This window comes from Pelophylax lessonae (assembly GCF_965119305.1).
Source record: "Pelophylax lessonae genome assembly, chromosome: 8".
In the NCBI taxonomy this organism is placed as follows: Eukaryota; Metazoa; Chordata; class Amphibia; order Anura; family Ranidae; genus Pelophylax; species Pelophylax lessonae.
This window is the reverse complement of record NC_138775.1, coordinates 69447602-69653675: the sequence shown is the minus strand read 5'-3', so window position 1 is coordinate 69653675 and position 206074 is coordinate 69447602. Positions and strand designations below refer to the sequence as shown.

The 206074-nt window shown below is 44.1% G+C and overlaps 1 protein-coding gene across 4 annotated transcripts; it reads right to left on the bottom strand.

The window, feature by feature from the left end:
- Positions 1-21778: 21778 nt before the first annotated feature.
- Positions 21779-197633, bottom strand: BICD2 (BICD cargo adaptor 2). 4 transcript variants are annotated; one of them, XM_082265476.1, is made up of 9 exons: positions 197216-197632; positions 92708-92920; positions 50607-50759; positions 47456-47896; positions 43472-44473; positions 36650-36801; positions 25573-25780; positions 23534-23610; positions 21779-22240 (listed from the first exon to the last, which is right to left on the bottom strand). In XM_082265476.1, exons 1-8 carry the CDS (start codon positions 197456-197458, stop codon positions 23563-23565), a joined length of 2460 nt encoding a protein of 819 aa, XP_082121602.1. In that variant the 5' UTR covers positions 197459-197632; the 3' UTR covers positions 21779-22240; positions 23534-23562. The 4 variants fall into 4 exon arrangements, with proteins under 4 accessions (XP_082121602.1, XP_082121604.1, XP_082121603.1 ...); XM_082265478.1 differs by lacking the exon at positions 23534-23610 and having other exon boundaries at positions 197216-197631; XM_082265477.1 differs by lacking the exon at positions 21779-22240 and having other exon boundaries at positions 23385-23610.
- Between the last annotated feature and the right edge of the window lie 8441 nt (positions 197634-206074).

The following is a 206074-nucleotide window of genomic DNA, read 5'->3' as shown; positions in this document are numbered from 1 at the left end:
AGTAGGGACTGGCCAGAGAGGGATTACTTTGACGCAGTTGGCCAGCTTTAAACATGTATTGCAATGTATGTGAACAAGAATCCCTGTTTTTATGTAAAGTTTGATAAAAATGTGTAAGGGTGAATAAGTGTTGATTCAGATTTTTTGTTATTCACACCCCACATGTGGTCACACCCCTTTAGCACCTGATAGATTATATTTATGTGTAAAGCTATATGGATTTGAGCACAGAAATATATTTTTTCTATTGCAGTGCAGGTCAGTGACCAGACCTGAACCTGTTGGTCACCAACTTGTGTCTATTTGCCCCGTATTGCCACTATAGTGGTTGAAGTAGGCTATAAGCAAGTCAGTCATTTGCATTTGTAGAGTAGGAACTGGCCAGAGAGGTATTACTTTGATGCAGTTGGTCAGCTTTAACATGTATTGCAATATATGTGAACCAAAAATCCCTGTTTTTATGCAAGGTTTCTTAAACATGTGTAATGATGTCTAGGGTAAGAGTCTCTAACAGGGTGCAGAGATGTGATTCAAATTTTGAGACTGGAAAGAGGACCCTTTGCTGCCTAAGATGCATAGCCTTGACACATTTCACCACATAAAGTGGATTTCTCTTTAAGACATGTACTATTCTAACAATAGACTGTAACACAACAAAACTGAATTCCAGGTATGGTTGGTATTGCTTGGTTACAATGATCCAGCTTAGACCAATGTAAGTATACATATTCCATACCTGTGGGACTGCTGTGGAAACAGGTAATTACTGCAGTTATCACAACTACCACAGTGATCGCCACAGTCTTCTATGTCCTGTGCATTCCGCATAGTGAATATAGGGGGGGCTCACTCAGCACAGCCGCCATTCACACAACGCCTTGTATTTTTATCAATGCATACAAGGCATTTTCTAATTGGGTGAGGTGGAGAGGCGGGGTGGGGGTATTACAATCTCCACCTCTCCCAATCATAGCATGCCCATATATATATTGTGACAGCAGGCAGGTAAAATCGCCTGGTTGCATCCAGGATGGCAGGTATGTGTGTCCTAGATTCATGCTCTATGTGGATTTGTTTCACTAGGGCAGGGGTGGGGAACCTTTTTTCTGCCAAGGGCCATTTGGTTATTTATAAAACCATTCGGGGGCCGTACAAAATGATCACCTTAAAAATTAGCCTGTTATATTTTGTCAAACATTTAATTAACTCCCCCTAATGTGATGGCTGCAACTGCTTCTTTTTGGTGAGGTGTGTGACGTTAGCTGGTATTGATGATGTTGCTACTCGCGACACGTTTTCCAGGTTTGCGTCGGTCAGTCTGGAGCGCAGTCGACTTTTTTGTGGTGGTAAGTTTTGAAAAGAACTGCTGGTGGGTATAGCTAGCTGGTACTGCTGTGGGTACTGCTGGCTCAGGCTGGTACTGCTGGCTTGTACTGTGCTGTGAGTACTGCTGGCTCAGGCTGATACTGCTGTGGGTACTGCTGACTGCTTACTGCTGTGGGTACTGCTGGCTCAGGCTGGTACTGCTGGCTCAGGCTGGTACTGTGCTGTAGGTACTGCTGGCTGGTACTGCTGTGGCTACTGCTGGCTCAGGCTGGTACTGATGGCTGGTGATATGCTGTGGGTACTGCTGGCTCAGGCGGGTACTGCTGTGGGTACTGCTGGCTCAGGCTGGTACTGCTTGCTGGTATTGCTGTGGGTACTTCTGGCTAAGGCTGGTAATGCTGGCTGGTACTGTTGTAGGTACTGCTGGCTGGTACTGTTGTAGGTACTGCTGGCTCTGGCTGGTACTGCTGGCTCTGGCTAGTACTGCTGGTTCTGCTGTGGGTACTGCTGGTTCTGGCTGGTACTGCTGTGTGTACTGCTGGTTCTGGGTGGTACTGCTGTGAGTACTGCTGGCTCTGGCTGGTACTGCTGGCTCTGGCTGGAAGAGGTGATGTTTCCTGTATTGGTCACAGGCGGAGTGCATTTGATATCACTCTGCCTGTGACTCACTCAGACTGTCATAACGGAGCAGGAACTATACAGGAAGCATCGGCTCCATTCTGACAGATCAGCTGAGAGACACAGACTCCGCTGCATGGGGGGCCGGACCAGATGACTTCGGGGGCCGCATACGGCCCCCGAACCGTAGGTTCCCCACCCCTGCACTAGGGGGAAGTGCTTGGAGTCATTCAGTGGTAGAGGTAATGAGCCCAGCTGAAATAGGTTGGCTCATTAGAGCCTCTACAAAAGCTCCCAGCATGCTTTAAGAGTTGCTCCATCCTAGAACCAGTTTTGTGCTTGTGTAAACTGGGGAGCTTGATACCAGCCTGTATGGCAATCCTCTTAGACAAGGAGATAGGGGCTGGGGGCAGCACAAGGCTGCACCTGGTTGATAGCCAGGGAACCAATGTGCGTAATCAGTTGCTAAGTTGGCAAGGGTTTATTTTCATGTTTTTTTTTGTTGCCCTTTTTTTCCTTGTATATAGTGTAAAATAAACCGCACCTTTGTTTCTCTATCGTTCATTGACGGGCGCAGTCTCTGATGCATATCAGTAGGTTATACTGCCCCCTACAGGAATAGGACACTAGGCAGGAAAAAAGGCCTTAGCTCCGCGCTGAGTCGGCCGCGACATAGTCCCACTGGACAGGGACTGGCCCCGTGAGTTAAACGTCTTGCCAGGTTGCATACAGCCGTGTCTAGGCCCGAGTCGCAGCATTCCTATTTGGACGACAGACCCTCGGACCCTCACATTCCCAGGTTCCCCTCTGTCCTGTAATGCACCCCCTCTTCGACCCGCTCCCCCTCCTCACACTGGAGGCTATTGGGCCTACTCCGGGGGGCTGGGACCACGCTCCAGGTCAGATGCGTGGGGCGAGGGGTGCGTCGCCAGTGCCAGATGAACGATCGTGCGGGGGGTCTCTACCTGTTCCTCCAGGGCTCACGTGCCAATCGATCCTGTTTTGGAGTCTGGGGGGTCCCTTTGAGGGTCCTCGGCTGCTCTGCAGGCCGCGCGGGGCCGCCATTTTCTAGTAGCCTCATGTGCTGAGGAGATTGGCGGCCATCTTGGTACACCCGACACGGCCATTTTGCGGTGATTCTCTCTATAGGAATCAGAATGGAAGTTCCTGGAGGCTTTTTTTTTTTTTTTGTGGGTCGAGTCCCTCCTTATGCCCGGGGCTGTTTCTCAGATCCTTCCTTTTTTGGATCGAGCTGCTGCTGACACGTGCTGTGCAAACGTTCTGGGCCTCATGCTACTTTTTGTAGCATGAGTCTGGGGGTCTCTCTCGCTGCTGGGGGACTCTAGCATGCTTGCCTAACCTCCGGGGGGCCCTGTAGCGCGGTGGGACTTTTTGAAGCCTTTGCTGATGGGTTCCCCTGGTGTAACATGGACCCTACAGATCTTGTGTCCCCGCCTGACCCCAGCTGTCTACAGATGCAATTTCGGCGGTCCTGGAAGCGTTTGTGTCCCGGGTAGAGGTGGCCTTAAAGTGCGAGGTGCTAGGAAACGCCCTCTTGTGAGTTTGTGAGTCACTGCACCATAGGCCTCTTGATTGTACTTGCCCCCTGGGCCAAAAGTTGCCAGTCAGACCCTGTCCCTGTCTCTGACCCTCTGTCTGGACAGTGCTTATTGGCCCTGTGATGATCACTTGCACTCTCCCAAGAAAAAAAAAAAAACCTCTCTAGCAATATATTCCAAACTGAGCATGTGTGCAGCTTGTCCCATAGACTCTGTTCTATCAGGAGATAGATTGGGGACTGTGGAAGAAGGGGAGGATCAGAGACGACAGGATCAAACAGCCTTTTTTTTTTACAATGCAGAGGATTAACCTCTTAGGTTCCACAGTGAGTATAACAAACATGCTTTACTGCATTTACAGACTGATTTTACTATTGTGGGTTTAGTAACACTTTAAGTCGACATTTAATAAAAAAAAAAAAAACATACTTTCCTCTTACGTTCTCCGACAGTCGCCGCCTCCTCTAAGTCATCACTATTGGGTATTGACTTCCGCTCAGCAGGAGTAGCTAGGCATAAGACTTAGTCAAAAGAACAAAGGCATTTGCATATACGCACCCATGGGGGCTGTCCCACTGGTGGGGGGAGAGAGAGGGCCAAGCGCCGATCTAAGTGTAGCAATATAGGCAATTTATTGGACACACAAGAAGAACCTTACTCACAAAGGATGTATAAAAGCAGGCATCTTAAAAGCAGTGAAGTCACATCCAGGGTGGGCTGTCCGGTCAGGCTGTAGCGCTGATGCTGTAGAGGGTAAGCGGCGATCTCCTGTTGCGAGGCAGGGGACGTGCTGATCCTCAGCGGTGGTGATGCAGCGTGGACCCGCCGGTCGGATTGCCGTGACAGCCTTTCTAATCTTTTTTATTTGATTTTCTTTGAAAATGTCAGTTTTTTCTTTACTTTACTAGCTGTTTATTTTGTCAGCTTTAGTTTTTTTAGTCAGTTCTTCGGATGAAGATGGATTCATGCGGAGCTGGGAATCGGACTGACCACCCTGGTTCTCCAGGGCAGAGGGTCAGAGGGACCCCCAGCCCGCCATTGAGCGTTCAGCCGTGGTTCGTCCTGGCATTATGAACGACCCATCCCTGCTCGCAGCAGGGCTGCAGCCGTGAGGTGGCTACCTCACTGGACACATCTGCGGTGCTGCAGTGTAATGTCCTTGGCTAACGGCATTCCCTGTCAGATGAGGACAGCGGCTTTCCATTCTGAGAGGCTCCCCACGCCATCTGGTACAGGTAAGTACTTCTGTGTGGGGCCTCTGTCTGGGGTGGCAGTCCTGTGTTGCTGTGTGTCCCCCATGTCTGTGCCAGTGTAGGTCTCCCTGTTGTGATCCCTGCGGGGGTCTTTTGTACATACGCTGCGCTATGGTGCTGTGTGTTTGTGGGAGCCCTTTTCCCTGTGTCACTTAGGTTTTTTCACTGGGGGTGCAGACGATGTGTGTGGCGGCCGCAGCGGGGAAAAACCGCGCGGTCCGCCATCTTTAATGTGGGCAAGCATGTCTGGCTTCTCTGTGGGCTGATTTACATGCTGTTTTGGCGCCATCTTGCGTGTGGCAGAACGATCGTTCCATGCACATGTCGGCGGCCATTTTCCCGAAGTCTCCCATTCGGTTCTATGGGCAGCCATTTTCCCTGGGTCATTTGCAGCTTATAGTTCAGCCTCTCATGACCTCACTTCCTTTTCCTCTGAAGCAGCGATCTAGGTGGTTACACTCTGTGGGGCTCTGCAGACTGTCTCTTCCATAACCTTCTGTTTTGTCATTTCTGACTCAGTTTTCTTCTCCTATTGGGGGTCTTTTGTCACTGTTCATATAGCAGTGGGCTGCGTACTCCGCAGCGGTTTTAAAGGGACAGTACCCTTTTATTGCACTGTTATTTTCACCTTGGGCAATGGAACCTCAGGACAGCAAATTCCCTCCAGCCCTGGTGGTGGACCCCAGTCCTGCTGTAGCCCCTGTTATGCCTGATTTGGCCGCTGTAGTGGCGTCCTTGGTGTCCAAAATGGAGGTGCTGATGGCTGAACGTGCTGCTAGGAAGAGGCCCAGATTATCTCTCTCCTCTGATTCAGATGGTGATATGGCTGCTGCGGCGGGCGTGCCCTTTTCAGGGTCTCGCTCATCCTTAGACCCGCTGGGGTCTGAGGGGGAGGCGGAGGTGGAGGGGGTTGATGTTTCTCCCCCGGTATCGCCTGAAGAACGCGCAACCATGGATGAGTTGATTGTTTCTGTAAAGGAAACTCTACATTTGGAGGATGAGCCCAGTCCTCCGGGCATTGTGTCCTCATTTGGGACACACAGGACCCGCAAGTCGGCGCAGGTTTTTCCCTGCCCCGCTGAGTTTCATTACACTGTTAATGAACTGTGGCGCACTTTAAAACGTCCATTCATGGTACCTAGTCGGTTTAAGTTACTTTATCCCTTTGCACCGGCTACGGAATCGCGATGGTGTGTGCCTCCACAGGTGGATCACACTGTGGCAGTTTTTAACAAGGCTACCTTGATTCCTACTGAGGAGACCCCGTTTTTTTGGGATCCCACGGACAGGAGGTTGGAGTCTCTGGCCCGCCATTCCTACACGGTGTCCGGGTTCCTTGCTCAAACCTGTTTTCGCGTCCGTTCTGGTGGCACAGGTGGTGGCTGATTGGACTAAGGTGCTTAGGAGCAACCTCGTGTCTGATTCGGTCCCACCTGCCAGGCTGGATACAGTGGATCAAATTCACCAAGGAGTCATGTATTTGTGCGACGCAGCCTTAAATGAGGCCCCTTTGGTAGCACGCCTATCTAGTGTCGCGGTGTCTTAACCGTCGACTGATCTAGCTGAAGAGCTGGTCGGCTGACCAGACATCACGGAAAACTTTTGCTGATTTTCCCTATGCTGGTTCTCGCCTTTTTGGCGAGGCGTTGGATACCTTGGTAAAAAGCGTCACGGGGGGCAAGAGCACCATGTTGCGCCAGAACCCGAAGCACAAGTCCTTTCGTGGCAAGCGGGGTTCCGCCTCTCGACCCAACCAGGGGTCCTTTCGTGCCTTTCGGAATCAAACCAAGGGCAAGCCCTTCAAGGGCCAAGGTAGCCAGAAGAAGCCCTGGACGGGCAAACAGAAGTCCGGCAGTGCCGGTACGGCGGGTCAATCCGCCTCTGCCTGAAGGGGCGCCCTCACCCGTTTCAGGGTTGGGGGGACGTTTGCGCGGATTCCTCCAACCTTGGCTGCTCCGAATTCCGGACAGGTGGGTTCAGGAAATCATTCTATCAGGGCCTACTGCGCGATCTGTCCACCACAGTACAGACGCTCCAGGAGTTTGGATGGACCATTAACGTACAGAAGTCGACCTTGTCTCCTTCGGTTCGTCTTCCCTATCTGGGAATGGTTCTGGACTCTGCTCAAGCAAAGGTGTTCTTGCCGGAGGACAAGCTCCGGACCTTGCAGGACGAGATCAGGTCCCTCAGGGACCGCCCATCCTCGTCCCTCAGGACCTGCATGCGGTGCCTGGGGTTGATGGTATCGGCCTTCAAGGCGATACCCTTTGCTCAGTTTCATACTCGGGCTCTCCAAGCGGAGATCCTGGCCAGGTGGGATAGACTACCTCAGTCCCTGGATCTGAGTATCTCATTGAGTCGCCGGACCAGAATGGATCTTCTGTGGTGGCTCCAGTCCCCGGCGGTGTCGGAAGGCAAGTCCTTCCGTCCGTTACTGTGGACAGTGATTACCACGGATGCCAGCCTGTCGGGCTGGGGTGGGGTCCTGGGCAATCTGTCTGCCCAAGGCACTTGGTCGGGGGAGAAATCCTCCCTTTCCGATCAATGTGTTGGAATTGAGAGCGATAAAGCTCTGTCTATTCCAGTGGTCGGATTGACTTTGGGGCCGTCCTGTTCGGGTACAGATGGACAATGCTACCGCAGTGGCTTACATCAACCACCAAGGGGGCACCAGGAGTGCCCGGGCGGCCCGGCAGGTGACCGACATTCTGTCTTGGGCCGAGACTCATGTCCTGGCATTTTCAGCAGTTCACATTCCGGGTGTGGAGAATTGGCAGGCCGACTATCTGAGCCGCCAGACCCTGGACCAGGGGGAATGGTCCCTGCACCCGGAGGTCCTCCAAATGCTGTGTGCGAAGTGGGGATCCCCGGACGTGGATCTGTTCGTGTCTCGGCTGAACCACAAGGTGGAAAGGTTCATGGCAAGAACGCGCGGTCCTCTGGCAGACGCCTCGGATGCGTTGATGGCCCCTTGGCATCAGTATTGTCTGATGTATGCCTTTCCTCCGATTCAGTTGTTGTCCAGGTTCCTTTGCAGGTTGGCCTCAGAACCTCACTTGGTGATTCTGGTGGCACCAGACTGGCCACGCCGGTCCTGGTACGCCGACGTTGTTCACCTGGCAGTGGCGCCTCCTTGGCGGCTGCCAATGCGGGAAGATCTGCTGTCTCAGGGACCGATCTTCCATCCTGCTTTACAGTCGCTGGCTTTAACGGCCTGGCTGTTGAGACCCAGGTCCTGAGAGACAGGGGTCTCTCCCCAGAGGTCATTCCTACTTTAATCAAGGCTCGGAAAACCTCATCTGGTAAAATCTATTACCGTACCTGGAAGGCTTATTTCGCCTGGTGTGAGTCCACGGGGTTCTCCCCTCGCTCGTATATTGGCTTTCCTTCAGACTGGGGTGGACCAGCGCCTGGCGCTGGCCACGATAAAGGGCCAGGTATCTGCACTGGCTGTTCTTTTTCAACGCCCTGTGGCGTCTCATTCCTTAATTTGCACCTTCATTCAAGGTGTGCGACATTTGGCTCCTCGTAGGAGGGAGCCGTTACCTCCATGGGACTTGAACTTGGTTCTGTCCATGTTACAGCGTGCTCCCTTTGAAAACATCCGGGAGATATCGTTGCCTCTGCTATCTAAGAAGGTTGCCTTTTTAGTGGCGATCACTTCGGCTCGCAGAGTGTCGGAACTGGCGGCGTTGTCTTGCCGTTCTCCTTACTTGGTGATTCACCAGGATAAGGTGGTCTTGCGACCACATTTGTCTTTTCTTCCTAAGGTGGTCTCTGAGTTCCACCTTAATGAGGACATTGTCCTGCCTTCGCTTTGTACGAAGCCTAAGCATCCTAAGGAGTTTGCTTTGCATTCCTTGGATGTTGTCAGGGCGATCAGGGTTTACCTGTCGTCTACGGAGTCCTTTCGGAAGACGGATTCCCTCTTTGTCCTTCCTGAGGGACCTCGGAAGGGCATGGCTGCGTCTGCAGCGACTATTGCCAAATAGATCAGACAGACCATTGAACAGGCTCATGCTTTGAAGGAACGGGTTCCACCCTTCCCTGTTAAGGCGCACTCTACCAGATCTTTGAGTGCATCCTGGGCCTATTGGCATTGTGCCTCGGTGGCCCAGGTGTGCAAGGCTGTGACTTGGTCGTCGGTGCACACCTTTTCCAAATTCTATAAGGTGGATGTTCTGGCATCAGCTGATGCCTCCTTTGGCCGCAAACTTCTCAGTGCGGCAGTGCCATGAAGGACCCTTGTTTTTTTTTGTGGGTCCCTGGCTTTTGGGGTGTTATCCCCTGGGTTATTTGCTTTCCTGGGCTGTTGCTCCTGTTGAGCCTTGTTTTCTTTTGCCCAGAAGGTTCCCTTACTGTGCGTGTAAGGTTCCTTTCTCTGATGTGGGTACTGCGTTGCCTTTTCTACGGTTGCGTCTCCCACCCCTCATGTCTACACTGCTTTGGGACATCCCAATAGTGATGACTTAGAGGAGGCAGCGACTGTCGGAGAACGTAAGAGAAAACTGAATTTTTGTAAAATCTTACCTGTAAAATTCCTTTCTCTGAGTCCTCCGACAGTCGCCGCACCCGCCCCTCTTTTGGGGTTGTTTTCTTATTACCTACTGCTATGCTACCAAACTGGGTTGGGAGTGGTCACTGCAGGGGGGTATTGACCAGTGGGACAGCCCCCATGGGTGTATATGCAAATGCCTTTGTTCTTTTGACTAAGTCTTATGCCTAGCTACTCCTGCGGAGCGGAAGTCAATACCCAATAGTGATGACTTAGAGGAGGCGGCGACTGTCGGAGGACTCAGAGAAAGAAATTTTACAGGTAAGATTTTACAAAAATTCCGTTATTACACGCTGGGCTTGTATGGTGTGCAGGGGCTGAAATTTTTCTCTTATTGGTTCTGAGAACAGTTCTGCCAGCCCCTACACATGTGGGGAGTCTGGGAACATTTCCAAACATCAGTAAATTCCCAGTTCCAGGTGCCAACTGCTGCCGCTGCCCACAGTCCCCCTCTGTCAAATTACTGGTTGCTGGGACTACCTAGCATCTAGAAACCAGTGAAGTGCATGCAGAGAGAATTCAGAGAGGAGAAGTAACTTCCTTCTCCAGAGCTGACCTCTGCGACAGAGCACGGCTGGGACCTGGGAGGTAGGTGTGCAGCTGGCCAAGGCTTCTCCCCAGGGCCAGGACAAGGGTGAGGTGATTAACTGTGAGAGGAGGGCACAGTCTGCTGGGTACTGCTGTGACCAGTACAAAATATATGTATCAGGTTAGACAGGGGGGTCATTGGTGCGCATGTAGAGCAGAGCACAGCCCTACACCCGCCCCTGTCTGCACTTTACTATTCCACCTGCAGAGTGGCAGAGTGGAACAGGCAAGGCATGCAAGGTTGGCATCATAGAAAGGCATCAGTTATCAATGCTTTCCTACATGAGGCATTCCCACCCCTCTGCTTGCCTGCACAGTGGGTTCTTTCTCCCCTCTGACTGCATTTGTTTTACTGCTACTTTCTCTTTCAAATTGTCCCTGATGTCTGTGACATCACGAGCTCCACCCGCTAGCCTCTGATCTGAAAAACCTGTCTCTGTAGCCCAATTCCTCCTCTGTGTAGTGACTGCTTCCCCTGTGCCCTTCCCTCTGGTCCTCACCCCTCTAGCCCACCACCAAATTTCTTACCTGCAATGAGTGGCGCTCTCTCCTCTGTTATTTTGCTGCTGCTGGCAATAAATTCTCTGCTGTTTTTATATCCTTCTTGCAACAGGTAATAGACTTCAAGGCTTGAGATCTTTGTTATATCTTTGGAGACTATTCTTTAGCTTTCATTGTTAATAAAGACATGCACATTGACACTTATACTGGCCATACAATAAACAAAAAATCGTTCAAACTCATTTTCGAAAAACGAACACGCGGCCGTGAGCACAAACAATCGTGCCATCATGTAATGACTGATAAATTGTTTAATGGACATAAATGAATCAGTTTTTTGTTTGTTTATTCACATATATCTAGTGCAAACAGTTTGGACGAGAAACACATTAACCTTTCAATTTATTGTTCGTTCACCAGAAAATTTCCAAACTTATCCTTCATTTTTTCAGGTCAAAAACGTCACAACCGATTACTGATTTGTGCCTATTAACTAGCCGAAAAAGGAACAACTGTCTAATTGACTGAATTTCGGCCGATTTTTCGTATAGTGTATGGCCAGCATTAGTGTAGGTTCATACTATTGTAGACGGTCTAAGTGGGCGTGTTTGTATAGGCATTTACCTTTCAGAGTGGAAGCACTTGTGAGAGTAATCCTCAATATTCCAAGTGCCTCCTTGGTGAAAATCCTGTATGATGGGTTGTTGAAGTTAAATTAAAGAGGAAGTAAACCCTCCTCTGCAAGTTGTACCTATAGGTAAGCCTATGATAAGGCTTACCTATTGGTACTGTAAATATCTCCTAAACATGTACCGTTTAGGACATATTTACCTTACATGCAGCCAGTGACGTCACTGGCGCATGCGCTCTGAAGGAAGGGCCGCTCGTGCCGTTCCTTCAGAGCCCCGTGCCGTGACCGTCGGCTCCCGCGCGCGTGACGTCACCACGGCTCCGGCCAATCAGATGGCCGGATGCCGCGTTCCCAGAAGAGGGGCGACTGGACATGTCGCCCGTCATAGAGGTAAGCGGGCGGCACGGCGGGGGCTAATTCTAAGGTATTTGATAATGAGCTAGTATGCGATGCATACTAGCTCATTATGTCTTTCTCTTTCAGGGTGAAAAAAAAAAACCTCTTTAATGACAGAGGTGGGCTGCACTTCTCTGAAATACATTGTTTGACAGGTCTTCACACACCAATACGTGCACAGGACACTCGTCCTGTCCTGAGAGTTCATTGGCCACAAGCAAAAGACGTCCCTATTTACAGACTTGACGCCAACCCTACTCCGTAATTCAGCTTCAATCCGACCATCAAACAAAGGATTTTCAACAAGGAGGCACTTTGAATATTGTGGATTACTCACTCAAATGCTTCCACGCTGATAGGGAACTAATCATTATGAATTTATTATGTACACCGGCTATCTTTCTGTGAACACGTTATACAGTGCATTGCGAAAGTATTCGGCCCCCTTGAACTTTTCGACCTTTTGCCACATTTCAGGCTTCAAACATAAAGATTTAAAACTGTAATTTTTTTTGAAGAATCAACAAAAAGTGGGATACAATCATGAAGTGGAACGAAATTTATTGGATATTTCAAACTTTTTTAACAAATAAAAAACTGAAAAATTGGGTGTGCAAAATTATTCAGCCCCTTTACTTTCAGTGCAGCAAACTCTCTCCAGAAGTTCAGTGAGAATCTCTGAATGATCCAATGTTGACCTAAATTACTAATGATGATAATTAGAATCCATCTGTGTGTCAAGGGGGCCGAATACTTTCACAATGCACTGTATGTTACCTATTAATCCTTGCCAGTGAATTCATTATTTTCACCTCATTTAACCACTTCTGGACCCCTTTAATGACCAGGCCATTTTTTGCGATACGGCACTGCTTTAATTTAACTGACAATTGCACAATCGTGCGATGCTGTTCCCCAATAAAATCAATGTCCTTCTCCCCCCCACAAATATAGCTTTCTTTTGATGGTATTTAAACACCTCTGCGATTTTTATTTTTTGCGCTATAAACAGAAACTTGTGACAATTTAAAAAAATATATTTTTACTTTCTGCTATATAACATTCCCAATAAAAATCTTTTTAAAGAAATCTAAATTTTTCATCATTTTAGGCAAATTTGTTTTCTGCTACATATTTTTAGTAAAAAAAAAATCCCAAAAAGTGTATATTGATTGGTTTGCACAAAAGTTATCGCGTCTACAAGCTGGAAAGATTTAGGTCATTTTTTTTTATTTTACTAGTAATAACAGCGATCTTTAGCGCGACCACGACATTGCGGCGGACAGATCAGTCACCTAACAGACATTTTTGACACTTTTTTGGGTGGGGGGGGGGGGGGGGGGGACCAGTGACATTACTACAGTAATCAGTGCTAAAAATATGCACGGTTACTGTACTGACACTGGCAGGGAAGGGGTTAACACCAGGGACGATCAAAGGTTTAAATGTTCCCTTTAAATGTGCTTTCTAATTGTGGGGGGGATGGGCTTGCTGCATGAACACAGAGACCTGTGTTTCTAAATAAGAGGAACACAGGATCCCTGTGTTCATAACTGACAGAACAGTGGTTTACAACAGCAGACCGCCGCTCGCTCCCCATGGAGACAGATCGCAGGTGCCCGGCGTCAATCGAGGCCACCGGACCCATTGATTAGCTTCCCCTGTGGCGAATGGACACGCATTCGGTCCTGCGAAGCAACGTACAGGTACGTCGTTTCGCGGGACAGAGCCGACCTTTTACAGCGGCTGGTCGACAAGCGGTTAACAAGGTAGTCGTAGATGGACAAGTAGCTTTAAATAGACTTTGAAGTGTTTTTCCACTTCTGCAGTCGGATTTGAGAAACCTCCACTATATGTCGGTTATGCGTTTCCATTCTCACAGCATACCTAAAAGTAATTAAAAAATATATTTCTGCCCCCACCATACATCGCACCTGCGATGTGCATCTGATATTTTGGATGCTTTTTTCTTACGTATGGTACCCCAGCCGAGGTTGGGCCATGTTCCCTTGGCCCTGACCTGCGGCTGGAGAATATTCTGCACTGTTGGACCATTTGAATGATCAGGGTTGTATGCTCGCACGGGTTGGGGTTTGTGCAGAGCTGGGTGGGTTAGGGAGTTTATTGTGCTTTGTGTACCAATCTTATTCTTTTTAGAGCGCTGCAGCGGTTCTCTTTACATTTACTGTATGATGATTTATTGTTTTATTTTGTTTTCCCTGTACTATGCTGCCATATTTGCAATCATGTTTTTTCTGCCTCTGTGGGGGGGGTCTGGGCTTCCTTTTTTTTTTTTTTCGCTTACTACTATGGCCCTCTTGAAACGTTTACTTTGGAATGTCCAAGGCATCCGTGACAAACTGAAAAGCACAGCCCTATTTTCTTTTTTGAAAACTCAGTCTGCTGACATAATTGAATTGAAATGCATGCCACTGGATCTCTGGTCTGCGCTCTCAAAATCCCTGGGTGGGCTGGACCTACCACGCCACACATATCCGCTATTCGCGTGGTGTCTCGGTGCTGATTGCTAAGTCCCTCCCCTTTGAGGTGTGCTCGATGGAGACGGATCCCCAGGGAAAATAGGTGTTCCTCCTTGCCACCCTATCTCGTACTCCAGTCCTCTTGTTGGCTTACTACCTGCCGCCCCCTTATAATGCTAATCTCCTTGGTGCCAGGTTTGACTTTATGGCTAAGCACCCCTCTGTACCTGCTATTTGGCTGGCGGACTTTAACATGATTGTCAACCCTGAGCTGGACAAACTTACAATAGACCCTCTGGTGCGCCCTTTGGATTGTGTGACTATTTGGTCGCACTATGGCAGATATCTCGCTTGTTGACTCATGGCGGTACCTACATCCGGATGGAAGGGCTTACTCCTGTTTCTCAGCGTCACATGCTTCCATGTCTCGCATAGATTACATTTTTGTCTCGGCCTCTCTTACCCCTAAGCTGAAGGCGGCGGGTTTTTGCCCGCATATCTTGTCTGATCATGCCCCCTATTGGGTAGTTATGGAGGCTTTGTTCAGGCCCCCCTTTAGGTCACTTGGCAATTGAGTCGCTTCTGGTTAACGTGGTCCCAGGCTCTGATACACTGACCGCAGAATGGGAGTCGTTTTTTGCGATCAATGACGGTACCTCCGATGTCCTCAAGGTGTGGGACGCATTTAAGTCTCACGCTCGCCTTCACCTCACTGAACATATAGCTAAGTTCATTCCCCGGCAGCTCTCGCTGGGCTGAGACTTCAGAAGAGACTGGCTGAACAGCTCAGTTACGAGAGGGCTAGGCATAAGCTGTTTTTTGCCAGGCAGAAGATTTTTGAGCATGTTGAGCGTCCGGATAGATTATTGGCGTATCTGGCCCACCTGGATGCTCGCCCGCCAATTTTTTTCTCCTTGGCTGCCCCTGACGGTACCCTGGTTACTGATGCTCAAACTATTGCCACCATGTTTGCTGACTTTTTTTTGCGATACCTACTTATCCAGAGTTGACTTTGACCCCTCTGAGCTGACTACGCTGCTGGATGGCCTCCCTCTCCCTCAACTGTCGGGGAAGCAGGTGGCTGCGCTAGAAGCCCCTATCACTGCTGACGAGATCCAGATAGCCCTGACTAATTTTGCCCACTGCAAGGCTCCTGGCCTGGATGGCCTGCCAACTGAATTTTTTCCCACTTTTCTTCTGCTCTCATTCCCAGATTGTTGGCCCTTTACCAGGCGGTCTTTGAGGCGGGAGTCTTACCTGACTCCATGCGGGAGGTCCTTATTGTGCGAATACCTAAACCCGGGAAGGACCTGCTTCGACCTGAATCTTACAGACCCATATCCCTCCTTCAAACTGATGTGAAAATCTTAGCGAAAATACTTGCTCTCTGCCTCAACAAGGTGATTCTCTCATTGATACACTCTGACCAGACGGGTTTCATGTCAACCAAAAATACGGCATACAACACCAGACATCTCTTTATGAACTTACAGGCCTCTCATGACCAGCTTGGATCCAGGGTAGTAGTAACACTTGATGCGGCCAAAGCCTTTGATTCTGTCGAGTGGCAATATCTGTGGCATTATTTATGTAAATTTGGCTTTGGCCCACATTTTATTAAATGGTTGACCATTTTGTATAATGCTCCTTGAGCGCGGGTGCTGGCGAATGGTTGGACTTGTGGTGTCTTCCCCCTATCTAGGGGGACGCGGCAGGGGTGCCCCATATTCCTATTACTATATGCACTCACGGTCGAGCCACTTACAGAGGCTCTTCGCTTTACTGCTGGTATTGAGGGTCTGCGTGTTGGCCCCCTAGTTGAGAAAATGAGTCTCTATGCCGATGATATGCTTCTGTATCTTGCTGATGCCGCTCCTTCTCTGGCTACTGCACTTCAGGTTATTGAACGCTTTGGCCAATTTTCTGGGTTACGCATTAATTGGGATAAGTCCCAGATCCTTCCCATTGATGTCTTTCCCCCTACCATGGAACAGGCCTCTCTGTCCCAACTTAGGGTCAGCTCTGTTAAATACCTAGGCATTCATATATCTAGAGTGCTCTCTGATTTCATCTCCTTGAACGTGGAACCCCTTATTGCTCTCTTTAAGGCCAAAACTCAAGCTTGGGCCAAATTACCCTTGGGCGTTATGGGCCGCATAGGTCTCATTAAAATGATCCTTCTACCTAAGATACCATATGTCCTGTGGCATTGCCCTGTCTATTTACCCATGCGTTATTTCAAAATCATGGACTCCCATCCGGCACTCTTTCATCTGGGGTACAGCTAGGCGTAAACTCTCCTCGAAAGTGTTTAAGATTTCATCCTCCCTGGGTGGGTTGGTGGTTCCGGATCTCCCTTTATATTATTTAGCTGCCCAAGTGTCCCACTTTTATAACATTGACCAACAAGATAATTTGAGGTGCCGTCTGTTGGTCTGTGCTGATTCCATGTCTGTTACTCCGCACCCATTCTGTGATCTACTGAGAGGGCTGCTTGGGTCTCCTAGCTAGCCCCCCATCCAGCACAAGTCTTTCCTATCAATATAAAAGAGTCTGGAACCTGGCACTGACCAGATTGGGCTGTAGCCCCCAGCATAATGAGATGCCACTATAGATTACTGCCCGAACTCATGCAGATACCAGACCCGGTCGCTTGGATCTCTAGAGTTGTCTTTCAGCTCTCCCATGTGTTGCATCGGGGAAGCGTGAAAACCTTTTCTCAACTTAAGCAGGAGTTCGCCCTTCCTTCTCACGTTTTTTCGTTACCTTCAATTGAGTCATGCCCTGCGAGCTCAGTTTCCATTGGGGTGCCCTACCCTTGAAACTCTTGATGTGCTCATGGTGTTGACTGGCACAGATCCCCGGAAAATGATAGCGTTGCTTTGTGAGATGTGGATTACCCCTGCAGCTACTAGAGTAGCCTATGCTTTAAAGGCCAGGTGGGTACCCTTACTGGGGGAGATTGCAGATGAGGATTGGGGTGATGTTCTCGACAGTGTTAAATATTTTTCCCCCTATATGTCAGATAGGTTTACTCAACTTTGTATATTACACCGGACCCATCTTACTCCCGAACGTATAGCTAAATTTTGTCTCATTGCCCCAAATGTTTGTCATCCGTTGGCACACTCGAGCATCTCTTATGGCATTGCCCCATATATGTGGCTTTTGGGCCCAAGTCATCCAGTTTTTACATGACCAGATGGGTGCTTCGGTGTAGATGGATCCTGGACTCTGCCTGTTGGGCCTCTTTCCAGATGATGAGCTAGATAAACATACATTTAGATTTCTTAATGAAACTCTTTTTAGTGCCCGCAAGCTCTTGGCCAGGTGTTGGGAGCCAGGCTACAATGCCCACCCTAGCTGCATGGATCAATGACATAAATATCACTCTCCCATATAAGAAACTTATCTATGTTAATAGGGGTTGTCCGGGTAAATATAATAAAGTTTTGGATAGGTGGCTGAATGCTCCCTCAACTTGTATCTCTTAATATCAATGGGTGTAATTACTACTTCAGTACCTGGACCTTGTCTCCCTGGGGGTCCTCTATCCTTTGTTATGGTGGCTGGTATGTCATGCATGGTCATGTTATTGTGCTGTTATTTTTATTTTTTGATTGTTTCACATCATTAGTGTATTTGAATTTTCTTCTAGCGCTGTATCTTGCTACCGTTTCTTCCTGTATGTTATTTGTGCTTGTTTTCGTACACAATAAACTTGCTTTTTGAAAAAAAGCATATATATTTCTGACCTTTCTAGTTATACATAGTACTGGATAGGCAGCTTCCATGTTTAGAATCACTTCCAATGTGCAATTAGGGTAGAAAACTGAGGAACTTTTTTCTTTAAAGTGCATTAACATATTGTACAATGTACCACCCAAGCCATGAGATCTTTCTTTACCCTTTGTTAGGACAGACCATGTGTGCATCTGGTTTACAACTGATAATGAGCTCTACCAGCACAGTGCAAAGAGGGTTCATTTGGTACACATCTTCTTAACAACACAGCTGTGTGGGCACTGAAAGCTTACCACCCACGGGAGGTAAGTATAGTGGGAGGGGGGGAGGCAGAAGGGTGAAGGGTATTAGTTCACCTTTTAATTTTCACTGAAAACAAAATAAACTCTACACCCTTGAATGCCGATTATCAATCATTGGTTGGGAGCTGTGTGTGAGGAATTACCTATCAGTTTGGGAGTCAGCCTGAAGCAGCCGGTTGTCTTTGTGTCCCTTCCTCTGGGTACATTACATGCTCCAAAGCTTTGGAGGTCTGATAAGCAGCCTCTTATTACACACAGATTCGGGTGACATAAGGCTTCAGTACTCACTTTCTTGGTGACGGAATCTACCTATCAGATTGGGACTGAGTCGAATTATACTTATTACTCAGCGCTGCCCTACTTGGACTTTTATTCATAATGAGATCTACCAGCACAGTGCAAAGAGGGTTCATTTGGTACACATCTTCTTAACAACACAGCTGTGTGGGCACTGAAAGCTTACCACCCACAGGAAGTAAGTATAGTGTGTGTGTGTGTGTGTGTGGGGGGGGGGGGGGGGGCAGAAGGGTGAAGGGTATTAATTCACCTTTTAATTTTCACTGAAAACAAATTAAAGGTTAACTCCAGATACAGCAACAGTATGTTTTGTTGACAAGGAAAAGGTTTGTCACATCAATAAAAGCTGACCGTCGTAAGCACTCCATCAGTGTTTATGGTTTGTTCCAACCCCTCTAACAGCCACATTTGGAGGACAGCGCAAAACCTGGGTCAGCTGTGCATGGTAGCCAATCAGCTTCTACATTCAGCTTGTTCAGTTAAGCTTTGACAAAAAGAACCTGGAAGCAGACTGGTTTCTATGCAGAGCTGCACAAGATTTTGCACTCTAGTTTTAGTAAATCAACCCCTTTGTAGTAAATACAACATTTTTGGGTGTAAAAGGGGGCTACCAGATTCTGATGTCACCTACTGCACCCCCACAACCACCAGCCAAGGTTGTGGGGAAGAGGCCATTGTCTCAATCAAACATGAGTACAAGGTGCTTTTGGGGGGCCTGGTAAGGATTCGCTGTTTTTTCCCAAAATTTTATTGCCAGCTATTTTTTTGTTTACATTCAGCTGTCAGCGGGGAACCAGCTGACAGCTGATGAGCCATCAGTTGTTAAGGACACGGCGGCCGGCTTGCTGGCCCACTCCTCAACAACCACCAGCCAAGATTGTGGGGGGGCGTGCTCATTTTTTGGATTAGACTTCATGCTCAGATACGGGTCTGGTATGTGTTTTTTTTTTTTCTTTTAAATTTTGGCATGGGGTTCCACTTTAAATCCATACCAGACCCAAAGGGCCTGGTATGAATTGGAAGGGGACCCCCCACACTTTTTTTTCCCAAATTGTATTGCAGGCAATTTTTTTGTTTAAATTAAGCAGTCAGTGGGGGAATCAGACAACAGCTGATGAGTGATCAGTTGTGAAGGATGCAGCAATCGGCTTGCTGGCCCGCTCCTCAACAATTCGCTTTTGTTAGGAGTAAGCAGCTGCTGGCATCCTTAAAATTTGCATCAGAACCGTATCTAAATCACAGCTGAACCGCTAAACAGCTACTTTGGAAAGTCACAGTGAAAACAGGCCTCAAATTCGCATTTTCGAACCCGGCCTCAACCTCTAGTATGTGGACCACTGGGCATACCCTCACTCCCCCTCCATTATTCAGCTACTTTATGTTCACTGTAAGTATCCTGATTTGCTCAGTGCAACGCTCTCTGGATTACTTGAACCCAAGTTCTCCACCATCCCATTGTGGATCAACTGAATGCACATTTCTTCAGCAAGTGATATGTTAGATCTACCCATTGATGACTATCAGTCCTTGTCCTGACCCTCCATGTAAAGTTATGGATAATTATAAATACAAATCAGGCCAAAACAAGCTGGAAGTAAAATAGGCATTGCTGTCCTTCGCATTCAGATTGCACTGGTAAAATAATGCAACCAACATGAGTGGTTGCCACGTGGCTCCATCAGCTCCACGTATTCTTGGATGGTTGGTATAGGAAGTGGCACCACTGTTGTTTCTGTTTTCTTTGCTCCACTTTTCATAATCAACCCCTGTTAAAAGGACATTTTATGTTCACAGTGCTCTTCAAGATGACCAATAAAGTTTGTAAATAAAAAAAACACAGCAGACAAGTTCCTTTATCACCTTTATTGATACATGTGACTACCCTTACACAGGCAACTTGCTACACACAGCCTTGTATTAATATCTTTAACACTTTTCATTCACTAGACAAACCGTTATAAGAAGCGCCAATCTTGTGGATGGCGACCACTTCTGCTGTCTGATCTGTGTAAAGGTTACTTGGCAAGAGTACGTGCATATAACATGTAACTGAAGAACACTTTGCCACTAAAAAGTAATGCACATAAACATAATAATAATACAGTACTTTATGAAATCAGTTCAAATAAATACCCACTTACAGATGAAATTATTTGCCGTAACAATATTTTAAAGGATCAATACTGTAAAAGATGAGAATATAAAATCCCAACAACTAGAATTTATACTGTTTTTCCAGCAAACAGAAATCTTTTTTTCCCCCTTTTATTATGCAATTAGAATTTCACGTTACTATATCTGTCATCTTACAAAAATGACATTCTTGTAGTGAGTACCAATTTAAAACAATTGCTTTGGCCTCAACAAACTGTTGCCTATCCTCCAGGCAGGGCTTGTTGATGCGCGATCAGTTTCTGTTTCCTGCAAACAACAGAGCTTACCTAGGACATGCAAAGAGCAAAGATCAATGTGTTGTTCGTCACATTGGCCAGCCATAGAATATCAAGGCCGCATCCACCACTGTGGAAAGAAGACGGAGTCTGCATATCCCACCATTTGGTGGACAGCCACCACAAATGTATAAGTAATACATTTTGCGTTAATAATTAAACAAAAATCAAAGCTATTAGTTTTGGTTTGCAATCTTTATTTTCCTCAATCCCTGAATTAACAAGGATCTGCGCTGAAAAAAAAAGAATCACTGACCAACGGAATTTTTTACAATTTTTCTTTTTCCGTAAATATAGACTAAATTTTCCTAAAAATATGCAAGATGGCGTTTATTTATTTTTTTAAATGTTTCATTTGCACTTATTGCTCCATATGCTTTCAGAACCATTTTTTTTAAATCTTTGCCCTGTCAAAGCTAGTCTAAGATTCCCTCTTCTGTAATATAAAAGGCACTACTGGTATCCGTAACAAAGGCTTACAAACACTTGGTAATCGAGTTGAGAATTTAACTTTCTAGGTGTACCATAATTTGGCACGATAATAAAGAAAGCAAAAAACAAACAATTCCAATTTGGAATTTAAAAATTGGTACAGTTGTATAAAATTCTGTTCATCAGCAATTCTTGAATGTCCTAAAAACCAGGATAATCTGACATTTTAGGTAATACTACTTATTAAACTTTTTTTTTCTTTTCAAGTGCCTATTACTGTTTTAACCAAAAGTCAAGTTTTTTCCTTGTTACATTAAGCTATTCCTAAGAATAATAATATAGTATGAAAATCCCAGAATTTTCAGACCCTGGATTTTTTTCTTTTTGTAATGAACATGGCAGTTAAAACCAGTAATTATAACACAAACAAAAATATTATAGTGAAAAAGCTAATAAGACAGAACATATATAATTATATATTTATATTAACAAGGAGTGTTTAAACAAAAAAACAAAAAAAAAGAAAACCACAAAAAAAAAAAAAAAAAAAAAAAAAAAAAAAGGTAAAATTTCCTGTAACATGCTGATATTGAAATCAACAAGCACAAGCATTATTACTACCCCCCCCCCCCCCCCCAAAAAGAAAAAAAAAAAAATCAACATGTTGCAGCTATTAATGGAACTACGACATGTTCTATATTAGAACTATGTAAAATATAAAGAAACAAAAATTAATAAAGTATAAAAAGTGCACAGGTTTCATAATCGGATGTAAAATAATTAAAAAGAAAAGGAAAAAAATCCCACGCGACTGATACGAGCACAGAGATAGCGGATCATAGTGTTTGTTCAGCACTTGAGCTTTTTTATTTCCCCAGCAGCACTTCATGGTAAAGCTTTTATTTATTGAGAGAATACCAAGAAAAAGAAAGTTAAATAATGGGAAGGACAGCTTACTGTAAAACTTATTATAAAGGAGGGTGCAGTAGTTTCTTGTCTTTTTATTTTTTGTGCCATTGGCTCTAACTGTCAAGGGTAAGTTGGACTGGAATTACATGCATTTCAATGCATCGGTCCACACGTTCTTCTCCAGGGATCTAATCTACAACTGGAAAAACATAAAATAAAAGTTAGATACGTAACATTATAAATGGTGACTCAGTGAAAGGAGCTGCGCGGAGTAAGTTAGTCTGAAAAGAGCCAAGACCGGGCGGTTGTTAGTTGTCAGGCTTAGAGGAAAAGGTTTTGCTTTCAGCCATGAGCTCAAAGGGTGTGTACTTTTAAATAGCAGACTTCTTTCATTTATATAGTTCGTCATCTGCTATGGCATTTAAGCTAAACTGTAAGCGCAGTAAAAGGGAAGCTATAGATCTCCATGCAGTGGTCATGCAGGGTGATGCCGTTATGGGCATAAGGTGCCCACCGATGAAGGAACTGCAACAGGCAGCAAAGCTTTAGAAGTGGAAAAGCTTTAATCCACGTGGGGAGATTGGGACAAAAAGAATGCCTTAACTGTAAATTATTCATTAAAATAGTTATTAAAAAACACACTTCTATATTAAAAATACAAGCATTCCATACTCATTAAAAGAGGAATTATTTTCACAGTGCTGGAATAATTAGATCAATATTAGTAGGTCTACTGGTTAAGAAAGGCTGATTACAATGAGTATTACCCTTAAAAAAAAACAGTTAAAAAAAAAAAAATAATAATAATTTGCACGGTTTTGCTTAGGCAAAAACTACAGGCTACCAGTTCCTTTCTATTTAAAGAAAAACCCAAAATATATAAAAAAACAAAAAACAAGACACCGAGATTGACTTCTTTAGAATTGTAGTACTGGAGATTATCGCACTCTCTGAAGTGCCGTAACCATCATATTACAGGAGAAAGCATTCCATTTGAATTATTAGGACCTAGAATCCGCATTGTATTTAACCATCACCAAAGAAGACAAAAAGGTAGAAAAAGAAGAATTTTCCAGAATGCAAACATATTAAAAAAGAAAAAAAAAAAAAAAAAAAGGAAAGATCTTAGCAAAAGAAAGCCTTCAAGTAAGTGTAATTATTAGATAAAAATAAAACTATGTGAAAATGAAAACTCTCAGAAATATTATTAAGCCCTATTGTGCAATTGTAATTTTACAGATTTTTTTCCCCAAAATTAAGTTTTCTTTTTGTGCACTTACTGGCTAAAACAGAAATGTGCAGATTCAGCTTTGCTGCATTGAATAGTAAAGAAAAAAAAATCATATATATATGTTTGCAAAGTGCTCTGTGACTTGCCCACACACGTTTCAGAAGCCGAGTGATGTCTAACACACTTGTTAGTGGGCAAAACTGCAATCCTGTTAGCATGCACTTCTTCCACTCAGAAAGCAGGCAGCGAGCTCACCATTACCTTCCAGTAACAATGAGGACTTGTCCTGACTACTTAGTGGCAGAGTTCCTGGACACAGGAAGCAGGGTGCTGATTATCTATAAGGAATGGCAGTGACAGGGGATGAAGCATTGCCAGGGTCACTGGATATAGAAAACAGCAGGCAGACAGAATAGGCAGGGAGTGTTATAGACACAGAGGGGGATCAGAACCCATTCTTACATGTCCTGCCCTGGGAAGCGATACATGTACAAAATTACTATGAAAATTACAGGATGAACAGGGCTATACAATAGTATTTAAAGCAGGCACTTTCATTTTTTTGACACCGTATTGTACCTTTAATACCTTCTATCAGCTAATGTTAGCCTTCCTTTTGTACTGGCACCATTTCTAAAACAAAATACTTTTTTTTTTTTGCTTTAATAGAACTGAATTTTGACAAATGTACAGTTCCAATTAGCACATCCCAGTTGTCAATTTATGTGATGACCCCTAGGGGGCAGCATTTCTCTATTGTAGAGCCCTGTTACAATGTGTGCTTGCATAATGTAAAGCCTGTTTATTAAAACAAACAACTGTATTCTATGATAATATAGAATATAATAATATTAATAATAAAAACGCAGAAGTAACTGGCTTTCAACTTTGCCATGAATGCTTATTGATAATAGCTTGCCATGTAGAAAAAGTTGGACACTTCCAGATGCCGTCGATACCGCCGAGATGTCAATTTCTACAGCAATATTCAGGTTTTTGGTCTCTTCTCCACTTCCAGGAGTAGAATCAAGTATTTCTGTAGCCCAGGTTAATATTTGGATACTGTCAATTTCTTAATACTTGTGTTATGAATATATTCAAAGTAAACCATATTCTGGATATGGACAGGCTTCGTTCATAAGCCATGATGGCATCCAATGGGCAGGAAACCCATATCAAGCAGATTTCAGATCAGTTAAAGGTCAATTCTGATTGGCTGTTGTCATCTTGAACTGCATCAATTCCTAAACCTGTAGCCTATTCAGTTTGTGTGACAGGGTTATGAATGTTGAATAGCATAGCTTGAAATTTGGCCAATACGATTTGCTTTTGAAAGCACAAAGCTGAACGTAAAGCGATTGCAAGCCGATAAAAAAACTGAAAGACCTATTTCATATCAAATATTCCATAATCCTTTACAAGGCCTTTATACTTAACAGCTATTCTGGACTTCTAAATATATATGAACATTGCTATCACCTTAAGCAGAGGCCTATTTGTGCTATGCAAGATACAAAGATCGACGCATGCGATACAACAGGCTACCAGCCGCTACAGACCTGGTAAAGCCTAAGATCAGAGAACTGACACTTCACTGAAGCCGTTAATCACTGGTACTCTTTATATTTCAGATATCTGTTTGCACAAACGGTGGGCCTAGTGCATATGATTGGCTGAACGAAGTCACTGCCGCTGGCCCTTTTCTTGCATCTTAAAGGGTATCTATGGCAGGTCTTCTTTCAGACATTTATACACGAGTCCCTGTGCTTTTAGATGCTAAAACTGAACTCCAATTATTAATTTAAAGCCCACCTGTGTCATGAATCTATCAACTCGATTTTTCCCCAGATCCCAACTTTCTAATTTCAGTTTTCTAGATTTTATGCATTATTTAGTGTTAGGACACTGGATTTACAGGCGCCCGCTCGATCCGGTGCAGTGATTATGGCTTCAGTTTGGTATTTATTCCCACAAAGCAAACACATGCCTCACAGGTTAACCTTGGAAGTGCTACTCTGACACCTTCCCATGTTAACTTGCTGCAAGAGCCCCATACAAGTGTTAGTTATAACCAAGCTCAGCTTAATAATGCCATTTGCATACACAGGTCAACAACGAACCAGCACGAGTTAAGTGGCTGCAGTACTGTAGCGACTTCATGCGGACTATCCAAGCAAGGGAAAATACAAAAGTCATGCCTCCTTCTAGTCACAACAGATCTTATACTTTTCACTGCAAAACACTTGGTTGTTAAGGACGGACCCCTCAGACTTGTCGGCACAAGAGCGGACGTGACTTACACTGGGGTTACTGGTTTTGTTTTTGGATGTAGATTTAGTGCGCACGCGCTTGGCCTCGTGGTCGAGCTCCAGGTGCTCCAAGCGCTGTGTCAATGCCAGCTTCTGCTGGATGGCCATACGAAGCAGCGAGTTCAAAGTCTTCTTCTCGTCTTCTGCCGCCGCCAGCTGCCTCTGCATTTCATCAAGTTGTGTGACGTACTCATCGCATCTGTAAAGAAAAACAAAGAAATGATGCATTATACTGCACAACAGACATTGATATCAGAGCAAGACAACCCCCTGAAAGCAAGGTAACCAATGAAGGGAAAAATGCTGCTGGTTTTAAGTCCTGGTATGTCATCTGCCTTAACGTCTCATCTTTATCTCCCTCTATACCAGGGGTCTTCATACTTTCTAAATAAAGGGCCAGTTTAGTATCCGTCACATTTTAGGTGGGCCCGGGCTGTGGCCAGTGGTAGTAGAAAATTCCCCTGCACAAGTGGGAGTAAACAATGTCCAATCATTGATTTTAGTGGGAGGAATAGTGTCTCACTGTTGATACGAGTGAGAGGAATTGTATCCCCATCAAGCGGTGTCAGTGGGAGGAATTGTATCCCCATCAATGGTGTCAGTGGGAGGAATTGTATCCCCATCAATGGTGTCAGTGGGAGGAATGGTATCCCCATCAAGCGGTGTCAGTGGGAGGAATGGTATCCCCATCAAGCGGTGTCAGTGGGAGGAATGGTATCCCCATCAAGCGGTGTCAGTGGGAGGAATGGTATCCCCATCAAGCGGTGTCAGTGGGAGGAATGGTATCCCCATCAAGCGGTGTCAGTGGGAGGAATGGTATCCCCATCAAGCGGTGTCAGTGGAAGGAATGGTATCCCCATCAAGCGGTGTCAGTGGGAGGAATTGTATCCCCATCAAGCGTGTCAGTGGGAGGAATTGTATCCCCATCAATGGTGTCAGTGGGAGGAATGGTATCCCCATCAATGGTGTCAGTGGGAGGAATGGTATCCCCATCAATGGTGTCAGTGGGAGGAATGGTATCCCCATCAAGCGGTGTCAGTGGGAGGAATGGTATCCCCATCAAGCAGTGTCAGTGGGAGGAATGGTATCCCCATCAAGCGGTGTCAGTGGAAGGAATGGTATCCCCATCAAGCGGTGTCAGTGGGAGGAATGGTATTCCCATCAAGCGGTGTCAGTGGAAGGAATGGTATCCCCATCAAGCGGTGTCAGTGGAAGGAATGGTATCCCCATCAAGCAGTGTCAGTGGAAGGAATGGTATCCCCATCAAGCGGTGTCAGTGGGAGGAATGGTATCCCCATCAAGCGGTGTCAGTGGGAGGAATTGTATCCCCATCAAGCGGTGTCAGTGGGAGGAATTGTATCCCCATCAAGCGGTGTCAGTGGGAGGAATTGTATCCCCATCAAGCGGTGTCAGTGGGAGGAATTGTATCCCCATCAAGCGGTGTCAGTGGGAGGAATTGTATCCCCATCAAGCGGTGTCAGTGGGAGGAATTGTATCCCCATCAAGCGGTGTCAGTGGGAGGAATTGTATCCCCATCAAGCGGTGTCAGTGGGAGGAATTGTATCCCCATCAAGCGGTGTCAGTGGGAGGAATGGTATCCCCATCAAGCGGTGTCAGTGGGAGGAATGGTATCCCCATCAAGCGGTGTCAGTGGGAGGAATGGTATCCCCATCAAGCGGTGTCAGTGGGAGGAATGGTATCCCCATCAATGGTATAAGTGGGAGGAAAAGTGTCTCAAAAGGCCAGATAAAAGGCAAGCAGAACTACATCTGGCCCCCCAGCCACAGTTTGGAGACCACTGCCCTATACATACACACTAAAATACTGTAAATATAGGTTTTAAGTGGGTAGGGCTACGTGCCAACTGATGGCTACAGTCAGATTAGAATAATTTTGCTTAAATAAATTGTTCTAGCTACAGCCTACTATGGGGTGGGTTAGAGACCAAACATTAATATGGCTTACGAGCTCTCTGCATACCTTGGTTTCTATGATAAGCAGGTAGGGGAATGTTTACAGTAAAAAATATATAAGTAATTTACAGTTAAATACTGCAGATTAACACACAGCATTACAGGTAGATCTGCTCTTATGTAATAGATCCAGTGTTTCACTGAGCTTAGATTTCAGCTTTTATGTCTGTGAATGTGGTAAGGTGAACTTAGGTCTGCTGGCTTTAAGACTGGACTGAATGGTGTCTGAACTCCTAGTTTCTGTAACACCATGATTAAAGGAAACCTATACTTAAAAATACTAAAAATATGTAGGATGCAGTCACCGATTTGGAACAAAAATGCAGATTAGAACACTATAGTGAAATCAAAACTGAACCGATGCACGGCTAAGCTAAAGATTCACAATAACGGCCTCCATCCTTTATCTTTTCACCACTCCACTCAGACCGAGAATGAGGAAAAAAATCCAGTGCATGGTCAGAGTCACTACTCTTTTTGGAACTTATTTAGCGCTAAGGACTCTACACACACAACCCCATTAAAATGTGCCAATTACAAAGCCTAGCAGTATCACATGATATGAAAAGGAGCGAGTCACATGTTTCTTTGCCCTTAGAAATATCAGATATTTCAAAAGTACTTAAATTTTTGTACTTGAAAACTTTAAATAAATGAAAACGTCAATAAATAATATTAAAACATAAAAGGTGAGTGTCTTCTGTTGGGAAGCAGAACAATAAAACAAACTGACTGCTTTTTCCCGGAACGGGTAGACTACAGTTTTTCTTTAAGGTTGATATATCAGTTGACATTTCATCCACATGCGGACACTACAGTGACTACAATATCAAAGCTCCACCAGGTCCATTTTTCCTTGGCAGGTGCAGGAAGCCCTCCTCTACATGACAGGTTTGTTAATGGACTGGTGTTCTTAAGGACAAACGGTAGGGACACCAGATCTCACATTTTTCCCCTACTGGAAAGAATTTCTTCATTTCCCAGCAGGAGAAATCCCTCCAAAAAGAATACAGACAAACAAAAACACAAGTTTAGCAGAGGGGTGAAAGGGTTAGAACACCTGACAATATACCAATTGCCTCCAGGTATGAAGAATACCCCACTCCCCATTTCTTGTACAGGTGTGAGAGGGATTAAGGAACTTGGGGAAAACCTCTGCAATGGGGAGACCGAATTTTGAATACTTCCCCATTCTTTCAAAACACAAAAAAAGCTGGTCTGGAGTTGGGCCTTAGTGGTTCTAAAGGCTTTTTTTTTCTCCCAAATTAACTTACCTGCTCTGTGAATTGGTACTGTGCAGAGCAGCCCAAACCTTCTGGGGTCCCCCACTCGCACTTTAGGCTCCTCCTCTTCTCTGAGTGCCTTCATAGCAGGCCACTCCCTCCCCAGCCAGGCTGTGTGCGAATATTTACACAAACACACAGCATGGCTCAGCCCCACCCCCTCCTCACTAAATTGGACTGACAGCAGCAGGAGCCAATGGCTACCACTGCTGCCTGCCAGTCTTTGTGAAGAGGGACAGAGGAGAAAAGACTGCAGCCAGGCACAGCGCTGGATCAATCCAGGAGTGAGGTAGGTGTTTAGAGGGGGAATGCTTTCCTAGCCTTTATCTGGCCCTTGGTGCTCTATTCCACCCACTGACACCAATGATGGAGCACCATTCCTCTGCTGACACCATCAATGGGGCACTATTCTTCTCATTGATATCAACAATGGGACACTATTCCTTCTATTTAAAAACAATGATGGGGCATTGATGCCAGGGAATTTTCTACTCCCATTGACCACAGTCCGGCCACTCTAAAGCCTGAAGGACAGTAAGCTTCGATAGTTTGGAGACCCGTGCTTTAAAGGTTAAAAAAAATGTTTTAGCTTTAGAACCACTTTAAATAAAGATAATACATGGTTACAGGTTGGTGTGGGCAACCCAAGGATTTCTAACTTTGAAGGTTCATTTCATCTTCTGTGAATCCCACATGCAATATCACCATGACATGTATTATTATCACGTGCCAACATGCTTGACACATAAGAGTAATTATTCCAGTTTGGGCTGTGAAAATCATTTTCCATCAGTAGATCTGGGTGACCTGAATCTGACATTCAGGATCCCTGAGGACCCCTATTCTATTTATACCGAGTCTTTCAGCTTTCCTAAAGTGTAATTATAATACGCCATCCCCAGGGAGCCAGCTTCATGGATTAATAGTTCCCACTGTGCCCAAGCTGCCTCAGGTACTCTGCAGTCTCTGTAGTATGCAAAGAGCACAAACTAATTGCTGTATTTATGTCAAGATACAGAACTGGGGAATCATTTACACTCTGTGGGTGGAAGACACGTGTGGCTTCATGTATGGCAGGCTCTGGAACAAGGATTTACTGAGGGACATTAACTCCTACTTACAAAGGCTGCTTAGCTAAAGTAGACAGTTTTGCCAATTGTTGGCCACATAAACTTTTACAATTTTCATTTTATTTTCCCATCATTCAGTACGAATATAAAAAGGTCAGATTGCTATAGATCGCTGTAAGACCACTTCATCCACCACAAGGGTCTGCATTGTCCCAGATAGCAAAATTCTGTCACTTTTCCATGGAAGTCTAGATATGTGGAATATGCCTACTTGCTGACAGACACTGGAGACATTTTAGATGCAGGAAAACAGAAGCATCTAAAAATTTTACAAGCTCTTATATAACCTGGCCATATTTTGGCCAGTTCATCAGGAATTTGAAGCTGTGGGTGGCCCCTGTCAGCACCCTCCCACCTGACATCCTTGAATCCAAAAATCAGAGAACCCAATTGAAGAATTGTCCACCATATCGGGTTTTCATCCAATCAGATGCAGCCACTGTTAGTCTGACAACTGTGGGTGTGGTCTGTCAGAATACAAAAGGGGGCAGATGAGACTCCTCCCCATCCATTCTGTTTAGCAAGGATGGGAGATGTATTCGATTTTCTTTTTCAGCCTACGTGGCTGAATGACAGAAAGGTTACAGTGTATGGACAGCCTGATGCAAGCAAGACTTATATACTCTTAAAGTGTACCTGAACTCAAAAAGTAAAGATCTGCAAACTTAAAGCAGAGTACCTGTTTTTGACTCGTCCCCACTTCTGGGTGACCTCGCCGTGGCGAGGTCCCCTGGAAGTTTGGACCCCCTCTTCCTTCCCTCACTGCTGGGCAATTCACAAAGCGCAGCACGCTTCGTGCATGTGCAGTAGGGAATCGGCTGCGAGGCTTCACTGCCGATTTCCCCCTTACAAGGAATGGCGCTGGCAGCTCCCGAGAGCCGGCTGAAAAATTTGCTTTGGTGCCAACATATAGCGGGATTCCTGGACAGGTAAGTGTCCTAATATTAAAGCTCAGCAGCTACAGTATTATCTGCTGACTTAATTTTTTGGTGGGGAGGATGGAGCTCTGCTTTAAAGAGAACAAAAAATTATTATTAAGCCAATTTACTTTCTAACCTAAAGTGGTTCTAAACGTCAAAGTTTTTTGTTATTCTTACCTTAATGCATTCTCTTCATCAAAGTGAAAAACTTCGAACAACTTGTCCCCCCCCCCCCCCCCACCCCTCTCCGAAATCATCTCTAAATACTTACCTGCCAATCCAGCGCTGACCTGGCTGCAGCACCGCTCTCCCCGGAGACACCGAGATCTGCAATGAAAGTAACCCCCCACTACTGCTTTATCTAGTCTGTGGATCTGTGCTTAAAATTAAATCTTTCATATCATTTTAAAAACACCAGCCTAAAGGATTACTGCCACTGTGTGTCTGTGGATGCGCACAGCTCAGATTGGGAGCGGGCTAGCATGGGCTCATGATTTTCTGAGAGGGGACCTACAGGAAGGAGAAGTGGAGTGTGCTGGCAGGGGCCTCCAGAAGAGGTGGCAAGACTAGGTTGACACATATTCAAATGAATGGGCTGCTGTGCTTCCTAAAAAGCAGGAAAGGTCCCTGCAGCATTTTAGAAATTGTAGCCCACATGGTAATTGCTAGTGCAGCACGGGTGCATTTTCCAATGCATGTGACATGCCAATAGGATTAATGGAACCCGCTCGCATCCAGTGCATTTTTCTGTGCAGGTGGTTGTGGCTGCGAGTAAAGGTGCGGACCCGCAGTGAGAACCACTCACACAGATGTGAACCTAGCCCAGTGTTTCTCAACCTTTAAAATTTTGGACCATCTTGAGGCACCCCATTCCAAAATGTGAAAAACAAAAATAGTAGTTTTACATAATAAAGCAATATCCACACACTTGGGACACTCCAATTTAAAGGTGATTTGTTCTTACAAAGCAAATACACCTTTGTACACTGGTAGCGACTAGCATTCCAGTGTTTCTCATCTCCCTCAGTTGCTCTCCCTCATTCAGCTAATGTTACACGAGTACTAATGGAAAGGGGCAGGGAGGGGCAAACAAGGATGCTGTGCAGGCATCCAATGTCCTCCTTCTCAACCAATGACATCATTGGTTGTTAGGATGCCGGCAGCTAGGAGGTTCATTTTGGGCAAATTTTAGGCATTTTTTTAAGGCATCCCTAAAGAAATCTGAAGGCACCCTGATTAAAAAAAGGCTGGCCTAGCCTAACGGACCACTCTGTGCAATACCATTGCACATTGTAAAGGCTAATTTTTGTTTTCATTAAAATAAAAAAGAGGTTATACTTACCTGAAATCAGTTTAAATGCCTCTTGAAAAATAGCAGTGCATTCTTGGCATGCGAATATGCCTAGCCACTCTTGTGCATTCAGCACCATAGCTGTATATCAGCAGTGTAAAAGAGATGGGACTGCTGGTCTATTCAGAATATAGAGTGAGATTTGGTGCTGTCACTGCTGTGGTGCTCACTGTTCTTGGAGAGAAAGCTGTACTTGAAGATCTGCAATGAAAGTAATCCCCTGCTACTGCTGTATCCATTCTGTGGATCTGTGCTGCTTACAACTAAATCGTTCAGATTTTAAAAACACCAGCCTATACTAGTTTTATAATCCCCACCCCCACCTTCCCTAGGTACAAGTATGCTGCATTAAACTTTGTATTAGGATTGCAAACATTTGGAAAGATTTTATAACGGAGATTCAGCCTGTACAGTTAGTGTCAATTCCTCCGGCAGCAGGTCTATATATACAGTGACTAATGCTCAGCTATAGCTGATTAATATTCTGCACTGGAATGATCAGCACAGATGGGCACAAAGCTTAAACACACTTTAATGAAGCGTTTGGTTTAATTAATGCAGTTCAGCAGGAAAACATGTAGCTGGCAGGAACAGACTTCCCCACGCTGCTTTCCTAAACCATGGCATACAACCTTCATCATCTGAGAATCAAATGTAAATCATATGCTGAATGTGGCCTTTCCACTGCAGGAAACCAGTGTTGGACTATACAAGCATCACAGCACAGGGAACCTGTGCCGCAAGAAGTATAAGCTGCCAGTGCTGAGTTCTTCTGAAAATGCAATTGTTACTGCTGGATGGTCATGCTCTTTTATTGGCCTCAATAGTTTGTTCTAAAGCAAGCATGCAGATTTCATTGGTTGTATGCATGAGCCAAGCCCGTGACTCATAAATCACTAATTCTGCAGAAGACCAGGAGCCTAGCATTTTCAGGAGATCAGCAAAGCAGGAAAGGTTCACTTCAAATAGGAACCTGTAAGGACAGAAACATAGGAGATGCACCATGCATTTTAAAGTTGGTGCGGTAGTTAGTCAATTATTTGGAATACGTAGAAGCAATCTTGGGAGAAATCTAAGGAACTGCTGACCCACTTTTTAGTTGTTTGGCCGTCATGCTGACCCCCATTGCTTCAAGCAAGAACAACTGAATTACAAATCTGAAACAAGTGTGTAGGTTATAAAGGTGAAGTCATCTGCATACCTCATCTTGTTGGCTTAAAGTCCAGAAGTAAGAAGGCACCGTCCATGTTCTCCTCGTGGCAGGTTTCTTGTCAGTGGCTAGATGCACGTCTACATTACTGAGACTTTTTTTGGGGTGGGGTGGGAGGGGGTTAGTCCCAGACCCTGCAGCTTTAGGTTAGTAATTTTATCCCATGATTCCCTCCCCAAAGTCTAACTTTAACCTGATGTATTTGCTGGGAAAACTAACTCCATAAAATAGGTTACTGGAACTTTCCCTGAACTGAAGAATCTGACTGGTGGCTGAACACTGACACTTTCATGTACTATGACTTGATTAACAAAATACTATGAAATATGAGATTTTGGAGTTTAGCAAATTAGGTCCTTTAAAAACGTAACAAAATAAAGAACCTGTTTAGTATATGAAACAATCCCCATAAACATTAAAGGATAAGTTCACCATTGGGAACATGTAACATGTTTCCACTGCTGCAGCTTTTCCCCGACCCACCCGGGGATCTTCTCCCTGGACCCACTGTCACACTTTTTTTAACCTCTTGTTGCTGGTGCCTCTCTGCCATTTAATGGGTTTAGAATGCTGGGAGGCGGGGCAGGGTTTTTTGATCACGTGGCCTCCGTGATTGGCTGTCACGGCAGTCACATGATCGGAAAAGCTCCCGATCACAAGTAATGATCGGGAGCTTTCCGTTAGCCACTGGTAACTGTGCCAAGAGCGTGCAGGGCGTGTGCTCTTGGCACAGCTGTTTTTACACTAATTCACGCAAACATGTTGCCACTCGGCATTAAGGCCCACCTGCCGAGAGGCCACATATTTGCGTGCAGCTGGCGCATCATTCATTCACTTAGTTATGTGAATGGGAGAACTTCAAGTACCTACATCCTGTGTGGCTGTCAGCTTGTAGTTCTCAATAAAACTACCAGGGCCCTGTTGAATGCTCTAGGTCAGTGGTCCTCAACTCCGGTCCTCAGGGCCCACTAATAGGCCAGATTTTAAATATTACCTTGGGGAGATGCAGACTAGAGTACTGCAATCACTGAGCAGCAAATTATATCACCTGGGATGTATTTCAGTTATCTTGCAAACCTGGCCTGTTAGTGGGCCCTGTAGGCCAGGGTTGAGGACCACTGCTCTAGGTAGTTCATTTCTTCTTCCAGTCAATGTGTAACTGCCTGCTCATATGAGGTATAAGCAGACAGCTTATGCTGACGGTCTGCAGGAGTCCTGCATTGCAGGCATCTAGTAAGAAAAATAATAAAAGCACATTTTTTTTTTTATTAACTGCAAAAAGATGTGCATTTTTTTTTTTTTTTTAACAAAGGTGAACCTATCCTTTAAGGGCCCATTTAGATTTTGCATTGTAGTAATAGGTGGTTAAACCAGTGTTGTTACTTCAACGTGTGTACTGCGGTGCACCGCTGTGCCATTCATTCACTGTGATTGCCATTTCATTGCACTATGCAGTTGTGGCAAAACCAATTCATAATGAAAACATTCCCTTGACCCAATACGAGCTACCACTCAATGTATAATAATGTAAATTCTCTCTAACAGAAATAAATTAAGTGGATTGGGGAAACCTGTTCCAACCTGGATTGGCTCGATTTGAAAAATCAAAAAAAGTGACCTGCAAATGTTAACCATTTCAACTAGCTGAATTTCTACTTCTTACTTTGACAGAATTGGGGATAACAATGCAAGAAAACAAAATTGCACACAGATATGAAGGACTGCCTGGAGATCTTCTAGGAGCACGTTTTTTTTATAAAATAAATGCCACTTAATATGTTTACGGCATGAAACCTTTGAGCTGGGTAACATAATGAGCAAGCCATCTTGTTGCATATTCTTATATTGTGCATTCACCTGTGTTTTTATTGCTTTCTATATATGTGTTAACATCAAAGGGAAAAGAAACAATGCTAGCCGTAAGGGGTTATTTAAGAATAATCCTGAACGTCAGCAGAGAAAAGAAATATTCCTGTTCCTGCCTTTTGTTGGATATAGAGGAAATCGGAGTATGACTTATAAGACATATTGTGAATTGTTCTCTCTGGGGCTTTACAACCTTGTCAAGATTTTCAGGCTGTGGGAAACACTCAGCACGTAAAAGGCTGCTGACCCCACATCAAAGGATTCATGAGTTCTATCAAACCTGCAGAATGTTCACACATGACAACGAGCCGTTTAACAATATGAAGGTGCACTTTACCTGATTTACCTTAAAAAGTTAAAAAACTGTCAGATATTAAAAACTCCTGAGAAAGAGGCAGCAAACTAGTTATGCTGCCCCAGGAAAAAAGAAAAGTACCACCAGACATCATTGAATATGCCATGTAAAGCAGGCTGCCAGGATACTGGCATGTTAGGGCACTAGATGCATAACAGTTTTAAAAACCTTTGCCAATTTTGCATTGGATGCCACATAACCTTTACCCACCACTGAACAAAGGTCAAGATGCTATGGAATCGGGTTAGATAAGTAACATTAGGCATTCATAAAGTTAAAATATTACCTTTATTAGAAATGTATTCATATTTTTGCCTTAAAGCACAATAAAAAATAGAGTTTTTTAAAGGACCCTGCAAGGCGAACATTGACACTTGCATCCCTAGAGGCCTAGACGTCCTACCTTTCCTCCACTCCGGCAATACAATCTCCACAAGGCCTCATGTACACTAGAGCTGCCAAACGGAAGTTTAGGAGCAGTTAGGCATTTTTTTCAGCAGCTCCTGAACTCTCCTCTATGTTATATGTACATTTATAGTAGTTTAAAGGCAGTTGAGGTTACAGGCATTTTTTTAAAGCAGAAAAATCACATTCAGGACTGTAGATTACCGGCATTTCAAATGCCAAATGCTTGTAACTGCGGTAACTGGAATAAACGTAGTATGTAAAAGCTGTAAAACGGATGTCGGTTTCCAGTGTTCAGAAAAGGCTTTCAATTTCCCTGTGTACATGAGCCCTAAGACTTTCCTGCTCTTGACATTTCTGAACAGTCCTAATCTCAGGTCTCCTGCTGCATGCCTTGGCTGCATCCCTTCAATCAGTCTTGCAGTGATGTAGGGTTGAATGATGGAACCAGGGCATGTGGCAGAGAGACAAGTATAAATCTGTTACCATTGCAGTGATCTTGAATTTGAAATTAAAAAAAAAAAAAAATTAAAAATTAAAAAAAAAAAGTTGCTTTAAAGGTCCGTATGGCATACCTAGTGGCAAACATGGCTCGGAGAGAGGAGAATGTAGCAGCGTCCTCCTTGAGGGCCTTCAACTCGTTGCGGAGTTTCATCATGGTTTCGGTCACCATGGCTTTTTCATTCTCGTATTTGCTCTTTAAGTTGGCAAGAGCGACTTCTGCGGTCTGAAAAAAAGAAAAAAGTCAGTCATTTGTTTTATCTGAAAGTCAGTTTTGGTAAGGCAGATCAGGGATGCTTTTAACACCAAATAAATGGAGAGACTTGGGAATGTTCAATCAAGGATGGCACCATGGAAAGCTTGTAATAAAAAGGTGTAATATTTTATAGCACTCCGACACTTCAACATCATTTATTGTAAAAAAAATGGTAAGAAAAAAATGAGGCATCATATCTGTATAAACTGCAGAGCTGGCCATATATTTTATCATTATCTAATTTTTTAAATGTAAAAAAAAAAAAAAAAACACTAATGGTAATTCAAGGTGTATGGCAATCTGTTTCATTCACCAGAGTCCTGACTGTAATGGGCTCTACAATTTGCCCCCCCCCCCCCCCTGCACATTTATCTACTGAAGAACACGTCCATTTTGGCATGTTCTTTTAGGCCTTGTACCCAGGCTTCAGCTTGCATCAGAGCAGCGTATACAGCAAGTTTATTATAGAGCATTTGCAAAGTTTTTATAAGCAACTTCACTGAGCCTACAAAGCACCCTCCAGGTTTCAGTGAGGAGCCTGCGCACAGCCATTCAGTGTAGCAGCACATAAACCCCAGGCTGGCGACATAACATAAGCCCCAGTGGCCTAATGGATAAGGCACTGGCCCTAAGTCAGGGATTGTGGGTTCGAGTCCCATCTGGGGTGTTTGATATCTTGCTTGTCTCTTTCAACCACAGACTCTTTACAAGCGCTTCCCAAGGCAAGTATGAAGAATAAAAGCCTTAGAAATTCACTTTCCTCTTAAAGCCCCAGTGGCCTAATGGATAAGGCACTGGCCTCCTAAGCCAGGGATTGTGGGTTCGAGTCCCATCTGGGGTGTTTGATATCTTGCTTCTCTTTCAACCACAGACTCTTTACAAGCGCTTGCCAGGGCAAGTATGAAGAATAAAAGCCTTAGAAATTCACTTTCCTCTTCGGGGGAGGAGCCTGCACGTCATCACGTCGGTCCCGGAGGTACCAGGAAGTGTTTGATTGTTAAGAAAGCATGCACTGCTCTAGTGCTGTATCATGTAAGTGCTATTTCATTATATCTAATAAATAGCCTTTACTGAGACAGAGAGCACTAGATCTCCTTTTTATCTTTTCACCGATGCCATATACATCCTGAAAGATTGTCTGGAGGCGGTGGCAGGAGGGTTTACCAGGCGACTGTGATTTTACCCTATGCGTATTTTGGCTCTCATGAGTCTTACTTTGAGGTGAGCTGCTAATCTTACCATTGACACTTGGATCACTTGGAGTGAAGCATGCAGCACTTTAAATCACACTCACAGATGAAGATTTCATTTATTATTATTGTGTCACTTGATTTGCACTGTGCATTGGGACTTATCTTATCACAGTAATATTGTGTCACTTTATATGCACTGTGTATTGGGACTTTTAGTATCACGGACTTTTTTGGTTTAACACTTTTTATTCATTATTGTCTTATCTTATTATTTGAGAGTATATGGTCACATTATACAGTATTATTTTTCACTAAGCGATTATTTGTTATTTAGTGTTTTATCCACTTAGCGCAGCAATATTATTTATACATTATCTTTGGTGTTTGGCACTGATTGCTTGCAGCTTTGTGCACATTACTTGTATTGTTTAGTCAGGGTTTGCGCTGATTATTTTTTCTTTCTATTGGCGATATAACACACCCCCAATAAAGGGCCTACAACAGCCTCTATGTACAGGTACTGTTAGATGAAATAGGAGGAATGGCTTTAGTCCATTAAGACCCAATCTGTTGATGTAATTTGGTTGGCTTACTTTAGTGGCCAGAAGATAAGATAACAGCCAGGATGGTAGTAGATGAAGAAATATTCAAATTTGCATGGTCAAAATTCTTCAACAACCACCCACTAATGCCAGTTGGATATCCCAATCTATATATTTAATGGCCTGTTCACACTGGAACGCAGTGCGAAAGAGCCACATTCCCACGTGGCTTCCTGTGCGCATTCCGATTGCAATTCAGTGCAATCTGCTGCGGGGATCGGTTCAAGTTAACGACACCCTAAATCACGTGTCAAACACAAGGCCCGCGGGCCAAACCTGGCCCTTCAGGCCATTTCATGTGGCCCTCACACCTCTCCTGGAGCTGCAGTTGAGCTAAGGGGGTGCACTTTGATGTAAGGGAGGGTGGGGGGACTCTTGACATCGGATGTAAGGGGGTTGTGATACTCTGGACTTCTAGTATTACAGATACAACCGGCCCCTTGAGGGCAATCATAATGCTGATGTGGCCCTCGATGAAGTTGAGTTTGGCACCCCTGGGCCTAAATACAGATCCCAAACACATTGCGTTTGCCCGCACTGGGTGGCACGGTACAAAAAGTACCATGTGATGCGGTTGCCGCATGTTTCAAAAAGTAGTGCATGCGCTACTTTTGGTGCTGTGCAATTTCAGCCCAATCAAAATGAATAGGGCAGAAACCGCACTGCACAGAACTGCATGTGAAGCAGTGTGGTTCCTGTGCGATTCACATACAGTTCTAGCGTGAATGGGCCCTAAGGCTCCATTCACACCTGAGTATCATTTTCAGGCTTTTTTTGTTTTTTTGTTTTTTTTTGGCATTTTTTAAGGCCTTTTTATGCAGCGGTTTGGAGGCAGGCATTGACATCTAACAAAAATGCTTATAATCTGCCAAAAAAGAAGCTCATTTACTTTTTTGAGCTTCAGGTATTTGTTTCAGGTGACAAAACGCTCACATGTGACCAGGGGCCATTGAAACGAATGGGTTTTTGCTTGTTAGGTGTTTTGAGACTTCAGAGATGAGCTGAAATACGCTCGGGTGTGAAAAGGGCCTTAGAGAAGCTTTACAACAAGAAAAACTGATAAACACAGCTGGATAATTCCACATTCACACACAGTAAGAGTGAAATCTTTTAAAGTCCATCCCAGGGGAAGCAGTGGGGCTGCCGGGGGGAATAAATGCTAGTTCAGATCTAGGGGCCACAAAACCCAATATTACACTCCCCCCCCCCCCCTGCATCTGGCGCCTTCCTCTACTTCCCTAAACTCTGACATTAAACAATCTTTTAGCATCCTTATGTCCAATGCAGGGTTATGAGCTCTGCATTGGACTTCACAACATCAGATGACCTTTGACTTCTGAAGCATAGGGGAGAAGAGGCTTCAGGGACTGGCCATACAGCCTGGAGGGAGCCTGAAAGAGTGGAAGATGGGGTAAATAAAATAGCTTTTTGCAGACCCTAGACCTAAATGAGCATTTAACTCTTGTAGTGCGGGGGCAGAACCACTGCTAGGGAGCATTTTTGCTGTCCCTGGAGTTCAGATTTAAAGTGCATCTATAATCAAAAACGTAAAATTCGATTTCCACATTAAATTATTTTTAGGCTTCTCCTATTAATCTGAACCATCATGAAGTTTGTAAATTTACTTTGTGAAGATTCCCACACATTTCCCTGAATTCTGCGACACGCATTTACTATATCCTGTGAATGGGCACTGCTGTGTCACACATTTCACAGAGCCTGCCTTCTGAACTAAGAGGTGCTGAAGGTGCATTTCAGGAGGCGGAGTCAGAGAAGGAATCACTGCTGGCAGGAAGTAATGTTCATGGGATATGTAGACCTGAGAAATGAAAAGTAAACATCAGAGGAGGAGCTGCAAAGCATGCTGGGAATCCAGGAAGTAGTGAAAAGAGACGGCCAGCAGACAGGCAAAACTCGCAACATGAAAGGAGATTTTTTTTTTTAGGTAAACCTCAGACTTGAAAAATAACCAATGTTTGTATTGCTATTACAATACTGATGTTTCGAAATGTAAATGTATGCTGTGACTATAGATCTCCTTTGAGTAGTATACTGTATGCTGAGGTGTTCCATACTAAAAAAATATTTAACTAGGATGTAGAGATTCTTCTGATTACAGGAATTTCAGATTGCTGCATTTTTCTGGACAAAACATGTAGCCTTTACTCAATGAAGGCCTTCGGCTGACCCAACGTCCGATATAGATTTTTGTTAGTTGCATACATGTTAATTGTAAAAATAACACATGAAGATATTTATTACCATTCAAAAGGATCTCAGTACTCCCCCGGAAATTGCCTTCCATTCTCCCCAGAGGGACTTTTTGTTTTGTTTAGGCCAGTTATAAACAGTTCAAATCACGGAGATTCAAACCCTGTATGGGCAGGCTGAATGCACTCAAGTTGATCGATTGATCAACTTGGGTACAACAAGCCTGCTGGACTTTACATAAGATTATTGCTAGTGGCTGGTATAGCCGCTAGGAATAATCACTGTCTTCACCTGGCCGGGATGGCTTTCCCCACTCAGGAGAACACAATAGCTCAGCAGGAGGGATTCCCGTGCAACACTGAGGTTGATTTACTAAAACTGGAGTGTGCAAAATCTGGTGCAGCTGTGCATGGTAGCCAATCAGCTTCTAATTTCAGCTTATTTAACCACTAAAAAATAAAATAAAATAATTGATCCTGTTCCCTTAAAGCATGTTATACAGCACAGTGCTTATGCTGTGTAATCTGGCCCCTTCCATCACCTAAAAAAACCTGGCTAATCCTGCCAGTTTCTACCCTCTCCTCTGTAAATGGACCACAGTAAATCCTGGCTGCTGAGCCCCGACACCGTGGTCAGTGTACGTGCCTCCATCATCTGCATCCCTGCTCTCCAGTGTCTTCCTCCCACCTCCCCTCCCTGCTTGCCAGCTCCATGTCATGTCCCACCCCTGCTGATGAAATAATTGTTAATGTGTTATATAATCCTCTGTTTTTTAAGCCTGTGTGCCTCGGTTTATGTGTTTTTTTTAAATGCTGTGAATACCTGATTATAGTGTGCTGCTTGGTGATCACGTGACCAGACAGCTCTCTCTCACCCCTCCCGAGTGATGACAGCAGGGGAATCGCAGCCCCGCCCCCTGTATCTGTCAGACGGGGAGAGGAGAGAGCCGGCCGGTCACGTAATTGCCGAGCAGCACACTGAAATCAGGTATTCACAGCATTTTTTTTTATAAAACACAGACAGAGGAACACAGGCTTAGGAAACAAAGGATTATAGAAAGTAATGCAAGTGGCTTAAAAAAAACAAAAAAAAACTTAAAGTTAGTGCCCATTTTTTTTTTTGTATATTGTGAAAGATGTTGCACCGAGCTACATAGATAACATGTCATGCTTTAAAATTGCGCACACTTGTGGAATGGCGACAAACTACGGTACCCCATCTCCATTCCATCTCCATTGCGAGCGGCGGAAGGAGGTGGGCGTCCTCTCCCGCTGCTTTTGATAATGATCGAGCGGCTGCTTAGCTACATCTGTTAGCACAAAGAAAGCTAAAACGGTACTGGGATAATGCCTGCAGGCATCACCCCAGTACAACCACTTGAAGCAGAATGACGTACAGGTATGTGATTTTGCGACAAGTGGTTAATTAAGCTTTCAAAATACAACCTGGAAGCTGACTGGTTTCTATGCAGAGCTTCACCAGATTTTGCACACTACAGTTTTAGAGTATCATACCCCCCACCCCCCATCTGCAATGATGGGGAAAATCAAGCAAATTCGATCTGTGTATGGCCTGCCTTAAGCATCATTTAGGATCTTCATCCAGTGCTTGGACTAGAATGCAGGCCCACAGTTGACACAATCAATTACATCCTGGTGTCTATGTCCTGGGCTGAACTGTCTCACACAGATGAGGCCAAAGCAGTTTCCACAAACTTACAATGTTGCAATAATCCCACTTCTTGCCAGTAGAAAACGGACATTCTCGGATTTTAAAGGATAAGCTCACCTCTATGAAAAATTATAATAAATGCAGATTTTTGTATGGGCTGTCAGTTTCAGAGCTATAGGAATGGTGAATAGACTACAAGTGACTGATCAGCACACACTCAGTCCATTGAACCTAAAAGTCCGTCTGCCACAGTGGAAGATGGGACTTGTAGTTTATCCACAGATCCCTGTGAATGAATGACGATTTTAAATGAGACAGCAGCTGCAGGGGAGAGGAACGCAAAGCTGCTGTCACAGGGAGGGGACTCTGGCAGTGGGGGGCAGGTAAATAGAAGCATGTTACACCCTAAATACGGGTGAGTAACATTTTTCTTAAGGTGAACCTATAATTTAAACACGTTATCTTGAAAGAAGATAAAATCTGTCAATAATAAATTACATACTATATAGAAACTTTGTATTCCTTGAAGGCAAACAGAAGAATTTGGTAATATAAACTGTGAATGCCACCCATTTCCCTAGAAAAGATTTCAAAGATGTCTTTTCAAAATATTTTCTTGAATTGTGGTCTTAATTCTTGCAAAATGTAATTACTGTTTTATGGTATTTAACAAAAAAATGTATTTTCTAAATCTGGAGTACAAGCCCTTCAAATTCAGTCAAAGCAGAGAAGATGAACAAAGTTCTTAAAGAAAAGATAAGACTGAATTGGAAAAAAAAAGGATATATAGCTTTGATTTGATTTAAGAATAGAAAGATTCAGCTGCTCTAGAGATTAATTGCAAATACACTTTCCCATCTGCAATAATGAAACCTAACCTACTTTCTTTGGAGCATATCGCCCAATGAATAAATTATAATTTAAATAATAATTGCTTAAGCTCCATAGCCAATCGCTACTCACTTGTTTGTTGGCTTTCAATACGGTGCGCAGGGTAGCAATTTGCTCTCGCTTTGTGCTGAGCAAAGACTTCAGCTTCAAGATGTCCTCCATAAGAGTTTCTTTGTCTTTGTCCACTGCTGGTCCAAGCTCCTGGCTGGCCACCTGCTGTCGAGACAGCTCCGTGCTCCTGTCCACTGCAGCCTGTAAATGTTTGATCTGGTCACGGATTATGGCTATGAGGTTATAAATGTTCATGGGTTCTTTTCTGTGGTCAGAAACAGGCGATGGAACTGGAGATACTGGAGATCCAGACTCGCTATGGCCATTTTCTGGGGTCAATAGACCTTTGGAAAGCAATATTGGTGACCTGCGCCCCTTACCCTCAGGACTGTTCCTGCCACCTTTCCCCTCCTTGTAGTAATCCAGCATGACCCTGTTGGGCGTCACGTTGTTGCACATACAGACATGGTGGTACAAGTTTGCCAATTCTTCACTAAATGTGACAAGCTCATCCTGTGCCACTGTGAGACTTCCTTGCGTTTCTCCTGCTACATCACTCACTTTCTTGAGTTCTTTCTCCAGTCTGACAACCTGGTCTCTATCTTGCCGTGTGGTCTTTTCTAGATGGGAGATCTTTTCTGCCATACACTGAGTTTCACTGTCAAACCTGTTCTTATCCTCTTCGTACTTAAGCTCACATTCTTCATACTTGGACTTTACAGTCTTCAGTTCTTCTTTGAGGTCATGGATTTCTGCCGTGGCAAGTTTGTATTTGCATTCCAGAATCTCAGGGCCATTAATGTCAACCTCATAGTAGTCCCCATCTTCATGGCTGTCCCTCTCTTTCTCATTGTCTAGGGCAGACTGACGCTCCTTGGTGGCATGGAGCTTCTTCATGGCATTTAGGTTCTCAGTAAGCCTGCTGACTTTGTCATTCTGCTCAGTAAGGGCTCCTTTGGTGTTCTCCAACTGTTTTTGAGACTCCTGAAGAGTCGACAAAAGACCAACCTTCTCTCTTTCAACCTGAAACACAATTTTAATGAAGGTGAAATAAGAATGAAAGCTCAAAATGACTGTTGACAACATTTAAATAGGGAAATTAATATAGATGCAAGTTTACTTTTAAGAAACCAGTGATGCATAATGTAGGGTTGCACCAATACCGGTATCGGTGCAGATACTACTCATTTGCATGAGTACTTGTGCAAATGCTAGGATACCTAAAAGCGATACCTTTGCAGTGCGATTTGAGCATATACAAAATGAATGGGCTCAAAATGCACTGCAAAGAATTGCATGTCATTTGAACAGGAATGCCGTGCGATTCCTGTCCGAATCACATGCGGTTTCCCCCACTACTCCTGTGTGAACCCAGTATAGAAAGACAGGGAAGCGCCATCTTAGTGCAGCAATGGGAAAACAGTTCATTAGAAAATGGTTACAACTCATATGTTAAAAGTAGATAGGTCTCATGTAAAACCCCAATCTGCATGGCCATAGTGTCCCCGTCCAATGGGACCCCCTGATGGAAATCTACGGCCACTTGCAGTGCTCACAGGGCAGGAGGAGATGTAGGAAGTTCTGGGACCCCTGTAAACCAGCTTGGAGCACACACGTGGTATACGGCGATAGCAACTTCAGCTTGGGGGAGGACCCCTGCAGTAACAGGTTACGTGCTTGGAGCTTGTGAGGTCCTTCTACTGGCCTATACATCTCCTTCAGCCCTGCAAGCGGCCATGGTTTTCCATCATCAGTGGGTCCCACGGGGTGGGGACACTATGACCGTGCAGATTTGGATTTGACATGCGGGATATATACTTTAAACATGTGAGTTGTTCTAACCATTCTTTTAATAGACTGTTTACCCATTGCTGCACTTAGATGGCGCTTCTCTGGCTTTCTATAATGCTTCATTACAGAGATGGCTTCTCACTCTAGAGATAGCAGTCACCAATGCTGAACTTTCTGGATTACTACTACTGGACTTTTTAGCACCATTTCAGGAGCTGATCTTCTAGTGTGCCAATATCTCCCATTATCCTGTGTGAACCCAGACTTGTCATAGTGACTTCAGCCTGGATTCACACTGATGCGCTTTCACTGATGAGTGAAATGGCGTGCGATTCAGACATTAACCACTTTACTACCAGTCACGTAACCTCTACGTCGGCTGACTTTGAGTGGTTATCCCGGGATGATGCCTCTAGCTAGAGGCATCATCCCGGTACCATTGTTTGAAGCCGACGGTCGGCTTTCCGTCGGTAACGATCGATGCGGCTCGGGAGCCGCTCGATCGTTACCCGGGGGGGCGGGAGGGGACGTCCCCCCCCTCCCGCCGCCTTCCGCGGCTTTGCTCGGGGCTCCCGTCCCACCGGGAGCCCCGAGCACCCAGCCGGCACGTCCGCCGGCTGGATGGAGTCCCGATGAATGCCGGAAACGGCATCGATCGGGTCTCCGATGACGTAACCCGGAGGCGGCGTCCATGACGTCACTTCCGGGTTACTGTGCTGCAAAAGGCGGCAGATTTGAAAAACGGCTGTATGCAAAAATGCCGTTTTCGGCGTTTTGCATACAGGGAAGTGTAGTGGAGGGGTCTAGGGTCTTTTAGACCCTCGATCCCTCCATAAAGTGTACCTGTCACGACATATTGCTGTCACCAGGGATGTTTACATTGCTTGTGACAGCAATAAAAGTGATCAGATTTTTTTTTTTTTTTAAAAACCTGTAATAAAGTTTAAAAAAAAAGAAAAAATAAATAGGAAAAAAAAAAAAAAAAAAAAATTTAGCCGTCCCCGTCACCGTTAGCTCGCGCACAAAAAAAAACGTATACGCAAGTCGAGCCGCAAATGAAATCGCTGTTCAAACCACACATGTGAGGTATCGCCGCGATCGCCAGAGCGTGGGCAATAATTAAAAAAAAAGAGCTACACTCTAACTCTAAACTGGTAACCGTTAAATAAATTTAAAGCGTTGCAGATTGAGATCTCTATTGACCGTAGTTTGTCGCCATCCCACGGGGGGGCGCAATTTTAAACCGTAACATGTTTGGTATCTATTTACTCGGCGTGACATCATCTTTCACAATATACAAAAAAAATGGGCTAACTTTACTGTTTAGTATTTTTTAAATGCAGTGAAATGTGATTTTTCAAATTTTTTCCAAAAAAATGGCGTTTTAAAGACCGCTGCGCAAATACCGCGTGACAAAAAATTTTGCAATGACCGACATTTTATTCTCCAGAGTCTTTGCTAAAAAAATATATATAATGTTTGGGGGTTCTAAGTAGTTTTCTAGGAAAAAATACTGGTTTTAACTTGTGAACAAAAAGTGTCCGAAATAGGGCTGGGGCTAAAGTGGTTAATCGCATTGCATTCCTTTTCAAATCACATGCGATTCTTTGTAGTGAGAATTAAGCCCATAAATTTTGTATGGGCTCAAATCGCATCACACAGTATCGGCAATTGGTATCTGCAAGTACTTGAGCACAAGTATCGGTACTCGCTGTTATAAAAAACAGGCTATCCGTGCAACCCTAAACAGTTTTGACACCCACCAATTCATTGTTTTCTTGAGTTGGGATTGATACAAATGAGAGATTCTGGGTAGCTGGAATCTCCCATTATTATTTTCTTAAATTTTGGATGTAGGTGTAAGATATCCTCAACAAAATTTCCAGCTCTGCCTAATTACCAAAGCCATTAGAAATCTAGTGATGTTACACAGATGGATGATCAATCATGTAGTACACATTACTGGACAATCTTCGCTGCAACACTCACACTATGGACGGGGATGGAGACACACGCAATTACAGGGAAATCTCACTAATGGAGTGACAGGTATAGGTCGTCAGAGATCGAACCTAGAATAGTTGTGTGGGAGTAGTGTTTTAAGAATACAACGAAAATGCAGTGAACTGAAAATCATTTCACAAATAGAAGCTTCAGTTTCTCATTCCCTTCTAACCTTTTAGGATATTGGCCATCAAACCTCATTTGTCATACCTGCATCAGCTGCTGCTTTAATTTTTGTATTTCAGAGATGTTTAGCTCACTTAGCAGGTCAGAAACCAGACTTGGAGCCGGGTCGTTCTTTTTGGGGGTGGACATCTTGTTGTCAGCATTCATTTTAATGATCCCATTTTGCTCAAAGCCATTCATGGAATCATCATTGTTCGGCTCGGTGATCTCATCGCTGAACTTGAGTCCATCCAGGGAGAAGCTCAAGTGGTTGCTGTACATAGAGTCATTGATGTTCATGTAATGGGACAGCTCCTTACGCAGGTTGTTCTTCTGTTCACGCTCTGTCTTTAAAGTCTCTAGAGCTTCCTCCAACTGTCTCTCCGATATCTCTTTTAACCGGATGGCATCTTCCAGTTGGCTGTTCAAGAATTCGGTCTCCTCCTCCAATCTTTTGATCTCATGTTTAAGACCTTCAAATTCCACCTGGAGGAAACAACATATAAGAATTTAAATATGCAGCTTATAATATAAAGGTTTCCCAATGACCCTCTTTAGGGTTCAACAAAGTAAATGACAGCTACAGATGTCTACAGAAAGATTAAATTGGAACCATAAGCAAAACATGTTTTTTTTTCCATTTTGTATAGAGTAAGGAAGGGTTATAACCCCTGTCAGATTTTTTTTTTGTGTTAACAAGTGTCATCCGCTCCGTGAAAAAAAAAAAAAAAAGTGCCGGAGCGGATCGCAATGCGGTCCGCTCCGTGTGAAAGAGCCCTAAGGCCTCTTTTACACAGGTTCCGTATGTCCATTTTTCATCCCATCCGTTTGCGGATGAAAAACGGACACAATGCATGTCTATGTAAATACGGATGTCAGCGGATGACCATCCGCTGACATCCGTTTTGCGTCCGTTCCGTTCCGTTTTTTTGAACGGAAGAGAACCCTATTTTTTCTTCCGTTTAAAAAACGGAACAGACGCAAAAACGGATGTCAGTGGTGTCATCCGCTGACATCCGTATTTACATAGACATGCATTGTGCCCGTTTATCATCCGCAAACTGATGGGATGATAAACGGACATACGGATCGGACACTCCAATGTGTCATCCGTGTCCGTTACAAAAACATGAACTGATCGGAGGAAAAAAACGGAACGTCCATGTGACCCTAACTTTTCTCATGTTTATTAGTTTTCCTAGAGTCTAGTCTCAGGGCCTATTTACACTGTAGCTCTGTGTTAAATCTTTTTGCATTATGGCAGATCATTCATTTGAATAGGCTGCTTAAAAGGAACTGTAAGGGTTCTTTTTTTCATTAAAATAGCAAACACATCATACTTACCTTCTCTGTGTAATTGTTTTGTACAGAGCAGCCCCGTTCTTTCATTTCTCAGGGTCCCTCGCCAGCACTCCTGGCTCCACCCCCTTAGTAAGTGGCTTGCTATGGGGGCACTTGTGCATGCTTGCTCCCGAATCCTGCTGTGTGTGTCCATAGGACACAGAGCTGAGCTTGGCCCCACCCCTTCATCACTGGCTCTGACAGCAGTGGGAACCAATGGCTCCTGCTGCTGTATCTGGGGCAATGGGGAACAAGAGAGCCAAGACATCCACTGCTCTTGTGCACATGGCTGGATTGAGTACGGTCTCAAATATGTATTTAGGGGGAGCTGCAAGGCATGGAAGGTATAACATCTTCTGCTTTTACAACTACTTTAACACTCAAAAAAAGGTGCCTGCATTATTTTTGGTAACAGTGCACTACAACACTCAGAGGTGCGCTGCAATACATGTCCATTGGGAAGATGCATTGGGATGTCCTCTGCTGCTGCAGGTATTGGACTTCAGATAAGCCCTGCTTACAAGCCGGCGGGAGGAAGCATAGAGGCCAACGGGGTAGCAGGTATTCTACACTTTTGGAAGCTTAGAATATTTTCTGTGGCTTTGGAGTGGAGAAGTGGTGACTTTAATATACAAGTCCTGGATAGGAAAGAATAATTCACCTTTTTTTTTTTTTTTTTTACAGATGACCTATTAAAATGTTATTTTAATAATTTTTATAATAATAATAATAATTAAAATTATAATTTTAATAATGTTAAAATGTTATTAACAGGAACAAAGGTAGTAAGGAAAAAACACACTCGAACCTAGACCTAAAACACTTTATTTTTTTTTAAATATGCAGTTGATGCAAAAATATTTTCTATTACAATATTTTTCTTGGAAATTTCCATTAAAAGGAAGGCACAGACCAGGCACAAGGTCATTGGTCGAATATGGCGACAGGTGATAGCCTGCAACGCAGGTGGAGAATGCTACTGACAAACGAATAAGAGTAATAACGATATGTAGTTGCAATTTTAAATAATCGAACACATGGATGCAGAACATGGCCTGCATGACATCTAATAAAAAAAAGTGAAACAAATTGTGAGTACACTCCAGTTGAGTGGAACAAGTCCTAAGCAGAGAGATTAAAAAACAAGTGCCACCTAAGTTGTCATGTAACGTGGGCACCAGGTTACCATTGCACACTGCTCTACAACCCTTTCTATGGTTATCTTTAATGCTCATATTGCTGCGACACAGGCACTCTATAAAGTCATTTGGGATGGTGGGGTCCCCTGGCCATATTGAGAGACCAGGAGGCACTCACCCCTTACACACTTACTACTTGAGTCCCTGTTATCCTATCGTATATGCCTTTCATGACCAGTTGATGTTAATATTGCTGTATGCCCTTTGTTCATTGTGATGTTCTGGAATGTACTGTTATCTTTTCTAAAAATCAATAAAAATTATCGAAATATAAAAAACAAGTGCCCATTATTGCTCAGAAAGCATAAATAACCTGGTAACCACCAGCTAGATGGATCTTGTAGAACAGGGGTGTCCAAACTATGGCCCTCCAGCTGTTCAGGAACTACAATTCCCATGAGGCATTGTAAATCTCTGACATTCGCAGACATAACTAGGCATGATGGGAAATGTAGTTCCTGAACAGCTGGAGAGCCAGAACAGCTGGAGAGCCATAGTTTGGACATAGCTGTTGTAGAAGATGAGAAATCGCAACACAAGAAAAGGAAAGAGAAGAAAGGAGAATAACGAAACAAGGAGGAGAAGGTTTGAGGGAAAAGGGAAAGAGAACCTAAAAATATTTTCAAGGTACTTCTAATCAATCATGATATACCCACCTGGTTTTGCTTGAGAACAGAGACTTGCTTCTGCAGGGATATATTCTCCTCCTCCAGCTCGGTGTAATCCTGGAGCAACCGCGCTTCACGGAACTTGTACTCCTTGATGTCATCACGAAGGCGACCCCGCTGCACTTCCACATTCTGATTAAGCTGGAGATATATAAAATATCAAAACACTGAAATCATCCATCGCTGAATATAGTGGTGTTAAAAGAAATATTGATTTGTCCAATGCAACACCAAAGTAAAAAATTTTGCTTCAAGGCTCCTTTCCCGTATTGCAAGGTAATCAGTCAAGTAACTGACCTAATAAAAATATCAGACTCCATACAGGGCACACTGAGCAGATGTACAGATGATCTATACAGGTTACTTTTATGAATCTCTACATACAATAAAATACAATATAAAAGAGAAAGCACAAATGTGAACTTTACAATACGTACTTATTGAAAATACACTACAGACTGGAACTTCATTCTCTCAATCAACATTATTTTTAATCCTCATGCTGCTAGAATTAGTAAATAGATAGGAAAGTCTATCGTATTTACTTGTTTTAAACATTTTTTTTCCTTTACATTTCTTTAGCTACTTCCTGGTTTCTTGCCTAAGCAAATGATGTCATAAATCCCAGAAGTCTTCAGGAGGGTCAAAAACTGGGTTACATTTAGGTAGTCCAGGAGGGGAGGGGAGGGGAGGAGAGAAGGGGGGGGGGGGGGAATTCTCAGCTAAGCACACTCTGCTGCCTGCATGCGTGAGCTAAGGGAAGAGGGATTCCAGGAAGTAAATGCTACATGAATAGCATGCCCTTACTCAAGATGGCCACGGCCAGACATGCTAGGGTTTTTTTTTTTTTTTTTTTTTTTGAAGCGATTTTTCTCTTCAACAAAATAAAGCATGGAGACATGGGTGGATGTGGGAGTTTGATTTGAATATTAAAAATGAATAAAATAGTGGTTTTGGTTTGTAGTGCTCAAATGCAGTAGATTCACTTTAAGAAAGATCATTTGTCACCTATTCAAATTCCAAATATCAAGCTGATAGGATAAATTTTCTAGAGAACAGCAGACATAAGGTAATCAAACTACATCAGATACAGATTTCCATTGTGTTTATAGTGAACCTAAAAATCCTTCCGGGTTTTGTCCCCCCGGTCGCGATGATGTCACTCCTGCACATGTGCCTGGGGAGTCACATCATAGCACAGACAGGGTGCTGTTAATGCACGCTGAGCATGCGAGACTCGATGTACAAGACAGTTGACAGGCAAGGGAAGCATTTATGACAGAAGAGACAGACAAGATCTCTGCTGTAATAAAAGCCCTGTTAGCATTTTTTTTTTTTTTTTTTAAGTAGGTTTATTACCACTTTATAGCAATTTGGTGCCCTTGTTCTGTGTAGAGGGAGACAATACGTTTTGCTTCCTGCAGCCAAACATTTGGTTTTGCTTTTGAACTCACAGCAGAACAATGACAGCTGAAATGTGATAAATTCTGGGGGTGAGTATTGAGGAGTGCCTGGAACAAAAGTTCATAACACTCAAAGGTCTTTTTGAAATGTTTATTGGTTGAGAGTGAACACAGCCAACGCGTTTCAAGGGAAAACCCTCTCCCTTCTTTAGGGCTTGCGCAGTAGATGTTATAAGAATCACAAGGAGATGAAAAGAAAACCCAAGTTGAAGCTTGTTAAAAAAAATAAAAACATGGCGGATTCATCTGCTCAGCGGGCTGATCCCTGCTGAGCAGGCAGATGACAGGTCTGCATCCAACCTGTTATGCAGAGCGGACACAGACACAGCCCTGCTGTGCTCTATGGGGCAATTGGATGGAAACAGGCTGCCCCCGTCCTTTTCCATTTGACTGTCATCCGATCCGCCACACTGGAACAAATACCCATCTGTCTGTTTTTAGCGGACTGGATCAGATGCCAGTGGGTGTCAGCAGACACATGTCCACTGACATCTGCAACTCCAAAAAGAACAATGAGTGGTCTGATCAGGTCCCCCTGAAAAAAGGGCAGGCAGGCCTGATCGGTCCGCTGGGGTAAAAGGGGCCTCAACGGCACTAAAAACTGCTGAAATGTGATTGGCTGTAGGTTTTCTATTGCATGTTTTTCTTCATGAGCTGAGAAACCCCCTCATTCCCCTCTTATCCCACCTATGATCCTTTGCAAAAACGGCTGATGAGGAAAACACTGACAAAACCAAGAAACCTCACAAGTAGAAACTATTGGACCATTCTAAATGTATTCCATGTGAAAATATTAGAAAAGAAAGTTTAGAAATTAGAAAGAAATAGTGAATTTTTTTTTTCCTGTACACAATCCCAAATGAAAAAGGAAAAGGCCTTATGGGCTCAAGCAGATTAGCAGAGCAGGGACACAAAAATCCCTTTATTTAGCTGCCTAGCACGTGTGACGTTTGCCACATTCCTTTCGGATTGTCACAGAAACTGGGAATAACTGAGGACGTTGCATTCTATAGGCATATAGAATACTATAGGTCCCCATGAGATAAGTATCTGTCATTTAGAAGAGACTTGCTCTTTAATTACTTGAGTAACAGCTCCATGATCATCCCCAGACTAATTAAAGTGGAACTTTGCAGCAAAATCTAATTTCCCACTACTGCATTCCCTTCTCTGCACAAATCTAAAATAACCAGACTTTATTATTTTGGTTTTACGTTCACCAGCTGTAGATTCTTTCTGGCTGTACTAAGCGCTGCCTGCACACCGTGCAAACAGCAGCAGTTGTCAGATTTGTACTCTACAATTTAATGCCTGAAACGTTCACTGTTCATGTTCTCATTCATGTGACCGTTACATGGAATAGAGCCTTTGACCGACTCCGGACAGTGTGCTTCCAGGGTTGGCACGTCTGTCATTCTGGCTGCAGCTAATTGGCCGTCACCTGCAACTTCCTGGGAGATAAATGTCCCATATCCCAGGAGGCATCAGCTTATAAGGCAATACTGGAGGAGGGAGGATCTGGTGCATGTCATCAGGGGGTCAGCCCCAAGAACCCAGAAGAGACAGCCGGCCCTCAGTGATATTAGAGTGGAAGATGGCAATGCAGGACTGGATATGCGACACAGCAGTGGTTCACCACTGAACAATGCTGGATTTACTGGCTGCAAAAGTATGCATTTTCAGGATCACCATGTAAGAGGTAAAAGGGGATCAAAGGAAATAAAAAAAAAAAAAAAAAAACAAACCCCAAAGTAGGTATGTGAAGTTTCTCTACTAACAGTGAACTGTATGCTTTTGTTTTCATGATCACTAATATTTTTCTATAGTCACTGTTTATATCCTGACAGCAAATGATCTTTCCCTTTATTTCCAGGAATTCTTTGCTTTTGCCCACGATGGCACACCGGAAGATCCTGCGCCTGCACACTCCATGCCCTGGCTAGGAAACCTTTTTTTTTTTTTTTTTTTTGCTCATGATAAAAAAAAACAGAGATGCCTGTAGAGTCCTGGTATATATGATGGGACATATGATGCTGATATTCAATGAGTAGGTGAGGACCAAGACAGAAAAGAGACTTCGAAAATGAAAAAAAAAAAAAAGGAAAAGAAGAAAACAAGCAATGCAACTGATTTAAAGGGGGGACAACAATTAGGAATAAAAGAAATATGAAAAAGTTCACTTTAAGAAGAGAATATTATATAATATATATATATATATATATATATATATATATATATATATATATATATATATATATATACATATACATATACACACACACACACACACACACACACACACTCTTCGGCCACTTTAGGTTGACCTGTTCAATTGCTTGGTAACAAATTGCTAATCAGCCAATCACATGGTAGCCACTCAATGCATTTAGGCATCTAGATGTGGTGAAGACGACTTGCAGAAGTTCAAACTGAGCATCAGAATGAGGAAGAAAGGGGATTTAAGTGACTTTGAACTTGGCATGGTAGTTGGTGCCAGATGGGCTGGTCTGAGTATTACAAAAACTATTAATCTACTGGGATTTTCACACACAACCATCTCTCTAAGGTTTACAGAGAATTGGCCGAAAAAGAAAATATCCAGTGAGCGGCAGTTGTGCCCACAAAAATGCCTTGTTGATGTCAGAGGAGAATGGGCAGACTGGTCCGAGATGATAGAAAGACAACAGTAACTCAAATACCCACTCATTACAACCAAGGTATGCAGAATACCATCTGATTTTGGGCCCCTTAGTACCAATTGAGTATCGTTTAAACGCCACGGCCTGCCTAAGTATTAATGCTGACCATGTCCATTTCTTTATGACTACAGTGCTCAAATGATCTCAAACTGGTTTCTTGAACAGGACAATGAGGTCACAGTACTCCATTGGCCTCCACAGTCACCAGATCTCAATCCTATAGAGCACCTTTGGGATGTGGCGGAACAGGAGTTTTGCATCATGAATGTGCAGCCAACAATCTGCAGTAACTGCGTGATGCTATCATGCCAATATGGACCAAAATTTCTGGGAATGTTTCCAACACCTTGTTGAATCTATGCCACGAAGAATAAAGGCAGTTCTGAAGGCAAAAGGGGGCCCAACCCAGTACTAGCAAGGTGTGCCTGCAGCGGGCGAGGCTGAGGATTTCCAGCTGAAGTCAGTTGGGAGGGGAGGAGGAGAGGCCAAGAGGAGGAGAGAGGCAGTGGGTCACGTGAGCGGCGATCAGCGCTCTGAAAACTGGTAAAGAATGGCTTATTTTTATAATAGAGACACAGGGGCACACAGGATTATTAAACAGACTGTAGACTGGATATGAAACTTTAAATGAAACTACAGCAGCAAGAATGAAGTGGGCGGACACTGACACAGGTGCAGACAGGCAGGGAGGGGGGGGGGGGGGGAGGAGAGGACAGAGGAGGATAGGAGAGCAGCGAATGACGGAGGCACGTAGACTGACCACGGTGTCGGGGCTCAGCTGCCATGGTATACCGTGGTCAGTTTACAGAGGGAAGGACATAGCCCCACAGAATCAGCCAGGTAAGACAAAAACCAGAAAAATTCCCAGCTCAACTCACCAACTAGTTTACCTCCTCCAGGCCCACCTGCTCCCCATCTATGGATATGTTCTCACTGCGGAGTGATGTAGGTGTTCTCACTGTAGAAACTCTCAGATTTACAGGAGTTAGGACTGCAGTTGATACAGGGTCCCGTGAAGTGGCAGGTTAATTCGGTTGGTAAGCAAACTGGTTGGAGAGTTGAGCTGGGAATTCTTCTGGTTTTTGTCTTGCATGCTTTGGCCTTCAATGTGATCCTTGCTGTGAAGGCCAGTTCTAGGTGGGGGCAGGGGCCATTTTGTTTGTTAGGATCAGCCAGGTATTTTAGGTGATAAAAGGGGCCAAATTACACAGCACAAGCACTGTGCTGTATACTCATGCTTTCGGGAACAGGATCAATATTATATATATATATATATATATATATATATAAAAATAAATTCTTCTGCTTTCCCTTTAAAAATACTCGGGAGTCACGGCTCGCGCGATGACTGACGTCGGCAGCCGCGCAGACCACGGTCCTCAGCCCCGGGCCCATCATTCCAAGAGAGGGGGAGCCCGAGGGAAATTGAGGAGATTTGTGGCCCTGTGCACAGAGGTAGGGCACAGGCCGTCGCAGCACGTACTGACATCACGTGCATGCTTGCGCTGCCTGCACGGACCCAAAAACAGAGTGTCAGCTTTGCTTTCCGCTCTTAAGCAAAGCAAAAGGGCCAGCCCAGCCTGCAAAAAGCTCAATGTCCACAACTGAAGTAGCAAGCCAGCCAGGCAGTAGGCTAGCCACCTACAGGAGCCAGCCAGGCCAGCCAGCCACCCACAGACCAGTGCCAACTAGCCACCCACAGGTGCCAGCCACTACAGGTACCACCTAGCCACCCACAGGTGCCACTAAGCCTATGTGCCTGCAGCCACCCACAGGTATCTGGTTCCCAGCCTGCCACAGGTGCCTCCCATCCCACAGTGCCAGCCAGCCAGCCGCAGGAGCCAGCCAGCCGCAGGAGCCAGCCAGCCGCAGGAGCCAGCTACATCAGTACCCCATAGTTAAGGTAGGTGAAGCCCTGGGTTGGGGATCAAAGTGCTACTTTTATTACTATATAGTGAGAGGTTGGGTAGGGGTTTCCAAGAGAGTCATGGCATGTTACTGAGACCTCCCTCTAGGTCCCATCAGACTCCATTGTAGTCTCTAATGGGGCCTGGAGGGGGCTCTTTCTAACAGAGACTCTCTAATGGATACAGAGAGGGCGCCTCTGTTAAAGCAATCAGTTGCTGTGGGTCTATAGCATGCCTGCACTTTATGTGATTACTAAGCCTCTCCCCCCTCATGACAGTCAGTCAAAAAGGGGCAGAGCATGGGTGACCTTACAATGATACACAACCCCCCCCCCCCCCGAAAAAAGTTCTGCTGACGCCCATTAGCCCCAGTGATGATGTCACAAGTCTAAAATTGAGATACAGGATGAAAACAGAAAGGTTTTGCTTTAATATTTAATTTGCAAGTCGATGAGATGGGGGGAAAAGAAATAAAAAATGAATATTTGATTCAATTTTAGCTTTAGGACTGGTTCACACTAGATGCAATCCAGTGTCTAATCTGCATCAAAAGCACATCCAGTGTTCTCCATGTGTTCCAATGGCCCTAGTTCACACTGTTGCAGTGCATTCCAGTGTAGCCAACAAAAGAACATGCTGCATTTTTCGCTGTATGGTTCCATTTAATTAATTTTTTTGATTTTGGCTGAAGTGTATCTAAGCTCTGCATGTACGGAAAACTGAAAATGGTGGGTGTGGTCAGAAGAAAATGGCAAATTAAAGAAAGCATGAAAAGGGGGCTAAATGAAGGCTACAGGAGCATAGGGCAGAGGATAAATAAGGTGAACAAAACCCCTGCAATATTGAGCATTTCTCCCGCTATACAGAAACCTACAGCTGTGCGACTGAATGAGCATTAAAATAAAATTACAGGGCACAGAGCAGACACGGATAAACCAGGAGACTGTGGCAAGGGGACAAGCCTGCGTGTAACAATAGGCAATTCTTCACAAAGCTGCTCAAGTCAGCCTGCTTCTCTTTCAGGCATAAATTACTAGACTGGCAAATGTAGCCGAGTGAGGAGAATGGGTTTTATTAAACACTTTAAATATATAATTGGGCATGCAGATGAGGCAGTAATTGCGATGGTGACTATTTAACAATACAACGCAGATTAATGGGATAAATACTCGTCTTCTGAGCTTAATGGTTTGCATCACTAAGATATAGGACAGATTAAAAATGTATTCTAAAAGTTACTAATATTTTTTGATAAATGTGAAAATAACAGAATTTAAAATCGGCTTAGGACAATCCGCCTCTTACAGATGGAGGCGTAGTTCATCTACCCAGCAAGACCGATGCAAATTATATGCTAAATCCAAAGAAATAAATTAGAATTTATTGGTTTGAGTACGGTTTATTCATGGAGGCAACAGGCAGAGGATGGGAGCACTACATGTGGATAAAACTTTAACTCCCACTGTCTGAGAGTGTATGTCAATGTGCTTTAACACGTGCACAATAAAGTGTTACTAAACCCAGAGCCTGCATTCACTATTTCTGGTCTCCCACAGTATACAGAACATGGAAATTTGATTATTTTAGTAAATATAAACTGCTAAATACCTTTTTCCTATCAGCAGTATATAGCAGTCTTGTGACTTCTATCAGTGTCTGGCCAAGCACTGGTTAAAGTTTGGAGGAGTTTTCATTCTCCTCTGACTGTCCTATGAGGCTGCAGGACCCCTGAATCTGTCTGGACAGTGCTGATTACCCCTGTGCTAATCACATGCACCCTCCCCCCCAAAAAAACTCTAGCAATACACAAACAGAGCATGTGCAGAATGCCGCCTAGGGCTCTGTACTATCAGCAGATGGATTATGGACAGTAAAAGGAGAGGATCAGTGAGTATAACAAGCATGCTTTATTGCATATACAGACTGATGTTACAGTTAAGGGTTTAGTAACACTAAGTCATGTTATCATTCACTGCATTAAGGTTGCCCATTTGTTTTGAATAAGCTGCGAACAGGCCAAAAAAAATAGACTTATGGAATATTTCCGACGCAATGCACCACAACGGGTTAGTACGCATGTGTTGTGGTGATGTATGTGTGTCAGAGCTGGATTGACTTTGTGAATCATTGCTGTACTATTCATTTTAAATGGCACCCTAAAGCTCAAATTATCTGTAACAACCTAAACACTTGACCATCACACCTTTATGTGCTTCTCATGCTACAACCTACTCTAAATCCATTTGCATCTTTATGGAGTTGGCTCCCCTTTGTAGCTAGAACATCTTCTACTGTTCCATAAGATTCTGGTGTGTGTCTGTTGGACTATGTGCCCATTCAGCCAAAAGAGCCTTTATAAAGCTCATGTACTGATGTTGAATGAGAAGACCTGGCTCACAATTAGTGTTCCAATTCACCCCAAAGGTGTTCAGTAGAGCTGATGTCAAAGATCTGAGCAGACATATGTTCCTCCACACCAAACTCCTCATACAAGGTCTTTACAGAGTTGGTTTTGTGTACCAAGGCACAGTCATCTCGGAACAAAAGAGGGCCTTTCCCAAACGGTTATCACAAGGTTGGAAGTTCTCAGTTGTCTAAAATATCTTTGTATGCCATACCATTACCAGAACCACTGGAAAGCGTGGAAACACCTGAACTCAATTCTGAAGGGTGTGCATATACTTTTGACCCCGAGTACCTTGTACTGGTCTGACTGTGTGAATGTGTGTTGGCTGCTATGATCAGTTTTCCTTTAGCTCCTGGTACAATCAGACAGAACAAATTGTACTGAAGGAGATCTACAAAACCATCAGGTTAGGACACACAGACCCTGAAATCTTCTTTTGGGGGTCCTCTAATTCGGCTAAGGTGGCACCAAGTGGGCTATATAAAACACCTCTGCTGCAGTAGGACCTTGCCTTATGTTCTACAGGGTTCTGCTACCTGCTCCTGATGTTTAAACTCTAACTCTGTTGTTGTTCTGATCCCTCTGACCTCACTTATACTCTGCCTGAACCAACCCCTGGCTTGCTCTTCGACCACATCTCTGCTTGATCCCTCTGTCTACCTGTTTGCCATTGCCAGCTCCAGCCTGAACCTAACTACTCTGCTGCCTACTGCCATGTTCCTGACATGCCTGCTAGGTATGGACCCCAGCTTGCCTGACCCTGCTCTGTGTCCAGCCATCCTTACATTTGCTGTCTTCTACCTGCCAAGTGCCTGCTGCCTGTGGACCTGCCAACCCGCTAAGCATCTACTGCCTGTGACCAGCCAGTATGCCAAATACCTGCTGCCCTGCGTCATGATCCAGCCTGCATCCAAGTATGCACAGACGCCACATCTGCAGCCTTCACCATCTGAACTTCTAGATACTCATGCCACTCCAGGCTTCCGTGCCTCCTGTTTACTTTATCAGGGGTACCAGGCCGGAGGTGTAAGAGCGCCTTCCTCTCCACGTCAGGCTCCATCTCCAGGTATGTGACAGTGAGGCCCCGTTCACATCGGGGCGACGCTACTTCGTACCGCGACCTCCGAGGTCGCGGTGCGAGCAGCGCGCCGCGAACTCGGAGCAGCCGCCACGGACTTCATAACATTGTAGTCTATGGCGGTCGCCTCCTGGTCGCCCCAAAGAAGCTCCGGACCCTTTTTCTAAGTCGGAGCGACTTGTGTCGCTCCTATTAGAACGGGTCCGCAGCTTCCCTATGGGAGGCGACCTGTGAGGCGACCTGGTCGCCTCACAGGTCGCCTCAGTGTGAACCGGGGCTAATACATTGCTGTAAACAATGTGTTAAAAAAAAAAAAATCTGATCATAAACCCCCCCCCAGAGCAGTATAATGTTACTATGGTAAAATTATATTGCTCTGGTCACAGTGTGTTGAAAAAAAAAAAAAAAATTTAATAAAGATGTGGCTCCAGGGGAGGCTCCTTTCCATTGTTGATGTCTATTGCAGGGAAACGCTTAACGCTTCAGGTGGAGCCACATCTGTGACATCATCGTGCAGGAGCTGGCTGGTGAGGACCGCGGCCATGCTTGTCTTTGTTTGTATTTTGGTCTATTATCTTTGAAGTGTAAGTGCAATATATATTTACCTTGTTTTAGCATATTACACTATGGAGCGTCTTCCTACACATGAATCAGAGCTACTGTGGGTCAGCAAATCATGGGATTTGGACTTCCCATAAAATCCAATTCTGTGATGTTCATTGATGAACACAGTGGAGATCTGTGGATGATCAGATTGCCGTGATTGGATTTGGATGAACCCTCCCCCCTTTTTTCAGCTACTGGGTCTTGTGGAGCTTTATAGAGAGAATGGGATCTCTATAACTTGAGATCATAAACTTCTGGTAAGCGTCGTTCCTATGATTACCCTTTCACACTGTGTTTGTCGATTTTGTACACCGATAAGTCACTGGGATATTCAGCATTCAATTGGATTGTCCACTGTGGATTTATTTATAAAACTGTCATGAAGGACTTTCATAGTAGCAATTGGTTTAATTTGCACATTGTATTTGCAGTTTTTGATGTATTGCTGTTTTGATACTTTTTATTTAAGTTTTTTTGATCACTTAGAGAAGCACACCAAGGCACTTTTAAATAACACTACTAATGACAGTGGCTGGCAAGGGGTTAACATCTCAGGTGATCAAGGGGTTAAATGTGTGACTAATGTTGTGTAATGTGGCTGCTTTTCAATATCGGTTTCTTATTTTCTCTGTACAGAGTGCCGTGTTGATTGTCAACACAGGGCTCTAGGCTGAGATTGGACACAACCAATCAGCAGGTCCCGGCAATGACGGACTAAGTCCCGCTTCAATCACAGCAGAGCAGGTGGGCAGAAACCCAGAAGAAATCCACAGCATACAGGTATGTTACAGTGCCTGTACGAGCCACCCTGCTGTAGGATATTTACTGCGGCATGTTGGCAGGTGGTTGATAGGGAGATTTTCCCCATAATTTATTGTTCTGTGAAAGCCGGGAAAAAAAAAAAAACACTAACTGTGAAAACAGACCACAACAAGCTGACAGAGGCTCTAACTCTTCTCCACCAAAATGTAAAAAATGGTTTTAGCTCACTGAATCAATCTGCCTGAGTGTTGGGCATTTTATATGCTGTGTAAGAAGGGATTGTTGTTTTCATCTAGAAGTTGTTTATTTCACTTTCTGGGAAACTAGGCAAAATATAGAGGCCCAAATGACTGCTGGAACAACAAACAGTTAAATAGTGCTATACTGCTATTTAGTGCATGCTGGTATTAATCCACTAGATGGCAGCAACACCCATCATCAGAAAACCTGCTTCTTTGTTGACAGAACTATTCTAGCAGACACTATTCACCTAACTGCCCCCTGGGTGAATATTGTTTGCAGGGAATAAATAATATTACCATTTACTCAGCCATGAAACACAGACAACACTTGTTTGAAGTCATATTATCTGCTTAATAAGCCTGACATAAAAGGTATTGTCTGCAAAACCAAATGTAATGTAAACTAGAAATGTAGATCACAATTTATTCTGCTAAAGATTATGTTAAGCTCTTAACACATCCAGTATTTAAGATAAGCAAACATCTACAAGTTACTAGAATGGTTATAGAGTATTACAAACAGCGGATATTGGTTACTTGGTATGTGATTATGTCACCACTAAACACCGCAGGCCCTGTTCTGAGGCAGCTGTCATTAATATCTATTTCACCAAGACAAACCTCTTCTAAGGTATCCATACATGAGGGCTTCAGGCTGTTTGATCAGACCCTCCTATGACTGATTGTTTTTAATCTCACATGCAAATCCTTGGTGCGAAAAAGTTACTTTTTTCTTTTACAATACGAGCGATCCGATCCGCCTGTCAGTTTTTTAGGCGGATCTGAGCGGATCCTCCATGCATCCCTATGGGGCAGCGGATGTCAGCGGAGACATGTCCACTGACACCCGCTGCCATCCGCATCCGATCCTGTCCGGGAAATCCGGACGATTGAAACCCTATTTTCCATCCGTCCAGGGGATCGGATTGGATGAGATTTGATGAGAGCGGACAGGCGGTCCGCTCTCATCCAATTCCCCCATAGAGAGCAGCGGGGCTCTGACATCTCCACCTCCCTCTCCGGACACAGAGCAGGGACGGAGCTGTCATCCGCCTGCTCAGCGGGGATCAGTGGATCGATCCCCGCTGAGCAAAGAACGGTCCGCACCGCACAGCGGACAGTGTGAAAGGACCCTAATTCTAAAATAACTGAACCCCTCCACTATATACACATACATTTACTGTACATACTGTTGCCAGCTAGATTAGAGGAGGAGAGATCAGATTACACACAAATCTATATGAGTCGGGAGTAAATCTAGTACCAAGCTTTCTCCTTAGCAAGCTTGTGTCAGATGCATCCATATTTTTAACATACATTAAGGAAATACATTGTACAAAATGTATAGAATAAAGCCTAGTACACATGGCGGCATCAGCCGGTTCAATAGAAACTGGATGACATTCTGCCTAGGTGTACTTGAGTCAGTCTGACAGAAGAAGGTCGTGACAGAAGCCGCATGACCGAAAAATGTCTGCCAAACGATCAGTGTTTTCAGCCAATGGCTGAAAGCGCTGACCAGGGCGTCCCCCTGTCAGAACACAATAGAACAGCAGGGGAGATCATTGTACCAACGTTGGAATAGTTAGTACAGCAGCTCCTTCTGAGCTGTCAGGTGTTTTTTTTTCCTTTAGCCCTGCTAGGTTGAACGGAAAAATCCACTGGGTGTGAGTTAATGAGGCTTTAAGCCGGGTACACATAGGCCGAATGTTGGGAGACAACGGGCGGTTAAAAAGGGCCAACAATCGGTCCGTGTGTATGTCGGTCTGTCCGGACAAATGCACGCTGGAAAACCAGCAGCTGACCGGCTCCCAATCAGCGCTCTCAGCCAATAGCAGAGAACGCTGATCCGAGTGTTCTGGCAGGGGGAGTCATCCCCTTGTCAGAACACAGAAGCTCAGCGGGGGAGATGGCTGTACTAACCTTTCATGGTTAGTACAGCAGCTCTGACCTGAGCTGGCCGTTTTTATCGTAAAACATTAATAGTGTGTACACGGCTTTACTGTTTTACCTGGCAAAGGATTTTCCTTTTTGCTGAGATGTTTGAGCGATAGTGTTGTATATTACAGGTTAATCAACTGTCTGCTGATAATAGTACAAGCCAAAAGATTAAAAGGGTTAACCGGAATTAACAATCTGTTTATACCCCGCAGCTGCTTTGCAAACAGGTGGATCTCGGATCTGCTGTATGAATGCATGTCTACTTACAGTAATAGGAGAGATGCCACTGTATATTAAAGGTCACAATAATTTATCAGGTATAAGTAGAAGCCCAACCTCAAAGCCAAAAAGGAAAGAGGGGGTCAGTTATGAAATTCTAATATATTATTATATACATTGCTCAAAAAAATTGAAGGAACACTTTTTAATCAGAGTACAGCATTTAACTCTTGGGATATTGGTCTGGTCAGTTAAGTAGCGGAGGATGTTGGTAATCAGTCTCAGCTGCTTTGGTGTTAAACGTGCACTAGATGGGCAACAATGAGATAACCCCAAAAACAGGGATGGTTGTACAGATGAAGGCCACCAAATTTTTTTCCCCCATCATTTCTGACTGTTTTTCACTAGTTTTGCATTTGGCTAGGGTCAGTGTCACTACTGATAGCATGAGGTTATACCTGGAGCCTATAGAGGTTACACAGGCAGTTCAACTCCTCCATGATGGCACATCAATACGTGACATTGCCAGGTTTTCTGTGTCTCCCAGAACAGTCTCAAGAGCATGGAGGAGGTTTCAGGAGACAGGCAGTTACACTAGGAGAGCTGGACAGGGCCGTAAAAGGCCCTTAACCCATCAGCAGGACTGATGTCTGTTCCTTTGTGCAAGGAGGAACAGGAAGAGCACTGCCAGAACCCGACAAAATGACCTCCAGCAGGCCACTGGTGTGAATGTCTCTGACCAAACAATCAGAAACAGACTTCATGAGGGTGGCCTGAGGGCCCAATGTCCTCTAGTGAGTAATGAGAGCAGGTTCACCCTGGGCACATGTGAGACGTGAAAGGGTCTGGAGAAGCCGCGGAGAACGTTATGCTGCCTGTAACATCATTTAGCATGACCAGTTTGGTGGTGGGTCAGTGATGGTCTGGGGAGGCATATCCATGAAAGAACGCACAGACCTCTACAGGATAGACAATAGCACCCGACTGCCATTAGGAATCTAGATGAAAACCTTGGACCCATTGTCAGACCCTACGCTGGTGCAGTGGGTCCTGGGTTTCTCCTGGTGCACGACAATGCCCGGCCTTATGAGAATACAACCAGTTCCTGGAAGATGAAGGAATCGATACCATTGAATGGCCCCCACGCTCGCCGGACCCAAATCCAATAAAACACCTCTGGGACATTATGTTTTGGTCCATTCGAAGTCCCCAGGTTGCACCTCAGTCTGTTTAGGAGCCCAATGATGACCTGGTCCAGATCTGAGAGGAAATACCCCAGGACACCATCCGTCCTCTCATTAGGAGCATGCCCCGATGTTGTCAGGCATGTATACAAGCACATGGGGGGCCATACAAACTACTGAGTACCATTTTGAGCTGCTGCAATGAATTTTCAGCAAAATGGAATAGCCTGCTTCATCATTTTTCACTTTGATTTTCAGGGTGTCAGCATAATTTCTTACACTTGCTCACTTTGTACACTTGCACAAAGTCAGGCATTTTGCAGGTGCTAATGATCATAAGTTTCATATGTAAGTTGAAACACAGTTAACTGAAACCAACAGCTTTGTAGAAGACTTAAAACTGGGTGAGAAACAGGCAAACTGTTACTAAGACGAGGTTGTGGAAGACAGTTTCATGTCACAGATGATACACCATAACAAGACTAAGCACAGCAACAAGACACAAAGGTAGTTATATTGCATCAGTAAGGTCTCTCCCAGGTAAGGTCTCTCCCAGGCAAAGATTTCAAAGCAGACTGGGGTCTCAAGATGTGCTGTTCAAGTTCTTTTGAAGAAACACAAAGAAAGTGGCAAAATTGAGGACCATAGACGCAGTGGTTGGCCAAGCAAACTTAGTGCAGCAGATGGAAGATACATCATGCTTACTTCCCTTTCATATCAGGAGACATCCAGCAGTGCCATCAGCACAGAACTGGCTGAAAGCAGTGGGACCCAGGTATTTCCATCTACTGTCAAGATAAGTCTTGCCAGAAGTGGTCTTCATGGAAGAATTGTGGCCAAAAACCATACCTCCTATGTGGAAACAAAGCTAAGCGACTCAACTATGCATGAAAACATAGGAACTGGAGTGCAGAAAAATGGCAGCAGGTGCTCTGGACTGATGAGTCTAAATGTGAAATATTTGGCTGTAGCTGGAGCCAGATTGTATGCAAAGGGCTGTAGAGCAGAACAGTGAAGCATTGTGAAGGTTTCTTGCAAGTTTGGGGCTACATTTCTGCAAATGGAGTTAGAGATTTGGTCAACGGTGTTCTAAATGCTGAAAAATACAGGCAGATAATTATCCATCATACCATACCAAACAGGGAGATGTGTGATTAGCCCCAACATTTATTCTGCAGCAGGACAATGACCCCAAACATACAGCCAATGTCCATAAGAACTATCTTCAGCATAAAGAGCAACAAGGAGTCCTGGAAGTGATGGTTTGGCCCCCCCAGAGCCCTGGTCTCATCATGGTGTCTGACTGGGATTACATGAAGAGACCGAAGGACTTAAGGCAGCCTACATCTGTGCTTAGTTCCAAGATGTTTGGAACAACCCACCTGCTGAATTCCTTCAAAAACTGTGTGCAAGTGTACCTAGAAGAATTGATGTTGTTCTGAAAGCAAAGGGCGGTCACAACAAATAATGGCTTGATTTGGATTTCTTTTCGATTTACTTTTTTTATTTTTTTTCAATTAATGAAAAAAAACTTAACACTTCTATTTCTGAAAGCATCCTTAATTGACAGCATTTTTTACACCTGCCTAAAACCTTTGCACAGTAGTGTATGTATAGTATTTTATGTATAGTACTGATATATATATATATATACACACATACACACACACACACACACATATATACAGTGTTTGGCCCCCCTGAACTTTGCAACCTTTTGCCACATTTCAGGCTTCAATTAAAGATATAAAACTGTAATTTTTTTTGTGAAGAAACAACAAGTGGGACACAATCATGAAGTGGAACAAAATTTATTGGATTTTTCAAACTTTGTTAACAAATAAAAAACTGAAAAATTGGGCGTGCAAAATTATTCAGCCCCCTTAAGTTAATGCTTTGTAGCGCCACCTTTTGCTGCGATTACAGCTGTAAGTCGCTTGGAGTATGTCTATCAGTTTTGCACATCGAGAGACTGAAATTTTTGCCCATTCCTCCTTGCAAAACAGCTCGAGCTCAGTGAGGTTGGATGGAGAGTGTTTGTGAACAGCAGTTTTCAGTTCTTTCCACAGATTCTCGATTGGATTCAGGTCTGGACTTTGACTTGGCCATTCTAACACCTGGATATGTTTATTTGTGAACCATTCCATTGTAGATTTTGCTTTATGTTTTGGATCATTAGCTTGTTGGAAGACAAATCTCCATCCCAGTCTCAGGTCTTTTGCAGACTCCCATCAGGTTTTCTTCCAGAATGGTCTTGTATTTGGCGCCATCCATCTTCCCATCAATTTTAACCATCTTCCCTGTCCCTGCTGAAGAAAAGCAGGCCCAAGCCATGATGCTGCCACCACCATGTTTGACAGTGGGGATGGTGTGTTTAGGGTGATGAGCTGTGTTGCTTTTACGCCAAACATAACGTTTTGCATTGTTGCCAAAAAGTTCGATTTTGGTTTCATCTGACCAGAGCACCTTCTTCCACATGTTTGGTGTGTCTCCCAGGTGGCTTGTGGCAAACTTTAAACAACACTTTTTATGGATATCTTTAAGAAATGGCTTTCTTCTTGCCACTCTTCCATAAAGGCCAGATTTGTGCAGTATACGACTGATTGTTGTCCTATGGACAGAGTCTCCCATCTCAGCTGTAGATCTTTGCAGTTCATCCAGAGTGATCATGGGCCTCTTGGCTGCATCTCTGATCAGTCTTCTCCTTGTAGGAGCTAAAAGTTTAGAGGGACGGCCAGGTCTTCGTAGATTTGCAGTGGTCTGATACTCCTTCCATTTCAATATTATTGCTTGCACAGTGCTCCTTGGGATGTTTAAAGCTTGGGGAATCTTTTTGTATCCAAATCCGGCTTTAAACTTCTCCACAACAGTATCTCCGACCTGCCTGGTGTGTTCCTTGTTCTTAATGATGCTCTCTGCGCTTTAAACGGACCTCTGAGACTATCACAGTGCAGGTGCATTTATACGGAGACTTGATTACACACAGGTGGATTCTATTTATCATCATTAGTCATTTAGGTTAACATTGGATCATTTAGAGATCCTCACTGAACTTCTGGAGAGAGTTTGCTGCACTGAAAGTAAAGGGGCTGAATAATTTTGCACGCCCATTTTTTTCAGTTTTTTATTTGTTAACAAAGTTTGAAATATCCAATAAATTTTGTTCCACTTCATGATTGTGTCCCACTTGTTGATTCTTCACAAAAAATTACAGTGTTATATCTTTATGTTTGAAACCTGAAATGTGGCAAAAGGTTGCAAAGTTCAAGGGAGCCAAATACTTTCGCAAGGCACTGTATATCTATATCTATCCATCTACACACACACACACAACCACACACACACACACACACACACACGTTGTCTTTGATTTTGGTTAAAGCTGAATTTTGGGCACAAATATTTTAATATAACCCCGAACAGCCGTAAAGGATATTAATCTATTTTGTGTACACCAAATGCAATCCCAGAATTGACCTTTTAAAAGTGGAGTAGTGGTATAATATACAAGGCCAGCGACCCTTAAAGAAACAAAAGAACAGTATGGTATAGATGTACTTTAAACTGGAAATGTCATTAAAGGCAAGGTTGAACATGTAAGCCTGGCCAAAGACCCAATGCAATATTTGCACAAAGATCAGACCATTAGGAGGCACTCCTAAAAGGTAGTAATGAGCACTTTTGATAGTGTAAGCTGCCCAGTAACTCCTTATCTCAGTAGGGAGAGAAGTGAAAAGTACCCATGTTCCCCTTCAGTCCTTCGCAGTTATATGCGGTTATAAGCAGTCCTGCCTGGCAGTGGTGTTAATTCCCGCTGATTTTGGAGACATATCTCACCAGCTATGGCTAGCCTATGGCACCAGAGAGCACAGATAATTTGCTAGCCTCTTAAAAAAGTGTTTACTTGCACCTGACCGATTCTTGATTGTTCAGTTTTGTTTTAACTGAGAGGCAGTGCATAATGTGCATCTGAAGGTCGAACATAAAACTTGCCTATCCTTCATATTTCAAAATGGCTCAAGTACTGTTCTCTGTACAGTCCATGGACCATTTAAATTCTGAAAATCCCAAGCATACAAGATCTAGACAATGACCATGAAATGCGTCTGATTTCACAATGTGCCACATAATCTGAAGACAAAAGAGGCAGACTTTGCATGCAAATGATTTACATACAGCCCTGGCCTCAGTCTGGCTAGTAATTCACATGGCAACAATGGGGTCATTCTCTCCCGGGAAGCGTGGCAGTAAATATAAGCGACAGATGCCAGCTTATTACACCCAGCACTAATGAGGGAACATTTGCTGCACATGGAGATGATGGATGAAAGGTGGTGAGCGGTACAGGGAATCCAGCAAAACACAAAAAACTTTCCTTGGAGAAAATATGTCCAGATAACTCGCTTTATAGGTGAGGGGGGACCCCAGATTCACCATCCGTACAATATGTTCCAATCTCTCGCTCATTCTCCACAATTCGAACCAAAACTGTACCGCAGTGGTTATCACTCATGCCTCACAGCTTGGCGTTCCGGTTCAGTTTCCATATAGAAACTATTTTTCATAAAGTTTTGCTGCAATTCTCACCTAGATGGGAATGTCTTATAACCCTGCTCCTGCAGCCTCCTAGAATATCAACATCACAAAATCCTGGGATGCATTATTTTCCTCTATTCATAAAATCCATGACATCTAAACAGACATGGTGCAAGATCTTTCTGCCCATCTGAAAGAACCTGGAAGAGACAGCCGTCTCCACATGAGAAGGTGAGAAGGATGGCAGTGCGGGATGGGACCTGAGCAGAAGAGCGCTTCCACATTCCTCCACCATCCTGCCTTTGAAGCCAGTTACAATACTTCCTGCTTGGAAATGTGGAGGACCATGGGGCCTACTCCCATGTTATAGTGTTCAGGTCTAGCAGCCAAATACTAGCTCTGAGCACTGTCATTTGACATAGGGGGTGAGGTCACTGGCCTCCCAGCCCAGCTGACATTGGGGAGAAGAGCAGAAAGGAATGCGTGGGTAAGGCGATTATTAGTGGGTGGAGGGGCCCCCCTTTGCAAACTATTAGGCCCCTTTCACAAGTTCAGTTTGTTGCGGCCGCCGGATTCCTGTGCAGCTACATGCAATCAGCCACTATCAGCCTGCCATTAGCTTAAATGGGCCGAGTGCCCGCTGCTGATCACATAACGCCATAGATTTGTGCGACAGGAATCCGGCGGCGGTAAAACTGGTTCGTTTGAAAGGAACCTTATAGTCATACTATTACAAATTGGCAAGTTCCATTAAAAAACTTTTTTTAAGTAAACAGCATTATGAAAAGAAAATGTAATTTAAAAATAAATAAAATCACAGGATCTTCATGTTGCAGGCTAATAAAGGCCATCCACACCTATGAACATTTGTTTCAGTGTGCAAAGTAACACATATGTCTAGGTGTAAATGGACCTCTATAGTTAGATAGGAAAGAACCACATAGGAATAATTTGCACTTCAATCTGAACTCGATATTCACGCAGTAAAATTCATCTAGATCACTGCAGGAAAATGGAGATGTGTGAAAATGGCCTTAAAGGAAGCCTGTACAGAGGGACTATGAAGGCTAGCAGCACTGAGCACGCACTATGAAAATACTAGTTGTCTGGTCATCATGCTAACTCAATAGCTTTAATACTTTGGGTCATGGACCATGAAGTAAAAAGATCAGGAGATTGGATTTGTGCTGAGTCAGTGACTCAGAATTTCCTGCAGCTAGGGACAGTCAGACAATTGGTATTTTGGTCAGAAATGGAGGCTACTGTATTTCTGTCAATGGTTCGAAGGGTAAAAATGGGATTTTTGACTTACCATAAAATTAATTTTCTCTTTCGTTCATTTACGGGCAAAGCTCCTTATCGTCTTGAAAGTTGGGACAGTCTTGAAAGTTGGGACATCCTAAAGCAGTGTCAAACATAAGGGGTGGGAACAGCAAGGAAAAAATTCCCAAGGCTAAACCGTAGCCAAAAACAACAATAGGTGCAGCGCTCCAATCAGGTGAACAGTTCTCATAAAGTCCACACAATAGGGTGAGATAGGAGATCAGTATCCAGCCACTCCCAGTAGAGATATCAATCCAGGGGTCATCCAGGGGTGCTTAACATCAGATGAGCGCTTGTACATTGGAGTGTGTGTAAGTTACCACCTTCATTTACAAAAACGGCTTGTTATATTTACTACACTATGAGGAGTCCTTCCTTTCTCCCTGATCTGAGGTCTGTTGCTATAGAACATCGGGCTGGGATCCAAGGATCGCTGTGGGGGCTGCGTGTGGACTTAAAGGAGACTTTCTGATGTGCGTTTGACTGACCTTTGTAATGGGGGTCGGTCAGTCCTGGTAAGAGGCTTTGATATCTGGGTGAATGGTGGTGGTGACCCCTGGATTGATATTTCTACTGGGAGTGGCTGGATACTGATCTCCTATCCCACCCTATCGTGTGGACTTTATGAGAACTGTTCACCTGATTGGAGCGCTGCACCTATTGTTTTTGTTTTATCTGTTATTCAAGATTTGTGCCAGCTGCTATTACTATATTGTGATCTATTGAGGTTGGCGCAGTATACTACTATAATTTTTAAACCATAGCCAACCAGGTAACATGTAGCTCAATCAAACAACTGGAGCTCACCTAAAAAAACAAATACGCCCTCAAGGAGGTCCAGGTCTTCTAAACAGCAGTCTGCAAAACCTTGTGGCCAAAAGAAGCATCCGCGGATGCCAACACATCCACCTTATAAAACGTTTTGATAGTGTGCCTGAACAGTAGAGTAGTGTGCCTCAACAGGGAAAACAGGAACCTGACCCTTAATTTAATAGGCCTGAATCACCGTCTATCTGTTCCATCTGGAGATAGTCGCAGCAGAAGCAGCCAACCCTTTTCGAGGTCCATCCGTGAGTACAAATATTGATTTCCTAAAAGACTCAGTAGCTGCTAAGTACACCCTGATTGCCTGAACCACATCCAAGGAATGCAAGGCAATTTCCTTAGGATGTTTAGGACTGGGACATAGGGAAGGCAAAACAATGTCTTCATTCAAATGGAAATCAGAGAAGACCTTTGGAAGAAGCGATGGACAGGGCCGAAGAACCACCTTATCTCGGTGAACCACCAGGTAAGGTGAATGACAAGACAAGGCAGCTCCGACACCCTGCACGCAGAAGTACTAGCCACCAAATAAGTCACCTTCTGAGACAATGTAAGCAGGGGAACCTCTTGAAGACTTTCAAAGGGAGGCTTCTGAAGAACAGACAACACCAAATTGAGGTCCCTCGACGGCAATGGAGACCGCACCAAGGAATGTGTGGCCAATGGATGTTGAAAGAAAACCTCTGAAACCTGGCTCTTGATGGTACTCAAGGCCAGGCGCTGCTCAACCCCCCGTTGGAGGAAAGCCAATATCAGAGCCACAGAAAAGAAGCAAGGGTAAACCCCAAGAGACTCACACCAGGCAATGTGTGTCTTCCAAGTACGATGGTAGATCTTCCTAGAGGTACATTTTGTAGCCTTTAACAGCATAGGAATCACCGATTCAGACAAACCTCTATCCTTCAACACCTGGCTTTTAGCACCTAAATCCAGCGACTGTAAAGCAGGATGGAAGATTTGCCCTTGGGACAGCAGATCTTCTCTGAGAGGAAGTCCCTAAGGAGCATCAGAAACCAGCCATACCAGATCAGTGTACCAAGACCGGCAAGGCCAGTCTGGAGCCACTAGATTGACCGGAATTCCTTTCTGCCTCAATCCTGCACAGGAGTCTAGGCAAAAGTTTGAGAGGGGGAAAGGTGTAAAATCAGACAATAATGGCTCCAAGGAGCCATTAAGGGGTCTGTGACATTGGCTAGAGGATCCCGAGCCCTTGCCACAAACCTCTGTACCTTCCTGTTGAGATGAGAGGCCAACAGATCCACCTTTGGAGTACCCCACCAGAGACAACTGATGAAACCCCTCCGGATGAAGGAACCATTCCCCCTGGTGCAACGTCTGTCAACATATGATCCAATTGCCAATTTTCCACCCCTGGAATGTGTACAGCAGAGAGGGCTGGAACTAATCATTCTGCCCAGCTTAGAATCCTGGCTATCTCCCAAGCCACCAGGGCACATCTTGTGCCCCCTCAGTGATTGACACAGGCCCCAGCCATGGCATTGTCCAACTGAATGTGTCCCGGACACCTCTGAAGGTGAACTGTCCAATGATCCATAAAGATACCAAAGAAAGATAGGGCCGCACTCCACAGCGGAGATAAGATTATGACGTTCCTTTATTCATCATCAGTCCAGACAAGGGAGAGGTAGACAGGATAAGGTTTCTCACGACACGGCGTGCTTGTTCACAACAAGCACGATCGGTCGTGTGAAATGTTAACCTGTCCACCTGTCCCGCCTGTCTGGACTGACAATGAATAAAAGGAACTTCATAATCTTATCCCAGCTGTGGAGTGCGGCCATATCTTTCTCTGGCATCTTTATGGTCTATGTTGGTGAGCTGAGGAGAGCACCTGCAACGGATGTTTTACTTTCCCCTTTTGGCCTGAGCAGTGTATGTATGTTTGTTGTCCAATGATCCATACAAAGTAAGATCGCTTGGAGTTCCAGTACATTGTTTGGCAGTATGGACTCTGGAGGAGTCCAGACCCACCGAGGACACCCCCCCACCCGGACAAACTGGCATCTGTGGTGACAACCATCCAGTACAGGGGGAGAAAGGATTTTCCCTGTCGAAGTGCCAGAGAACAAAGCCACCAGATCAGGGACCCTCTCGTACATGGCTCAACAGGATCAGATTTTGTCTAGAGACTGGGGGTTCTTGTTCCATTTCACCAGGATCTCACCTAGTAGAGATCTCGTGTGGAACTGTGCAAACGGAACCGCCTCAAAAAGGTAGCCACCATCAGGCCCAGCACCCACACAAAAGCCTGGAGGGATGACCGTCTGCTGGACAACAGAAGCTGGATTGCCCCCCTGCATATTATGAAGTTTTTCAAGAGGAAGGAACACTCTGGCTGAGGCCGAGTTCAGAGTCAGAGTCAGACCCAGACAGTCCAGTCTCGTGGACGGAATCAGAGCAGACTTCTGAAGAGTCAGAATACAACAGAACTTCCTCAGAGTACACAGAATAACTCCAAGTTGTCCATCAGAGCAGTCGGAGACTCTTCTTGCAGAAGATGATCGTCCAGGTACCCCAGTACCGTGATCCCCCGCTGACACAACAATGCTGTTACAGGGGCAAACACTTTTGTGAAGACCCTAAAAATTGAGGCGAAACCAAAAGGTAATGGCACAAACTGATAATGCTCCTCGCCCACGGCAAAACAAATGAAGCGCTGGTGACAAGCACATTTTGGAATGTGAAGGTAGGTGTCCTTGATGTCGATAGAGGCAAGAAAATCCCCCTGATGTAGGAATGCCACTACCGTGAGAATAGACTCCATTGGGAACTTCTGTACCCACACAATGCAGTTTAACAGCTTGAGATCCAGAATTGGATGTACCTTGCCTTTCTTCTTGAGAACTGTAAACAGGTTTGAGTAAAACCCCTGAAAAGGTTTCAAAGTCAGAACCGTGACAATCACCCCTTGAAGTAACAAGTATTGGACTGCCCCAAAAAGAGACCCTGTAAGCTATCTGGGAACGAACGCAGGCTGGAAGGAAAGAACAGAAACTCGATCTTGTAGCCGAACCGAATGGCTTCAATCACCCACTTGTCTTTTCCCAGGGAGGTTTACGGATCCGGAAACCAATGAAGACGTCCCCCCATCCCAGATATGGTTAAGGGCGCCTCCTCATGCAGAGGAAGCCTTGTCTGCAGGTCTGGAAGAGCCCGCTCTTGATTTGCCAGACCAGGTCCTCCTGGAACCTCCGGTGAAGGCTCTGAAGGGCTTGGATCCCTTGTCTTGAGACCCTGAGGGATGAAAAGGCCTCTCATGAGCCGTGAAGAATGGCCCCCGTCTACCGACGGGGCTCCTCACCCTTGGAAGCCTTCGGAAGAAGAGTGCTCTTCCCCCCTGTGAGGTCCTTAATGATGTCATCCAAAAGGAAGCTCCAAACAGGTGATCCCCCACAAATAGGAGATTAGATAAGGCCTTCTTAAAAGTCTGATTCACAGACCAGCATTTCAGCCAGCTAATATGCCAAAGGACCACTGCTGAGACAAAGTCTGGAAATCGAAGGAGCCGCATCCAGAGAGGCATCACAGACAAACTGTAGCCCCTGGACCAATTGATCCGCCAGCTCTGCAAAGGCAGGGGGGAGCTGTTCCCTCTTCAGGTCTCGGCATAAAAGTTTAGCCCACTCGGTCAGAGTTTGCGACACCAGGGCAATAGTTAATACTGGCCTAAGTGCTGAACCAGCCACAGCGAACATATGGTGGGTCAGAGCCATATGAAGGTAGCTTTATTTTACCTGGAAACCAGCGAGACCACTACGGGTGGGACTTTCCACTTTTTAAGCAAGGAATCCTCATAAGGATACCGCATCCAAAATGCTTAGGAACTGCAGCAGTGCATTTTGGACAATCCCACTGTTAAGGGACAAAATTAAAAGGGGGAAGGGGGGGGGGGACACTTTGCTGCCTTGGAGGGCCTGTGGGTGTCAAAAGGAACCGGCACCTCCATCTTTAAAGCTCCTCCTCCCTTTGGGAGAATGATGGGAGCTCTTATTAAGGTGAGAGAGGGGAGGAGATGGGGAAGCCCTGGGAAGAGAGGGCAAGGAAGAAAAGACAGGCAGCTGGGCTCCTGCTTTCCCTCCTTTTTTGAAGAGAGCAAGGTGTTGTGGGGGATTCCTCTCTTGATCCTTGGGGGAAAGTGAGGCCACGCTACAGTAGTTCTGAGCTGGGACCGCTAGGACTTTTGTTTGCCTCTTGGTTCCCCCCTCCATCACAAGAAGGAAGCTATGAAAATCATAGCTGGGGAAGTGGAGGCTAATCACTGTTATAGAGGTGAGGAGTGAGCATCTTCCAGTCAAACAGGGATCAACTACCTCCCTCATATTGAGAATTATTTTGGGGTCAGTGTCAGTCTGTCTCTATGTACAGCCAAATCTGGGGAGAATCATAATAGACCATGTCTGTGTAAATCTGTAGAGCCTACAAAGGAATGAAGGGCCAACACGTGGATACCCCTGGGAGTGAGGGGGTAGAAGAGACACAGCAAGGAAGATAGAAGGGTTCAGTCCCCGGCCACCAGCCCCACACAGGGGAGTACAATCTGGGCTAAGCAGATTGGCTGCCCTGGATCTTGGTTCTACTTGTAAGCTGACCTGGCTATTTCCTATTGCCACGTGCGAGGTAGCCCGGGTCCTGCTTAGACTTTTCCCTCATCTTATGGAGTCAACCGCTGGAACTCTCCATTCTTCTCAGAGAAACTCTTTAGAAAGTTGTGTGCTGGGGGGGGGCACTTGTGCGGGCATGCTACCATCCATAGACACAGTGTGGATCGGCCTTGCCCCACCCCCTCCTCACAGAATATAACTAACAGCAGCGGTGCTGCAGACTGGCACAGCAATGGACCGAGAAAGGACTCGGACAAGTGTTTTGGAAGAGGAACCACTAGTGGACTTTTTTTTTACCCTATAGCTTAAAAAGGTAAAAATGTCTCGACTATAGAACCACTTTAGAAGTGTTTGCACAGCCTAATCTAATTACTCACAATTGACAGAGGCTTGTAAAAAAGTAAAGGAACTATAGTTCTGTTTTTGTTTCTCACAGAAGAGAGAAGGGAGAGCCGTCTGTCTGACCAGGCCTGTATGTTCCATGAATAAAAGGAACTTCCTAGGGCTGCACACACATGCACAGGGAATACTGTATACTAGGCACGCCTTTATCAAACAATCTGTGGGAAATTTTAGCTTTCCTGGATTTGGCCCAAGCAATACACACATTATTGTAATAGCAAAACAAAAATCAATAGCGGCAATGATCGTATGTCTGGATAAAATGCAGCAAGGACAGAGGAGTCAAAGTCATCTGGCCATGAGAGAAACATGGAGAGAAGCACTGCTGGCTTTAATAAATTACACATCAGTGACCAGGACCAGAAAGTTATGCAAATTAGAAAAGTTCTCACCCCAGATACTTGCTGAAGCCCAACTTCCTTCTTTTGCTTTTACCTAAAAGTAAGCCTATAATAAGGCTTACCTATAGGTAATGTAAATAGTTGATGTAGTTGATGACATCACTGCCACAAGCGCTCTGAAGGAACTGCCACCCGTGCCGTTCCTTCAGAGCCCTTTACCTTGAATGGCGGCTCCGACGCACATGCCGGAGCAGAGCTGGAATCTGCAAACCTAGCAAGACGGGTGAAGATAGAGGCGCTTGCAGCGCTGACTTCGTGACGTGGGAGGGCTTTGTTTTCAGGTATGTTTAACATAATATCCTAGCAAATTATGGCTTCACCCCACAGGTTCCACCCCAAAAAAGAAAAATCTATTGCGGTTTACAACCTCTTTAAAGCCAAAGGGCTTATGCAAAAGGTTTGCCAACCGGTTCCCGATCAGCACTCTCAACCAGTGGCTGAAAGCGCTGACCTTAGTGTTCTGGTGCAGGGCAGTCCCCCTGTCAGAGCAGAATAGAACATCAGGGGAGATTGCCTTACTAACAAAGATTGTTAGTACAGTGGCTCATTCTGAGCTGTCAAGTTTTTTTCGTTCAGCCCTGCTGGGTTGAACGAACAAAAAAATAGTAGTGTGTACCAGGCTTAAGGGGAGGACAGAGTTTTGTTTGCACAGGATTCACAGGTGTTCCGTGCATCCCTGCACAGGCGATCCCATTCATGTGAATTGGGACACAGCCGCTGCCGACAATTTGACATCCATGTGCAGATCAGTGTCTCAAAAGCTCATACTGTCTGCATATAGACACATACCCGACCACTTGCCTATCCACCTCAGACAATCAGAGGAAGCCTTATATATTTACTGATCAAAATACAAGGCTCCCTGAGAATTGCTGAGGGTGCTTAGATGAGAACTCTTTGTACCACTGCTGAAACACAGCCCCACATACGGTTTGTAGCCGATAGAATATACAGTTTAGGCTTCGTTCACCCCATTGTGTGACGTACACGGGTATCAGATCCCTGCCCTCCTCACTAACTAGTGACAAACGAACGGCCAATCTCACACCACGCTGTCACTTACGTAACAATTCCACTTTCAACTGCACCCTGCACAAAGATTTTCCAGCTCGCTGAACCACAATCTAGGTGCCAGCAGGCTGAGAGCGATTGTCACTGGGCTAATTAAGCAATTAACCCTTTAAATGCCACCACCCCTGTTTCTGGACCAAGCAGGAGGAAGCTCGTAATTCTAGCAATATCAATTATGATTCTAGACTAATCATCTGTAACACACACTGTCACCCCAAACAGGTATATTCTATACAGTAGCACTCTTCAACAGACATGTTCTTTGATAGCTTGAAAGGTTAACACTTTTCAAAATAAAGTTTTAATAATGAAAAGGTCAAAGTTGATGCAAATAAAATATTTATAGAAAAAATATATATCAAAGAAATAGAGACATAATTCAGCAATAGAAAAATAAGGTAGAATTGAGGAGAAAGAATACTTGCAGTCAAAGTCCTGGGTGTTATCAGAGTTCAGTTGAAGAGCTAGGTGTGATCGCTTCTCAAACTTGACAGATGTTCCTGCTTTGATGGGACCATGAGAGAACTCCCAACTGGTTAGGGACCTCTGTTTTTCTCTCTGGGATCAAAAGGGGTGTTGCCCAATGCCCCTGACCAATAAAAACCGAATGGGCTGTCCTGGGGTTATGACAATATCAGGTCCCTCCCTTATAGACCGTTTTATACCACTATTCATTCCTTCCAATATGAAACGTTTGAATTCTTGAAACTGATAGATTATTGTTCAGCACTGAATTTTGCATCCAGGGATACAAAACAAACACAGGGTAGCTCAGATAAACCTGTCACCCAGGGAATATCTGACAGCTTTCTTCCATTCTACATGTGCTAGTGTGGTCATGTATGACCTTATTTCGTTCAGTACAACATTTCTCATTCAAATATGTACTTATTACTAGTGTGTCATATTCCTGTCTGAGTTAATGAATCGTGTGTGGATTTCTTAAGTTTTGAATTGGGCAGAGCTTTTCATTGCCTTTTAAGAACCCTTATTAGTTCTGGGTATCCTTTATGGCTTGGTCATAGTTTTACGATTGGTCTGGACAGCAGAAATATACATCCTGCCAGGACTCAATTAGCGGTTTACAGCTCTGCACAGGCCTAGGTGCTGGTTTCTGATATCTCTAAGTTGAGATAATGGCTCTTTTGACGTTTATAACCTATGCATTCCATGGATTCGAGGAGGAGGGTGTAATCACTGCAGCAATTTTAATTGTTCTGCAAGACTGTCATGGCTAACCTATAGTGACTTAACAACATGGCCGCTTGCTAGAGCTTTTCATGTGTCCAATACGGGATATCATTACATGTTGTACTTAAGTGTACACCCATGTGAGGGCCGTGTTTGCCAGACTCAGTTTTGTTCCGGCAGCAGACAGGAAGTTTTATGCTGGGTTCTGAAGAAATCAGACTGCTTTCAATTGCTACATTCTGCTTTTAGTTCATGGACTCCAGTAGTATCAAAAAGAATGACATTGCCGCATAGCCCAAGAGGGATTTCTAAAAGTGGTTCTGAAGACTAGGTTTTTTACCTTAATTTATTCTTTTTTTCGTGTCTAGGATCCCGCCGCCGCCCCCCCCCCCCCAGCTCCCCCTTACACTTACCTGACCCCGATTTCGATCTAGCGCTGTGCACGAGCACAGCTGCTCTCTCCCTCTTCATTGGGCAGACTGATAGTGGTAGGAGCCATTGGCTCCTCCTGCTGTCAATCAAATCCTATGACAAGGAAGTGGGGGATGGAGCAAAGCCCTACTGTCTGCGTCTATGGACGCAGCCAAAAGAGCACAGGAGCGAGCCGGCATGTGTAACCTCCTAAAAAGCTGTTAGCTGGGGGTGGGGGACCTCGGAAGGCAGGAGCGCGAGCGGGGGACCCCGGAAGGAGGAGGAATAGGGCTGCTCTGTGCAAAATCATTATACAGAGCAGGTAAATATAACATGTTTGTTATTAAAAATATATATATGATGGTTTAAAATCACTTTCATATGAAAAATAGTTAACTGCCTGCAACAGAAATGCAGCGAGGACTAGAAATAGGTGAGAGCTGAAGCAAAGCAATCTTGATTGTATACAAACGTTTCACTTCATTATAGTCTGTGTGACATTTTCATAAATACCCCTCAGTGTTTATAGGAATCACAGGACTATGCAGCTGCATGGTTCAGATGACTCACTCCCTCAAATGATTGCAGATGAGCTCTCAACTTTATGCTACATGACATCATTCCCCAGCAATGGGCAGCCAAATTCCCGCGCTCTCTTGTCAGACGAATAAAGAATAAAAAAAAAAAAAGAAGAAATCTGCTTTTCTGCCTCTTGTGGAGAAATCTATGAGAAGCCCAGCAGATCTTCATTACTGCAGTCTAACAAGAAGCAAACACTTTGCAATGCCAGGACTTTCCAGACTGCAGTCTCCTGGGTGGGGACTAGCAAATACAGCCACATGTCAGTGAACAGATTACAGAAAAGTGGCTTAAAGAGATCCGGTCATCAAATTTTCAAAAAAAATGCAGGTAAAAAAGGCACCGAAATTCCATTATATTAAATGCTTACCTGCACCATATCTCTTTCCAATAAATGTGTTTTTTTCAAATTAACTTTTAATAAGCCTTTGCATTCTCTGAGAATTCTGACCACTCCAGAGGACATCATTTCTCCAACATAGCTCCCTCCTCCCTGCTTCCATATCATAGCCCTCTCTGTGCTGGTCCAGAGCCCCTGTCCCACTCTTCATACATATCCTTGGAGTGTAACCTTTCTTAAAGTCATATTCCAGAAAAGGAAAAAAATCTCTTGCAAGGGGGCTATGCCCACACTGCAAGAATTAACCACTTGTTTTATTTAGGGGAAAGGAGAAGCTCTTTACTTATCTATTTCTCCACTTCCCCGGCAGAGGGTGCTCAGCCACACGCCGATGGTGGACTGTTCCTCTGCATCATCATGTCTAGTGCAGAGCTATGGACCCCAAATTGGTCTTGATGACATTATGAACTTGGACCTTTGGAGCATAGGGTAGAAGACGCCGCAGGGACTAGACTAGCAGCGTGGAGGAGTGGATAAGTAAATCTACTTTTCTATATTCTCAAAGCTTAAACAAGCAATCAACCCATGCAGTGCTTGTGCAACCCCACTGCAAGGGAAAATTGTAAAGTTTCCTGGAACTAAACTTTTACCGTAGATGAACCCTTAAAATAATTTGCCTATGGGCATAGCCAGGTGTTTTTTGTTCTGCCTAGTCCTACTCCTGGAGAAGGCAATATAACCCAGTAGTTATGATTTACTGAGCGCTGTGTCCGTTGATGAACGGAAGAGAGAAAGGTGCACAAAATTGGGGCTTTGTCAATAGCAACCAATCAAGTTTGGATTTTGTGGTTTTTTCTTTAAAATATTCATTGTTCAAAATTGGCAATGGCTCTAGTTTTTATGAAGGTAAACACAAAAACATTTCTAAAACTGATGTGGCTTTCTACTATATTTACAAATGAAGGCTCTGGATTTCTTTAGGCATAAAAGAGACACAGTGCAGGGCTGTGTGTGACTGAGTGCCAGTGAATGTAGACCAAATTACCATGACAATCAGCCTCCCAGATAATTAGGGCAATTATCACAAAACCGAATGAAAGAGTATTAACTGCATAACAAGTGTTAAATGAAAATGCAGGCATACAAGAGAAATCGCACAAAAAAACACTTCCAATTATCCACAATAATAAAGTTAAAAACATGAAGAGAGATTTATGGAGAGATATTTATAAAGGGGCATTAAATAGGGAATAAAGATGGAAAAAACATCTGTGGGTCTTTTTTTGCATCTTTTTTAGAGGGAGTCGATCAAGCTATGAGCCATTGTTCTACTGACTGGAATTTTATATGCTATACAAATGACTGGTAATAATAGTTTGTATGTAGCCAAACATCCTTCCTTCAGTTTAGGAAATAAATAAAATCAATCTGAAAAGACTCTAAAAGGGTATGTCCAGGCATTGCCCAAATGCGACTACAAAACGCTCTACAGCAGCCTCTCTCAACCAGGATTCCGCCAAATGTTGCTAAGGGTTCCTTGAGAAATTAGCAATTTCTTCCTTAAAAGTCAGTAACCAGTGACTACAGTTATTTTTAGCCATTTTCAAAAGAGAGAAGTGTAAGTGGGCACCTCTCCCAATAATAACCAGTGTAAGGTACTCTGTCTCCCACTGGCTACCAATCAAAAAAGGACCCTTCTCCCAGTGGCCACCAATCAAAAAAGGGACCCTTCTCCCACTGGCCACCATTCAAAAAAGGGACCCTTCTCCCACTGGCCACCATTCAAAAAAGGGACCCTTCTCCCACTGGCCACCATTCAAAAAAGGGACCCTTCTCCCACTGGCCACCAATCAAAAAAGGGACCCTTCTCCCACTGGCCACCAATCAAAGAAGGGACCCTTCTCCCACTGGCCACCAATCAAAAAAAGGGACCCTTCTCCCACTGGCCACCATTCAAAAAAGGGACCCTTCTCCCACTGACCACCAATCAAAAAGGACCCTCCTTCTCCACTGATTACCAATCTAAAGGAACAATACAATTTTTACTATCTGCATTTCTTTGCTGCCCACCATTACTTGTTTTAATTATTATTAATACATTAGCTTAAAAAAAGGTGCAGCCCTGGGTGTTAAATACGTAGATCTACGTGATTATGTGCATGTGGTCTCAACCGCGCGCGCGGGAGCGATTGCAGCCGGCCTGCCGCGATCTTCAGGGAACTGACAGGAGAGCTGCCTGCCTATGTAAGCAAGGCAGGCAGCTCTCCTGTCAGACAGACACAATGAGATTGCGTGTTCAAATTCAGTACAGAAAAGGCACCGTGTTAGAAGATAGCACATTGGATTTCTGTTTTTTTTTTAAAGATAGTTTTAATAATAATAATGATAATAAAAAAAAAAAAAACACACACACTTCTTGGTCCTAGAATGTTTGCGTTTTGTTTGTACACTACATGGAGCATATATAGTGAGGTTTACAACCCTAGATTATTCCCAAACCAGGTGGCCAGAGACAATGCAACTGTGCACATGCACAAAAGTTACTAGCTCCCCAGGGGCCAAGATGGCAGCTAAGGACAGAGCAGTGTAAGCTAGCTTGAACCTGCCAGTAGCGGAGGAGGTAGTAGGTAAGTGTACCATAATGTGCAAGCCTTCTGTGCACACTTTCACTCAATTGCAAAAACCCCAACCACCTAGTGGACTTAAATTTCACTTCTAAAGGTCAAATCAGGTATTTTTGTTTTTGATCGAGGCGGACCACCTGTTCTAAACCCAAGAGTGATCGCATGAACGCTGATTGCTCAGCTTTTGGTCCACTGAGTGGAGACTGACTATTGGTCACCAATGGTTGCTTTTGCCCTTCAGCACAAACTGGAGTGCTAGGTTGTGTAGGGGGTGGGAGCGGTTGGCACAGTGGATCTCTGATGTCAGCTGATAGCAGGCTTTACCCCCCATTTTCAGTGGATTCTGGGTCACAGGAAAGCACAAGAACATGCATCCATAAAAGAAGTATGGCCAAAAAAGCTTTGGTTTGGCTATACTTCTCTTTTAAAACACCTGACAATTTAGATCTCTAAGGGAATCTTTTAGAAAAGACTTGCCTTTGAATTTCTGGGTGGCAACCATTATAAAGGGTTATCACGTCTCCATTATGAAGAATGCAGCAAAAGGCACTGGAACATACAAAGGTGGATGGGAACACTCCAAATTCCCAGGTGTGCAGGAGCAGAGCTGGGAATTATAGCTGAGAGAGGTCTTGCTGTCAGTAGTATTGAAAGCATACAAGAAGTCAATAGCTGGCTCTACCAACCAGACAGCTTCACCCGTAAATAAAATCTCTCATTTGGGAGGACTGGTCCTATAAAGAATACTTCCTGGTATGTGTAATGCATTTTCTTTCTTTTGGCGCTGAGACCACCCAGAAGCTGAATGCAGGCTGTAACTTATAAGGGTGGATGTAAACAGAAATATCAGCCAGCCTATATATAACTTTGTCACTGCTATTTAATAAGGAACACAGCTAAAATTAAATTTACTTTAGTCTCTATTCTGCCACCATTTACATTGTGACCATTAGCTATGAACATCCAGGATGTGTTCACCAGACAGGTATGGACACTGTACAACCAGAGAAGTCACAGACACGAAGGCACATGATTGCAAGCATGGCGTACTCTAATTTTCACTTCGCTGGCAGCCAGCACCTTGAAAGCACAAGTGAAGATGTTTGCAGATGGGTCAGAGCAGCCAAGGATTTGGCCAATGTCTCCCTTCAGTAAACAATTTTAGTTCGCATTAAATTTTGTGGCGCAAGAATTCATGTCAAGCACTATTTGCATTTCCACTTCATTAAGTAATGTCACCTTCCTGCTGCCTTGAAGTGGCTCATGTTTGCAGAGAGTCATGTGGTCTGAGAAACCCAGACTGCTCCTGTTTAATAAGGGCATGAATGGCAATGACATATTCAGCCAGCCGGCAACTGCAAATATTGCCGTGTAATGTGGGGAGTGCTCTTGCTTTGCATGACTTGAATCCTGGATTCTATGCCCAGCAGACACTACCTGCATGGGGTTTGTAAGTGTGAGCTTCACCGGATACCCAGCTTGCTTCCAATGATCCACATCTTAGGGCATAAATTAGTTTCTGATCAACCTGCCACTACAGCAAATATGTAGAACTGTGGTAGGGTCATTATACAGATGTTATGATCATCTGGGGCTGAGACAGATGTAATTGGTTCCATGTACTCTGCAAGAAATTGCATAATATGATGGCAATGTGAATATTTTGCCTGCTTGAAAACAGTGTGTTTGTTAACCATTTATGGACTGCCTGCCATGTATTTACATTGCTACTTTGACATTAATTACCGGGTTTATGGCAGCAGATAGCTGCCATAACCACAGTATTTTTTTTAAATGGCAGGAGGTCCGCTTTGACAGTGGTAGTACTACAAGTCCCAGGGCACCAACGGCGCTGCTATAGCAGAAAGAGAGAGCTGTACACCCACAGGGACTCACCACCACAGATTTAGGGATGGATGCAGAGCGCTAAGCTGCTTGCCATGCGGCGATCAAAGAGAAGGAGGAAGCGCCGTCACTGTCACTAGAGGCCCACCACCCTCAGCACCGCTCCACAGGCTACAAGAAAATGGCCCCCACATCGATTTCAATGGGGAAACTCCGAAAACATAGCCGCCGCACTACACAAACATGGCCGCCGAAGCTGTAGAACAGCCATCCACAGAAAAATGGTCGAGGCGTGGCGCAGCACCCAGGACCCACAACGGCCCTCCAGGTACTTGGTCTGCTAGGGGGGCCGTAACAGGACTCCCACCCTGACATCGTCATATAAAATTTTACTGTGAGCTGCCAGCGGTGCGCTCCCTCCCCCACCAGCCCAACACCGCATGACCCCATGCCTGAAGTAGCCAGGCCACCCCGGAGAGGGGGGACTAAGGAGGGTAGGTAAGGGTGACATCGGCAGGGGAAACCTTGCTAGTGGGGGGGGGGGGGGGGGGCTAGGCGGGAAGGAAGGACACAGGGGGGGCCAACCAACCCGAGAAAATGGGCCGCGTCTACCCCAAATTCTCAGGGGGGGGGGGGGGACACACACACCTGGGAACCAAGCGGGGGACCTCTACGGGCAATCCAACGCACCATCTTGGAATGGGGGTGCTGCAGCCAGAGGTATGCTGCAACTCAGGTCGTGACCAGTGACGTGACCAGGGCTATGCATCCTCACGAGGGGTTTCACACGCCGGCCAGCCCCCGTCCAATGGGGCTATGTCGCAGCTAACCAAGCATGGAGCTAAAGTTGGGTAGGGCTTGCTGGCCAGACTGGGAAGACCGCAAGGATCTAGGACAGTGTTGGCGAACCTTGGCACCCCAGATGTTTTGGAACTACATTTCGCATGATGCTTAACTGCACTGCAGAGTGCATGAGCATCATGGGAAATGTAGTTCCAAAACATCTGGGATGCCACCACTGATCTAGGATATCCAATGTGTCGCCCAGTCCGGCTATTGATTGTAGTTCTCACAGGAAGGAAAAAAATTTAATTTAAAAAAAAAAAAAGGAAAAAAATGCCAGGACCAGAGATTGCAGCAAGGAACCAGGTCCTTACTCCTGACTAGGCAGAAAAAAAAACTGAAGTCCTATAGCAGGAAGTGGGAAGTATACCCCCTAGGACTGCCCTAGGGGCATATTCAATTTTTTTCCTCCTAGTCCTGCTCCTATGGAGATCAGCATAACCCAAAGGTCAAAGAAAAAAAAAGGCGCTGTGTCCGCCAATGAACAAAAGAGAAATACTTATTTTAACTTGTAAACAAGTGTCAGAAATAGGCCTGGTCCTTAGATGGTTAATGTGACTTTGTCTAATTTCTCTTGCTGGCTAAACTCCTAACTTTGTCCATGATACCAGTTTCAGAATCCTTCATGTTCTTTCTTGCATAACAAAAATCCCATTATGGTTTTCTAGCCAATTGTGGAAGTCTAAACCTTGACTCAATATCCAGTTTACACAAGTTAGTGCTATTTAAAGGAAGTAACCAGCTAGAGTGTATATCAACTGTCATTCCTCCTTCCCGTGGCCAGAACAATTCATACACTGAATAAATACAAGAAGCGGTTGACCGCACTCTAATCTTCGTTAAAGCGGAGTTCCACCCAAAAGTGGAACTTCCGCTTTAGGGAGTCCTGACCCCCCGACATGCCACATTTGGCATGTCATTTTTTTGGGGGGGGGAGCGGGTACCTAGTTTTGACAGGTACCCGCTCCCACTTCCGCTCGGAGCGCCGCGGCGCCCTGAGCGGAAGTTCTCCTCTCCCCCTCCCTCCCTGCAATCTTCTGGGACACGTCAGAGGTCCCAGAAGATTGCCGGCCAATCACGGCGCGCAGCGCGACTCGCGCATGCGCAGTGGGTACCCGGCTGTGAAGCCGCAAACTGTAACAGCCGGGTGCCCACAGCAGTGATGCCGGCGCCGAGGGAGAGGATCGAGGCTTCCGGCGGCCGCATCGCTGGACCGTTGGACAGGTGAGTAAATGGCTGGAACTCCGCTTTAAGACTAAGTGCATTCTTTGTGAAACGCGTTACCATTGTGCGGTTAGTCTGTATTTTGGGTCTGTGATGTCTGGATTTTATTAATAAAGCTCACATTTCTCTGAAGTTTGTAGTACAGTCAACCTCTTCTTGTACTTCTCTGGATTGCTCAGGTCATGGACAGGAAAAAATTCGTCCAGAGAAAGGCTCAATTTTACATAGTTAGTCTGTTTGAAAAAAAAAATCCATCTAGTTCAAATCAACGAAATCACACAAACATACACAATCTTATACCCACAGTTGATCCAGAGGAAGAAAAAAAAAAACCCTAGCAAAGCATGATCCAACTTGCTCCAGCAGGGGAAAAAATTCCTTCCTGATCCCCCGAGAGGCAATCAGATATTCCGTGGATCAACTTTACCTATATATGTTAGTATCCAGTTATATTATGTACATTTAGGAAAGAATCCAGGCCATTTTTAAAGCAATCTACTGGGCTGGCCATAACCAGCTCTTGAGGGAGTCTATTTCACATCCTCACAGCTCTTACTATGAAAAAACCTTTCCGCATTTGGAGATTAAACCTCTTTTTGTAAAGAGTGCCCCCTTGTCCTTTGTGATGACCTTAAAGTGAATAACTCAACATTAAGTTTACTATAAGGACCCCTTATGTATTTGTACATGTTGATCATATCCCCCTTAATCTCTTCTCAAGAGAGAATACATTGTTCCTCTAAACTTTCCTCATAGCTGTGCTCCTTCATTCCTCTTATCAGTTTGCAGTCTGCACTTTGAGTTCCCCAAAATCTTTATGAACTGGTGCCTCAAAACAAGAAAGGACTTTGCTCACTTTGAAAACCACACCTTGGCATTGCATGCCATTATTAAGCTTATGATCTACCAGAACACCCAGATCCTTCTCCACCATTGATTCCCCCAGTTGTACTCCCCCTAGTATGTATGATGCATGCATATTCTTTGGCCCCAAGTACATAACTTTACATTTATCAACATTAAACATCAGTTGCCACCTAGCAGCCCAAATAAACAGTGCATTGAGGTTGGTATTAAGTTGGAGAGCTCCTGTAGGACGCTATTCCACTGCATAGCTTGGTGTCATTGGCAAAGTCTGAAATGGTACTCTTATTCCAGCCCCTATCATTTAAAAATATATTAAAAAGTAAGGTTCCAAACAGATAACCTTAGACCATTCAGAGTAAGAATCATTACCCACTACTCTCTGAATTTGGCCTTTTGGCCAGTTTTCTATCCATTTACAAATCTTTCCAGGCCTGTAGACTTTACCCTATACATTCTGTGTATTGGGACCTGCGTCAAACACTTTTGGGTATTTGTCACCTGGAGCGGTATTTGCCTGTTCACTTCCAATTCCTACACTAACCCTACATGTGGGAAATTGGAGGAGCAGCCTTCTATCCTAACCCCAAAGCAGCTAGAGTTTTAGTAGGGTTCCCTTCAGCAGTACTGCAGCAAATTAATAAAAAGAAAACCCATCATTTAGATTGCCATTGAGACCACAACTCTTCAACTACTGTGCCAAGCCCCATTGTCCCCAATCCAAGTGCACTTGCCACGAAGGGCCAGTGGCTGGACAGGTTAGGCCTGAAGTCAAGGCCCCCATAGCAAATTGAAAGCAAGGAAAGCAACAGCAGATATCTTGGAGAGCTGCTCTTGGGCATTAGGTTCCAATATAAAGAATAAAGGCCAGATTTATGTAAAATGTTACCTAAATGTAAAATTTGCACTGGTGAATGTGGCTTCACTACAGCAGCCAGGGTTAGCTGCAGTGGAAAGAACGGGAGGCTGCTACAGATATCTACAAATCTGCAAGCACCTAAAAGTGCTAACAATTTATACTGGTTAGCAGCGGATTTTTCTCTTTCAGTTAAAGCAGTATTAACCACTTTACCACCGGAGGATTTTGCTGTCTTACGTCCAGGCCACTTTTTGCGATTCGGCGCTGTGCGACTTTAACTGACAATTGCGCAGTCGTGCGACGCCGTACCCAAACAAAATTTACGTCCTTTTTTTCCCACAAACAGAGCTTTCTTTTGGTGGTATTTTATCACCTGTGCGATTTTTACTTTTTGCGCTATAAACAAAAAAAAGAGCGTTTATTTTGAAAAAATAACAATATTTTTAACATTTTTTTTATATGAAATTCCTCCCAAAAATATGTAAAAATCTAAATTTTTTAACATTTTTGGCCAATTTGTTTTCTGCTACCTATGTTTGGTAAAAAAAAAAAAAAAAAAAAAAAAATCACAATAAGCGTATTTTGATTGGTTTGCGCAAAAGTTATTGCGTTTACTAACGAAGGGAAAGATTTGTCATTTTTGGTATTTTTTTTTTTAACGAGTAATGGCGGCGATCTGCGATTTTTTTTGCAGGACTGCGACATTGCGGCGGACAGATCGGACCCTTGACTGACATTTTTTACAATTTTGGGGGTACCAGTGACATTACTGCAGTAATCAGTGCTATATATATGCACTGTTACTGTAAAAATGACACTGGCAGGGAAGGGGTTAATTTTATTGGAGAGGGAGGGGTTAATGTATGCCTGGTGCTTACTGACGTGTGGGGGGGGGGGAGGTGACTGAGTGAGTCAGGGACAGATCGCATGTTCAGCTATGCTGAACACTCAGATCTGTCACTCCCTGTCACTTAGGAGATCCGCCCGCTCTGTTTACACAGGGGGGCGGATCTCCAAACTAGATTCCCCGACGATCGGGGAAGAGTAGCGGCGATCGCCGCCGCTCCTCCCCTGGCCCGACTCCCGCTGTGAATGAAAACAGGGGGAGCGCGCCTCCGGGGGCGCGCAAGCGCCGCCTACAGGGGGAGGAGTCCAGCGACGTAAGTCTACGACGCTGGACGATAACGAGCCACTGTGCCGCAGTAGAGGCACAGTGGCCAGAGCTAAAGTGGTTAAACCCAAAAGCATGCATTATATTGCAGCTTACCAGTTCTTAGATGTGGTGCTACGTTAATTTTCTTTTTTATGCTTTCTTTCCTTTATTTTCACCTAGTGATCTGGCCAGTAAGGCTTCTTTCACACAGCCGCTCCGCTGCTTTAGTCCGCTGCGGGACTTTTTTTTTTTTCACGGAGCGGATGACATTTCTGTCATCCGCTTCGTGTGCCCGCATATCATCCCATCCGTTTGCGGATGATATGCGGACATAATGTAAGTATATGGCATTGCGGATGTCAGCGGATGACACCGTTGACATCCGATTTTCCTTCCTTTCCGTTTTTTACACGGATGAAAAAAATAGGGTTCTGTTCCGTTCCAAAAAACGTAACAGAACTGAAAGGAGGAAAATCGGATGTCAGCGGATGGTATTCCGCTGACATCCGCAATGCCATTGACTTACATTATGTCCGCAAATCATCCGCAAAAAAATAGGATGATTTGCGGACACACGGAGCGGCCGTGTGAAAGGGCCCTTAGTCTGTTTTTCAACAGAACAAGCTTTCCTGCAAAAATTTAGCAGTTAGAGCCTTGAGACAAATCATTTACCACTGACAGGGGTGCTTACAATGGTCAGCTTTAATTTATTCATGTAAAGACTTTACCTCAAAAAATAAACCTGTTGCTGTAACTGCAGTGAGAACTCGAGTTTGGTTTCAATTCGTTTAGTGTAAGTAAATACTGTATGCTAGGCCAGATCACCAGGTGAAAACAGTGAAAAGCCCAAAAAAAAAAAAACACTAATGCTGCCACCACATCTAATGATTGGTAAGCTGCAATACAAGTCATTCTTGGTTTTAAGTTTAATACCACTTTAAAGTGGTTTTAAAGGTTCAAATGTTTTTTTTCTTTAAAATAATAAACACATCATACTTACTGCAAAACCATTGCACAGAGCAGCCCCAATCTTCCTCTTCTCGGTCCCCCGTCAGCGCTTCTGGCTGCTTGGTCTGGTCATTGCTGGATCAGGCTCAGGTAATTGTTAGAATGGATTCATGCAGTGTACAGCTTTCCCCCCTATCTAATACAGTTGATTGCTCAGTTCTCAGTGCTCTCTGCTGTGTCCCCCCGCATTCACTGGAGTGCTGGGCTGTGGAGGGGGTGGGAGTGGCCAGCTCGGGCTCGCAATGGCTTGCTGAGAGGCAGAGCTGGGTGCCAGTCAGGCATGTGGACGGATCCTGACTTTTTTTGTCGCCATCTTGCACTAGCCCGGACAGGCTCTGTGACGTCAGCAGACAGTGGACTTCGGCCCGCTGTCTGTTGAAAATGAGCCACAGTCTTGTGATCCACAAAAGTATAGCCAAACCAGCTTTGGCTGTACTTCTACTTTAATAAAAATAAAAATTTGTTGAAGTATTAAGGAATAGAAAGTTGAATATTTTTTGTCTTTAGCTTTAGCGCCGGTTCACATTGCAGCGACGCTACCTCGCACCTCTACCTCGGAGCGGCCGCCACGGATTTCATAACATTGAAGTCTATGGCGGTCGCCTCCGGGTCGCCCCAAAGAAGCTCCGGACCCTTTTTCTAGGTCGGAGCGACTTGTGTCGCTCCTATTAGAACAGGTCCGCAGCTTCCCTATGGGAGGCGACCTGCGGCGACCTGTGAGGCGACCAGGTCGCCTCACAGGTCGCCCTAGTGTGAACCGGCACTTAAAGGATGAGTTCACTTTAAAAAAAATAAATAATATTAAATGCACATTTTTTTGCAGGTAAAAAAAAAAAAAAAAAAAATGTGCATTTACTTTATTTTTTTGAGAGCGTGTATAGCATTGCATCAGCTATCTGCAGGTCTACTGAAGATCTGTCCATGTATCTGTGTGACTGTACATCCTGTATGGACAAGCAGATACACCAACCAGAAAAATCAATGAACTATCACAGCGCTCCAAAGAACAGATCATTTAAAAAACTGACAGCTTGTATGGGGAACTTCTCCCCGTACTGCTGTCACAGGGAGAAGGGGGGGGGGAGGGGGAATTAGGCAGTGGCTGCAGCATTGGGAACAGGTTACATGTTCCACCGTAAAAATGGGAGTAACCTGTAACCTGTTCCCAAAGGGCAACTTATCCTTCACAGTGGCTGTTTATATAAAGGAAGGTCTATGCCAGAAATAGAGAAATCCTGTTCAGGGAAAGCAGTCACAACAAATGGATGCTGTGTGGACAAAGAACAAGACCCTTCTCTTTCCAGCTTGGCTAGCTATTATTTTGTAGGCATTGTTCCATCTGCCATTGGCTTTTATTAATTTGCCCTACAACAAGCTTTAGAAATAAACAAGGTACATTTTTAGAATCTTGGTCATTATATCCTCGCTAGCTTTCATTCAAAATAATTCTGTGCTCCTACCTCCTTCAGCTCTTGAGCCAATGAATTGAGGCGCTCGTTTTCAGACAGCGTGTTGGCGACAACATTTCGGGATTGTTTCAGTTCAGTCTGCAGTTCCAGGACCTTCTTCATATAATACTCTTCCTTGGTTGCAGATTCCTGTATCAGCGTTTCCTCTCGACTCTCCCCATCTGCTGCCACCTTCTTATGGTTACTATGGACTTGTCCAAATGCCTGCGGGAAAGAGATAACTCCATTTACACAGCAGTCACTAACATCTTGAATACCTGCTTGTAAAGGGTGAATGACGTGAGAAGCGCACATTCCTGCTTCATCAATGGTCTAGCTTGGGGCCAATTTAACGGCCAAACTACTCTTTTTTTCTGCAGAAGTGTCACAGTTCATAGTCTATAGGCAAATAATGGTAATCTCGAAAAGTGAAGATTAGAATCTGTTCTTTCCATAAATCCTGTGATAGGTTGCTGGTGTAAAATATTTAAACTTCTTTAGGGAGGCTACAGATGAGTAAACCATGACAATTAGTGACAGCAACCCATCAACTTGCATCCCAACAGGACGTGCGATTGTATAGATTTGGGAAGAAAATTCCAAAGTTGGATGCAGTGTACAGGCAGAAAAACAAATCGACTATTTTCCAACATTTTAGACACCAATCAGATAATTAAATATTATGAAGTAGAAGCCCAACAGCTTAATAGGTATTCATAAAAAAAAAATCACTAAAAATGGAAGAATGAGGGAAACGTGCGAACAAACGCTTCTTCCACTTGCTTAAATTAGTCCTCTGTGCAATTTGGTGCCTTAACTGGAATGCTATAAAAGCATTCCTGCCGCCAATATTCCTCAAAAAATAAAATAAAGCCACCTGGAAGAACATCAGACCACATTTTATCAAATATACACAGTATACTGTATATTTAATTTTTATTGCACAAATCATGACATTCCACACAAACATTTAAAATCTGTCCCAGCATGGCACTGCTCACAAAAAAAAGAAAAAAAATTAACACATTGTAAATTTTCCTTGTAATACACATTCAGAATTTTTACAAGGTTCATGGCGTATAGGAACTCTACTCAGGTAAACACGTGTTGCTATATCACTCAGAGTCCAACACGGCCTATGATGGAGTTAGAGTTATAAATACAAGGCAAGGACGGTGCATGGCCAAACAAGATCTATATGGATGAATCAAACATTTCAAGGAACTCAGGTTCCACCATAGGCCATACTGCATTCGAAATGATATAAAAACAGTATGTTCCACTGAGTGGAGTACCATTTGCCACAAGCCATGTGAAAAGTCCGTATCCTTTATTACAATGAGAATTACAATGTGCTGGTACTTTCCAAAAGCAATGTCATGATCAAAAAGATTTCACAGGATTTTAAAGGTTTGTGTGGAATGTCTATTTGTGCAATACAGTTTGCAATAAAGATTGGTCTGATGCTGCACCTGTCCCCCCCACCGCTTCTGAGCAATCAAAGACCGCTGATCACTCAGTTCTCAACCATCGCTGCTCTCCCCTTCAGCGCTCACTGGAGCGCTGGGCTGTGGAGGGGGCTGGAGCAGCTGGCTAAAGCTTTTAGGGGCTTGCTGAGAGGCTGGGCCAGCTGCCGCTCCAGGCATATGGGTGGAACCAGAGTCTGGATTGGCTCTGTGACAACAGCCAACATAGGGCTTTAGCCCACTGTTTATAGAAAATGCACTCCTGTAACCCCAGGAGAAGTACAGCCTATAAAATAGCTTTGGCTTTACAAATGCTTTAAAGAAAAAAAAAAAAAAAAGAAGAAGAATTTAACAGAAATTTGTGAATCAACATCCAATAGAATCGACCTAGATATTTAAAAAGCTTGGGACAGAGTGTAGAAGGGTTAGATCTTCCATCAGATTTTATTGCTGCCTGTGTTCCCTTTACTTCCTTAATATCCTGTCCTGATGTCACATGGAGTGGAACAGGAGTTACCAAGGAAAACACAGACCACAACAACAAATAGACAGACGTTCTACCCTTTCCCAATCAACTTTGTCCCCACTTGAGACTTTTTTCATCCTGTTTCTGTGACACCTTATAGTTTCTTATTGGGAGGTAAAATATATATATATCTTTGCATACAGACCAAAATAAAAGCCTTACAGAGGTTGTAACTCTTCCCCATTTGATCAACAACTAAAACAAAAATTGGTTGAAGTTGGCTTGGCATATTTAGGATGTGAAATTTTGGAGCTTTACCAAAAGTTAGACATTCCCATTGAAACAAACATGTTTTTGTGCATCTACAAAAACGTATGAATAAAATCGCACGCATTAAGGTCTCATGCACACTGGGAATTTAGCCCTGGTGCATGACCCTACAGTATTTAGGTATGGGCAGACGGTTCCAGCCCCATTGTCGGCATTCTGTTAAACTCTATGAGAGGGTTGAAAGCTGCTGCGGCTGGATGGTGCACCTAAAATATGCACTCAGAAAAATGCCCAGAAGGCAGACTTCATGCGTTCAGGCATATGTCCCTGGACGCATACTGTCCCAATTGTTTGTACTGCTCAGTGCACTATCCAGCCCCAGCAGCTGTAAGCCTTTCAAACAGGCTACTGGCAGTGGGGCTAAACAGTGCACTTTTTTTTTTTTTTAGGCTTTACATATGTTAAACTATATTAAGGCCCCTTTCACACGAACGGTTAGATTTCAGCTTTTAGCTGCGGAAAGAGGAACTTATTTACCGCAGCTAAATGCAGACAATGCATTCCTATGGCCCCGTTCACACACTGCGTTTAGCAACGTTTTCATAACATACGGTTTTGTGCATTTAGGAAAAAAAAAAAGTTGACAGTGTTCAGGAGCGATGTACCGCAGCTATCCGTATATAAATGCAGGTAATCGCAGTACAAAAAAAAAAAATAAGTAAACAGTTGCTATACAAAAAGGCAAGAATTTACTACCGCAGCTAAGCGCAGCCACATGTAAACCCACGTAAATCGCACATAATCGCAATGTACAAATGTGAATAATATTTGTGCCAGGAGTGTTGGAATTTCAAAACAACAAAACATCCTTTTACCAGTGGGCACAACAACCCCTCGTGTGAAAGCAGCCTAACAGTCTATGGAAATATGCAAAGGAGCAAAAAAAGTTACTGTAAAGCCAAAGAGCAATCCTGACCGCCAAGAAAACAATAGTCGAACAGTGGGTGTGGCAGAGATCCAGAGGCTCTTATCAAGGGAAGATGACAAGTTATATCTCACGTAGAGTTTGTGATACTGTGCCTAAGGCCTCATGCACATTGGACGTTATAAAACCGCCAGTAGCTTTGTAGTGATTTTTCCAGCGTTTTTCGCACTTCCGTTTAGCGTTAGCGTTTTTTTTTTTTTTTTAGCTAAAAACCACTTCTCTGCTATTTTAGTAACTCCCACTTTCCCAAAATGCATCTCTGCATAGCCTTTGTTAAAGTGGAGTTCCACCCTAAATTTATACTTACCTCCATGTTCTCGCTCTGGGTCACCTGAAAAACAAATGGATAATCACAATTTTTTTTTTTTTTTACTTACCTCGTATAGAAGAAAATGTACTTACCTTACTTCCTTCTTCCTCCCCTCGGCGGCCATGGCGATTCATCACTTCCTGGCTTTGCAATGATTCCTGGGAGCTGAACGTCATCGCTCCCAGGAATCAATGCGCCTGCACCGGCCCCGCCGTCACTTCTGGTGCACGCGCGTCATTCCCTTCTAAACAGCTTCTGGTCATGCCCAGAAGCTGTGGAGGGGTGATGCGCGCGCACCGGAAGTGACGGCGGGGCCGGTGCAGTGCATCGCGGGACCGAAGAAGACGGAAGAGGAAGCAGAAGAGCATCATGCTGGCTTTAAGCTGCCCACACCTGAGATGGCAGCGCTGGACAATACATTTTCAAGGTAAGTATTTCTCCTAAAAGGCAAGTGCAACCCGGGACAGATCAGAGGCTAGCCATTGTGGAATGTACTAGCCCTGACTGTCCCGGGGGTATTTTTATTAAAAATGTATTCCCAGGGTGGAACTCTGCTTTAAGTGTTTAGTCGCAATTTTCAGAGCAGAGAGAGCACTAGAGGAGAGAGGAGCACTGCATTGTTCAGGAGCGATTAGACGTGGAGGAAAAAAAAAAAAAAAAAAAACATTTTGGTGCAAATGTGATGCAGTTTGAGCCATACAAAATATATGGCTTAAAATCGCATCACACAGACATCACATGTGATGTGCACAGGAATGCGGTGCGTTTTTGGTGCAAATCACAGGCAGTGTTCAGCATGCAATAGTATGAACCCAGGCTATGTTCCATGAATTGACACTTCGAAACAGAACCCAGGCTTAAAAAAAAGCAATGGAATCAAAAATGTCAAAAAAACGCCAGTTAGAGTTTTTTTGGCATTTGTCGACGTTCGAGTGTTTTTACAGCTGAAAAGCGCCACTCAAAATTCACTCGTTTTGGGGTTTTTTCTACCTGCCCCTGCCAAAACCTGCTGACAACAGCCTGTGTGTGTATGGACACATAGGATAACATGCTGGGGTGATTATTAGCTGTAGAAAAAACGTCTGACGCCAAAAACAGCAGCTGTAAAAACGTCCAGTGTGCACGAGGCCTAAAAGAACCCACCAAACATCATACAATGGTTGAAAGTATAAATGTGTGTTGGAAGACCCCACGTATCCCTAGCGAGGCCGATTGCCTTTGCAAAGTGAAGGAGATTATGGAGGCTGAGGAGTGGATGGCTACGTGTAGGGGTATCCGGGATAGGTTTGATGCCGCTTGGTCACAGTGGCGTCGTTACGCACCCAACTCACTCCCGGTGTCCTCCAGTCTGGATGTGGCCCTCCTGGCTCAAGCCCACCCCTCATTCCACCAGCGGGTACTGTAGGCCTCCTGCCTTCCTGCTACATAACCTCGCATATGTTCCCATGTCAGTTGCCCTTGGAGCCTGGGCGTGGACACCCTCTGGTTACCCGACCTTTCCCTTTTGGATGGCAGAGTTCCCCCCCTTTTGTTTTTATTTCTTTTTCCTTTTCTTGAGCACTGTGCGGCAGCTCGCCCTGTTGTGGTGGACCTAGATGGCCCGTGCTGTTTTCGGGTCAGATGGGGCCGAATGCCTGGACCCGGGGGAGCCCTGCCACCACACAGGTTTATGCTGGCCTTGGTCCCCACCCTGGGGCTTAGCCTCACCTTTTGATCTACTGGTTTGCACATTTATTGTGATTTGTCTAGTCTCTACTGTTGTTGCTCAGTTATGCACCATTGGCCTTGATTTGCCTCGCGTTGAGTTTTACTTTTGTTTTCTGTAACTTACTGTATTGTTATAACTCTCTCAATAAAAACTGATTATACAAAAAAAAAGTAGAATGTGTGGTCAGAAAAATGAAACTTAAGGGGGATGCACCGGAATTAAACCCCCAGGGTAATTGGAGCCTCTAAATGTGCATGTGAAAACCTATGCAATAATGGGTGGTATTTGGAGTTTCTGCATACACAAAGCTGTAAAGTTTATGCTGTAGATCAGAAACGTGTAGCTGAGGAGACGTGGACACAAAATGGTTCAGTGTGTCAGGTCGTGAACTGCATACTGGCGATCCCTACAATGCAAGGGAAGGAGGTCAAAATTTTAATTGGTAGTACTTTTTTTATTTCAACAGTTCCTTATGAAACATTGTTCTGCTTTTATCTCATACCAGAAACCTAAAGAAGAAAAAGCTTCAAAGGCCTTTGTATTCTAAATACAGTGTCTGCAGAAAAAGAAAATGACAATCTCTAGATGGGAAGGTCAAAGTGAAGGACGCAGTGTCTGGATTCACAAAGTCTTGCGTTGAATGCGTCCTATGGACTTTATCAGCAGTGTGACTTATCTCGTAGGTTGTAATAATAGCGCCGGTATGGCACGTATTGAGAGACGGGGGAATATCTGTTCTCCTCTGACATCGAATGGCTGCCACTTAGCTTTCTAATCAGATTTCATTTGATTTCAGATAAGAAAATCAGTGAAAATGAGATCGGAAAGACCCAAAGATCCTACCGAGACGTATTTCACAGGGAGAGCCCTAGGGAAATTAAAAAGGAATCACATTTCAGACAGGGAGTAAACTGCCATCTGTGCAGGGTCCCTACAAATCAGTTTTCTTCAGTACAAAGCAGCTTAAATGTCTTCTAATACAGCAGGTCTGCCTGTATGTAAAGACATTTCAAAGTCTCTCCCGTCTTCTGACATGATCACAGCTGAAGGTCTTCACATAATCCGTTATGGGCTACATACATTCATTAACAGCAAAGACTTGCAGCAAAAAGGTTAAAGTGACCCTGAGGACATTTATATAGTTGTCCTCGTTATAAAAATGCTACACGTCAGGTACTTGCGAGTTGAAGCAATGGAACGCAGACAGGGGACACAACCTACTGCTCCCGGCTTATGTTCCCATCCAAGTGTAATCCTGCACAAGCAAAAAAGTAAAGCATTTTCTTTTAGTTCCAGACCACACTCCGTTAAAGAATAAGTAAACCCATTTCATATTCCAGATAGGTTTCTGCTGTACCATGTGCTTGTATAAGAAAGTATCGTGCATCTTTGTATTGCTTCCTTTGTGTGAAATTTCCTGGTGTTTCTGCCAGTCCCTCTGCGTTCCTATTAAAAACTGACCACACTAAGCATGAAAACACACCGTGCTAGTTCTCTAGCTGTGCTAGCAACTCCAGCCGCTCTCTTCCAATGATCAGACTTGTCCTGACCCCCCCCCCCCCGCTCAGCCAAGACTAGTGTGCTGCTGCTTCTCCTCCCCCAGCTCTCTAAGATCCTTATGCAGCTGAGAACAGAAGGAATGTGATCACTTATAAGAAAAAAAATAAGGGGGTAATTTAGAAGTTATTTATTTTTTTAACCACTTTTTTTCACCAGGCCATATTTTGCGATTCGGCACCGTGTTACTTTAAACGGACAATTGCGCAGTTCTGCAAAGCTGTACCCCAATAAAATGGATGTGCTTTTTTTTTCTTTTTTTTTTTAACCACAAATGGAGCTTTCTTTGGTGGTGTTTGATCACCTCTGCATTTCTTTTTTGCGCTATAAACAAAAAAAACAGCGACAATTCTATTTAATATAAAAAATTCCCCCCCAAAAAAAAAAAAAAAATTTTAAATCACAATTTAACATTTTAGGCCAATTTGTTTTCCGCTACATATTTTTGGTAAAACGAAAAAAAAATAAATAAATAATAAAAAAAAAAAAAAAAAAAATATCGCAATAAGCGTATTTTGATTGGATTGCGCAAAAGTTGTCACGTCTTCTAACAATGGGAAAGATTTGTAATTTTTTTTTTTTTTTTTTTACTAGTAATGGCGGCGATCTGCGATTTTTAGCGGGACTGTGGCGGACAGATCGGACCCCTGACACTTTTGGGGGGGGGGGGGGGGGGTTGGCCAGTGACATTACTACAGTAATCAGTGCTAAAAATATGCACTGTTACTGTAATAATGACACTGGCAGGGAAGGGGTTAACACAGTGGGTTTTCAAGGGGTCAAATGTATCCCTAGGGGCGTGTTTCTAACTGTATGGGGGTTGGGCTTGTGAAATGATCATGGAGACCTGTGATCCTATATAGAAGGATCACAGGAGCTCCATAATCATTTCAGAGAGAACAACGGTCAGCTGTGTTTACAACAGCTGACCGTTCTTTTCTCTCAACGGGGAATGATCGCGGGTGTCAGGCGGCAATCGGAGCCGCCTGCCCTGTGCATCAGAGTGAGTGGGGGCAGGAGTGTGCCGTTGGCGGCAGCGCCCGACGTAGACCTACGTCGTTTCGCACAGGAGGGCCGCCCTGCCGCAGTAAATCGGCGGCAGACGGTCCGGAAGCGGTTAAATATCTATACAAAAATTTTTTGCCTTTCATTGCCATTTTAAACTGAATGGGTTCTTTTACAAGGTGATCGTTTACAATCACTTTAACCTTTTACTGGCTACAAAAACATTCTAAAGCTGGATTCTAACTATTTGCTTGTGGTGATGCCCTAAATATGTGCGCTTTATTGTGCTACAATGCATTCTGAACGGAACTGCATCACACATATACAGTATAGGCAACGCACAAAGCTATGCATGTATGTGAATGTACAATGTGGGTCTGAGATTGCTGCTCAAAAAAAAGTGCAGGTACTTTTTATTTTTTTAAACATGCTGGGACTTGTCTAATTTTTTTCCATGATTTCATATATGCCAGATCTAAAGCCCCGTACACACGTACCGATGGTCGGCTTACAAATGTTCCTCTTTTCTCCCCGGGATGTCGGTGTCTGCTGAAAAGTGCAAAGACAGCACAAGGACAGCACAAGAATTTTGTCCGCCGACTGCAGAAGTGATGTCATGTAATGGTTAACTTTCCCTGTGTTTTCTATTTTCTGAGCATGCCCAGTCTTGCAAATCTGCGGTCTGTCGGCCGAATTGTGTACTGACAGGCGAACAATCGTCCGTTCTGGTGTCGGCATACAAATATTTTCATGTTTGCAAGAAAGACTTTTGTCCGCGGATTGTGCGCAGACATCTGTCGGAGGCACCATACTAACACGCGTACAATCGGCAGATCCTTCGTCCACCGACGTTTGTATGCCGACGATCGGTACGTGTGTACGGGCCTTAAGGTGTGATGTTCATGTTCTCAGTCTTTGTCTATATTTCCAGCGTGCAACCAAACCCGTAGAATGTCCCCAGTCTCCGGCATCATTTCTTCTAGTATGTGAGCAGTCCTTCAGGGTCCTTTGGAGCATTGTATGTAATGAACATAATATGTGGCCCTTTGTTAACAACGGCAGCAGTCGAGGACTCCTATAACTCAGAAGCAGAAAACCCTTAGACTTACAGAAACACAGGCTGCAGTACCCATCAATAAGGTTCATCAACCGATAAATACTTCTCTTCAAGCAGTTGTGTCTTTGTAATCTAAAACCTAGGGGGACATTTTACCCAAAGACGGGTAAGAAATTCTGAATTAATAAGCAGAAAGCTCAGATGGAGCTGTTGTGTTTGGAACATGGAGCTATTCATCAGTTATCTAATTACTGATGTACCGCCAGCTCTGTGAAATGAGGACTCTTGCCACTGGCGAGAGTCGCATTCATTTATATGCATAATAAATCATTTCTTTCTCTTTTTCCCTTTAGACAAATGAGTGAAGGAGTAGACTGTAGGATATCTGCAATGCATGCAAAAGGAAAGTGTCCTGCAGCATTCTGCTCAATTTCCCCAAGAGGTAATCTGAGATTGGATTGCGGACTCTTCAGCACCATGTTTCATGCGGCCTAGAGCAAGAAAGTCAATTATTTTATTATGTTCAGAGTTCAGGTTGTTCTACGACTTTCATAGCCAGCATGCTCTCAAAAGGTTTGTGTCAGAGGAAAAAAATATATATCATGTTTTCATTTAAAAAGGTGCGCTCATGTTCCACATAACATAAATCAGAAAAAAAGTCTACATTAAATTTCTTCCCATAGTTTGGCGCATTCTATTAAATTAGAGAAAATTGGAGCCAATTCTTGCTAACTGAAAAAAAGTTGCATTCAACTTTTCACCCTTCCACGAAAAATGAGAAGGTGAACTAATGGCACTTTTCCACTGCAAGTACCGGCAAGTACCGGCTCAGCTCTACTCGGCCCTGCTTGGCCCGGTTTGCTTTTCCACTGCGGTACCGCATGGTATAGTGTCGGAACGGTTCGGTACGGTATAGGTTTGCTTTTCCACTAAAGTAGTACTAAAGTTAAGTGGGTGGGATAACAACGGGGTGGGTGGGATTCTCTGACCAATCAGTGGCTAGTAGTGACTGCATGCAAAGGATTGTGGGATATGGTACCAGTTTGGTACCTGTTGGAACCACAATCGAGTAGGTACTGTTTTTTCAGAGCCGTACCGTACCGTTCGGTTCCATGCAGTGGAAAAGCAAACCTATACCGTACCGTACCGAACCGTTCCGACCCTATACCATGCGGTACCGCAGTGGAAAAGCACAAAAGCGGGCCGAGCCGGTACGGTTCTATGCAGTGGAAAAGCGCCATAACTCCACATACCCTGGGCCACCCCTTCAGACTCATACACCATAATACACAGCCAAATGGGCCATACACACTATATAATTGTCTTTTTTGATTTTTTCCTTTAGATTTACCAAAACCATTTAATACGAGGTCAAATCTAAACTCTTAATTTGTATGCAATCTGCCAGGCCCTTGTACTACATAGTTGAAGGTAAAGCTGGATACACACTAGCCAACTTTTGTGGTTAGATTTCCTTCAGATTTACCTTTTCTATGTAGTGCAAGGGCCTGCCAGATTGCATACAAATTGAAAGTGTTTAGGTTTGACCTCATATTATATGGTTTTGGTAAGTCTAAAGGAAAAAAAAGTCTTCAGAAAATCTTAGTGTGTATGGCCCATAAACCTAAAGGAAATCTAACCACAAAAGTTGTATAGTGTGTATCCAGCTTAAGACTGAGTATCCATCATAATGCGTGCAATTGCAAAGCGCTCATTGGTTAGCGCATGTAACCACATGACTGTGCTGACCAATAAGAAGCGCATCCGTGGATTCTTCTTCCGGTAACGTGTCCCAGGAAAAAAAAAAGAGGCGCTTCTCATTGGACAGCATGGGCACACTGGCCAATAAGCATTGCCATTGCAGGTAATATGATGGACACTCACACCAGGGCTATGTATTGCAGTGTATTGGCTGCTACACTGGCAGCATAGGGCATTACAGCCGCTATGTAAAGTTGGGTCTGAACGGGTGGTCAGGATATTTGGAGCTAGTTCACCTTCTAATTTTTTCATAAAAAAGGTTATCTTACCCTTTAACAGATTTCTAGAGCATGAGTGAGAAGCAGATTTGTTTCTATAGGCAATGGCTCCAGCACATAGATCATACAGCCAGCTATATGTAGCATGGTAGAGAATGAATATGGCACTTGCTCAAAGATCTGCAGGCATTCAGCAGCCACTGAAACTTATTGTAGAGCCTAGACTACATATAGCGATAGAACAGTGGTAATAATATTAGCTTTAGACCCCATTCAGACTAGCGCGACTTGTCAGGCGACTTGTCATTTATTAGCACAGGACCCGTTCTATTAGGAGCGACACAAGTCACTCCGACTTAGAAAAAGGGTCCTGTACTAATTTGGGGCGACCTGGGAGCGACTTGCATAGACTTCCATTATGTGAAGTCCCTGCAAGTCGCCCCAAAGTCGCGGTGCACACCGCGACTTCACAGGTCGCCCCTTGAAGTCGGATTGCGCCAGTCTGAATGGGCTGTTATACAGATAAGGATAATAAAAAGAATGGCCTCCATCGAGGCTAAATGGAAGATGAGCAAAAAGATAACAAGTGTTTTATGAACACCATTAGAGAAAATAAAAATATGCATCACAGGCCACATATACACATAGTATTCTGTCTACACTTTAGGGTGTTGTAAGTAACCAGGCTTCAAGTCTATTAGTTAATGTTAACATCTTGATTGTGAAGTTTGGTTTATTTGCTTTTATCCCTTTGATATCAAGGCTCTCTTATTGTCCTTGAGGAAGAGTATGAACCTCGAAACGTGTTGGACCTAATATAGGATACACGGACATAGCATAAAGCCCTCCTGTTTGTTCACAATAGAAGAATTAACCTTTTGGCGCCCTTTAAGAGGTTTATGAAGCCGGCAGGTGGGTCATAGCTTAAGAACATGTAGCCGTTGTGATCGGCTGTCACAATGGTCTGAAAACTCCCAATCGCAACGAGCAACCAGGGCCTTTCAGTTAGTCGATGGTAACTGTGCTGGGAGCGCGCACTCTCAGCACAAGTACATAGGCAGCAATTAACGCAAATATGCAGCCCCTCGGCGCTAAGGACCAGGCACAGAGAGGCTGTATATTTGTCTATGACTGGCACTAAGGGGTTAAATATGTGGATGCGTATAAAGATAATGTGTGGTTTAATTTTACTATTATGAACAACATGAAATGGAGTGATTTAGCCTGTGGGTACATGAATTGTCCATTCCAGAGTAAGTAAATGTGAATGGTTAAATGTTGGACCTAAATCCTTAACCGGTTGCCGACTGCGCACAGTATATTTACTGCGGCAGTCGGCCCCGGCCAGGCAGAGTGACGTAGGTCTACGTCGCTCGCCTGTCACTCCTTCTAGAGCCAATAGCGGGCGGGCGCGCGCCCGCTGAGGCGCGCGCCCGCCTCGGCTCGTTCACGGAGGAGTGCGGGAGTGTGACTAGCGGACCCGATGTCCGCCGGTCACACTACGATCGCCGGTACAGCGGGAGAAAGACAGAGCGGCTTATGTAAACAAGCCGCCTGTCAGTTCTCCCTGTGTAAAAGTGAAGATCAGACAGTTCTACTATGTAGAACTGTTGATCTTTGTTTTTACACTAGTAGACATGTCCCTGCACAGTTAGAATCACGCCCCTAGGACACACTTAACCCCTCCCTGTCCAATACTGTTAACCCCTTCCCTGCCAGTGTCATTTTTGCAGTAACAGTGCATATGTATAGCACTGATTACTGCAGTAATGTCACTGGTACCCCCAAAAGTGTCAAAAATGTCAGTCAAGGGTCCGATCTGTCCGCCGCAATGTCGCAGTACCGCAAAAAAAAAAATTGCAGATCGCCGCCATTACTCGTTAAAAAAAAAACACCAAAAATGACAAAAATCTTTCCCTTTGTTAGTAAACGCGATAACTTTTGCGCAAACCAATCAAAATATGCTTTTTGCGATTTTTTTTACCAAACATAGGTAGCGTAAAACAAATTGGCCGAAAATGTTAAAAAATTTTGATTTTTACATTTTTTTGGGGGGGAATTTCATATAAAAAAAAGTGAAAAATATTGTTGTTTTTGCAAAAATTACGCTCTTTTTTTGCTTATAGCGAGTGATCAAAAAATCGCACAGGTGATCAAATACCACCAAAAGAAAGCTCTGTTTGTGGGAAAAAAAGGACGTGAAATTCGTTTAGGTACAGCGTCGCACGACCGCGCAATTGTCCGTTAAAGTCACGCAGTAAAAAAAAAAAAAAAAAAAAAAAAAAAAAAAAAAAAAAAAAAAAAAAAATCGCAAAAAAACCCCTGGTCTTTTAGCAGGAAAATCCTCCGGTGGTAAAGTGGTTAAAATGTTACAAACCCCCCCCCCCCCTATTCTTTTTACATTAAAATAACAAACATGTCATACTTACCTGCTCTGTGTAATGGTTTTGCACAGGGCAGCTTGGATCCTCCTCTTCTCAGGTGCCTCTGTAGGCACCCCTAGCCCCCCCCCCTCCCTGCTGGATGCCCCCACAGCATCAGCTTGATCAGGGAGCATGCAAGCAGGCACGCTCACGAGATGTGGGTCTATGTGTCTATTCACACACGGAGGGTGGGGGGCTGCTGAACACAGATTTTTTTTATCTTCATGCATAGAATGCATAGAATGCATGAAGGTAAAAACCTTGTGCATTTACAATGACTTTAACTTATCCCATACAGCATCAAAAAATAATTTCCAAAGAAGATGAATAAGCTAAAATTAATGGCCCTACATTTAGGCATGAAAAATAGGCTTCAATTAAACCAGGTAGCATGTAAACCCTGTTAGCATTAGAGCTTATGAAGTAGTACTCTCTCAGCTGTCTACCCTCCCCCATCAGGATTCCCTAGAAAATCCTACCGTAGGTGTTAATACTTACTATCACCATTCTGCAAGAAGCCTGACTGAAGTGTCATTGTCATAATTCCAAACTCGGCTGCATGCGAAAAAACAATCCAATGATCACACAGTTGACGCAGCAATCATTGTTGTGCATGAAAAAAACTCCCTCTTCTGCCTTTATTCACAATGACCACATCAACAAAATGATTATTTCACATAACAAAACCTGTAGAAACCAATCCCGTGGCTCCCCTACCATATTCAGTAACTATTTCAGCTAGATTGGATGGAGAAGATAAAAGTTCAGTTTTTAGGCAGAGGTGGGATAGGCTTCCCTGAAGAGATGGGTTTTCAGGGATCCCCCAAATGCTGTGTAGAAGATAGCCTGCACAGATTGGAGCTCCGAGTTCCAGATCCATAGATAAAATACCCTCGGGACAATATGATCATCAAGCAGGTAAAACCTACAATAAAGCCAGCCGCATTTTGATCTAAGTATGGGCAGAGAGGTTGTGCATCGAATTCTGTAAAACCATCTTGTTGGGTTTTCTCTGCTTGATCAGCGCTGCAGGCTATAGCCGGCAATGCTGATCAGTGTATTCTGATGGCGGGGGAGTCCACCCACTGTCAGAAAACAATATCTCAGCGGGAGGATCCCCCCCCCCCCCCCCCATGAACTGTGCAGAGTAATTTCGTTTTCCCACCCCCTGCTTTCAGAAAGCTTAGACAAGCTGTATAGATTCTCCACTTTGAAGAGCTGTAGACAAGAAAGATAAACAGGTACAACTTATGTGAGATGATTTGTTTAATCTCTGTGTATCACCTGAGGCCAGTCACTTCACCGGGTATATATAAGGTTTTACAACCACTTTAAAAACGTTCAAGTTTGCTAAAGATGGATCAAAATTTAGCCAGTTACTGCTTAACTTCAATCCACATGGGGCCGTCGCCATTTATAAGAGGTTGATTGTTAGAGCCGACTTCTGTGGAAACGACACCCTGGAAAACTTTTGTGGATCAGCTGCTGCATCGGGAGATTCCCGCTGTCAGGATACAGGAAATTTCTCCTATTTTGTTTGTGTGAATGGAAAAATCATGAATGGCCAGTTTAAATTCTCTCTCACAGGCAGCTGGGGGGGCAGTAAAAACAGGTGATTGAGCCACAGTTTCAAAGCTCTCAAACTTAGAGCGAGGGTCTACTACATAGCCAAAGGGAGCTGTTCACCTACCATGGCTGCAATACTTTAGGTCACTGCCAGTTAAATGTAGAATGTTAAGTTGACAGGCCATTCAAATGAATGGGACCATGCCACAACTGCAAGCCAAGCATTTAGCTCATGGTAGCAGCACATTCAGGGAAAAAAAAAAAAAAAGGCATTCAGGAGGCAGTAGGATCACCTCCTGAATGCCTGACAGCACGCTGAAAAGTGATCCACAGTGGAATAGGCTACCTAAAACATCAGATTGGATGTTATGGGCAACCATGTTACTCTGCTCCTCTTTCAGCTCGTATGAATGGGCTCCATAGTACACACTGCAGTGATGCTCACAACATGGTCTTTAACTGGAATCAGCATGAACAATTTCAATAGTCTTTACAAGTAAATCTATTGATTAGGAGATTCCATGTAGACAGCAGGCAATTAGAGCTGTCCGTTACTTTACAGACAAGGCGGACTAGAGGATGTTATTATTCGATGACCATTAGTAAATGCTCTGGGTATAAACACGGGTTTGGAGTGAGGGCCGGAAATAGATGAACAAACATCTCTATGGAGGAACTGAAAGTCTACATGCTTACAGAGGACCTAGCAGCACATATACTGCCATACAGAGGACCTAGCAGCACATATACTGTCATACAGAGGACCTAGCAGAACATTTACTGCCATACAGAGGACCTAGCAGCACATATACTGCCATACAGAGGACCTAGCAGCACATATACTGCCATACACAGGACCTAGCAGAACATATACTGCCATACAGAGGACCTAGCAGAACATTTACTGCCATACAGAGGACCTAGCAGCACATATACTGCCATACACAGGACCTAGCAGAACATAAACTGCCATACAGAGGACCTAGCAGAACATATACTGCCATACAGAGGACCTAGCAGAACATTTACTGCCATACAGAGGACCTAGCAGCACATATACTGCCATACAGAGGACATAGCAGAACATATACTGCCATACAGAGGACCTAGCAGAACATATGCTGCCATACAGAGGACCTAGCAGAACATATGCTGCCATACAGAGGACCTAGCAGCACATATACTGCCATACAGAGGACCTAGCAGAACATATGCTGCCATACAGAGGACCTAGCAGAACATATACTGCCATACAGAGGACCTAGCAGCACATATACTGCCATACAGAGGACCTAGCAGCACATATACTGCCATACAGAGGACCTAGCAGAACATATACTGCCATACAGAGGACCTAGCAGCACATATACTGCCATACAGAGGACCTAGCAGCACATATACTGCCATACAGAGGACCTAGCAGAACATAAACTGCCATACAGAGGACCTAGCAGAACATATACTGCCATACAGAGGACCTAGCAGAACATTTACTGCCATACAGAGGACCTAGCAGCACATATACTGCCATACAGAGGACATAGCAGAACATATACTGCCATACAGAGGACCTAGCAGAACATATACTGCCATACAGAGGACCTAGCAGAACATATACTGCCATACAGAGGACCTAGCAGCACATATACTGCCATACAGAGGACCTAGCAGAACATATACTGCCATACAGAGGACCTAGCAGAACATATACTGCCATACAGAGGACCTAGCAGCACATATGCTGCCATACAGAGGACCTAGCAGCACATATACTGCCATACAGAGGACCTAGCAGAACATATGCTGCCATACAGAGGACCTAGCAGAACATATACTGCCATACAGAGGACCTAGCAGCACATATACTGCCATACAGAGGACCTAGCAGCACATATACTGCCATACAGAGGACCTAGCAGAACATATACTGCCATACAGAGGACCTAGCAGCACATATACTGCCATACAGAGGACCTAGCAGCACATATACTGCCATACAGAGGACCTAGCAGAACATATACTGCCATACAGAGGACCTAGCAGCACATATACTGCCATACAGAGGACCTAGCAGCACATATACTGCCATACAGAGGACCTAGCAGAACATATACTGCCATACAGAGGACCTAGCAGCACATATACTGCCATACAGAGGACCTAGCAGCACATATACTGCCATACAGAGGACCTAGCAGAACATATACTGACATACAGAGGACCTAGCAGCACACTAGTAAACTTTCAAACTAATGTTCATCCGAACATCTTAAAATTCTCATCAGTACATTCGATTTTTCGAAAGTTTTTGGAGGGAAAAACTTTTGGAAGAAACCCACATACACTGTTAGAAAAAGGTTCTTTTGAGAAAAAAATTTCCATCCTGCTCTTTCAAATTTTCTCATCACTGCAGTCAAAATGGGCCAATGATTTGATCACACTAACCATTAGAATTTCAAACCTTCCTAAAATAAAAATAAAAATAAATGGCCAGCCTAAGCCAAGGCCCCTTTCACACAGGCGGACCGTTCAGATCCGCCTGGCAGTTTTTTTAGCGGATCTGAATGGACCCCCCTATGCATCTCTATGGGGCATCGGATGTCAGCGGAGACATGTCCCCTGACATCCGATCCGACCCGTCAAATCTGGACGGATGGAAGCCCTATTTTCCATCCATCCAGCGGATGGGATCTGATGAGAACGGACAGACAGTCCGTTCCCATCCGATTCCCCCATAGAGAACAGCAGGACCTGACAGCTCTGTCCCCGCACACAGCGCGGAGACAGAGCTGCTATCCGCCTGCTCAGTGGGGGATCGACGGATCGATCCCCCGCTGAGAAAAACTGAGTCCGCCGACGGACTCCACTGTGTGAAAGGGGCCTAAAGGAGAAGTTCGGGAGTAGGGGAAAAAAAAGCACACATACATACTGCCCTGATTGCTGCAGCTGTACCCCGCTAGCTCTAGGCCCCAGCACTGAGTGATCATGTGACCACTGACTGCTCAGTTCTCAGTCTGCTCTGAGCACAGCAGTGACAGTCACCACTCTTTGCTATGCCCCTCCAGTGCTCACCAGAGCACCAGGCTGGAGAGGGGACGGGAGTGGCTGGCTTTGGCTCTCAGCTAACCGCCGAGAGGCTGAGCTAGCTAGCTGCCAATCAAGCTTCCAGGTGAATCCCGACAATATGGTTGAGATCCTTTTGGAGCCTGGAGTTGCTCTGAGATGTCAGCCAACATTTGTGGTCCCAGGCAAGTGCCCTCCTGTGACCCACAAGAGAAGTAGGACCAAAAAAGCTTTGACCTTAGTTCTCTTAAGTAATGTGCAACACTTCAAGGCATTGCCTTCTTAGCCCCCGTTCACATGCACGCGATCCGACTTCGGGTGGCGACCTCCGAGGTCGCGGTGCTAGCAGCGCGCCGTGACCTCGGAGCGGCCGCCACGGACTTCATAACATTGAAGTCTATGGCGGTCGCCTCCTGGTCGCCCCAAAGAAGCTCCGGACCCTTTTTCTAAGTCGGAGCGACTTGTGTCGCTCCTATTAGAACGGGTCCGCAGCTTCCCTATGGGAGGCGACCTGTGAGGCGACCAGGTCGCCTTAGTGTTAACGGGGGCTAAGGCATCTTATTACCCAATTTGTTTTTCTTTTCTGAAGGATGGTGCCATCTTTGTTCATCCAGCATCATCCAAGGTCAGCATCTGCTTCCTGGATAAAGATGCTTGTCCATTATGCTTGCTTGCTAGACAGATGCTTGCTCAGATGACAAAATCATTAAATTATGGTGCCTGCGCTATTCTTGGCTAGATTCACTTTTTCGTATTTTCCGACACAGATCAGCCCTATGTTGCATCCTCTCACCTTGAATTCTGCTACAAAGTTGTGATGTTGCAGTCTGATCACACACAAGAGGAGACTGAGGAAATGATAGGTAGAGCTTTTATGGAAATTGATACTGTTGCTGTATTTTGCAACATGTCAGAATCGGATTCATGCTGACTTGTAAGGACACGGACAGCCCCACAATACAAAACAAAACAAAACATGCATATTATTTATATAACACGGCAGGTCCAGTCATCACATGTTTATGTGAACAATATGCAATGTAGTTTCAGAGTGGAAGGCAGGAGGCAATCGTAATACTTACCAGGCAATTATTATTGTGAGATTACAACAGAGAAAATCCATCCCAGCCAATGACCTGTCCCTCGAAAGCCCAACTCCAGACATATCTGCACAGACCAGGGGAAGGGAACAGTTCGACCTGCAGAGGTTCTGTTCTCCCTTTTTTTGGGATTCCTCCTGGCTTCCCAGTTCTATGTGACACCCATCAGAGACAGGAGGTGAGGCAAAATGTCCTCAACAGGAACACAGGCATGAATATTTATTATTATTATTATTATTATTATTATAATTATTACTGTTGGGATGTAAGAAATTCTGTTCATGCTGATGGCATTTAATGGTGCTAGACACAAAAGAGCTTTGATGGGGCTCTTCCATCCCAGTTACTTCCAGACATTCAGTGCAGCTCCTCCAGTCTGGCACAAATCTCTAGCCGCTGCCTGTTGTGTGATCTGCCTAGCCCTAGACGAAGGACGGATTTGCCTGAAAATGGGTCAGCTACTTATACATAATTCATATCTGCTGCTGAATGACCGGTCACCACACTGAACTGTCACCGATGGCCAGGGTGCCTGCTCACACGCTGTGATCTTCAATGTGTCAGTAGCGGACTTATACACACACACACACACACACACACACATATATACATACACACACACATACAAAAAAAAAATTAAAGGAACACTTTTTAATCAGAGTATAGCATCAAGTCACTGAAACTCCTGCGATATGGATATGATCAGTTAAGTAGCAGAGTAGTGAACAACCTCCAAAAACAGGAATGGTTTTACAGGTGGAGGCCACTGACTTTTTTCCCTACCTCATCTTTTCTGACTAGTTTTCACTAGTTTTGCATTTGGCTAGGGTCACTGTCACTACTGGTAGCATGAGGAGATACCTGGACCCTTGAGGTTGCACAGGCAGCCCAACTCCTCCAGGATGGCACATCAATAAGTGCCATTGCCAGAAGGTTTGCCGTGTCTCCCACCACAGTCTCAAGAGCATGGAGGAGATTCCAGGAAACTGGCAGTTACTCTAAGAGAGTTGGACAGGGCCGTAGAAGGTCCTTTACCCAGCAGCATGACTTGTATCTGCTCCTTTGGCAGTGCTCTTTCTGTTCCTCCTTGCACAGAGCCCTACAAAATGACCTCCAGCAGGCCACTGGTGTGAATGTCTCTGACAAAACAATCAGAAGCAGACTTCATAAGGGTGGCCTGAGGGCCCAACATCCTCTTGTGGGTCCTGTGCGCAATACCTGGCATCGTGGAGCTCGATTGGAATTTGCCACTGAATGCCAGAATTCAGCCACTGGCGGCTTGTGCTTTTCACAGATGAGAGCAGGTTCACCCTGAGCACATGTGACAGACGTGGAAAGATCTGGAGAAGCTGTGGAGAATGTTATGCTGCCTGTAACATTGTTCAGCATGACCAGTTATGTGGTGGGTCAGTGATGGTCTGGGGAGGCATCCATGGAGAGACCTCTACAGGCTAGACAATGGCACCCTGACTGCCATTAGGTATCAGGATGAAGTCCTTGGACCCATTGTCAGACCCTACGCTGGTGCAGTGGGTCCTGGGTTCCTCCTGATGCACGACAATGCCGACCCCATGAGGGGAGAGTATGCAGCCAGTTCCTGGAGAATGAAGGAACTAATATCATTGAATGGCCCCCACGCTTGCCTGACCTAAATCCAATAGAACACCTCTGGGACATTATGCTTTGGTCCATCCGATACGCCAGGTTGCACCTCAGTCTGTTCAGGAGCTCAGTGATGCCCTGGTCCAGATCTGGGAGGAAATACCCCAGCACACCATCCATCGTCTCATTAGGCGCATGTCCCGACTTTTTCAAGAATGCATCCAAGCATGTGGGTGCCATACAACTACCAAGTACCATCTTGAGTTCCTACAATGAAATTTCAGCAAAATGAACTAGCTTGCTGCATCACTTTTCACTTCGATTTTTTGGGGTGTCTTTATATTTATATTTATATTATATACACACAGCATCTCACAAAGGTCAGTGCCCCCCTCACCTTTTTTTAAACATTTTTATTATATCTTTTCATGTGACAACACTGAAGAAATTACACTTTTCTACAATGTAGAGTAGTGAGTGTACAGCTTGTATAACAGTGTACATTTTCTGTCCCCTCAAAATATCTCAACACACAACCATTAATGTCTAAACCCCTGGCAACAAAAGTGAGTACACCCCTAAGTCAATATGTCCAAATTGGGCCCAAAGTGTCAATATTGTGTGTGGACACCATCATTTTCCAGCACTGCCTTAACTCTCTTGGGCATGGAGTTAACCTGAGCTTCAAAGGTTGCTACTGGAGCCCTCTTCCACTCCTCCATGACAACATTACAAACCTAATGGATTTTAGAGACCTTGCTCTCCTCCACCTTTCATTTAAGGATGCCCCACAGATGCTCAATAAGGTTTAGGTCTGGAGACATGCTTGGCCAGTACATCACCTTTACCCTCAGCTTCTTTAGCAAGGCAGAGGTCGCCTTGGAGGTGTGTTTGAGGTCGTTATGTTGAAATATTGCCCTGCAGCCCAGTCTCTGAAGGGAAGGGATCATGCTCTGCTTCAGTATGTCACAGTACATGTTGGCATTCAAGGTTGCCTCAATGAACTCAAGCTCCCCAGTGCTGGCAGCACTCATGCAGCCCCAGACCATGACACTCCCACCACCATGCTTGGCTGTAGGCAAGACACACTTGTCTTTGTACTCCTTACCTGGTTGCTGCCACACATGCTTGACACCATCAGAACCAAATACGTTTATCCTGGTCCAATCAGACCACAGGACCCCACAATCAATATTGGGGGACATGGTTCCAGTAATTTATGGCCTTAGTCTACTGGTCTTCAGCAAACTGTTTGCAGGCTCATCTTTAGAAGAGGCTTCCTTCTGGAATGACAGCCATGCAGACCAATTTGATGCGGTGTGCAGCATATGGTCTGAGCACTGACAGGCTGACCCCCCACCCCTTTAACCTCTGCAGCAATGCTGGCAGCACTCATATGTCTATTTCCCAAAGACAACCTCTTGATACGACGCTGAGCACGTGCACTCAACTTCTTTGGTCAACCATGGTGAGGCCTGTTCTGAGTGGAACCTGTCCTGTTAAACCGCTGTATGGTCTTGGTCACCGTGCTGCAGCACAGTTTCAGGGTCTTGGCACTCTTCTTATAGCCTAGGCCCTCTTTATGTAGAGCAACAATTCTTTTTTTTTTTTTTCAGATCCCCAGAGAATTCTTTGCCATGAGGTGCCATGTTGAACTTCGTGACCAGTATGAGAGGGTGAGAGCAGTAACACCAAATTTAAACACCTGCTCCCCATTTACACCCGAGACCTTGTAACATGACACCCGGGAGAAAAAAAATGGCTAATTGGGCCCAATTTGGTCATTTTGACTTGAGGGTGAACTCACTTTTGTTGCCAGTGGTTTAGACAATGGCTGTATGTTGTTATTTTGAGGGGACAGTACATTTACACTGTTATACAAGCTGTACACTCACTACTTTACATTGTAGCAAAGTGTTATTTCTTGTGTACAGTATCTCACAGAAGTGAGTACACCCCTAACATTGCTTCTTCATCTCTGCCTCCCCTGGTCTCAGCATTCAGCAAACTCCAGCCCTCCTCCAGACCATGCACTTTCTGCTTCCGAGCTCCATCCCCGCTTCTTCCAGGCAGCAGCACAGGGAAAGGGGGTGCACTGTGATGTAAGGGAGGGTGGGGGACTTTTGACTTCCGATAGTGGGGGGGGTCTTGACATCGGAGGTAAGGGGGAGTGGGGTGCTCTGGACATCTAGTCTTACAGATAAAACCAGCCTTTTCAGGGCAACCATACTGCTGATGTGGCCCGCGATGAACCTGAGTTTGACACCCCTGCCCTAATACTTACCTGAGCCATCTCTGTGCAGCGATGTCCACGAGTCCCTCGGCCATCCGGGACTCTCTCACCTTGTTCGGTGAGACACAGATGCGGTCCCATTGGCTTCCGCGGCTGTCAGTCAGTTAGCAAATCAGGAGAGAGATGTGGCAGGGCCGAATGGCAGCTCCATGTTTGAATGGACACCCGGAGCTGCAGCTCGGCTGGGGTGCCCCCATAGCAAGTGGTTTACTGTGGGGGCACTCGACAGGAGGGAGGGCCAGGAGCAGCAACGAGGGACCCGAGGAGGAGGAGGATCTGGGCTGCCCTGTGCAAAACCGACTCCACAGTGGAGGAAAGTATGTTATTGAAAAAAAAAAAAAAAAAAACAAACAACTTTAGAAAACACTTTCAGAGCTGGTTCACACTACCACTACCAGAAAGTCGCCCCGTGACTTGGAGACTTGGAAGAGACTTGTGCACTACTTTGAAGAGACAGGCGACTTTGTCTGTGGGGAATGCCTGGCTAATCTCTTTCTTCTTCCTGGAAAGTCTGATAACAAGTCGTGTCAATTAAGATAAGGAGGCGACTCCCATTGAAGTATATGGGACAGTCGGATCACAGGTCGCCTCAAAGTAGTACAGGACCCTTTTCTGAAGTCGGAGCGACTTCAGTAGTGCCAATTAAGACGGCACTGATTGATTAACATTGCTTTTGTTATGTCAAGCTACCTGGGGCAACACAAGTTGCCTCACAAGTCGCGCTAGTGTGAATGGGCTCTAAACGATTGAATGTGGCATGGTTGCTGGTGCCAGACCTGTTGGTCTGAGTATTTCAAAACTGCTGATTTACTGGCATTTTCACGCACAGCCATCTCTAGGGTTTACAGAGAATGGTTGGGAAAAGAGAACATATCCAGTAAGCAGCAGTTGTGTGAATGAAAATACCTTGTTGATGTCAGAGGAGAATGGGCAGACAGGTTCAAGATGACAGAAGGGAACAGTAAATTAACAAATTAATGAATCAATTAACCACTTGTTACAACAAAGGTATGCAGAATACCATCTCTGAACGCACAACACATGGAACTTTGAAGCAGATGACCACACCAGTTGACAATACTGTCAGCAAAGAACAGGAAATTGAGGCTACAATTCGCACAGACTCACCAAAACTGGACAACAGAAGATTGGAAAAAACGTTGCCTGGTCTGATGAATGTCAAACATAAAAGCATGGACCCATCCTGCCTTGTATCAACGGTTTAGAATGGTGGTGCAATAGTAGGGGGATATTTTCTTGGCACACTTTGGGCCCCTTAATGTCAATTGAGCATCACTTAAACATAACGGCCTACCCAAGTATTGTTGCTGACCATGTCCATCCCTTTATGACTACAGTGTACCCATCTTCTGATGGCTCCTTCCAGCAGGATAACTCACTATGTCACAAAAATCAAATCGTCTCACCACTAGTTTCCTGAACATGGCAATGAGTTCTATGTACTCCAATGGCCTCCACAGTCACCAGATCTCAGTCCGATAGAGCAGCTTTAGGGATGTGTTGGAAGGAGCGATTGTATGTGCAGCCAACAAATCTAAAACAACTGAGTGATGCCATCATGTCAATATGGAGCAAAATTTCTGAGGAATGTTTCCAACACCCTGCTGAATCCATGCCAGGAAGAATTAAGGCAGTTCTGAAGGCAAAAAGGGGTCCAATTCGGTACTAGCAAGGTGTACCCAATAAAGAGGCCGGTGAGCGTGTAAATATACACATATACAGTACATACTAGGGCTGCACGATATATTGGGAAAAAAAGTACATTGCGATATTCGTTTTTCAACTATATATATCGCGATATTTAACTGGGTGGAATGCAGAAGACACTGACAGTGTGGATTAGGCAGAGTCGGGACTCAGTGGTGGTAGGAGGTAGAAGAATCCCAATCCCCCCGACTTCTCCCTGCCTAATGCTGTAGAGCGGCTGCTAAGAGTTCTATGCAAGGGGGGGATTGCTGAACAAGGTGAGAGAGTTGCAGTCTGCTGTGGATCGGTGTCCCCCTGTGCAGCCAAGATGGCAGTCGGCACAGCTTGCTGAGGGATACGAGTACACTGGGGTCCTTTTTGTGAAGATTAGGAGGTCTGTGTATGGCTTTGGGGGCACCCGGGGGATGGAGGCAAGTCCCGAATGAGTGCAGAGTAAGTAGGCCTTACCGGGAACCACAAGCGCGATCGCGCTCTGATCTAGTTAAGGCTGCGGCTTCTGTGCATGTGTAGGCCTAAACTCTGCGCTCCTCAGAACGGAGTCTTTCCTCCGCAATACCAGGCAGTATTGGTCTCTGGTGCCTCGATGGGCCCCCCTAGCTGTTTTTTCTCCCTGAATAGGGGAGATTTAGGAGGATTGCTGAGGATTCTGTACGGCGGTATCGGAGCTCTCACAAGCCGCATCCGTCCCGCACGTCTTCCGGCCATGCCCCTTGCCTAATGCTAAATATCATGTCTTCGGCGATATGAATATCGCCCACGCCCGCAGAACGATAGTCAATATCATATCGACTATCGTTCAGCCCTAGTACATACACACAAACCATATTTCATACTGCAAGATCATATCCCAGAAATAGCACAGATTTACGTCAGACACAATAGATACAGTCATTGTTATAGGGGAAGTGTGACAATCAGGAGTTATAAAGGCTACATGAGTAAAATCCCCAACATTTCCCATCCCAGAATATGTCACAAGTTTACAGCCAACTATAAGGAACTAGTTATAACTGCAGATAGGTAGGCGTAGAGTCTCTGCACTTATCTACTGTACTCATTTTCATTGCCAAGATAGAACATTTTCACTTGGGTAAAGAAGGCAAGCAAATTATACCTTGAAGTGACTGTTGCTAAAAATAAAGTGCTAATTAAAGCTCTCTATATAAAAAAAAAAAGCAAGTAAACACCTCTCCCAATGGCCATGCCACCAAACCATGCTGTGATAAAGAGAAATGGTTTACTAAACCTTTTTCTGCAATGGACATCTAGGGAGTGTTGCTTTCATTGTTCTCCAATGTGCTCAGTTGGTCTTCTGGATTACTGAGGACACAGTAGTGATGGAGGGGTCAGTGGGATGAACCAGCGAGGGACCAGGAGTGCAGCATTTCTGGAAGTACCAGTTTCTGAAGACCCAGGACACTCAGTAATACAAGCAGTCCAACATGCCCCTCCAATTCCTACAATATAAACCTCAGTGAATAACACTGTAATTAGGGGTGTGGATATTACTCAGCTAGGCTAGTTTATGGTACTCAGTATAAGAGAAGGAAGCAGATTTTGACCGCCTGGTTCACACTATTCCAATTACTAATGGGACTTTGGTTGCACAGAATCGTAGGATAATGTAAATCACATTGTTTTCAACGGTGCCTGGTCATATCAATGTTACTCTGCATGGAGCGATTTAAGAAAAAGGTCCCTGCTTTACTTTGGTGCGATAACAGCAGCATTTTGGCCCCTTGGACTTCAATGGAAATACACAGAAATGCGATTCTGATGTGATTTGGAAATCATTTTCATGGGGGCTTTAACCCTGAAATCTGCCATCTAGCAAATCCTTGGTCCCTCAAAAAGTAGTAGTAGTAGTTAGCAAGTAGTAGTTAGTAGTACACCATAGCAAGAAAAAATAAAAAAAAAAATCACAGAAGAAACTCACAGGCTTAAAATCGCCTCAAGTTTACAAAGAAGTCACACTACATGATTGCACAAATTATTATTATTATTTATTGCATAAAGTACAAGATAAAGTAATTAAAGTATTAATCAATATAAAAGACTAGCTTTTTGTTAAACCCCAGAGGGACCCTTGAAAAAAAAATGTTCAAGTCTCAGGGAACCCCTGCTAAAATCAATTTATTGTAAAGAATGCCCCTTAATTGGTGGTCAATGTGAAGAATGGCCACAGCTCTGACCAGTGGGGATCAGAATGCTACTCCTACAGACAGTTAAAAGGATCATTGATGTCACGGGCTCTGCCATCTGGCCTTGGAACTTTGCAGGCACCATCAGATGGAGGCCAGTTAACCACAGCTCAAGGAACCGCTAGCAACCCAAGCGAGGAACCTCAGGGTTTCAGAGAACCCTGGCTGAGAATGGCTGATATAAACAAACCTCAAGTTGTAAAGCGCTGCGTAAACTGTCGGCACTATATAAATACTATATAATAATAATAATAATGATATAAATGATATCAATCATAAGTGGTTAGCACAGCCTCTCTCAACCTTTTCAACACAGAGGAACCTTTGAAATAAAATTTTCAGGGTCTCAGGGAACCCCTGCTAAAAATGACTATATTTACAACACATGATACATTAGTGTGATGGTCAGTGGGATGAATGCTGCTTACACTTGTAGACACTGGGAAGAATTACCTTCTTTCAGATAGCTAAAAAGATCAATGGTGTCAGGGGGAACTTATCTGAGAGGCAGAAACTGCCCATTCTTTAAGGAACCCCTAGCAACCTCTGGAGGAACCCTAGGGTTCAACGGAACCTTGGTTGAGAAACACTGGGTTAGCACTTCTGCCTAGCAGCAATGGAGTCGGTGGTTCAAATCCCAACTACGGCACTACCTGCCTGAAGTTCGGATGTTCCCTCTGTGCCTGCCTGGGTTTCCTCCGGTTTTCTCCCACACTGCAGAGACATGCTGATAGGTTAAGTGGCTCCTGTCTATAGTGGCCCTAGTATGCGAATGTATGAATGTGAGTTAGGGACCTTAGATTGCAAGCTCCTTGAGGGCAGGAACTGTTGTGAATGTACAATATATGCAAAAAAAGCTGCATAAAATTGACAGCGCTACACATCTACTAATAATAATGGGAATTACAAAATTTATCAAGTACCGTATTTATCGGCGTATAACATGCACCTTTTCCTCCTAAAAATGGAGGAAAAAGTAGCTGTGCGTGTTATACGCCGATATAAAAAAAAAAAAAATGTCAAGAAAGCAGCACCGAGAGGTAGAAGGGGGCGGGCGGCGCAGAGGAGAAGGAAGTCTACGCTATCATCGGAAGTCCTGCTTCCTATGCCGACGTCAATCATAGGCGCCAGGACTTCTGATGAGAGTGAATCGTTCCTTCTCCTCGGCGCTGCCCTCCCCCTTCTACCTCTCTGCACTGCTTTCTGGAGATCTTTAGTGATGTGTATAGTGGCGCTGGCAAAGGCTGCCTGTATGGGCACTGGCAAAGGCTGCCTGTATGGGCACTGGCAAAGGCTGCCTGTATGGGCACTGGCGAAGGCTGCCTGTATGGGCACTGGCGAAGGCTGCCTGTATGGGCACTGGCGAAGGCTGCCTGTATGGGCACTGGCGAAGGCTGCCTGTATGGGCGCTGGCGATGGCGAGGCTGCATGTATGGGCGCTGGCGATGGCGAGGCTGCATGTATGGGCGCTGGCGAGGCTGCATGTATGGGCGCTGGTGAGGCTGCCTGTATGGGCACTGGCGAAGGCTGCCTGTATGGGCACTGGCGAAGGCTGCCTGTATGGGCACTGGCGAAGGCTGCCTGTATGGGCACTGGCGAAGGCTGCCTGTATGGGCACTGGCGAAGGCTGCCTGTATGGGCACTGGCGATGGCGAGGCTGCATGTATGGGCGCTGGTGAGGCTGCATGTATGGGCACTGGCGAGGCTGCATGTATGGGCACTGCAGTGACGAGGCTGCATGTATGGGCACTGCACTGGCGAGGCTGCATGTATGGGCACTGCGCTGATGAGGCTGCTTTTGTGGGCACTGGTAAGACAACATTTAATTTAAAAAAAATGTTCTGAGTTTAAAGCCGTTTATTTTAAATTTCAGCTTTTTTCCTGAAATTTCTACCCTTAAATTTAGGTGCGTGTTATATGCCGATAAATACGGTAATTTGGCATACAAAAGGAGTCCCCTTAGTGCAGGCAACAAGTACTGTTTAAATAAAATGGTTGCCTCGAATAAAAAAATAAAAATAAAAAAGAAGAGGAGGAACCACAAAAATGTCTAGTTTTCAATGTACATAACATGCAGCTAAGCACTAAAAGTATAATAAATACATTCCTTTCATTCCCCCTTCTAATAAACTGACACGTTTTAGGTTGAAGCAGACATTAGGATATCTCAGGAGAAGAGCTGCAGAGACATGCTGATAGGTTAAGTGGCTCCTGTCTATAGTGGCCCTAGTATGCGAATGTATGAATGTGAGTTAGGGACCTTAGATTGCAAGCTCCTTGAGGGCAGGAACTGTTGTGAATGTACAATATATGCAAAAAAAGCTGCATAAAATTGACAGCGCTACACATCTACTAATAATAATGGGAATTACAAAATTTATCAAGTACCGTATTTATCGGCGTATAACATGCACCTTTTCCTCCTAAAAATGGAGGAAAAAGTAGTTGTGCGTGTTATACGCCGATATAAAAAAAAAAAAAATGTCAAGAAAGCAGCACCGAGAGGTAGAAGGGGGCGGGCGGCGCAGAGGAGAAGGAAGTCTACGCTATCATCGGAAGTCCTGCTTCCTATGCCGACGTCAATCATAGGCGCCAGGACTTCTGATGAGAGTGAATCGTTCCTTCTCCTCGGCGCTGCCCTCCCCCTTCTACCTCTCTGCACTGCTTTCTGGAGATCTTTAGTGATGTGTATAGTGGCGCTGGCAAAGGCTGCCTGTATGGGCACTGGCAAAGGCTGCCTGTATGGGCACTGGCAAAGGCTGCCTGTATGGGCACTGGCGAAGGCTGCCTGTATGGGCACTGGCGAAGGCTGCCTGTATGGGCACTGGCGAAGGCTGCCTGTATGGGCACTGGCGAAGGCTGCCTGTATGGGCACTGGCGATGGCGAGGCTGCATGTATGGGCGCTGGCGATGGCGAGGCTGCATGTATGGGCGCTGGCGATGGCGAGGCTGCATGTATGGGCGCTGGTGAGGCTGCCTGTATGGGCACTGGCGAAGGCTGCCTGTATGGGCACTGGCGAAGGCTGCCTGTATGGGCACTGGCGAAGGCTGCCTGTATGGGCACTGGCGAAGGCTGCCTGTATGGGCACTGGCGAAGGCTGCCTGTATGGGCACTGGCGAAGGCTGCATGTATGGGCACTGGCGAAGGCTGCATGTATGGGCACTGGCGATGGCGAGGCTGCATGTATGGGCGCTGGTGAGGCTGCATGTATGGGCACTGGCGAGGCTGCATGTATGGGCACTGCAGTGACGAGGCTGCATGTATGGGCACTGCACTGGCGAGGCTGCATGTATGGGCACTGCGCTGATGAGGCTGCTTTTGTGGGCACTGGTAAGACAACATTTAATTTAAAAAAAATGTTCTGAGTTTAAAGCCGTTTATTTTAAATTTCAGCTTTTTTCCTGAAATTTCTACCCTTAAATTTAGGTGCGTGTTATATGCCGATAAATACGGTAATTTGGCATACAAAAGGAGTCCCCTTAGTGCAGGCAACAAGTACTGTTTAAATAAAATGGTTGCCTCGAATAAAAAAATAAAAATAAAAAAGAAGAGGAGGAACCACAAAAATGTCTAGTTTTCAATGTACATAACATGCAGCTAAGCACTAAAAGTATAATAAATACATTCCTTTCATTCCCCCTTCTAATAAACTGACACGTTTTAGGTTGAAGCAGACATTAGGATATCTCAGGAGAAGAGCTGCCTAATTAATAAGGAGTCATCAGATATTTCTGACAGATGTTTCACAGTTAATTTGGAAGAATGTGCAGGGATGCGCCACAATATACAGCTGTTATGCCATTTTCCATCCAACAATAGAATGGATCACACTTCATTAATCGGAAATTAAAACGAAGACAAAATCACTAAATACAGAACAGGTTTTAATGAAGCATATATAAAAAGTTGTGCCGCGCTGTCACCAATCCCATGTGCTGTCACAGCAAAATCTGCGTAAATATTTTGAAATGAAATCCAGTGGGATTGTAAAAAACCTCTTTAAACAGATTTTATGTAAGGGGGAAAAAAAAAAAAACATTTCAATGACAGTTTAATTAATTCAGACATCAAAATGCATCTATGAATCGTCCAAAAAGCAGCAATTTACAGAATGAATATTCAAAGCTTCAAACCAAAACCACAGGCAAAGTGTGCCAGATAATCAAAATTCTAGAATTAACTTCTTCCATGCCATGACAGAAGCCATTTTGTTGGAGTAGATAGGCATCATGAAATTGTGACACTTTGGAATAATAATGAAAGTAGTTGTAAAGCTCTGACATAGAAATCACACGAATCGCATTGGACTATAGACAATATAGAACACTATAGAACAGTGATGGCTAACCTTGGCACCCCAGATGTTTCGGAACTATGTATCCCATGATGCTCCACTACACTGCAGGGTGCATGAGCATCATGGGAAATGTAGTTCCAAAACATCTAGGGTGCCAAGGTTCGCCATCACTGCTATAGAAGGATAAGTTTTGTTCATTTTCTGTCTGAAGTCGGTTTCCTTTGCTCTGCATTAATTTTATGATTAAGGGGATTGGGGGAGATGAGCTCCAGCGCACAGCCTGTTGTTGACTGCCTCAACTGTGCATGTTTCTCTAGGAGATTGTGTGGAGGGGGTTGTACCTCATCCCTCCACTCAGGTCTCAGATTACACACAGCTGTGTAGTATGTGAAATCAGATCTGTGTAATTTCTGGACTTTGAACATATGTATGGGAGAGAGTGCAGCAGATAAACAAGTACAACTTATGTAGGAGGACTTGTTTTATCTCATTACATCAGCTAGTGATGCTAGACACTTTTACTTGTTGTAAATCACTTTAAAGAAGAACAAAACTCTCTCAATCAAACCACTATAAAACTAATTTGTAATCCTTACGCTGCTAGTTCAAGTAAAGTATATATTGGGAGGAATAATATGTTTATTTGTATTAGGCCCCTTTCACACTATTGCAACGCAATTTTGCCGCGATTTTTGCCGCGATTTTGAAAGCATGGGCAAGGCTATATGCCTCAAAATGCATTAAAATCGTGGCAAAGTAGTGCAGGAACTACTTTGAAGTCGGTGCGACTTCAAAACGCACTGATATGAATGGGGCTCATTGAAAATAATGGAAAACGACTTGCCATGCGATTTTGCGGTCCAAAATCGCGGGACAAGTCGCACTAGTGTGAATGGGGCCTTAAACCTTTTTTTGTTTTACATTTCATCAGTTGCTTCCAGGTGTCTGGCCTAGGCCAAAAAAATTGTCATAGATCCCAAAAGTCTCCATGGGCATTTCTTCTTTCATCTGCAGGAGGGGGTTTTCTCATCAATCTAACACCCTCCTGCCTGCATGCTTGTGCTAAGTTCATTCCAGGTAGTAGTACATGAATCATCTGCCCCTACTTAAGATGGCTGTAGCTAGAAATGCTAGGTGGTGTTTTCAAATGATTTAACAAAAATAAAACATGGAAACATGGATGGGCGATTTTTGCTTTGAATATCACAAATGAATTAAATTGCGCTTTCGGTTTGTAGTTCTCAAATACAGTTAAGTTCTGCTTTAATAGAAATATTAAAGCGTATGCACCATTTCCTTACAATAAATACTATTGCAATAAGACAAACCAGAACAGCTACCTCACTACCGTATTCTGTTGGGACAATGTGGCTGGTAGGAGGACATGCTACCTGACACACCAGGAAGTACTGGATAGCGGTGGTGTCAGTATCTTAACGAAAGATGTATTTCACTCGCCACCCGAAAGACAGACAAGGATTGATCTTCCTTTACAGCCTTCCCATGACCAGTGATGGCGAACCATGGCACCCAAGATGTTTTGGATAGGGATGCACCGATTCGATATTCGGATCGGATTTTAGCGCCGATATGGCCATTTTTGATGGATCGGGGGATCGGTAACATTGACCGATCCACTGGCCGATCCGGTTTTTGCTGAGTAACGGCTCAGCCATCCCTTACTAGGTGCAGTATTAGTATGGGATGGGAGCCGCTACTTCCTGTATAGTCCCGGCTCACAGGTGGAGTGATATCAGATGCACTCCGCCTGTGAATGGAGGAGCCACACACCTGAAGCAGCGGCTTTGCTCTGTACTGCAGCCGCTTGCTTTGTGTGTAGCTCCGGATCGGTTCCGTTATCTGTGATTTCACAACGCCAGATATCGGTATCGGATCCAAAAAAGTTGGATCGGTGCATCCCTAGTTTTGGAACTACATTTCCCATGATGCTCATGCACTCTGCAGTGTAGCTGAGCATGATTGGAAATGTAGTCCCAAAACATCTGGGGTGCCAAGGTTCACCATCACTGATAGGCTTTTGAACAGGGTAGCAAAAAGTAAAGGAAAAAAAAAAAAGGGAAAGGAAAGGGAAGAACAGAAAAAGGAAAAAAAAAAAAAAAAGGGAAAGGAAGGGGAAGAACAGAAAAAGGAAAAAAAAAAAAGGGAAAGGAAAGGGAAGAACAGAAAAAGGAAAAAAAAGGGAAAGGAAGGGGAAGAACAGAAAAAGGAAAAAAAAAAAAAAAAAAAAAAAAAAAAGGGAAAGGAAGGGGAAGAACAGAAAAAGGAAAAAAAAAGGGAAAGGAAGGAGAAGAACAGAAAAAGGAAAAAAAAGGGAAAGGAAGGGGAAGAACAGAAAAAGGAAAAAAAAAAGGGAAAGGAAGGGGAAGAACAGAAAAAGGTAAAAAAAAGGGAAAGGAAGGGGAAGAACAGAAAAAGGAAAAAAAAAGGGAAAGGAAGGGGAAGAACAGAAAAAGGAAAAAAAAAAAAGGAAAGGAAGGGGAAGAACAGAAAAAGGAAAAAAAAAAGGGAAAGGAAAGGGAAGAACAGAAAAAGGAAAAAAAAAGGGAAAGGAAGGGGAAGAACAGAAAAAGGAAAAAAAAAAAGGGAAAGGAAGGGGAAGAACAGAAAAAGGAAAAAAAAAGGGAAAGGAAGGAGAAGAACAGAAAAAGGAAAAAAAAGGGAAAGGAAGGGGAAGAACAGAAAAAGGAAAAAAAAAGGGAAAGGAAGGAGAAGAACAGAAAAAGGAAAAAAAAGGGAAAGGAAGGGGAAGAACAGAAAAAGGTAAAAAAAAGGGAAAGGAAGGGGAAGAACAGAAAAAGGAAAAAAAAAAAAAAGGGAAAGGAAGGGGAAGAACAGAAAAAGGAAAAAAAAAAAGGGAAAGGAAAGGGAAGAACAGAAAAAGGAAAAAAAAAGGGAAAGGAAGGAGAAGAACAGAAAAAGGAAAAAAAAAAGGGAAAGGAAGGGGAAGAACAGAAAAAGGAAAAAAAAGGGAAAGGAAGGGGAAGAACAGAAAAAGGAAAAGGTGAAAAAAGAGTAAAAGGAAAAAAAATGGAAATTGCCCAGCCTAGTCCCCACCATGCCTCAACTATTTACTTGCCAATATTTTGCCATGCATGGCAATACCACTTCTAAATTCTTAGCAAGCACATGGCTACCCCATGATCAGCTCTATAACAAAATCTGTTATAACAAATGCTATTAAATTGGCTCACACTGTTTCTATTGTCTCGTCTCTTTTGTTCTTAGATAGACGTGTCAGTGGATCAGAATGGTCATTTGCCTGGCCAAAACCACATGTTCAAACACAAAAGGGACCCCTTAAAATATAAATCCAGTTAATTGAATCCTGCCTGCAATATAAATTGCCCAGAGCGGGTGATGTCTTTCAGTCAGGTCCAAACAATATGTAGACAGCGGAGAATGTCAGGGGAGGTTTAATGAAGGGCACGCTGCCCTTTTCTCTGGTCCTCGGCACAGAAATCTGACGCCAATTGTCCTCTCCCGATAAAGCCACTGGAGACTCGGGCTGCATCCAGCAGTCACTTGTGAGGCTTTTGTCAATGGAGGACTCCGATTACAGGCAGCATCCCACTGAGACAACAGCAGAATCCCAGGCCTGCCTGCCACTGTATATAAACCATCGCCAAACTCCCAATCCAGAATAGCAGCACTATATATTTCTGTGCCGTTTTACGCTCAGTGCAAGCAGCCAGTTAAAAATGGAGACAACAACAAGTCTGGAGTCATAATTAGTGTAGTTTTCCTCCTAAATATGGCATGCAAACAAAACACCCACAAAAGTCTTAATAAATATGCTGCAGTTCAGTAAATAAAAAACAGCGCCATGAATCATTTCATACCCTAAAATTTGAAAAATGGTTAAATTAAAAGACTAAACTTACAAAAAAAAGTGATATTATAGGGCAGCCTGCCAATCTAAGGTCTGGTTCTCAAGTGGCTGAGATCAGAACGCTGATGAGTCACTGAGCTCAGCGGATCGCATTGTTCCCTTATTTTTTTTTTTGTTTTAAACAAGTTTTATTGAGCTGTCACACCAACAACTCAAAGTTAATTTTCCAGCTGCACAGTGAGAGGCAATTGCTTCTCACTGTGCTGCCCTGATAAAAAGTACTGCATGCAGTATTTTTTTCAGCGTGCGGTGCCAGCACACCACCGCAGCTCACTATTGGGAATTGGGCACATAGGAGGCGTTTTGTTTACTTTGTTTATGCGAAGGGACTGTGCTGGAATAGTCACCTTTCCACCCTTGATTGTGCCAATTCCCACCACAGCTTTAAAGCGGAGTTCCAGCCTCAAATACCTTTTTAAACTAAAATACCCCTATAATACTAATCCATCGCCCTTTACAGAACCGCTATTCTCATACTTACAAGGTGTACAGTATTGGATTTTGTTTAAAATCTTACTTTTAAAAATGCTGTCTGAGCGCGGCCATCTTAGATGTGGGCAACTGAAGCCGCAGTGTAATCTGCTGTGTCCTTCTTCCTGATTCCAGGGAGAGTTCTGGGAGTTCTTCCTGATTCCAGCCTTCTGGGAGTGATGACAAACAGCTCCCAGGATGCAATGCAAAGGAGGAAGTACAATCAAAAATGCCCTGAAAATAAGGTAAGGGACCCCCGAAAAAAATTGAAAATGCCCAATTGTTGATCAGTATAGCGAGCACTCCAGGAATCACTAAAGTTGCAAAATAGGCCGGAACTCCACTTTAAGACTCTCCAGTCAAAATATACAAAAATTTGTATACACAGTTGGATCTATCTATCTATATATTTATTTATTTATTTATTTATTATATGCACTGCATTACCTGCCAAACTATTTGCGATTCTGTGTAGCCAGTCCCTAGATGCAGGGTAGGAAAGGTAGTGGGGCATTTTCACCTTCCGCAGAAAATGCATTAAGGTACAAAATGTTAAGAGCACCAATTCTCAAACATGGTTCTGTGTAACCCTAGGTTTCCTACAGAGGTCGCTAGGGGTTCCTTGAACTGTGGCTGATTGACCTTCCATATAATGATGTCTTTATTCGTTTTAGGGTCAATGCAACTTGGCAAAATCAGCGGCATGACACCAATTACCTTTTTATGTGTCTAAGTGCCAGTTCACATTGGTGCGATGCAGGAACCCTGCAAATCCACTGTGGGTTTCCACATCGCACCCGACTCACAGGCAGTTCACACTGCCATATGCAAATTGCTGGGAGTGTCAATACAAAGGTAATGACACCCCCAGATTAGTTTGCATAGTGCAGTGCGAACTATCAGTTCGGACAGGAATCTGATCATATAGGTGTGAACACCCATGCAATCCGATTCTGGTGCAGCCAAAATGAGAAGAAGAAAAAAAAAAAAAAAAAAAAAAAAAAAGGGTCCTGTGCGACTCTGGTCCAAATGCGATGCGAATTCGGCCATGGAATCTGCATGGCTAAATTCTCATCGCATGCGACTTACACAGAAGTTCGGTGCGAATCACATGCGATGTCTGACATCGCATGTGTGTGAACCAGCACCGGCATTCTGTACACCACTGTAAGTCAGGCCATGAATGATGTGATTTTCCTTCCTGCAGGAAAGAAAAATCGCTTGATTCCCCCATCAACACTATTAGTCTTGATGGGGAATTGCCTTTAGTGGAGTATCCCAACACCCAAATTCAGTTCTAAATTTAGAATTTTGCAGAGTTTGTTTTCAAATAGAAAATCTGCAGATTTTTGCTTGTTGCAGGAACATGTGACAAATATAGCAAATCAGATTAACGGTTGTTACTAAACCCCTGATTTGCAGTCAGAGAGTAAAAGGTAATTTCAAGTTGCACAGCAGATCAATTGTAGAATGACTTGAGTGGCAAAGCCCTTACTTGGCAAAAACAGAGTTATTACAGGATGGGGGATGTGAGCTGCTTGTATATTCCGAACAGGCAAGCACTGCATGTAAATGCTGTCCATGAAGAAGTTGCCAAAGAAAATGCTGATCAGATGATAGATTGCGCCAAAGCTTTTCTCATTGCGCATAAGTCCTCTGCATGACTGCAGCCATGACACGTCCGAACATCTTCACAATAGAATGCAACACGGAACCATCTTTTACAGACCATGAAAACTGACTCTCCCCACAAGTCTGTGCATGATATGCTAGTAGTAGACTATACAAATATATAACCGCACAACCCATCACAGAAGATTTGTGAAAACAAAGAAAAAAAGAAAAGCCCACAACCAACAGTAAAAAAAAAAAAAAAAAATGAAAGCGGAATCCTAGGTAAATATAGAAATGCAATTAAATCTATTCAATCTAATCTATTTAATATTTTTTTAAAACATACCTATAAGGCCCCTTTCACACTTGTCCTGCGATTTGGGACTGCAAAGTCGCATGACAAGTCGTTCTCCATGATGAGTACCGTTCAGATCTGTACGACTTCAAGTCGCAATGACTTCAAAGTAGTCGCTGCACTACTTTTGGCTGATTTAAATGCGTTTTGAGGTCCAAAGACCTAGGCATTGCTTCAAGTCCAGTCAAACTCAGGGCAAAATCGTGTAACTTTTAAGTCGCACAAGTGTGAAAAAGGGCCTAATAGGAAGATGTATACAAAAAAACAACAGCAAGAGCCACTCATGGAACTAAAGCCTAGTACACACGAGCTGAATGCCAGGCGACATCGGCCAGTTCAATAAAAACCAGCATGCAGCCTATGTGTATATCAGCCGGCCCGACTAGTTCCCAATCAGCGCTCTCAGCCCCCCCTGTCAGAACACAATAGCTCAGCAGGGGGAGACCGCTGTACTAATATTGGATTTTTAGTACAGCAGCTCAGACCGGATCCTTTTTTTTTTTTTTCATTCAACCTGCTGGGCTGATCGAAAAAAAAAACAGATAGTGTGTACTAGTCTTAAGGGTTATAAACCTTAAAATTTTAAGGTTATAACATTTTACCTGGGAACTTCTCTTTTTTCTTCATTGATCCAGTCTGAATATCCCTTCTGCAGGTTTCCTCTCCTGGGGAAGCATCATTGCCATCTGGGCTCCTATGGAGGCATCCTTGCATGTACGCTCCTGAGAGAGAGCGCTGCTGCCTGCACCAACAGGCACATGCAGCAACAGAGGACTACACAGGGCAAGCACATAAAATGGTGTTTGGACTCATAGGACATGTAGTTCGAAAAGGGGAAATCAGGGGGTGTCCATGCACATTAATGGCATAGATCCCTTTCACAAACTATACTGGAACCAACTATGTAGTTAAAGAGGATCTCCAGTCAGTTTAAAAAAAAAAAACAAAAAAAAAAAAACAGCTACAAATATTATAGCTGCGCAATTTTAATATACAGACACTAACTAGCTCAGGGATCAAGCGTGGTCTTCACCAGGACCGTTTCTTCGCCAGTCTTCAGGTAATCTGCACCACCATCTTGCTTGTGAGGAAGCCAGCTGTGACTTGTTGGCGTTTCACAGTCAGTTTCTCACTGCGCATGCGCAAGATGCAGTGAGGAAGGGTCCCTTCACAGTACTGAACCATTGCTTTTCTTTTTGATCATACAAAAAATCCTGAGCATACGAACCTGTGAAAAAACTAAATGGGAGCTTTTAATGCTATTTTACAGGAGAAAGAAAAATGGTGCTTTATCAAAACTACCGGTAATTGGTTGGGACCTTTGATGGGACTCACCTCACTATCATAAGGACTGCGTCTGATCATTGATTCCAATAAAGCTGCAATGAATCCATTTCTTTCCAAGCGATTGCCTGTTTTCAGTTGTTGCCAGCCAGTACAGTGTAGAGGGAGAGGGGCAAAACGAAAGTGCAAGACCTTGGGTAGGGCCGCCATTAATATTACCCGGTTGCTTTGCTCTGCACAGATTCACGTTAGGTAATATAAGAGAACCATTTAAGAAGCAATAGATGAAAACGGCATTTTGTTCATCAAAGCTAAACCGCAGGGCTAGCACTAATATATTTTTCCTTTACAGTGTTCACTTGGTCAGCTTTAACACAGTTGTAATACAGCCCAAATGCTGCTTTTTTGATGGATGACCCCTTCCACAAAATTACATTTAAATTGACAATATATCATAGAAAAAAAATGATAGTGATGAAAGTGTTGCAGTAAAGGCTATAGTATCTCATACAGGTTCAGATCCAGATGTTCTAACCAGGGAGCTATTGAAAGGTTTCATACTCTTGAGTATTTGTGAGATCAATAGGTCAGTCAAGGAAAAAGAAAAAAAGTTGCAAAACCTTAGAGATTTTTTTCTTCCAATGCACGGATTCACAGGAATATTACCATGGAAACTCCTGACGAGAAATTGATTAGGATAAGTCTCTATCAATTTTCACACCCCAGGCTGTCTCATCAATGCCCTTCACAGCATCTCCACGTAACATACAATCTGTCTTCAGCCAGTCAGGTTTCATCTACATAATTGCCCTTTCATGTACGGTAAATGGATCACAAAAAGCCCCCTGTGCCATTTCTGAATAAGGTAGTGAAAAGATACAAGGGGAAAGTGCAATAACCAATTAAAACCATTCTGATCATCAATGCCCGCTGCGGGATTGTAAACACTACCCAAACCATGCAGATAATAAATGATAAGACAAAATAGATAAAAATGTATGCAATAAAGAGCGCACTATTAAGTTCCAGTGTCGCTTTACATTAGAGCTATGCTTCTTTGAGTGCCTTTTTGCTCATGATTTATTTTGATTCAGCAGGGATCTGTATATTTAAAGGAAATGATCCTTCCATTGTACAGCCATCCATAAAAATAAAATTCAAAGCCACGTGAAGGAAAAAAAACAAAAATAAATACATACTACATTGGTTCCCAGCACGAAGCTTGGAAGCGGATGATCATTTAGAGCAATGGTTCTCAACCACCAGGCCAGCAGCCTCTCCAGCCAGCCACAGATCCCCTAAACTCCCACATTGCCTCCCAGATCCTATGGTGCCCCCTAACCCTCATAGTGGCCCACAGGGCCTCCAGGCCCCACGAAAGCCCTCAGCCTCCACAGTGCCCCCCAACCTGTCACAGTGACCACCCCAGCCAGGACCTCAAACAGTGTCCTACAGAGCTCCCTAGCCCATATAGAAACCTCATTCTCTACAGGGCCCATCAAGTCTGCAACATACTTGAAGTTTTCTAACACGCTCCACAACCCCTATTCTTCCCTACAGTCACAGCAGCCCCATCAGGCATTTCACAACCCCTATTCTTCCCTACAGTCACAGCAGCCCCATCAGGCATTTCACAACCCCTATTCTTCCCTACAGTCACAGCAGCCCCATCCAGCATTTCACAACCCCTATTCTTCCCTACAGTCACAGCAGCCCCATCCAGCATTTCACAACCCCTATTCTTCCCTACAGTCACAGCAGCCCCATCAGGCATTTCAATACATACTTTGCATTGCAGTACTTTTATTGTGAAAGCATACACTTTATACTATACTGTAGGGGCATGGAAGGGTTTTGGACAATTTACCAGGCATGGTCTAAAGTATTGGGAACAGGTTTAGAGAAAATATTTTGTCACGTTGAATGACTGTAAAAAGGTCACCTATAGTGACAATACATCTGTACAAGGCACAGTGGGGACAATTCAATGAGGCATTTGTGACACATCTGTCAGTATGGATGCAGCCGGAAGCCTTGCGCCAACATTTGTGAAATCCAGGCAACATCCTCAGGGTTTGCTCCCCAACTTTTGCTTGTTTATTATGTATTCGGTCTGACCAGACTTCTGGTGTTGAGCACTCCACCCCCCCCCCCCCCCCACACACACACACACACACACACACACACACACCTGTACTCTATCAGTGTCAACCATCAAGTAGATACAGGAGGAGTCCCTTGTAGTGCATTAGCACATCTCTCCCAGCAAGGAGTGTTGTCTCCAAGGGTTAGAGAGGTTGGATTCGTCCTTTTTTATGGATAGTGTAGGACCCACTGACAATGGGGTACTTTGACGTAGTGGTGGGCTTGAGCACGATATGGCCATATGGTGGGACTAAATCCCCATTTTTATTTATGGATTGTCTTCATATTAGTCATTTCTTTTGCATGTGTGCGCTATTCTTTATTAATAAACATCTTCATGCCCATGCGTGCTGCTGTGGTGTAATTGAATCTCTCGTTAAATTGTCTGAAAGACGCAACACAATACTTTCATGGGCTACAGTTTATTTCAACAAGGAAGAGGTCTTGTTTCCCTCCACGTTATGGTGGCATTTCTTAATGATTGTGTGGCAACAATAGCAACAGAGACAGTAGGTGATCAAAAGGGGGCTCCATGAAGCAAATTCATGATCACCTACTGTCTCTGTTGCTATTGTTGCCACACACTCAAAAAAATACCACCATAACATGGAGGTAAACAAGACCTCTTCCTTGTTGAAGTAAACAGTCGCCCATGCAAGTATTTTGTTAAATCTTTCAGATAATTCTACGAGAGATTCAATTATACCACAGCAGCACACATAGATGAATTTGTCGCACTACAGCAAGACAGATTTCTAATTAGTGCTCAGACTATTACCTTCTACAAAAAATATTAGACCCCATCTCAGAGCTTTGTGATTGGTTAAAAGCACTTGGTCTGTAGCAGTGGGCTTTTAGACAGTGGAATATTTGAACTCCGTCTATTTACACAGCATAGTCACAGTTTAATTCTAATATATCACCATTTGTGCCCTGTAACAGTTAAGAGCCATGTTTAGTACTAAACATTACAGGAAGTCATGGGATTTGCATACCATCAGCTGGACAAATACAGTTCCTTTTGGGTAACTTTTGGACACTCCGTGACTAAAATCCATAACACTTGCTAAACATATCTGACATTTAGTCAAGTGTAGTCTACAGAAAATGGTAGTTGTGCAATCTTCAACAATAGCCGGTATTTTTGGGCGCAATGGTTTCGATCCCCTTACAGAATCTATCAAACTACAACTCTGCTCCTGGTAAGAATAAACACTGCTCGTAAACAGAACGGGTTTGGTGGGTCCTTATATTACATTAAGGGTGTCAAACTCAATCTCATTATTAGCCACATCAGCATTCTGGTTGCAACCCACTGTCCTTACATCAGGTATCAAGAGTTCCCCCCTACCCTGCCTGCTGGGAAGAAGCTGGGGACAGAACTGGGCAGCATAGTGCAGGGTCTGGAGGAGGAGCAGAGGAGGCCTGGAGTCAGCTGCCGGATTTGAATGCTTAGACCAGGGGAGGCAGAGACGAGAGGGTGCTTTGGCTGCACAGAAAGGCACAGGATCTGTAGGAGTTCAGTCCTCTTTGCCGCAAACTGCTGAGACGAGGTGGGGGGCGGCTGCGCTGGGGTGCTCAGAGAGTCTCTTTGCGGCTGCGGAGAAACATGGAGGAGCCAGAGGAGGCCTGTCCTCTCAGATACCAATTTCTGAGACGAGGTGGGGGCAGAGATGAGGGAGGTGCCACAGCCACAAAACATTGCCTTGTTTGACACATATGCACTGCATCCAAAAGGAGATGGAACAATCAAGTTTCAACATGTGTGGCTTATCTTCACATTCAAAGTCAAGACAACTAGTAAAAGGGCAGGCGACAATATATATTCATGTCTCAGACCATAAAAGAGCATTAGGATATGAAAGCCACAATAGTTAGTGTAATTTATGTGGCTCTCCGTGCACCAGATGGCCCTACCTTCAAACTTTCAATGTTGTTCATGTAAAAATAGCAGTGCACATCGTTAAGACCCACACCCATAAACTAGATTTAAGCACCAAACATCAAAAGTGATTAGTGGCTGTGGTAATGATTGGTGTTTGGAACCTCGAAATCCAGAGGTAAAATTTTGCAGGGCTGGATTCAAATTCCATTTAGAAATTAGGACACCTTTATTCTGGGCATTGCTGCTTTCTCCTTGTGTAGGGTGACTGGTCTTGTGTCGACCCCCGCCTGTAGTTTTTTTTTTTGTTGCAGGCAGCCTGTAGTGCGCTAAGCTACTGGGTCTTTCTCACAACTCTGCTCATGCTATGGGCAAGGCAATGATTATGTAATCATAACATTTACAAGGTAATATCTGTTTGGAAGAGATTTGGTGATCACAGCCATACACTAGTAAGCTGGCTATGATTCACTTTTTTCATTTAGCCAGCGGGATAAAGGAATCCTCCCAACTGGGGCATTGTATTATGACAGTGGAACTCTCCACTGTCAGAACACACTGATCAGCAGCTGCAGCCAGGTGATCAAGGAAAATTTTCCCCAATGACCCTGACAAAAGAATCTTAAGCCTCGTACACATGCAACGAATTTCCGCCGACCGGTCGTCCGTCTTTTGTCCAGAGTGGTCTCTGTTGGTTGGAATGTGCTCTAGACTGCACACGAATTTTCCCGCACGACAGAATTCTACTTCAGAAGTGATGTCATGTGTTGGATTGCTTTCTTTGTGTTCTTTCATCTCGGAGCATGCCTAGTCTTGCTCATAAGATTTTTCCCCATCTAAATCTGTACTAATGAGATGAAAATCGGACGTGTTTTGACGGTGGACAAAAATTATATAGTCTGCACACCAGGATTTTTTCGGCCGAAAATTCGGAGTCGGTTGTCGGAAGCACCATACTAACAAGCCGAAAATCGGCAGATCGGTCGTCGGACGAAATTTCCCGGCCAAATTTCTACTCATGTGTACGGGGCTTAACAATCCACTTTTGTCGAACAGCCACACATTGATCGAAATTTGGCCAGTCTCTGCTAAACCACAATTTCAATCCATCTATGGCCAGCTTTAGAATAATCAGCCAACAGCCAGAGGAATTGGCTGAAATTCAAAACAGTAGGTGGCTCTGCCAACTCAACCAAATACAGATTGTTCATACAACTTTTCAATTTTGTTGAAGGAGTCAGGCTGAAAATGATTGGCTGCAGGCACTGTTCAGCCAACAAGCAAGGGGCCTTCTCTATCCATGCCTGTTGTGTGGATGGAGAAATCTGCTACATTTCTTTTGCTCAGCCTACAGGAATTTCCTATTTAATGGCCAGATTAAAGACAACAGAAGTTCCAACCTTTTCCAACTCTATCCAAAGCTTAAAAAAAATACAAAACAAAAAGTTTAGCCCTCATACAGATAGGGAATGCAATTTTTGTCAAGGTTTTATTATTCCTCAGCTGGCTGGTTGTATACCCACCCCTTATCTTTCCAATGTACTAGATGGAAGATATTTTTACAGACTTGGCAGAAATGCTGTAGGCTGCTTACAAATTCCAGTATAAAAAAAGAAAAAATCTTGCCTCAATTTACCTAAGTCTCCTGAGAAAACAGACGCTGGAGCTGTATCAAGTGATCCTCAGCTCAGTAAGAGAGATACAGAACTGTAACTAGAAAAATCAATAAAATAACAAAAGATAACTGAGCTGTGTATCATTATTACACCGATATTCAATCTGAGCTTTATTCTTACATAAGGGGCTTAAAATTAAGCCACAGAGCTGCCAGAATGGATAGACGAAACCTACTCAGATAAAGCTAGCTGGCCATGTGTTCCAATGTGCAATATTATCTTGATGCAGTGTCGATAAATGCTTGTTTTACTATAAATGCTTGTTTTACGTTGGAAATCTCTCACCTGAGTGATCTGTAGAAATGTAATTCTAATGACTAGACCCCTTTATGGTGGGAGTAGGAAGTAAAGATTGAACGTAATCTCCCGTTCCAATTATCTAGCAGGATTTTCTCAATAATGAGCGCCGCAGTATATGTTATTTAAATCTGATGATCTGGATTTGTATTTCCTGATAAGAGTTTAGAGGTTTCAGATTAAAAATATGTAGCAAGTCTTTCTAGGAAAGCAACATCATGCTTATATAAACTGTTACTTTCCTAACAGAGAAAGATTTATTTTAAAAGTAAAAATAAATGACTACTTTGTTATTGTAGAACAGTTTTAGCAGTATTTGTGGATAAATCTTTGTAAGATTCAAAAAGGTGGTTAAAATGAAAATTGCATTGAAAGAAGATTACAGGAATTCCAGTCTAAGCAAGAAAATCTTTGGATTGATATAGCCAAAACACTTGATTGGGTAAGGGTTTGCCCCCTTAAATTTAATTATTGCGGTGTCCTCACTGGGGAGAATCACCCCTCAGTCTGTCCTCATGACTATGGTCACCGAGATGCAAAGTATCAAGAAAATGTTGAGATTTCACCATAAGAGATGAAGGTAAATCTTCCAGTGGTGACACTTGTTCTGGGGACAACTGTCTAAAAGTGGAATTTCTGAGGCTACATGGGCAAAGCACAGCTTCATTTTGAAGCCCAATCCGTATATAAATAAAAAATGATCAACGTGTAGAAAAAAAAATAAAAAATATTAAATGGCGCAGACAGCGGTGATAAAGGATGGCTCTCTGTATCATGTCGGTGAAGTAAAAAAGGACGACCGTGTGGCATTATGTGACTGGCCAGAAGATTTGGGTGGAGAGCAAGTAGAAGAAAAAATAAATCAAAGGGTACCTTCAAGGGGGGATCTGGGAGCACTGATGGGGATGATCAGAGGAAAAAAAAAAAAAATTGGGATTTAAGCACCTTTGGAAATTTTATAGTTTGTACCAATGGTCCCCGAACTGGACCATGGGCCAGATGGAGCCCTTTGCTTGCCTTTATCCAGCCCTTGGGACACCATTTTCCACATTGATAAGAGGCACTAATCCTCCCTCTGACACCAACAATGGGGTGATATTCCTCCCACTGACCAATGATTGAGCATAAATTCATCTCCAGACACCATCAAAGACGGCACTATTCCTTTCACTAACACCAACAATGGGGCACAATTATCCCCAATGGCACAAATGATGGGGGCACTATTTCTCCTCCTCCTAACCACAGGGGTGCTGTGTAATTTTCTTACCCCCACTCACCATCAAGCCTTTATCAGACATTATCTACTCCCACTGGCCACAGTTCAGCCCCACTAAAGTCTGATAGACCATAAACTGGCCCTTTGTTTAGAAAGTTTGGAGACCCCTGGTTTGTACCAACCTCATTTATTATATGCATTTACTTTTTTTTTTCTTTTTAAAGTAGCCCTTTGAAAGTGACCCTCTGGCCCTGAACCATGCTGAGGTCTTCCACGATTACACCTAGCCATATGGTTCAGCAGTAGAGAATGAACAGACTATACCCATATAAATAAATCTTAATAGGACAAGCTCAAAAAGGGAATATACAAATGGGATATTGAAAATAATGGTATCCACGTCCCAAATATTATGCTAAAAAGGAAAAGAGGGGGGGGAGCAGCAAGGGGAATTTTAAAGGGGTACCGTCATGAGACTAATAAATCTAGGTAGATTTATTAGTCTCATGGCGGTACCCCTTTAAAAGTCCCCTTGCCGCCCCCCCCCCCCTTTTTCCTTTTATTATACCCATATAAAGATACAGTTTATACATTACTCGTTCTGCCATGGGATGTGTGATGGAGACAGAAATATACACAATAGATTGTGTTGCTTGCTTAAAACGAAATACTTGTGACATTCTTGCGCATTCACATTGTTACAACACGATCTTGGTAGTGAGAGAATTGTTAGTAAGTCTGCATCAACTGGATTACGCATTAAAAATTGTATGGTGACAAAGCTAATTGTATGCTGAAAAGAGTAAACAGGAACAAAGTATGACTTGAATTGTGAGTGACCTTTAACCTTGGACTGCCATGCCATAAAACATGGAGCAAGTAGCCCCATAAGAATGCAATGAAAAGGACAAGAACCATTTAGAAGTCAAGACAACCTCCCCACCCAATGTCTGTCATACTCCTATGGCTCATATCCAAAAAAGAAGAAAAAAAAAAGAAAACCCACACACAGAATGTTTATAGTGTCATTCTGCTATCCACAGACAGCTGCTGTGTAAGGGATTACTAGGTAGAGACACATAGCTGGGTAGTCCTCCCGTCCTCTATACACCACTGTGACAGGGATGGCTAAATAGGGTAATCCTGAGCTAGTCAGGCAGAAAGTATAGGCCTCAAGCAGTTACAGCCCAATTCTATAGACAATTTCGGGTCGGTAGCCATTACATCCCCACCACAGATCGCCGTTTCTGCTCCTGGCAATGATGCGGTCAATGTCAAGGACAGAAAGTAAAAACACAAACACATCATGTGCGAGTCAGGGCCAAGAGAAACAAAATGGAGGAAAGGATGACTTCATGTTTAGCAAAACGAAAGACAATAATAGGAAACTTCTTCTGTGTTGCTGGAATCAAACAGCTACACTGCAAGAGACTAATGTACTGATTTATGAGCACCAGGAATCAGAGAACTGGAGGTGTTCCCAGCTCCAACAACTCAGTTCCTGTGCTGAAATATCTCAACACTGACTAGACTATTAAGGGCCAGCTCATGCCAATAAAGTGGAGCTCCACCCAAAAAGGGAAGCTCTGCTAGTCTTACCCCCCTCAGGTGCCACATTTGGCACCTTGTGGGGAGGACGGGGGAGCGGGTACCTGGTTTTGACAAATACCCGTTCCCACTTCCTGCCCGAAGTTCGGTCCTCGCCGCTCATTTAGAAAGTGCATTGCAATTCACGCATGTGCAGTAGGAAACTGGCTGTGAAGCCGAAAGGCTTCAATGCTGGTTTCCCTTAACCAAGATGGTGGCGCCAGCACCCGAGAGCAGATTCAAGAATCGGCTTGGGTGAGGACACTGTGGGATCCCTGGACAGGCAAATGCCCTAATTGTAAAAGTCAGCAGATACCAGTATTTATATAGTTGCTGACTTAAGTTTTTGGTGGGAAGGCTGGAGCTCAGTTTTAAGCTGCAGTAACATGCGCATTACCACAACACGCAGCAACCACATTACATGCACATCCATTGTGAATGTCACCTCAACACACCTGGACGTGCATTTCAGAGGAACATAAAACACTACATTGTGGTACGCTGCCAAAAATAGCGAATGCACCATTATTCTGCAATGCACCACAACGGATGTTTGTGCACTGCTGAGCTGTAACTTAGGTCTTTTGAAACGTGCACTGGGGGGGCTACTCATGATAGATGGCACCTCATGACACCAATGCTTGTAACGTGTTATCGCAACTCAATTGTGTGAATGGGCCCTCCTAAAAAGGTGCAATCCTACCGGCTGACTCATGATTTCATAACACAACTCCCTAAGTGGTCTATAGATAATGGTATTGGTGTAGATTATGGTTCTTTCTGTTTTTTGGTGCATGTGTACAAGAGGCCTTTGTTTGTTTTGCACACAAATTACAGTACATAAAAAAAATCCCATGTGTCTATTTACATTGTAAGTAGAGGCCAACAGCAAAAGACTCTATATTTTGGAACCATCTTATTTGCCAGATGTTGATCTGATGCTGATCAGGAGTTCTGACTTTCCTCTTACATCACTGGCTGCATGCTTGCTCCTGAACAGTGACACAGAAATAACCAAGCAATTAGCATTTCCTATTTTCAGGAAGAGATCAGCAACCGCAGACTTCATATTTGTCTCAGGACTGATTTCATTTAGTGAGCAATTCCAGGAAACAAGCAAAACCACTCAATTTTGCTTATGTGCATTCTAAGTAAAAACCAAAAAAAGTTAATATAGTGCAGCTCATCTTACCTTAGCTGTGGTGGCTGCATTAGTTTCTCTTTCTCCAGGTTTTTCCCCTTCCTGTCCTACAGTGTCAGCATTCACTGTACTGTATAGGAGGTTCAGGGTTGTCACCCTAAGACAGGACTACAAAATTACCTCCTCCCAGGGTTCTTTCCTCAGAAAATAGGTTCATGAACTCAACCTCATTCCCCAACCCCCCCCCCCCCTCCCAACACACACACACACCATCAAATTGTGGCTGTGGTCAAATTTCAGTGGGAAGATCTTAAGGAGGAGCTAAATGCCAGGAGTGCATTAGATATCAAGTACAGAGTTGGGGTGGGGGTTACACCCAGAGAGCAGCAGAGTTCAGGGGTGTGCTACATGCAGAATTAGGGGGTGCGTTATGTACATAGTGTAGCGTTCAGGAGTTCAGCCTTCTTCAACAGCTGCATCCCCTATCCACATCTCACTTTCAGCCCTCTTCAACTCTGACCTATGCATGCAAACCCACTTCCACATCTTTTCCACCCCTCCTCAAAGCGGAGTTCCGGCCACGGAAAAAAAAATTTCAATAAAAAATACCCCCGGTCAGGGCTAGTACATTCCACAATGGATAGCCTCGGTACTGTCCCGGGTCGCACTTACCTGCAAGAAGAAATACTTCCCTTTAACATTTCTTCTCCAGCGTTGCCATCTCGGATGTGGGCAGCTGAAGCCAGCGCGATCCTCTTCTACATCCTCTTCCGTGTCCTCTTCTCCCAGAATGCACCTGCACCGGCCCCGCTCGTCACTTCCAGTGCGGCGCTGCATTCTTCCACAGCTTCTGGGCATGCCCAGAAGCTGTTTAGCAGGGAATGCGGCGCCGCACCGGAAGGGGCCGGCGCATTGATTCCTGGGAGCGATGATGTTCAGCTCCCAGGAATCATTGCAAACCAGAAGTGACGGCGCGGGCCGCAGAAGCCAAGGGAGGAAGTGGAAAAAAGGGGAGTATATTTTTCTACAATAACAAGGCAAGTAAAAAAAAAAAAAAAAATCGTAACTATCCATTTCTTTTTCAGGTGACAAATAGGAAGCGGATGGCCACAAAATCGATTATCTCGATTTTGTGTCCGGAACTCCGCTTTAAAAGCTTCACCATCTTCCACATCCACGTTTTACTTTTGTTTCTTTATTAAGCGGAAGCACTCAGCCGACTATTACATCCACACTGTAGGGGGCTCCACCTCTCTCACTTGCAGGGAGATCATCCAGTAGGGGTATAGGCACCTGCATCTCACTTGTCCCCATCCTGCACTCAGTAGGAGCTGTTCAGGAGATCAGATTTGTGGGATCTGTTGGGAGACAAGCTGTACTTGAGCCAGAGGTGGTGGAACGGAGTTCCACCAAGTTCCAGCTGAAAAAAAGCCCTGCCTCCTATGACCTTCTCCATAACATATGGAGGAGCTGTTAAATGGTGGAAAGAAAAAACTGGGAACGATGCAACTGATAAGAATCATCAAAAGGCAGAAAGCAGAGAAAGTTATTGGACATAAAACACTTCTGTACATTTACCAGACTAAAAAGGAGTAAATAAGTGAAGTTCATTGTTAAATAAACCATAATCTGCATTCTCTGTAATCCACGGAAACCAAACTTCACATAAACAACCAATCAGATTCAAATCCACATCTAAAATGGGCAGACGGAATTTGAAAGTGTAAACTTTATTGGCTCATGGGGGCGGACAATATAAATATTTCTTTTAAATTATGCAAAGCCAAAACTTCAGAGAATTCTGAGACCTGTTACTGCAGGGAGAGAACTTCATATGGCGAGGACAAAACAGCCTCTGTTACATGTAAGGTACAATGTAAACACAGCCGTGATGGAGACATGTGAAGAGCATTGTTTGACTTGTGAAACCCAGCAGGAAGCGTAGGCTCGTCCCTCTCACTAACCTCACATGCCGCAGTCTCATTACCTAGTCAGCGAGGGTAGGGGCTCACCGCCACGCCACACTGCAGACTGCCCTTCGGCTATTTTTATACAGCTTGATTACAAAGACTTTCTGCTTGGAAGCTTAATGCAGTCACTTACAATTTTACAGTCCAGCGAAGGATAAGGAGAAAAGAAGGTAGAGGAAGCGTGTTCCTATAACAAAGTTTAAAACCTTCATCCACAATGAGTCCTGGCTTTGATTCCATTCTGTTGCATTAACATTCAATAAATCACTGCTCCAGGACATGTATTAGGAGCCTGTATAGCTGAGCAAGGACCTTTCTAGAATACATAGTTACATGTATAGTTACATAGTTAGTGAGGTTGTTGAAGAAAAAAAAACATCAGTACATCCAGTTCAACCTATGATGTGTGTGTGTTTGATGTTAACCGTACATTGTATACCCCTGTATGTTGTGGTCTTTAAAGGTGACTGTCTAATCATTTTTTGAAACTAATCGATGCTCCCCGCTGATACCACTGCTTGTGGAAGAGAATTCCACATCCCCCCTGCTCTGACAGTAAAAAACCCCTTACGTATTTTAAAGATGAAACAGTTTTTCCTCTAGTTTTTACAGTCCTGCACTTCAGTACACTAGTCCAAAACCTTTGTGCTGGAGGTTTTTTCCCCCTTACACCTCTGATGTGTGTTGGCATCTGTGTTTTTTTTTATTTTTATGTCAATTTTCAATTTAGTTTTAGTCAGTCTTTTTACTAAAATGCCATTTTTGTTTGAGTCTTTTAGTCATCTGAATTGTTTTATCTTTACTCTTTAATCAATTAAAATCAAAATGGGTTTAGTTAAAAATTGTAATGTATTATTTATTTAGGCATTTCTCTAGAATTTCCAAACGCATTATATACTCCTGGAGTAAAAATCCAACAACATGTTATGATGGTATTAAGGTTCGAACATGCACTACAGACACAGATTTAGCCACTGCGATATACCAGTCTTAACTAAAATGCCATTTTAGTTTTAGTCGTATTTTAGTCATCTTAATGGTTTTTGTTTTAGTCGACTAAAATAGAGTTAAAGTGATTGTAAAGACTCGTTTTTTTTTTCTATTAAAAGAACAAACAGGTAAGACCCCTTTCCCACTGTCCGCTCCGTCGGCGGACTCAGTTTTTCTCAGCAGGAGATCGATCCACCAATCCCCCACTGAGCAGGCTGATGGCAGCTCCGTCTCCACTCTGTGTGCGGAGACGGAGGTGTCAGATCCCCGCTGTCCTCTATGGGGGAATCGGATGAGAACGGACCGCCTGTCCGTTCTCATCCGATCCGCCCGACTAATGGAAAATAGGGTTTCCATCTGTCCGGATTTGACAGATCGGATGTCAGTGGACATGTCTCCGCTGCCCCATAGAGATGCATGAGGCATCCTTTCAGATCCGCCTAAAAAAATGACAGGCGGAGCTGAACGATCTGCATGTTTGAAAGGGGCCTTATACTTACCTGCTCTGTGGAATGGTTTTGGACAGGGCAGCCCGGATCCTCCTCTTCTCGGGTCCCTGGCTGGAGCTCTTGGCGCCTCCCTCCTGTTGAGTGCCCCCACAGCAAGCAGCTTGCTATGGGGGCACCCAAGCTGCAGCTCCGTTCAAACAAGGAGCTCTGGTTCGGCCCTGTTATTTTAGGACAATGTATCAAACCATCTACAGACACACAAAAGTTAGGCATGCGACACCCCTGTGACTCTGCCCCTGAGGTCAACACAAAATTAAGTCAGTCAATGACACGAGATTACTAGAAAAAAAAATTGCCACAGAAGTCAAGTCTACTGACATACAAAGTTAGTCGAATTTCCCAAAGCAGCAGAATCTTTGGTGTGTCATAGATCCAACTTACTATGTCAATAGACTTGACTCCAGAGATGGAATTTGTAGCATGCCATAGGCCTAACCTTTGTGAGTCAGTTGAGTTTGCCCCAGCAGCAGAATCTCTGGTGTGTCTGAGGCCTAACTTTGTGGCTCAGGCGAGTTGACCCAAAAAACAAAAAATTGGCATTGTCATAGGCCTAATTTTATGTGTCAGTAGAATTTCCCCAAGCAGCAGAATCGCTGGTATGTCATAGGTCTGACACTACCAATTCCGCATCTGGGTCAAGTCTACTAACACAAAGTTAGATCTATGACACACCAGTAAATCTGCCACCAGGGACAACTCTGTGACACAAAGTTAGGCCTATGACACTAGTGATTCTGCATCATGGTTGCTAGACGAAAAAAAAAAAAAAAAAAAAAAAAACACACACACACACAACACTAAACATGACTCTTACTTTAGATTTCCTAGCCAGCATAAAAAAAAAAAAAAATGGTGTTATTGGCAAGGGAGATTCTGCAGTATTTTGGCCAGAGAGGGAGTGACTATACTGGTCCGGCTAGCGAGGAAGCAACATCACACAAAAAAGGAATCAGAGTTTTTTTTTGTCCCATGTAACAATCCTGTGATTGGCAAGTTGCTACCAGTGACATCACTGCTAGTCTAACATCGGCCTTAGCCTGGCTAGAAACAAAGGTCAGCCTCTAACAAAATGCTCAAATGGGGTCTAGAGTTAGAAAATTAAAACCCTCTTTGTGATTGCTGACAATTTAGTAACAGGGGAAAAAACGGTTCTCAACCCAGCAAATAAGAGCTGGTTCATTTCATCATACTGGTTCATTTCCACATACTGGTTCATTTCCCCATACTAGTAGTGGAAACCCCAAAACTAGTGATATTTATAGCTATAAGTCAATGCCTACAAGAAGAACCAAGAAAAACATCTAAAGCCCTAAATAACATTTTTAAGATACTATCTAGCTGGCTATTTCAAGTTGCATGCTTGATTACAGAGTTATGCCGCAGATAAAGCAAAGCTTGCTCTGTACACAAGTGGCTCTGGTGGCAGCTGCTGGGTTAAGTTACTTATGAGGTCATATATGAATGGACGGGGCAGGAAACTGAGGCTTTTCAGTTCGTTCAGCCTCCAGATTTAGCCCACAACCATTAACGGAGCGTCTTCCTTCCTTGCTGCACACAATTACTTGGCATGAATCCAGTAAACTGGATTTATCTTAATCATAGACCTTCCAGTCTTGTCAGTTTTCCTCTGCTTAATAATGTTTCCTTGAATTAAAGTAAACCTGTACTCAGCAAATTATAGAGACTGCCACTGCTAGCATTCCTCTATGAAACTCTGTACTTTCTCAGTCACTCATCTGGAAAAAATATTCAAATCAAAAGTTCTGACTGCACTCTGACTTTTGGCATTTGCATGCATGTTCCCTGGTGCTCCAAGTAATGAAGACAGCCAGGCAAGTAGTATTTTTTTTTTTTTTTAGAAGGAAGTCTGCAATGAATATGACACATATTTCTTTAAGTGCAGGTGACCCAAAGATTTGCTAGAATATCACAGCTTGATTTTTTAATTCCTTCTTGGCCCAACTCCTTGTAGGTGTCAAGTGGAAAACAGTCACCCTTTACTATTAAACCTAATAAAGATATTTGTATTACTGCATTCGATGCCCAGGACTGTAGGCCCCGAGGGGGGGGGGGGTCACATACCAGAAATCCTTTAATAAATGTGGCAGCTAGATTTGCAGTAATCATGCAGCTGATTCTGTTGGTATCTTGATATATAACATCTCCCACATTTAACCATCTGTGAGTGACTATTTTCGGGTTCCTGTAAGCATGCCACTTCTCAACTGGATGATACCCATTATATGCAATGATACCGTTTATACCTGAGCACTGTGCTACTACTTTTTGTGCAAAAAAATTACATGGTTTTTTTTTTTTCTGTGCAGAATCATGTTTTTGGCCTCGTAAACTTCAATTGGGAGTCCCTGGAAAACACCCAACAAAAGCCTTTTCACCAGATTTTGCACCAAGCAATGGTTTTTCTGCTCCAATTCATTCAGAAGTGCCCATGGTGGATGTGGGGATATCTATCTGCCTAGTGAGGGCACACAAGAATCTCTATGAACCCATTATGGGCTCTTTCACACGGATCCGTGCTGCTCAGCGGGGATCGATCCGCGATCCCTGCTGAGCCGGCGGATTACAGCTCCGTCTCCGCTTGCAGTGTGGAGAGGGAGGTGTCACAGCCCCCGCTGCTCTCTATGGGGAATCGGATGAGAGCGGACCGTCTGTCCGCTCCCATCTGATCCGATCCCCAGGACAGATGGAAAATAGGGTTTCCATCCGTCCGGATTTCACGGACAGGATCGGATGCGGATGGCAGCGTGTCAGCGGACAGGTCACCGCTGACATCCGCTGCTCCATAGGGCTGAATGGGGCATCCGATCAGATCCGCCTAAAAAACTGACAGGCGGATCTGATCGGACCGTCCGTGTGAAAGAGCCCTCTAAGAACTGTAGCTAGCGGCAGAAGGCCTGGGAAGAAGAAGATATGGTAAGCATGGCTCAAGAGCTTCTAGTATAGATTTCAAAAGCTTACAAATTTATTGCCCAAAAAGAAAACCCCTTTCCGCCAGGGTGGATTTGATTTAAATCAAGTCGATTTAAAATCACAATTCAAATCATGATTTAAATCACTAGTAAAAAGGTTTGATTTAAATCATAATTTTTAAAGAGCAACTGTCAACTCTGTTCCGCAGCGGCTCCTCCTCTGACCCGCTGTTGACTCACCGACAGTCCTATTCCCTTTAATGGGACGGCTGGTGATGCAGCAGTGACACAACAAGGTGAGGGACCTGGCGGCAGCAGGTGAGTGGATGCCCACTAACAGGCGCTGCCATGATGGATCTGAACTGACAGGTGCTCTTTAAATGTAAGGACCTACTCTTGCTGGTAGTTAGAATCTTTATTATTTGCAAACAAAATTAAGGTAAAAAAAACCTCATACTAAGAGCCGGTTCACACTGGGGCGACTTGGTCGCCTGACAAGTCGCCGTGGGTCGCCTGCCATAGATTAGCACAGGACCCGTTCTAATAGGAGCGACACAAGTCGCTCCGACTTAGAAAAAGGGTCCTGTACTACTTTGGGGCGACCTGCATTGACTTCAATGATATGAAGTCCGTGCATGTCGCTCCGAGGTCGTGGTGCGCGCTGTGCACCGCAACTTCACAGGTCGCCCCGGCAAGTCGGGTCGCCTGTATGTGAACCGGCTCTGAGGGTGTAATTGCAATCATCCCTTCTTTGTAATTAGAGTTTGTGTCCTCTTGAGGAAAATGAAGGTTTCCCATTTAGAATAATAAAGGGATTAGTAGAACAGCGATATCAGAACCGATTCAAATCATACAGTTTGTAGTGTACATAGATTTGCAAAACCGCGGTATAAAGCAATATTTCTGAACTTTGTTTTATCCCATGGTTACTGTGAAATTGTGTGAATGCATCAATGCAGTGCATGTTATCTTAGCTTGGATCCATTTTACAAGTTTTACCAAAAATTTAAAGCGGTAGTAAACTCAGTCATAGCATATCATTTAAATGCAATCAACACCGGTAACATGTATTTTTCAATATAATAGAATGAAAGCAATCAATTATACGTTTTCCTAACCTGTATAATTTCATATTTTCTGTTCGGTTTTCTGTGATGTCGAGCGCCGCCATCCTTGCTGTGGTTTTCGTCTGCTGATTGCTGCTGTATTTCCGCCCACAGTATGGGTTTGTTCCTAAATCCCGCACATGCGCAGTAGACGCCGAAACCAAGCCTCGTTTTGGTTTCATTCACCATTTGGACAGCCAATAGGAGGCTGTCCACTATCTCCCCTGTGACGTAGCAAGTCACATGGGGTAGTGGAGAATTTTTTTCATGGGGGAAGGTCGGAGTCTCGCGGGAGCACGGGGCTGACGTCTAGCAGAGGAAATGACGCAGCCCCGCAATAGACACTGAATTATTCCGGCAAGCTCATTATCTTGCCGGAAAATAAGATCACAATGAGCATGCGCGAGTGACGTAATTGACTGCAGCGATTTAAATCGAAGGAGAACGGCTGAAGTGACAGGCAGGGTAAAAGGTTGGTAAAATAATACGGACACAGATCATTTTGATTATGCAAAGTTGTAAAATTGGTGATACTACCGCTTTAAATATTGCAGAATATACAGCCTCATGCTACATAACGAAGCTCCATTTCATGATAAACAAAATTATTAATGCATCTTAAATACAAAACTATATTTTAGATAGAATTGTACTTTAAAAGCATTTAATAAAATAAATTTGATTATAAAAAAATAAATTAAAAATCGGTTAAAAATTATTATTTTTTTTTTCTTTTTAGAAAATCATTGATTTTATCCTCCCTGCTTTCCGCCAATGTTCACAAACAGCAACACACAAAAAAAAAAAAAAATACACAATATTATATGGAGTGTCCTACAAAAACGACAGCCTATACAGTGATAGTTATGCTGGACAACGGGCCAAAACAATAATCTCCTTTCACAAAAACACAGATTCATTCTTTTATACAGCATGAATAAAGGATTTAGTTTTAAGTTAGCACAATTTAGAAGAGATTACTGTTTAATTGGAGCTGAAGCTGGCACACAGGCCACAGCCAAACCTCTTTTATGCACAAAGCCTCGTATATTCAGGGAGGACACAGTGCCACAGACAGGCTGAAAACAGAAAATAAAAAAAAAATGTCCCTTTCCCCTGGCGTGAACTCTGAAGCTGGCTAATGAAGAGTCATATGCAGTTGCCACCTCTCTTTTACATTACCAGCGCCGCACTCCGCAAATACATAGATCACCCATTGACCCGCATTCAAATGTGACAGGAATAGGCTGGTACAATGCGGAGCAACACAAACTCTGCTTTATCAAATGGCCTAAGATAAAAGGACCATTAAACTCTGAATACAAAACAGTGTTAAGTGCTGTTAATATTTAAAAATATACGCTGCATGCAGGCACAGGACAACTTCAAGAGGGTCATCTGGCTGCGAGGGAAGATAATTCTCACACACATTGCATTTCCTGTTATTAGGATTATTAGGCCTACAGGCGTATTGCTTCAATTTCTGGTAGGGATGCACCGAAATTAAATTCTTGGCCGAAGCCGAATAATAATGAAATGCTTGGCCGAAGGCCGAATACCGAACGCGGTGTTTCGCGTTTTTTCCATTTATTTTGCCAATTTTTTGTCCTCTCTCTTGTCCTCTCGTGTCGCTCTCTCTCTCTCGTCCTCTCATGTCACTCTCTCTCCCTAAATGTTACTGTAGGGAATGGGATTCAGTGCACACTGCAGCCTTGTACCATAGGGTTAATGTTAGTGACACTGTAGGGATTGGGAAGGATGCTGGGAATGGAAATCAGGAAGCATGCAGGCAGCCTGTAAATTTTAATTGCAGATACAGGGCACTGGGCAGGTCAGGGTTAATGTGGTAACATCAATTACTCAGTGACAGTCAGTCAGTGTCAGTGTGGACTCGATCAGATTATACAGTGACAGACAGTCTCTCATAGTGGTGGTAGTAGGAGGCTGGAGGTGGACTAGTAGGAGCCTGGAAAGGAGCACAGCCGCATACATACATTACTCACTCGTGCACTGCAGCCCGCCCCACACATTCAGTGAGTCTTACTCTCCTCCCTAGTTTTTTCAATGGCACATTCAGGAAGCCAATCACGCCGAGAGTAGCGGCACAGAGGAACCAATCAGGTGTGCAGGCACGCGTGATTGGTTCGCTGTGAAGCTAATCACGGCGTGATTGGCTCCCTGAATGTGCCATTGAAAAAACTAGGGAGGAGAGTTAGGCTGGCCATACACTATACAATTTTCTTGTTCAACTTTCCTTTAGATTTACCAAAACCATGTAATATAGGGTCAAACCTACAAACTTTCAATTTGTATGCAATCAGGCAGGCCCTTGTACTACATAGTTTAAGGTAAATCTAAAGGAAATTGAATAAGAAAATTGTATAGTGTATGGCCAGCCTAAGACTCACTGAATGTGTGGGGCGGGCTGCAGTGCACGAGTGAGTAATGTATGTATGCTCACCGCTGAAGTGTCCCGGCTTCACGGAAGTCTGTGAGTCCTCCTCCGAGTCCCTTCCTACTGCCTATGTAAATATCGTGACCTCGGCGATACGAATATCGCCTACGGCCACAGAACGATAGTTGATATCATATCGACTATCGTTCAGCCCTATTGTTCGGCACAAAATTATTCGGCCTTTTGACTTATTCGGCCGAACACCGAAAGTGCTATTTTTTCTATTTTCGGCCGAATAATGTTCGGCCGCCGAATATTCGGTGCATCCCTAATTTCTGGATGTTATCATAGTAATTGTAACAAAAACACACACACACACACACTTGTGATGGTACAGGGCAGGCAGGTAAAGATGGTAAGGTGTAATCCATCTAAAATATATTGGGTACCTCAACTCTTCTTATAAAGTGGTCACAGAATATAGTTTAGGCCCCATTCACACTTGTGCAACTGGTCATGCAACTTTGGACCCCAAAAACGCACCCCACGTTTCTCAAATAGTACCTTTCATATATGTGCGACTTAAAGTGGCAGCTACTTTAAAGTAATTCATGCACTGCTTTGGTTAATTTTCATGTGACTTGAGGGCCATAGACTTCAATGTAAACCCTCAAGTCACATGAAAGTCGCACCTGTATGATATACATAAGACTTGTGAAAAGCATGCCGGCAATGAAAAATACATTTAAAAATAGGCTTGGGGTCCCACCGCCGCATCCTTAACTGATGATTTATCAGCTGTCAGCAGGTTTCCCCACTGACAGATTAATGTAAACAAAATAATGCTGGCAAAGAAAAATACATGAGGGAAAAAAAAAAAACAGAAAACAGCTGGGGGCTAAACTGAATTTAAAGGGGAATCCAGGTAAAAATTAAGACGAAAAAACTGCATGGGGTCCAGAGCAAGTCAGGAAAAGGGGGGATGAGCAGATAAATATTACAAAAATGTTAAAAAGAAGCCTATGGCTGTACCTGTTAGTTAAGGTAAAAGATTTCTTAACATTCATGTATAATTTTTTTATATTTATCCGGTAACATTTTTTAATAAGAAAATGTATGTGTAGCGGGTGCCTTGCATCTCCTGTGGCCATGCCAAGCTGACCGAGGCACTCGCTGAAGGGATAGAGATCCCGCCAGGTGCTGCAGGGGAGTTTCCCCCCTCCCTCTCCTCCTCTCACTGTGCAGTGAGTGAGAGGAATTCACAGGCACTCAGTACCCTCCCCTGTTTCTCATTTGCAGAAGGAGCTATCCAATCCAAGGAGGAGAGGATTGAAGAACTGCAAAGAACTCTGGGACATGTAGTTCCCAACACAGGTGGCTCTATTCTAACCACTGAGAATAGAACACACCCCAGGATTCTCTGGCAAGGGGAGGAGAAAGGGGATCCATCTTAGCTGCTAAGAATTCAGTCACCATAAGGCAGGAGAAGAGACTGGACCCAGGGGAGAGGTGTTGCCTCCTGGGTCAGTCCATTGCGTTGTTTCAGGCATCCACGGCCAGTTGGGGACCTCCAGCCTGAGAGAGGGGGATCCCAGGTGCACCTGCACCAACCGCCGTGAGGTGACCAGTCGGGTTACCAGAAGAGCCTGCCTGTTCCAGGACATTCGTTTGGGCCTTGACCACAGGATTGGCGAGAGGGCACTTGCCCATCTTCAGGAAACAAGGACACTGCCCACAGAGTTACTTCACTTTGCCCTCACATGCCTCAACCTTATTGAAGCCCTGTTAAGCAGTCACATGGTCTGCCTTGCTATCCAAGTACTGTCAGCATACCAGTGTTACACTTTGCCAGGCAGGAGTTCCAAGTGCACCAACTAAAGGGGCTAGCCGAAGATACAAGGCCTCATCCTTCTTCCAAGGGACTGCAGTTACTGGTGCCATACAGGCAGGCACAGAGATACACTACATATACAGAGCCCTGCGTATGTGCAGTGTAGTCTGACTTGGGAGTTAGGCCACTAAGCACTGAATTAGGTACAGTGTTTGTAGTTGGGCCTGTGGTGTTAGAAGAGAGAAGTCCGACATAAGAGAAAGTCATTCTTCTGCTCTCCTCCTGCCTGGACTCATAGCTCGAATTTAAGTAGAGGTAACCCAGTTTGTGGTAAATTGTTATATTGTGATTTATTGTGGTTTATGTGCTCATCTCTGCTTCTGGGGTAAATTTACGGTTGTGGAATCCCCTAGAAGCAGTCTGATAGAATACATTGAGTTATATTGCTCTTAATCACAGGGATTGCTAATTCATTCAAGAATACACTATCACTGTCTGTTATTTTTACACAGAAACCTTATAGTAAAGACATTTGTGTTTTATCATAACGTCTGTGTTTTCATTGGTCTTTGCACTTACACTATTGCCAGGTGTGCCAGAGGGGGCGGGGCTTGTTCTTGGGTTGAAAGGCAGAGTATGGAACCAAATCATACTCAAGTAGCTCCTGCAGGGGTAGGGATATATGTGTGAATATATTTTCACAGTATTAGTATACAGTAGAGGTGGGTCACCTGCTTATAGACATAGCGCCCCCAGTGCAATACATGATATGTACACTTTCAAGTGGAAATCAGATGTACTCCATGGGACTTGCAAAAAGGAGGATCTTTTGGAAGTACGTAGCCTTACTTTTTTCAAGATGACTATAGCAGTAACACAAAACAAGTTTAAATCCCAACCTCCCACCATCAATCCCATGGATGACAAAAGGGATAATAAATAAAGGACAATAAAGGCAGGAAAAAAAATCAATCATTACAAAAAAAAAGCATTGTAATCAACCCTCCGAAATCTCAAACTATATATTGGAGGAATGCAGCACTGAGCCAAGGCCATAAAGGTATGGGAATAAGAGGGAAACAAATTCTTCTGGTGGTGGGAGATGGCGTTAGTGGTTGCGGGAAGGGTTGTTTGGATTTAAATGCAGAAATGTTGTCGTCAATGTTGAAGTTGTCATGAGAAGGATGGGATATGCGACCATATTAAACACCTTTCTGAACTTTCCTCCAGTTGAAAGTCCCACGGAGTGCATCTGCTTTCTTCTTGTAATGCAGAGTGTCTAGGTCCCCCACAGTACACACTGGTCACTTTGGATGACAACCACATCACTACAGGAGACGGTAGTAGCAATGTGAATGTCTGCAGGAGTTGTAGGAGAAACTAGAAAATAAAACTCCCAGAAGGGTCTCCACAGCAGTTATTGGAGGACCATTTCTCATGAACAGAGTGAGTTAAATAGCACGGGCAGCTGAAAAGTTAAAGAACACCTGGAAAATATGCTTTTTCCCCCCCATGCAGTGGGGCTGTGCTCGCACCGCATGGGTTAACTGCTCATTTTTGTCTAGGGGTGAGGAGAGTGGAGATTTACTTGCCTAATCCTCCGATCACAAGACCGGTCCCCTCCTGCTCTCCAGTTATCAGTTTATGCATGGATTGTTCCTGATGTCATCACGCCCATAGACTGGCACTAGGCATGAGAACGGCAGGAGCTGACCACTGTTGGAAGTGGGGGGGGGGGGGGGGGGGGGAGTGCTGTCCCTGGACTTGTCTGCCTTCCCCCCCCCCTCCTCCGCCACATATGGCACCTTTCAGGGGGCGGGTACCTGGTTTTGACAGGTACCAGCTCCCACTTCTGGATGACTTTGCCACAGCAAACTCAGCCAGAGGTTTTGCCCCCCTCCTCCTTCCCCCACTGATGGGCTTTTTTACAAAGAGCAGCGTGCGTTGCGCATGCACAGTAGGGGACCAGCTGCGAAGCCACAAAGCTTTTATGACGGTTTCCCTTACTGGAGATGGCGGCGGCAGCATCCAAGAGTCGATTGAAAAACCAGGCCGGGTGATGACACCGCCGGATTCCTGGACAGGTAAGTGTTAATATTAAAAGTCAGCAGCTACAGTATTTCTAGATGCTGACATTTCTTTTTCTAAAGAAGCCTGGAGCTCTGCTTTAACCCATGCAGTGCAGGCACAAAATTCCCGGAGTTCGGCTTTAAGTGTTCTCCATCTGCTTTAAATGGTCATACACTTTACTTACATCACAGAGTCACTTAAAGATTTTTATGCCAGGTTTCCCCAAGCAAATGGTACAAAACTAGCACAATGACACAGCCCGGCCACAGTGTTCAGTTTCTGTCGGTCTCCATTTTGTAGCAATAAAAAAAAAAAAAAAAAATGGCTGCTCAGCAGCTAGCGCAGATACGTTTTGGCGGTGTTTAATACGCACTGCAGGGTGCGAGGATCAATAAAACCAGCAATGTCTTTATACAACTCATTTGTGTGTGAGCAATTTATCTGTACACAGCACTGAATTTAGACATCCCCCTACTAGGCCTGAAATTAATCCTCCCCTCCTCGTTCTCCTCCAGCCTAGGATTCCTAAATAAAGCATTGCATACTACAGATATAAAAACTAAGACAAGCACATTTGCTGTGAACTCAGTCTCAGTCCACAAAAACTTATAGGCTTCCTTGTATCTGAAACTTGTGGACTAAACGGCAGATAGGTTTCTTTACAAAATTTCCTATTAAATGGAATTTAAAGTATACAGTTATAGAAAAATAGTTCTGTGGTGTGCACATCGTCTGCATTAAAGTCGATGTGTCACATTTTATTTGTGCCTCATGCCCCCCAGGTGACAACATGCATGCAACACTTTGTCTCATTTTTCTAGGTTGTGTTCTTGCTGAGCTAGCATGGCCAACACCACCCTTCCTCCCACCTCTGAGTACGCATCTACGAGGAGACTAATATTTAAAGTATTTGTAACCCTTAAAAAAAAAAAAAAAAAAGAAGCACTCATGTTCCCTTATAGCAGATTAAACAGCACAAGTCTAATCTGCCCCTTTCTAAACTGTGTCCTGTGCCCCCCTCTCTGTACTGACCACCATAATCATGGCTGCTGAGCCCTGCTGACCATGGTCAGTTTCCATGCCTCCGCCATCCGCTGCTCTCCTCTGTCCCCCTCCCTGCCTGTCAGCTCCGTGTCTGTCTCCGCCCCCCCTGCCGCTAGCAATAGAAAAAAGAAAAACAAATTATGTCACTGCCAGCCAGTGTATCCAGCTATAATGTACAGTTTGATTTTTTTTTTTAACAAAGCATCTAAATACCTTTTTCAGATAGCCTGAGGCCTGTCATGTTACTCTGGCCACTCTGAACCTCCGATCTAGGGCTACAGGGGGAGGGGCTGAGCAGCACGGCAGTCACATTACCTGCCCGGCTGATGTCTGCCCCTCCCACTGTAGCCCTGGATCGAAGGAGGAGAGCGGCCAGGAGTCACATGACCAGCCTAAAGATCTCGGGGGGAGAATAAAAAGTATTTAGAGGCATTTAAAAAAAAAAAAAAAAAGCTTACACTGTGCATTATGTGAGTCACGAAGTGAGTGTAATGGAAGTGGTTTCAGAGTTTTAAATCAGCTGTGCACTTGCAGGGCTCCAATGAGAAGAGCTGCTAGGCCTGCATTCCTTTAGATGGGATTTCCTATTGGAAGTAACTAACCAAAAATGATATTTTTGTTGCGGGGGGTTGCCTGAATTCTGACATCCATCTTATATCAGACTTCTGGAAAAAATGGTGGAGCCAATTATACAAGCAGGAAATTAGGTTTCTGTGTACAGATCACCTCCAGGTAGCCATATTGCATTGCATTTTCAGAAAATTAGAGCGTCATTGTACAAATTCCTTATTCTTCATCCACAAAAAGAAAGGGGGACTTTAAGGGCGAGTGACAAACTGTATGCTAGTGCAATTTGCACTCTTATCTTGACAATAAACAGAGGATCAGATAAATACAGTAAAAATGTAACACAGAAAACCTAATAAGCATGTGAAGAATGCATTTAGGTGTGAATAGGGCAGAAGTCAAATGTTGGTTCTGAAATTGTAAGCATAAAATCCCCTACATAAAGGTCATCTGCCAATATGTACTATCATTGGTGTAAAAATCTGATCCTGGCTTCACTAGCAAGTGAGTCATTGACGTGGAATGAATGCATGGCCTGCATGTATGTTCCAGGTTAGTTACTCACCAATTAGCACAGCCAGATTTGGAAGGACCATTATGAAGCTTGCAACTTTATAAGTCAAGTCAGGTTCTATAGTTCTTTTTTTGGTTTTTCTGTTCTATAACTCAATACATTGTGAAACTAAACTCCGGGCACATACAAAATACCAATTCATTTATGTATTCATGCAACTAGCATAACCTTTTTTCATTTGGTATCAATGTACTGCACTTTCTTGCACAACCTCAATTAAAATAGAAGAGGAAAGGGTAAAGCTAGGAGCCAAGCAGACATGCTGCAGTGCACACGTCCTGCCAAAGAGCATGTGAACAGAACGATAGAGGAAAAGAGACATCAGTCTGCTGCTGCTCCTTTTCTATCCAATTATAGACCAAGTAAATTTTTTTGAGAGCAGAAAATCCTTGCACAAAAGGAGCAGATACCGGTCCTGCTGATGGGTTAAGGACCTTCTACGGCTCTGTACAGCTGTCCTATAGTAACTGCCTGTCTCCAGGAACCTCCTCCATGCTCTTGAGACTGTGCTGGTAGACACGGCAAACCTTCTGGCAATGGCACGTATTGATGTGCCATCCTGGAGGAGTTGGACAGCCTGTGCAACCTCTATAGGGTCCAGGTATCTTTTCATGCTACCAGTAGTGACACTGACCTTAGCCAAATGCAAAAACTAGTGAAAAAAACTGTCAGAAAAGAGTGGGGGGGGGGGGGCAGTGCCCTACACCTGTAAAATTAGGTTTACACACCCTTGTCTGCTTTTTGCTCAAACATGTGAGCTGCCTTAACCACTTAAGCCCCGGAGGATTTGGCTGCTAAAGGACCAGGGGTTTTTTTGCGATTTTTTACTGCGTGACTTTAACGGACAATTGCGCGGTCGTGCGACGCTGTACCTAAACGAATTTGACGTCCTTTTTTTCCCACAAACAGAGCTTTCTTTTGGTGGTATTTGATCACCTGTGCGATTTTTTGATCACGCGCTATAAACAAAAAAAGAGCGTAAATTTTGCAAAAATAACAATATTTTTCACATTTTTTTATATGAAATTCCCCAAAAAAAAAAGTAAAAATCAAAATTTTTTAACATTTTTCGGCCAATTTGTTTTATGCTACCTATGTTTGGTAAAAAAAAAAAAAAAAAAAAAAAAAAAAAAAAAAAAAAAAAAAAATCGCAAAAAGCGTATTTTGATTGGTTTGCGCAAAAGTTATCGCGTTTACTAACAAAGGGAAAGATTTCTGTCATTTTTGGTGTTTTTTTTTTAACGCGTAATGGCGGCGATCTGCGATTTTTTTTTCGGTACTGCGACATTGCGGCGGACAGATCGGACCCTTGACTGACATTTTTGACACTTTTGGGGTTACCAGTGACATTACTGCAGTAATCAGTGCTATACATATGCACTGTTACTGCAAAAATGACACTGGCAGGGAAGGGGTTAACTTTATTGGACAGGGAGGGGTTAAGTGTGTCCTAGGGGCGTGCTTCTAACTGTGTAGGGACATTCCTATTGGTGTAAAAGCAAAGATCCACCGTTCTACATAGTAGAACGGACAGATCTTCACTTTTACACAGGGAGAACTGACAGGCAGCTTGTTTACACAAGCTGCTCTGTCTTTCTCCCTTCACAGGAGCGATCGCAGTGTGACTGGCGGACATCGAGTCCGCCGGTCACACGCACTGACTTGCCTGTGAACGAGCCGCGGCGGGCGCGCGCCTCGGCGGGCGCCGGCCGCGCCCGCGATAGGCTCGCAAGTCAGTGACAGGCGAGTGACGTACCGATACGTCACTCTGCCTGGCCGGGGCTGACCGCCGCAGTATATAGTCGTGCGGCGGTCGGCAACCGGTTAAAGCGGAGTTCCAGCTGTAAAAAAAAAAAAAAACTTAATATATAGGACATTTACTTGTCCAGAGAGCCCAAAATGTCAGCAACCCAGCCGATTTTCAAATCGGCTGCCAGGTGCTGCCACCGCCGCCCTTCATTCTATGGGACACCGGCAATGAAGCCTTTCAGCCTCACAGCCGGTTCCCTACTGGGCATATGCAAAGCGCGATGTGCATTCTAATTGGCTCGGCAGCGGGGGAAAGAGAAGGAGGACGGAACTTCCATGGGACAGATAAGTGAAAGTTACACTTTTGGGGGGAACTCCGCTTTAACAAAAGCAAAATATCACATTTTAATATGCATGCAGTAACATTATACTGATCCACTTCCGTCACATTCAGCATTTCTATGTAGGATGGCAGCCTCTTGCCACATAAAGCAGACATGGGGAAAGCTCAGAGCCCTTTCTAAAAATCATTGCCAGATAGAAAATACCACGAATACTGCCTAATGTATCCTCTTCAAGAGCAATATATTTATATAATATATATTATATATATATATACACACACATACATACATACATACATACACACATACACACACAATATATATATATATATATATATATATATATATATATATATATATATATATATATATATATATACATACATACATACATACACACATACACACATACACACATTATATATACACATACATACATATATATATATATATATATATATATATATATATATATATATATATTATATATACACATACATACATACATACATACATACATACATATATATACATACATACATACATACATACTTTGTATGTGCACTCGAGTGCATTTTATCATTTTCAGCTTGTTCTTCCTTTATACTTTGGGTGACCATTCAGAGGTAGATGACACTGTGCAGGCACACAGCATGCCTGGATTGGGTAGTATGTTAAACCCTCACACCCCCCCTCAACCAATCATAGCCTGCCTCTTGAACACACCCCCTACTCAAGCATGTCCGCATTTTGCTTCAGGCTGAACAGACTTTGGAATACGGGCACTCTGTGTCTGCACAGTGTCCTGTAACCACCACTATCAGGAAGAAAAGATGCATGGTCACATAACAGAAAGTTGTACCTGGTAAAAACATAATGGGATTTTTGACTTGCCGTAAAATCCATGTCTCTGATGTTCATTGATAGACACAGCATCCACCCCTCTGGAGTTGGCTTTCTTCGGACATTGCTTGTAACAAAAGCGAGTGCCTATAGCTGAGAGTGGGAGTATAACCCCTGGGACTGCCCTTAGGCGAAGTAAGCTTTTTCCTGCCTAGTGTCCTACTCCTGTAGGGGGCAGTATAACCCAATGGTTAAGAAGAACCAGAAGTTGTGTCTGTCAATAAACATCAGGGAAATGGATTTTACGGCAAGTCAAATATCCCCTTTTTAGTCAAAAGACGACAAACTAAAATGGCATTTTAGTCAAAAGACTAACTAAAACTAAATTGAAATTTGCTGCCAAAATTAACACTGCTTTCACCTGCATGGTGTTGCCATTTAGGCTATAAATAGTACTTAGTGTAGTTTTATTTTCTCGGTTTTCCAGAGAGATTTTAAACTCCTCCCCTCAAAGCTAATCCTTTAATTGCTTCATTGTTGTAAATAGTGTCAAGCCAAATTAGCTTAGAGGGGCTAACAGCAACTCAGGAGGGCGTACCATGTCCCTATTAAAAAGGTTACACAGTGATCCATTCAAACAGATTGTCTGAACAGTTCAGGGAGGTCAGCATTAATTAGCTTGTCCCATCTCAGCAGTAATTAATAGACGACACTTCACTTAAATGCTTCTAAATAAAAATGTCACTGGTGTAGAAGACTGGCACAGTGGGCACGAGGGGGGCAATCACTGCATGCATTACTGACCTAGAAATGTTGCTCCAACCTATGCACAAATCCACCATCTTTTTCTTCTAATCTGCCAAGAAATGACAGCGACAGCCCAAGTGAGAAGAAGAGAATACTAATCTCTAAGGGATAAGACCTTAGAATTAAGTCATCTTTCAGTATGGCCCCCCAGCATCATCCAGTAAACACCTGTCAGATTTACTCACATTCATAGTAGGTGCACACACACACACACACACACACACACACACACACACACACACACACACACACACACACACACACACACACACACTCTCCCCGTTCACAAATGCAGATTACAGTTCAGATTTGACATTTAGGCCTCATTCACAATGGAGCTGTATCCAGTACAACACGAATCGGCTGCTTGTTTATATGTCTGGAGCCACACTGAAATTAGGGCTAATGGATGTCCCCATACAGCTGCTGAATCCAAATAGTGTTTAGCCAGCCATAGATGGTTCGAATCTCAGCCACTTGAGCAGGGACCAGCCAAGATTCAAACCATCTATGGGCAGGCTGATTGGATTTTGGTACATTCGACTTGAGTACACAAAGATAAAGCCACCAGTAAAAATCACTGTGCTCTCCCAGTAGTGGCGGCTCCTCATTCCTGCCTGCCCCCCGCAAGGAGAAAACAATAACTCCGCGGCTGGGATTCCTTTCCTGTGGTTGCAGGAAAGAAAATGTCATCTATGACCTACCTTACAAAAGCTGCCTGTACGCAGCTCCTGGCAGCTCTAGCCGCATTAAAGAAATGAAAAAAAGGGGGTGGGGGGGAGAGAACCACAAAGAAAATTGAAGGAGCCAAGTGGAAAATTATCAGCTGAACAGTGCCTGCATCCAAACAACCAGCTAGCCATGGGCATTAGCTGGGCAGAACCCTCCATCTGCACTGTTTGGCATGGATGGAGGCATCCATTAGATGTTTGTTTGGTGGATTGGGTGGTATGAGCCCTTCCCCCGTGTCAGGCCACAACAGGGCTTAAGGCTTTTTACCGAAAATTGCTTTCATTCACCAAACCGGCTGCCCTGAAAACAAAAAACATGTGGTCCAGTATTCAAGAAGAAAACTCTTGAAGGACAAAAGTCCCCTCTTTGGGATTGGAAACATCTGCCTGGGATTCCTGTTTCCGGTGCTCAGAATAATTCTACCTCGTGGCCGGACATTGTAAGTGTAAACATGTGCCCTGAGGAGGCCGGAGAGAAGAAGGACACAAGAGACAGGCCTCAGTGTTGTGTTTCACGAAGAACAGATACTGGCTTTGAAGTGTGAAGGCATATGGGTTTACTTAATAAACACGCAGCAAAGAACAATGGGACTTCTTTATGAATACTGATGAAAAGGTGGAGCCCATGCCTGCAGCAACTTCAAGGTTTTACATGAAAGGTGAAAGAGAATATTTCCTTTACTCACATATCCATAAGTCACCCCCAATGGTGTACACCACTGATCAAAAGCAGCTTAAAGGAATATTAAAAGACAATTAAAAAAAAAAAAATGTTTTAATAACAAACATGTCATACTTACCTGCTCTGTGCAGTGATTTTGCACAGAGCAGCCCCAATCCTCCTCTTTTTGGGGTCCCGCATCGGCCTTGCTGGCCCCTTCCACCTGCCGAGTGCCCCCAGAGCAAGCAGCTTGCTATGGAGGCTCCCAAGCCGCTGCTCTGTTTGTTCATTCACAGATGCTGCCCGACCTCGCCCCCTCTGTTCTCATTGGCTTCGTGGTTGTAACTGACAGCAGCGGGGGGACAATGGTTTCCACTGCTATTTCAGCCAATGAGGAGAGAGAGTCCCTGGAAAGCCAAGGCTCTTGTGAACATCACTGGATCATGATGGGGCTTAAGTATTGGGGGGGCTGCTGCACACAGAAGAATGTTTTTTACCTTCATGCATAGAATGCAACAATTACAATCATTTAATACTGCCAACACTATTGGAAACAAATAGACAATTGGTAGCTATAGGGTACTGCACATCACAGATAAATCAATAACTTATTAAATAAATCCACATCTAGAGCTGTATCTGCCTGGAGCATTGGCGTGCATAGCCTATTGCATTAAGGTGTGTACCCCAGAGCACAAACACACATGCATATCAGTAGAGCAGTGTACGATGTCAGTAGAGCAGAGATTGGGGCCAATTGTTTTTATTTTTATTCATTTTTTCTTTTTAAATTATTTATTATTTTTGTTAGGAGCCCCTTTGGTGAAATATTAAGGATCTAAACAGACCCCTGATATCTAACTTTTGAGACAGACAGACGGAGCTTCCCCAGTCCCTTTCTCTGCAGCCTCCACTGCACTGGACAGTGTGAACTAATGGAAAGTTTTCTGTGCTGAGCTGCTTCCTTTTTATTCACAAACTGAAGCATAGTGAACATAGTTTACTATGGTTCAGTTAATGAACACAGGAGCGACTGGTATAGATCACGCACTGTGTTCATTTAGAAAAGGAAGGGGCTGGGAGGGGCCTTCCCCTGCTTTCCATTCTGAAACATCCCCCACAGCCACCAGTGGGAGAGGAGAGGAGGAAAGCTGGCAGCACTGCAGAGGGGAGACAGGAGCCCCACAAAGCAGGCAAAATCGGCACTGCACAAGGCAATTAGCGTGTGCCCATGCACATCCGGCACATGCCTATGGCTTGGGGTTTGTATATTCTCTCTAGATTTGATTTCCTCTAATAGCGTGTGTCAAACGCAAGGCCCGCAGGCAGAGAAAAAGGAGAGAACTCTTCCACCAGATTCTGCACTTTTTTCAGCAGTGGAGAGGCTCCTCTGATGCGGCCCATTCTAGATGCTCTCAATGCTTACCGATCAAACAGACTTGGTAGTAAAACTAATTTTCACCAAAACCCGGCCCCAGCATGCATTATGTTGTGAATTCTGTAAAATGCTACAGAATATACTGGAGCTGTATAGATAAATAATAAATTAATCTTTCCCTGACTGTAAACACTGGATAACTGTCTGCTACAGGAAACCCCATGCATTTCCTCTAAATTCTATACATAAACTGTTTAATACCCAGCAAATAATGAAAAACATTTCCAGGCAAAATGAAATCAGTTAGCTGCTAATATGAGCTGGAAACACTCTGGTCTTTTGCTAAGGCAGCTTATACATGAAGTTTGTTTTGTTTCATTCAATCACCTGATTCCCGCCATCCACTCACTTGATGTGGATGAGAGAATCTTCGCCATAAGACATTGATCAGCACAGCGGGCTTTATTCGGTGGTGGTTAATGTGTGGCAAGAATCCACAAAAATCCAACAGAGTGGTTGTACAGAAGTTGATCAGGAGATCAACTTTTGTACAACCTCTCTTCTCATAAATGGATGGATATTCAGCCTGTCCCTACTGAACTGGTCAAATTTGTCGAATTTGTATCCATGCAGGGGCGCAACTACAGGAGTTGCAATTGCAACCGGGCCCCATGCTCCAGGGGGCCTGTGCGGCTCCCCTGTACACCTGGATAGGAGGGGTGGCGGAGGCAGCATGTAGAGAAATCACTGTCTTTTTCCTCCTGTAGTTGCAGGAGGAAAACGGAGGCGATTGGTTCCTCTGTATGCTGCCCCCGCCACTCCTCCTATCCAGTTCACTTGTGTTCTGCTGTCTTTGGGCCCCTGTGTGCTCACCCCCACTGTGCTCCCTTCCCTCTCCTGCCGACGGCTGGAGGAGATGTGTAACAATAGAGAACCGGGTGGGGGGGTTGTCGGTAAATATGCAATTTACCAGCTCCTTCACCGTGGGGAGGCCCCAAGATGGCAGGAAGGGGGCCCACTGCAGAACTTGTGAAAGGGTCCCGTAAACGGGACCGTAATAAAGGGCCCCGCAACAAGAGTAAAGGGCCCCAGGATCAGTGGGAAGAGCCCCAGGCTTGAAGGGAAGGGCCCCGAAAAAAAAAAAAAGTGTAACAGCTAATTTATAATAAAAAAGCCACCCCCCATTCAGATTTACTGCACATACAAACAGCTTTTTCTTCACAGCAGAAACAGGTGGGAATCTGCAACAAAGTTTGTTAACCGCTTGCCGACTGCGCACAGTATATTTACTGCGGCAGTCGGCCCCGGCCAGGCAGAGTGACGTAGGTCTACGTCGCTCGCCTGTCACTCCTTCCAGAGCCAATAGCGGGCGGGCGCGCGCCCGCCGAGGCGCGCGCCCGCCTCGGCTCGTTCACGGAGGAGTGCGGGAGTGTGACTGGCGGACCCGATGTCCGCCGGTCACACTACGATCGCCGCTACAGCGGGAGAAAGACAGAGCGGCTTGTGTAAACAAGCCACCTGTCAGTTCTCCCTGTGTAAAAGTGAAGATCAAACAGTTCTACTATGTAGAACTGTTGATCTTTGTTTTTACACTAGTAGCCATGTCCCTACACAGTTAGAATCACGCCCCTAGGACACACTTAACCCCTCCCTGTCCAATACTGTTAACCCCTTCCCTGCCAGTGTCATTTTTGCAGTAACAGTGCATATATATAGCACTGATTACTGCAGTAATGTCACTGGTACCCCCAAAAGTGTCAAAAATGTCAGTCAAGGGTCCGATCTGTCCGCCGCAATGTCGCAGTACCGCAAAAAAAATCGCAGATCGCCGCCATTACTCGTTAAAAAAAAAAACACCAAAAATGACAAAAATCTTTCCCTTTGTTAGTAAACGCGATAACTTTTGCGCAAACCAATCAAAATACGCTTTTTGCGATTTTTTTTACCAAACATAGGTAGCGTAAAACAAATTGGCCGAAAATTTTAAAAAATTTTGATTTTTACATTTTTTTTTGGGGGAATTTCATATAAAAAAAAGTGAAAAATATTGTTGTTTTTGCAAAAATTACGCTCTTTTTTTGTTTATAGCGCGTGATCAAAAAATCGCACAGGTGATCAAATACCACCAAAAGAAAGCTCTGTTTGTGGGAAAAAAAGGACGTGAAATTCGTTTAGGTACAGCGTCGCACGACCGCGCGATTGTCCGTTAAAGTCACGCAGTAAAAAATCGCAAAATAACCCCTGGTCTTTTAGCAGGAAAATCCTCCGGTGGTAAAGTGGTTAAAATTCATGTAATGTATTATTGATCACCAAGAGGTGGTGGTTTTTTCCCCCAACAAAAGTGGAGTTACACTTAGATAAGTTCACTTTTACAAAAACTATAAATACACGTTTTTTTTGTTTTTCCTGCAAAAGGTTAGGGACCTGTAAAATATTGCACCCACAATCAGCAGATTGTGGGGGAAATGCCTTGTTGTGAGAGTGCAACTGCCTGCCCATATTGGAGGTACAGGCAGACAGCTGCACAGTCTGCAGGCAAAAAAAAAAAAAAGGTTAGAGACCTGTAAAGCATTGGACCCACAATCAGAAAATTGTGGGTGTAATGCCACAGTCCTGCAGACTGTGTGCAGCTATCTGCCTGTATCTCCAATATGGGCAGGCAGTTACACTCCCACAAGAAGGCTCAATGAACTACCTAGCAATCAACAGCAACTTGGTAGTTCACTGAGAACCATACGCCCACAGCTGCAAAGGCTGTTGGGACTTGTAGTTTCCCATACAGCAGTCACCATGGAGAGAGCGGAGACCAATCCGAAGGAACAGCTGTGAATTAAAGACATGCAAGCTGTTGTAAACTAGGGTGGGGAGATTCCCCTGCTCATTGTCCAAATGGGGATTTGGAGGCCAACTGCATTTTTACCATGCTGCACCCTGAGTTTGGGTGTAACATGTTACAAAAGGTGAATTTAGCCTATGAGCGCAAAAAGAAAAGATGAACACCATCATTATGCCTTGGACACAAGACATTAACACTCATGCATATTCATTCATGTTATACAATGTGACCTTCCAGACAAAATTTGCATGAAGACTATTTGGAGCACACAGTTAACTTTAAAATGTGCAGACAAATCTTCAATACTGCAGTCACCATAGAGGGAGCTGAGACCAATCTGAAGGAACAGCTGTGAATTAAAGACATGCAAGCTGTTTGTGTTGTAAAATGACCCTTGATGGTGAAGGGATGTCGGCACCGAGAATACACCCCATTCCCAAGTCTGGGGGAAAGAGTTATACAATGTATACAAGATTCAGGTAGCAGCGGTGACATGGGAAGCAGCAGTCACCATCATTTTATATTGTGAAAACCTTTTCAAAACTGCCAAGGAAACCGAGTGTTAGTGGCCTTACATGGCAAATATTGGATGATGGGATGAAGCTCTAAAGTGGGGTACACACTAGTAGAAAATCTGACGAAAAGTCCCGCCAGATGTGAAATCGTCCGATTTTCGCCTAGTGTGTACACAACTTTCAGCAGCCGATGCCAACATTTTCAATGAAAAAAAACGGAGGGACAAACACCAAAATTTTTTTCGTCCGTCCCCAGATGACCGATTTTCGTTTAATGTGTATGCAGTACGTCCGTGAAAAATCAGAAACGAAACACCGCGCATGATCTGAAGTTGGTGACAACCCGGAAGTCTAGGAGCAAATGTGCCGAAAAAAGAAAAAAAAAAAAAAAAAAAAAAGAATCGGATGAGAAATTTCATGAACATTTATACACTGTCGACTAAAAACGGTAATGAACGCTAAGAAGACAGAGAAAAATCGGAGGATATTTCGTCCGATTTTCGTCAAGTGTCTACGGCCCTTAAGAAAGCAGAAACAAAGTAAAATGTTCTATTATAGGCAGCAATATGCAGTCATGCCATCACCTACAGCAAATAGTAGATTTGCATACTGGGTAAAAAAAAATGTACAGCTGCCCAAGTGTATATAGCACCAGCTTTACAACAGGAATGGACAGTGCCCTATATCTGAAAAGTGTTCCCCAAGCCATCAGCTCCCAACTGGTTGCCTGGAGCTGAAAGATAATCTTCCATATAGGAGGCCCAAAGACTCCCATTGTTCTGTGATTGACAGGTTTGGACAACAATGGAGATTCTGAAAATATGAAGGCAAGACATTCTTCTCATTCTAGCAATGGAATACATGGCTTCTACCAAAAGAGTTCAAAAGGTGTTTACATAGAGCCACTAGCTGAACTCTTGGTCTGGATGTCACTACTCAAGTGCCTTGAGCATACACAATAACCAAGGCCTATTAAAAAAAATAAATAAATCATGGTAGACAGTGTATAGCCACCAGTGGATCTGTATAAAGGCCCGTACACACGTACCGATCGACGGCCGAAAAGCTTCGGCCGACGACCGATCTGCCGATTGTAGGCTTGTTAGTATGATGCCTCCGACAGCGCACATTCGGCCGAAAAGAATCTGTCATGCAAGCATTAAAATTTTTGTATGCCGACACCAGAGCGGCCGATTGTTCGCCAGTCAGTACAGATTTCGGCCGACAGACCGCAGATTTGCAAGACTGGGCATGCTCAGAAAAGGAAAGACACAGGGAAAGTTAACCATTACATGACATCACTTCTGCAGCCGGCTGTAGTCGGCGGACAAAATTCTTGTGCAGTCTTTTGCACTTTTCAACAGACACCGACAGCCCTGGACAAAAGACGGCCGATCATTCGGCCGACGATCGGTACGTGTGTACGGGGCTTAAGTCGCCATAAAAAGCTAAATGTGACCCTAGCTAATGGACCGTGTGCTTTAGGGCCATCTTAAGATGCACTTCCAACATCAAAGCCACTACTTATGGCATATGGATATTTTCCAAATGGTTTTACAATTTATGGGTGATAGAGAAGATCCTGCATTCTACCGAATGAGAAGACAGAAACATTAGTTAGAAGTTATGTAAACTCTTGTAGGAGACATGAAATATTTCAGAGGAAGGCAACAAGATAGTATAAGACTTGGGATGGGCAGGGGGGTGTCCTTCAACAAACGGGACTCTTTTTTAGGTTGCTTTCCAGGGTCAGCATCTACTTTCTGGACTGAGATGCTGGTTCAGAGATGGCACAATCATGTATATTTTGGAACCTGTGCAATTGTCAGCAGTTCACAAATGTCTGACATAGATAAGCCCAAGAGGCTAATGCTTTATACACACGAACAGATGATCGGACGACTTATCGTTCACATTTTGTTGCAGGATACTAGCATCGAATTCAACAATGCGTACTAAACGTATGCAATTTTTTTCATACGATTCTGGAAAAGCCTACATAGCTACGTATCGGATAGTGCAAAGCAAAAACAATGGCAGACAGGCTTTATCCAGGTTATTTTCGTGTTTCTGATCATGTGTGGTCTATGTGTATCGATTTTTAGCAAATGCATACTGTACTGGTTAAACTATTGTCATTCGCTAGACTATCGTACAACAAAAGTGTTCGCGTTTGTCCCTTCGGATTTTTTTGGAAGAAATGTCAATACAATGTTGTGGTCTGATCACCAGTGAAGAGAAGACTGAGAATGCCTTTTCCAGCATTAGACTGATGGCATCATCTTACCCTAGGCAAAGTATTTGGACTATAGCTCAAGGACTGCGAATGATAAAAAGGACAGAGGTCATAAAATGTACAGGTCAACTTTACCCCTTTCTGCCACCTCCCAGTGAACATTTAATTGGGTTTTAATGCTGGTAGGTGGAGGCAACGTCCTGATCATGCGATTTCTGCAACTGGCTCTCACAGCAGTCACATGATCGCCCATCCACAGAGCAGTCAGTGACTGCGCACTCTCAGCACGCAACCTTGGACCTCCATGGACACGTGTGCTTGAAGGTCCACCCTTCTTGTCAACGCATATTGGTGTTCTGGTGGTGAAAAAAAAAAAAAAAAAAAAACACATTTAAGATAAGAAATCAGCAATAAACTTTCAATTATGGATCAGTGGCTCTGGGGTCTATCCAGAGTAGACTAAACATAGAATTGGTTAAAAACCCAGTGGTTTTTTTTTTGTCTGTCTGCAATTGTAAGCGGGTTATTATACGGGACATGCAAAGAGTCTTACCACCCAGATTCTGACCATTCTAATTTTTGCCAGCAAACTACACTGTAATTAAAGAGTTGGCAATCTCTACAAGGAAAGTACCTAATGCCAGCCTATAAAGGCTAAAAACAGAAAAATGTGCTTTCAATTGGCTTTTTAGATGCAAATTGTGCAAACTTATTATTAAAAAGTAGATTGTATTAAAAAGGATAACCACCTATAAAAATATTAAAAGATATAAAATTGAAAAGGGGAGTTCAACACATCCATTTAAAAAACAACCTCAGTAAGGCTGGGTTCACACTGGTGCGATGTGGGAAACCCTGCAATCCCTGTGCGGGTTTCCGCATCACACCTGAATCGCAGGCAGTTTACACTTACATCTGCGAACCGCTGCGGCTGTCAATGTAAAGTTAATGACACCCTCAGATTGGCTTGAACTGTGAAATGGTACAGGAATCGGATAGCATAGGTGTAAATCCCATTCCAGTGCGGACCAAAAAAAAAAAAAAAGGGGAGGGTCCTGTACCATTTTCATCTGAATGGGATGCAAATTCAGCCATTTACATCGCACAGACATCGCGCATGTGATCTGCACAGCAATGCGGTGCGAATCACATGCGACGTCTGTGTTTGCACCAGTGTGAACCCAGCCTAACTGCATTCCTGACATGTCACAATACAGAAAAAAAAAAAAAAGTATATTTTGGTTTACATTTATAATTTTTTAGGCAGCTTGGCCTAGAATAGATTATCTCAGTCTTCTGTAGTCAGGCTGTATTCACACATGGGTGTTTTGAATCCCAGGCATTTAAACTGCCCTGGTGTGAATGAAAAAAATCCCAGAACGCACATTTCAGATGCCATTCATTTGACTGGCACCTAAAACTATGGATAAATTGCTCTGCAATCGCAGCAAATCGCATCTCGCCCAAAAAAAGTTCAGGAGCTTCTTTTGGGTGACTGCGGTTTGCCGCAAATGCAGCTCAATTTATCATGCGACAATCGCAGCAGAACCACACCGCGTTTTTAGGTGCCAGTCAAATTAATGGCATCTGAAGTGTGCGTTGTGCTCTCACTCTTCCTAGAGCGGGCCACCGGGCCAACATGAGCAATCGGGAAAGAAGGGCCTTCGTCAAGGAGGTGACCAAGAACCCGATTGTCACTCTGACAGAGCTCCAGCGTTTCTCTGTAGAGAGGAGAACCTTCCAGAAGAACAATCATCTCCACAGCACTCCACCAATCAGGCCTGTATGGTGGAGTGGCCAGACAGAAGCCGCTTCTCAGTAAAAGGCACATGACTGCCCACCTGGAGTTTGCCAAAAGGCACCTAAATGACTCTCAGAACATAAGAAACAAAAATTCTCTGGTCCGATGAAAAAGATTGAACTCTCTGGCCTGAATGGTAAGCAACATGTCTGGAGGAAACCAGGCACCACTCATCACCTGGCCAATACCATCCCTACAGTGAAGCATGGTGGTGGCAGCATTATGCTGTGGGAATGTTTTTCAGTGGCAAGAACCGGGAGGCTAGTCAGGATCAAGGGAAAGATGAATGCAGCAATGTACAGAGACATATGATGAAAATCTGCTCCAGAGCGCTCTCGACGTCAGACTGCGGCGAAGGTCCATCTTCCAACAGGACAACGTATGCACACAGCCAAGATAACAAAAGAGTGGCTACGAGACAACTCTGTGAATATCCTTCAGTGGCCCATCCAGAGCCCAGACTTGAACCTGATTGAACATCTTTGAAGAGATCTGAAAATGGCTGTGCACCGACGCTTCCCATCCAACCCGATGGAGTTTGAGAGGTCCTGCAAAGAAGAATGGGGGAAACTGCCCAAAAATAGGGGTGCCAAGCTTGTAGAATCATACTCAAAAAGACTTGAGGCTGTAATTGGTGCCAAAGTACTGAGCAAAGGTTTCAAACAAACTTTCACATTGTCATAATGGGGTATTGTTTGTAGAATTTTGAGAAAAATTATTAATTTACGGTAATCCATTATTGAGTAAGGCTGTAACACAACAAAATGTGGAAAAAGTAAAGCAGTGAATACTTTCCAGATGCACTGTATACTCCTCTCCTCCCTCTGGGTACCATTTACCAAATAAAACATAATAATTTCATAAAATTACAGGGCTGGAGTAATCTTTACCCTTCAGTGCCGTACAGCCCTTTCTTCAAACTCTACCCACATCTACTAGTATGGTAACCAAAGTAACTTCAAACATTCACGTTTTATTTTCACTACAAATAATACATTCTACAATAAGCCACCATATCTTCCCCTGGAGCTCGCCCGTCTCTCCCCCACTCTCTGCCTATTCTCTGGAGGGAGTCCTGCTTTTTCCTTTTAGAATCTGTTATTCCCTTAGTAGCTGAGAAAAGCGAACAATACTACATGCTCATATATAATTGATGGCGCTGAGCCTAAGAACAGCCACCAGAAAGCTGAACATTAGTCAAGCATTCATTCACAATTCCATATTCTACAATCTATGGTGGGGATATTTTATGTGACAAAAATCCGGCTTTGTATGACAAGTAAGGCCATTTCCAGGTTCTTTAGCCTAGTTGCTTAGTTACCGGCTCCAGTAAAATGTTGTTCACAAACTGTGTAAGCTGGAGCTAGGCCTGAAATAAAATGCTTAGGAAATGAATCACACTTCAAGGGGGTCTCATTCTCCCCTGGCATTCCCGATTAGTCAGAACATGAAATATAACAGCCAGTTCTTCTCATACTGAGCTTGTGCAATCTGATCCAAAGAAAAGCTTTATGATCATTATATGTTCTATAAGGAAACCTTATTTTAAATGTGTGTGACTTACTCCATTATGGCTGGTATACAGTATATCAAATATAGCTATAACAGCCTTACAAAAAGAATTTACTCCTTCCAGGTTCCTCATGGAAGACCTAAGCTCTACAGAGTAAGTGCCGGTTCACATTACCACGGCACGACTTCGGGGGCGACCTGTGAAATCGCGTGCACCGCGACTTTGGCGCGACTTGCACGGACTTCATATAATGAAGGTCAATGCAAGTAGCTCCGATGTCGCCCCGAAGTAGTACAGGAACTATTTTCTTAGTCGGAGCGACTTGAGTCTCTCCTATTAGAACGGGTCCCGTAGCACTGCATGGACCTCAACATGTCAGGCTGACCAGTCGCGGTAGTGTGAATGGGCACAATAGCAGACACTAAACTCAAACTTTCAGCAGGTTCCTGGATGAACTGGCCAAAATTAGTTCATTGGATAACCCACCTCACACAGTTCCATTTGACAAAAGTCGATCGATTCAAATGACTTTGAATGAGCCTGCTGGAAAATTTTCACCTGAATGGCAGCTGCATCCAATCAGATGCAGCCACTGTTTGGGTATTCAAACATCCTTTGTTGGCTGTCTGGATCCAATAGTCCTGCAAAGAGAATCGTCCATCTCTGCCGTTTACCAGACTGAGCAAATGAAAACAGCGTATGGTTAAATTAAGCCCCCGTTCACATTAGGTCGCTCCGACTTAGGGGGCGACCTGTGAAGTCACATGCAGCGCGACTTCAGCGAGACTTGCACGGACTTCACATAATGGAATTCAATGCAAGTCGCCTCCAGGTTGCCCCGAAGTAGTACAGAACCCTTTTTCTAAGTCGGTGCGACTTGTGTCGCTCCTATTAGAACCGGTCCTGTACTACTCAATGGACCCGACGGTGCGCGACTTGCCAGGCTGACCAAGTTGCCTGGCAAGTCGTAATAGTGTGAACCGGCTCTTAAGGTTACGTTTACCTTTGGAACATGTTACACCCCTATTTAGGGTGGAACGAACATGTAACAAGTTATAGCTCCTCCCTCCTCTCCCCGTGACAGTGGGCAGGGGATCTTCCCACAAAGCCACGTCATTCATTCACAGGAGTTCCATGAATGAATAAATGAAATCTACTGTCAGCCTCCGTGGTTAACGACTTGTAGTTCTCAATTAACTGCAAGGGCACTGGTGAACGTCCTTTTAGTTCATGGATTCTTCCTGCCATTCAGTAACTGTCTGCCAGCGGGCTGACCAATAAAGCAAAAAAATAAAAAATATGTTTACCAATCCACACAATGTGGATGGAGGATTCCTCCCCACTGTGTGTTAGGCCCCTTTCACAAGGGCGCACCGCCTGACGGAGTCCTTTCTGCTCAGCGGGGGAATCGATCCGCCGATCCCCCCTGAACAGGCAGATGACAGCTCCGTCTCCGCTCTGTGTGCAGAGACGGAGCTGTCAGATCCCCGCTGTCCTCTATGGGGAGATAGGATGAGAAAGGACCGCCTGTCCATTCTAATCTGATCCCATCCAATCCGATCCTCCAGACGGATGAAAAATAGGGTTTCCATCTGTCCGGATTTCACGGACAGGATCGGAATCCGCTGCCCCATAGGGATGCATGGAGCATCCGATCAGGTCTACCTGAAAAAAATGACAGGCGGATTGGATCACCCCTGTGAAAGGGGCCTTACTCTAATTTGACAGCAGGGACTTCACTGTCAGAATACACTGATCAAAGGAACATTTTCAAACATTCTTGTTCGAGAGAGGTCAATCATTAGATTGAGTAGGAACGGCCATAGATTGATCAAAATTCAGCCAGTCCTTGCTGAACCAGACAATTTTTAATCCCTCAATGGGCAGCTGAAGTGTGCAGTCTAATGTAGACAAAGCAATTTCATGACATAATCATCAACACTGTGCAAACACAATCCAAGAATCAGCCTCTTAAGCAATCCAAGAATCAGTCTGATTCACTCAATAAATCTCTGACTTATTTATTACAGTTTTTCAGAGAACCAGTCTTGTATATAGAGTCATCCTAAAAGGGACAACACACCCAAAACTGCTCTCTCAATATATGGCAGATGCTGTAGCTTGTCCACCTGACGGGTTCTTCCATCCATTGGTGAGATCTCTGCACACCTGCTGTGACCATTTTGAGGGGATCCCACTGCCTCTGCCAGAATTATTTTTTGGAAAATGCAACAGGAGAAGAATGAACACCAAGGCCCTGTTCAAACATGTGCATTTTATTTAGGGGGCGTTAAAAATAAATCCTGTTTGCAACATCTTTGATGTGCTTTTTATCAAAACGCACATTATACGGCATTCAGTGGTAACACACCGAAGGGATGTGAATCAGCCCTAAAAGGGTAAATGAAACACCTAAAACTTTCAAAAGGAGGACAAGAACAGTTTTAGGGACTGTGGCAGAGAGATTCGACTGTAGGGGTGACTAAGACAAAAGTCTGAGGCTGGCCCAGTGCACCAGGGATCAGCCCATTATTAAAAAAATCATTTTTGTGTACACTTTCTTTAAAGAATATCAAAATGTATAAATCTATAGATTGTTAATAATAATTATTATTATATTGCCAATAACAAACCCATCTCAGATTACCAATTATTATTATACAGGATTTATATAGCGCCAACAGTTTGCGCAGCGCTACCAATACTAGAACACTTTCAGCAATTACAGACGCAGTGTCCTGGTAACTTACTGTGAAATGCACTGAAAATAATATCATCTTCCTTTCAATCTGCTAAATGTTCTCATTCTCCATGTAATGGCGAGTAAAGACAGCCTTGGACAAGAATTGTGTTATTCACAGGATTACAGCAGATAAAAACAGGGGGGGGGGGGGGGGGTAATGTTTAGTAGGCCTCATGCACGCTGGATATTTTCCAAACTCTTCTAGAAGCCTTGCTCCTGGCAGCAGAGTTTTGGTAAAACGCGTTAAGACGTGTTTAGAGGCATCAATCGTTTGGGGATTCATTTATTTCATTGGCCAGGATAAATAATTTATTCTGGACACTAAGATGAATGCTCAAGTGCTAAATGTTCCTAGCGTTAATGCGCGTCAAGCATTTTTTCTGCCCAAACTCTGCTGCTCCTGGATGCACTGGCAGTGCCCCCCCCCCCCCCCCCCACTTCTAATCTCTCCTGCCACTAAACACTGCTAAAAGCCTGGGTGTGCATGGACACTTAGGACAACATGCAAGGGAGCTTATAGGCGGGGGAACCCCTACACCTCATATGCCCCTAGGAACAGCTGTAAAAATGTCCACTGTGCATGAGGCCTAAAAAAATAGCAAATAAAAAATCTGTGTAATGCAAGTTGGCAATCCAGGGTGTCAAAAACAAGACTGAGCTTCGAGCAGAAACGAAAAGATATGTAATTGTTTGCTATAATGAGCAACTGCCTAATCTTGATTTTTTCGTATGCATGCATGCATGCATATATATATATATATATACACACACACACATACACATACATACACACACACACTAATATATATATATTTTATATACACACACACATACACACTCTATCTGTCCCTCTACTCACACAGGAATAAGATTAATTATATGCATTCCAGATCAATCAGAATGGAAGCACTGCTGAGCAGCTCAGTGAGTAATATGTGCACCCACAGGGCTCAGTGAAGTTATTTCGACAAATACCCCTGCTGTCTTGTTAGAAGCAAAGTGGGATTTGTATTAGAGTTTCTATGGTGACAACCTGAGCAATGAGCTGCTAGTCCGTGCCAGCTACAGAATGCATTCATCCACAGAGCAGAAACCCAGCAAAACCTTATGACAATGCCTGTCTTGCATGTATGAGTGGTGCAGAGGGGACAGGCTTATTCTACAATATTATAATTTATGTTCAGTGAGCAGGTGGCAAAGTTTAAATTCCAAAAAAAAAAAATAATTATATCATAATATATATTATAAAAAAATTTCATGATTTTATCATCAACATGGACTAGGAGAAAACAGCTGAGTTTTAGTGGGGGTACAGATAAAGAAAACATTCGGCTTATTTTTGTCTAGAACAGACAATGAACGATAAATGTGTATACCGATTATTATTAATGTTACCTCCCTTACAGATAATCACTTCCCACTCCTACACACTTCCGGATATCCTATTGTATTATTCATGGTTGATTCACTCTGTATAGTTAAAGCCCAACTTCAGCCAAAACCTTTTTTCCTTTTTGAGGTTTATGATTGAATAGGAAAGGCCTTCTTAACCCTTGGATTTGCTATTTGGCGGCGCAGTTGCAGCACTTGGTAAAGGCCCTCTGTGGGGGGGGGGGGGGGGACCAGGGCGACGGGGATTCTACGGTTCAGGTTGTACTTCATGAGGTTGCGGCGCGCGGGGTCCCGGAGGCACTAGAATCGCAGCTCTTCCTGAAATCTAACAAATTATTTCCCACCTATAGATTAATGCATAAAATATGGTCGAAGGCGAAACAGTTGCAGGGGGTTACCGGCTTTACCGAATATAGTTTACTATGGGATAACTTGACCTATCCGGAGCTGGCCAAGCTGCCATGTGCGGCGAGTTGGCGAGCGCAGGGAATTACTCACCTCAAGCAGGTGTTCCTCCGGGGACGTTTGCTGGACTTTGCCCAGCTTAGTGCAGTCTATGACCTACCTCCAAGCATGCAGTTTTCATATTTACAGCTGCGGCATGCAGTCCGAGCTCAGCCCTCCCTGCTGGGCCCAGAACGGTCCTCGACTCCAGTCTTTACTATGATGAGACGCTGCATTACGACTAAGGGGTTTATATCGGAATGTTACTCTATGCTGCTAACAGATTACCTGGAGAAATTTCCTAGCCCTGCTAAATCTCATTCGGAGGCGGATGTTGGGGTTATCAGTGATGATTAGTGGGATGAGGCCTTGGAGTCGGTGCGTACATGCTCCCTTGGCGTTGCGCAGCGACTCTCCCAACTTTACATACTCCTCCGGGTGCATCGCACCCCCCTCCGCCTTTACAGGATGGGTCTTAGAACTGACTCCTTGTGCACCAGGTGTAGTAGAGACTGTGGAGACCTCATTCATCTTCTGTGGCGCTGCCCCAAGCTCCACAGGTATTGGACGGCGGTGGTCCAGACTGTTAACGCTGCATTTTCCTTATCTGTGCCGGTGGATCCGAAGCCGTGCCTCCTTGGCATGGTGGAGGACTATTCACCTGATGTCAACGTGCGATTAGCGTTGTCGAGGTCTTTTTTTCAGGACCGGAAACTTATTTTGCAGCACTAGACGTCTCCGTCCCCTCCCTCACTGGAGATGTGGGTGAAGGCAGTGGGCGCTACCCTGCGGTATGAACGCCTAATTTATCAGCATAGAGGTGTCCCGCTAAGATATGACAAAATCTGGGCTGGGTGGCTGGCACAACCAGGCCTGGCTCCTGCTGATCTTATCATGGATCGCTTATTGCAATAGTCTCCTACATGTTCTGATTACAGAATGTGGAGAGGGTACTGGATGTGTAATTCTGTTACCATGCTCGGGCGTATGGATATACTTTCTTTGATGGGAATGCACTCTTTTGGGGATTTCATGTATCTGTTATTTGATTGCCTATGCTCTCTTTGCAAGAGAGCTTGCCGTGTTTAAGCCTGTGAATTTTCAATTTTGTTCAATAAACTTTGTTTCTGATTTAAAAAAAAAAAAAAAAAAAAAAGAAGAAGAATAGGAAAGGCCTGCTTAGGGTCTAATGTACTACAAACACACTAGGTTGACTGCCACAAGAAAAACGCAGCAATATTGTGCCACAATTTTGCTGCGATTTGCGCCCCACAGTCAAAATAAAAAAAATTGCGTTCAGGAGAGGGGGGGGGGGGTTGAACCTCCCCTAACCATAGAAGGTTCTAAAAACTCTTGTAAAAGCATGTGTGTGCATGGAAATCTAGGCTTTTATGGAACCAAAGCTCCTAAACTAAAAGTTTAGAAGCTGTAGTGTACATAAACCCCTATACTGGGGGAAATTTACCTTGACTTCCTGTCCCATAGCCAAAACAGGAAGCGAGAAGAAATCCTGCAAATTAAGGAAATTTCTTGGGGCCCCCCCAGGTCACCATTGGAAGATTTACCCCTCCATTACTTCACATGACAGAGCGGGGCTTACCTTGCCCCCTCCCCCCCCCCCCCCCATGTCACTAGCTGTGGTCGAGATCAGGTAATTATTAGGGACGGGGTGGGGGGGGGGGGGGGGAGAAGAGAGTGTGTTGTGCATGCAGACAGGTTTTTTTGTTTAGTGTATTTTTTAATTTTATGCATAGAATGCAGTAAACAAAAACAAACTGCCTTTGCAACCACTTTAATCTCAGCAGTGCGGCCCCCTTTGATCTGCACCACTTTTTATTGAAACTTTTTGTGGGGTCACGCATATGCATGCCTAAATCTCCATTCAATTCTCTAGAGAATCCAATTACAAACGCTCCATAGGACTAGAGATTGTGGCATAAATACACAAAGTTTTGAGAAGAGGCTGTGGGGCTCAAAAGAACTGGTTCAGATCAGACAGGGGACAGGCAAAATGTGCCTTGGAGGTATGTAGGGGGCTCGCCCCAAAAAGTGTAACTGCACTCAAAGTGCAGCACATAGGTGATGGAAAATCAGCAAAGCTCTACTACATTTACAAAGCTCTGAGGAAAAGGAGTGTAACTCCACATTCTTTTTGCTTTTAGTAAATCCACCCCATGTGGTCGCTCATTTCTACATGCTACCTGTTCCCTGTGATTGCAAAGCCTGACTGATAAACAATTCCTCTATGCCCTGGTGTTGGCATGACGAGGGCTGAGTGACAAGAAAGTAGCATGGCAAACCTAGCAAACAGTTGGCAGTTGCCAGTACCGATTACTGGTCAACTGGCGCACAGAGTTCATATACCATACATTTACAGTGCATCCGGAAAGTATTCAAAGCGTTTCACTTTTTCCACATTTTGTTATGTCACAGCCTTATAAAATTCTACAAACAATACCCCATGATGACAACGTGAAAGAACTTTGTTTAAAACCTTTGCAAATTTATTATTAAAAAAAAAAAAAGAAGTGTACATAAAGTAGTCACAGCCTTTGCTCAATACTTTGTTGAAGCACCTTTGGCACTATTTACAACCTCAAGACTTTTTGAGTAAGAGGCTACAAGCTTGGCACACCTATTTGTGGGCAGTTTCCCCCATTCTTCTTTGCAGGACCTCAAGTTCCATCAGGTTGGATGGGGAGCTTCGGTGCACAGCCATTTTCAGATCTCTCCAGAGATGTTTAATCTGGGCTCTGGCTGGACCACTGAAGGACATTCACAGAGTTGTCTCATAGCCACTCCTCTGTTATCTTGACTGTGTGCCTAGGGTCGTTGTCCTGTTGGAAGATGAACCTTCGCCCCAGTATGAGGTCCAGAGCACGTTTTCATCAAGGTGGTCTCTGTACATTGCTGCATTCATCTTTCCCTCAATCCTGACTAGTCTCTCTCAGTTCCTGCCGCTGAAAAACCATCCCCATGGCATGATGCTGCAGCCACCCTGCTTCTCTGTACAGGGAGTGCAGAATTATTAGGCAAATGAGTATTTTGACCACATCATCCTCTTTATGCATGTTGTCTTACTCCAAGCTGTATAGGCTCGAAAGCCTACTACCAATTAAGCATATTAGGTGATGTGCATCTCTGTAATGAGAAGGGGTGTGGTCTGATGACATCAACACCCTATATCAGGTGTGACAGGCTCAGAAAAGTCAAAAATAGTGAGATATCTTGCAGAGGGATGCAGCACTCTTAAAATTGCAAAGCTTCTGAAGCGTGATCATCGAACAATCAAGCATTTCATTCAAAATAGTCAATTTTTTTCAAAGGTTTTATGGACTGATGAAATGAGAGTGAGTCTTGATGGGCCAGATGGATGGGCCGGTGGCTGGATTGGTAAAGGGCAGAGAGCTCCAGTCCGACTCAGACGCCAGCAAGGTGGAGGTGGAGTACTGGTTTGGGCTGGTATCATCAAAGATGAGCTTGTGGGGCCTTTTCGGGTTGAGGATGGAGTCAAGCTCAACTCCCAGTCCTACTGCCAGTTTCTGGAAGACACCTTCTTCAAGCAGTGGTACAGGAAAAAGTCTGCATCCTTCAAGAAAAACATGATTTTCATGCAGGACAATGCTCCATCACACGCGTCCAAGTACTCCACAGCGTGGCTGGCAAGAAAGGGTATAAAAGAAGAAAAGCTAATGACATGGCCTCCTTGTTCACCTGATCTGAACCCCATTGAGAACCTGTGGTCCATCATCAAATGTGAGATTTACAAAGAGGGAAAACAGTACACCTCTCTGAACAGTGTCTGGGAGGCTGTGGTTGCTGCTGCACGCAATGTTGATGGTGAACAGATCAAAACACTGACAGAATCCATGGATGGCAGGCTTTTGAGTGTCCTTGCAAAGAAAGGTGGCTATATTGGTCACTGATTTGTTTGTTTTGTTTTTGAATGTCAGAAATGTATATTTGTGAATGTTGAGATGTTATATTGGTTTCACTGGTAAAAATAAATAATTGAAATGGGTATACTGTATATTTGATTTTTGTTAAGTTGCCTAATAATTATGCACAGTAATAGTCACCTGCACACACAGATATCCCCCTAAAATAGCTAAAACTAAAAACAAACTAAAAACTACTTCCAAAAATAGTCAGCTTTGATATGAGTTTTTTGGGTTCATTGAGAACATGGTTGTTGTTCAATAATAAAATTAATCCTCAAAAATACTCATTTGCCTAATAATTCTGCACTCCCTGTAGTCATAGTATTGGCAGGTGATGAGCGGTGCCTGGTTTCATCCAGACATGACACTTGCCGAAGAGTTCAATCTTTGTTTCTGATGGTCAGAGTCCTTCCAGTGCCTTTTGGCAAACTCCAGGCAGGTTGTCACGTGCCTTCTCCTGAGAAGTGGCTTCCGTCTGGCCACTCAACCATACAGGCCTGATTTGTGGAGAGCTGCAGAGATGGTTGTTCTTCTGGAAGGTTCCCCTCTTTCCAGAGAGAAACACTGGAGCTCTGACCATCAGGTTCTTGGTCACCGCCCTGACTAAGGTCCTTCTCCCCCGATCGTTCAGTTTGGCTGGGCGGCTCGCTCTAGGAAGAGTCCTGGAGGTTCCAAACCTCTTCCATTTTATGGATGATGGAGGCCACTGTGCTTTTTGGGACCTTCAATGCCATACACATTTTTTTGTACCCATCCCCAGATCTGTGCCTTGATACAATCCTGTCTCAGAGGTCTACAGACCATTCCCTGGCATTCATGGCTTGGTTTATACTCTAAAGTGCACTGTTAACCATGGGACCTTATATAGACAAGTGTGTGCCTTTCTAGATCATGTCCAATCAACTGAATTTACCCCAGGTGGATTCTGATCAAGTTGTAGAAACATCTCAAGGATGATCAGTGGAAACAGGATGCACCTGAGCCCAATTTTGGGTGTCATGGCAAAGGGCTCTTTCACACGGGCGTTCCGTATGTCCGTTTTTCATCCCATCCGTTTGCGGATGAAAAACGGACATAATGTATCTCTATGTAAATACGGATGTCAGCGGATGATCATCCGCTGACATCCGTTTTTCGTCCTTTCCGTTCAGTTTTTTGGAAGGGAAGAGAAACCTATTTTTTCTTCCGTTCCAAAAATGGAACGGACGCAAAAACGGATGTCAGTGGTGTCATCCGCTGACATCCGTATTTACATAGAGATACATTATGTCCGTTTCGTTTTTCATCCGCAAACGGATGGGATGAAAAAAGGACAGACAGACCGGATGACACAAGTGTCATCCGTGTCCGTTTCAAAAAAAAAAAAAAAAAAAAAGGACCTGATCGGGCAAAAAAAACTGAACGCCCGTGTGAAAGAGCCCAAAGGCTGTGAATACTTATGTACATGTGATTTTTTCATTTTTTTATTTTTAATAAATTTGCAAAGATTTCAAAACAAACTTCTTTCACGTTGTCATTATGGGGCATTATTTGTAGAATTTTGAGGAAAATAATGAATAAAATCCCTTTTAGAATTAGGCTGTAACATAACAAAATGTGGAAAAAGTGAAGTGCTGTGAATACTTTCTGGATGCACTGTATCTCCAGGTGTTTTAGTGTTCATACAGTAATTGTAGAGTGAACGTCCACTTTAAACGCAGGTTGGGCCTTGCAAACCGTCCCTGGCCCTCAGCAATGATGTGTCACCAGAAAATGTGTGACTTGCCTTGCCTCTGCAGCCTTGAATTCTTGTCATTAAAAAGCTTTACATTCCCGAAATACCAGCTTGTTATCAAAGTTCTAATGATCTGTAGAGGACACAAGAGCTCCTGGGCCAGTCTTTGGTATGAGCTACAGATAAGAAGAAACCATCAGGAAATACAGATTTTTCTACAAGATCCAGAAATAAATCTATTGCTGCGGTCTTCTCAGAGGGAATAAACCCAGGAGACACAGAGGAGAGAACAAATACTTTCATAGCAGACATCATTAGTGTGTTCCAGATAGAACATATGATAATATGCCTTATTTTATAGCCATTGCTTAGCTACTTCCTCTGCCTGACAAATAAAATAGCTGGAATATCTGTAAAGCAATGTCACATAATCGGCACATTTTAAGGATATTCTAGCTAGTTTAGTAGGAAGCCTTTCAATATTCAGATGAGTTATATGGAAACCATTGTGGGCTTTAATTACGCATTTATTTTTTGTGGTAATGGAAACAATTATCCTGTTAACTTTTTTTCACTTTTATATACATGTGTCATATTATTATCTTTATGTTTCATGTAGACATTTGTAGGCACGTCCTTTATTAGCCTTTTTAACAGCTAAGGCTTTGCCCGTCATCTAAATCCAGTAATACCCAAGACATATTCTGGACTGATTTCAGAAAAAAAAAAAAAAAAAAAAAATTATATATATATATATATATATATATATATATATATATATATATATATATATATATATATATATATATATATATATATATATATATATATATATATATATATATATATATATATATATATATACACACACACACACACACAGATGTATACCTGGCTGATGCCCCTGGAAGATGGATATCACTGAAAAAAAGGGTCTACTCCAGTGATCTCCACTTGCTTCCATGACCCGTGCAGAGTTTCTAGCCTGATGCCTTGTGAATACAGGAGGATGTCGCCACCTCATCCAATCAGAGAACGCTTTGCATGTATTCAAAAATTGCAAAGCATTTTCTGAATAGTGCTCATACTGCACTCAGCACAGTATATGAAAGCTAGTGGAGATCACTGAAGTAGCATTGTTTACTTTTTTGATTTCCAGCTTCCAGCAGCAATAGTTACATTGATCCAAACTGAATAATTGTAATTATGTAAACATTTACCATGTCTGGCAATATTCTTTAAAGAATAAGAACAAGTACGACTTGTCAGGCGACTTGGTCCTATCCCTTAAAAAAAAAAAAATTGATCACTTATTGCAATCTCAAGGAATGTAAACATCTCTTGCGATAACAATACAGCATGACAGGTCCTCTACCCTTAAAAGCAAAAGATCAAAAAAAAAAAAAAAAAAAAAAAAAGGGAGGACTCATATTTATTTGCAATTGCCAATTTATCCTTGCCTATCTTTGTATATATACACAACCTGGGATTTGGAATATCTGCATGTATAGACACAAAACAGTCTTTGCATATTTGATTTATCACACATTATTTACATGTGGATATTTATGCGTCATTTATTTCAGATTGAGTCGTAGGAGTTTTCGGATTCACACAATATTCACCGATTTTTAAACTTAGTAATGGCGCTTTTCCACTGCATGGAACCGTACCGGTTCGGCACCCTTTTGTGCTTTTCCACTGCGGTACCGCATGGTATAGGGTCGGTACGGTACGGTATAGGTTTGCTTTTCCACTGCATGGAACCGAACGGTACGGTCCGATACGGCCCTGAAAAAACAGTACCTACTCGATTGTGGTTCCAACAGGTACCAAACTGGTACCATATCCCACAATCCTTTGCATGCAGTCACTACTAGCCACTGATTGGTCAGAGAATCCCACCCACCCCGTTGTTATCCCACCCACTTAACTTTAGTACTGCTTTAGTGGAAAAGCAAACCTATACCGTACCGTACCGAACCGTTCCGACCCTATACCATGCGGTACCAGCAGTGGAAAAGCAAACCAGGCCAAGCAGGGCCGAGTAGAGCCAAGCCGGTACTAGCCGGTACTTGCAGTGGAAAAGTGCCATTAGATACACGCAGTATATTGCACATTTCTATTGGCAGCGCAGTACTATTCAGTTTTGACATTTTTATGCTAAACCACAGCCGATGCTGGATGGCTCCAGGGCTCAGCGAATTGGGCACTTTTCCTGCCCCTATAAATCTTGCGGTTGCTGGGATCACTTATCAGAAAGCCGACTGCCCGAAGAAAAAAAAAAAAAAAAAGAAAAAAAAGGAAGGATACCGGCGTTATGGCATCTAGCTGCAGCCATAACGCCGGTATTTAACTGTAAAAGTAATGATATATATTTACAGTTAGGCGTTCGGTAAGTGGTTAAGCCAGTAGGGTGGATTTACTAAAGGCAAAACAGACTGCACTTTGCATGAAAGTGCAGTTGCTCCGGAACTGGTAAATAAGGTAAAGCTTCACTTTGCAAGGAAGAAAACACAGCAGGTTTGCTTGTACATGATTGGATGATGGAAGTCAGCAGACCTTTACCTCATTTACTTATCTTCCTGAGAAAATGAACATGCACAGTCTATTTGCCATTTGTAAATCCACCCCATTATGTTGACACCAACTTTTATATACAGTTGAATATGCATAAACAAAAAAACAAAAAAAAAAAACAAAAATGGAATATAAATCAAAGTCCAATAGGGATGAGCTCAAGCTAGTCCTGCAGAGGCTGGATAGCACTCAGACCAACCCATGTGAATAGGATACACAGCAGCATACATTTTTACCTACACTCTGATGTCAGCTTTTTGTTTGCGTCCTGTCACTTCTTTTTAATTTCCTTATCAAATATCACTTTCCTTCATTTCTTCTTTCACTGCTTAGTACACACGATGAGAAAATCTGACGTAAAAACTGGATTTTTGTCCTACCGTAAAATCCTTTTCTCTAAAGTTCATTGACAGACGCAGCTCCATATAACTAATCAACCATTGGGTTATGCTGCCCCCCACAGAAGTAGAACACTAGGCAAGAAAAAAAAGCTTTACTACGCCAATGGGGCCATCCCTGCAGGCATATACCCACGCACTCCGCTATAGGCTTCAGCATGTTTCTGTCTAGTTTAGGAGTAGGAGTTCCCGGCTGGGACTTCGGTCTTAGCCTCACCACGACAGAGCCCCAATGGACGGGGGCTGGCCTGCGAGTGAAACACCTCGCCGGAAGCATACAACCTGGGTCGCCCTAAATAGCAGCGTACCCCCTGCCCGTCAGCAGCCCCACCCCGCTTTCAGAACGATTGCATGATAATCTGATCATTAGTACACAGCTTTTGAGATTTGATCATGACAGTTCATGCGAAAAAATCCAAAGGGACAAAACATGAAAGTTTTTCTTCGTACGATAACATAGCGCAGTGTTTCTCAACTCCGGTCCACATGTACCGGACATGTACCTCGTACAGCAGCATTGTAGATGGTAAAAATGGGCATATCAAATGATTTCTTTTTTTTTCTGTATTCATAAACATGATTTTGTTTACAGTTTGTGGATGCAGGTAGATCAGTCATAAAACCCAATCCCTGATCAGAAGATTAGAGATGAGTGAGAGGGAGCGAGCGACTTTTAGAAAATTAAAAATGGAAACAATAATGGACATATTTTGTTAAAGAGGTTGTAAACCCTCTTATACCTTGTACCTATAGGTAAGCCTTTAAAGGCTTACTTATAGGTACTTTAAATATTTCCTAAACTTGTACCGTTTAGGAAATATTTACTTTTAATGCAGCCGATGACGTCATCAGCGCATGCGCTCTGAAGGAATGGCCACCCGTGCCCTTCCTTCAGAGCCCTGTTCTGTGAATGGCGGCTCCCACGCGGGAGTGATGTCATCACGCCTCCAGGCAATCAGATGGCCGGAGGATGCGAACCAGGAAGCAGGACGGCCAAACGTGTCGGCCGTGTCTCTGCTGAGCAGGCAGCACTGTGGGGGGCTTCGTTCTAAGGTAAGTATTTCATATTGAGCTAGCATGCGATGCATACTACCTTATTATGCCTTTGTCTTACAGGGTTTTTTTTTTGAGGGGTTTACAACCTCTTTAAAAACAAAAACGACTGTAGATTTACAAAGCGGATATGAATATTTAAAAAAGGAAAGCTTTCCTCAGAAATGCTAGTTGCCTGGCCACAATGCAGACCAAGAACGTCAGTCAAAAGGAGGATATTTACCAAATGTAAAAGTATTTTGGAGAGTGAAAAATCTGGTGCAGCTGTGCATGGTAGCCAGATTCTGAAGCATATGGCTCCTTTCACACGGTCTGCTCCGTCGGCGGACTCAGTGCTGCTCAGCGGGGTATCGACACACTAATCCCTGCTGAGTAGGCAGGTGACAGCTCCATCCCCGCTCTGTGTGCGGAGAGGGAGGTGCCAGAACCCCGCTGCTCTCTATGGGGAATCGGATGAGAGCAGACCGCCTGTCCGCTCTCATCCGATCCAATCCTCCAGACGGATGGAAAATAGGGTTTCTATCCGTCCGGATTTAACAGACCGGATCGGATGCGGATGGCAGCGGGTGTCAGCGGACATGTCTCCGCTGCCCCATAGGGATGCATTGAGGATCCGATCAGAGTCGCCTAAAAAACAGGCGGATCTGACCGGATCGTTTGTGTGAAAGGACCCTATCTAAACAAGCTAAAGTTAGAAGCTTAATGGCTACCATGCACAGCTGCACCAGATTCTGAGGGCTCCAGTTTTAGTAAATCTCCCCCAAAACGTCTTGTTCTGGTTAAAGCCAGAGGTATAATAGTCAGGCAACTGTAGTTTTCAGAAGGAAGTGGTGAAAAAAGAGGCACACAACCACCTACTTTAGTTGTAAAGATTTCCAAGCTGTACAAGTCTCAGTGCCAACTGGAAGGAGAATACAGGCGCCACTCTAATGGCACTTTTCCACTGCAAGTACCGGCTCGGCTCTACTCGGCCCTGCTTGGCCCGGTTTGCTTTTCCACTGCTGGTACCGCATGGTATAGTGTCGGAACGGTTCGGTACAGTACGGTATAGGTTTGCTTTTCCACTAAAGTAGTACTAAAGTTAAGTGGGTGGGATAACAACGGGGTGGGTGGGATTCTCTGACCAATCAGTGGCTAGTAGTGACTGCATGCAAAGGATTGTGGGATATGGTACCAGTTTGGTACCTGTTGGAGCCACAATCGAGTAGGTACTGTTTTTTCAGAGCCGTACCGTACCATTCGGTTCCATGCAGTGGAAAAGCGCCATAAGTGCAGTATATGGCGATTTATCAGAGTAAACCAAATGAAAGGTACTCACAAAGGTAAATGTAAAAGAAGCATCATAAAAGCATCATGGTACATGCAGGCAATTGCTCCTGGTATCCTGATCAGGATGGCTCGATCGGTCTCTTGGCAAAAAGGCTGTAGCCGATGGAAAACGACACTTCCTGATCGCGGGGACACACCACAGCTGTCCTGTCGTCACTTCCGGGAAGCGTGATTGCGTAATGGCACCGGCGACGCATTATCGGAGCATGTGCTCCTTCAGGCCAAAGAAGGAGCGCATGCTCCGATAACGCGTCGCCATTACGCAATCAAGCTTCCCGGAAGTGACGACAGAACAGCTGTGGTGTGTCCCCGCGATCAGGAAGTGTCGTTTTCCATCGGCTACAGCCTTTTTGCCAAGAGACCGATCGAGCCATCCTGATCAGGATACCAGGAGCAATTGCCTGCATGTACCATGATGCTTTTATGATGCTTCTTTTACATTTACCTTTGTGAGTACCTTTCATTTGGTTTACTCTAATAAATCTCCATATACTGCACTAAAGCCCCGTACACACGTACCGAATGTCGGCCGAAGAATCGGCCGTCTTTTGTCCGGTGCTGTCCTGTCTGTTGAAAAGTGCTAAAGACTGCACACAAATTTTGTCGGCCAACAACAGCCGACTGCAGAAGTGATGTCATGTGATGGTTAACTTTCCGTGTGTTTTTTCTTCTCTGAGCATGCCCAGTCTTGCTCATCTGCTGTTTGTCGGCGGAATTCTGTACTGACTGAGGAACATCGGCCATTCTGGTGTTAACCAACAAAAATTTTAATGCCTGCACACCAGATTCTGTTCGGCCGAAAAGTCGCAGTCGGTTGTCGGAAGCATCATACTAACAAGCCGCCAATCGGCCAATCGGTCGGTGGCCGAATATTTACGGCCGACATTCGGTACGTGTGTACGGGGCTTTAGAGTGGCACCTGTGTTCTCCTTCCAGTTGGCTCCAAGCACCTTCTACTTGTCATCAGAGCAGCCTACGGAGTGTGGTTGTTTGGAATTGATAATTTATGGACTTTGTTTATGGACTTGCAGTAAATTTACCATCTTTGATGATGTTTTGACTGTATCCATATCTGTCCCCGTGTTCATATAAGTGGAACTTGTGAGGTCTCCCGACTTTTCTTTCCCTGCTGTGCGCCAGTTTTACCATCAAGTCTCAGTGCCGCTTCCCTGTGGACTGTGGGCGCAGGGTCAATGTCTCAAGATTTTGCTCAAAACGTGAGCGTGCATGTGCCAGCGGGGCTCCAGGGGGGACCCTGCAAAGCCACCCCAAATATCAGAAGAATCTTTTTCACGTTTTTTTATTTTGTTGAAATGGGAAGACAACCAACAAATTACATGAGGTTTGACATTTTAAGTAAATAAAGCTGAATGTGCTACCACAGATCCCATCTGCAAAAAAATAGAGGATTACATTTTCCCTACTTAAAATGTATTTTCCTGTTTTTTTCCATATGTATACTTTTAAACACAAATCTAATCTAAATCTTAACCGCAAAATCCTGCCCAGTAAAAAAAAGACAGTCAGGAAATAAACAGGAAAACATATCGCATATTAAATTCCTCTCTTTGATAGCACAGACTAGAGAAGAGTGGAGCTATATTTAGCCATGTAGAAGATTTTGCAGAATGCAGAGGACACAGATGACTTGTATCAGTTGATGAAGCACTTCCAGGCCTGTTTTCTGCTCTGGCCCCTGATCCATAGGAGGATGGAGGGGGGCTGGGAGCTGAACAGATGTCTTGGGAAGGGCAGGCTGATGGTGTGCGCAGACTCCCAGCTCGCACAGGATGATGCCACATCTCCCAAACACACAGCAAAGGGGACTGCAGATCTGAGCTAGCTTATTTCAGGAGAGGATGAGTTGGCGAGATGCACCATGTATTACTCTCCAAGAAATCAGACCCTCGCTGTGCAACACCCCGAGCCACAGGGCTTGATCATCCCTATTTTATGGAAATGGTTTGTTCCAGCATAATGACTGCAATCGGCATGCAGCAAACCAGCACATCCATGTTTTTCCATGATGACTAAAGATACTGCGTCAACATCAGGAAATGGTTAACCCTACAAATGCTGCCATGACATTCCCCGGATAGGCTTTGTAGTATACAAGTCTAAGAAACCACAATAATAAAAAAAAAAAAGATTTCCTTACACTGATCATGCAAGCAACCTCAACTTCACACAAAAATCTAGTACAATGGAAATGTCAAAGTACCAGCAATGCCAATGTGAAGGGCGAGGGCTTAGCTGGCCTAGGGGTGTCACTTCAGATTACCTTCACTGTAAAATCTCTACACAGACAAAATATATACATTTATAAAGGTATTAAAAATGAGCATTTCCATAAGTTCCTGAAGATCCATGGAGGGTGTGAATGCGAGTGACATTAGATGCCAGCATACAACGGTCATCACTCAGGAATGTTGCTGTCTAATGCATCTGCTGGCAGGAAGGTCTCTGCAGGCGTAAGGTAAAAGTGACTGTATAAGGGGCCATGGATGCCAAAGGCATGCCTTGCAGTATGAGGCCAGCAAAATACATCACCAATTTACTAATGGCACCGCTTGTACCAACACAGAACGTCCTCGATAATGACCATGAATGTGACCAGTAGTGATGCAGCAAAGGATAAGGAAGATGTAGCAGTCTACATGACGGGCAGAATGACTGGGGCTGCCAGTTTTAACAAAATAATTAGGCAAGTGTGGAAAGAGTGGTGGAAACATCCGTGTGTGTGCAGTGTCCCTGGCAAGGTCAGGAGATTGGACAAGATTAATAATGACAGTGCCCCCTGGCAGGGTACACAATATGAAGCTGTGTATGCAGTGACCCTGGAAAGGTACAAGGTCAGGAGACTGGCAGGTATACCATATAAAGCCGGTGTATGCTGTGCCCCAGGAAAACTATATGCCATTTTCTATAGTGTATCAGGAAGAGTGTATGGCATGATGCCAGTGTCTGCAGTGTACTTGCCAGGGTATACGGTATAATGCCAGTAAATGCAGTGCCCCTGGCACCATGTGTGTTTACACTGAATGACAGCAGTGTATGTAGTGGCTTTGGTGGGGTATATGACATGATGGAGATGTAAGCAGTGCCCCTGGTGTGGCAAAGTCTGCTGTAGCCCTGATGTGGTATAGGAGATGATGCCAGTTCTCTGCAGTGCCCTTGGTGAGATATACAAGATGAAGGCTGTGTTGCAGAGCACCTGGTGTGGTACATGATACAATGCCAGTGTCTGCGATGCCCCTGGTTTGGTACATGATACAATGCCAGTGTCTGCGGTGCCCCTGGTGTGGTACATGATACAATGCCAGTGTATGCGATGCCCCTGGTGTGGTACATGATACAATGCCATTGTCTGCGATGCCCCTGGTGTGGTACAAGATACAATGCCAGTGTCTGCGGTGCCCCTGGTGTGGTACATGATTCAATGCCAGTGTCTGCAGTGCCCCTGGTGTGGTACATGATTCAATGCCAGTGTCTAAGGTGCCCCTGGTGTGGTATATAGGATGATGGCAGAGTACATGAACCAACAGCAGTGTCCCTGGTGTGAAATATGGTAGAATTCCAGCCTTCTGTAGTGCCTCTGGTGTAATATTTGATGGCAGTGTCCACAATGCCCCTAGAGTATTATGTATTGCCAGATCTCTTCAGTGCCACTGAAGTAAGTGGTATAGAATGCTAGTGTATACACTGCCACTGGTGTGGTAGATGATGCTAGCCCTGTGCAGTGGTCCAGGTGTAATATAGGATGGTAATGCAAGCAGGGCATGGTATGTGTTAGCAGTCCTGGGCAGTGCCCCTTGTGTAATTTAGATGAAGGCGGCACTGTATGTAGTGCCCATGGTGTGGTAAATGGTATATGGCTGCAGTACCCCAAGTGTGGTAGAAGGTAGGTAGGATGCCAGGCCTGTGCAGTGCCCCAGGTGTATTATGATGCCAGTTGTGTGCAGTGCCCTGACTGCCCTTCTCTTATCTCCCTGGTGAAATGCATGTATGGTTTGCAATGGCAGTGCATGGTATGGGATGGCAATGCATGTATGGTTTGCAATGGCAGTGTATGGTAAGGGATGGCAATGCATGTATGGTTTGCAATGGCAGTGCATGCATGATGTTGGCCCTGTGAAGTGTTCCCAATGTAATATATGATCCCTGGTACGGTATATGATGCCAGTTCTGTGCCATGTGCCTGGTATGATCTATTATGTCAGTCCCATACAATGCCTTTGGTATGGTATACGATTCCTTGTTTTTCCTCCTATCACCTCCCTGGTTGTTCGGTATCTGATGCCCTGAGTCCTCGCACATCCTTGGCATGGTAAAGGATGCTGTACCCTCCCCATCCACCAGGCCGTACTCCTCTTTCCTACATCTTTGGTATGGTGAATGATGGCAGTGCATGGTATGCATTTGCCCCCTCCTATCCCCCCATCCTCTGCATGGTAAATACACTATATTGTCAAAAGTATTGGGACACCTGCCTTTACACACACATAAACTTTAATGACATCCCAGTCTAAAGGGCCATACACGCTATAAGATTTTCTGAAGACTTTTTCTATGTAGTACAAGGGCCTGCCAGATTGCATACAAATTGAAAGTGTTTAGGTTTGACCTCATATTATATGGTTTTGGTAAATCTAAAGGAAAAAGTCTTCAGAAAATCTTATAGTGTGTATGGCCCATTAGTCTGTAGGGTTCAATATTGAGTTGGCCCACTCTTTGCAGCTTTAACAGCTTCAACTCTTCAGGGACGGCTGTCCACAAGGTTTAGGGGTGTGTCTATGGCACTGATGTTGGAGAGAAGGCCTGGCTCTCAGTCTGCGCTCTTATTCATCCCAAATGTGTTCTATTGGGTTGAGGTCAGGGCTCTATGCAGACCAAGAGACTGTCAATCCTCAGCGCTCACTCGGTTAGGATGGTATTGTTAGCGATGCTGCTCTCCTGGAGCGGGGGAACTCCAAATCACTAGAAACAGAAAGAAAGGAGGGTGCAAACGCCTAGTGCAGGGGTAATTAATTAGAATTCAAGGAGGTCCGGTCGCTAGAATTTTCTTTGGGCCGAGGTCCGAATCTGAAGTCTGTGCTATGACTCAGAAAGATGGGCAAAACAAAACGTGTCCATCAGCGTTGCTCTTAACATAAAATATGCCCATTTGAGTGCCCCTTAACATAAAATGTGCCCATCAGAGTGCCCCCTAGCATAAAATGTGCCCATCGGCGTGACCCTTAGCATAAAATTTGCCCATCAGCATGCCCCCAGCATAAAATGTGCCCATCGGCGTGACCCTTAGCATAAAATTTGCCCATCAGCGTGACCCTTAACATAAAATAAGGGGCACGCTGATGGGCACATTTTATGTTAGGGGGCACTCTGATGGGCACATTTTATGTTAGGGGGCACGCTGATGGGCACATTTTATGTTAGGGTGCACGCTGATGGGCACATTTTGTAAGGGGGCACACTGATGGGCAAAACAAAACGTGTCCATTAGTGTTGCTCTTAACATAAAATATGCCCATTAGAGTGCCCCTTAACATAAAATGTGCCCATCAGAGTGCCCCCTAGCATAAAATTTGCCCATCGGCGTGACCCTTAGCATAAAATTTGCCCATCAGTGTGCCCCCTAGCATAAAATGTGCCCATCGGCGTGACCCTTAGCATAAAATTTGCCCATCAGCATGCCCCCAGCATAAAATGTGCCCATCGGCGTGACCCTTAACATAAAATATGCCCATCAGCGTGACCCTTAACATAAAATAAGGGGAACGCTGATTGTCACATTTTATGTTAGGGGGCACTTTGATGGGCACATTTTATGTTAGGGGGCACTTTGATGGGCACATTTTATGTTAGGGGGCATTCTGATGGGCACATTTTATGTTAGGGGGCACTTTGATGGGCACATTTTATGTTAGGGGGCACTTTGATGGGCACATTTTATGTTAGGGGGCATTCTAATGGGACCATTTTATGTTAAGGGGCACGCTGATGGGCAAAACAAAACGTGTCTATCAGTGTTGCTCTTAACATAAAATATGCCCATTAGAGTGCCCCTTAACATAAAATGTGCCCATCAGCGTGACCCTTAACATAAAATAAGGCGCAAGCTGATGGGTACATTTTATCTTAGGGGGCACTCTAATAGGCATATTTTATTTTATGGGGCACTCTAATGGACACAAATGTGTGCCCCTTAACAAAATATGCCCATCAGTCTGCATTTTATAAAACTGTGCCCCACATACCTTTGGGAGCGAAAAATGTGGGAGCCAGGAGCAGCGAACATCAGGGGGGCAGGGCGTGCATGTGATGTCCCGCGGCTAGGCTGAGTGTGAGAGTCAGGAGCCGCAGTTAGGAGCAGGGGGGCGGGGCACGCACGTGACGTCACGCCCCAACTCGCGGCTGGCTGGGAGGGAGCCGAAGAAAGAAGCAGGGGGCGGGGCGCACACACGGAATGTCACTGGTTGCTGGGACACCCGCGGTCCCAGCAAACCAATGATTACTTACGGTGGCGGCCTGACGGGTCCGGGCGGAAGCCTCGTGCGGGCCGCTCCTGGACCGCGGGCCGCCATTTAGTGACGGCTGGCCTAGTGCATTACCTTAGAAATGTTATTTATAAAACTCTAAAAGCATATTCACAAACATGAAAGGATAAAAACACGTCAAGTACAACCCCAGTATTTAGGATGACATCTCTGCGGTTGGATAGCTGACGCGTTTAGGCAGACACCCTCCCTTCCTCAGAGCTCTTTTATGTTTGTGAATACGCTTTTGGTGTTTTGTAAATAAAATTTCTAAGGTCATGCATTAGGCGTTTGCACCCCCCTTTCTTTCTGTCTCTGTGCAGGCCAGTCATGTTCCTCCACCCCAAAGTCCCTCATCCATGTCTTTATGGACATTGCTTTGTGCACTGATCCAAATCATTTGGTGGAGGGGGGGGGGGGGGATTATGGTGTGGGGTTGTTTTTCAGAGGTTGGGCTTGACACCTTAGTTCCAGTGAAGGGAACTCCTAAGGAGTCACTATACCAAGACATTTTTGACAATTTCATGCTCCCAACTTTGTGGCGAGTTTGGGATGGAGAAACTTGACTGGCCTGACCTCAAAATGCAAGCCAGGCCTTCTTGTCATCAGTACCTGACCTCACAAATCAGCTTCTGGAAGAATGGTCAAACATTCCCATAGACACACTTCTAAACCTTGTGGACAGCCTTCCCAGAAGAGTTGAAGCTGTAGACGGTGGTCCAACTCAACATTGAACCCTACGGACTAAGACTGGAATGTCAAAGTTCACATGTGTGTAAAGGCAGGTGTCCCAATACTTTTGACAATATAGTGTGTGTGTGTGTATGTAGCAGTGTATGGTATATACAGTATATGCCCCCAGTCCCTCTCTCACCTCCTTGGTCTGTTATGTATGAGAATATATATATATATACATACACACACACACAGTATATGCCCCCAGTCTCATCTCCTTGGTGTGCTATATATGGGCCGTGTATGGTATATATCTATAGCAGTGTATGTTAAATATGGGGGGGGGGGCAGTGTGTGTGTGTGTGTGTATATATATATATATATATATATATATATATATATATATATATATATATATATATATATATATATATACACACACACACATACACACACACACAGTATATGCCCCCCCCCCAGTGTGTCCCTCTCTCACCTCCTTGATGTGGTATATATGGGGCAGTGTACGGTATATATGGGGGGGCAGTGTATGGTATATATGGGGGGGCAGTGTATGGTATATATATATGGGGGGCAGTGTGTGGTGTATATATATATGGGGGGGGCAGTGTATGGTATATATATGGGGGGCAGTGTATGGTATATATGGGGGGGGCAGTGTGTGGTATATATGAGGGGGCAGTGTATGGTATATATATGGGGGGGGCAGTGTATGGTATATATATGGGGGGGGCAGTGTATGGTATATATGGGGGGGGGCAGTGTATGGTATATATGGGGGGGGGGCAGTGTATGGTATATATGGGGGCAGTGTATGGTATATATGGGGGCAGTGTATGGTATATATATATATGGGGGGGCAGTGTATGGTATATATGGGGGGCAGTGTATGGTATATTGGGGGGGCAGTGTATGGTACATTGGGGGGGCAGTGTATGGTATATATGGGGGGGGCAGTGTATGGTATATATGGGGGGGCAGTGTATGGTATATATGGGGGGGGCAGTGTGTGGTATATATGAGGGGGCAGTGTATGGTATATATATGGGGGGGGCAGTGTATGGTATATATATGGGGGGGGGCAGTGTATGGTATATATATGGGGGGGGCAGTGTATGGTATATATGGGGGGGGGCAGTGTATGGTATATATGGGGGGGGCAGTGTGTGGTATATATATGGGGGGGGCAGTGTATGGTATATATGGGGGGCAGTGTATGGTGTATATATATGGGGGGGGCAGTGTATGGTATATATATGGGGGGCAGTGTATGGTATATATGGGGGGGCAGTGTATGGTATATATGGGGGGGCAGTGTATGGTATATATGGGGGGGCAGTGAATGGTATATATGGGGGGCAGTGAATGGTATATATATGGGGGGCAGTGTATGGTATATATGGGGGGGCAGTGAATGGTATATATGGGGGGGCAGTGAATGGTATATATGGGGGGGCAGTGAATGGTATATATGGGGGGCAGTGTGTGGTATATATGGGGGGGGAGTGTATGGTATATATGGGGGGGGCAGTGTGTGGTATATATGGGGGGGGGGCAGTGTGTGGTATATATGGGGGGGGGGGGGGAGTATACATATATACATATATGCCCCCCAGTGTCTCTTCCCCCCTCTCACCTCCTTGAGCTGCTCCAGCTCCCCCCGGACGGTCTCGTACTCCAGCTCCAGCTCGTCATATTGCTGCTTTAGCTGCTGCTTCTCGTCCAGCACCACCAGCCCGTACTCGGCCGCCTGGATCTTCTCCCGGGTGGTCTCGCCCAGCTCCTGGAAGAGCCTCTTAATCTCTGTCCGCAGCCAGTCGGAGCCGGACTGCATGACCAGCCTGTCAAAGTCCTCCTCGTCCATGCCTTGGTGGGCCATGTCTGGGAGGAGGCGCTTCCTTGTGTCTCCGAACCTCCCCGGGGTTCCCTCCCCGCACCCCGGCTCTCAGCGCCCGCTCCCCCGCATCCTCTGCGCTCACTGCGCTCGGCTCGCCGCTCTCACTGGCAGGAATGCGAGCCTAACCCTTCTTACAGGGATATGAACTAGGGAGCGTCTGACAATGGCCTGCGAGGGACGGCCGGCCGGGAGAAGATGCAGGCTAGAGGGCGCTAAGGAGAGAGATCATTTAAAGACGTTCCCTAAGCCGAGTGAGGACAATGCGCATGCTCAGTGGTGACCTGGCTTTTGGCAGGAGCACACATTTATGGGCACAACACATGGCTGGGCTTGGAGATCAAAGCTGGTGGGCAGCTGTGATGTTTGCTAAAGCCTGCTGAGATTTGGGGGAAGCAGGAGACTGTCCTCTGGACCTGTGCACAGCAGGGTGTACTGATAGAAACATAAATAATCCTCATATAAGGAGACCTGTGAAGGCTGCCAGTGCTCATCTGTATCTGAAAATGCTGATTGACTGGCTATCATACTAAAACTGGCCATACACATATAGATTCTGTTTTAGCCTGTAGAATAAACTGAAAAGATTTAATAGATTCCTCCATTCATGCTACAGATGAACAAATCCAACTGTATTCTGACAGCTGTCAAAACAATCTGGCAGCAGCTGCATCTGATTGAATGACACCACTTTTCAGCCAACAATTTTCAATCCAAGGATGTGGGGCCTAAGCCAATTTCATACAGTGTATGGCCACCTTAACCAACCAGCCTCAGTACTTCCTGAGTCACTATCACAGAATAAGGATGAAGATCAGAAAGAAAGATGGAACTTCTGCATACTTATTCTGTATTGCTAATGTGTTGGAGCTGGAGAGGATCCAGAGAAGGGCAACTAAACTAATTAGGGGATTGGAGGACCTTAATTATGAAGAGCGTCTGCAATCACTTGATTTATTCTCCCTGGAGAAGAGACGCCTGAGAGGGGACATGATAGCAATTTATAAATATCTCAATGGTGTTCTCAGCATAGATAAAAAAGCTATTCTGTCGTAGGGAGTGCATGAGAACTCGAGGGCATACATTGCGATTAGAGGAGAAGCGTTTTAACCTCAGGCAACGTGGGGGGTTCTTTACTGTTAGGGCTACAAGATTGTGGAATTCTCTACCACAAGAGGTGGTTTCTGTGGAAAGTATGGTGGCTTTCAAAAGACTCTTAGACGTACATCTCAAGGATCAGAACATTCAGGGGTATGTGAGATGATTACAGCCACACACACCTACACAGGTTGAACTGGATGGACTATTGTCTTTATTCAACCTCAACTACTATGTAACTATATGTAATGTTACAGCCAATGAACTAGCATTTACAGAAAGGGAAGTCAGCAATGGGATCCTAAGAGTTTAAAGCGTTTGTTACCCCAACACTTCATATTCCTGATCTGTGCCTGATGTACCATGTATCCTGTACATGTATGAGATACTGTTCTGTTCTCTTTGTATGCTTCCTTTATGTGAAATCCCTGGTGTTTCTGCCAGTCCCTGGGAACTCAGTGTGCGCTTCTCCAATGATCAGAATTGTCCTGACATGCCCCTACTGCACAGCCATTCACTGGGAAGATCAGTGTACTATTGCTTCTCCTCCCCCAAGCTCATATGCAGCTGAGAACAGAAGGAATGTGACCACTTAATAAAAAGGGGAAAATATATTTATAATGTTTTTTTTATATATCGATACAGAAATGTTTTGCCCTTCATTTCTATTTTAAACTGAATGGATTGTTTTGCAAGGTGATCGTTTACAATCACTAAAGAGATTTTTTTTTACTTTCTTTGGATAGAGTAAGGGAGAGTTATAAGCACTGACAGGTCCAACTGAGTTCTGTTACAGACCTTTCCCTTCATTTCCTGTCCTATAGACACAGTAGGAGGGGAAAGGAAATCCCTGCAAAGTAAGTGCCGGTTCACACTAGGGCGACCTGTGAGGCGACCTGGTCGCCTCACAAGTCGCCGCAGGTTGCCTCCCATAGGGAAGCTGCGGACCCGTTCTAATAGGAGCGACACAAGTCGCTCCGACCTAGAAAAAGGGTCCGGAGCTTCTTTGGGGCGACCCGGAGGCGACCGCCATAGACTTCAATGTTATGAAGTCCGTGGCGGCCGCTCCGAGGTAGCGGCGCGCTGCTCGCACCGCGACCTCGGAGGTCGCGGTGCGAAGTAGCGTCGCCCCTATGTGAACGGGGGCTTAAGAGAATCTCTGGCTGTCACCAGGACTAGTTTCCCCATTGGAAGATGTCCCCTCTATGCGTGTTATAGTGACCACTGAAAATTTGGGATTTGTTTAACCTCCCTGGCGGTATGATTCTTTTGGATTTTAGGTGCTAAAAGCGGTACCATTATTTTACATGTAATTCTTGTGAATGAGCAGCCCAAACCAACTGTATACATTTATTATATATATATATATCTATATATATATATATATAGATATATATATAAGTATACACACATATATATATATATATATATATATATATATATATATATATGTGTATACATATATATATGTATATATATATATATAATATATGTATACATATATATATATATATATATATATATATATATATATATATATATATATATATATATATAATGAATGTATACAGTTGATTTGGGCTGCTCATTCACAAGAATTACGTATATATTTATATATATATATACGTATATATATATATATATATATATATATATATATATATATAAAGTACAGTAAAACTGCAGGAAAGGGCACTGGGGGGCAAACTAATGTGATTTTTTTTTATTTTGAATAGTATCAGTGTGTTTGGTGTGTTTTTACATTTGAATTTGCCGTCGGTTCCACCCTCCTGCAAACCTCACGTCGCAGGAGACGGAAGCCGAGGCACGGAGACGATCGGGAGGAAGAACCGCCGCTAGACACCGCCGGGACACATCGCTGGATCCCGGTGACAAGGTAAGTAACCCTGCTTACAGGATCCAGCGATGCTTCTGGCGGTACCCCGAGTGTGGCTCGGGGGTTACCGCTTTTGGCTCTGAAATTTAACCCCGAGCCACGCTCGGTAATACCGCTAGGAAGGTTAATCACGTTCACTCTCTGTGATAATGGTTACCAAGACAGATAGAGAGGGTGAATCTCCCTTATGGGGGCATAGACAGCAATAAAAACCTGATAGGTGTTCTAATCCCTCTCCATTCCATCCAAAACTAAAAAAAAAATCCGGTTGTCGTTGCACTGTAATGTTTCTCTAGCCTCCCTGGCGGTATCCCCGAGCGTGACTCGGGGTGGATTTTTTAGACTAGGATCGGTATCCCCGAGTCACGCTCGGGGTGGATGTGCAGAGCGCTGTCTCTTACCTTCTCCTGGCGATCCAGTGTTGATCTCCCATTGCTGTGATCGCCAGCCGAGATCCCTGCCGCTCGTCCGTCGGTCTGATGACTTCCTACTTCCGTTCCCTGCAGCAGCAATGCTGCATGGGAGTGGAACTGGGAGGGAAATCCAAACGTTGCACAAAACACAATCACATAACACATTTATATTATATATATATATATATATATATATATATATATATATATATATGTGTGTGTATATATGTATATATATGCGCACACACACATATATATATATATATGTGTGTATATATGTATATATATATATATGCGCACACACATATATATATATATATATATATATATATATATATATATATATATATATATATAATATATAACGCATGAATTATAATCTAATCAATAATCTAATTTTATTATATAATATAATATATATATTATATATTATATAATAAAATTATATTATTGATTAGCTTATAATTCATGCATTTGTGTTTCAAATTTATCACATCTGGAATGTCTACTAGAGTCTTGTTTTGGTCAGGTTTAAGTCAGTAATTACTAAGAATTGTAGGCCTATAATACATAACGCCAAATTTCCATGCAAAAAATTGTACCGCTTTTGGTACAGAAATCCTGACATAATCATACCGCCAGGGAGGTTAAGATAGATTTCCTTTAAGGCCTCTTTCACACTGCCGCTCCGTTTTGTTTGTCCGCTGCGGCACTTTTTTTTTTTTTTTCGGACACGGATGACACTTGTGTCATCCGGTCCGTATGTCCGCATATCATCCCATCCGTTTGCGGATGATATACGGACATAATGTTAGTCTATGGGGATTGTGGATGTCAGCGGATGACCTGTGGTTGAAGGAAAGAAAATTGCATAATCTATGGCCAGCTTTAACGAGGAAATCTGATTGACAATTACATAGCAATGCACATGAGGACCCTAAGGTGCATTATAGAAAATCCGATCAGGCATGCACACATCTGGAGGTGACCGCTATGGTTTGTGTTAAAATGTTTTCTTTATTATGACCACAGATTAGGTTTAAAGTGGACCTAACATCAGATTTACTGTATATTTTACGATAAATGCTTGCATGCTAAGTAGTGCGTAACCAGGGCCAGCCCTACTGTGGGTCCCACTGGGTCCATTGGACGCAGGCAGCACTTTGTGAGGGGCAGAAAATTGACGCCCAAAATTTTTTTTTTCCAGCACTTTTTTATGTCATCAGTTTGCAGCGCCTTTAACCACTTAAGCCCTGGAAGATTTTACCCCCTTCCTGACTATTTTGCGATTCGGCACTGCGTGACTTTAACGGACAATTGCGCGGTCGCGCGACGCTGTACCTAAACAAATTTTTTTCCCACAAACAGAGCTTTCTTTTGGTGGTATTTGATCACCTGTGCGATTTTTTTGATCATGCGCTATAAAGAAAAAAAGAGCGTTAATTTTGCAAAAATAGCAATATTTTTCACATTTTTTTATATGAAATTCCCCCCAAAAAAATTTAAAAATCCAAATTTTTTAACATTTTCGGCCAATTTGTTTTATGCTACATATGTTTGGTAAAAAAAATCGCAAAAAGCGTATTTTGATTGGTTTGCGCAAAAGTTATCGCGTTTACTAACAAAGGGAAAGATTTTTGTCATTTTTGTTGTTTTTTTTTTAACGCGTAATGGCGGCGATCTGCGATTTTTTTTTGCGGTACTGCGAAATTGCGGTGGACAGATCGGACCCTTGACTGACATTTCTGACACTTTTGGGGTTACTAGTGACATTTCTACAGTAATCAGTGCTATACATATGCACTGTTACTGTAAAATGTCACTGGTAGTGAAGGGGCTAACTTTATTTGAGGGGGGGGGGGTTATGTGTGTCCCTAGGGGCGTGATTCTAACTGTGATTGGCTGTGGCTTGAGCTGTAGGAACAGTGATCAACGGTCCTACATAGTAGAACCGTATGATCACTGTTTCTACACAGGGGAGAATGACAGGCGGCTTGTTTACATCAGCCGCCTGACTTTCTCCCTCTGCAGCGACGATCGGCGAGTGACCGGCGGACATCGGGTCCGCCGGTCACACGCGCGGGGGGGTCCGTGACCACACGGGAGCGCGCCTCCGGGGGCGCGCGCTCGCTCCCTAGACCCTCACAGGCTAGCGACGTAGATCTACGTCACTTTGCCTGTGAGGGACTGACTGCCGACGTAAATAGTTGTGCGGCAGTCGGCAAGTGGTTAAAGGTGGCATTTCACTATCTCATACTGCTGCCTGTAGTGCAAACTGATGAGTATGAGGAGGCGGAGCATCTCCTCCTGGGAGCGTCTCTAACCTAATCGTGGTGTGCGCAATGACAGACATCAGACTTTAGCGCATCCATCTCACGCAGGGCAGGCTGGATCTTCTAGGGTGGAGGCTGTAGCAGACACAGGAGTGACAGGAGGACTGAGGACAGACATGGGTGTTTGGTGGACTGGTCTGGTAGTGAGTTTTGGAAGAAGATAACAGTATATATAATATTTTTTAAATGTTATATTTATATAAAATAATGGATGTGGGGACTTTTTAGTGGGCATGATTTATTTATTTCCGGGAGGGGGGCAGAATTTCATTCTTGGAGCCAGGCAGCACAATGTCTTGGGCCAGCCCTGTTCGTAAATGTAAAACACTGTAACTACAGGTAACTATTACCTTAGGCTTCATGTACACTAGTCTATACTGGCAGCTCCTAAACTTGGGTTTAAGAGCTTTTGGTGTTTTTTTGCCAAAGCTCCTATACTCAACTCCATACAAGCCTACGGGGTTGATTAAAAAAAAAAAAAAACGCTCCAAGATTTTGCCACATTTTGCGTTTTCTTGTGGCTGGCAGTCAAAACGTTCCTATCCTGAACGCGATACTTCCACGTTCAGGAAAGGGAAGTTGAAGCTCACCTAACCATGGCAGCTCCTAAACTCTGCTAAAAGCCTATAGGTTGATTTAATAAAGGCAAAAAGACTGTGTACTTTGCAATGTGCAGTTGCAGTATGCAAGTGCAGTTGTTCAAGAGCTTAGTAAATGGGGCAAAGCTTCACTTTGTAATGAGTACCCAATCACATGAAAGGAAAATGACAAAAACAGCATTTTTGCTTACATGTTTGAATGATGGAAGTCAGCAGAGCTTCTGCTCATTTACTAAGCTCTGGAGCAGCTGAACTTGCAAAGTGCATAGTCTCTTTGCCTTTAGTAAACTAACTCCCTATGAGGGTTATTAAATAAAACTGGAGAGTCCAAAATCTGGTGCAGCTCTGCATAGAAACCAATCACCTGCCACGTTTTATTGCCAAAGCCTAATTGAACAAGCTGAAGTTAGAAGCTGATTGGCTACCATGCACAGCTGTTTTTTCACTCTCCAGTTTTAGTAAATCAACCGATATGTGTCAATGTACATATTGGGGTTGATTTACTAAAAATATTTAGCAAAGTACAGTTCACTCTGGGAGAGCAGTTGCTTCAGAGCTTAGTAAATGAGCAGAAGCTCTGCTGACTTTCAGCATCCAATCATGTGCAAGCAAAAATGCTGTTTTTTTATTTTCCTTGCACGTGATTAGGTATTTTTTGCAAAGTGAAGCTTCACCTAATTTACTAAGATCTGGAGCAACCCTGTTTTCCATCCGTCTGGAGGATCGGATAAGATCGGATGAAAACGGACAGGCGGTCCGTTATCATCCAATCTCCCATTGAGGACAGCGGGACTCTGACAGCTCAGTCTCTGCACACAGAGCGGGGATGGAGCTGTCATCCGCCTGCTCACCGGGCATCAGCGGATCGATCCCGTTGACCAAAACGGACAACGTCGGGCGCATCATCCTCGGAAGGTTTTACCCCCCCCTAATAACTAGGCCATCTTTTGAAATTTGGCACTGCGTTACTATATTGGACAATTACGCAGTAGTGCGATGCTGTACCCAAATAAAATGCAAGTGCAAGTATGTATGGATAACGGGTACTTTATTAAAATATAATTAAAACCACTCACATTTGTTGAGTAAACAAAGCGCAAAAGGATAGCGTCGGAGTGGGATCGCAGTCCTCACTTCCGCGATGTGCGTCACTTCCGGTCCGAACGTCCCTACGCGTTCAGGGGTCCCTGAAGAAGCCACGTGACGCGGAAGTGGCGTAACGCGTAGGGACGTTCGGACCGGAAGTGACGCACATCGCGATCCCACTCCGACGCTATCCTTTTGCGCTTTGTTTACTCAACAAATGTGAGTGGTTTTAATTACATTTTAATAAAGTACCCGTTATCCATACATACTTGCACTATCTTGAGTATTCTGCTTTGAGATCCATTGTGACCGTGGGGATTCTGGAGAGGGAGAGGGAGCCAAGTCACCCGCAGCAGCCCAGATATCTGACCCCAGTGGAGCACGTTATAAGATTGGAGAGGAGCCCCCTGGATTATTGATAAGGCTTTTACCCTTAGTCTTTAACCTCCCTGGCGGTATGATTCTGTCAGGAATTCTGTTCCAAAAGCGGTACAATTCTTTTCATGGAAATTTGGCGTTATGTATTATAGGCCTACAATTCTTAGTAATTACTGACTTAACCTGACCAAAACAAGACTCTAGTAGACATCCCAGATGTGATAAATTTGAAACACAAACAAGTGAATTATAATCGAATCAATAATATTATTTTATTATTTAATATATAATATATATAATAAAATTATATTATTGATTAGATTATAATTCATGCATTATATATTATATATATATGTGTGTGTGTATATATATATATATATATATATATATATATATATATATATATGTGTGTGTATATAGATATATATATATATATATATATATATATATATATATATGTGTGTGTGTATATATATAACGCATGAATTATAATCAAATCAATAATATAATTTTATATATATATATATATATATATATATATATGTGTGTGTGTATATAGGTATATATATATATATATATATACATATATATATGCATATATATATATACATATATTTATATATATATATATATATATATATATATATATATATGCATATATATATATATGCATATATATATATGCATATATATATATATATGCATATATATATATATATATATATATATATATATATATATATGCATATATATATATATATATATATATATATATGCATATATATATATATATATAT

Coding starts and splice junctions, on each gene's coding strand:
- BICD2 (XM_082265475.1), bottom strand. CDS start 197,458: ATGGCCCACCAAGGCATGGACGAGGAGGACTTTGACAGGCTGGTCATG. Junction 44,474..47,455: donor TAAAGCAGCAGCTGATGCAG/GTATGACAAATG, acceptor ATTGTGTTTCAG/GTTGAAAGAGAGAAGGTTGG. Junction 25,781..36,649: donor CGAGCCATGTTTGCCACTAG/GTATGCCATACG, acceptor TTTTCTTTACAG/ATGCGATGAGTACGTCACAC.